This window comes from Primulina eburnea, chromosome 2 (assembly GCF_022965805.1).
Source record: "Primulina eburnea isolate SZY01 chromosome 2, ASM2296580v1, whole genome shotgun sequence".
Lineage (NCBI taxonomy): Eukaryota > Viridiplantae > Streptophyta > Magnoliopsida > Lamiales > Gesneriaceae > Primulina > Primulina eburnea.
This window is the reverse complement of record NC_133102.1, coordinates 5,832,972-6,088,383: the sequence shown is the minus strand read 5'-3', so window position 1 is coordinate 6,088,383 and position 255,412 is coordinate 5,832,972. Positions and strand designations below refer to the sequence as shown.

The window sequence follows — 255,412 nt, the reverse complement described above, 5'->3', positions numbered from 1 at the left end:
CCTGTAAGACCGTCTCACACAAATTTTTGCCACAAGCAATATATGTATGATATAATAATTTAAATTAATAAAATTAAGTATTAATTTTATACTTATATAACAAAAATTATAATCCAAAATGGAGGAAATGATTGGTTTTAGATTTAATAAAGTTAAACCCCTCCATAAAACAAGAACAACCACTATATTTTCAAACATCTTTCTTTTACTCCAAGGAAACGGTTCGTTTAGTTCTCAACCCAGATTTGGACACTGGTCCTTGTGGTGCATTGGCTCTTGAAGTTAATTATATGTTCATAGAGAATCATTTTGTATCGATCAAGCATATGCATCGTTCTGCCAATTCCGTGGCACACTCTCTTGCTCATAAAGCATTCAATAGCTCATCTAATTTACTTTGGCAAGATGAAAATATTCCATCTTGGCTTTGTAGTATTGTAACTCAGGATCTACCGATTTGATGTTATGAATGTTTACTTTTCCAAAAAAAAAACATCTTGCTTTTATCATTAACAAAAACTTGTTTCACTTGCTTTTCATAAAGAATTCGAACATCTTCAATTACAATATAAAAAGATGACGATTTTTTCATTTTTACATGGGTCAAACTCATACATCTTATTCACATGAGATATTTACATCTCTTTACCTAAATACATGTAATTGATTCTCATAATTGTCAATTGGACTTCTATAAATTGTATTGTTACTACAATAAATATATTTTTGGTAAAATATGAGTTTTCCATAATTGAATGGCTTTTTTTCCTATTTTACCACTTTTCGAAATCGTTTTTTTTTTCCCAAATAAAATCCTTATCTATATGACTTGAAGTAGAATTGAAATAATTTATTATTATTTTCAAATATAAAAATGTTCCTACTTTTATTTTAAAAACTCTTTGTCCAAAATGACAAAAACGAGAGGGCAGCTCAAAACTATAAAATTTAGAATACTATTCAATTTTAAAAATGTATATATAAAAACACAACTGTACAAATATGTAATCTATGAAGATTTAAGTAGTCAAAAGGTGTTTATAGTAAAGTTGGAGGACCGAATGCTAATTTACCCCCGCTGCCACGAGGTGTGACAGATCTCATTCTTCAGGACAATTCCAACTGTTTCTTCACTGATTGTCTCTCTTCCTTGCTCTTGCCACCACAAAGCCACTTCTAATCTAGCTTCTATTCGTCCATTCAACGTTAAAAACTTTTTTTTTCTTCACTTTGGTATGATATTTCCAGGCTTTATTTGTACATAGCGTTGGGTTTTTATACAAATAAAAAATGAGGCGCCGAGGCCCAGATTTTAGGAGACCGGTGAGGCGGCGATTTTCGAATGTATTTTGGATAACACTTTGTGGGTTAGTAATTGTGCTGTTTATCGTGGTGTTGAGCAGAGAGAATCGGAAACCCAGTCCAAGATCGGTTTATACTAAGGTACATTTCGATCTGTATGTATTTCTTGTGTTGTCATCTTAAATCTGGACTATTTGAGGTTCGTGATGTTCACTCTTTGCTAATAATTGATGAAAATTATTGAGATGATGCCACGGTAGAAGTGTATAAAGTATAAAGTGTGAAGAAATGTGATACTGGTACAGGACAATGTCTTGGATTGGTGGTGGGAAGTGGAAAACAGGAGGTGAACTGTCATTATCTTTCATTAAGATCGTAAAACCTCGTGTTTCATGACTATACAATCTTGGAGTTCCTTGTATTATTTTTTCTTTCTTTGTTTGGTAAGTGGTACTTGACCTTTGCGGAAAATTTATATGTTTACTTGTTTTTGAATGAAATTTTTATATTTTTTTAACCTATGAAGTGCCAAAACCGTGCAGACAAATTTTTTTTTGGCATTTGATTTCCTCGTGAACCTTATGGTTTTCTAGCTGCGGTGGTATTTATTGATGTTGTTCTGCTTTTAACTCATGGTGATTGTGAACCCATAAGGCACAAACTTTGTCAGCCCAATATTTCTCATGCAGCCGTTAGCGTGTTGAGGATTCATGGATAGAATTTATTTATTGAAAGTGAATTGACATTAAAAATAAAAATGGAATCCATATTAATGCTTATATTCTTCCTTCAGTCTGTGAATTCTCCCTTGCTTGTTGATGTAACTGGTGCAGTGATGCACAAGCCCTTGTAGAACTATTGCAAATTGATTTGAACAAACACTGACTGCATTTACTGTAGATTGAATCAAGAGAAAGCAACACCTCCCCCAGTCCTGATGTAAACTGTTCGCGGGACTTGTAATTTTACTTGTGAGTGTGATTCATCAATTCTTCCCTTTCAAAGTCAAATGATGATGGTTTAAAATTAGACTCTTTCTGTTAACTGAGCTAAACTTGGAACAGTTATAAATCTACTCCACGAGATTATTGAAGCATATGTGATTAGATATTGTTTACGAGATACATTCAATGAAAAGATGCTGGTGACATTGGGAAGCTTGGATGGGAATCAAAGTCATTTGAACAGAGTGTTTGCTGAGCAACTTGAGTAACTGGTGTAGATTGATCATATATTTGTGTTGGGCTGTAATGGAGAGCTTAAGCTGCAACCACCTTTCCACTCTGATTAGATTTTGAATTTGAAGATATATGTAAAGATCCTAGGTAGCTAACCATATTTGCATGTTTCCCAGTATATCATCATCATCTCCTGTTAGGTAATTTTGGTCAATATATAGAATCCTTGAGATGCCATCAAAACCCTATGGCGGATTCAACTCTTTTTTAGTTCTGAAATGCCTTGATTGCAGCATCTATTGGCCCACATTATTTGTCCCAGAAAAACTTATTAATGCATGAGCTGCATTATTCCTGGTGTGAAATTACTACAGGTCATCACAATATACACGATTCTCGTTAATTTGAAATAATAAAGGTCGAGTCATTCAGCATTGAACTTTTAATTATCAAGTGTAAATGTTGTGGTATATCTGCAAGTTTACACTGATTGCATCGGTGTGATATTGCCATGACTGATTGTATTGACCGAAAATGCGAAGAATTTTTATGAAGTGAACGGATGTAGTGGTGCTTCTCTAAGTACCTGTAAGTTGGTCATAACATGACTACATGAGGTATAAAGGAGTCTGCGATGTGCGGTATTTCTCTGTAGTTTGCTTATTTTTACATTTTTAGCTAATAAGTGGTGAGAAACTGGAACTAATTCTCCATGGCTTGTTTTGATATTAATCTTGGATGATGACTACCATTTTAATTTCTTGTAAATGCGTATGAATTTTGAAGGGGATGAAAGGGTGAAATGAAGATTCAAGATCTCTCATTGGTCAATGGTACATATGTATGTTATAGCTAGTTTTATCTATCCGAGGAATGTGGTTTGACTTATTCACTCAATACATTAAATGCATGAAATTACCAGTGAATGCAATTTTTGGACACCTTTAATATCGATTGAAGTTAAAATTCTATATATACCAGGGAATGCAATACGGGGGTTGCAAATATATGTAAAAATTTAAAATGAACGATTGTTAACATAATTTATTTAAATGGATTCCTATTTCATATTTTGTAAAGGAAAGATTTAGTTATAGATTTGTGGATTAGAAGTTACTTTCTACTAAAGTTGTAACTTTGTAAAATGTGGTAGAATAGTATTTGTGTTGATGAATTTATTAACGGTGTTAATGATTTTTAAAATTAAGTTTTTATACCCTTTTACTTTTAATTGAACTTATTTTCCTTCTGAAAGTCTGCATTTGAGGTTCCACCTTTAGTTTTTATGTAATGCATAAGATGTCATCAGCCAACGTGTGTTGCAGGAAATTCATGTTGAGGTTCTGAAAGTTGGTTTTAAATTTAATTCCTGGTTTCCTCAATAGGATAGGTCACATGGCATTGACTTGTGTGTCTTGCTTGTCATGTCATTTCTCTGTTTAGTTCACTCTTGAATTTGTTGTCTTGTTCGCCATACCATTCTAATCTAGAGTTTGAGTTTCCAAATTTACATCTGTTATTCTGTCATGCAGAGATCTTTTAGACATGACAAGATCATAGAATGGCTTAACATCACGGACGAAATTTTGAGTCCGGACTCTGTAACAAGGCAACTGAATGATCAAATTGCTCTAGCAAAGGCATTTATTGTCATTGCAAAACACAGCAACAACCTCCAATTTGCTTGGGAGCTTAGTGCTCAAATCCGCAACTCACAGAACCTCCTCTCGAATGCTGCTTTACGAAGAACTCCTTTGACGACCAGTGAATCAAAGGCGGCAATTCGTGACATGGCACTTTTGCTTTTTCAGGCTCAGCAACTCCACTATGACAGTTCTACCATGATCATGAGATTGAAGGCGCAGGTCCAGGGTCTCGAAGAAGATATGAATTCTGCAAAAGATAAGAGTTCCAAATATGGGCAAATTGCTGCGGAAGAAGTTCCTAAGAGCCTGTATTGCCTCGGTGTTCGATTAACAAGCGAGTGGTTCAAGAACGGTAATTCACAGAGGAAACTCAAGGAGAAGAAGCAAATAGCCATGAAACTCAAAGATAACAGTCTTTACCATTTCTGTGTCTTTTCTGACAACATCCTTGCAACATCGGTTGTTGTGAATTCAACAGCCTCAAATTCCCAAAACCCTGATAAGGTCGTTTTCCACCTCGTTACTGACGAGGTGAATTATGCAGCAATGAGGGCCTGGTTCACGATGAACAGTTTCCGAGGAGTGACCATTGATGTTCAAAAGATAGAAGACTTCACCTGGCTAAACGCATCTTATGTTCCGGTTCTTAAGCAGCTTCAAGATTCTGACACTCAGAGCTACTACTTCTCTGGTACGGGGGGTGATAACCGAACTCCAATAAAATTCCGGAACCCTAAATATCTATCCATGCTCAACCACCTCAGGTTCTACATCCCCGAAGTTTTTCCCGAGTTGAAGAAACTGGTGTTTCTTGATGATGACGTGGTTGTCCAGAAAGATCTTTCGCCTTTATTTTCTATAGATCTAAATGGGAATGTGAATGGAGCAGTCGAGACATGCATGGAAACATTTCATCGGTACCACAAGTACTTAAACTACTCCCACCCTCTAATTCGTGAGCATTTCGACCCAGATGCATGTGGATGGGCCTTCGGGATGAACATTTTCGACTTGGTGCAGTGGCGTAGAAGAAACGTCACTGGCATCTACCACTACTGGCAAGAAAAGAACGTGGACAGAACTTTATGGAAACTCGGGACCTTACCTCCTGGACTGTTAACCTTTTACGGATTGACAGAACCATTGAATCCGTCGTGGCATGTGTTAGGACTGGGATATACAAATGTCGACCCACAGTTGATAGAGAAGGGGGCTGTGCTGCATTTCAACGGGAACTCGAAACCTTGGTTGAAGATCGGAATGGAGAAGTATAAACCTCTTTGGAATAAACATGTGGATTATGGTCATCCTTTATTACAACAGTGCAATGCCCATTAGTTTCAAATTACTGGTTGACATAACATTTGGATGAAATGTGGAGGAGGGAGTTTATGATATGGAGCAGGCCAGCAGGGTACGTTGTTTTCGTTTCATCGTTCTGATTTGTTGTTATATAATGTCACAGATTTAATTATATTTGTTGACGAATGAACTTCCTAGCTTTCTAGACTAAGCAAGCATATATAAAATTTATGTAGCAACAAAAACATTCTGTCAATGGATAAATTTCAATACTCTGCATAACTTTTGTCGTTTACTCTAATTTGTAAGCAAGACTATAATTAACAATAATACTATACCACGGAAAAGATCCTCGTGCTTAACAAATATTTTATTTGGATTATTCACGAAAAAATATTATTTTTTATTGTAAATAAAGACAGGATTAGCATGTCTCATTAATAAAAATTCGTGAGACCATCTCACAAAAGATCTACTGATTAATAAAATGTGATATTCGAAATTAAAAAGTTAAACATTTCACCTAAAATGTAAATAGTTTTATTTAGAGGCACGTACATTATTAGGAAAATTGCGATATCAAATTTTTTTGACCAACACTACAATGAAATGTTACGAATAAAAAATAAATCAAATAAATAATTGATTAGCATTATTTATTTAACTAACATATCACTTCCACAATGAGAATTATTTTTATCCTTAAAAAAAAGAAAATTGTTATCTGTAAGACAATTAGTAAAATTTATATATAAACATTCCATTCCAAAAGACCAAAACTTTGGGCTTCTGGGCTCTGGCTGGAAACTTTGCTACAATTTTTGACCAAAAACTCGTCCGAATCTTTTCATTAGTATTATCTTCAAGATTTTTTTTATAAGATTTTATTTTCAAGATTTTGGGTTCTCAGAAATTAGTTTGTTGATTGCAATGAAATCACGGCCACATGCTATTTTAATGGTGTAAATTTTCTTGGGTGTGTATTCATTTTTCTGCAACTCGTATTCCGTGAAGGGCTGGCGTTTTTTTCCCTTAGAAAATGTTAAAACAAATGCTAGGCTGCTGCAAGGTTTACATATCTGAAAGCAGAAACAAGGCTGCATTGGAGGTAATTGAGAAGGCAGCAAAATTGTATCCAAATTCCCCGGTTGTGAACAAATTTGAGGATGAAATTTACAATCGAGTTGGGTACACCCTTGTCTCAGAAATGGGTCAGAATCCAATTTCATGTTCGTTGAAAAGCTGTGTTTTTGAAATGGTGAAAGTAGCTTTTGAAGAAATTGATCTTGAAACCCACAGTGGGACTCACCCTAGGCTTGGTGTCGTGGACCACATTTGTTTTCACTCGTTGGGTGGCATTTCACTGGACCATGTTGCAGAAACTGCTAAATCTTTGGCTGCTGATGTTGGCTCAAAGCTACAAGGTTTGGTTTTTCAGTGCAATAATTATTTTAAAAGTTTTTTGCAGTTGAACTTCTCGGTTTATTGGACATGAAATTGTAGTGATGTTTTCATATTCTTCTTGGAATTTTTTTTGCAAGAATTCCCTCCCTTGTAGTCGATGATTCTTATATATGTTCAGAATAGGTAAGGATTTTTAGGAGTTTAGTTCATCAATTTTTTTGCATCATAACTACGTGAAAATTGAAATGGAATGTCAACTGATGGCTTAATTGTGTAGAAAAATAGCACCTCTTTCAGCATATCTTTGGCTAATAAATGCCAAGCATGCACGCAGTTGATTGCCATCAAACTTTTTGTTACCGAGTGTGAGTGAAGAACATGATCACCTTTAAGTCAGAGTTTTGGGTGGAAGACGACCTTCGGTGTGAGATTGAGAAGAGGGTGTGGTTTTGATGAGTGTTGGAGATGCTGGTTCAAACGCAGTAGAGACTTGGTATCATGAATTCTTGCGCTCAAATTATGGGAGACATTAAAAATCTTAGGCTGCTGTAAGATAGTTGTGATGATCTATGGATCTGATGTGGAACTCTTAAGATGTAGGTGTTCGTGGTGAGTTCAGAGCCAAAGACTCACCTAACCTCTAAAACATGGTAGCTCAGGAAGGACACAAAGAGTCGTGACTCTTCAGGAATCAGGATCAATTCGGTTGATTCATTTAACATAAAGATTCTACCTTGTTGAGTTGAACATGTAGAAACAAATTTCTACACACGCTCTTTCATAATCTTGAAAACGCTCTGGTTAAGTTTTAAGATTAGTCTTATGTCGTTTGTGTTGCTATTTTTTAAGGGTATTACTTTGTGGTTCTTGTAAGCACATCGACGCACGTTATCTTGGTTTTTCTACATCCATTAGAGCATTTGATTTCTTTACATTATTACTCTACATTAGTTTCCTGAGCCTGCAGTTGCTACCTTCCTATACGGAGCCGCACATCATGAGGGAAGATCCCTCGATTCCATCAGAAGAGAGTTTGGTTACTTCAAGCCGAACTCCACAGGGAATCAGTGGACCAGTGGGCCGAGATCAGAATATTTGCGACTGACTCCAGACGAGGGCCCTCCTCAAGCTCTTCAGAGAAAAGGTGTTCTTGTGATTGGAGCAATCCGATGGGTTGATAACTATAATATCCCAATTTTCTCTAATGACATGACCACGGTTCGCAAAATTTCAAGAAGGGTGAGTGGTAGGGGAGGCGGGCTCGCGGCTGTGCAATCCATGGCACTTGCTCATGGCAACAAGGTGATTGAGGTGGCTTGCAACTTACTCGAACCTAGTAGAATTGGTGGCGACGAAGTCCAGCTTCATGTTGAGCGGCTCGCGAAGGAGGAACGAGTGGAAGTGGGGAAGGGATACTATACTGATCTTTCGCAGGACATATTAGTTGAAAAATATTTTGAGCTGATTCGTACCGCTAAAGATGCATTGGCCAAAGTTGATTGAGCCTCATTGGATGTATACGCATAAGTTATTTTCACCCCATTAATTTGATATTAATTACATTTTTTACGAAAAATTATAAACATTCATTATTTTAACTAATGATAATCAATAATTATCTAACTAATCACAAATCATCTTATAGAAAAAAAAATCTCTAATATAAATTCTTAATTTTAACATTAGTTATTTTGCACACGTTATGTTAGTGTGTACAATTATTTTTATCATTATCGAATATCGATAGATTAAAGTGAAATTTGATAAATTATGGAAGATTAAATTATTATTTTAGTTGTTGAAATAAAATTAAAAAAAAAAGTGTATGTTGAATTATTATTTTTTTTAGAAAAATAGAATAGATAAGTCCTCAGTTAAGGAACCTATGAAAACATCGCTTGGACTTAGGAAATGGTCGCTTGGATTTATCTATAGTTTGTTTGTACATTTTATTTATTATTTTCTTATTCCGGAAATCCTATTTCTGAATTGTAATTTTAACTCAAAAATGATGATTTAAATATGAATATGTTCAATAAAACGTGATTTTACACATGTCTTTAAAAAACCTAAAAGAACATGACTAATATATTCTGCAGAACGTCGTTCTTATCAAGATTGTATATCTCTTTTCAATGTACTCAAGTTTAATCTATTTGGACCTCTTAGAGGTTCTGACCAAAGAGCACGCAGATCCCAAAAACACATTATTTGTTTTCCAAAAATGATTTCTCCGGTAGGAGATAGTGAAATTCTCTACTCGATTTTGTGAAATAATTCCTACTATACACATGTCGTGATTTGACCTTTGATATAAGATTTCAATTTTTAACCTGATATGTAATCCAATGTGGGCCAAACCTACAGATTCTATCAAATGGGTTCCTCATAATAACCCATAACTTCTGTAAACCAAAACTAACTTTGGGCCAAAAAAAGACTACAAGAAAATGTTGGGAATGTTTCATGCATAAAAGCCGAAAACTAAAAATAAAGCTAAATAAAACAAATTTGAAACTAAAGATTTCAAATACGGAATAATAAATATATTAGTTTTATTTGAGTTAATCCGTTTGACAATGAATTTAACTACTCATCTACTTGTTTTTTTTTTTTAATTGTTGCAATGAATTTCAAATTTATTTCAACATCCAATTATTTTAGTACATTCTTAGAATATTTCTTCAAATCAAAATTCATTTTTAAAAAATAAAAAATAAAAACTTCAAGTAATAATTTATTGGTAATCAATGTTATAAAGTGGCGGAATTTTTTTTGTAAAAGTAGTGGGCATTTAATTTCGCAGCAATCCGACATCGGATTATATTGGAACAAGAATTTTAACGGTTTATTTGGCTTTGGTTTATCGTATATTCATTTGGGTATTTTGTCTTTTAATTTTTTTTTTTTTTTTACAAAAACTTGTGTGAGACGATCTCACGGGTCATATTTTGTGAGACGAATCTCTTATTTGTGTCATCCATGAAAAAATAAAAAAAGACACAATTCTAATTAATCTATTTGTTTCACATTTGATGTCATATTATGGTAATCACAAACATAAGTACTGTTCCTCCATGATTGCTTGTCTGTTTTTTTTTTAAAAAAAATTGTTGTTGTTATCTTAATTGGAAGGGGGCATGCACCATGAAAGTTGCAATTATTATATACATTATAATATAGAAATTAGAATCTAATAAAAAGATGGGCCATCCTAATTGAATTCGATATTTTATATTTTTTTGTCATACATACATGATAAAAGCTTTAAAGTTATATTTCAAATAACTTTAGGTCAAATACAAATGTTGTTGAGTGTGAGTACCAATTGAGATACTAGCTCCAATTGATACTCTATCTATTTGACCTGAAGGTAATAGATTCAAGTGTAGGAGAAGACGAAAGAAACTACTGTTAGAAGCGAGATAACACTGAGAGTAATGCACACTGTGAATGATGTGATTGCAGATTCAAAAGATTAATGTACATTACACATATCATTAAAAGCAAGTAATCACATATACGACAACACACGCGTGATATAGGTTCTTCTGTTTTGTGTAATTTTGAATTAAAAAAATAATTGTCATGCATATCAGAGAAAGAAAAAACACGTGAAATGTATCAGTGATATTCTTGCTAAACTTTTGAATTTCTTGTGTTTTGTGGTATAACCATCATAAAAGAAGTCATTATATTATAGGAGACAATTGTCATATTTAGTAAACATTGTGTGCATGACAATGCTATCTTAAGAGAAAGAACTCTTACTTTAATCTAAACTATTATTGTCATTTCTAGTTGTATCCAGAATACCAAAACTATTATAGGCCCTAGGGTTTTGTTCACGTGATTGTAGGTATATAATAATTTTTTTAATCTAAAATAATATTTGTTTGAAATATTTAAAGATTAAGTTAAAATTTAATTTTTTCTATATTAAGATTTTACGTTAGTTGTTATATGATCATTAAAAATTCAAAAATACAGATAAAATTAAAACAAAATACCATGGCTTCTCCTTCATCAGTCCCTCGTCGCTGCTTCCTCTTAAAGACAGGAAGAGACCCCCGATCCTAATATACTAGCGAATGAAAAACTCGTGAAGTATATACAAGTGACGACGTTTCACATTTGGAACTAAAAATTTGTAATAGTGACAGTAAGGCCATCTCCAATCCACTGCACTACATTCTGCACTACATTGGTGTTACACTAAAATCATCTCCAACCACATTGCACTACATTTTACACTACAATAGAATATTTCAAGAATATTCTTTTTTTTTTCAATATTAATTTTTCTGTTTTATGTTAATTATTTGTAATTTCATAATATAATGATAATTAAATATTATAATTTATATATTAAAATTTATATATTTAAATATTTTAATTTATATATTAAAATGTGAATTAATTATTTCATAATAACGAAATAATTATTTGATTTACGTACAATTATTTAATACAAACTATATGTTAATACAATCAAAATATCATTGAAAAAAACACGTTTATTTGATATTAAATTAATAATACAACAAAAATACAATATTAAATATTCGAATTACTATATTGTTCCCATAAATGCTCAATCTTTTTTGACGTAATTTTTTTTATGTTTCGTAATTTTATGGTTTGTTAGTTGTCGTAGTTTGTTTATTGTTTCGTAATTTTTGTTGTTTTTTTTCGTAATTTGTAACATTTTAACGCATTATTAATTTAATCTGTGTTTTTTTATTTTTAATTTTTACACTTAATTAATTTCTAATCAAAATATTAACAATTTTATAATTAAAATTTCAAAAAAATTATAATTTCAAAAAAATATTAATTAATTAGATATTAAACAATAATACAAAATTAATCAAATTAAAAACAAAAATAAAAATAAAAAAAAAACTAAAAAAAAATGTGGCGCAGCAAATTTATGTGGAGCAATTTTGGTCGTTGCTCCAATCCAGCGCCAACTTTGGTGCTGGATTGGAGTGAAATTTCATGGCACCACAATGGTGCCACACCATTGTGGTGCCATGATTGGAGATGGCCTAACACGTTATATATACTAATTATAACTCACACATGCGATTATCTCTGCGTGTATAGATTTTTAGCCTTGATATCTCATAGATGGGTCCACTACTCCTGGTCAATCCATAGTCCAAATGAAAGCCAGGCTCATGACGGGCCCGAGTATTTCCTTGTAAATATCGGGTTCGAGTGTTTAATTAATTAATTCATTATATTATTTTTCAGCAGCACCCTTAGCTGTCCTTCTTTATATCTTCAATCTCTGATTTGAGCGTCGGAGGTGCTACGTCGGGATACCTTCCTGGACTCTTTCTAACGGTCTTATTCGTGATTTCAGGCTCTGGGCAATTTCGAAACATGCGTCTGGACTAATGACACTTGCTGGAATCGGACATTAAATTTGTCGTGTATATCAAGCTTATTTAATTATTTTAAAATTTAGTAAAGTAGAAACTAATGATAATTTTCAAGTTCAAAATTTAATGCTTACTTGTATAATGAATTTACATGTTCTATTTCGAAAAAATCTATCGAAAAATATATGGCATGGACCCCGAACGATAAGATATATATGTTTATATTGCTTTTTATGCTGATTTTATTTGAACTTCATTTTAAGCAATAAAATTATTATTATTATTTAAATCACAGCTAGAGTTTTAGTGCGAGTTGCTAGAAATATTAAAACAAGAGCAACAAACACTTGCACGAAGCCATACCCACTTCCACATCTAGTGACCGATCGAGTCCGTCTTATTTTTTTAATTTCATTGTTTAAAAATTTAAAACTGATTATATTTTTTTTCATTTTCTTCGCTAATATTTGTTCTTGTCCTCCTTGACCTCAATTTTCTGGCTCCGTCATTGTCCACACACACACACACACACACACATATATATATATATATATATATATATATAAAAGTTTTGATATCCTGCACATTTACTGTGCACACAGATGATGTGTCACTCATCCATTAGATGCGCAAATTTTTTATATTTCATTACTTCTAATGAGTAAGTGACACATCATCGATGCTCACATAAATATACACAATAAACGTGCAACATTTCAAAACTATATATATATATATATATATATATAGACACACATCGGAGTCATGTGAGGCAACTACTGCCGGTGACTCCAAATTCTTGGTTTCATTTATTTAATATAATATAATAATATATTATTATTATTATTAAATGAAAAAAAAATTGAAAATTGGGCACGACATTAGTTTGGCCAGCTCTGTTCTCTCTGCCAAACACAAACAATTCTCATTTCATCAACAAACCCCAAATAAATAATAAATAAATACTGTCTTTTTTTCTTTTTTCTTTTTTCTTTTCTCTTTTCTATCCACACACATACACACACACACAGGGGCTCTATAAAACACCATCGCTCCACCTTTTCAACGCTTCTCTCTACCAGATCTCTCCTCTTTTGAGATGCGTACTTTCTGATACAATCTCCCTCTTTGGAGTCCCTTTTCTAGGTTCTTCCTCTTTCTCTCTCTACAATATACATTGCCTGTATACGTATATATGTGTGCGTGTTTCTGTGTGTGAGTGGTATATGTAAATGTATATGTAATGAGTGTGCATACATATAATCCATAAATGCGCACACAAAAACACGCAAGTGGCGGAGAACCCATTCGGTGTATTCAATTGTTTTCGTTGTTTTATGCGTTTTCTGATGTGGGTTTTGTTTCCTTTGCCTTTTAAATATATATGTATGTATGTATATATATACACACACACAGACCTTTTTATTCTCTTGCTATGACGCAGAGTGTGCAAGGGAAAACGAGATTTGAGGAGACATAATGAGTGAAGATAGGAAGAGGAAAAACATGGAGAATAATGGTGGAGCAGGAGGAGGCGCAGTCGTTTTGTTCAGCGATGAGGAAGTGAGAGACATTAGTGGATTCCAGCGATGTGATGATTACGTAATGGTGACGTGTGGCTGCACAAGCCACACTTATGGAGATGCTGTTGGGACTCTTAGGGTTTTCGCTTCTGGCGAACTCGAAATTCGCTGCGAATGCACCCCGGGTTGTCAAGAAGGTTTGTAACTATATCTATATTTATGAACTTGCGAACTATCATACGACTGTTCTTTGTTGTTTCCGACGCATAAAATTAAAATGTGCCTGTAACACGTGAAAAACTAGTATTTTTACTAGTAATGGGATTCTGATGTGGTGCATGAATGTCTCGATGGCTTTGTTACATGGGTTTTATTAAGTAGAGTTAGGGGTTTGATTGGTTTATATGTAAAATGTGTTCTGATTTGTCATATAGGACTGGTGTGTTCTTGTTTTTTTGGTGAAGGCTTCAGTTTCTAGCTATGGATGTCGTCATGTGGTTCATGATTAATGTATTCTGATTGTTCATTCAAATATTGTGTTTTATGGAGTTTGAGAGGTACCAAAAGCATATACGGTGGATGAGGCGACCTACCACATTCTCCGAGTATGATTTTATGTAATTTGGTTTAGGCAGAGCTCTGTTGTTCTGTTTGAAGAAAACGAAATCTGCAATCTTTTATTTGCTGGTGGGATGTTACTTCTGGGTTTTCTTGTATGTGGATTTGATTTCCCAGTTTGCATTTTGCTGTAAAATCTGGTTCAAATCTTGTGATTGATTAAACGGGGCTGAGAAATAGGACTGCTTGATGATTGAAATTCCACCTTATCTATGTGGCAGCATATTTAGTTATTATCCTGGAATTCTACGCTAATAGAAATTTATAAATAATTAAGCTTTTCTGCTCAAGGATCTAAGCGTCGGATATATTTTTCTCTATGAAATAACCACTCAAAAGCCTGTTAGTTTAGCAAGATCGATGACAACCGTATATAGTTCTTGGAGTCAAGTTATGTTAATGCATACATTTTGTGTTATTGTCTTGGATCACAGCTCGGACAAGAGCTGAATTTCTTTTAGCTTCTTTATGAAAGTTGTGCAGTTCCACTTCGGAGTTAGTTAAAACGTCTTCCAAAGTTTAATTAATCGTCTGGCTCATTATAATACATGTAATGCCATATTGTGTATGCTTTAGTCATGTACCTAATCAAAATTTTGTGGCCTTAAACGCGGTTTACTTGAAAGTTTCTGTATGGCATGCTCGATTTCCAAGGAATATGGTATTTAAATTATAAAGTTTAGTTAATGATGTGTATTTGCCTACTACTTTTCTTTTCTTGTCACATAAAGTAGCCAAAGTATTTCGGAAAATGCATTGATTAAATGTCTTACATCTGCAGTCTGCACATAATCATTTACTGCTCCTGACTGGAGCACAGTTTAAGTACTCAATTAATCATAATTAACTTTACTTTGTTTTGATTGGTTTTGCTGAAAAAAACTGGATTTATGTGATTAGACAAGTTAACTCCAGCTGCATTTGAGAAGCATTCTGGACGAGAAACAGCTAGGAAATGGAAGAATAATATATGGATTATTGTTGATGGAGAGAAAGTTCCTATATTTAAGACGTCCCTGCTCAAGTATTACAACGAAGCATCGAAACATGCAAATGGATCACAGAGATCAACTGGAAAAACCGGTCATCGTGATGAGTTCATTCGATGCAGTCAGTGTAAAAAATTGCGCAGGTTCAGACTTCGCAACAAGGAAGAATGCCAGATTTACCATGATGCTTTCCTAAGTTTGAACTGGACATGCAGTGATATGCCTCATGACAAGTATGCTTTTTCTCATTGAAATCATGAAATTTTTACATGGTGATATAACTAAATTTCAAGCCACCTATGGCGCTTTAAATAATATATCTATTTATACATGCTTATCATCTTGTTATCTCAAAAAAATCTTTTTGGATGTATAAAAATGTTCTTTAATCCGAACTATTTCCCATGATCACTACATCATACATTTTGGTATGCGTTAGTAAATACCTTCATGATAATAAATTTCAACCACAAGCTTATATTTGTGTGCTAGCTACCTGTTGACTCTAAGAGTTGTGCAATTTAAGCTGTTAAGTTGCATTTGAATCTTCCTTTCTTTGCTTCAACCACTATGTTTTCCCTTCAAGGACTCGAACATTGGTTAGTTGGGATATTGTTTCCTCCAGGATATCTCAATATAGCAAATCATCAAGATTTGAGGTCAATCATTGTGAGGATATTATCACAATGTGCTTCATGTTCATCTAAAAATAGAATTTTCTGTCAGTATCCTATTGAGAAAAAAAATACTCTTGGCATTGCATTGATTTGAGGTTACTTTTCAAAGTCACTAAAGTATCAACATGTTTTTTTGAAATAGAAATGTCATGAAGCTTCAGAGTAGATATTCTAGTAAATCTTCTGCTCGTTGAATCGTATAATAATCCTTAAGCAGCTTATGCACAGACTATGCTGATTGCATCCTAGGAGTTCGTATACGGAAGCCTAGCTCAGAGAATGTCATGCGCTTTCTATATTTATTTATCGTCATTGCTTGAAAGACTAAACTTTGCCGAGTGCGCACCACTGGACTAGCAAGCTAAAAATAAAAGGGCTACTCCTGGCACCTTTTATGTCTTTTGTCTTTCTGCTTTACTTTGAGAAAACATAATATTCTCCTACGTAAGCACTTCCTTACACTTGGTAAACTGATTCACGTCATGCAACATAAAGTTGATATTATTTATAGTAGTCTTCGTTAAATTCCTCATCTTCTTATGCATAATGGTTTCAATTTGCATTTTCAAGCTTTGGGGTTCAATCTAAGTTGTATTTTTTTTATCAACATTATAATGCAGATGATGTCTTAAGTATGTATGTTGATTGATTATGTTTTGGATTGGTCACTGTTTGAAATCAATTATCACAGTCGTACTGTCCCAAAAACTTTTATTGCGGCCAAAGTCTCAACATGCATGTTTTTCATGAATGTTGCATTGTTTGTTACTGCACTTGGTAATGATCTTCCAAAGATTTCTAAATGTATTTGTCATCAGAGGATACTGAAAGAAGAGCCTTATTTTTCCTGAAAATATCAACTGGTATTTTGTTTGAGTGTATTCTCTCTTTGATGAGCTTTTAAGCTAAATATTATGTGGTGCAAAGTATTCCTCCTTACCCAATAAACTACATCAGGACGGGTCTAGGTACTCCAGCGCAAACTCATCTTTTAAATTGTGTCTTTCTCAGTGTCTTCATCACCTAGCCATCTACGCATGAATTTGAATTTTTGAGATCCTATTTCACGTCTATCTTCCTTGTACCATCATCTCTTGAGATTTCTAGCGTGTTCTCTTGAGTTTTCTAGAGTATATCTTACATGCAAGATAAGATATACAGGTGAGCAACTAGTTTATGAGGAAAGATAGGATTTCAAAGTTACAAGATGATATCCGCACGGTAAAAGAAGTGCTTTTCATTTGCAGTTAGAAGTAGGTTTGTCCCTGTTACAATGTGGTCCCGGTTCATAGTTGTTGTTATTGTGTGATATGGTGTGCAGTGGCCATTGTGGTATTCGTATACCACTTTGACATCATTGAAGGAGAAGAATGAATTGACTGTCTAAAACTATAGAATAGTAATTTGGATTAATTACTTGGGCAAATGATAATGGATGCGGATTAGTTATCGATGGACTCGTTGCGTAGAATCTTAGTTGCACACAGACTCATCACGTGAGCCTAGAGCGTGACAGAAATCGAGTTATCAATTAGCACGATCGTTTATCAATTAGCACGATCGTTAGTTTTGCAGCATTCGATAGATGCACATCCATTTTCATCTGATTCGCTGATGTGTATCAGAATTACATGTGATGATGACGAGGAGCGAGCGAGCCGGAGGGTATATAGGGGTTGCACTCGCTCTCCAACTTGCAAAGGATGCACCACCTGCGTGTGTTTTGGCTGCCAGACTTGCCGTTTCTCGGGCTGTTGCTGCCAGACTTGCATGGATTTCACTGCAAATGCTAAATCTTGATTGAAGTAAAAAGATACAGCTCTACTTCATTGTCTTGTCTTTTCTTTATTTATCTTTCTTTATTTCCCGTTGGTTCATTTTTCTTGATTAGTATCCTAATCCATAGTGAAAGCAGCAGAATTTGCTGAAAATTTACTCCTTGTGGTAGCTAGAAATTCAGATTACAGTTTCAAAATTTCTGTGCTTTTCCTGAACTAGAACCGGAGTAATTTTGATCATTCAATTTTAGTGATCGAATCTTTATTTTTTTATTCTTTATTTTATTATTATTATTATTATAATAATAATTATTTTTTTATAGAAGAAATGGCAAATCACACCAAGGAAAAGAAATTGAGTTTTTTGTTTCTTTAATGATGTGGAATCTGATGTCGTTATCTTCAGTGTGTGTTAGATAAACATGTTAATATGGTAGTCTTTGAACCATGTTAGTCGATTAAATCTATTAGGATATGAATGATATGAGAAAATATTGAAATGGAAAATCGAACTCATGATCGGACACCCAATAGTCTGAGAGGAGAAAAAATAAGTTTTTTTTATTATTATTACGTAAGAACTCGTTGGGTAAATTTTATCAGTGCGCACTGAGTAAATTTTATCGATGTGTACTGTGTAAACTTTCGAGCTAATGCAGTAGTTTACAAATCATGCTGGTCAAGTACATCGCATTGGCTAAGTATACGAGAAGATATTGATAGGAGAAACAAACTAATGACTACTGATCAAACATTTATTTATTTCACCAATTCGGAAATTGTTCGAGGAAAAAATGTGTGACAGTTTCATTTATCGGTATGCATCCCTGAAATTAATTGGTGACGATTTGATTTATTTTTCAAGATAATATTTAAGAAATTTTGAATTTTTTATTTAAGCCAAATGAATGGTGGTTATGTTCAGGTGGAAATAATGTCACTTGACCAACAATATTATTAATTTGTGATATCATCTCACATCAATTTTTATATATTTTTTTATTGACTTTGACAATATAATATCCTGCAATAAATTTACCGAGTTTTCAAACAATCTCATTCTGAGTTTTCTCTGATTTTTCTAAATCATCTATTTTCCAACAGTGATCGAATTTAAAATAATTTGTGATCCATCATTATTGTTTTTATCAGTTATATCCTAAGAAACAGACGTCAACCAAGTGTCAAGTAAATTCAAACCATTGAAAAACTAAAGGAATAATATAGAAGAGTCGATCGAATATAATGGTGGTGTTGAAATTGAAAAGGCAAGCTAATCGGACTACCATGCCATCATATTAAATAGATACAGCTAGCACAATTATATTTTATCAATTTTCTATTTTTGTTGCATCCAGTTGTATATATACATACATATAAATAACATAAATATATATATATATATATATATATATATATATAATATATTTATCTATATATGTATGCATGTGACTTCTCTGACCCAACTAAGTGTAGCTGCATAACAAAGACATATACCGCTACTTATTATTTGTACTATTTTATCCCAAAAAAGTTATTTCGTAAATATATAAAAAAAAAAGAATTTGGTAAAAAATCTTCAATCAAAACATTTATTTGGATTCATTCTCTATCCACAAAATTGCGGTACTATGTCATACAAAATGTGGTACACTTCATGTGTAAATATGGTACATTTCATGTGGAAATGTGGTACTAAAAAAGTACCCAGTGACTGAACACAAAAAAAAAAAAATCGACGGCTGGAGACTGAAGGCCAATTTCTCGAAAAAAAATCTATTTATTTATATATTCGCATAAATTTTGTGTGTGCTTAGTTTGTTGAAACGCTCCAAAAGCATTGTAGGTCATGTTCTTTGAATGAAATAACTTACATGAATTAGTCGACACGCTGTTTGCACCAAATTTGTAACATTTTTTTTTTCGATATTATGAAAGCTTTAATCTTTGACTTCTGTAAATAGATCTCGATATTTTACGTGGTCATTTATTTTGACTGAATTAATATGTAATAATTAAACAATTATAATAAAAAAAAATAAGGAGAAGAAGAGTTTTTCCTAGACGTTGACATTGCACTATATATAGGAAGGTTCGACGCTATCTGTGGGGCCAGGGGCGGATTTAGAGTAGGGCACACAAGGACCATGGCCCCCCAAAATTTTAAATTTTTTTAGTTGATATTACTATATGAAAAATTGAATATATATATATATATATATATATATATATATATATATATATATATATATATATATATCAGTGGAATCTTTATGCTCAAAACCCTGATTCGAGTAGTCATTTATTTGGGACCTCTTTATATATATATATATATATATATATATATATATATATATATATATATATATATATATATATATAAAGAGGTCCCAAATAAATGACTACTCGAATCAGGGTTTTGAGCATAAAGATTCCACTGACCTGTAAAAAACGGGCCTAACCCTTGGGGATGCGGTAATACATCTAAAAAATTATTCCATCGAACGTACTCCCCTCTGGATCCAGGAATAGCGACATGTACTAAATGTCCTGTCCAAGCCAAAGAACTTACGCCTAAGAGTCCTGACAAATGATGATTCAGACGAGATTCGGCATTTTTGAACCACGAAACGCTCGGTTTCCATTTGGGTTGTAAGTGTAGCCAACCCCCTATATATATATATATATATATATATATATATATATATATATATATATATATATATATATATATATATATATATATATATATATATACCCACCACAACAAATTAAAGAGAATGTATCTTCATGGCAAGGCAATAGTTTCTATACCAATAAACCCAGGGTTCAATCCTAGATTTTGCTTCTTTTTTTTTTATATAATTGATTTACTTTTAATTTTTTAATATTTTATTACTTTTACATTTATCATCTATCTATGAAAAACATTTTCAACTATCAGGTGCTGAGTTTGCGGACTCTTCTAGTTTCTACTGTTAATACATAACGGTCATTGTCAACTATGAATATCGTCAAAACTAGGCTTTCGAGCAAAATAGATGATGATTTTCTCTCATATGTATTGATGATATTTTTTTTAAAGAGAAATTGCTTAAAATATTTGTATACATGTTATTACTTGAAGAGTTTGAAAATTTTAAGGAACATTGAATTCTTTTTAGTTAGATTTTTTGTTTAAACGTACTATTTATATTTAGTTGAATATAACCGATGAAATTTTTATCTTTATTCTTTTAATATTTTGTCCGTATTTTATAAGCGGCCCCCACAGAGTTGAAATTCTAGATCCGCCCCTGTGTGGGGCACTGCTCCTATAGGATCTGGGCCATTGATTTTAAAGAAATTGGTGGACCTCATATATGTGTATAAATATGAACATTTGATCTTTTTATGAGGCAGTGTCCCACAAGATAGGATGAAATCTTCCATATATATATATACACACACGTTGTGCAGTCAAATAATATTCAATCAAATATAATATATATTAAAATATTATTCAATCAAATATTTAATATTGTCACATATTTTGCGCAACAACCATACATTTTATCTAGAGTTGGACCACTTGCTACTTAAACTTGCATTCATATTTCACTCCGTGAGTCATTTAATTTTTCCAACAACTCAATCTTTCATTTACAATATATATATATATAGAGAAATTCAAATTTGTATGAACTTCATATCGCCAACCGCCATGGGGGGGCAACTATTTTTAGCTGTAATATAGGTAAATAATTTAAGTCATCTAATTTATTATTTGATAATAATAAATTGTTGTTAAGAACATATTTTTCCCATATATGCGAACACATGAGCTTGGAAAACAATTTTTTTTCAATGAACTAATTAAGTATTACAAGCAATATCCAAAAATATTTAGCATGAAATTGAAATTAAGCTTATGATTAAAATGAAATCAAAGAAATCAGGAACGTACATTTCAGATCTAAGTTTGAAATAGGTATTAGTTCGAGTGTAAATAAACGTATAATAAATATGACATTTATCTAAACAATTTTGATACGTTGTCTGCTAATCAAATACATATTTGTTGACATTCATCTATTCGATATGATAAAGCATTTCTAAAATGTATATCAATGGATGAGTCACATTTCATTTACGCCACAGCAGTAGGGATGAACAACATATCAAAACTGTTTATGTAATAACTAGCTACTAACACTAGCAAAAACAATGTCATACTAATACAATAATTAAAAACATAACATTCACTAATAATACAAACCAAAATACAAAAAAAATCCAAAAAATAAAATAAAAATAAATACCAATAATTTTTTTTTAAAAAAAACAATATTTTAATGGTACGACCTTAACATGGCACCACAGAAGGTGCAAATAATAGCCCTCCAAGTTCTCCAGTAGAATGGCACATGACAGAACCTGGTGGCCGTCTTCATGTCCGCAACGCTGGCGCCGCCGCCGCACCGTGAGCATATCCCGGCGGCGGGCTTGCTCCGCCTGACCTTTTTTGTTTGATCAACAAGAAAACAGAAGCACACCATTTCTTTTTTCTGCTTGCTACTGAAATTATATTTTATATTTCTGATGGGAAAAAATAAAGAAAATGAGAGGGAAGAAGTTCTGCAAGAGAGTGCTTTTGTTAGGTTATGTTTCATAAAGAGGAGGGTACGTATTATATAGGCATTAGCTAAGGGAGTTGGATGGTAGATATGTTCTTTAAATTTTTTTACTACTTGATTTTTTTCTTTTTTAAATTCACTGGTTTAATCCGCGTACAGGTAGTGTTCAGAAAATGAATATTATTATATTTCCATATTATTTTCTGGAAAAAAGTTTTCAGAATGATTGTTGACATGTTTTAGATTTGACAAAAATTTGTGTGAGATTGTTTCACATGTTATATTTGTGAGACAGATTTTTTATTTGGGTCATTCATGAAAAATTATTATTTTTTATGCTACGAGTATTACTTTTTATTGTGAATATCGGTAAGATGGACTCGTCTCACAGATAAATATTCGTGACTTACTCTTTACATTTTGGTCCTCGGATAATCAAAATTGTAGATTGTTCCCATGAAATTGTATATATATGAGTTGTTTTAAAGCAATATTTTCACATTATATGTATGAGTAGGAAAAATATCGAATTTTTGGTATATCGATATTACCGTACAGAAAAATATAGAATTTACGGAATTTTTATGTACCAAATTTCGATACAGTACAGTAACAATACCGAATTTTTAAGTGAAATAATGGTATATAAATTCGAAAAGTTTGGTCTATAGCGTAATACTTAAATATCGAAAAATATATATAAAATTAATATTATTATTATTATAAAATACGTCAACCACTTTGTCGTACGACTCAAAAGATTTGATTTACATAATTATATTCAAACTTACATTCAAATATCGAAGAAAACAACATCATACCATAAACATCACATTAGCCTACATAGCCCAAAATGAACGGTTGGGATTAATAGTAATGATGAATTCATCGGTCCGATGGAGGCTAATTTTGTTGAACTGGAGTCCGGGTGGCAATCCAGCGCTCTGGGCCAACTCGGTGCAGTTGATACAACGATTGAGACGTTGAGGGGGAAATGGGCCATCCTTTAAGACCCACGGCAAACTTGTTCCCCTCGAACAGCTAATTTACTGACACTTATGATACATAGATAATAAATATTGATTGATTTAAGAGGCAATTTTCCAATTTTTATGTTTAAAAAATTATTTTATTTCCAGGCAATACTTCATTTTGGAAATTGAAAATGAGACAGTTCAGTTTCTTAGCTATAACTGAAAATGAGACAGTTCAGTTTCTTAGCTATCCAAAGATGCCCACGAATGAAACATGATGTTTGTAACCATGTGCTTCTTTCATGTTAAATTTTCATCATTAGCTATAACTTTTAACAAACGAAGGATAAGGTATGTTGTAAATGGCTAGGGATGTAAATGATTTAAACCAAGCCGAACAGTATCAGGCTTGAGCTTGGCTCGTTTAAGATTAATTCAAACTCAAGCTCGAGCTCGAGCTTGATTCGAGCTTTTATCATCTGGCTTGAGTTTGGCTCGTTTAAGATTGATAGAGCTCGAGCTCAAGCTCGAACTTTATTCAAGCTTTTATCATCAGGCTAGAATTCGACTTGTCTTGAAATTACTAAGCTTGTGAAAAGCTCGAGTTCGAGTCGTTAAAAGCTCGTTTATCATGTTAATCAAGCCGGGTTCGAGCTTGGTTTATTAATAGCTCGTTTATCATATTTAACAAGCCTGACTTGAGCTCGGCTTGTTTTCGAGCTCTTAAAACATATAATTGAGCTCGAATTTGAGCTTGATTCGAGCTTGTTAAAATTAAATATCTATGAAGTAATTTTATATTAGACATAAAAATTTAACTTTTATTAGTACTAATATTTTTATTTGTCAACTCAACAAATGAGTCAAGCTCGAGCTTACGAGCCACCTAAACGAGCCAAGCCGAGTTCGAGCTCGCGAGCCTATTAACGAACATGTTTGCGAGCTCACGAGCCGAATACACTTAGGCTTGAGCTTGGTTTGATTAAGTTGTCGAGCTCAAAATCGAGATTGAGCTTGGTTTGATATGATTAACAAACGAACTCAAACAAGCTTTTTATCGAGCCGAGCTCCAAATAGCTCGCGAACGGTTTGGTTTGTTTACATCTTTATAAATGGCGAATAAAAATTGTTGGGACATGCTTTCTATATATTAAGCTTTCAATAGACTTGTTGCCCAATGATTGATTACTCGACTTCTGCTTGCCATGGTACTGAAATGAACAAAGTAATGTCTCACCCTCAAGAGACATGTTTCATGAGCACACAACAATGACCACAGAGCTCCTTTTCCCTTTCCTCCATTACGGGCTCGAAACTCCGCCATCCGTATCCGTTCGAGGCCGTGTCAAAGACGTGCACCTCGTTTCTCAGTCGTGACTCCCCTCCAGGAACCTTGTATCCCGTCAAGAAATACAGCTGGTTCCCTATCGGTGCCATAGTCAGGTACATCCTCCGCATCGGTGCAACTTGATTATCTTGAGTGAAATTCTGCGAAAGATTGTCGCAGTGAGACCCGTGCACTACATTCCATATCTTTTCTGTCTCGTTGTAAATCTCGATATGTCCCTTCCAAGGTTTCAAACAGTCCCCTGAGCTGAATAGCTTATCATTGATTGCGACTATCTGGTATGGAGGGATGTCAAGATCCCACATTCTAGCCAGAAATTTCCAGCTGTAATGGGAAAAAAAACTTAGTCAAAGGAGATCAAAAGGCACTTATTTTGAATACTCCAACTTATGAAATATCGACAAATAATAATTTCATGCACAACAGTACAAGGGAGAAAGAAGGGTCAAAAGTCACCACCCAGAATAGGCCCTTCTTTCCGCTCCGCCTGTACTACTTACCTATCGTGTTCAGCGTCATAGACTTCCGCAGAACTTCGTGTCATGATAAATGGACCTGAGATTTTGTCACCGTCATCTCCCTTCTCTGCAAATCCTCCCAGAACATGTATTTTCCCTTGCCATGTGGCTCCTACACACTTGTATCTTTTTGTACTCATGTTTGCAAGAAATCTCCATTCATCCAAACTTGTGTCATACATCTCTGCAGATGAGATCCCCCTAGCTTGATCTAATGTACCTTGCCCCCCTGCAACGTAGATTTTGTCGCCACAGACCGTGCAGGCGAAGTTGAATCTCGGTGAATTCATCGGTTTGCATGTGCCCCAAGAATCCGTCCTCGTGTCGTACCTGCGAACGCAGTTAAGGACCATTACGTCTTTTTCCTCAACAATGTCAGTGCCATTTGATCCCACCACCTTTCGACAAAGACGACCGCCGATAATGTAAATATGGTGTCCTATCGAAACCATCGCAAAATCCTTTAGAACAAGGTTGTCCCCGAGGCTTGAAGTACACTCTGGTATGGACGTGACCCGATGCCACGAATTGTTAGATGGATCGTAACAGTCTATGAAGTTCGAGATATTGGAAGACGCATCCTTGAAGCAAAAAATTGCGTAGATCAGATAGTTACGAGTCTCGGAAGCGTCGGAGGAGCGTCCAGAGAATCGCGAAAGCGAACCCATGTTCGATTCCTATATATATTTCGGACGAAAAAGAAACGCTAGATTGTGGCTATGGTCTTGCTATAGACCATATTCTACACGCCAGGAGAAGGTAAAGAGATTTTGATTCTTTGCACAAGGCCTAAATAAGTGATCGGGCGTAAACTACAATGGTCATTTGATAACTCTGTTTCTGTTGTTATCTTAAAAAATATGAAGCATAGGGTGACAATTTCTATGCCATGTTCTTGTTATTTCGGGGATAACGTTGGGATATTTTGCAGAATAAATTTTGTTGGCATTTTCGAGAACCAACAATTTTTGTATCGAAAAATAATATTTGAAGAAGATCGGACATGATTAAGTTATATTACATTAACTAAATTTTCTCAATAACTCAAAGAAAAAGCACCAATACTACTGTATTAATCCGTCGCCCCCCCAATGATCCATCCGTTGCCACAATATAAATCTGGTTTTAAAGTGAACGTGTTTGAATTAGGAATGGGATATGTCCAAACTAGCTAGCATGTCCATGTGCTTCCAATTCCAAAAAAATATTGTTACCAAGTTGGAATCCCACATAGTTTTCTCCATTTGGGTTGTTTGTCTGCGGTTACTGACTCGTGTGATTTGTAAACTATTAAGCATATGATAGGTTTTTCATGCACACATCATAAAGATAATGACTACGAGGTCTCGTCGTCAACATAAAAATCGATGTGTTAGAAGTTGAATTTTATATTTCACAAAACTATCCATGGATGAAGCAACAACTAATATAATAGTAAGTGAGTTAATTATTTGTTACCTCTTCTCTACGTTTCTGAAACTTGGGTCTTGAATCTCGAACAACAGTAGCAAAAGTATCAAGTCGAGGTAAGGAGGATCCTTTCTCCGCAAGACGAAATTGCCCGTATCAAAGTGCTATACGTTGCAGGCAATCGTCCCCAATATACAACGACTTCACTTCGAGATATTGCAGCACTACAAATCTCGAATTCAGCGAACAAAAGTATGCAAAAGCTTTCAAGTGCCAAACGAAAATATGCAGCAATATGAGAAATGAGAGCAACAAAAATTCAGCAGCCTTGAACAAACAAATGGAGGGACTATTTATAGACGATCATCGGTTGTGTTGAGGAGACACGTCTCTCAAGACCGGTTGCTTTGAAGAGACTCGATTTTAGCGAAGGGATACAATGGTTGGGCCAAAACCAACCAAGAACATATGCCACTATAGCCAAGGGACGCGCAACTTTCCAGAATCAGTGCTGCGCGCGCAGCCGCACGACAATACGCGCGCAGCATACTGCCTCGCAAGCTGCGCGCACAGCGAGAAGCCGCGCGGCCGCGCACCCTGTTCTGGCCAGATGCTCGAAGTCCAGTGACATGCACGCATCCGCGCGCCCAGTATTGCCCGAGTGCATGCACAATGCACACTGTTGTGCATTCTTGTTGAGCTAAAATTTAATTTCGAAATAAATTTGGTCTAAAAAGATTAACTTTGGTCAAAGACCGCACCGTACCAAACCGACCGACCCGAGACGAGCGCGCGCGTGTATGTTTCACCGAGACACAACCTATTAGCGTCTTCCCCCTTCTAAAAACTTCTGGTACTCTTTGGGGCCCAAACCCTTGTCTCAACTTGGAGCTTATTAGGGAAACTTCATTTGGTGATTTTCTCAATGTGAGATAAGTCACATTAAGACATCTCACTTCCCTTTACCAACTCATCACTCTCTTCATTATTCATTTATCTCCAACAAATTATTATCATTATGTAAGGACCGTGTATCGTATTATCGTAAATCTCATATGATTATCGATAATTAATGAAATTGTCATGTGACTAGGTATATGAAGTATATTATGACAATGAATTGAGAAATGAATATTGTATATGAATTTACGTTGTACGAACTTGATTTGAAAGGCCGGACGCCAATATAGTACAAAAACTAATAATTTGTACAAAACATGTGGCGCCCGAGCGGTATAAAATTACCGCCCGAGCGCCAAGGTGAGAATTGCGAGCATTTGGGCAGAACATGCTGCGCCCGAGCGGTAGTTTTTGACCGCCCGAGCGCGGTGCATTTGAGACTCGGGGCAGAATGTCTCGCGCTCGGGCGCGAGAATTCTACCGCCCGAGCGCCGAAGCGGTGGAATGATAAGATCAAGTTGCCAATTGTTTTCTTTCTCATTTAACTTTCAGCAACTTTGAGAGACACGAGAGATTTCGAAATTCTTTCTTCCGATTTGACTTCGAGACGTTGTCTAAACGCGAGACAAATTATATATTTGTGATCGTCGCGTCGAGGTCTTCAGACTGAGGTAATTTTCTTCTAGTTTCAGCAGCTTTAAATATCAAGGTGCTGGAATAGCATGTATTTAAAGTTGAATTTCTGATATGTAGTAGAATAACCGACAATAAACTCGTATTCGAAGTCGGAATTGAATTATGATATGATTATGATTTGATATGAATTTTTGAAGTTTCAAATGATATTTGAAACCCATATTTGTGATTTTGGAATATGTTATTGATTGGAATGAGTATGCTATTGATGTAGATAAAGTGTTATATCAATATCTTCAGGCTACATCAATTGGAACGAAGAACTGAGGTATGTTGCGACCGGGTAACATACGACAGGTATCTGTATTATATGATATATGATTGGATTGATTGGATTGGATTGGAATACGTGTCTATGTGCCTATTTGATGATTTGATGTGGCATACATGACATTGAGATTTGAGTATCGATGTACCAATAAATGTTTTGTTAACACACATCATTTTATGCATACATCGATACATGACATGCACGTTGAGCTATGATCCTTGGATACCCTGATATGATTTGATTGGATTCCGGGGTTTGTGAACACAATCGCTATGCCGGTATTATATGACCCGTAAAGCATAGACAATTGTGGCCCCATATGATTGGATATGAGATGTGGGATTGATGGCGCTTCGTCGACGCTATCATACGTGTATTCCCATATCGGCCGGTGTGCCAGCTCGAGCATTGATTTGATTTGATAGCGATTCGATTGATTCTGACATGTGCTCAGTGGATGGGCATTTGACCTGATACCTCCACGACATACATGCATTGCATACCATATATCATTGTTTAGATATCTGTGGTATATATGATTGGTTGTTCCATACGGAGCTTTGCTCACCCCCAAGGGGGGCTGTTGTTGTCTTTGTGTGTGGACAATGGCAGGTACTCCAGGACATCAGGAGACCAGAGAGGGTACTTCTGGAGGGAGCCACAGCTTGGGCTGAGGTTTTATGTATATGTCTTGTTCCTAGTATATATGTATATGTATCTATATACCGGGGCATGTCCCGAGGATATGAGTTGTTTGTTTATGATTGGTTTTGATTTCGTGTGGGCATGTTTTATGATTTGAGATTAAATACTATTTTTAGTATTATAAATCTAGAAGAGATGTTTTGGGCTCGTCGTAAAAGAAATTTTAAACCCGTTTTCCGCTGTGATTACTTAACCCTAATCAAATTGTGTTATAATAACGATTAGGAGCTAAGGGCCCCACACTAGATGGTATCAGAGCATAGCTGGGAATGCTCTATTGAGTCTTGTGTACACTTGAATAGGCACAAATGAATTGTGCGTATGTGTTTGATTTATTTGTATTACTTGCTCTTATGTGATTTGAATTGAGTAAGTATCCGATGAGATTGATAATATGAGATAATGATATGAGACGATGAGATTATGAAATTAATATGAAATTGTGATATTCATCTTTTGATTTGTAGATGGATCACACAAATGAAACTGCGAGTAGCAGTACTGAGAGGATTGTTGGGCAATTTGAAGGATTGTCCATGGATGTTGTGATGGCTCGATTCCAGGATTTGAAACCACCAAGGTTCTTTGGCACTGAGAGTGCTGAACGAGCTGAGGCCTGGTTGAAGGACATCGAGCACTTGTTTAATATTGTTGAGTATTCCAAGGCTCGGAGACTGAAACTTGCTTTGTATCAGTTGAAGGACCGAGCTAAATCTTGGTGGGAAGCCGCTGAGATTGGACTGAAAGAGGCCGGGACTGAAGTCATATGGGATGTCTTCAAGGCCCAGTTTTTGGAGCAGTATTCTCCTCCTTCGTATTATACTGCTCAGGAGAATGAATTCAATAACCTGCAGCAGGGAACGATGTCTGTTGCAGAGTATGCTTCAAAATTTTCTACTTTGTTGAAGTATGCACCTCACGTAGCTGGGAATGCGAGGGCAAAATATAACAGGTTTGTAAACGGTTTACATCCTGCTTTGTACACATATGTTGTTTCTGGATTGCCTACCAGCTACGCAGAGGCAGTTGAACGAGCTAAGACAGCCGAGGCTGGACTTAGGCGGGGAGGTCCACAGTATACTCCTCCACCACCGGTGTCAGCTCAGCAGTCTACTTTGCGACCGAGGGGTAAGAAGTTCAAGAAGACTGGCTCTGCTTCTTCGTCTTCTTCGAGTTCGAGTGGATCACAGCGAGGGAGTCCTGTGATTGCTCCCTACTGTAGTCATTGTGGAGGCAAACATAATATCGAGCAGTGTCGAGGTATGTTTGGTACTTGTTATCAATGTGGGCAGGAAGGCCATTTCTCTCGAGTATGTCCAAACAGGGGTACGACTTCTGCTCAACCCCAGCCAGGATTTAGAGGTGGCCCTGGTATGATGAGACCTGCTGTTCCTGTTCCATATTTTCAGCAGTCGAGTGTCCCACGATATCGAGGACTGGGTGGTCAGAGTGCCCAAGTTCCTCCCCAAGTGAGAGTGTATGTCATGACTGAGGATCAGGCGAGAGAAGCTCCTGGAGGTGTGATTGCAGGTATTTGCACGCTTTGCGATTATCTTGCACGTGTTTTATTTGATACAGGAGCATCTCATTCATTCATATCTCATGCATTTGTTGCATCTCACGATATTGAGTGTACCCCGTTGTATGATACTTTGTCGATAGCCACGCCAGCAGGGAAGATTATATTGTCTGAGAAAGTTGTGCATAATTGTGTATTGATATATGAGGATAATGTGATATTTCTGAATTTGATTGTCCTCCCTATGCACGACTTTGATTGTATTGTTGGCATGGATATCTTGATGACGAATCGAGCTACTGTTGATTGTTGTCATGGAGTAGTTCGATTTCGACCTATTGATGGACCCAAGTGGAATTTTTATGGCAAGGGTTCCCAAGCCAAAATTCCATTGGTATCTTCCTTGGAAATGTCTCGATTGTTGACTAGCGGAGATGAGGGTTATCTTATCTACGCTATTGATATTTCGAAGAAGGAATCTTCTTTATCTGAGATTCCAGTTGCGAAAGAATTCCCGGATGTATTTCCCGATGAGATTCCTGATTTTCCTCCTCATCGAGAAGTTGAGTTTAGTATTGATCTTGTGCCGGGGACTGCGCCTATTTCTAAAGCTCCCTATCGCATGGCACCCCTGGAATTGAAAGAATTGAAAGAACAATTACAGGATCTTCTCGATAAGGGATATATTCGATCGAGTGTATCACCTTGGGGAGCTCCAGTTTTATTTGTTCGAAAGAAAGATGGTACTATGCGAATGTGTATCGACTATAGACAACTGAATCGGGCTAATGTGAAAAACAAGTACCCACTTCCGCGTATTGATGATTTGTTTGATCAGCTTCAAGGTACTTCTGTATACTCGAAGATTGATCTTCGTTCTGGGTATCATCAAGTACGAGTTCGAGACGAAGATGTGCCCAAAACTGCTTTTCGTACGAGGTATGGCCACTATGAATTCCTGGTTATGCCTTTTGGTCTTACGAATGCTCGTGCTATCTTTATGGATTTAATGAATCGTGTCTTTCGAGATTATCTAGACCGATTCGTTATTGTTTTCATTGATGATATTCTTGTGTATTCGAAATCGAAAAAGGAGCATGCTGAACATCTGAGACTGGTACTTCAAACTCTTCGTACTAGTCATTTGTATGCCAAATTGTCCAAATGTGAATTCTGGATGGACAAAGTGGTATTTCTGGGCCACGTCATTTCGAGACATGGCATATCTGTTGATCCTTCGAAGGTCGAAGCTGTATTGAATTGGCCGAGACCTACGAATGTTCCTGAGATCCGAAGCTTCATGGGTTTAGCTGGATATTATCGTCGTTTTATTGAAGGATTTTCGAAGATAGCTAAACCTATTACTCAACTGACACAGAAGAATCAGAGATTCATTTGGTCAGATGAATGTGAAGCTAGTTTTCTTGAATTGAAGACGAGATTAACCACAGCACCTGTGCTTACTATTCCCTCAGGTACCGGAGGATTTGTGGTGTGTACAGATGCGTCGGGTAAAGGTTTGGGCTGTGTTCTGATGCAACATGGCAAAGTGGTTGCTTATGCGTCTCATCATTTGAAATCTCATGAAACACGTTATCCTGTTCATGATCTCGAATTGGCCGCCATTGTGTTTGCTTTGAAGATTTGGCGCCATTACTTGTACGGAGAAAAGTTTGTTATCTATTCAGACCATAAGAGTCTGAAATATCTCTTTTCTCAATCTGATTTGAATATGAGGCAACGCAGGTGGATGGATCTCCTGAAGGATTTTGATTGTGAGATTCAATATCACCCTGGATCGGTGAATGTTACTGCGGATGCCCTGAGCCGTAAAGTTTATGATTCTGTTCTAGCTTCTGTTAGTGTCGCCAAGGTACATGATGATATATGTACTTCTGGTTGGACTTTTCACTCGAATTGGAATTCTGTCACTGTTTCAGCATTGCAAATTGAGCCAAATTTGATATCGAAGATTCGAAAGGCCCAACGAAGCGATGCTCAGATCCAAAAGTCGAAAGAACTTGTATCTGCAGGACATCAGTCTGGATTCCAGATTTCTTCTGATGGTTCTTTACGACTTAATGGTCGGCTGGTAGTTCCTGATGATTCTGATTTGAGATCTGCCCTTTTTCGTGAAGCACATTGTAGCAAATACAGTATTCACCCTGGAGGTCGGAAGATGTATTTGACATTGAGACCTCAATTCTGGTGGAAACGTATGAAGAAGGACATTGCTGAGTTTATTTCGAAATGTCTTGTCTGCCAGCAAGTGAAAGCCGAGAGAATGAAACCGGGAGGATTGCTCCATAGTCTTGAAATCCCGAAATGGAATTGGGAACATATTGCTATGGATTTCGTGACTCATTTACCTCGTTCGCCCAAGGGCTGTGATGCTATTTGGGTGATTATTGATCGGCTTTCGAAATCTGCACATTTTATTCCGTATGAGCGGACTTATCCTTATAAGAGAATGGCCCGTTTATACATTGAGAATATTGTGAGACTGCATGGTGTGCCAGTCTCAATTGTATCTGATCGTGATCCCAGATTTGCTTCTAAATTCTGGGGTAGTTTTCAGGAAGCGATGGGTACGCGTTTGGCTATGAGTACTGCTTATCACCCTCAAACTGATGGCCAGACTGAGCGTACGATTCAAACTCTAGAGGATATGTTACGTGCGATTGTGATAGATTTCAGAATGGGATGGCAAGATGCCTTACCATTGGTTGAATTTTCGTATAATAATAGCTTTCAGACGAGTATCGGTATGGCACCGTTTGAAGCTCTATATGGGAGACGATGTAGATCACCGTTATTCTGGGATGAGATTGGTGAGAGACAATTGACTGGACCTGAAATGATACAGGAAATGAACGATAAGGTTCAGTTGATTCGGCAGCGGATGAAAGCTGCTCAGGATCGTCAAACGAGTTATGCGAATAAACGACGACGACCCTTGGAATTCCAGAAAGGTGACAGAGTGTTTTTGAAGATATCTCCCTTTAGAGGCACTGTTCGATTCGACATGCGAGGGAAGTTATCTTCTCGTTATGTTGGTCCATACGAGATTCTCGATCGAGTTGGTGATCTTGCGTATCGATTGGCATTGCCACCAGCTTTATCTGCTATTCATGATGTGTTTCATGTTTCTATGTTGAGAAAATATGAACCTGATCCATCACATGTGCTTGCACCTGATGAGGTTGAACTGGATCCTTCTCTTTCCTATGTTGAACAACCTGTTCGCATTATGGATCGAAAGGAAAAGATATTGAGAAACAAATCGATTCCTCTGGTACGAGTGCAATGGACACGACATGGTGTTGAAGAATCGACGTGGGAATTGTAGAGCAAGATGCGAGTTTCGTATCCGCATTTGTTTGATTCTACGACATCTATTCCATTGTATTCGATGTATTCTGATCCTTATTCTGACTTTAGCTTTGATATGTACTATAACTGGTGATATATATATATATGTTTACCTAGGTTATGTATATAATGATATTTGAGATTTCGAGGACGAAATCTTTTAAGAGGGGGAGAAATATAAGGACCGTGTATCGTATTATCGTAAATCTCATATGATTATCGATAATTAATGAAATTGTCATGTGACTAGGTATATGAAGTATATTATGACAATGAATTGAGAAATGAATATTGTATATGAATTTACGTTGTACGAACTTGATTTGAAAGGCCGGACGCCAATATAGTACAAAAACTAATAATTTGTACAGAACATGTGGCGCCCGAGCGGTATAAAATTACCGCCCGAGCGCCAAGGTGAGAATTGCGAGCATTCGGGCAGAACATGCCGCGCCCGAGCGGTAGTTTTTGACCGCCCGAGCGCGGTGCATTTGAGACTCGGGGCAGAATGTCTCGCGCTCGGGCGCGAGAATTCTACCGCCCGAGCGCCGAAGCGGTGGAATGATAAGAACAAGTTGCCGATTGTTTTCTTTCTCATTTAACTTTCAGCAACTTTGAGAGACACGAGAGATTTCGAAATTCTTTCTTCCGATTTGACTTCGAGACGTTGTCTAAACGCGAGACAAATTATATATTTGTGATCGTCGCGTCGAGGGCTTCAGACTGAGGTAATTTTCTTCTAGTTTCAGCAGCTTTAAATATCAAGGTGCTGGAATAGCATGTATTTGAAGTTGAATTTCTGATATGTAGTAGAATAACCGACAATAAACTCGTATTCGAAGTCGGAATTGAATTATGATATGATTATGATTTGATATGTATTTTTGAAGTTTCAAATGATATTTGAAACCCATATTTGTGATTTTGGAATATGTTATTGATTGGAATGAATATGCTATTGATGTAGATAAAGTGTTATATCAATATCTTCAGGCTACATCAATTGGAACGAAGAACTGAGGTATGTTGCGACCGGGTAACATACGACAGGTATCTGTATTATATGATATATGATTGGATTAATTGGATTGGATTGGAATATGTGTCTATGTGCCTATTTGATGATTTGATGTGGCATACATGACATTGAGATTTGAGTATCGATGTACCAATAAATGTTTTGTTAACACACATCATTTTATGCATACATCGATACATGACATGCACGTTGAGCTATGATCCTTGGATACCCTGATATGATTTGATTGGATTCCGGGGTTTGTGAACACAATCGCTATGCCGGTATTATATGACCCGTAAAGCATAGACAATTGTGGCCCCATATGATTGGATATGAGATGTGGGATTGATGGCGCTTCGTCGACGCTATCATACGTGTATTCCCATATCGGCCGGTGTGCCAGCTCGAGCATTGATTTGATTTGATAGCGATTCGATTGATTCTGACATGTGCTCAGTGGATGGGCATTTGACCTGATACCTCCACGACATACATGCATTGCATACCATATATCATTGTTTAGATATCTGTGGTATATATGATTGGTTGTTCCATACGGAGCTTTGCTCACCCCCAAGGGGGGCTGTTGTTGTCTTTGTGTGTGGACAATGGCAGGTACTCCAGGACATCAGGAGACCAGAGAGGGTACTTCTGGAGGGAGCCACAGCTTGGGCTGAGGTTTTATGTATATGTCTTGTTCCTAGTATATATGTATATGTATCTATATACCGGGGCATGTCCCGAGGATATGAGTTGTTTGTATATGATTGGTTTTGATTTCGTGTGGGCATGTTTTATGATTTGAGATTAAATACTATTTTTAGTATTATAAATCTAGAAGAGATGTTTTGGGCTCGTCGTAAAAGAAATTTTAAACCCGTTTTCCGCTGTGATTACTTAATCCTAATAAAATTGTGTTATAATAACGATTAGGAGCTAAGGTTCCCACACATTATCTTTGAAAGGAAATACGAATCAAACTCATTAATATTGGTAGGCAGAGAAATGGAAATTTTTTGCTTTTTGAGTTCTTTCCCTAACTCAAATGCAACTATATATGCTTGTTAAGGTTTTTGCCACGCTTCTTGGTGTTTAGGACATTATATCATGGGAAATAGCAAGAATTGTCTTTTCAATGTTGACGTCGTACGAAGAAACACTGACGTGTCCGAAACCACATCAGCACTTCATAAAAAAAAGAACAAAATGTCAAAACACACCCTAACACACATGACCAAAATTCATATTTGAATACTTATATATATACGTTGTGAAAAAGTAAAAATTTATGGTAAAAAGTAAAAATCTCAAACTCTCAAAATTTACCAAACTACACACTTTATTATATTTTTCTCTCTACTCAATTGTGATTTTCTTCACAAATGAGAGATCTATTTATAAAGTTTCTTTACACATAATACAAAAATAAAATTCATCATCACCTACATCATCACACACTAATTTTCAATATTTACAACTCTTATTTTCAACATTCAAATATTCAACATTCAAATATTCAATACATACATTTTAAATTATTTTTCAACACTCCCCCTTGTGATGATGATCATGATACGAGGATGTCTTCATTACGTGTTTTTGTACTGCCTCGTTAAAAACCTTACTTGGAAAAACCCATTGGGATAAAAACCATAGTAAGGGAAAAAGAGTGCAGTCACGTAATGTTGACATGAACAATTCTTCACAAATTTCGTAGATTGCGCATCCCAATATTATATATGTGCTTTCTGAATATTGACGTAGGAAGTGCCTTTGTGAAGAGATCTGATGAGTTTTCACTTGATTGAATGTGACGAACATCAATACATTTATTCTTCTCAAGCTCCTTGGTGAATGCGAAGAACTTAGGAGGAATATGTTTAGTTCTGTCGCTTTTTATGTATCCTTCTTTCATTTGAGCAACACATGCAGCATTATCTTCATATAGTATCACAGGCTTCTCATCGAATGATAATCCGCATGAAATTTGGATATGTTGGGTCATTGATTTTAACCACACACATTCACGACTTGCTTCATGTAGTGCAATAATCTCGGCATGATTTGATGAAGTTGTTACGAGCGTTTGTTTCTGTGAACGCCAAGATATTGCAGTGCCTCCACGAGTAAAAACATATCCAGTTTGGAAACGTGCTTTGTGTGGATCAGATAAGTATCCAGCATCGGCATAACCAATTATACTTGGATTAGCATCTTTTGAATACAAAAGTCCCAAGTCTGTCGTTCTTCGTAGATAACGGAATATATGTTTAATTCCGTTCCAGTATCTCTTTGTTGGATATGTGCTAAATCTTGCCAACAGATTCACGGCAAAAGATATATCAGGCCTTGTACAATTTGTAAGGTACATAAGGGCACCGATGGCACTTAGATATGATACTTCTGGACCAAGAATATCTTCATCATCTTCACATGGACGGAATGGATCCTTTTCTATATTTTTTGATCTAACAACCATTAGAGTACTTAAAGGATTTGCTTTATCCATATTAAAACGTTTAAGGATCTTTTCTGTATAATTTGTCTGGTGAACAAACATTCCACATTCTTTTTGTTCAATTTGTAAACCCAGACAATACTTGGTTTTTCCAAGATCCTTCATTTCAAATTCTTCCTTCAAGTATGACACAACTTCTTGAATTTCCTTATTCGTACCAATGATGTTTAAATCATCAACATATACAACAATAATTACGCATTCGGATGTTGTTTTCTTAATGAAAACACAAGGGCATATTGAATTATTTACATATCCCTGTTTCATCAAGTGATCACTTAGTCGATTATACCACATTCGACCTGATTGCTTTAACCCATATAATGATCTTTGTAATTTCACAGAATAACATTCCCTGGGTTTTGAACTTTGTGCTTCAGGCATCTTAAATCCTTCAGGGATTTTCATATATATATTACTATCAAGTGATCCATATAAGTAAGCTGTAACAACATCCATAAGACGCATTTCTAAATTTTCAGATACCGTCAAGCTAATCAAATACCGAAACGTAATTGCATCCATCACAGGAGAATACGTTTCTTCATAATCAATTCCAGGCCTTTGAGAAAAACCTTGTGCAACAAGTCGAGCTTTATATCTTACTATTTCATTTTTCTCATTTCGCTTTCGAATAAAAACACATTTGTATCCAACAGGTTTTACACCTTCAGGTGTAAGGACTATATGTCCAAAAACATTACGTTTATTTAGCGAATCTAATTCAACCTGGATGGCATCTTTCCATTTTATCCAATCCTATCGATTTTTACATTCACCAAAAGATTTTGGTTCATGATCTTCGTTATCATTTATGATGTCGTTTGTCACATTATAAGAAAATATATCATCAATTTCATCTATATCTTTTCGGTTCCATATTTTTCCAGTATTAATGTAATTGATAGAGGTTTCATGATTCTCGTCAGTTTGTGGTTCTGACAGAACATTTTTATCATCATGTGTTTCTTCAGGAACACCATTCTCTATTTTGTGATCATCATGTGTTTCTTCAGAAACATCATTCTTTATTTTGTGATCATCGTGTTTCTCTATGAATTTTTTTTTCGAGGATTTTTATCCTTGGAACCGACTGGCCTTCCACGCTTCAGGCGTTTAATGACATCATGAGTATCTTCCATTTGTTTTTTGGAATTTCAATTCGAGCAGGGGCATTTGCATCATGTATATATGATTTAGTTACCCCTTTTGTGTCTGCAAATGCATCTGGTATTTGATTTGCTATTCTTTGCAAGTGTACAATTTGTTGTACATCTTTTTCACATTGTTTTGTTCTTGGATCCAGATGTAACAATGATGATACATACCATGTAATTTCTTTTTCGGTATGTTTCTGTTCTCCCCCTAACACTGGAAAGATTTCCTCATTAAAATGACAATCAGCAAAACGTGCTGTGAACACGTCGCCTGTCTGAGGTTCAAGATATCAAATAATTGATGGACTATCATAACCGATATAAAATCCAACCTTTCTTTGAGGTCCCATTTTCTTTCGTTGTGGTGGTGCAATAGGCACATACACCATACATCCAAAAATTCTCAGATGAGAAATGTCCGGTTCTTTACCAAATGCAAGCTATAATGGGGAGTATTTATGATATGCACTTGGTCTGATGCGAATTAATGAAGCAGCATGTAAAATTGCATGTCCCCATATAGAAATATGGAGCTTTGTTTTCATAATAATTGGTCTAGCAATCATTTACAGACGTTTAATCAATGATTCAGCCAATCCATTTTGTGTATGTACATGAGCAACATGATGTTCAACAATGATTCCCATAGACATACAATAATCATTGAAAGTCTGGGAAGTAAATTCACCAGCATTATCAAGTCTAATTTTCTTGATTGTATAATCGGGAAACTGATTCCTCAATTTTATTATTTGAGCAAGTAATCTTGCAAATGCAACATTTCGAGTTGACAATAAACATACATGTGACCATCTGCTGGAGGCATCAATCAGTACCATAAAGTATCTGAATGGTCCACATGGTGGATGGATTGGTCCACAAATATCACCCTGAATACGTTCAAGAAACATTGGTGATTCAGTTTGGATTTTGACTCGTGATGATCTTATAATAAGTTTTCCAAGAGAACATGCTTTACATTGAAACTTATTATTCTGAAAGATCTTCTGGTCGTTCAGTGGATGACCATGTGTATTTTCTATAATTCTTCGCATCATTGATGAACCAAGATGTCCCAATCGATCATGCCAATTGGTTAATATCGAAGAATTATCAACTACCATGTTTGATTCAATGAGACTTATATGTGTATAATGCAATCTAGTAAGGAGCATTGGTAGTTTTTCAATCACATATTTCTTTCCTGATTTATATGTGATAAGACACATATTTCTCATCCCTTCATTCATTGTTTGAGTATCATACCCATGGGAATATATATCATTAAAACTCAACAAATTTCTTTTCGATTGTGGTGAATATAAAGCATCATTGATCAAAAATTTTGTACCATTAGGTAACAAAAATTGTGCTTTACCACATCCTTTAATCAAGTCTACAGGACCTGATATTGTATTCACCGTTGTTTTTGTTGGTTTTAGTTCCAAGAAATATCTTTTATCTCGGAGGATAATGTGCGTTGTACCACTATCAGGTATGCAAACTTCAACTTTGCTCATAGCACTTTCCATATTTGAACTTCAAAAAAATATGCAATGAAATAAATTACTGGCAATATGTATTGGTTTCTTTTGGATTTCGTGATGAACTAAATTCCCATTCTAGAGAATGACGTAACTCTGTTGATACGATGATTTGACACCGTTGTTTATGTGATTGAATTCCGCTTTCGTTTAATTGTGTTCTCTGCGTTTACTGCACTGCAATTTACTGGCCATAAATTGTTTGTTGTTTGATTAATCTTATAACTCGGGAGAGGGACTAGGATTATAGATCATTAGAGACACATCGTTGAATGTTTATAGCGTTCGGAAGGCGTATAACTTTAGCGAGGCTTAGTAAGAACATTGTATGCGCTTATCTATGAACCGTAGATTCTAATTAGGAATAATTGAATCGAAGTTGATAGACACACTTTATTCGTCACTTGGGAAAGGGGGAATAAAACAATCTAAGTGTTCTTGGCCATTAATCGATTGGAATTCAGGAATATAAATTAAACTGTGAATAATTATCGTGGAAACTTTGTGAAATCATTTCTCTAGATACTTTTTGGCGCCGTTGCCGGGGAGTGTCATATTTGAATTTATATCAATATTGTTACCAATTAGTCTAGATTTTAATTTAGAGCTTTTATTTTATTTCATTTTTGACTTATTCACTTTCTCTGTTTGACAGTGCATGCTAAGATCGCACAGCCCTGATTTGCTTATTTTTGATCCGGAGACCGAACGAACTGCGAGAAGATTGAGAAAAGCGAGAAGGGAAGAAATCAAAGCGATGGCTGATAACAGAGAAAACGACAGACAGATGCCGCCTGAGGCTATACCAATCAGAGATCACTTTCGACCAGTGATCAACACGCACTATTCTGGCATTGCTCGAGGAACCATCAACGCCAACAATTTCGAGCTTAAGCCCGCATTGATAAACATGGTTCAACAGAACCAGTTTGGGGGAGCCACTACTGCAGATCCTCATCTACATCTCAGAACATTCTTGGAGATTACGGACACGGTAAAAATAAATGGTGTTTCTGATGATATTATTCGACTGCGCTTGTTTCCTTTTTCTCTTAGGGATCAAGCAAGAGGATGGCTCCAATCACTGCCGTTAGGGAGCATCACGACATGGCAAGAGCTGGCGACGAAGTTCCTTTCTAAATATTTTCCACCTGCGAAGTCTGCACAATTAAAGATTGACATCAGCACTTTTAGACAGACTGACTTCGAGCAATTGTATGAAGCTTGGGAAAGGTATAAGGAGTTGTTGAGGAGGTGCCCAAATCATGGTTTTGAAGACTGGGTACAAATCGAGCTTTTCTATAATGGATTGAATGGTCAGACGCGTACAACTGTGGATGCAGCGGCAGGTGGCACGATCTTTGCCAAATCTCCTGCTCAAGCCTATGACTTGCTTGAGCAGATGACTATTAATAGCTACCAGTGGCCGTCTGAGAGGTCAGGAGTACAAAAGACTGCTGGAGTTTATGTTGTGGATCCTATCACATCACTGACTGCACAGGTTTCGGCATTGACAGCACATATTGCAGCGATGAACAAGCCAAGCCAATCTACGTCTGATGTAGCATTGGTGACTGCTGCGGAAGAGCCAGTTGTGGAGGAAGCTCAGTACATCAATAACAATCGTGGCTATGGAGGATACCGAGGTAACCCTCCCCCTAACACTTATCACCCTGGTTTGAGAAACCATGAAAACTTTTCTTATGCAAACAATAAGAATGTGTTGAATCCTCCTCCGGGGTTCAATACATCAAATGGGGAAGGAAAGCCATCGTTTGAAGATTTAGTGGGGACTTTTGTTGTTGAATCTGGTAAGAGGATGTCTAGAACTGAGTCTAGACTCGACAACCTTGAGACACATATGGCGGGCGAGTATTGGTGCTACTTTGAAAATCCTGGAGTCGCAAGTTGGGCAAATAACGAAGCAACTCACATCTCAACCATCAGGTGCAGTGCAAAAGAATGCAGACCCAAATCTTAGAGAGGTGAATGCTATTTTTATGCAGCATGAGGAGATTGGAGTGGTAGGCAAAGAAAAGAAAGTTGATCAGCCGCCTCCAAGCAAAAGGAGCCGAGGTAAGAAAGGTAAGAGTTATGATTTTGATCAATGCGTTGATATTTCTTTACTTCCCTACCCCCAAAGATTTTTACAATTGAAGGCTGAGTTTCAAAAGAAAAAAGGTCTTGAAGATCTCAAGAACCTACACTCTAACATTCAGTTTGCAGAGCAGGAAGAGGTGACATTTACTGGAGGAGATTATAAGGAGAAGCAAGGAAATCTCCCTCAGAAGCTACAAGACCCCGGAGAATTTGTAGTACCATGTGAAATAAGGGGTAAATTGGTGGAAAATGCTATCTGTGATTCAGGAGCGAGCGTGAATATAATGACAAGTTCTCTTTACGAGAAACTTGGATTGAGCAGGATAAAGCCCACAGGAATAAGCTTGCAAATGGCAGATAAATCGGTCAGGACACCGCTGGGTGTTGTGGAAGATGTTGAACTTAAGATTGATAAAATAAGGCTTCTAGCAGATTTTGTGGTACTTGATATTGAGAACAGTCAGAACGTTCATGTCATTCTAGGACGACCATTATTGGCTGCTGTTGGAGCTATTATTGACGTGAAACGAGGAAAGATGACCATGGAAGTTGAAGGTCAGCTGGTGGAAATAAAGGCATCCAAGATATCATATGATCCACCATGAACAGGATTGGTATAGTCGGGCTGATGACGTTAAACCAAGCGCTGTGTGGGAGGCAACCCACAATTTATTTTCTTTTAGCATTCATTTTGTTTTTATTATTTTATTTTATTTTACGTCCTTAGTTGTTAATTTTACCCACCACCAGATCTATCACCGCCGCAGCCCATGGACATGGATGACACAGATGCTGCGGACAACAACTCGAGCGCCCGAGTTTTGACACTCGTGCGCAAGGTATGTGCTGTCGTGTTCTTTATTTCTATACATTGAGGACAATGCATACTTTAAGTTTGGGGGGGTAAAACTGCCTGATAGAATATTTCCTGCAATTTTTTTTTTTTTATTTCTATTGCTCAGTAGTTTTTATTTACTTTTTTATTGCATGTTAGAACTTTTTAGGTAGCGTCATGGATAAGCAAAATGTGTGACCAATGATGAAAACTGAATTGCGACCCTGAGATATATATATGTGTTCATGATAACCTCGGAGTCACAATTATTTTGCACAGTCGTGTTGTGATACTATCATTGCTTAGAGACAAGTTGCATGCCTATGATGCTAAATAGATGAGGGGGATCCGATTCTTGGTAATTCTTGCATGACATTGATTGACACTTTTGCAATCATAGGAATGAGCTAGGCAATTGTTCGCAATATCCTTGGGCCTGTGTTCTTTGCTTATTGTCATTTGTAGCCCTTTGAGCTTCAAGTTAATTGAGATGCTTAAATTTTCTTTGTGCACCTATTTCATATATCATTTTTATTGAAAATTGCATGTGATTGGTGTGTATGAGTTGACTAATGGATTGACGGAAGTCTAGAACTTGTTTGAACACTTTTCGAGGCGAAATACGGATAATATGTGACATAGGAATGATTTAGGCGATCTTTGAAACCGTTGAGCCTTCGAGCCTACCAAATGAACATGAAATATCCTTAGTGTCCCATTTTGAGCTTACTAAAAATCAAGTGGTGTGTGTCAATGACATACAATCAACCCTCACTTGTATCTATTCTACATCCCACAACAACTTCCTAATGAAGCCGATACACTTATTTTCCTACCTGATTTTGAGAGAAAGAAATTCATTGGTGGTATAGTGATTCAAAAGCTCCTTGAAAAGAAAAAGAAAAATTGAAGTGAGCAAAGAGGGAGTTGAAAATAGACAAAAAGAAAGAGAAAAAGTTCAATCAAAGAAAATATAAGGGAGATGAAGGATATGAATGAAAAGAAAACAATAAGTGGATGGTGAATGAAAAAGAAAATGAAAAAGAGTGAAATTGATGAAGAGTTGATTATTTCTCTCAAATTTTGAATTCCATACCTTTTATTGTAGCCGTGAGCCGTGGCCTAACGTTACAAGCCTACAAGACCTATTAACCTTGTCACATTTATCCAATATACTAGTGGAGAAAAGTTGTTCAAGTCAAGCCTATGGATACCTGAAACTCATTGTCAACAAGTATAGACCTTAATCACTTGCTTGCAAGCATCTCATTTTGTGATTTCATCTTTGGCATACTTGTGTTGATCATCTTTCGAGCCAAATAATCACCGAAAAAGTCCTATGTGATCTGTGAATGCAAATGTTTATGTTGATGATGTGAAAGTTGAACTAAACTGAGGATTTCTTGATTCTGTAAGGCAAAGGGGCATTACAACTTTATTTGAGCATTCGATGGGGTAAACAAACATTGACATAACACACACACACGTGACTCTTGGGAAATCGTGAATTACATGAAATTAGATGAATCGGAGGTCATTATCACTTTTTGCACATCCATGACTTTAGTAGTTTGCGTATTTTTTATTCCTTCTTTATTAGCTTTTCTTATATTTTGCTCGGGACTAGCAAAAATTCAAGTTTGGGGGGTTTGATAAGTGCAAGATTTGCACTTAATTTACATTTAAATCCATTTTGAATTATGCTTGTTTCGAACAGAATTACGCGTTTTTTGTTTGTTTATGTTGTCATTACAGGAATGGAGATGATAGTGGATACGCAACCAAGTGAACCGAGAAAACAGATTCGAGCCGCGAGTTTAGCTACTGCCAAGAACAGAAGTACGCGCGCAGCCGCGCGACTTTGCGCGCTACCGCGCGCGCATGAAAGCTAGAGGATCGACAGAACCTCGTGCGCGCCCGCGCGAGATCACGCGCAGCCGCGCGCCCAAGGCAGCAGCAGCAGACCCGAGAGACGCGCGCGCCAGCGCCACTTCACGCGCAACCGCGCGCGCACAGATGAAGCAAATGACCAGAACCTCGCGCGCGCCCGCGCGAGATCATTCGCACCCGCGCGCACACATACACGGGCAGATGAGCAGCACGGCACGCGCAGCAGCGCCAGAACTCGCGCCACCGCGCGCACGCCGCGTCCAGAAACATATATAATGCGCGATCGCTAGGTCAGAAAAAAAGAGGAGGCCGCCGTGGAGAGCCGTCATTGGAGAAAAAGACACGCGAACCAGAGCACATACACGGAATAGAGATTCAGAGTGCGAAGAATCATCGCAAATACGAAGAACGACGGATCTGGGGACAGAGACGACACTTCGATTTGTTATCTTTTCCTTTGTTTCTTTATTTTATTGCGTAAACATGTCTAGAATCATAAACATGTCTTGTTTTCTCTTGGATTTCGTGATGAACTAAATTCCCATTCTAGAGAATGACGTAACTCTGTTGATACGATGATTTGACACCGTTGTTTATTTGATTGAATTCCGCTTTCGTTTAATTGTGTTTTCTGCGTTTACTGCACTGCAATTTACTGGCCATAAATTGTTTGTTGTTTGATTAATCTTATAACTCGGGAGAGGAACTAGGATTATAGATCATTAGAGACACATCGTTAAATGTTTATAGCGTTCGGAAGGCGTATAACTTTAGCGAGGCTTAGTAAGAACATTGTTAGCATTTATCTATGAAACTTAGATTCTAATTAGGAATAATTGAATCGAAGTTGATAGATACACTTTATTCGTCACTTGGGAAAGGGTGAATAAAACAATCTAAGTGTTCTTGGCCATTAATTGATTGAAATTCAGGAATATAAATTAAACTGTGAATAAATTATCGTGGAAACTTTGTGAAATCATTTCTCTAGATATTTTCTCTCATTGATATTTCTCAATTCGGTGATCTAATTAATTCATTGTTTTCAATTAATTCGTTTAAACAAACAAATCTGATTACTGATTTTTCTAGATAAAGTTTTGGCTATTTTAATTACAAGAATTGATATACATTTTTATACACACTCCTCGTGGGATCGATACTTGTACTCAAAAGTACATTTTACTATAACTTGACATCGTGCGCTTGCGAGTAGTTAAGAAAACGCGCAACAATTATACAATAAAACATTATTCTATGAATACATGAAAAATAAATTATTGTACATTTATAGTCTACCATTATATTGTTCATTTTCAGAGAAATCGTTGAGAAAATCTGCAGCATCAATATTATTCATTTCTATCCCACCAACATATTGATCATTTCCAGAGAAATCATTCATAAAATCACCAGCATCAAAATGAGTTGAATCACTCAAACGATCACTGCGTTCAGTGAAGTTGGTCTCCTTTTCTTTCCCCTTTAATGATTATTTATAAAGTTTACAAAGGTGCTCAGGGGCTCGACAAACTTTGGACCAATGTCCTGGAGTACCACATCTGTAACAAGAACTTGCATATCTTTTTGAGTGATTCTCATTAACACTTGTATTCTCATGATGCCTTTTCAGTGGATGGTTTGGTACGCTCTTTTGAGATGAGTTATAAAAATAACTACGACCACGACCAATTCCACGTCCACGTCCACGTCCACGTCCACGACCTCGACCAAAACCTTGTCTTTGAAATTGATTTTGGTTTCCAGGTTTAAATTCATTTTTACTTACAGCATTTACTTCTGGAAATGCTGTTGATCCAGTGGGTCGGGACTGATGATTTCTCATTAATAGCTCGTTGTTTTTTTCCGCCACAAGAAGAGAGGCGATGAGTTCAGAATATTTCGTGAATCCACGTACTCTATATTGTTGCTGTAGAGTAATATTTGATGCATGAAACGTGGAAAATGTTTTTTCAAGCATATCAGATTCTGTGACCTCATGTCCACAAAATTTTAATTGCGAGATTATTCTATACATCGCCGAATTGTAATCACTGACTTTTTTAAAGTCTTGGAATCTCAATGTATTCCATTCATCCCGGGCGGTCAGAAGTATAACTTCTCTTATATGTTCGAATCTTTCTTTTAATCCCTTCCACAAAGCCATGGGATTTTTTTCAGTCAGATATTCACATTTCAATCCATCGTCGAGATGTCGACGCAAAAATATCATGGCTCTTGCCTTTTCTTGTGACGTGCATATGCCATTTTCTTTAATGGTCTCGCTTAAACCCAATGACTCAAGATGCATTTCTACATCTAGAGTCCATGGCATATAATTCTTTCCCGTGATGTCGAGCGCAACAAATTCGAGCTTTGTTAAATTTGACATGGTGGTACTAAAAAAATTACGATGCATTTTATTAGTTAATAAATATTGCAATACAAAGTAACGGATAAACAACAAGTACAAGTATTTGTAAAAATAAAGAAAACGCACAAGGAGAATATTCTCCGATAAATACAAGACTCGTGAGTATGATAACCAAAATAATTAAAAATATCCTTGAGAAAGCCATCTTCTTTTTTCTTCGAAAAATTTGATGATGAATAATTTTTAGAGAAGAAGAGAAAGTTGGAGTGATTGAATGTGTTTGTGAGATCATATTTATAGGGCAAAAACTAGTCGTTTTTTTACTATTTATGACCGTTGGTGTACAAAAAAATAAAGGTTTGTATTTGTATAATTTTATGGTAATAATATGGTATATATAATATTAGACATGTTTAAATAATTATGTATATCATATCATAATATTATAATGAGTGTCATAATTTATTTTGTTTAAAAATCTTTTAGGCTTTTATACTTGTCGTATCCCTTACCGGGAGTGTGGGATGTCGTCTTAACATCCTCCCAGGATTTATAACAAGTTTATGAAAAAATTATTTTTATTATTTCTAATAATAACATTATGTTGTATATTAAATAAATACACAATAAATAAATAACAGTAAAATAAATATTATTACTTTTGTTACCTTTTTCTTCTGTTTGGAGCTTGGAAAAGTATGTAGGACTTTTAGAGCTTCGTGCTGATAACGTGTTGTGAAAAAGTAAAAATTTATGGTAAAAAGTAAAAATCTCAAACTCTCAAAATTTATCAAACTACACACTTTATAATATTTTTCTCTCTACTCAATTGTTATTTTTTTCACAAATGAGAGATCTATTTATAGAGTTTCTTTATACATAATCCAAAAATATCACACACTAATTTTCAATATTTACAACTCTTATTTTCAACATTCAAATATTCAACATTCAAATATTCAATACACACATTTTAAATTATTTTTCAACAATATAAACAAACTTGAAGGATTATTTTGTGTATTATACAAAATATCTTCGAGTTCTATGTTACTAGTCCTAAAAGTAGTTTTCATAATTATTTTTTTGAAAAAATTGCATCAACATTCCAGTAAAAAAACAAAAAAAATACTTCAAAAATCATGCGAAAATTTAAATTCCATTTTAAAAAATTCTTATGTTTTAAAAAATCAGACGTAAAACTTTTTTCAAATGGAATAAATGAGCTTGAGTTTATTTTTCCACTCGGGTTTATGCTTTTTGTTATGGTTTAGACACATGCATTACCTAAACTACGTTTTTCTAAACATTTATGTGCATTTATTTTTATGATATGCCAAAATTATGTTAATTTACCGACCCTTCTGCCATTTATTAGTCCAGTACTCCGAGTTCTCTAGGCTGTGTCTGAACAATTATGTGTAATAATCCTTTATTATTTTAAGTGTGATTGCATATATGGACAGGACAAAATCTTTCTACCCATAAAGCCTACATTTTTTTTCCGGCGGTTCCATATGAAGAAAACGTGGAATTAAATAGCTCAATGTAAAAGCATATTACATTCCTAGGTCTCTTGTGAGACGGTCTCACGAATCTTTATCTATGAGATGGATCAACTATATCGATATTTACAATAAAAGTAATATTCTTAACATAAAAAGTAATATTTTTTCATGGATGACCCAAATAATCGATCTGTCTCACAAAATACGACACGTGAGACCGTTTCACATATGTTTTTGCCTTTTTTATATCTCGAAATTCAAACTTGGGTTTGAACTCAGTTTCTATCCGAAATAATGTAACCTATGTTGTACATTACGATTTTCCTCGTAGACTGTAGTTTCTTGAATAATATTAAACATGTTATTTCTATTTAATTTTTTCCCATTTATTTATAATAAATATTTTTTTATTGAATTATACCAATTTTAATTTCTAAGTACATTTAGTTACATCACTTGGTCAGATGGACCAACGTCAATTTTGGCGTTCATTTGTAAACTCCACGCTCTAGATGTTCATTCCTGGACGTTAAGGAGCTAGCTTTTGGGGTTGAGTTAGGTCCAAGTTCCAATCTTAATATTTAGACACATGCATTACCTAAACTACGTTCTTCTAAACATTTATGTGCATTTATTTTTATGATATGCCAAAATTATGTTAATTTACCGACCCTTCTGCCATTTATTAGTCCAGTACTCCGAGTTCTCTAGGCTGTGTCTGAACAAATATGTGTAATAATCCTTTATTATTTTAAGTGTGATTGCATCAATGAACAGGACAAAATCTTTCTACCCATAAAGCCTACTTTATACCATTTTTTTCCGGCGGTTCCATATGAAGAAAACGTGGAATTAAATAGCACAATGTAAAAGCATATTACATTCTGTACCTTATGAGACGGTCTCACGAATCTTTATCTATGAGACGGATCAACCATATCGATATTTACAATAAAAAGTCATCTTTTTAACATAAAAAATAATATTTTTTCATGGATGACCCAAATAAGATATATCTCACAAAATACGACACGTGAGACCGTTTGACATATGTTTTTGCCTTTTTATATCTCGAAACTCAAACTTGGGTTTGAACTCAGTTTCTATCCGAAATAATGTAACCTATGTTGTACATTACGATTTTCCTCGTAGACTGTAGTTTCTTGAATAATATTAAACATGTTATTTCTATTTAATTTTTTCCCATTTATTTATAATAAATATTTTTTTATTGAATTATACCAATTTTAATTTCTAAGTACATTTATTTACAATAATATTAAATATTTGGCACGACACATCCGAAAATAATTTTTTTCTGGGGGTTTAAAACAAGTTAAATATATGCCTAAAGCAATAAACAATTCATTATATATATATATATATATATATATATATATATATATATATATATATATATATATATATATATATTAAAAAAAACCAAGAAAATAGGTAAATGTTAACGTTGCATACGCTACCAGAATTTACGAACCAACTCGGTGGAGCATGTCAACGCGGTTGTCCAGGGTTAAAACGTGGATTATTTATTAGCCAAAATATGTAACCAAAACCAAAATTTACAACTTGATTATAATATAAAAACAGTCTTAAACATAATTGATCTAGTATCAAATTAAAAAAAATAAATCGATAATAAATTTATCAAGTTTCTTCCACTCTAAAGAGAGCTTGTATGTCAAAAAAGCTGCATCAGTAGTTTAATGCATTCTAATTAAGAGATATTCTCACGTCAATTCGTTTTAGATGTTGACTCGTATCTGTCGGAGTTTTAATCAATGCAGAATAATCTATATTGAAATTTCAAGAATTTTGTCAACACAACAAGATTGATTTAGAACTAGTCATTCTGATGTTCTATGGATTTTAATTTAATGAATTACACTGGCTAGGTTCACATCTTTCATGTCGAATCTTGAATTTAAAATCTTCTTGGTGGATTTAATTATCATATCATTACTTCCGATGATAAAAATGTCATCTATGTAAAGACATAAAACTACATAACAATTTTCAGTGTCTTTTATGTATATATATTTGTCACATTCACTCATTTTAAATTCACTTTCTATCACGACTTTATCAAATTTTTTGTTTTAATTCATATAAAGATTTTACCAATTTACAAACCTTGTTTTTTTCCTAGGGACAGAAAATCCCTCAGCTTGTTCAATGTAAACCTCACATTCTAAATCTCCGATTTAAAAAAGTTGTTTTTAAATCTATTTGGTGTACTTCAAGATTTGACAAGGCGATAATAGCAACACGAATAGAGGTTATTCTCGTTCCAGCGGAATAAGTATCAAAGAAATCAATCCCTTAATGTTGACGGTAACCCTTGATTATCAATTTGGATTTATATTTATCTATGGTTTTATCTAACTTCATTTTCTTTTTGAAAATCCATTTACAACATAGTAGTTTGCTTCCCGTAGGAAGATTCATTGATTCTCATGTATGATGTTATGAAATAGATTATATTTTGTAATGATAACCTATTTTCGCGGAGGTCCCTCATTGAATTCACTGTTTCTTTGAAGTTTTGAAGTTCGCTTTCCAAATGAAATTATTAAATTGGGACCAGATGTTTTGTCTACCATAGCTCTTTTGTTAAGTCTTGGTTCAACCTCGTTATGAATTTTATTTCTTTTTCCATTGTTCATAAGATCTTTTAGAAGAACTTGGTTTTTCCATGTATTTTATTGGAAACACGAGCTCAAAGAATTATGCATTTCTTGATCCGTTATTGTATTTTTGTGAATATCAGATATTTGAGATTCATGTACAAATAAAAGACAAACGTTACTATTTTGTGTATATCCAATGAAAATGTCGTCAAAAGTTTGGTCCTATCTTTATCTTATATTGAGTGAGTACTGCTACCTTGGCAAGATACTCTCACACTCATAAATAGTGATAGGAAGAAATTCTTCATTTCCATAACTCATATGAACTTTTATCTTATTTATTTCAGGTTTATCTTATTTAAAAGGTAATTTGTTGTTAGAACGTTTTCTCCCACATGTTCTGTGGTAAACCAGAACTCAATAATAGTGCATTTATCATTTCTTTCAAAATACAATTATTGCTCTCTACAATGTCATTTTGGTGAGGAGAATAAGGTGTGGTTCTTTCATGTCTGATATCAGGTTGAGCACAAAACTCAACAAATGATGATTCATATTGACATCCACAATTATATTTTAGTACCTTAATTCTTTTTCTCAAGTAGATTCACAACTAAACATTTGTATAAGACCATTTTTTTTTATAGCTTCAACTTTAGTTTTAAGAAGATACGCATAACAAAATCTTGTGCTATTATCGACAAAAGTAATAAAATATTTATTTTTGCCACGTGTTTGCACTTATTTTAAATCACATACATATGTGTGAATTAGATTTATGAGTTATTATTTCTTTCAATAGTTTGGAAATATGATCATGTTAGTTTTGCCTCAATACGAGTTTCGCATTTGTGTGTTTATCGATTAAGAATGTAGGTATTCTTTTAAGTTAATTAATCTACGAATAGTATTATAATTGACATCTTATGTTGCCACATTTTGAAATTTGAGCTATCGAAGTTCTCCGGCTTATTAACATGGCTCGCATGCATCATATTAGTGACCTTGATAACTGATGGTATAGCCTTTGGCACATTCGAGTCATTCGAATCAATAGTCATTTTTAAAACAAATCACGTAATGAGTATACCAAATCTGTTTTAAGATTTTTATCCAAAATATCGTAACCAATGCAGAATATAATAAATGAATGTGATTATTTACTAACAAAATTTACAACTTGATTAGAAGATAAAATAATCCGTAGACACAACAGGTGTAATATAGAATTAAAACTAAACAAATTGATAATAAATCAAGCAAGTTTCTTGATAGGCTCGTAATAGTTAATATTTTATTTTCATATTTCCCGTTATTTTAACCTCCGATATGTTTAATTGACACATTTTTGTGTAATTTTATTGTAGGAGGAACTTTTACGGTCTTGGAGCAAATTTGAGCTAAAAAAGTGATGTTTATCACATTTGAAGTTTCCAAGATAGAGTTTGAAAGATAATGACCAAACCAGAAGAGGTCTAAGAACAAGGCGTGGCCACGTTTTGTGACGATATTTCAGCTGCCAAAAATTGCAAGGAGGAAAATCTAGATAAAATATTATTTATTATTTTATATTTTAGGAATTAATTCGGGTTAATTTAGAGTTAGTGGGCTTTTAGCTTAATTTTTTAGACCCAACCAATTTTCCATCCACATAATAAACAAGAGGCGGCAAGACATAATTTCCATCCATCATTCTCACGTGAGAAAGGAGGCGGCATAATAAACAATTCTCCAACCTCTTCTCCAAAAAACTCACGTGAAAGAAGAATAAGAAAGGCTCAAGGATTTTCTCCACACCTTTAGGCTAAGTTTTATTTTTTGTTTCAAGGGATATTTTTACTATTTCGATTTATCACTTTGAGGCTTTTGTAATTTAATTTAATATTCGTGTTTTGTTCAAGTATTTGTTGATTTGTGATTTATTTATATGAAAGTTGTGTGTTGATTAATCTGACAATTTAATTCGATATATAATTTTTTACTGCTATCCATGAATTCAGTGATCCGTAATTGTCATGAACGATTGGTATATGAGTAGCGATAGATTAGGTGTGTTGTGCTATCATAACATATTTAATCTAAATAAATCAACGAAACTCGATCTATCAATTGCATCTATCTCGATTGTTAGATTTTAGGATTAACTGTTTTCACAAAACGAAAATGCTATTTTTAATTAATATGGAACGCTATCGTGTCCAGTTAATTATTAATAAGTTTTGACTGGATGCTGGGTTTGGTCAATTATTTTAGGAAAACACAAGAATTTTAGCGGCTATCCCTATAATTCTAAAGTTAATTGCTTGTGCATGAATAAATATATGTTAGCCGATGAACAGTGATACAATTGAATAGTAGAAATCCCTTGAATCGAGCTTGGTAATATTAATTTTCATTTAATTAATTTTTCATCTTGATTTGTTATTTCTTCTTGCATGTTAAATTAGTTCTAGTATTTTATTTATTTCATATCCAAAATCCCCCCTTTATTTGCATTTTACTCGAAAGGAATTATCCCTCATTCTCTGTGGATTCGACCCTGCTCACCATTACACTAATTTTATTTAAAGAGTAGGAATTTAAATTTGGTGACACAACGACAGCCCACCATTTCTCTTGGAGTTGATGAACTCCCCACTCTAAAGAGAGCTTGTCTGACAAAACTCTCGCACCAATATATAAACAAACAAAAAATTAACGGTCAAATATGTTGCAATATATATAAAATATCATCAGAAATATAATCCAACTCATTTGTATGAGAAAATAATGAAACAAAAAAAAAAAAACTGAGTTCTATAACAAAGTACAGTTTCTTAAAACAGATTCGTTAACTCCATGAGGTGTTTTATGATCAATACAATAGTCTGTTTTCTAGGATACAAAGGTTGAACCAATAGCAAATTAAGCAATAATTCACTAATCTGGCGAACTCAAATCGTACATTAATTTTATTACAATAACTCAATGGATGCCAAATGAAAAACTAACTATATGAAATGCAGGAGAGTATTTGATTGAGATCTTGAGTGTGTGTATGTAAATTGAAGAAATTGACACACACACTTATTTATGGGTTCAAAAAACACCAAAAGTTACTTAAGAATGTAGATAGTAAAAAGTCTATATTAACTCAAAAGTACGGAGAACCAAAAAACAATCTCATATTCATAGTATTTAGTAAATTAATTTTTTTAACGTTACAATTTAGTGAAATAAAGTTCAACTCAAATCGGTCGGTTAAAATCAAAACAAAAAAATATCCAAACGATTTCATGACTATCTTTCAAGCTGTCGTCAAAATTAGAGCTATCCATCTATTATTCTCCTGTATTTTCCAATATCTCTGTTTGCTATTCGTATTCATAAAAAAAATTGATACAGGAATCAAATTGATATAAATTTGTGTGCACCTTTTAAGAATATATATTGGGGTGATATTTTTTACTTTATTTATAAAATTTTTTATATTTTAAGATTCCATTTAAATAAATTAAAATTTGCTTATTAATAATAATTTAATTAAGTGGTTTATGCCTCATTTGCAAATCACAGGCGCTGGATGCAAATTTTCCCATGTATAAATTATACATGAGACTTTTTGAATCCTGATTCCTTCCTTGATCGAGCGAGTTTGGGGATGGAAAAACTTCCTATACCAGCTCCTGATCTGCTTCAAAGATTTGAAAAATCATCGAATCCAGAACATATATCCAATAAAACACCTTCAAACTCAAAATTTCTCCACAGATCCTTGAACTCAGAGAAAAAATTGTTATATTTAATATCAAATACAATAAACAACAGAAGGTACATAAAAATACGAAAAATCATTAAAAAAAATATGTTTATGTGAGTGGATTCACTCATGCATTTACATAATAACCAGGGATGTCCATTTTCTACACAAATTTGAGGACCTAAGTAAAGATGTCAATGGGGGGTATGGGACGGGTTTGACTAAACCCAAGACCCTCCCCATGAAAAAAAACTTTGACCCATTATCCGCTCCACCCCTGTTAAATATTCTTCGGACCCAGCCCACATCGAATACGAAATGGGGCCGGGTAGACCCGTGAGACCCGAATTTTTTTAAAAATAAAAAATAATCTTTCTTCTCACATGACTGAATTATGAAACAGATAAGCCTTTAAATACAATATTTTAAAAAATTAATTCATGTCTTCGACCACATTTAATAATAACAAACAAAGTATTTTCACGACATAAAATCAGGGAGTAGACAATATTTAATCTACTAAGATGAGGACCAACTATTCTTCCACTATTGCTAAAAGCAGATTCAAATGCAACAGTTGACATAGAAATAAAATAACTAAGATCGTTATGGTTGAGATAAGCTACTAAAAAAATGAAAATTAATAAAACTAAAACCCTAAAATATTTATATCCACATATATATGAGACGGGTATGGGGCGGGTATTATAGGACCCATGACCCGTCCCATATCCGGACGGGTCTGAAAAATTGGACCCGAGACCCACCCCATGACCCATTTAGTATGTCCAAACCCACCACATACACGCGGGTCCATTATGTGTCTGGGTAAAACCCGGACCCATTGACATCCCTAGCCCTAAGGGTAAAACCTGAAATGGGGACAGATATCTTCGGATTTGAGTTTGGAGATTTTTTAAAATCCCTGAAATAATTCGGGACGGACATGGGGATTCCCATCCCCGAACCCGCGAACTCGTCCCGAAAATAATATTAATAATAGAAATAATGTTATTATTAATATTCATAATATAATAATATTATTAATATTAGTATTGATATTAATGTTATTGTTAATAATAATCTATAAAAATAAGTTTTGGTTCAATGAATCCTCGTACCCGCCTTTTCTTGTTCATTAATATTTTTGAAACGAGAATGAAGATTTGATCTTCACGGTTTCGAGTTCGGGGTTCTCCGAACACAAAACAACAGGAGATCGAGACATTTATGAAGATAGAAATAGAATTCATAGACGAAAATATGGATGATGAATCCGTTCTCGTCCGTTGTCATCTCTAACAATAACCACTGTTATTTTATTAAAAAAATTTGACCAAAAAATTTGACATTTACGTTGACCATACAGAGACCATCTGGATAACCACTCATTAATCCACAGTTTTGGATATATTCACCCACAACCAGGAAAAAAAATTAATTGTTTTATTAATATTATTTATATATTATATCATATTCCACATATAATCCAGTCAACCTATATATTTTTTTAAAATATTATATAATTCCACTCAATAATTAGATGATCTTGATAACAATCTCAACAGTTGTTTCCTTCCATTAATCACAATTAATTATCCATTAACAGTTGTAATCTTGAATAATTAAGTAAGTAATGATAGCCCCGAAATGGTCCTGGATTAGGAAGATTTTTTATTCTTTATTTGACCCAAAATATACAATCAAAATTCGAACTTTTTTTCCCAAGTCATCTTCCCATTCAAAAATTTCTTCTTCTTTCTTTTTTTTGGAAAAAAAAAAAGATAAAGAATTTGTATATTAAAAGCCATATTATAATTCCTAATGAATGCAAGAAATGCATAAATGAAGCTTATCTTTCAACGGTGGGAGTATAATTTGGGAGACAGAGACAGATACTGAAACATGTTTCAAGTCCCATAAATTAATGGCTCTTGGCTTTGTGTCTTAACGTTGTTGAGGAATCTGAATGCTCAAGAGTCTCACATTCTTCCCCCACGCACGCTTTTGGGACCTTGTTTTCTCCTGTTAATTGCCTCAATTCTGGTACCTTAATCCCTTTTTTTAATCAGTGGCCGTGACTTTCTGTTCACATTAATATAATATATAAAAAATAAAATAAAAAAATCGTTTGGTTTTTCGGTTTCTTGGCTCAAAAAACGCTTGCTTTGGTCTCAAATTGTGATTCAAACGTCTCTTCATTTTCATGCATTTCTTTTGGCGAGAAAGGAGTTTTATTTTTATTTTTTCTTCTTGAATTTTGAATTGGTATTGTGGGTTGGGTTTTGATTTCGGTTATATGGATGGGTGAGAGTTTTTTTTTTTTTTTTGAAGAATAAATTTCGGGTTTTCCTTGAGAAGAATTCTGGGTTTTGACGAGGAAGAGAAAATCTTACCCGAGTCCAAGTTTCACAGTGAATGAAACCTGTCTTTGAATTCAATATTCTGTCTTTTTTTGGATGTATATGTTAACTTCATCCATTTTCCAAGAAAGAAAAATCGAAAGAAAATATTACTATAATTCCTTATTTTTGGAAACTAGTTTGTTCATAAATCAAAGGGTAGAAATATTTTTGGTCCCAAATTTTCTTTTTTTGATTTTCTTTTTGCTAGTTTTCTTCCCTCAATACAATCAAAAAAAGTAAGAAATCCCGTCAATTTCTCTTCCCCTTTTCCCTTAATAAATTTTCTTCCTCTGAATTCTTCATCCCTTTTGCTGCCTCGCCTCTTCTGCATTCGAAGGCTTTGGGGGAGAGAAGTAGACCAAATTCTCTCTCTTTTTACACAGAAATCATGTTGAATTTAGACAAGGCTTCAATGCTAACAAACCTGGAATCCTTCTTGGATAGCACAACACCCATGGTCCCATCTCGATTCTTGTACAAGGTCTGCCATTCCCACCTAATTTTCATGTTAAAATAATCATTTAAATCATAATCTTGATTTGTGTTTTTTATGTGTTTATATATATATATATATACACACACACACCAAATGTATGTCTTTGAGCAGGATGATGTGAAGAAGCTTAATAGGGTATGGCATCCTTTGGAAAGGGAGAAAGTTGAATATTTTATGTTGGGTGATCTTTGGAATAGTTTTGGTGAATGGAGTGCCTATGGAGCTGGAGTCCCAGTTACTGCCGACGATGGCAAGAATTTAGACCAATATTTTGTGCCTTATCTCTCTGCTATCCAAATTTTCACCACCTCTTCATTGATTAACTGTTTAAAGTAAGCAAATCCTGTAGTTAGAAATTTAATTTGTGATGCGTGATTCGAGCTCATTTAGTTTCGGTTTCATTTGTTTTGTGCGTATAATGACGTCACTTTCTTTCTTTAAGAAGTAATTTTTCAAGTCGACGGATGGAAATATAGGGATTCATGGTGTTTTTTGCCTTTGGTAGATTGAACGGTGAATGCTTTTGATACTTGTTAGGGATAGGGAAGAGACAGACTCGACGAGTGAGACTAGGGATTCTTTTAATGATTCGTTCAGTGATGAGAGCGAGAGTGAGAAGTTGTCGAGATGGGATGGATGCTCGTCTGACGAAGGACCATTCGAGAATGATAACTTCTGGCATCCGAATGAAAAATGGGGTGGTTTGTACTTTCAGTATTTCGAGAAATCGTCCCCATATGGAAGAGTTCCTCTCACGGACAAGGTAATTAATCCCTTCCCCTTTTCAACGTGTTCTTTTTAAAGACCGTTAGTCGTTACTCTTAGATACCGAGCATTATCTTTCTTTTGTTTGTGATCGATTACTTATAAGAACGGTATGAAAAGCAAGTTTTTATGGATATAATGGAATGAACTAAAATCCGTTCATAGTAGGCATCTAATAAAATATCATACGCAACTTTTGAGACGATTGAATATGCTTGTTTTAGTGGCGAACTGATCTTTCTCTTTAGGGTAACAAAAGTTCTTGAATTTTTTAAACATTGAATTAGTCATTTTCAATTGATTTCACTCCTTGTGATATGCATAGTATTATTAGCACCAGTTTGAATGTTTGATTTAACAGGTAAGCAGCTTAGCTCAACGTTATCCTGGATTAATGTCGTTGAGAAGTGTAGATCTTTCACCAGCTAGTTGGATGGCGGTCGCGTGGTTAGTTTCTCCCAAATCCTTTCCTTTATTTTCAATCCTTTATATATTTATAGATAACTATTTTCCTGGAACTAGATGCAAAAGGGAAATAAAAAATGGTGTGAATGACCTTATCCATGTGATAATACAGGTACCCTATTTATCACATTCCTGGCACTGGAAGAACTTTTAAAGACTTGCAAGCGTGCTTTCTCACATATCACACCCTTTCTTCCTCCTTTCAAGGTACAAAATTATCGATGAGAAAGATTGACGATAGTTATCCATGATGCTTGTCATCTCACTTTTGTATGAAACTTATCAAAACATTCCGAATTATGATGGATAGATATGGAATTTGAATACGATGTTGAAAATGTTGATGGAAAAACTGAAGAAGAGGTTGTTATTTCCCTCACTCCATTTGGTTTGGCCACTTACAAGATGCAAGGCGATGTGTGGATCTCGGACAAAAATGCTCATGGCAAAGAAAAGTTAGGATTACTTTCGTGCAGGGCAGATTCATGGCTAAAGCAACTTGGCGTCCAACATCATGACTTCGACTACTTCATGGGCGTAAGACATGCATGAAAACGGCACGAAGAAACTGCCTTGAATCCCATTAGATAAATTTGCAAGGGTGCCTCTTAAGATATATTTTTCTTCATATTTTCAGAAAAATATTGTATAGTCTACAATCGCAGCAACATATTCAGGAACTCAGTCGTTTATTTTCTGAGAGAGATTTACGCCCCCTGGTTCAGGCCCTTTTGTTTTCCAGAATTTTGAAAGAGTAGGCATAATTTTCATGAAAGTTTGTAGAGGTTTGAGGCCTTTGTCACGTGTTATTTGTATATATCACATTTGGTCCAATCTTTGTTCTATCAAGTTGTGTTGGCCACTTGCAGCCATAGGCTCGAAGTAAATTATAACATATATAATTTGTACTGTCTAAGTAAGACATAATAACTGGAAAATATCTTATAAATTCGATCAATAAAAAATATTATTTTTTTTTATCGAAAATATTATTTTATTATTATAAAAATATGTAAAACAACCCTTTACTTAAATTAAAGTTGTTTTATAACTCTATGTTTTTATAAATTAGATACATGTATCCATTTACAGGGCATGTTTTGATCGATTTTAATAACACTAGATTTTAAAAGATAGTTAATTTCATACTAGAGAATATACGGTTGTTTGGGTCTTCACAGAAGTGCAAAATGCGATTTGATTTTATATTGACGCTTTCATCCTGACCGAGAGCCGACTACACTAGAATGTTATCTGCTAATGTTATATTTCATTTATGTAAATATATTAATTTTTTTAAATTTGTATTTTGAATGTATGTGATAAAAGACCATAGTCACAACATAGATGCTCAAAATCCACCTAGGTGATCATCTAGATTAACATAGATTTTTTTTATTTTTTTTAGAATATTTGAATATTAGAAAATTAAATATTTATTGGATGAAGATTGAAAGGGTGTTGAACTCGCTTTCTTTAGCAAAGATCCTACGTAAAAACAAGATAATTTGTCTAAGAGTAATAGTTAGAGTTATACTAACTAAAGAAATTAAAGAAAATTGAAATAAAAGAATTAAGTAGACTGGAAATAAGATCCCAGTCAAGTCAGTCGATGAATCTTGAAATGAGATATGCCTCGCAATAAACAAAGGAAACTAGATGTCAAAATAAATTAGATGGTTCAAAGACAAAAAAAAAAGTTGAAGTTGAATTAGACAAGATTCGATATTCCTTTTTATTTCTCATCAAACGAATGGCATCTTCTTCTGGAAATCCTAGCTATTCTTAGTATGATATTGGGAATAAATCGATAGGAAATAAATTATGATGTGTGTATCAGAAATTAGTTTTGTGCTCTGATTTTGTCAACATCGGCCAACAACATGAAGCGGAAATTAATTATTAACAACAAATATAATTTTAATAAATAAAAATCATGCTTAAATTATGCATAAATACGAATATTTGTGCAATGCCTCAAGGTACAAATTAACTAGAAAAAAATCGTTTACAAAAATCAATACTAGTGAGAATAACAAAATCAAATTCTTTGACATTTAAAAGAATTAAGATGCATCAAAAACTCAAAGTAAATACTAAATGCATGAAACAAAAAGAATCATATTGCTTAAACCAAACGAAACAATTCTTCAACCAACACTTCACGTAGTATTGTTCTTGAGTATCGTCAACACCAATCAACAACACGAAAAATATATGAATCAATCACACAAATTCTTTACATGAAAATATCCAACTTTGATCTCTATGAAGGCTCAGAAAAACTCCAGTAGCTGCGAAAAATGATTAACCGATCACACGAAAAACTTCAGCAGCTGCACAAAGTGATCAACCAATCACACTAAAGATTCTCATCAAAATAGGCTCGGCTCTCGTATGTTTATTCTATGCAAGAACTCCGCCGTCGACTACCCCTAAAGACCCACACGTAGCCATGAAACACTCCATATTTATATCCAATCTTTGACCTAAAAACAATTCCATAAAAAAGTCATATGAAATATGAAAACAAAATTTTCATTAGAAATACAAACTTCTTTTAAACAAAGATAAAATATCTTAGAGATAAAAATCATATTAAAAACAAATCTTATAATATCTAGAAATAAATCAACCAAAATCTTATCATCTAGAAATAAATCAAGCAAGATTTCATAATCTAAAAAGACAAAATCTTAAGAAATAAAATATTCTTTTCAAAGATGAAGAATTTGTCATAAATTTTATGTTTGAATCGATATAGATGTTTTATCAGAGAAATATGAATATGAATATGTGTATGTATAAAATGATCTAATTTTGTTTTTGTTTTTTTTAAATATCACTGAGTTATTGTTTAAAAAAATAAATAAATAAATAAATATCAATGAGTGAGAATCCAAGCTGAAGCGATGATTGGACAAAATAAGGTAAAGTGGGCCATTGTCTTAAATAAGAATCCACACCCACTCCTCCCAACAGTCACTGCTAAAACACACTAAACACACTCCAAAAAACGCACTCGCAAACCTTTCATTTATTGCAACAATGTATCTCCAAGCAGCCTCTGTGGTTTCATCGACCCTCTCCATTCCTAAAGAGGTACACAAGATTCACTCAAATGGGAATGAAATATAGATTACTTTTCTTGTTATAATATCTAGTTTTCACATGAAGTTTGTGGGTTAGATTCTAAACTATCGAAGTTTTTTGTTGTGTTGTTGGATGAATTTTGGTAGAACAAAGCAAGTGGTTTAAAAGAGACGTCCCTTTTTGGAGCTTCACTGCCGCTCTCCCTTAAAGCTGAAAGCAACTCTTCTCTGAACAAGGTAAATGTATATGTACATACATATATATACTGAATGGGTAATTTATTATACCTTTTCATTGCAGTTTTTGAAACAGTAACATTGCATCAAATTTTGTGAGAAAGATTGATGAAAAGGTGTCTCTCATTTCTTGAAAGACTTTGATTTGGTAGAGTATACTTCATATTCGGTAGTTGGCAGGGTGCAATTGAAAAGATTGATTCTTGGCATGGCAGGGTATCCTAGAAAGTAGGGTGATTTTGTGGGTATGGAATTTCATGCTTAATTTAAGCATTTTAATCAGAGGAATCTATATCGTTTAGGGATAGGGATAGATATAAAGCTATATCTCTGATGATCTTACAACTCAGATATTTTAACACTAAATCAGTCATTTCATTTGTTTTGCAACCTCGATGGCTACGTTGAACAAATGTGAGTAATTGTAGCTTACACAGACTCAACAATATCCTATGGAAACCGTTGTTACGAATTGACTTTCTGAATCTTTGTGGTTTTACACGTAGTGATGAAGTTAACTGTACAGGAATTAAGAAAGAAACTGGTAAATGGACCAATTAAAGCACAAACGACAGTCACAGCTCCATCCATCAATCAGGCTTCAACAGAAGAGAAGAAAACTCGAACCAAAGGCACCGTTATAGTCACCGGAGCATCCTCAGGATTAGGCCTTGCAGCTGCAAAGGCTCTTGCCGAAACAGGAAAATGGCATGTTATCATGGCCTGCAGGAATTTTCTCAAGGCCAAAAAAGCTGCGAAATCCGTTGGTATTGCTAAAGAAGACTACACGGTCATGCATCTTGACCTTGCCTCTCTTGAAAGTGTCCGCCAGTTTGTTGATGCTTTTCGACTTACTGGGAGGCCGCTCGATGTGCTGGTTTGCAATGCTGCCGTTTACTTTCCAACTGCTAAAGAGCCGACGTTTACTGCTGAGGGGTTCGAGCTCAGTGTTGGCACAAATCATCTTGGCCATTTCCTTCTTTCTAGGTTGCTATTGGAAGATATGAAAAAATCAGATTATTCACAGAAGCGCCTCATCATCGTTGGTTCCATTACAGGTACTGCTCTGAGCTCATTGCTTAGTCCTTTCTATTTTTTGCTTGGTTGAAATCAAGACTGAAGGTAATTTATTTCAATGTGTGATTCGTCATCATAATTGTGTTACAATCCGCATCGACTGTTTGGCAAGCTGCAAAGAATTTTTGTAGAATTCTTGAGAATTACTGTAATGAGTTTCATCCAATGTAATATGAACACTTGACTGATTTTCCTTTTTGCTCTTGATAGGTAACACGAACACCTTGGCCGGAAATGTGCCACCAAAGGCTAATTTAGGGGATTTAAGGGGACTTAGAGGAGGTTTGAATGGAGTAGGCAGCTCGTCCATGATAGATGGGGGCGAATTTGATGGTGCCAAAGCCTACAAAGACAGCAAAGTCTGCAACATGCTCACTATGCAAGAGTTTCACAGACGTTTCCACGAGGAAACTGGCATTACTTTTGCATCACTCTATCCTGGATGTATCGCTGAAACAGGATTATTCAGAGAACACATTCCACTTTTCAGGATTCTCTTCCCACCTTTCCAGAAATATATCACCAAAGGCTATGTCTCGGAAACAGAAGCTGGAGAAAGACTTGCGCAGGTTAGTCAAAACATGAAATCCAAGAAGCAGATTTCATCAAACCAACAAATATAAATACTTACATATTTTCTTGAAATTCAGGTTGTTAGTGATCCAAGCCTCTCAAAGTCAGGTGTATATTGGAGCTGGAATAACAACTCTTCTTCTTTTGAGAATAAGCTCTCGAAAGAAGCCAGTGATGCCGAGAAAGCGAGTAAACTGTGGGAAATCAGTGAAAAACTCGTCGGATTGGCTTGATGCAGTTCCAAAATACATCTGTATGGGAGAATAGTTTTTTGTTACACAAGCAGATATAGAGAAAGAGACTTCAGTTCTAAATTCAGGCTGTAAGAAGTGAAAATCCGATATTGCAACTGATATATTTGTTTTTGTATAGCTGACGTGTGGATTCATGTTTGAATTTTAAAGTAGCAGTATATGTCAAAATACTCAAATGAAAAAAAAAAAGTCTCAAACTCGAGTCATGTCGTGGCTCTTCAGATTTACCGATGGGTCCAAGAATTTAGTAGCCATGACTACTTGAGCCATTCCTGGATGGGTCGAAGGGGTGATCAATACCATGTTCTAACATGCTGAATCCACCTCTCGCCTTGATTCAGTTTGAAAATGCAATGTCCAATAACAAAAAAAAAATCAAATGATGCAATACAAGATCCTCAAGAAACATAATGAGAAACTCATTCTTTGGACCAATAACGTGCGTATATCATCATTAGCAGACTGAGAAGCTCATCATTTGGTCCTCCGAGAGCTGATGACTTTGGAGCTTGAGTTTTGATATGATGGATCAGAAGCTTCTGAACCAATTTGGAAACTTTTCCTAACCATTGTTAATTATTTATGTATTATAAATACATACTCTACGGTATATATTGCTTAGATATCATAACTACCACAAATCAACCATATTAATGTTCACGTATGGTTACATATCATTAAAATTTTAGTCCATTCTTTATGCTGTAATACATCATATCACTATGAACACTAAAGTTTAAACTAGATAAACCGTAAAGAAGCCAACTGCGCATCCGGAGCTCAAAAAATCATAAAGATAAGACGTAACCTGAAAAATTTTAGAGGTTCGATCCGAGCTCGACTCTTTTACGAATCTAGTTCTCTAGTATCATGGAATAGAGGGGAAAAACATTGGCCAGAAATGCTAGAATGAAACTAACCAGCAATAAAAACAAATGAGGATAGGCAGTACTTAACAATCATTACAACATCCAGAACGGGACTAAAATTTGGATACAAGGTTGCTACTGTAATTACATGGGATGTTCAACTATATAGAGCACCAACCTAAAGTTTTTTTTTCATCCATCCAAACTATTATTTCCAAACACAGAGGAAGATAAGAGTAGTAACGTCATAGTGTGTCATTATCACCATTACATTGTAAAATCAACCGCCACCTCCAGATCCATATTTCTTGCCCCAGACAAGCACCTGCAGTTTGTCGTAGCCAGCTAGCACACCGGCACCAGCAACCGCTCTCAGGATGTTGGCTCCAGCACCTTTGAAGAGTGATTTCGTGCCTTCGTTCTTGACAATCTGGGAGAATGCATCCATTGAGCTCTTATATTTCACAATCTCCCCTGATGTCATCATCATCCTTCTACGCACTGTGTCGATTGGGTAAGAAGCCAAGCCAGCACCAATCGTGATACCCCACCCCAGCAAGAAACTAGCCATAAAACTATCCTGCGGTTATGGACACAAATTAGTCATGTTAGTAGCCTCAATCTGGCAATAGCTTTCCGGTACTAACATGTGTAGTGGCCATGAAATTTGGAATATGGCATCAAACAAAGCTATACTAAAGCTTCACCGTATTAATTGTGAGTTGTGCATTTCCATCATACAAGATAATCCGGAAACCATATGGAAAGGTTCAAATGTCCATGAGAATGCTTATCTTACTTGTTTAGAAAAATTATTATTTCACCGATAATCGCTCACCAACCTTATCTTTCACGTAAAATTCCGTAGGCTACTAACCTGCAACGAACCAGTCAGAACAACAGGCTTCAGGGAATCATACATTCCAAAGTAAAGCCCTCGGTATACTATAATTCCAACGCATGAGATGTTAAATCCTCGGTAAAGTCCCGCAACACCATCAGATTTTAGCGTCTTCTTGTAAACATCGACCAATCCATTAAACTGCCTCTCACCACCCTTTTTCGCAGCCTTTGAATCATTTGCTAGTCGTGTTCGGGCAAAATCAAGGGAGTACACAAACAAAAGAGAAGAGGCACCAGCAGCACCACCAGATGCCAAGTTTCCTGCAAACCACTTCCAGTAGCCATCTATGTCCTTCTTGAAGTTGAACAATCTCTTGAAGTAATCTTTGAAAGCAAAGTTCAGAGCCTACACTCCATAGCAAAACTAGAGGAATCAGAGAATGTTATGATATCCCTTTGTCATACTACATAGATAAATGCCGAACGGGAAAACTTTACAATAGCTTTGAAGTACATGCATTGATTAATCCTCTTTTATTTGTAGATTACATGAATTAAAGGATGTTAAATGATCATGCATATTCAAAACAGAAACTAGCTGCAAACAATTTAATCTCTACAACATTTTCAGAAAGCTGCAGAAACTAACAACTACATAAATGGTCAAGGAAAATAATGCATTTAGATTTTTCTCACCAACTTCTCTATGTTTAAACTTATATATTATATGTAAAATCAGAATAAACCTACAGAATTTGGAGAACTTATCATCAAGAAGATAAATCAACCTGGGTAGGAAAGTATCTGATAACATTTGCGGTGTTGCCTCTCCATAAAGAAATGACACCTTCATCTTTCATAGTTCTGGCAAAGCAGTCAGTAATTCCTTTGTATGGTTCAGACAGCCGACCAGCTCTAATCATCTCATCCTGGTTCTGAATCAAGAGCTTAACTCTCTCAATTGGAGCTGCAGCGGTTTTTGACACTGCAGCAGAAACACCTCCCATGAGGAAATCCACCATAAAACTGGAAAAACCTCGTTCTTTCTCGGCAGGAGCCTGAATAAGAAAAGGAGACGGTGGCGAAACAATTTCCATGTCAGTTCCTCGGTGTGATGGCATGGACAAACTTTGTAGGCCATAATTGACGTATCTGCCAGTCAATGCGTGTAACTTGGCATTGTTACATTGTATTTGAGGAGAAACTCGAGAGAACAAATAAGATTGCCCATGTATCTTTTGAAGTATGGATGGATGATTTGTGCCATCCACCATAGCTGCAAATTAATGCTATGACCTGAAAAATAACAATTTGAGACCAAGAAAAAACCAATTCAACAAAAGTTCACATGGATTCACAGTTAATTTGGGAGATGTATTATCATCCCAAACCACAATACGTGTGTCTTCAATGTTGGACAGAGTAAAGAAAAGACACAACCCAAACTTATTTCAGTAACAAAAGATTTCAACGCAGAATACAAAAGTATACCGCATATCATCACAAGCACGTCCATCTTGCCAATATTTTTTTAAACATCTACAAATGTGCAGATATAGAAACACAATATATAGAATCTGAGGCACGCATACCATTGGATGTTATATGGATCTTACTCTGATTTTGAACGTCGACGGAATAAACCCCATTTTCAAACAAATTTACATAAACAGTAAACTATCATTACAACCTGTAAAAAACAACAAAATATATTCTCACACCCAACTAAGAAGCCACACTTTCAGAGCTATCCCAATGCACATTTCAAAGAGAAAAAAAACAACGAACATTTTTCCTTGCACAAGCGGTTCGGAATAAATCCAGTTATATGTTGACATTCAAAACCACTTTTCTCACTTCTTTTAGTGAATGAATGACAAACAACTACACCGTTTCAGAAGCATTTAAAAAGAACAAAACATTGCTTATTAACGTTCAAGAACACAAAACCAAAAATAACTCACAGAGTGAAATTCAGAAATACAGATAAATCGCGCCATTACATTTCCACTCACATATGGTGATTTAAGCTTAATCTCAAACAAACGACACCTGAACAACGATCAGATACCAAACGAAACAACGAAATTCCGGTGAATGAATTTAAATTTAAAAGAAAACTTTCAATACAAGACAAAATTTACCGATCAAATAGAAAATTAATTCGTCTCGAATCCACCGTATGATAGAATGAGGATCAGAATCCTTTCAGAATTTGACTCTGATATATCAGTCAAGATTCTGCGTTAGGGTTTTACTGTAGTTACTTTTCCCCCTTATGTTTCACGGAAATCACACTTCTGCCATCTAAATAATGGAATCTTATCTCATCTTATCCAGTACATTATTTAATCTGATTATGATACTAATAAAAACAAATTAAAAATAATTGTTCATAAAATCCAACAAACCTATCTCTGTTTAAATTAAACATCTTTAGTTATGATAAAAAAAGAGTGAGTCTCATGTGAAATCGTATCATGGATCATAATCTGTGAGACGGGTCAACCTTATTCATATTCATAATAAAAAATAATACTCTTAGCATAAAAAGTAATATTTTTTTATGGGTGACTCAAATAAGAGATCCGTCTCACAAATACGACCTGTGATTACCTAAAAAAAAAAAAATAGTCCCGCAATTATTATTTTTTCATTGAAAAATGTAACGATAAAATGATAACGTTTGTAGTCAGCTATGTTATAAACTTGCTCAATAATTTGAGTTTAAACATAAATTTAATTTCAGATTTTTTGATGTAAACAATGAGAAATTAAATTATTACATTTTTTATCCAACGTAACCAACCTACCTCAACATCCGTCAAATTGGACGAGAAAAATCAGCCTTTAATTAACGACAGATAGAGTTCACCCGACGAGCCAAATCAAATGAACAACTTTAAGACAATGTTAGACTCGAACCAAAATTTTCTTGCCGTTAAATACGAGAAAAAGTTACCACCAAAAAAGCTTGAAAGAATTAACCTAGGCTAGCATCTCATCTATTACTTTTCCTCCAAAGCACAGACTAAGAAGGAAAAGTAACTTGTTCAGCTAGGCACAGCCACAGTTGACTCCATAACAGGGTTATCCCTCTTCAAGGACTCCCATTCAACCTCTCGAAGCATTTTAAACCGGTCATCCAACGACACAAACCCAGATTGGGGAACCACGACACCACAGCAACCGGCTTTATAGAGCAGAACCATGCTAGCTCCCATGTCTGGCCCATGGAGCTTTCCTGTTAGCAAAACTCGGAGGGGCATGAAGAGTGCTTTCCCCTGGATTGAAAATCACTATAAGTAAAATGGTTCACAGATGAAGAGAAATAAGCGTAATAATCTCTGTTCAGAAAAAGGCAAACCTTGCGTTTCAGTGATTTACCGAAACTCTTCACCCACGTTTGCCATCCAGCGTGACCTTCCTCGAGCGCACTTTTGAGCTCACCACTGTCATAGGCAGCTAACAAACTGGAAGCAATTTCTGATAGCCCGTCTTCTAAGACAGGTTTAGCTTCAGGACTGCAGTCATCGTAGTACAAAATTTCATCAGTATAATCATGCCAGTTCTAGCCTATCGTATATGGAATTAAAGATTTAATATAGCGCTGGTTACATGTAAGTGTATTACATACATAAATTATTCACAAAATTGTTCATAAGATTCCCAAATATGAACCAATATAATTCAGAACGTATGTAATACACGAGTGGAAACCACAGCAGGAAATAAAGAGGAGAAGAAGGATTGTACCAAGTCAATTAACTGATTGTATAGTTTATTTTAAATAATAAATGATAAATTGAATTGTAGATACAAGTAGCTATGAGTTAGCTACATATCGTTGCAGTTGGAGAGTATAAAAGAGAGGACAAAAAGAAAGTATAGCATCCAATGTAATTTGTAACTCAAACTGAGAAATTCATTTTCTAATGCCATTTTCTCTTTTCCGAATTCTTTTCAAATTATTTCGTTCCTTTCTCAAATTGTTGGAGGTTAGCTACCTCGAATCAGCTCATGCATTAGTATGAAAGTCAAAACTTTACTGATAAAGAAAAATTGATTTTCTCATCTCATGTGCAATTTCAATAGAACAAAGGTCAACTTAATGAACCAAAGCAATGTATCACTCTCGAGGGAACAGCAACTAATGAACTAAAGTGATTACTTTTATGAGGTTATAGCTTGTAATTTTGCCACATTAAATAATGAAACCAGCTTTACATGCCTCATTAATTTTGGTTAAGTAAGCATGTGGTGAATTGCTAAAAAATTTAAAAGCTTTGAATTTTATATGTAAGCGTAAATTCCCAGAACATGACTTGCACTAAAAAATCTAAATCTAGAACAGTTTAAAATCAGAATGGGCTAAAATTGAGAGTTTTGCATATTCTGAACGATGCCAAACAATATCAAGAAACTGAAAACTCACAGTCTCTAAATTACCTAGTGAGTGTAGCATATAACTGATAAGACAGCAAGTTCGAAAGAGAAATGTCGGCATCAGTGATCAAGTCAATCGCATCCTTCAACAGCAGTACAGCTTCCTGATAGTATGGATTACAGATGGGATGTAAATGCGAGTAATAAGACCAACGGATTGTTTGTGAAAGAGAAAAAGTAATAGGAACAGTTGAAGAGAACGACAGTACTTCTATAAAACTCCCCTCTGACTCCGTAACAATGCCAACGTTCTTCCAGCGCTCACCAATAAGCTTGGTCAGCTTTTCTAATGGTAGAGATCTCAAATGCTGACCATTCATCCACCTTTATTGTTCAACATATGTAGAAAGATGAGCAACAGTAATCAATTGAAAATAGCAATCTTTCGTGATAGAAACCCGAGAATTCCAGAAAAATGCCTATAGCAATACTTTTGCATATAATGTAGGAACCTTAACCGAATACAATCTAAAAACCACCATTACCTTAACTTGGTAGAGTCGAAAACTGCTCCACTTTTATTGACACGCTCAATTGTGAATTTATCAACTGCAAATAATGTCAGAAGATATGAAGCAGTCATTGGTTGAACATATTGGTGCACAAAGACCCAAAAACAACACGGATAACGAGCAAAACGTTTTGACAAAAAAAATTGACTAACCAAGTTGGTCAAGAGTGAAAAATTCATTCTCGGTACCATCGCCCCAACCCAATAAAGCAAGATAGTTGACCATTGCCTGAGGCAGAAATCCCATCTCCGCAAACTTTAAAATGAAAATACAAAATTACGATAAGAAAACATTAGTTTAGGGAAACATGGCTAGCAAATCACAACGGAGTAGATCATGGGATCGTATTACTAAGCTGATAATCGTAGATTCTTGACTAAATATGATAATCCAAAAATTATTAAATGGAAAAAAATCCAGATAAAACTATGCGGGATTACCTGACCCACTGAAGTTGCACCATGCCGTTTTGAGAGTTTGCTCTTATCAGGTGCCAAAATCAAGGAAACATGTGCAAATTGAGGCATCCGGAATCCCAGAGCCTGGGAAGTAAATATTTCATATATTTGTTTCAATGCACACGCCAACGAAAATCACAACTATAAGACTACAACTTAACCTCAAACTTCCTAGAACGACATACAGATTGATACCTTATAAATCAAACCTTGTCTCAAGGTATTTGGCAAGTGTTCCTCTGCTCTGAAGAACAAGTTCTGATCAGAAAACCAAAGCCGTAATGGAAACTAAAAAATAAATAAGTGGCATTCGAAGTGATATGCCTGTATTTTAACCTTATAACATGTGAGATAGCCATGGTAGCGTCATCAACCGTGACACAAAAATTGTAAACAGGCTGTCCGTTGCTTCTCATAATCACGAAATCTCCGAGTGTATCAAAGTTCCAACTTACCTACATGACAATATCAAGTAAAATTATAACCAAATAAAAAATGTGATGGAGACAAAATGTCACAAGAATCTGGCCGGTATTCTACTAAGTTAGTCATATTCGAGATGTTAAAACTTTATGGATTGTAAAAAAGGGTATTCCAGTACATTAGTCTAATGCGTGCTCATTACCGACCAGTTCTCACAATCCATAAAGTTCTGACATCTCAAAAGTACCATGGCCGCGTCGAAACTGACAAGAAATATCATGACTCTCCATCACCTCACAGTCTATAAAGCAATGAAAATTTCCAGAAAGTTCTCCGACCATGTTTCACATTACATTTGTGAGAATATTTTGTGTAGAAACATGGTTGAGAAAACCATTCAACTAAATCAAAATAAGATCATGCAAAAAATATTTACCATAATTAAAAATATAACTTGATCCATATCATTGACGTTCAAATGTGTTGATTGGAAACTGTAGGTAAATTATTTATATCTTAAGGACACCACAAATGTTGGTTAAAGCATTAGTTGTGTTAAAGGTGAAAAAAAAAAAGAGAGAAGAAAAAACAACTGTCAAAGGGCAATGGGAAAAACATAGAAATATGGCAAGCGACCAGATATCCAGAGGCAGGGACCAAACTCCTGGAACTGGAAAACAGGAGGCTATGGATCTCAAACAACCTAGAGGCTTCATCATAAACTGGTCTCCTTTGTGTTCTGCTTTGAATGGTTTAATTTACTAAGGGATACCAAGTGTTTCAATGCATTTGTGAAGTTTGTTATTTGATCGTTTAAATGATTGAATAGCTTAACTTACGTAAATGTTATTGTGTGCTGGAGGGTTTTCTTATGTGTATACTGTATAGCACAGACGACGTCAAGACAGAGGCATGCTGGGTCATGTGTATCTTATTTCTTTTTAAGAGACGGGACAAATAAATTTTTGTGGACATTAACACTTTCGCCGCAAAACACTTCAAACAAGTAGAATGATGAATACAAACTTGGCAATGATTAGGACTTCTAAAAACTCCTGTCCAAAGGGATGATCAATATAAGGTATCCTGTAAATTTCTATTTTGCAAATATGTCATTGAGGCACGCACATGGATAGAGGGCATGATGACAGTTTTCACAAAATCATAATTTAAATTACCTCACCACGGATGAGATCATCGACGATCAAACTTCCATGCTTGGGAACTCTAAATCGATAGGTATAAGGAGTTCCCTTTCCCAGCTCCTCTTGCACTTCCACATCTGTTGCACTGGCCCACTTGCCTGTGTATACAGGAGGAAGCTGCTTCAATTTCGCAATCTCCTTCATACTTTCCAGCTCCTGGAGATATGGATAGCAGAAACGAACTAAGCATTCAAAAATCCCATCTGAGATATTAAAGTCATCATTTTTTGGAAATTTCTAAAATGATCACCTCGTTCGTGCAGAAACAACGGTAAACATGGCCAGATTGCAGAAGTTGGTCGGCATAATGCTTGTAAAGAGAATTTCTCTCAGACTGCCGGTAGGGACCGTAGTTCCCTCCAACACCAGGGCCTACAATTCCGTCGCAAGATAAATAAACGATTAACAAGAATGCAAGCAAAGGACTCGGCATCAAAAAGCCAATATGGGCAGTCAACGAGATACAACCGACTTCAACCAAGTGATAAACGAATCTTTGGGTGGAGGGGGAAGACGAGTACTGGTAGGAGAAGGGAAACCTTAAAAAAATGGAGTGCTAACTCAACCTTCATCCCAATCGAGACCAAGCCAAGAAAGATCACGAAGCAAGGAATCCTCGGACTCCTTGGTGGATCTTTCCAAGTCAGTGTCCTCAATTCGAAGAACAAATTTTCCGCCTTTGGACCTGGCGAACAAGTAGTTGAATAGCGCAGTTCTGGCACCGCCAACGTGAAGATTCCCGGTGGGGGAAGGTGCAAATCGCACTCGAATTGACTCGGTCACAGGAGAAGATGCCGAAACTGTAAAGCTTCTGAGCACCGTCCTTGATCGGAAAAATAGCCACGGAGGAGCCACATGAGAGCACTTGATTCCAGCCAACGGCGCCCCCGCTACACTAAACATTTCTTCTATCGAAAAGATAACAGATGGTAATCCCCGACGGATAGCATGACCTTTTTATTACCAGTATTATACTATTTATTTTTAATTGCTTGACCTATATTAGAGTGAGTCTCATGTGAGACCGTCTCACGGATCATAATCTGTGAGACGGGTCAACCCTATCCATATTCACAATAAAAAGTAATACTCTTAGCATAAAAAGTGATACTTTTTCATTGGTGACCCAAATAAGAGATCTGTCTCACAAATAAGACCCGTGAGACCGTCTCACACAAGTTTATGCCCCTATATTATGTTGTCAGTAGGTCTTTTATGATATGTTTTTATGAATTTTTATTTATGAGATGAATCAAATCTATAGATATTCACAATAAAAAGTAATATTTTTAACATAAAAATTAATATTTTTTATGAATGACCTGAATAAGATATCTGTCATACAAAATACGAATCGTGAGACCGTCTCACACACGTTTTTGTCTTCAAAAAATAGTATGTCAGTCAAATATTTTAATTTTTCATTTTCAAATGATAAAGATAAAATTCTATTTATTTTTATGGAAAGAAAATTATATTTTTCATTTCTATACTTTTTTCCCCCTCAATCTCTCGTTTTATCTTATACACGATATATAAAATTTTCGTGATAAAGAAGCCATCGATTGTGTGTCATATTTGGAATCAATGAACTATTAAACCCTGACGCAGCGTTTGGTTGAGCGGATTAGGTATGATAGATTATTTTATCACACTTAATCCTGTGTTTGATACGATTTTTATTTAATCAGCTCAAAATCCTTCCTATGATTGATTATGTGATATTACGTTTGATAAAATAATATCGCATTCCTCCGTAGGATTATTAATCCCTCCTCTATCCCTACTCTCTTTCCAATTTTATCCTTCTTCCTTCACCGCTATTGAACCACCTCGAATGTCGGACCGCCGCCGCTGCCCTCGCCGGACCGCCGCCGCCGGACATACGTCGGACCGCACCGCACAGTCGTCGCCGGACCTTCGCTGGAACGCCATCGCCACCGTCGGACCGCCGACTCACCGCCGTCGCCGGCACGTCGGCTGCCGAACCACCGCCGGACTGTCGGATCACCGCCGCCGGAGTGGAAGAAGGAAAAAAAAAAGGAAGGGCAATTTTGTCCATTCATCAAAAATTTCAAAATTATCCTACACTTAAAAATCTTACCAAACATATTACCATATATTACATATCTACGACAATCATTTTCTTTATCATTTACATACTAATAATTAGTTTATTTTATATTGCAACCAAACGCAGCCTGACATGATTATATACACCAGAGGTTGAGATACCCACGTTGCATATATAATACAATAGAAGAATATTATGTATGATATGGATACAATATCTTTATATTTTTCAAAATTTCGATATAATAATATTTAATATTGAAGAGCTAAAATCTTAAACCATATTTTTGTCACATGTTATTTTAAAAAACGTACATTTATGTAATTAACTAAATAAATATACATACTAAATGATGTTTTAGACAAATTCAAAATTATAGTCTGCTTCCAGTTGTTATTATAGGACGTCGAGTTATTATAGTTATAATATAATATAATATTATATATATATATATATATATATATATATATATATATATATATATATATATATATATATTAAACTAAATTTATAGTTGACATTGAAATCTATTGGAATTAAAATTTAATAGTTCTGAAATTAAATATCATCCAAAAAATGAAAACATAATTAATCATTAATGTATTAATAATAAATAGTTGTTTAGATATTTTTATATCATAAATAATGACATTAAATGAACGAAACATATTTTTGAATGTTTGATTTAATTTTCCACCTCAGAAAGATCGTTATAGTTAAAAATTGTGGTTTTATAAACATGGAGAAAAATCTGACTTCTAGCATATTGAATTTTCAATATGAAAATTTGGTAGATAAGATTTTTGAAAGAAATTCTCTTTCACGGGAAGATAATTTGTAAATTCCGGATTTTCGATAATGTTCCTCCAAGAGGGAAACTTAAAAGATACAGAATAGCCAAAAAGATCGCAGGTAAAAAGATAAAATACCTACCTATACATGATAGCCAAATAGATATATTTTAAGGGGGTTTGAGAGATCATTCTTGATCCTACTTTTGGAAAACTGAAGAAAACAATAGTCACCAGCAATGTTTTCAAAACCGGACCGGACCGGCCGGTTGGACCGGTTCAACCGCGAACCGGTCTCCAGACCGGTCCGGACATAAATAAAAACCCGGAAAACAGGTTTAACCGGAAAAAACCGGTTAAAACCCGGTTCAACCGGAAAAACCGGAAACCGGCCGGTCTTCAGGAACCGGCCGGGTCTGTGAAATTATAAAAAAATTGCCCAGAGATCGGCGACGGTTGTTTCAAAATCCGTCGCTATATAAATTGAACCGCTATATAGTTAGAAACAAAAGATTCGGAGAGTCTCACGTAGAGTGAGCTCTTTTTGAAACTTAAAACGAGTAAAAGATCGTCTCTTAATGATTCGTGGCTGAATTAATAACCTCTGAAACCGAAACAATGAAGGCGGACCGAGATGAAATGTCTGGTAATTCTTGCTTGAAGCATCGAGGATGAGATACTGATGATCACAGGTCTTCGCTGCAAGCTGTTTAAAATATGAGAGATCAGGTCAGTCTTAAAAAATTACAATTGAAAACCCGCTCTATCAAGCATACATGTTTGGCATTTGATAACTAAATCCAACATCTAAATCAACTGAAAAAATGACATTCAATTGATGCCAACAATGAAGCGACCCTTGTCCACAGCAATCAAATACTAGTTCACTTGCACACGCCATTGCTGTAACGAGGAAATTGTGTTTATCACATTCCTTGGCCTTCTAACGTCTTTCGGGTAACATCATTGCAAGCTTGGAAATTTTGCTTCCAAAATTTCCATTGACCCTTACCATACTAGAAACTTAAATCACCGAACATCACAGAGCACTTGTAAGTAGTCTCCGCAATACTGATTCCAATATTTAACAGTGTGAAAGAATGTGCTTGTTCATGCAAGAAAATATTATATAAACCAGAAAGCAAGTGCAATATCTCCGCAAAAGAGTTCATTCAGAAATAATACTCTTTTATCCGTGTATAAAAAGCAAAAACAGCATATTACATTTAAGACGATGCCTTCTCAATAACAAAACTATGAAAGAGAATCAATTAATTCTTCTTCTCTTTTGTATCTTCGAGTACTCTAGTCAAGGGTAACAAAGACAAATGAAAGGCGGGAACACTTCGTCATCAAAATCAGGATAGGCATTGGAAAACGGAAAGTAACAGCTGTCTTGGAAAAAATAATAGAAGAAAGAAGGTGTACAGCATATACATTGTGATCACGGGAAGGAAATTTTGCGAGCTAATAAAGTGGCTTGAATCTAACATAGTATAACGGTTTTGTAATGCTTCCTTCAGATGGCAGAAGGACACCAGACATACTAACTTACCAAAGACGTGAAAAGTGACAAAGGCAGCAAAGGAGGGCCTTCTAGATGTCGCTAGATACCTAAATCAAGAATCAAAATCCAATAGTAAGGTAGCCCTTCATTATCTTCTAAAGTCAATAAGAAATGCAGAAAAGCACAATGAAAATAAATTTCACAAAACAACGGTTTATAAAGGTGAAGAAAATAAAACGCACAAGGCTACAAGAGTGAAGACAGTCACAAAATCAACAAACTTCTCAATTTGTCTGATATCACAAAATGGAGGACAAACTTCCTCATTTGGCATAAAAAGAAAAGAAGAAAGAACGAAGCGGGTGGGACATAATTTTGTTGAATTGTCGTATTATTTATTGCATTTAACGAGAAGAAATAAAGAAAGTTGTGAACATCAGGAGCACAATAGAGAACCGAAACTTAGTCACAAACACACGCATATGATCCTTCACATCATCGATCGTGCAGAGGATGAAAGAATACTATACGTTTAGTTGGCATTATGACACTCAATACCATACAAGAAAACAAAATTAAAATTAACACATACAAGTTAAAAGAATAGTGACAAAATCGGTCCTAGAATATGTAAAGAAAAGATATAAAATATCCAAAAAGAAAACAGATACTAGACATTGTTCACAACCGAAATACTATTTGTTTATTATGTCTCGTATACAAAAACTTGTTTTTAGGAAATAACTAGTTTTATTAAGTAATGCGTGGTAATTGTTCGGTAACAATAAATAAGTCACAAATTTTTAAATGTACATATATTTGATATATTTGTAACATTAACAGTATATGAGAATGACACATTACTATACAAAATTTTGAAAGACTAACATACTAAAATATTATCCCCTTGCACCACATGATTCGAACAAAAGGTATTATTATTATTTAAATCAGAGGGTGTAAAGAAAGCCGAAGTATTTTTCAACTTTTGCATATGTATGTTAACTACATGGTATTTCTGGCATCTTACCAACTATAAAGTATTCAATAGACCTAAGAATTGAGAGATTTGTAGTAAATATCTATTTGTCGTACTCCTTCAAGATAGAAGAATTGTAACTCCTACAAATTTCCTAACCCTTCTATTTGCCCTATCTTCCCTTCTCCACCCTACCAAACTAGAAAAAGAAGTTCGTTCCCCTTGACTTAGAGTAGATGAAGATATAAAGACACACACACACACACACGTGATAACAATTGGTATCATATGCATCCATAGATAAGTCATACACATGAAGCATGACAGAGCATTAAGCCGTAGATTCATAAATATTCAAAATCCCCACCAATGAACAAATTTTCCAAAACAGAATGATTAAACCCATCGGATAGTACCTTCAGGAAGCCAGCCAAAACCACAGCGAGAAACTATGAGCATAGACGTCATCAATGCCGATGCAGTGGCTGTATGGTACGGTTGCATCGACTCCAAGCAAGCACTCATCTCAGCAGGACATCTTATTCCAATTTGTCCAAAGCAAAAGAGGAAAAACAGATTATTAAAGGATTTCAGAAATTAACCATCGTTTTATCAGTATAAGTTCGAATTTGAACTTGAATTTTTTCGTAATTTGCATTTACAGAAAAAATGAAGTACCGAAAGACGCGGTGTGCGAGTGGAGTTCTGGAAGGAAAGCGAAACGCCGAGCGAGTGAACTTTGCCTCGAAGGCGAGCCTGGCGGCGGCGTTACGAACGGTTGGTGCTCGGAAAACGGATCTGACCGCAGTTGACGCGACGGCGATGTTCATTTCTTTCCTTATTTCTTTAGTTTTCAAATTTTTGAAGATCAATTTGAAGAAACCACTGTCCTCTGTACTCAGGGTTTTGGCTAAACGAGGCGTGTAAAAGCAATTGCAAGCGCTTTTGTTAATTACTGTCCGGCCCATATATACTTTATATTTTTAAAATTTACTAGACCGTCCTAATTAATTATTTTCTAAATATAAATTTATAATATCTATATATTAATATAAAATATAATAAAATTATATTAATTCTTATTTAAAATTCATGTTTGAAGTTCTAATTTACTATGTTTTATTTTAAAAAACAATGATATTTATGAAGAAGACATGAGTAATTACTATTTATGTTTGAACTTCCACGAGCTTTTTTTGTCATAGGCTTGAGCAGTGGTCGAGTCAGAAATCCAACATTATCTCAACTAATTTTTTTTTACAAATTCAAAATAATGCATGTCAATTAACTTAGTAAAAAATAATTTTTTAGACTAAAATATTAATTTTACTAGGATCAGTCTTTATTTTTCTTACTTATGTTACATGAGCAAAATACAAAAAATTAAATTTTTATGATTTATGTATTTATTTTCTATTTGAACTACTCGAACTAAATACAAGTTTGGACTTTGGACCAAAATCTCACTATAAAACAATAAAAATGAAAAGATCCGCCCGAGTTGTAGGCGGCTTCGCCCATGGCCTTGAGAAGTCGTGACATGATCTGCTTGAAAATAATAGAAAAACGGACTGATGTAAAAATACAACTATCTTTATTTTTTTAGTTCAATTCAGTCTACTATGAAGACAATTGTTACAATTTTTCTTGAAGTGAGTATAATGAGTATAATGTGAGACCGTCTCACGGATCTTAATCTGTGAGACGGGTCAACCCTACCGATTTCACAATAAAAAGTAATACTTTTAGTATAAGAAGCAATAATTTTTCATGGATGACCAAAATAAGAATCCGTTTCACAAATAAGATCTGTGAAATCGTCTCACACAAGTTTTTGCATTTTTCTCGTTTGGACCAAGGATTATCGTTCACTCTCCACTCCGCGACGAGGACAATTCTCTCACTGTATGATCTGATGAACATGTTTTGCTATGATTTTGCGAAATGGGGATCGTTTTCTCGTTATTTTATTTTTGGAAAAAAATCTGACGGATTTTTTAAAAAAATTAACACTAGTAGAAAAATCGGATTTTACTTCGGCAGGCGGTACTTCGGCAATAATAATTTACGAAGTAATACATTACCAATAACTTCAGTAATAACACAAGCGAAGTAAAATAATATATTTACTTCGGATGTTTAAAAACACGGGCTTCACTATTTTTTATTATTATATTTTACTTCGGTATTTCAATGTTGATGAAGTAAAAAAGAAGAAAACTAAGTTAAATGCCGAAGTAATAAGATGAACCGCGCTGAACATTTGGTGAGGGTTGACAATTTGCGACGGTTTTTTAACCGTCGCCGATCTAGACAGCGACGGTTTTTAAAACGACCGTCGCTATAAGCGACGGTATTTCAACATTCGTCGCAATTAGCGACGGAATTTTTAAAAACCGTCGCTGAGTTATTTCGATTATATCATTTATCCTTCGTAGACGAGCTCATTAACGCGCCACATTTTCCACTCACCGCCATTCTCGCTTCGAACCGCCAACACCACCGCCGTTCAACTCACCGAGAGAGAAGCAAAACACCACCACCACCACCGTAAGTCTAGTTATTCCGTCCCTGATGTAAAAAAAATCATCTACTTTTGAAATACAGTGATTTTTTTTTACTTGGTTTCTTGTTTGCTCTCAAAATTTGCTAATTTGAGTTGAATAAACCATGTGATTTACTAAAGCATTTCGATTATCGTCTTGTTCATGATGCTAGTATAAGTAATGTGTAAATCTCAAATTTCTTTAACGAACAATTTTCCATTACATTGAGTGCCACAGTATTCAATTCTTGGTGTTTCGATGAAGAACATATTGGACCTTGTGTGTATCATTCTTTTCTAGATGTATTATTTGTAAAACTTAGGTTTTGGCAGCAACGTGCTATCGATTGCTTAACATATGGTCCGGGCAAAATGTCTACTTTATTACAACATGTGCGTTTCTGTCTTCATATTCTTATATATATATATATATATATATATATATATATATATATATATATATATATATATATATATATACCTCGTGGGCAGTTTTACCCTTATATCCCAACACACAGAATGTGCCTAAAATAAATATATGGGAAGAATACAGGGGGATAACTCATATATATGGATATTATTTGCATTTTAAAAAAAAGGTTCATAATATCTCATTTCTCACATCTTTTCTCATTCTTACTTTTCCACTAAGCACTAAATTATCATTTTATTTCTTGTTAGTCATTGTCTCCGTCGATTTTTTTTGTTTTTCTAACTTATATGCATCTGTGTAGTCTTCTTTTGTTTGTTAGTCAATAGGTAGTCTCCTTTCGTGTTTGAGATATATTTTATTGTTGTCTTTGAGATATATTTTATTGTTGAGATAATGTGTTGTCATTGGGATATATTTTATTGTTGAGATAATGTGTTGCCATTGGGATATATTTTATATTAGTGATAAAAAAAAGAAATTTTGTTGGGTTGCTTTACAATCATACATTGGTTCTATCTTTCTGATTCTTCCCTCTTATATTTTACACGGCCATGATTTTTTTCTCTCTCTTGGGGTTGTGTTTTTGCTTTATCTGTTGTTTTTGTTCCGAATTATGTTTGATCGTTTGTTATTTCGTATGAGTTATCCGTTTCTTGATATTATGTTGATGTCCAGAAGTAAGTCGTCTCTTATGGCTATTTTGAATCGTTTTTTAGTCTTGAGCTTCATTTCAGGATAATTTAGGATTTATGACATAAAATATGCAGCACTTATGACATAAAATAATCCAGCAAAAAGTTCGATACATATATAAAAATTATTGGTTTATATTTATAAATTAGTGTTTTTTGTGCGTGCGTGTGTGTGAATCATTCTTGACTGCGTAATGGAAATTCTGAAATATGAAGTTTCAAGGTACGCATTTGGTGGGCAGTAGCTAGGCAAGATGTTTGAGTAGCAGTGCATGAAAATGAGGTTGGTTGGTTAAGAGTAATAATGAAAAATGGACAGAGATGTGTGGGCTTAACATTATCCCTTGATTTCTTGTATGTTGACTGAGGCACAGAGACATGAATATTGGGTACTGGACTACACGTGCACTGCTCTGAGCTTGGCTCTTTTTTTTCTCAATGAGTGTTAAGGTTATACTATTAATCTCGATCCTGATATTTGTTTGGAAAGACATACAGCTAAATGATGATGTTTGTATGGAGATATTTGCCCAACATCCCCCAGGTTTTTCTGTTCTCTTGGGGATATGTGTAAATATATGGATTGAGTTTTTTAAGATGTGTTGTGTAAATTTGGGTGGTGCGTTACCTGCCTCTACCAGTACTGCTATATTTTATATCTGTCAATTTTTATTTGAAATAGAAGAATCTAATGTATTTTCTTTTTCAAATTTCAGTTTGCAGGATGCATCAAGAACCAGTACTACACCCAATGTCAATATGACGAGGTTAGAAGTGAATGGAGTGAATTTGTTTACTCCTATGTAGGTGCTTAGATGGATGGTGTATGTTGGGATAAATATTTTGTTTGTCATTCTAGATTTTTGGATATACTTTTGGTTTTGTGGATGTATTTTTTGGGTTACTTGTGGATTGATGAATATGTAATTGTGGATTCGTGGATATTAATCATTTTTAGATTAATTTATGAATTTAATTATATTAGTATATTAAGTCATACGAAGTTGTTTTGCGCAATTACTTCACCAAAATGTTAATTTACTTCACCATTATAGATTATATTTACTTCGACAAATAAGAAATCAGACGAAGTGATAGAATTAATTTACTTCACCATTATTCTGTAAAAATGAAGTTGTTTTCCGCAATTACTTCACCAAAATACAAATTATTGAAGTCTTTCGAACCAGTTACTTCGTCACTAAATGTAAATTGTGAAGTAACATGATATAAAATACTTCACCAAATACGATAAATGTTGAAGTTATAGATTATCTTTACTTCAACAAATAGGATAAATTATGAAGTTGTTTGCGTCTATTACTTCACCAACATACATAACTACGAAGTCTGCCAGATGAATTACTTCGTCACTCAATGTAAATTGTGAAATAAAATATTATAAAGTACTTCGCTAAATAATAATTACGACGAAGTTATATATAATCTATTACTTCCCTATTTACAAAAATCGATGAAGTAAAACACATTTCTTACTTCGGCACCGGTCCAATTCGGGACCGGTTTTCTTTCGAAAACCGGCCAAAGACTTCAGTAGTTTCAAGCATACAACTTCGGTTATTATGCGAAGTAAAAGGTACATCTATTACTTCACGTCCATATACTTCGGCAATTAAGTACCCTATTACTTCAGATATTATCTGAAGTAAAAAGTGATTTTTGGCATAGTGTAATATTGTTGAAAAATAATATTTAAAATGTGTGTATTGAATATTTGAATGTTGAAAATAAGAGTTGTAATTATTGAAAATTAGTGTGTGATGATGTAGGTAATGATGAAATTGTTTTTGGATTGTTTTCCAAAGAAATCCTATAAATAGGTCTCCATTTGTAAAAATTTGATACAATTGAGTAGAGAAAAAAATATTATAAAGTGTGTAGTTTGGTAAATTTTGAGAGTTTGAGATTTTTACTTTTTACCATAAATTTTTACTTTTTCACAACAAGTTATCAGCACGAACCTCTAAAAGTCCTCTATCCTTTTTCAAGCTCCAAACAGAAGAAAAAGGTAACAAAAGTAATAATATTTATTTTACTGTTATTTATTTATTGTGTATATATATTTAATATAATATAATGTTATTATTAATAATAAAAATAAATTTTTCAAAAATTTGTTATAAATCCTGGGAGGATGTTAAGACGACATCCCACACTCCCGGTAAGGGATACGACAAGTATAAAAGCCTGTAAGGTTTTTAAACAAAATAAAATATAACACTTCATTATAATAATGTGATATGATATACATAATTATTTAAACATGTATAATATTATATACATCATATTATTACCATAAAATTATACAAATACATACATTATTTTTTTGTACACCAACGGTCATAAACGGTGACAAAACGGCTAGTTTTTGCCCTATAAATATGATCTCACAAACTCTTTCAATCACTTCAACTTTCTCTTCTTATCTAAAAATTATCCATCATCAATTTTTTCGAAGAAAAAAGAAGATGGCTTTCTCAAGGTTATTTTTAATTATTTTGGTTATCATACTCACGAGTCTTTTATTTATCGGAGAATATCCTCCTCGTGTGTTTTATTTATTTTTACAAATGTTTGTACTTGTTGTTTATCCATTACTTTGTATTGCAATATTCATTAACTAATAAAATGCATCGTAATTTTTTTTAGTACCACCATGTCAAATTTAACAAAGCTCGAATTTGTTGCGCTCGACATCATGGGGAAAAATTATATGTCATGGACTCTCGATGTAGAAATGCATCTTGAGTCATTGGGTCTAAGTGAGACAATAAAAGAAAATGGCATATCGACATCACAAGAAAAGGCAAAAGCCATTATATTTTTGCGTCGACATCTCGACGAGGGATTGAAATGTGAATATTTAATTGAAAAAGATCTCATGGCTTTGTGGAAAGGATTGAAAGAAAGATTTGAACATATAAGGGAAGTTATACTTCCGACCGCCCGTGATGAATGGAATATGTTAAGATTCCAAGATTTTAAGAAAGTCAGTGATTACAATTCAGCGATGTATCGAATAATCTCGCAGCTAAAATTTTGTGGACATGAGGTCACAGAATCGGAAATGTTTGAAAAAACATTTTTCACGTTTCATGCATCAAATATTACTCTACAGCAACAATATAGAGTACGTGGATTTGCGAGATATTCTGAACTCATCGCCTGTCTTCTTGTGGCGGAAAAAAACAACGAGCTATTAATGAGAAATCATCAGTCCCGACCCACTGGATCAACAGCATTTACTTCTGGAAATGCTGTAAGTAAAAATGAATTTAAACCTCGAAACCAAAATCAAATTCAAAGACAAGATTTTGGTCGAGGTCGAGGTCGTGGACGTGGACGTGGACGTGGAATTGGCCATGGTCGTGGTCGAGGCCGTGATTTTGAAAACAATAGAGATATGTATTTTTATAACTCATCTCAAAAGAGCGTCCCAAGCCATCCACAGAAAAGACATCATGAGAATACAAGTGTTAATGAGAATCACTCAAAAAGATATGAAAGTTCTTGTTTCAGATGTGGTACTCCAGGACATTGGTCCCGTATTTGTCGAGCCCCTGAGCATCTTTGCAAACTTTATAAAGAATCATTAAAGGGGAAAGAAAAGGAGACCAACTTCATTGAACGCAGTGACTGTTTGAGTGATTCAACTCATTTTGATGCTGGTGATTTTATGAATGATTTCTCTGGAAATGATCAATATGTTGGTGGGATAGAAATGAACAATATTGATGCTGCAGATTTTCTCAATGATTTCTCTGAAAATGAACAATATAATGGTAGAATATAAATGTACAATAATTTATTTTCATGTATTCATATAATAATGTTTTATTGTACAATTATGATATGTGTTATATTTATATATGTATTGTCAGTAATTTTATTTCATTGTATATTTTTTTTAAGTTCAAATATGGAAAATGCTATGAGCAAAGCTGAAGTTTGCATACCCGATAGTGGTACAACGCACACTATCCTCCGAGATAAAAGATATTTCTTGGAACTAAAACCAACAAAAACAACGATGAATACAATATCATGTCATGTAGACTTGATTAAAGGATGTGGTAAAGCACAATTTTTGTTACCTAATGGTACAAAATTTTTTGATCAATGATGATTTATATTCACCACAATCGAAAAGAAATTTGTTGAGTTTTAATGATATATATTCCCATGGGTTTGATACTCAAACAGTGAATGAAGGGAATGAGAAATATATGTGTCTTATCACATATAAATCAAGAAAGAAATATGTGATCGAAAAACTACCAATGCTCCTTACTGGATTGCATTATACACATATAAGTCCCATTGAATCAAATATGGTAGTTGATAATTCTTCAATATTAACGAATTGGCATGACCGATTGGGACATCCTGGTTCAACAATGATGCGAAGAATCATAGAAAATACACATGGTCATCCACTGAAAGACCAGAAGATCTTTCAGAATAATAAGTTTCAATGTAAAGCATGTTCTCTTGGAAAACTTATTATAAGACCATCACCAGTCAAAATCCAAACTGAATCACCAATGTTTCTTGAACGTATTCAGGGTGATATTTGTGGACCAATCCATCCACCTTGTGGACCATTCAGATACTTTATGGTATTGATTGATGCCTCCAGCAGATGGTCACATGTATGTTTATTGTCAACTCGAAATGTTGCATTTGCAAGATTACCTGCTCAAATAATAAAATTGAGGAATCAATTTCCCGATCTTATACAATCAAGAAAATTAGACTTGATAATGCTGGTGAATTTACTTCTCAGACTTTCAATGATTATTGTATGTCTATGAGAATCATTGTTGAGCATCCTGTTGCTCACGTACATACACAGAATGAATTGGCTGAATCATTGATTAAACGTCTGCAAATGATTGCTAGACCAATGATTATGAAAACAAAGCTCCCTATTTCTATATGGGGACATGCAATTTTACATGCTGCTTCATTAATTCGCATCAGACCAAGTGCATATCATAAAAAATCCCCATTGCAGCTTGCATTTGGTAAAGAACCAGACATTTCTCATTTGAGAATTTTTGGATGTATGGTGTATGTGCATGTTGCACCACCGCAACGAAAGAAAATGAGACATCAAAGAAAGGTTGGAATTTATATCGGTTACGATAGTCCATCAATCATTCGATATCTTGAACCTCAGACAGACGACGTGTTCACAGCACGTTTTGCTGATTGTCATTTTAATGAGAAAATCTTCCAAATGTTAGGGGGAGAACAGAAACATACCGAAAAGGAAATTACATGGCATGTATCATCATTGTTACATCTGGATCCAAGAACACAACAATGTGAAAAAGATGTACATCAAATTGTGCACTTGCAAAGAATAGAAAATCAAATACCAGATGCATTTACATATGCAAAAGGGGTAACTAAATCATATATACATGCTGTAAATGCTCCTGCTCGAATTGAAATTCCAAAGAAACAAATTGAACAAAGTCATGATGTCGTAAAACGCCTGAAGCGTGGAAGGCCAGTCGGTTCCAAGGATAAAAATCCTCGAAAAAGAAAATTCATAGAGAAACACGATGATCACAAAATAGAGAATGATGTTCCCGAAGAAACACATGATGATCACAAAATAGAGAATGGTGTTCCTGAAGAAACACATGATGATAAAAATGTTCTGTCAGAACCACAAACTGACGAGAATCATGAAATCTCTATCAATTATATTAATACTGGAAAAATATGGAACCAAAAAGATATAGAAGAAATCGATGATATATTTTCTTATAATGTGGCAATCGACATCATAAATGATAATGAAGATCATGAACCAAAATCTTTTGGGGAATGTAAAAATCGGCAGGATTGGATAAAATGGAAAGAAGTCATCCAGGTTGAATTGGATTCGCTAAATAAACGTAATATTTTTGGACATATAGTCCTTACACCTGAAGGTGTAAAACCTGTTGGATACAAATGGGTTTTTATTCGAAAGCGAAATGAGAAAATTGAAATAGTAAGATATAAAGCTCGACTTGTTGCACAAGGTTTTTCTCAAAGGCCTGGAATTGATTATGAAGACGCGTATTCTCCCATGATGGATGCAATTACGTTTTGGTATTTGATTAGCTTGGCAGTATCTGAAAATTTAGAAATGCGTCTTATGGATGTTGTTACAACTTACTTATATGGATCACTTGATAGTAATATATATATATGAAAATCCCTGAAGGATTTAAGATGCCTGAAGCACAAAGTTCAAAACCCTGAGAATGTTATTCTGTGAAATTACAAAGATCATTATATGGGTTGAAGCAATCCGGTCGAATGTGGTATAATCGACTAAGTGATCACTTGATGAAAAATGGATATGTAAATAATTCAATATGCCCTTGTGTTTTCACTAAGAAAACAACATCCGGATGCGTAATTATTGCTGTATATGTTGATGATTTAAACATCATTGGAACGAATAAAGAAATTCAAGAAGTTGTGTCATACTTGAAGGAAGAATTTGAAATGAAGGATCTTGGAAAAACCAAGTATTGTTTGGGTTTACAAATTGAACAAAAAGAATGCGGAATGTTTGTTCACCAGACAAATTATACAGAAAAGATCCTTAAACTATTTAATATGGATAAATCATATCCTTTAAGTACTACAATGGTTGTTAGATCATTAAACATAGAAAAAGATCCATTCCGTCCATGTGAAGATGATGAAGATATTCTTGGTCTAGAAGTACCATATCTAAGTGCTATCGGTGCCCTTATGTATCTTACAAATTGTACAAGGCCTGATATATCTTTTGCCGTAAATTTGTTGGCAAGATTTAGCACATATCCAACAAAGAGACACTGGAACGGAATTAAACATATATTCCGTTATCTACGAGGAACGACAGACTTGAGACTTTTATATTCAAAAGATGTTAATCCAAGTATAATTGGTTATGCCGATGCTGGATACTTATCTGATCCATACAAGGCACGTTCCCAAACTGGATATGTATTTACTCGTGGAGGCACTGCAATTTCTTGGCGTTCACAGAAACAAACGCTCGTAACAACTTCATCAAATCATGCCGAGATTATTGCACTACATGAAGCAAGCCGTGAATGTGTATGGTTAAAATCAATGATCCAACATATCCAAATCTCATGCGGATTATCATTTGACGAGAAGCCTGTGATACTATATGAAGATAATGCTGCATGTGTTGCTCAAATGAAAGAAGGATACATAAAAAGCGACAGAACTAAACATATTCTTCCTAAGTTCTTCGCATTCACCAAGGAGCTTGAGAATAATAAATGTATTGATGTTTGTCACATTCAATCAAGTGAAAACTCATCAGATCTCTTCACAAAGGCACTTCCTACGACAATATTCAGAAAGCACATATATAATATTGAAAGCGGACCGGTTACGGTGGCCGGAAGCCGCAACGGAAGCAAAAAATTCGAAATTTTGAGGAGGAAATTTCGGCCACCCCAAATAAATCTTGTGTAATATTTACAAAATCAAAAACATACATAGGATGTTAAAGAAATGTACCTATCAACTTTAAAAAGTTGATTGTGGCTCCAACTTTGTTGTTGAACAACAAAGCTCTTGAATGGAAGATGAATCTACAAGCTCTCCTCCTTTCCTCTTGAATCTTTCCTTCAAATTAGGCCCACCACCAACTAGGTAGATCCTCTCACAATTTGCACTAGAAAAATGTGAGGATTTTTCAAAGAGAAGTGTGTGTTCTTAAACAATTCAAAAACACAAAAATGGAAGAAAAACTTGGAGAGAAAATGGGAGCAATATTTCGGCCATATGCTTGGAGGAGAATAATTTTAATTCCATGTCTTGGTGTTGCAAAAAGCAAAAGTGAAAAGTAGCATGCCATGCCATTATTTTATTCAAAAGTAATCTCCAACCCTTCACCTCCCATGCATGCATACAATATAGTTTTTAATCAAATTAAAAACTTTGGACTAAATTTAATTATCTCAAACATATTTGAGACTAATTAAACATTACTTGAATTTACCCAAGTCCCACTAGTTAAATAATTATTTTAATTGAGCTCTACAAGACTCAATATTATTTAATTAATCCAACACTTGAATTAATTTAATCATTTGGGCTCTACAAGGCCCACTAGTGTTTGATTAATTCAACACTTGAATTAATTTAATTTAGTCCATTATAATGTTTATGAAAATCACAATTTTCAAATACATTATTCTCTTGGCCAAATTTTAATTTAGGAACACTTCCATAAATCAAAATTTACATTTCTCTCATAGAAGTCATACTTCTATTTTTCTTTGCACTTATAAACTCATTTATAAGTCGTTCAACACATTGAACTATTTTCTCCTTTATAGAAGTCATACTTCTAATTTTCCTTACGCTTATAAACTCCTTTATAAGCCGTTCAACACATTGAACTATTTTTACTTCTCATCGGGATTTACAAAGCTAGTACTTGTGTGGCCCTCAATGGTTCATTGATACAACTAGCCGTGGGTTCACATCTCCATGTGATTCGGACTAAACATGTCCTTATTCGAGCATACCCCAATTGCTCCATTCTTACTTATCAACTCCTTGATAGTAAGAACGTCAGAACTCAAGTCTGATAATACCCAACCAATCACGTTAAACGCCTAGCAGCATCGCTTACGTGATTCCCTAGGTATCACATGATAGTGCCTGCAAGAACCATTCAATTATGGTTAGCGTACAGTACGGTCCCTTCAACTCATATATCCCGATCGATTCGACAACCATTGGTTTATCGAGAGTTGTCAATGAATCGATACTATGTGTCATGTTGTAGTTGCATCGATGGTGTAATCTATGAAACCCCTTTCATAATTACAACCATACTCTGGCCAGAGATTTCGATCTACATACACATGATAACACATAGGATATCCATACCCGAAGGTAAGCGGTGAATCCCCGACTACAATGCATCGACTCCTATGTGTTTCGACATAACACCCAACCTTGCCACCTGGTGACCCCATGAGAGTCGGTAAACAAGTCAAAGTGTAATTCTAGCACATAGAGTCTCAATGTTGTCCCGGGTCATAAGGACTAATTCTGTACAACCATAAACCAGGACTTTTCCACTCGATAAGTGAGAACCACTTGGAAAGTCCTTTTATGGAGGGTTGTTCAGTGCACTCTACCAGGAGCACCTATCTGCATGTTCGGACATCACAATGTCCCCTACCAATGAAACATGGTACTCACATCGCAGATACTAGTCTCTAACTCGAGCGGCCTATATCCTTCTTAGTGGCGGCTGAATCGACTAGGAACCGTTTAGAATATACAGTATTACAAATATGAGTTTCATGATACTCATCATATGAGCATCTCATATTCTTTCTACAATTTGTATATTCAAGGGCTTTATCTATGCAGCTAGCATGGGTATACAGATAAAGATTTGCCAAAGTAATAATTTCAAATATTATTAAAATAAAGACTGCTTATACATAGAGTTTCATTGTGAACACTCGGCCAACACTTGGCTCGACGGGCACCTACTCTAACAATCTCCCACTTGCACTAGAGCCAACTACCCATATGCTTAAAACCCATTGATTCGCGATGCTTGTCGAATAATGGTCCAGGTAAAGGCTTAGCTAGTGGATCAACAACATAATCTGCGGAGCCGACTTTGTCAATAGACACTACTCTTCATTCCACAATCTCTCCGAGGATGTGGTACTTTCTCAATACTAGTTTGGATTTCTGATGAGACCTTGGCTCCTTTGCTTGAGCTATAGCTCCCGTGTTGTCACACAACACCGGGATAGGAGCAATTCCATTAGGAATGACGTCCAACTCTTGGACGAAATTCCTTATCCAAACAGCCTCTCTTGCTGCACCTGATGCAGCAATGTATTCGGCCTCTGTGCTGGAATCCGTATTATTGTCTTGCTTGGAACTCTTCCAAGAGACAGCAGCACCGTTGAGCATGAATACAAAACTAGAGGTTGACTTCGAGTTATCGATATCGCTTTGGAAGCTAGAGTCGGTATAGCCTTCCAATTTCAGTTCTCTACCCCCATAGACCAAGAACAACTTATTGGTCCTTCTCAACAACTTGAGGATGTCTTTCACAGCTTTCTAGTTGTGGAAGACCGGGGTTCGATTGATATCTTTTCACTACACATAGTGAAAACGCCACGTCAGGACGTGTAGATATCATCCCATACATGATGTTACCAATTGTTGAAGCATACGGAATGCGTGTCATCGTCACTATCTCTGCATCAGTCTCAGGAGACAGACTTGGATAGGGACACGCCATGACACATTGGTAGATGTCCTCTCAAGGACGCATCCATCGAGAACCGCTTCACGATGGTATCATGTATGTGGACTGGGTGAGACCAAGCCATCTTTTCGATCTATCTCTATAGATCTGTATCCCAATACAAAAGATGCTTCTCCTAAGTCCTGCATCGAGAACTTACTCGTTAACCATATCTTAGTTGATTGCAACATTCCTACATCATTCCCAATGAGTAGAATATTATCAACATATAACACCAGGAATGTCACAACACTCCCACTGACCTTCTTATACACATAGGGTCCCTCATGATTCTTAGTAAATCAAACTATTTGATTGTACTGTCGAATCTGAGGTTCCAACTCCTAGATACCTGCTTTAGATCATAAATAGATCTCTGAAGTTTGCATACCATATGCTCACTTCCGATAGATGTAAACCCTTCAGGTTTAGACATGTAAATAACTTTCTTAAAATCCCCATTTAAGAAAGTTTGTCTTGACATCCATCTGCCATATCTCATAGTCATACTATGCAGCTATGGCTAATAAAATCCTTATGGACTTGAACATTGCGATTGGGAAAAGGTTTCCTCAAAGTCAACTCCTTGTCTTTGAGTACATCCTTTTGCCACCAATCGCGCCTTGAAGGTCAACACCTTCCCATCCTCCCCAAGTCCCTGTGGGAACAGTTCCCACAGGTGGATCCACAAGATCCTACACTTGGTTCGAATGCATGGAATTCAACTCAGATTCCATTTCTTCAAGTCACTTGGATGAATTGGCATCAGATAACGCTTCCTTGAAGGTCCATGGATCACATCCATGGTTAGGCTCATCATGGCCTTCTTCAAGAAGCTGACCATACCTCATAGGTGGTCTCGAGACTTTCTCGTATCTGCTAGGAGCTTGTATCTCCTCTCTTGGCTCATCGGGTGTGGGTTCTATAATTGTGGGTTTCTCTCGAACCTCTTCGAGTTCTATCATCTCCCTTTTTTTTTATCCAATAGAAAATCCCTTTCAAAAAGGTTGCATTCCTAGAAACAAACACCTTTGTTTCTTGGGGATGATAGAAATAATATCCAACTTAATTCCTTGGATATCCCACAAAGTAACATAAAATGGATCAACAATCCAATTTATCTCATACTACCTGCTTCACATAAGCAGGGCTCCCCATATTCTAAGATAAGAATATTTGGGAGGCTTACCCATCCATATCTCACATGGTATCTGCCTTTGAATGGACATTTAGTAGAATATCTTTTACTTTTAAGTTATAGAGATCGTTTTTCAAGTTCTCAAGTACCAATTAAACATTCATTCTTGTAAATGTTGCAAACACCTTTGCTAAATAAACAAGAATATCCATTTTTATCACAATAGAAATGGAAGCAATGTTTTACACCAAACAGGTACAAACAAAACATCTCTTAAAATTAACTTAAAGTCATTGTTCAACAATAAGTAAACATCCTTAATAGCCTTGGCAGCAACTCTTGCTCCATTGCCCATCCTCAAGAAGGTCACACCTTCCTTAAGCTTCCTACTTCTTCCCATCACCTGTAACCCATTACAGAGATGTGAGTCACAACCGGTATCTAATACCCAAGAAGTAGAGTTAATTAAAATGTTTACTTAAATTTAGAACATACCGTTTCCAGAACACTTCTGGGCAAGATATTCTTTGCAATTACGCCTCCAATGTCCAGGCTTCTTGCAGTGATGACATACATCATTAGTCTTGTCAGCCTTAACTGGTCTGGCTGCCTCAACAGGGTTCGGAGATTGCCTCAACAAGGGCACGTTCTTCTCGGGATGTTGGAAAGAACTCTTCTTTCCCTTCCCATGTGGATCAATCTTCGTACCAGATGAAGAACCCACATAAAGAACCAACTTCTCTTTCTTGATGGTGGATTCAAACGTAACAAGCATGTTCACCAACTCCTCAAGGGTCGGTTCCATCTTGTTCATGTTGAAGTTCACCACAAAAGGATCAAATGAGCTAGGCAGCGATAACAGCAACATGTCGGTGGTCAACTCCGAAGGCAGGATCAGATCCATGCCAACGAGCTTGTCCACGAGCCCGATCACCTTTAGGCCATGCTCATGGACCGAGGTCCCCTCTCGCATGCGCAAAGTGATCAGCTCCTTGACGGTAGCATGCCTAAGAGGACGCGTTTGCTCTCCAAAGAGCTCTTTGAGATGCAAATGAATGTCAGCAGCACTCTTTGCACCCTCAAAACGCCTCTGTAGCTCATCGTTTATAGAAGTCAGCATATAACACCTGGCTATCAAGTCATGGTCACACCATTCCTTGTAAGCCTGCAATTCCTCAGGATTGCAGTCAGTCGGAGCCTCAACAGGGGGCGACTGAGTTAGTGTATATGTTACCCTTTCCGAATTTAAGACTATTTTCAAATTTCTTAGCCAAGTGAGGTAATTAGGTCCAGTTAATATGTGTTTGTCGAGTATTATAGATATCGAATTGCGCATCGAAGACATTGTCGATTTGTACTGAAAAGTAAAAACAGATAAATGTTGATGACTATTTTAAATATTTAGTAAGATATGAAGTTTGGACTTATACTTCATAAATATTTGCTCCCACTGTTTTGACATCTTTCACTACCCTCTAGTGAAAACGGGAAACTCCTTTCCTCAGTAGGTACGTAAGGTCCAATTAGCGAATTATGATCCCGAATAATATCAGCCAATCACAAAACCTAAAAGGTAGTTTCCAATTGCATCACAATGCAACCCTTAACGTAAACTTTTGTCTCACGTTTGATTAGGACCCAATAATATGACGTCGTTCATCTTCACGTGTCAAGCCTTACCCATCGATGTTGAACCTTAATGGACGGTCGCCATGAGTTCCCTCAATAATATGAGCCGAAATCATGGGAGTTCCACGTAGTTCACATCACCATGTCAATGGATGTCACTTTCCGGCACTCGAGGCTACCCCAATAATATGAGCCGAGCCCCGAGTACGGGTAGCGTTCATCATGCACCCATTGTCGATGGAAGACAAGGAAATTATAAACAAATTTATAATTCCCCTTTTCGGGCTTGATATTTATTTTGAATCTTATTCAAAATGAGGGTTTTTTAATTTTGAAAGGTCTCATCATTAATTTTATTTTAAAAGCTCGCCATGTTTGATCGTATGTTTGCCGGATTCATGCAACTTTGTTATTATAATAATAATAACGCACATACTCATTATTTATAACATATCATGCATATATCATAAATAGAAAACAATACAAGGATGATCAATCGCCCCAAAACTAATGGCCCGTGTGAGCCAAACATGGGCCTAGGTCCAATCCTAGGGTAAATGCACGGGATGCAATGCAACTAAATTATTACATTAGCATCCAATATTACATGTCTTCGATCTTCATAATCACCAAGGCCACCATCTTCCAATCTTGATCTTCCCCTATTCTAATATTTACAAATAAATATCCATGGCACATAGAGATACATCTCATGGGGTGGGAACGGGCCATAAACCAAGCCCACTTGATAAATTGATAATTATTACAATCATTCAACACAAATATCCTAGCATACACCTAGCAAATTGGGCTTGGGCTTTTGATCATCCTTCATGCATAATATCACATATCATACACCATCAATTAATTATCACTATAATTAATTGATCCAATATTATATATCTTGATCCAATCACTAACCGCCACAATTATAAATTAAATTAACAAAGTATACAAACACCTTTGTCTACTTTCAAATTAATTTATTTATAATCGAATTTCTTGTAAATCACCATTTACTATAAATAATTGAAGTCCTACTTCAATTATTTATTTTATGAGAAAATATGTGCAACAATTGTAAATTTAAACTTAAGGGCCCAAAACCCATTTTTCACCAAAAATACTTAGGCCCATTTAAATTTCACAAATAATGTTGTCCATCCAATGGCCCAACATCTCAAGGCCCATGACACTAAGATTGTCCAAAACACTTTTGGAAACCCTAGCCGTCATCGCCGTCGCCGGAGCTCCGTCGCCGGATTCCGGCAACAACAAAAATTTTTTTTTTTATTTTATTTTAAAAACTGAACATTTCGGGCAGCCCCTCGGGCAGCCCTATGCTGCCCGAAATTTTCGGGCAGCCCCTCGGGCTGCCCGAAAAACATTTTTTTTTTTTTTTGTTTTTCTTCAAAAAATTTCGGCCTTCACCATACATGCACCAAAAAATTTCTCAAGCGGTTAGAAATCGATCTCAACATAATATTACGTAAATATTACACAAAATCCGTAACCTTAGCTCTGATACCACTTGAAAGCGGACCGGTTACGGTGGCCGGAAGCCGCAACGGAAGCAAAAAATTCGAAATTTTGAGGAGGAAATTTCGGCCACCCCAAATGAATCTTGTGTAATATTTACAAAATCAAAAACATACATAGGATGTTAAAGAAATGTACCTATCAACTTTAAAAAGTTGATTGTGGCTCCAACTTTGTTGTTGAACAACAAAGCTCTTGAATGGAAGATGAATCTACAAGCTCTCCTCCTTTCCTCTTGAATCTTTCCTTCAAATTAGGCCCACCACCAACTAGGTAGATCCCCTCACAATTTGCACTAGAAAAATGTGAGGATTTTTCAAAGAGAAGTGTGTGTTCTTAAACAATTCAAAAACACAAAAATGGAAGAAAAACTTGGAGAGAAAATGGGAGCAATATTTCGGCCATATGCTTGGAGGAGGGAGGAGAATAATTTTAATTCCATGTCTTGGTGTTGCAAAAAGCAAAAGTGAAAAGTAGCATGCCATGCCATTATTTTATTCAAAAGTAATCTCCAACCCTTCACCTCCCATGCATGCATACAATATAGTTTTTAATCAAATTAAAAACTTTGGACTAAATTTAATTATCTCAAACATATTTGAGACTAATTAAACATTACTTGAATTTACCCAAGTCCCACTAGTTAAATAATTATTTTAATTGAGCTCTACAAGACTCAATATTATTTAATTAATCCAACACTTGAACTAATTTAATCATTTGGGCTCTACAAGGCCCACTAGTGTTTGATTAATTCAACACTTGAATTAATTTAATTTAGTCCATTATAATGTTTATGAAAATCACAATTTTCAAATACATTATTCTCTTAGCCAAATTTTAATTTAGGAACACTTCCATAAATCAAAATTTACATTTCTCTCATAGAAGTCATACTTCTATTTTTCTTTGCACTTATAAACTCATTTATAAGTCGTTCAACACATTGAACTATTTTCTCCTTTATAGAAGTCATACTTCAAATTTTCCTTACGCTTATAAACTCCTTTATAAGCCGTTCAACACATTGAACTATTTTTACTTCTCATCGGGATTTACAAAGCTAGTACTTGTGTGGCCCTCAATGGTTCATTGATACAACTAACCGTGGGTTCACATCTCCATGTGATTCGGACTAAACATGTCCTTATTCGAGCATACCCCAATTGCTCCATTCTTACTTATCAACTCCTTGATAGTAAGAACGTCAGAACTCAAGTCTGATAATACCCAACCAATCACGTTAAACGCCTAGCAGCATCGCTTACGTGATTCCCTAGGTATCACATGATAGTGCCTGCAAGAACCATTCAATTATGGTTAGCGTACAGTACGGTCCCTTCAACTCATATATCCCGATCGATTCGACAACCATTGGTTTATCGAGAGTTGTCAATGAATCGATACTATGTGTCATGTTGTAGTTGCATCGATGGTGTAATCTATGAAACCCCTTTCATAATTACAACCATACTCTGGCCAGAGATTTCGATCTACATACACATGATAACACATAGGATATCCATACCCGAAGGTAAGCGGTGAATCCCCGACTACAATGCATCGACTCCTATGTGTTTCGACATAACACCCAACCTTGCCACCTGATGACCCCATGAGAGTCGGTAAACAAGTCAAAGTGTAATTCTAGCACATAGAGTCTCAATGTTGTCCCGGGTCATAAGGACTAATTCTGTACAACCATAAACCAGGACTTTTCCACTCGATAAGTGAGAACCACTTGGAAAGTCCTTTTATGGAGGGTTGTTCAGTGCACTCTACCAGGAGCACCTATCTGCATGTTCGGACATCACAATGTCCCCTACCAATGAAACATGGTACTCACATCGCAGATACTAGTCTCTAACTCGAGCGGCCTATATCCTTCTTAGTGGCGGCTGAATCGACTAGGAACCGTTTAGAATATACAGTATTACAAATATGAGTTTCATGATACTCATCATATGAGCATCTCATATTTTTTCTACTATTTGTATATTCAAGGGCTTTATCTATGCAGCTAGCATGGGTATACAGATAAAGATTTGCCAAAGTAATAATTTCAAATATTATTAAAATAAAGACTGCTTATACATAGAGTTTCATTGTGAACACTCGGCCAACACTTGGCTCGACGGGCACCTACTCTAACAAATATTAGGATGCACAATCTACGAAATTTGTGAAGAATTGTTCGTGTCAATATGAGGGGGAGTTTACGTGACTGCACTCTTTTTCCTTTGCTATGGTTTTTATCCCAATGAGTTTTTCCTAGTAAGGTTTTTAACGAGGCAGTATAAAAACACGTAATGAAGAAAATCATTATGATCATCATCACAAGGGGGAGTGTTGAAAAATAATATTTAAAATGTGTGTATTGAATATTTGAATGTTGAATATTTGAATGTTGAAAATAAGAGTTGTAAATATTGAAAATTAGTGTGTGATGATGTAGGTAATGATGAAATTGTTTTTGGATTGTTTTCCAAAGAAATCTTATAAATAGGTCTCCATTTGTAAATATTTTATACAATTGAGTAGAGAGAAAAATATTATAAAGTGTGTAGTTTAGTAAATTTTAAAAGTTTGAGATTTTTACTTTTTATCATAAATTTTTACTTTTTCACAACAAATATCTCGCTCACCACCAACTATGTATGTGGCCTGACACAATGTGGGCCGGCTCAAGACCGAACCAACTTACAGTTAATGGGCCTGTTCCCTGGTTTGGTCATGCGTTTACGTTAAACCGGGCAAAGCTTTGACTGTCCCGTTTCCAAGCAACAGAAAGATTCAACCGCAGGAGCCTTCAGATTCATCACACGACCACCGGCTTTGATTGTTGGCGGACTGAATGCTTTTCAGATTATGATTTCACTTCACATCATCAATGGAGATTTGAGCTGTTGAAAATGTCGATTATGAGATCCAGCGGAAGGTGGTATTGGTAGCAATAGACAAGGATATCGGTGGCGTCCCGTTCGAGGATTTACTATTGAAATCTAGATATATTCAGTTGAAATGAGTTTGTTGCTCAGCGTTAATTCCTGCTAGGATTGAGGTTCTCACTTTCGAGAGTAATTTTCTTTTTTTGTTTGTTTAAAAGCTGGTGGGAAATGGACGGAGACTTAAATTCTAGGGCGTCGGTATCCACCGCCACCGACGGAAGCCGATTGGGAATCAGTGGCGTTCCAAGGAATCAGGATGCCGAGTCTTTGTTCCGAACGAAACCCATCTCAGAAATCCGAAACGTTGAGGCAGCCACGAGGAAACAGATCCAGGATAAACGTGAGGAGCTCCGTCAACTGGTTGGGAATCGCTACCGTGATCTTATTGACTCTGCCGATTCCATAGTCCTTATGAAGTCATCCTGTGAGTCCATCACCGCCAACATATCTACCATACACAATGCTGTCCTCCACGCTCTCTCTTCCCCTTCTGATTCTCCCAAGTTGCCTTATGTCTCTTTTAACCCCGCCGGAACTCGTATTTATGGAATTGCCTGCCGAGTCAAGTACCTGGTGGACACCCCGGAAAACATTTGGGGCTGCCTTGACGAGTCCATGTTCCTAGAATCATCAGCCCGTTACATTCGTGCAAAGCACGTTCATTTCAACTTGCTCAACTTGAAGGAAAACAGGAGTGTTCTCTCCAATTTCCCGTTGCTGCAGCACCAGTGGCAAATAGTTGAAGGCTTCAAAAGTCAGATCTCTCAGAGGAGTCGTGAGAGATTGTTTGATCAAACCCTTAGTTTTGGAATCAAAGCTTATGCAGATGCATTGGCAGCTGTTGCCATCATTGATGAACTAGAACCTGTACAAGTTTTGACTCTATTTTTAGATTCACGAAAATCATGTTTATTCCAAAAGCTGAGTGCCTGTTGTCATAATCTCAATGCTGATAGCTCTGATGTAATATCAGTGTTCTGTGATGTTTTAAAGATAATTCAGGTTAGTGTAGGTCAAGTGGGAGAGTTATTCTTGCAAGTTTTGAATGACATGCCTTTGTTCTATAAGACCATTTTGGATTCCCCTCCCACTTCTCAGTTGTTTGGGGGAATACCGGACCCTGATGAGGAAGTGAGGCTTTGGAATTCATTCAGGGATAAGTTGGAGACGGATATGGTATTACTAGGTGGGAATTTTATTTCCGAGACTTGTTCTGATTGGTTGAGGAATTGCGGTAAGGAGATCATGAGTAAGATTAATGGAATATACTTGATTGATGTCATAGGAAGTGGGTATGAGCTTTCTTTGGCAGAGAAGTTGATAAGGGAGACTATGGATAGCAAGCAGGTTTTGGAAGGCAGTTTAGAGTGGCTAAAGAGTGTTTTTGGTTCTGAGATTGAGTTACCATGGAAAAGAACCCGTGAGCTTGTCTTAGGTGAAGACTCAGACTTATGGGATGATATTTTTGAAGATGCTTTTGTTCAAAGGATGAAAACTATTATCGGAGTCAAGTTTGATGAATTAAGTGAGGTCAATGTAGCAAAGTCAGTTCAGTCCATTGTGCAGTCTCCTGGTGATCACACTGATTCTGAAGGTTATATCAACGGATATCGGAACTGTGGCGGAGTTTGGTTCATGGCGCCTGATGGTAAAAAGCCAAGTTTTATTCCTAGTTCAAAATTACAGCATTTCCAAGAAAATGATTTTCATAGATGTCTCAGTTCTTATTTTGGCCCTGAAGTCAGCCGAATCAAAGATACCGTGGACGGTCGCTGTCAGAATGTTCTTGAAGATCTCCTCGGTTTTTTGGATAGTCCTAAGGCATCCAGTAGGTTAAAAGATTTGGTACCACATGTACAAAATAAGTGTTTTGATAGTCTATCAGCAATATTAGCACTGCTTAAGAAGGAGCTGGATCTGCTATACTGTAACCTAAAAGACGAAAGAAAGGATGATCAACCTGTGTCTTCACCTACAGTACATGTCGAGAGATCGTTATTTATTGGGCGACTAAGCTTTGCATTTCAGAAGCACTGTAAACACATCCCTGTTGTCCTCGGTTCACCTAGGTCATGGACGAATGAATTTATGACTGACATCACTACTCCATCCACAAATGCACTTAAGCATACTAGGACAACCATCGACTCGCCAAAGATTGATAGTCCTCGCAAAAAGATGTTTGATCCAAATAGAAAACATACTTCTCTAGCAACTGCTGCTTTGTTTGGACTAGATGACAGGTTGAGCCCACAACTTGAAGAATTCAGACAAACAAACCAAGACCTTTGTATTAGAGCCTACAATTTGTGGATATCATGGGTTTCTGATGAACTGTCAAATATTTTCGCTCGAAATCTCAAACGGGATGATGCCTTGACATCAAGTGCTCCAGTCAGAGTAAGTGTTTTTCTCCCCGGAAACCTATTCTATTGCCTGCAAACCCCTCCACACTTTATTCCTGTAACTTTTATTCTCGAGCGCCTATTGCATAAATATGAGTTCCTTTGTTTGCCATAGAGCCCTTATATGCGTTCTAATTCAATTATTTCTGCTTCTTTCTTTTTTCTTTTTATTCTGGCCAACTTTCACGATTATCTTTCAATTTCATGAAATTGAATGAGAAAATGTTTCTTTATTTAGATAGATTTAAGACGGGACTGTTAACATTTTTCTCCAATAACTATAGGGTTGGGAGGAGACACTAGTCAAGCAGCAAGAGCAGTCGAGTGAAGGCCAGTCAGAGATGAAGATATTTCTTCCCTCTATGCCTTCTCTTTATGTGACCTCATTTTTATTTTATGCATGTGAAGAAGTTCATCGTGTTGGTGGACATGTTCTTGACAAGCGAGTTTTGCAGAATTTCGCATCCAGGTTATTGGATAAGGTGTGCAGTTTTCCTTTTATTGTCTCATATTTCATCTACTGTGACAGTGGCTTTAAACTACCTCACGGTTTCATAATTGATGTATTTATCTTTGGTAAGAAATTTGATGAACTCTGCTGGAGGTTCTCTGCAAATTATGCGGACTTAGGATAATGGTAAGCTAATGTAGCTAGAGGGAACTGGATTTAGAATTTAATTAATATTGCATTGCCAAGGTGTGTGAAAATTGCATCTTCTCCGTGGAGAAATAAATGGATTTTAAAAAATTTGGGATTGCAACGGAAATATTTCTTCTAGTTCACTATTTTCTTGGTATGCAGGAATGTAATTTTTGTTTTGCTTTCCTAGGTTATTGGAATTTATGAAGATTTCATGCCTCTTGATGCTAGTGGATCTCAAGTTTCAGAGAAAGGGGTTTTGCAAGTTCTATTGGATTTGAAATTTACTGCTGATCTTTTATCTGGATGTGATTTTCATGCAAACGAGGATTCATCTAAAATTTCAAGAGTTATATCTCCTTTTAGAAGGAAGCAGGAAGCTCAAACTAAGTCAGTTATAAGCGAACGTGTGAATCATTTGGTAAATCGTATTTCACAAAGACTGGATCCCATAGACTGGCTCACGTGAGTTCTTGGAAATGCTTTTTGTTCTTAAAGTGTTTTAATTCATTAAGAAATTGACCTTGCCCGACCGATGCTGAAGTTTTAGTCAGAAACTTCCCAGTATAATTTAGCTGTCACATGTTAATCTAAATTTCTTTCATGAGTAATTTAGTAGGGCAAAGTTTTTCGTCAGAAACTTTTCATTCATCCTGTGCCACACATTTGTTGTATTTTGTTCTACTACTCTAACTAGTATATAAAGGATAAACTCCAAAGATGTTCTGCTTACATGCACAAATGTTTAGAGAGCTCGATATTTTATTTGTTTGTTTTTCTTGTTGACTGCTAATTCTTACAATATGAATTTATATATACGAAGAAATCATAGACTAAAGCAGTGGTGATATTTTTAGGAGTCCAATATTTCTTTGTTTTGTCTAACCTGAATATACATGCTGCTCTAAATAAGCACGGTATGTTAGCTTTGGAGTGGTCCCCATTTTGGATTTGTTTTTATACATGTTATTTATTTGTCTCTCCGGTCTTAAATATTATATGCTGCTAAAAAATATGTTGTGCTGTGGTTTAATCTCCATTTCGGATTTGTTTTTACACATCTAAGGTATGAGCCATATCTTTGGGAGAACAAGAGGCAGGCATGCCTGAGACATGCTGTCGTCTATGGGTTTTTTGTGCAACTTAATCGAATCCATGTGGACACTGTGCAGAGGCTTCCCTCTAATTCCGAATCAAATCTAATGCGCTGCTCAACAGTACCTCGTTTCAAGTATCTTCCCATCAGGTGAGCACCAGAGGAAAATGCAGTTGCTCTTCTGTTGTTTGTCAATGTGTTTTCATCAACCTTGAACAGTCCAGACAGAATTTTTTACTGCATCTTGATTTTATCATAATTTGCTTGACATTGTCGACTTGGCTCCATTTAAAATACTTGTCTTGTTGCATTGAGAATGTTTCTCAAGCTTTGCATTTGTTCTCCAGTGCTCCGGCATTGTCCACAAAGAATGCTGACAGGGCATCTGTATCAACATCTCTGGATGATGTTTACTCCAGAAATTCATGGAGAAGTTACACAAGTGATGAAATATCTCGAAATAATGATGATGAGAACTCAAGTTTAGGGGTGGCTGCACCATTTTTGAAGTCTTTCATGCAGGTAATAATTTCTGTTCCGTGGAGTTTTGCATTCATATTTTGTTCTAGGAAGCTTACACTGTTACAGTTAGCATTCTTAGTTTTTGCTGCTATGCTTCTGTCAGATTATAAAAAATTGTGTTGGATTTTGTATGCTTTCAATCTGTAATGAAGAGTTGAAAATGTAGAGTAAGGATTAGAGGTTGACGACTGTATAGAATGCCGGACAATTGGTGCCTAAATTTAAGATATAAATGCATTTATTAAGCATGTTTTACAGCACAAGAAATTTTTCTTTGTCGGGTTTGTAAAACAAACTTAAAAATGTTTTGTTCTGCCTTTGTTTGAGGCAACATAGTCTACTCAAGCAGAAATTCTGCATTTTATACAAATATCTCACACACTTACACAGGAGCTGCATGTATACAACAAATACCCCACACACTTGCACTGAAGCCAAATGCGATGTGACAGGAACTCCACTGTTTAGTTTATCTTGGATTATATACCATCTTACCTCACAAAATTTGCTGCTATGATGTTTTTTTAAAATATGTATTACATCTTACAGTACATTTCACCAGTTTCTTATGGATGAGTGTGTTACATATATTGTCTTAACAACGCTTGAGAACCGAACCTCTTTGCTTTTACCAATCATTTATGAATATATTCATTGGTTAAAATTTGATTTTGTGTTGATACACTGCTTGGTTCATTTTGGTGATGTGTACTTGTGCGCTATATATAAGACTTTGTGCCCTCAATTATATTTTCAGGTCGGTAGCAGATTCGGGGAGAGCACAATGAAGTTGGGATCCATGCTAACGGATGGGCAAGTCGGCAGGTTTGGTGACATATTACCTTCACAAGCTGCTGGACTACTTTCATCATTCACTACTTCAAGATTAGATTATTGATCCTCGAAACTAAATCTTTATCGTTCCCGTGTCTCATTTTTTGGAGATTAGCCATGGGATGAAGAAGGGAAGTATATGTTTGATACCGTAAAAATATACTACAAGCACTGCATTCGCTTACTGAGAATTCCTTGTCACGTACTTGATAGGATGACCACTACACAGTCGTTTTTTTGTTTGATGCTCTCCAAGATTTCGTTTTATGCTTTGTAATTAAGTAAAACACATATAGGTAGTGTTTGCAAATACAAACTTTATAAAGAAAAAGTTTATATTATTTTTTTTTAACTATTTGCAAACACTAGCTTACTCTCTTTGGGTCTTCTGTCCTTTTTTCTCCTAAATAAATCGCCGCTGTGTAGAACAATATAGTGTCAGCAAATTGAATAATATGGATATGTATATGTATGCTATTATGAAAATGAATCACAAAATCGAGCCGAATTGATTAACCATCATTAATTTTGAATTAATCAGAAAAAACAGTCCTCATATATATATATATATATATATATATATATATATATATATATATATATATATATTAAAAGATGCACATGTATTGCATGTGTTGTTATTATTTTTAATTTGATCAAATAATATTAAATAATAACACGAAATAATTTTCGATTTAGAAAAGTTGTTCGATTTAAAAGAGAAGTTTTATTTTGATTTTTTTCTATTTAAAATATGGAATGACTTGAAAAGGTTTTTAGTATGGTAAGAAGGGTAATTATGGAATTAAATATTTTGGTGTACTCGAAGGTAGTTATTCTAAGGCCCTCACACTTAATATAATAGTATAGATATATATGTATATGTATGTATGTATATATATATATATATATATATATATATTATTGTACGAATATTATTGCATACCATTATAATTTGTGATTACTCTTTTGTTTTTCTTTTTGTTATTTTTGGAAAGGACTGTTCAGTATTATTAAAAAAAAAAAGAAAAACTATGTACGCACAAGTTTCCCTGACCCAAAACTCAGCTGACATTACAACAAAAATTAGACATGAAAAAGGGATTTTAGAGTTATCCCGACAGAGCAAAAGATAAATAAAAAAAATAAATAAAAAAAAAAAACCAAACAAATAAACAATGGTCCGACGAAGCAAAAACATCAGGATATACCACAAAAAAAACATGTCTAAGCTAAATCATCAACTATCAACTTATCCAACAAAATTAATGTAATTAATTTATGCACTTTTCCAAAGTATTTGGTTAGAATTGAACCCCACGAAATATCCAAGAGTCTATATTTATTTTCACATGTGTGAGTACGTAATAAGAACTAACTTCCGAGAAATCGAGATGCCTTTCACGGGATCCTCATCTCCTTATTTGTCCTACTAAGTTGGGTAACATAGATTTTCATATTTGAAGCTCCCGCAACGAAATCCGTGACAATTTCACGTGAATTAGAATTAAATTCAAAGTGTCCCGTAGCAATATAATGCTTGTGTTGAGATGTGGCCTTTTATCTCATGTCTTGCTGACCCAAATGTTCATTTGTCTCTGTCCAACATTTATTGCGCATTGTACAAATTTTTCGATGTGAAATGGAGGTGTGCCTGTTCCCTATTTATTGTAAAAGTGATAATCGACAAATTTTCATGTGACAAATTCATTCATAGCGGTAAATTGTTAATTAATACTGAGTAGATCTCTTGTGAGACGAGTCAAATCTACTGATATTCATAATAAAAAGCAATATTTTTTCATGGATGACCCAAATAAGAGATCCGTCTCACAAAATATGACTCATGAGACCGTCTCACACAAGTTTTTAATACTAAGTCCATCCTAATTATATAGTCTTCTTTTCTTTGTTTAGATTATCTTAAATATATAATCTAATTTCTACGTTTAGTCGCAAATTTCTTAGTTTTACTCATGATGCTGTTAACCGAGTTTTGGAAAATGTATAACAATTTTTTGAATGAATTAAATAAGGATTTTATTTCATAATTTTATGAATTCATGTAAAAAAAAGGAGGAGAATATTTCGTCGTAAAAAATTACATACCCGGTAATTAGTAGGTAATAATAATAATAGGAGTACGAATCTTTATCTGTGAAACGGATCAACCCTACTGATATTCATAATAAAAAATAATATTTTTTCATGGATGACTCAAATAAAAGATTTATCTCACAAAATACGATCCATTACACAAGTTTTTGCTTAATAATAGACCACTAAGTTAGTCATCACGTGACTTAAAATTGCTACATAAATAAATAGATAATTTTTTTTAAAAAAAAATTATTTATAATTCTCTGTTTAAAATATAAATAGATATTGTTTAGAATATATATTATAGATAAGCTTTTACAAGTAAGACAAGAAAAGTATTTAATATGAGTAAGTCGAATTACGCAAACAGAATTATTTTTACCTTTTGTTTTGTTGAGAAGCACAGAAGAATGATCTTAAACATGTATTGCTTTTCTCATAGTTAATATAGTACATTTGATCCCATTATCCCTAATCGAGACATTATGTTATACCTCTGTTCAGTAAGAAAATGGATTCGACGAAGGGGTCGTATCGAGCCGCGCAAGCAATACGATATCCTAAGCTTCCGGTATTGGTGTCAGCAGTTCCTGTTCAAGATTGAGCATATTTCAGCATGGTTTCATACAAAAAACGACATGATGATAATAAGTAAAATGATAGGATCATTCGGACCTCAGCACACCGCGACTGATGACGCTTGGTCATTATATAGTCGCCTTCCCTCGTCTTTAAACTATGGTTTCGAGTCTTTGTGTCCTCAAGAAGATATGAACGTCGAGATGATGTTTTTTTCGGGGCTGTAGGCAAAGTACGCCACAGCCAAGAATCTGATGGACATTTAGGCAATGGTGGGCATTCGTAGTGGCGTTGATGAGAGTCCTCGAAAGTTACATTTTTCCGTAGAATCTTTTCTAAAACATCAGTTGCTTGTTTTTCCTCCAATTGTACATCTTCGGTATTGGTTGAGTAAAGCTCAAGATCTTCTTTATTAATAGAGTTTTCGACTATGGAGTCCCTAAATTCGTGAGCACGGGGAAGATGCTTCTGTTCCCCGTTCCTAGGATCCAACTTGTTGAAATCCTCAAGAGATGAATCTAATGTCTCTTTCACATCTGGAGATGGAATCTTTTTGGGGGATTCAACTTTATGAACTGTATCTACGTATAGAGTTTTCTCGACAATAGGAGATTCTGAATTTAATGCGTTTGGACTTTCGTCGTCAGCCAAAAACTCACCAAAGGTTTTGCAGCCTTTCTTATGGAATCCGATGTCCTTAATCCCGGGGTTCTTTGTTTCTTGAGCAATGCTGGGGACTTCTTTCTCTTCAAGAAAGGACAAAGGTGCATCAAAATATGTCGATCCCTTTCGTCTGTGTAACTGGCTCTGATCGTTTCTTAATCTGTTCTTAGTCTCATTAAGTTCAACTATTGGGATTTTATCAATGGGTCTCGGTTCTGAAACATCGGATCTCAGCTGAAACAATAACAGAAAGGAACATCTGAGAAACAAAATAAATAAGCAAACAAAGCAGTCTCGTATAGGAGGGAGAAATCAGAACTCAAAAAAATTTAGTGGAGGCAAAATTGTAGTTTGTGTACTTATAATGTAAAAGAATATACAAGTTTATAGGATAACTCATGACGGAGGATGGTGATCGCGTGGCTCCGCCTCTAATTCCTACACATGAGCCTTGAGGGACCAGGGGAAAAAAATTATAAGCATTACCTCGGTCTCTGTCTCGCTGTATGAACCAGATGATGAGGAACTAGGTTGCATTTTATACCCAGGAGATTCTAGTACTCGGGACCTCATGGTCATTGTAGGCAAAGGATTTAAACGGCAGAGTGAATTCCTGAAACAAAACCGAGGTAACAACCCACAAACGGAAGGCATATTTGGATGTTGATCATAGTTGCTCTCTTCATCGCTTTCGTCTTCTTGATCCTCATGATAATGGGAATAGCGTTTTGTGAAACTAGGCCCGTAACGAAGGGAAGGCTGATCTTGCATAAGTATTTTCTTTAATTGCTGAGGCTGTTCTTGAGCTACATGTTTTTTTGGTGCATAATGAGGCGCCTCTGATGTCATTGCTTTTGCTGCAGGCAGAAACCTATCCATCATAAACTCCCGAGTCTGTGGATCTGTCGAAAAGCTTCCCGATGATTCCAGTTTCACGTCTAAATTGTCGAAGCCACTTACGCCACTCATACTGCAATTCAAGAAAAATGATTCGGTTCTTGAAAGTGTATCAAGTGCATCAGTAAATGCTTCATCACTGTTCCCTGACTCGGAATTCTCCTCCGCTGCTTTCTCTTTACCACTCTCAAAATTCTTAGCATTTTCGTCAAGAAGCATACCATTCTTGAAATACTGAGGGATTTCATCACTACCACTCGGAAAATGTTTGTGAGAATCATGTTGGCTAGCCTTTGGACCTCTTCCCGGAGGAAGGTTTGGGACAACTGGAGGTCTCAAAAAATTTTGAGTTTGCTGTTTCCTCTCTTCCTTCGGTTGTCCCGGAGTCTGTTCCCATAGAAACGGGACAGTCCCGGGATTACTAACAGGACCGGATTTCAGTTCTGGTACACGAGAAGGTAAACTAGGTATACCCGAGAAAGAATGGTTGGTTTTCCTTCTGTCTTCTTTCTCTGAGTTCACTATAGGTGAGTTTCTTCTTACTGATAAAAATGGTTGATTGAAATTCAATTGTTTCTCCTCCATCAGATGCACTGGACTATTAACAACCCGAAAACATCAGATTTTGTTCCAAAATCAATAACTAAATATAACCTCAAATTACCCTGTCCGAATCATCCTATGCAACACTGCAATTATTAAAAACCAAAAAATCAATTTTCCATAAGATAAACCCGAAAAAAGACATTATTTAAAGATACATTTAAGTAAGCTGCACGAAAAATTCTCGTTTTTTTCAATCTGTGTATGATGGCAGTATAAGATGCAGTAGCATAAATTTTCCACCCCAATGACAGCAGTATAGTTTTATTCTACAGCAACATGAATCAAAGGTACTTCCTAAATTTTTTCAGAATAGTTAACATAATGGAACCTACACTTTCAAGATGGTTAGTTGCATTTACATCGTGCGAGGACAAATATAGGATCAACAGAACACGAAAAGACAAAACCAGATCACCTTAAACTCCAACAAAATCTGAAGCAACTCAACTCAAAAGTAAGAACAGATAGAATTCATACCTGTCGGAAATGATACAAGAAAACTCGAAAAAAACACAACACTTACAGCCCAGAATCAAACTGTGTTAACTAAATCCATTCCGAATTTCGCCACTTACAACTCCCATACATGATTTATGAGCTTCAAATTTCTTGATACAACCAACAACACCCACCAAATATAACAACAACAAAAAAAACCCATTTTAATCAAAACATATATCAGCAACTTAAGCACAGACAGAGTTAAATGAAACAGAATAAACCCAAAAGCTTCAGATTACAACACATGAGATGTGAAAATCAGGAGCAAGCAAGATTTTACCTTTTTCATGAAATAAGGAATCTTGAGACTTGATTGGCTATAAAAGCTAATAGGAGATGCTGATGCACCACCGCCTACAGAATGAATGGAATATTTAATGATGGGAGATGAAGAAGAACAAAAGGGAAACGTAGATTCTTGAAGAGGACATAGAGAATGAACCCAAGTAGGATGATTGATTGCCTTGTGCAAAGGTAAACGTAGCTGCTTTATCTTCTTGTAATAAATTGGCATTTTCTTGCGTGCCAAATTTGAAATATTGTTATATGGATCATCCGATCGAGGACCCAACCACCGTCTTTGCGGGCATAGATAAAATAATGCACTTGGCCTTTTTTAAATCAATTTTGTTGATATTTTTCACATAACAAATATTAAATTCAAAGAATAGTAATATCGAATATACGAGGACATTATGAACAATCGACTCATTTTCATTTATCTGTTTTGTTTATAAAAATAGTTCACTCGATAAACAAAATCTTGGATATATCAAACAGTTAGTATTCCCTTCATTCATGAGAATTGATACGCTACTTTTAGCCTAACTAGCAAGAAGTACGTGCTATGCACGTAAATATTAATTATTTAATAAAAATTAAATTTGATTTTTTTAAAAATAATTTGATTCATTTTTTTATTTATATTGATTTAGTCTTTTGTCATATTAGACGAATAAATTAATTAAGAACTTATATACTTTACTTTCAAAATTGTTTCTCAAATTGAAATTCAAGTCGTTAATTTTATGTTATATAATAAATTATAATTAGCATAATATATAGAATGAATTGAACTGAAACAAATTTTGAAAATATATATATCTAAGAACCACGTATAAGGTATAATAACCTAAAGAACCACGTATAAGGTATAATAACCTAAAAATCAATCAGATTATGGATTTTATAAATGCATAAATCATAATTTATATAAGTGAAGCACACTAAGGACAAATAATTGTCAATTTAAAATATTTATGACTAACTCGTCAAAATATTATCAAAACTAATGAAATAATAATAATTGATAATAAAATATAACCTATAATACTCAAAATTTGCTTTTAAAATTTGTTTTCAATCATTTTTACACGGTTGAAAGATTTTCTCAAACGGTTATAAATACTAACCACGTGAAAAGTGTGAAAGACGGTTCAATATTTCTAATGATATTTTCAACCAGTTGACAATCTAAACAACAAGATATAGTTTGAAGAGTTAGTCTCATGTGAGGACCGTCTCACGGATCTTAATTCGTGAGACGGGTCAACCCTACCCATATTCAAATAAAAAGTAATATTCTTAGCATAAAAAGTAATACTTTTTCATGAATGATCCAAATAAGGGATCCGTCTCACAAATACGACCCGTGAGACCGTTTCATACAAGTTTTTGCCTAGTTTGAAATGTAAAAACTTGTGAATAGTAAAGACACGAGAATTTTATGGATGTAAAACACTCACACGTCACTCCTTCCTCTGTAAAAAGGATTCCAATAAAAGACTTTGTCTTATATATATAAATAAATATATATATATTTATAAGTGCGACTAAAATATTTAAACTTCTTATTATAGCTAACTATTTTAATTTTTCTATCAGATTCGTATTTTATGATATTATTAGTATATTAAAATTCATAATTATTGATATAAATTCTAATAAATAATTTATTAAATTCTTTACTTTCAATTCTTAGTTAAAAAATAATAAAATATATTAGTATTAAATTTCATATTATTATATTATTATATACTTATCATGTTATTGTACTATTGCATATATAATTATTTTTTTCTTATATCTTCATGTGATACTATAATTTATTACTTAATTAGAAACTACACTAAAATATAATTACAAAATTGCATTAAAATAATAAAATAACATGTAGAAAGAAAATTAAAAAGATAAAATATTTAAACTTAGTATAAAGATGGATTATTTGAGAAAGTTAATTTAGGAATTACATTTTATTCTTGAAGTGATATAAATTATTACAATCAATGTATATTGTAGTGATAATTCATTAGCAATTGTTAGACTATTAATTATATATGATGTGGAATAATTAGGCTACTAATTAATTATATATTAGGTAGAATAAATAAAAAAAATTGATATTTTCTTTTTACATTTACAACAATTAGAAATTTACAAATATATCTTTATTGAATTTTTGGATTTGTATTGATGAGGATGTCATTTTTATCTTTTGACAATTGAAAAAATTGTCAATTATCTACACTTACGTAGGTTTATAGATAAAAAAATATATTTTTATTATCAAACATATATTCATTTTTAATGTATAGATTTCCCATAAATTATGTAGAAAATTTCCATGCAATTAATCTAACAACACACAATTTAAGGGGATGGTAGAAAATTTACAATGAAAAACTTTGTTATTATTTTTACACTTTTATAAGTATAATAGTTAAATATATATTCTTTTAATATTTTTAATGATTTTTAAAAATTAAAAAAGCTATTGTTTTAATATTTTTTCTAAGAATTATGTATCAAGAAAATATTATTTCTCTAATGTATTTTTATTATAAAATATTTATTCAATTTTTATGTAACATTATTTTCAAAGATTCTTATGTTGTAATTTTTTATTAAAAAATAAAAACACTATTTTAATCCTTATGTATTTAATGATTGTGTAAATTTTCATGCAATTAATCTGACAATACACAATTTATGAGAATAGTAGAAAATTTACAAGGAAAATTTTGTTATTCTTTTTGTACTTTTATAAGTATAATAGTTAAATATATATTCTTTTTAATATTTTTTGTAAGAATTATGTATGAAGAAAATATTATTTTTCTAATATATTTTTTATTATCGAATATCGATTCAATTTTTATGTAATATTATTTTCAAAATTTCTTATTTTACAATTTTCTATTAAAAAAATAAAAACACTATGATCCTCATGTGTTTAATGAGTTCAAAAAAATAAATACCTCAATTAAATACATAATCAATACATTACAAATCCATTATCCCAAATTTGTCCCTAAATTTTATGTATTTTTTCCACCAATGCCCATGCAATTAATACAAACAATGCATAGTTTTTGGGCAATGTAGTAAAATCACAATCAAAAAACTTTGCCAATCATCCACACTTTTATAGGTATATAGATAATAGTATAACGTTGGTTTGGCACTAAAACTTTGACGTCAAAAATTTGTGTGACACGGTTTCACGGGCCGTATTTTGTGAGACGGATCTCTTATTTGGATCATCTATGAAAAAATATTACTTTTTAAGCTAAGAGTACTTTTTTTTTATTGTGATTATCGGTAGAGTTGAACCGTCTCACAGATAAAGATTTGTGAGACCGTCTCACAAAAGACCTGCTCAACTTTGACATGGACATATTTTAAACGAGCACTATATTCTTGTCCACAAATTTCATTCATAAAAAAGTTTCTTTATTGAGTACATTGTGTTTCGCGCATGACGATATAATCGATTTCAATGATAACTTATTTATAAAATTTATAATCAGCTTGGATATGTATGATATAAAAAAAAAAACTCTATTTATCCAAAATACTTATCTCATTTAATGCTTGATTTTTTATTTTTTTGCTTTTGGGTCATCGTGTAAGGTCATCTTTCATTCATACAATAATTTTTATTTTTTGGAGAATTTGATGTTAAATTTGGGACCATGAAAAGTTTTTGAGACTTGCCAATTGACATCTCGATATATATTGGATTTGATCCGATTATGCTTGGCATATATTATAATTGAATGAGAAAAAGTGGGACTTTATGGTATTATATTATTTTATTTTAAGCATAATTATTAGGTGGATTGTCTTGTTAATATCTCTTTCTTGATCTACTAAGCTAGTCACACACTTGAATGATTAGCCTCTAAATTTTAATATTATATTAAATATTCTCTAAAATAAAATAATATAAAAAAAATATTTAATTGTTATATATTAGATTGAGACTTGGCAACCAGATAGGAAGGGAGATTGATTACATTTTCGGTAATTGGGATTAATTAGTCAGATTAGTTAGCAAACAAAAAATTATAAAACTTCAATATGAAATTACAGACTTTTTTTTATTTTTCGAAAATTTATTTCTCGTACTAAAAATTGATTAAAATAAACGAAGTATTTAAAATATGCAAATTTTTAGTGAAAAATGACTTGTGATAAAATATATATATATATGAAAAATATTTTGATGAAAACTTAACTAGCTTGTTTTAAAATCAATATTTGAACATTTTCATATGATAATAAATATTAACAATTAATCTCCACCAAATTTATTCACCATTGAACAAACACCTGAAACATTTTTTATGAGATATATTTGTTATAATCGAGTATCGTCTTAAATTTAAGATATTTGTATTACATGAACTCGATGTAGCTACATGATACTCTAGCTAAGGATTGTGATATGACAAATTATAACTAAAATATTTTGTTATCCAAAACTCTAGTCAAAGATTTAATGTGAAATAAAATTAAATCTTGTCACATGTATTATGGTGAAATAATATATGTGCAAAAAATATATGAGTAGTTCTCATGTGAGACCGTCTCACGGATCTCAATCGGTGAGACGGGTTAACCCTACCCATATTCACAATAAAAAGTAATACTCTGAGCAAAAAAAGTAATAATTTTTCATTGATTATCCAAATAAAGATTTGTCTCACAAACTACGACCCGTGAGACCGTCTCACACAAGTTTTTGCCAAAATATATTTATTTATGGAATTATTTTCTATTTTTTAAATATAAATTTACATAGGACAATGCTTCATATATTTATTTCAATTTTAAAATTTACATTAGTTTGATCAAAATCAAATAATAAATTTTAAAGACAAAAACTTGTGTGACACGGTCTCACATGTCGTATTTGTGAGACAGATCTCTTATCTGGGTCATCCATGAAAAGTATTACTTTTTATGCTAAGAGTATTTCTTTTTATTGTGAATATCGGTAGGGTCGACATGTCTCACAGATTAAAATTCGTAAGATGGTCTCACGTGAGACCCACTCAATTTTAAAATAAAATGACCAGTTGAGGATGAGTGTTCATACAAGGAAGAAAAGAAGAATGACCAATAGAGTGGTTATGTTGGTTGGATTGAATTGGATAATAATGTAAATAAAAATGATCAAAATTATTGGTTTGACTGGATAAATTATCAATATTGTGATATTTAATTCATTATTATTTTCATAACATTTAATTAATTGCTACATGCAATATAAAAATATAACATAATAATATTTAATCGATGACTTATAACTCATATATTATAAATCTTTTAAATTTGGATCGATGTTTTAATTTTAAAAATTAATTATAACAAATTTTTTTATTTAAAAAATAAAAATATACTAAATTATTTGACAGTTGGAAAATATATTAAATTATGATATATAAGTTAAGCAAAAACTTGTGTGAGACGGTCTCACGGATCGTATTTTATGACACAAATATCTTGTTTGGGTCATTCATTAAAAAATATTACTTTTTATACTAAAATTATTACTTTTTATCGTGAATATCGATAAGATTGATACATCTCATATACAAAAATTCGTGAGATCATCTCATAAAATACTTACACGTGAACCTGGTTTGAAACAGAAACATGGACCGAATATTATATTCCATGTTCAATTACTTGTCCACGCGTTCAAGAATCATAGGCCACTGGGATTCATACGGATGATGATATAAACACTCTTCGGCCGCGATTCACCTCAAGATCCTCCACTCCGAGCCCGGGAAGCCGAAACAATGTCGTTCGGAACGATCTCAAAGCTCCACAACGTGAATGCTTGGCTGACTAGCTCCCCAAAATTGGTCTACCAAGATTCTTGGGCCCAGAAAAGAATCACTTCTCCGAGGATACGGACGGCTGCGGCATCTTTGAGTGGCAGCGAAGTGGCCGAGGGATTTGAGGAGGGACAGCTGGAGAGACCCAAATGGACTGGTGAAACGCCGCTTTCCCGCCTAGTTGCAGCTCTCATTTCGTTCAAACCCTTGTATTCTGTCCTCAAGTATGGCGCGAGACAAGTGATCATCAGGTTGACGATAAGCATCCCATCCCACTCTTAATTTTTGTAGTTTTTAGCTTTTTTTTTTGTTCTTTTGCAGTTTATGCTTATTGATTGTGGTGGAATTTTTTAACACACGATATCACACACATGTATAAAATAATGAATATTATGAATATGAATTACGTCCATTTGATTCATAATTTTTTAATTATTATTTGAATAAAGATAACATTTTTATATTAAATAAGTGAATTATTGAAATATTATCTGGATTTAAATGAAATAGATATTAAAGTTATGACTAAATTATATTCTGAATGAAAATGGTATTTGTATAAAAATTCATTGACATCACAAAGTCGGACTAGCCTCAACCTTTACATATATAGTATAGATATTTTCATATTTGTATTAGAGGCACGTAAAGAGTAACCAATAATATGAAGCGATTATGGATATTGTGGAACATTATTAGTCTTAGTATTTGTTTTAGTAAAGCGCATTAACGCTTCTTACTTGTACGCCTATATATAGGCGTAATCACCTGTAACAAAACTTACTTGAGCATTACTTCAATAAATTGGTTTCTTCTGTTCGCTTCAAGATCAAATTCAACATGGTATCAGAGCAAGGTCGATAAGCTGAGGATCCAGCTGACCGTCACGTGACTGGTGAGTTGCCATAGATCGCGTTCTATTTCTGGACTGGAATTAAAGCTTCGATCCAATTTCTCTGCTCTATTTCTGCAAATATGGGGAGCGCCAACAATTTCAATGATCCGATGAACATTCATGCTTCGGATACTCCAGGTTTGAACTTAATTAATGAGCAGCTAACTGGAGTTGACAATTACGGAATTTGGAGTAGGGCTATGCTAATTGCATTGCGCGCAAAGAACAAAGTTGCGTTCATTGATGGTACATGTAAGCGACCAGTTGCAGGCAACCTCATGATGCAACAGTGGGAACGCTGCAATGCATTGGTATTATCCTGGATTATGAATTCGGTTTCGAAGGAGATTTTTGGAGGAGTTGTTTATTCCACCGAGGCTTCGATTGTTTGGAACGATCTTAAGGATCAATTTGATAAAGTGAATGGTTCCAGAATTTTTTTGCTTCATCGTGATATAGGTAGATTGGTGCAAGGTAATAACACTATCTCTACTTATTACTGCAAATTGAAACATCTATGGGATGAGTATGCTTCACTAGTTACTCTGCCTTCGTGTGAATGTGCTACGGCAAGGCAATATGTTGAGCATGATCAACAGCTACGACTGCTTCAGTTTTTGATAGGGTTGAATGAGAGTTATGTGCCTATTAAGAGTCAGATACTTATGATGCAACCTTTGCCAACTGTTGGTCAAGCATTTTCCATGCTATCACAGGAAGAGTCTCATAGATCACTTAATTCGAATGAAACTCAAACATCAGTGTTCTACTCTATGCAGAACAAGGATAAGAACAGAGAAAAATGCAGAATACAAAAGAGATATGAAATGTGATTATTGTCATTGGACAGGACACACTATAGACTACTGTTTTCGTCTCAATGGCTATCCACCTGGACACAAGTTGTATAAGCCACAACAAGGAAAGCCTTACAATAAGAAGTTTGGCAAAGATGTTCCGAAGAACAAAAAAGAGCAAAGAGAAGTAAACTTCGTGGAGGAAGGATCTGTTGAGACACAGCATACACAGCAATCTAATACACCAGTGGGTGCACAAATCTTTACAGCGGCACAATATGCAGAGATTATGAAGTTGCTTGGAAATACAAATCTTCAATCAACCACACAGCCAGTGGTAAATATGGCAGGTAACAACTTACATCATGCATCACATGCCTGGATAGTGGATACATGGGCAAATGAGCATATGGTTGGAGATGTTTCTTTGTTGCAAAATTCGAAGTCCATCGCAAATTCCTCTAAATCTGTGCGAATGCCGAATGGTAGTCAAACATACATAAGCAAGATAGGCACAGTGCCTGTAACTAATGTCCTTACCCTCCAAAACGTGCTATACATTCCCAATTTCAGATTCAATCTTTTGTCCATTTCCAAACTTACCAAGCAACATCATTGTTTTGTTACCTTTTATCCATGTTTTTGTTTGTTTCAGGACCTCAAGACTGGGAGGATAATGGGGATTGGTAGAGAAGAGGGTGGGCTCTATCACTTTGCTCCAAACAGTTTGTCAACACAAAATCTAGGTTCTTTCCCTTTCGAAACACGTAATACTTTGACAGTAGACAAGTCTTTTGTTTCTCATACTTCTGTGAGTTTTCATGATTGGCATAAACGTTTGGGTCATATGTCTTTTAGTAGAATGAAGCTACTACCTTTTATCCACTACACTGATGTGTTGCCACATTGTTCTATTTGTCCTATATCAAAGCAATCTAGACTAAGTTTGCCATCTGAAAGTTACAGTAAAACCTCTCGGGCATTTGAATTAGTGCACATGGATATTTGGGGCCCGTTTAACACTCCCACATACAATGGGGAGAAATATTTCTTAACCATTGTGGATGATTTTTCTAGAGGTACATGGGTGTTCCTTATGCACTCTAAACTAGATACACTTCAGATGATTCGTTCCTTTCTCGCCATGGTTGATACTCAATTTTCAACCAAGGTCAAAATTGTTAGGATTGACAATGCAAAAGATTTCTTCAACTCAGGTTGCAATACTCTTTTTCAATCACTTGGGATAGTGCATCAAAGCTCTTGTCCATACACTCCACAGCAAAACGGATTGGTCGAGAGAAAACATAGACACATACTTGATGTGGCAAGATCATTGAGTTTTCAGTCCTCCATTCCATTAAAATACTGGGGGGATTGTGTGTTAACAGCCGTTTATCTCATTAATCGAACTCCCACTCCTCTTTTGAACCATAAGACACCTTTTGAAATGCTTTTTCATAAGTCCCCTACATTTAATCATCTAAGGACATTTGGATGCTTGTGTTATGCTTCCATTCTGCCAGTGGGCCACAAGTTTTCACCTAGAGCTACTCGTTGTGTTTTCTTGGGCTATTCGACCGTTCAAAAGGGATATAGAGTCCTAGACTTGCATACCAAACGAGTACTTGTTTCCAAAGATGTGACATTCCATGAGAATATATTTCCCTTTGTCACTGAACATTCTCAAGTTTCAATTTTTCCTTGTGCCACTCCTTCTATTGAAGATGAATCTGCACCAGTTCATACTGAAGCTGCTGCTTCAGCCCCTGTTACTCATCCTGAGATTCCTGCTGATCCACCATTGCGAAGATCAGCAAGAGCCATTGTTCCCCCCATTTGGTTGAAGGATTTTTCTTGTTCTCAATTAACCAAATCCAATTCAGCCATATGTCATTATCCCATATCAAAGTACCTGACATATTCCAACTTTTCTTCCTCATACCAAGATTATCTTGCTGCTATGTCTTCAATTACAGAGCCAAATTCTTATCATACGGCTATCACAGATCCTAGATGGCGAGATGCGATGAACTTAGAATTGGCAGCATTGGAGAATAATTATACTTGGGAAGTGGTTGATTTACCAGTGACTGTCAAACCCATTGGTTGTAGATGGGTTTACAAGATTAAATTCAAGCATGATGGAACAGTGTATCGTTTCAAGGCGAGACTTGTAGCTAGGGGTTATACACAGCAACCGGGGATTGATTTTCATGACACATTCTCACCAACGGCAAAGATTGTGACTATTAGATGATTTTTGAAAGTGGCGGCTGTCAATCACTGGCCATTATTACAGATGGATGTCACTAATGCATTTCTACAAGGGGACCTAGATGAAGTGATATATATGACTCTCCCCGAAGGATATAACGTGCAAGGAGAGAACAAGGTATGCAAGTTAAGAAAGTCCTTGTATGGATTACGACAAGCTTCTCGCCAATGGAATGCTAAGTTTGGGGATGTTATGCTTGAAGCAGGCTTCAAGCAATCTCAGCATGATTATTCGTTGTTCGTCAAACATGAACCAAGCTGTGTCACTCTCCTACTCGTCTATGTAGATGATATTGTCATCACTGGCAGTACTTCGAAGGCTATCCAGCAACTGCAGGCTTTTTTGCATTCTAAACTACAAATCAGGGATCTTGGCAACTTAAGGTATTTTTTGGGCATTGAAGTTGCCAGATCCAAAGAAGGAATCTACTTAAATCAACGAAAATATGCGCTGGAACTGATTGCGGAAACGGGTGTAGCAGGTGCTCGACCGTATGATACACCGATGGAGCAAAATAAGAAACTCACAAGTCATGAGTTGGATGTTATCATGCGTGATTCTGGTGATAACAATTCGAAGGATGTCCTGTTGGAAGATCCAAGTCTGTATAAACGCCTAGTGGGTCGGTTGTTGTATCTCACAATTACAAGACCAGATATTTGCTACGCGGTGCAACATTTAACTCAATTCATGCACGCACCGAAGCAATCACACATCGATGCAGCTGTTCGTGTGGTTAAATATATCAAGAAATCACCTGGTTTAGGTGTCATGTTATCTGTGAATACATCTTCTTCTCTCAATGCTTATTGTGATTCCGATTGGGCTTCATTCCCAATGACTCGTCGTTCTCTCACAGGGTATTGTGTCAAATTAGGAGACTCTTTGTTGTCTTGGAAGACCAAGAAGCAGCACACCATATCCAGGTCTTCGGCAGAAGCTGAGTATCGGGCAATGGCCTCCACTACCTGTGAGGTTGTGTGGATGTCCGGATTATTAGCAGATATGAGTCTTAAGTTGTCAGCACCAACTACCCTCTATTGTGACAACACAGCTGCCATACACATTGCAGCGAACCCGATGTATCATGAACATACGAAGCACATTGAAATTGATTGTCATTTGGTGCGTGAGCGAGTTAAAGATGGGACAATTGTTACTGCCCATATTCCTACTGCCGAGCAACTAGCTGACATTTTTACTAAGGCTCTTGGAAGCTCACAACATTCCTATTTGTTGTCCAAAGTTGGCATTCGAGATCTTCATCAACCTCAGAGTGGTGGTTGATGTGTTGTTTGTGACGTGTTAATTGTAATCATTCAAGGTTGCTTTGTTCATTCCGCTGCAACCTTGAGGGGAGGATGTTGAACATTATTAGTCTTAGTATTTGTTTTAGTAAAGCGCATTAGTAAAGCGCATTAACGCTTCTTACTTGTACGCCTATATATAGGCGTAATCACCTGTAACAAAACTTACTTGAGCATTACTTCAATAAATTGGTTTCTTCTGTTCGCTTCAAGATCAAATTCAACAGATATGGTTTTTCAAATTTCATTTGTAATTTTTTGGAAAATATGTTATTCTTAGTTCCTGTCATAAATCTTGGGTTCGTTAGTTAGCTCGAGAAATAGTTTCTTATGATTCTTTATTATGTCGAGCATGAGATTTGTCTTTCTGACGAACGAGATCATATAATAAAACTATTTTTTTGGCATTGGGATTTGGACAGTACAGCTGAAAAATCCAACATCCCATGGAGAGATATGACAAAAGAAATTTTGGAGTCAGACGTGTACAAGGAGAAGGATGTCATCGAGGATCCCTCTGTTGCTTATCCTGATTGTAATTTCCTCAACCTCTACTTTACCCTTTCGTTATCTTTTGTGCTTGTATTTATGTTTTATTTTTATCAACTTATCTGGATTCCTACATTGGAGTGTGAGTCGAGGGACGAAAGTTTGGGTTAAATTTAAAACCTTGGATTCCCCTTTCGGTTATACTATTTGAATTCATGTAATGTGTGATGCCGTGATGCATATTTTGAGACTTTTAATTAGTGATGGATTCTAAAAGATCATGCACACAGTAGAAATTGTAGCTCTTAGAGCTGAATGATCATAATGTGTCGTGTGAGTGAACATGTTATATAAACCTTTGAAAGGCCAACATTGCTGCCAAAACCAGCAAGATTTGAGATAAAATAAATACCAAAGAAAAGAACATCGCATATCATGAGGATTGGCAATACAGCTACTCGTCATGGTTGATTAAGATTTCACAATAATTTCCGTCCTGCTGAAATATGTAGCTAATTTAGTATTGTTGGCTCATTAGTTTTAGAGATAAGTTAAATGTTACTCATATTGAAGTGATGATGGAAATGATTTTTCAAATTTCGTTGAGTAATTTTTCAAAAAGGTGATTTTTAATTTCTTCATAAATCTTGTGTCTGAAAACAATCTCATGCTTAGCTAGTTTCTTATTATTAGAGGTAAGTTAAATGCTTTAGAGGTGCCACTGCCAGGTAGATTCCCGGGAAGTTGTTAATTTCTACATGTTATTGCTGTTCTATTCAGTATCTCGTGTCTTACTTGGACCAAGAATGGTTGAATAACGGAAGGCCGTTCATTATTTAACGCAGACTACCTCAATCCTTTCCATGCATATGACGAGGGAAATCTTTCTTGGCTGGTTAGTGATTTAATGGGTTTTCTCTTGTATTGTTGGTCTTTTACCTCCATTTGGTCTAGCAGAAGGAAAGGTGTTTCTCAGTCCTGTATTTGTGGCTCTATGCTTTGCTATTTTGTAAACAGATTTTTAAAATCCACGGTCTCAATTATGATCGATAAGTATTTGTATAATCCTTGTATGACCGGATCCTCTTCTGCGTTGGAGTGAAATGCTGTTTTTGAATGTTTAATCCCGTCTTCGTTGGACTCACATGTGTTTGGCTTATACCTATTCAAATACAAAATTTTAATAATTGTGAAAGCCATAAAAATCTCGTGTTTATTCAGAATCAAATAAAAAGAAGCAATGATCTTCTAAAGCCGTTTGTCCATTACAGGCTGCAGCGGAAGCGGAGGCCGCAACTATGTCAGTTGCAAAACGAGCTATTCCTTATGCATCCTCTATCGAAGAGGCAAATCAAATAGTTCGTGGAAATTGGCTTCAAGAAATTGAGAACCATCATAAGAAATATTCAAATTCCACAATTAGTGATATTCTAGACATTGGATGTTCGGTTGGAGTGAGCACGAGATTTCTTTCTGACAAATTCACCTCTGCCCAAGCCACCGTGAGTATGAATTATATTTCCATTCTCTAGGAAAAATAAATACCATGATTCTTGTAAATTCTGTGCTGCAGGTAAGAAAAATACCAAGTCAGATGGAAATTGGGAGCTGAACTTCTCCAATTTTATTGTAAATGGATCGATTCTGATTAGTTTTTACTCGGTGTACAATGTTTCAGGGACTTGATTTATCGCCTTACTTTGTTGCTGTCGCACAATATAAAGATAAACTTAGGAATCAGGGGAAAAATTCAACAAGGTGGATCCATGGAAATGGTGAAAGCTCAGGCTTGCCTTCACAATCTTTTGACCTTGTTTCGATTTCTTATGTGGTAAGTCCCATTTTCTGTTTAATCCTTTTTCATTGTTTTCTTCACCATAATAGGCCACTCATGACGGTTTTTTTTCTAGGCATTTTATACTTGTTCTTGTCTTAAAATTTTAATATAGTTGTTTGAATGGGCCAGAAATGGCTGGTATAGGTGAATATTATATGACTTTAAGACCAATGGCATATGTTCTTGGATCCATATATGAAGCCTTGGACGTCTTAGTTTACATGTTCGAATTGTTTTCAATTTTTTCGAATCGAAGCCCATAGCCAACCCTTTAAGGTCATTTCTTGATGGTGTAGATATTTCATGCTGATATTTTCTTTAATTATTTAGCATTATAATATCCAGTGTTCAGGCCCGACCCCCACCCCCTCTCTTCATACGATGTTTCAGTCTCTGAGATACGGATTGGAGTCTGCCTAACCTCTGTTGCTTGTTGTTTTTTTCTCGATGAAAAAACAAATTATTAACTCCACTGCAGAAAACCAGATCAAAAACAGAGAAGGGAGACAAGTGTAGCAACCATTCAAAAGTAAACGAAAAAGGACCTTTAAAGGATTAAACTTCAGTTTTCACTAGTAACCAAAAGCCTCAAACAACCTATGGACCTTTTAAAACATTGAGGCATAGGTTTGGATTTTTGCTTCACCGTGGGAACTTGTAATTAATGATTTTTCATGTTTTTCCTTTGCATGAATGCAGTTTCATGAGTGCCCAGAAAGAGCAATTAGGAACATGATCAAAGAAGCCTTCCGGCTCCTTCGACCTGGTGGCACGTTTGCTCTCACTGATAATTCGGTAATTATTTTATCATGGAACCTCAAATTTTTGTTGCTCCTTTCTTTTTTTACCCTTTGTTCTAGGACAACATTGCTTACAATGTACTTAACCTTTTTCCTTTTTCTCGCTTTTGCAGCCTAAATCAAAGATTCTTCAGGTAACTCTGGTGTTAATTTCATGGTATACCTTGATACAAGTTTAGTTTTGGTGATAAGTTTCTGAAACAAGGTGGTGTTAATTTTCATGGTATACCTTGATATAAGTTTAGTTTTGGTGATAAGTTTCTGAAACAAGGTGTTTATAAGATCATGGACTTGAGACTAACTTCATCCCTAAGTTAGTTCAAGAGGAATGATTTCTTAAGTCTATACATACAACTCCAAAAGTCTTAATCTAGTCGACGTGGACCATCTATAACACAAGAGAACTCATATTTATGGAGAACGAGCGCTTGCATACTTTGCATGACCATTACATTTTCCAAAACAATTCAAAATCATCAGAAAAGTTAAAACGCAATTATGCAAACATCCACAATATCTCCTCAAGTTTTCCATAGTTTAATGTAAAACTTGTTTCTTTATTTTTGCATGAAATGTAGGAGCTACCACCTGTTCTGTTCACATTGATGAAGAGCACGGAGCCTTTTCTCGACGAATACTATCTTACCGATATCGATGCAGCACTGAAACAAGTTGGTTTTGTGAACACGCACTCGGTTTTGACAGATCCTCGACATGTTACCGTGACTGCTACTGTACCATATTGAATATCATGATGGTTTTTAGTATTCAAATTGTCTAGATAATTTTGTTGAAAAATGTTATGATTGTAATAAACCAGGCTAATTCATTCAGTTCCATTCTATTTGTGCCTGTGACTTTTCTCGGTTTGCATCATTGTGATGTTTCATTCTCTTTAGAAGCGAGAAAAATTGTTTAAGCGATAAATTGGATTACTTGTAGCTATGAACAAATTTAGTCCACTCGAATATACATTCAAATTTTAATACACGAGTGTCAAAACAAATTTCTGTTTTAGTTTTAAGTTCCAACTTACCATCTCGAGCCTTAACGAATAGACTATAGCGCTTGCCACCAGTTCTGTACCTCTTTCCTTTGAAGGTTAGCTTAGCTCATGACCCCACTACTTGTCGTATTCGATTCATTATCTTATTATTTCTGTCGACCTTTTTAAGTTCGAGTACAGCTCGAATTCGGCTCTTTTAAACATAATGCAACATCGTCATCATATTTAAAAGACAAATGGACTATATAAAATCTACTAAGTTTTTAAGCAATATATAAAGTATTTTTTGTAATAATTATATTTGGCAGTTCAAGTATTTTATTTTGATTCATAAATGAAATTATCGTGATTTATACAATAACTTCTACAACATATATTTATATATATATATATATATATATATATATATATATTTATATATATATATATATATACACAAATCGAATTAATTTAAAAGGAAATGGTAGTTACCTACTTACCTCGCACGGCTCACATCTTGGTAATGTATTTTACAAAATGACGTCGTTTTGCTCATTCTGAGAAGAAGAATAAGAATATACCATTTTCTCCCCAATTGCCTTCTCCATTTGTAGATCAAAGAAGACTGATCAAGAGAGTCCAGTGTTCTTCAGCAAAATTCGCTTCAATTAGGTTATTTTTATTGACTTGTTTGTATTGATTTGGTTCCGATTTCTGATATTGTCAATCGATTGAATATATCACATGGAGAAAGAAAAGAAAACAGAAGAAACGGTTGTGGCGGCGTCAGCTGCAGAAGAAGTTATCGAGCTGGTTCTGTTTCAAGTTTCGGAATGCTATGTTTACTTGGTGAATCGCTTTTTCATATCCATTTCACTCCTTTGATGCTTAATTGTGAACACTGATATCAATACGTAGGCTAAAGTTTTATTTCTTTTTGAGTGATTTTGTGAAATGGTTTTTGATATTTTTTAGATTATAGCTCTTTTGGAGTTTTGGGTAACGCATATGGATTGGTTTTGTTTTTTTTTTAGTTTTCTGGTTATCAGACCGACGACCTGACCTAAAATATTTGCCTATCACGGCTGTTATTTTATTTACATATTTATCGCGCAATTAAGCTACTGGAAAATGAGTAGAACTTATCATTTTTGGCCTGTGATGTTGATGATCTTGGCATATTGTATACCTGGTTTATTTTTGTATGATGAACCATGTGTGAAATGCTGAGTTGACTAGGAGAAGGAATTAAAAAAACTTTTTTGGAGGCCACGAGGAACCTAGGAAATGATGAAATGGATCTTGGATCGTGATGTTATCATCTCACTTTGAGTATCCACTCTGAATTTATCTTCTTGAAGTCGAATCACCAGCAAGTTTAATTCACTGGCTTTGCATTGATTACTGATTTGATCGATTTTGCAACACTGTGGTTCAGTTTAAGACCTGTATTTTACTTGATGCCCTTTCTCCTTCAAATTTTTCTTCTTTCTTTTTTTCTTTTGTGGGAACCATTGCTACATTCTCCTTAAAATATCCTTTGTTTTTTTCATGTAGTCAACTTAATAAATTATAGCTAATATAATTCAGTGAACCTATGCTTGTTTAGTTTTATCGAAGAAAAACAATTAATGGAGAAGAAGGCAGATGTTTTAGTACTTATTTTTTATTGTGTGAAAAATCTTACCACTTCACATCATGTTTGATTGTTCTCATTCACTTAAATTCTTATATAGCACGTGTTTTGTAACTAGACAGAATTTATGTTTTAAAACTTGCGCATGCTTTCCCTTGAAGTGTGATATATTTTATTTTAAGACACAATCTAGTTGTCAGTGGTATGTGCTGGTCGACAGGCGGTGAGGTTAACGGTTCTTATTATGCAACAAAGGTTAAAGGATTTGTCTGGAAAGTGGAATCCATACAATCAGTGGAGATTCGTTCTCTAAACATAATTTGTCTTGAGATTGGAACATTTTTTGATGTCAGTTTGGCATTTTTGCTTCTTGAAGTATACTTCATTATATATGTCACCCTTAAGCTAGTTTCGTAGCAGTGGGGACACAATAATGCACACTGGATCAAATGATAAATCTATTTTGTTAATTCCTCCTTTGAGACTTTTATTGGGATCACAGTTCATCCACTTGTAGGTCCTCTCTCTTTTTATGACCTTTTGCATGTTAAATCTGGTAGTTAGAAGTTCATGTGCTACAGATATATGACCTTAATCACAATTTTTTCCTTATTCGACATTTGAGGTTCACCTTTTGCATTCATTTGTTGCTTTGGAAGTTACTTTGGCATCAAACTTAACATTTTCCTTTTTGATAAAATTTCAGATACCTCCACGTAAAAGTGCTGCTTCTTACAGGTTCTCTCCTACATTCACATTTTTTGGTTAGATTTGCATCTTGACGTAGCTGTATGATTATATTTCCTGATCATTGGTTCTTGATGCAGTTAAAAAAACCAGAACCCTACAAGGCTATTTTTTCTTGTGCTTAGCCAATTCTATCATAATTTACAGAACTCCACGACTGCAGTATTTTAGTAAATGAACACTTAAGAACGAGGAGATTGCTTACTTATATCCGATTGAATCTGATATTACTTTTGAAAGTTTTGGACCTTGGTCATTAAAACTTTTGGATGACTAAAATTTTAATGTTTCTTCATAGTTGCTATTTTCCTTTCCAATTTTCATTTGATGTATTTTTTGAAATCTTATGTGTGTTTGTTTAGTCATTAGTGTATGGAAAACTTTAAATTGCTTGTATGCAAGAGATATTGGCCTATTCTACCTCCAGCATATTACATTTTATTCCCGAGCTGATGCAACAGGCCCACCCTACTTTATGGGCCCTAGTTCAATAATAAAATAATTTTGCGCTATCTCTAATAAAAAATGATATTTTTGTGCTACTAGCGAAATTTTCCTATCGACGAGATTCATACATTACATTGTAGACACAGCAATATTTAATTTCTTTGGAGTCATTTGATGAGGTCAAGAATTTATAAAATAAAATCTTCTTTCACTTAGGGCGGATGAATGGAATGTCAATAAATGGGCATGGGAAGGCACTTTGAAAGTTATAAGTAAAGGAGAAGAATGCATTATTCGTCTAGCAGATAAAACAACAGGTGAATTTTCTTGAAGTCTGAAAATGTTTACCAAAATTTAAAAATTTTCATGTCTTGTCTAGATCTTGTATCTTTTAATGACTATTATTTGCATGGTAGGGGACTTGTATGCTCGGGCCTTTTTGAGAGATGGGGAACCACATCCAGTGGAGCCTGTTATTGATAGCAGCAGGTGGGATACATACCATGCATTCAGATCACCTGTTTGAGAAAGCAGTTGTTGTATACTTATATATATTTTGGAGTTTCGTCTTTTGGATTTCAATGGTATTGATGTAGTCATTCAATTTTAACTTATTTGCTTGTTTCTTCCGCTATCACTGCTCTTAACTCTTTCTTTGAATTTGGTTTTTTGCAGATATTTCGTTCTTCGGGTAGAAGAGAATCTTGGTAATCTTGGATTTTTCTTTCTCCTTCTTAAGCATATTTACTATCTTAGATATTGGATCACATTTCAAGAAACTGTTCAAGAAGTTATCAGGATTCTTATTGGATTGACAAATGAACTAAAATAATCTTAATCAATACAATTTATTCCAAATTTTCTAAGTTGCTAGATTCTCAATGTCGAATGTTGTCTTGGGACTGTAGAATATTTGCTTGCAAATATTGCAAGGGGCAACCACTTTTCAGGTTGTCCTGTGCAAGATATTTACTTTATCATGGTTTTCCTGAATGTGATTCCATCCTTCTGCTATGCTTTATGGGTTTCCTTTTCTTCTCCTAACTTAATATTAAGCATACTTTCATATGTATCTCCAACTTTTAAGAATTATTATATTTATGCTAATAAAATGTTTAAGTATTACTTTTAAATACAATTCTTTTTTGTTAATAAATTATCCCAGTTCGTGTTCCTATAATTTTGAAATTGATGTCCAAGAGTAGGCGGTGTATCAGAGACATGTAAGAACAGATATCGCTGCAACCTCAACATTTTCTCCCACATCCATTTTGTTTTCATGTAATGTTCTTGACATATACAGAGTGCCTTCACGATTATGCACCACGATAGACCCAAGTGTTTAGTCCGTGATTTTTAAGGTGTCGATGTTTCTCTCTTTTGAAAAAAGGGTACATGAAATTTGGTGTTCTGTTTTTTTCATTTTGGAGTTGGGAGGGAACTGCCTATTAACAACTCAGTTGTGCAGACTTAACTATTAATTCTAGAACAAATTTTCGGGTTTGTCAACTTCTTTGGACGAAAAACTTAATTTGTTATGAGGATTCAGGTGACCCTCAAAGTACTGTAATCATTGTTTAATTTATGTTACCTTGCATATCAAAAGAATGTACCCCCAAAAATGTGAATATGCAACAATTTGTTTTTCTTTTGGGCTGCCATTATTAGTGCAGAATAGGGTATTACTTTACCTCTTGAATTCACATATGTTGGATTTTGGCATGGTTTTGTATCTACTGTGTGCATGTTGTGTGTAAACGGCAATGACGCTGACTCCGAATTTGGGTTTTCGCAGGTGGACGACTTCGCCATGCTTTCATTGGTATCGGATTTAGAGAAAGAACTGAAGCTTATGACTTCCAAGCTGCCCTTCATGACCATATGAAGTACCTCCTTGTTACTCCTGTCCCCTGTTTGTATTATGTGTTTTGTTTTCATATAGCAATAGAAGAAATTTGAATACAAAGGATATCTCATGAATTCTATTTAGGGTAACTTTATCAACATCCCATGAGGTTTTGCCAAATTACCGAAAACACATTTGCTTTTTACATTTATGAAAAATGTCATATCAGATCTCATGGCATGTCGTCGAAAATGTTCAAAGATCAGAGTTTTGATGTTAGCAATGCAAAATTTGCATAATTCAAAAATTATGTGGACGATTCATGAGATATTGAGTAATTACTCCTTTGTGTTACCTGACACTCAGCTGAGTACATATGAAATATTGGAAAATATTATGCTAGATCGCTACTATAGGTTTATTTGATAACCCGAAAAGTATGGGTGTAAGATCAAATCAGACTTTGGGGTGTTGTAACTTGTAACCATTCAAACCATTGGGACAATTCATACCAAAGCTGAGGCTTTAATGTATTTATATGTCTTTTCTTGGGTGGATATTGCTTTCCAGGCATTTTTAGGCTTTCTAGTGAAATGGGCTTGTGTGTGTGTGTTTTTTATCCCCCCTGATTTATTCACTAGAGAAAGGGGTACCGTTGTTTTAGAAAGCTGTGTTTAAATTTTCCTTCTTCAATTAGCTCTGTATTTGGTCCTGCCTGACCTGATGAAACTGTGGCATAACTATTCAACTTCAACTTTTGAAGTTATCTCAATAAGAAGAAAACCGCGGAAGAGATGGAGCAGCAATACCAGAATACTTCCTCAGTTGACTACAGTTTAAAAGAGGGGGAGACTTTGGTGCTTCAATTAAAGAATGTACGAATATCCTATAATTTCAAACTTTCTGAAATTATCTATAGTTTCATTTACACCCCCGTAATATGTTTATATATTTTTCTCACGAAACGACAGAAAGGTAGTTGCAGCATAAAATCCAAGTTTTTCGAGCAAGGCTTGAATAATCTCTCTGTGGAGGATAAGAATAACAACAAAGAAACATCGACGAGTCTCAAACTGCCTCCACCTCCACCTTCTCCACTCTCACCTGTTCGTGCTGCAGAAACAGCTCCCTTGCGATTGCCTTCAAAACTTAGCCTAGAGGAATCCCCTGAAGTGAAAGAATCTGAGTCGGAGAAGAATTCATCGAAAGAATCAGAATCGATTGAAAAACGAAGTCCAGAAGATACACCAGATGATGATTTTGGAGATTTTCAAGCTGCTGGATAATGCAATGTTATTGTTTGTATGTGTTTAATTGGTGTGATGTGTAATCGTTCAACGTGCTTGGAGAAATCATTTTCGGTATATTATAAATATATCTGAGCTGATATTTGGAAAAACCCATTGTGTTTCGAATTCCATTACATTCCTTGGTTTCGTTTGTGCAAGAATTCTGAATACCAGTACCTTGGAAGATGTTGCATGCAAATCTTGTGAGGATTAGCAGGTTTGTCACCCGATAAATATGATCACGATTATGCATAGGATTGTTGGCTTGCTCAAATTCGACTCGATGTAGCGATTCAAGTGCATGTGAAATTTCATGTATCGAAAAGTCTATATGAATCTTTTTGTGATTTTGTAGATCGGTTGTTTGTTTGTTCGTTCTAGACTAAACCGAACTTACATTGGGTTCAAACTATTTTGATCGGCTCATAACATATATAGTACTAAGGTATATTTTCCCATCACATGTCTTCTTTGTTCATACCCTATATCTTGGTCAAAAGCAGTATATGTAATCCCTTGTCCTTGAATAAAGAGATTATATACTCAGCGTCTTATTTGTTAAAAATATATTAATTTTATGTGACAAATATTCTATCTGAGTCACTCATAAGAAAATATTATTTTTTATATAAAAAATATTACTTACTACAAACCTCAAGATCTATTAATCACAAATACTTAAAATTTCTCAGGTTATTAATGCTAAAAATCTATCTGATTTTTAATTTTCAAATGAAAACATTCATGATCATTAAAAAAAAATCCTTCCGACGATCTCCGACATTCTTTACTCAAATCAAATTTATCTCTACGTAAAATACTAAGTTTAGAGCTACCTCTTCAGGATCCTAATGTCGGGGGATTTTTTTTAAGAACATTAAACAATTTTTAATGAGAACGACTAAAACTAATTGTTTGTCGATAGGATGAAATAAGATATAGCCACATTCAGAAAGCTTAAAGAATGACACCATCCTGGACACATTTTATACAGATGATGCCATTACTAATTTGTTACATCGACTGACATTTAGGGACCAGGGAAAACTATCCAAACTGACTAGTTTTTTTGTCAGCAATGTACAAAACTACTCGACGAGCACATCTTACAACTAAGGTTAATATACAGATCTAACCTCGACGTCTATGACAGTCATCTAACCATGCATTGCACTAATTCGGTAAATCAAAATGAAGCATGAATACTCCAAGTGGAGGACTGCAAATTTTGAATCAATCATACACTTACTGTTGCTAGAAGTTGAAGCTTCCCATTGTCATTGTGGAGATTCATGAGATCTGCAAGTTGACATGAAACAAGATTAATCATTAAACAAGGAAAGTATGTAAGAATCTCAAGCCTGAGAAATATACAATTATAATGGGGTAGAGTTCATAATTTATGCTACAGACTGCTATTTACACACCACGCATTCGTGTAAGGATAGAACATATTATAGACGGTAGCAATGACCCAACTCAAATAAAACACGCGATCGTTGTGCATCACAAAGTGTAGCCCACAGCAAACAAACGGGCTAACTATTTTGTCGCCTTTTTCTCTCCTTTTTCCCTTTCCTCCTTTCTTCATCTCCACAAAATACCATCACAGTTACTCACACACAGACAGAAACAGAGAGAGAGAGAGGGAGGGAGAACATGAAATACAGTTCATTCCATGATTTGTGCAAATTGTTCGGCAGAGATGTTAAACTCGAATGCATTGCATTAAATTAGGGACCTTTTAAAACATATAGACCCATTAGATCACCAGACAAGTTACCATTGGACATGATAGAGTAATTATATAAGACCGGGAAATGAGATCATTGGATTTTAATTTTATTATTTTTCAAAGTACTAGCATGAAACAAGTACGACCCAACCAAATACCAATTATATAATAAAAATTAAAAAAAAAATAATTTTCTAAAAAAACAATTTGAATCATTTTGTTATTTATCATTGTTTAATCTCTTGTCATATTAGATGAATAAATTAATTAAGAACTTATAAACTTACTTCCAAAATTGTTTCCCAAATTAAAATTCAAAATGATTTTATGTTATATAATAAATGATAATGAACATAATATATAGAACGAAATAAAATAAAACAAATTATATATATATATATATATATATATATATATATATCCAGACACCATGTATAAGACAAATAACTTAAAAGTCAACTAAATTATGGATTTTATCAATACATAAGTCATAATTTAAATAAGTGAAATACTCTAAAAACAAATAATTATTACATTTGTATACTAACATTGATTACTATTAATTTCTTTTTAAAATAATAAATCAACATATGTAATGAAAGACACATTCAAATAAGATTTTTTTGGTAAATATCAAACAAAATCAAATAAACTCACAATAATTATTGAATACAAATTTTAAACTATCGGTATGATTTTTATCGTTAAAATTTGAAATATAACCAAAGAGCTACATATAAAGGTAGTATAAAGATGAATTCTTTCATAAATTATTAACACAAGAGCTACATTTTATTCTTGAATTGATATAAATTACTGCAATCAATGTATATTGTAGTGATAATTCATTATCTATTAATTATATATTAAGTGGAATAGATATAAAATTTTAATATTTCATTTTTGTTTTTGCAACAATTAGAATTTTACATATATGTCCTTATTGAGTTTTTAGATTTAGATTTGTATTGATAAAGAGGTCATTTTTATCTTTTCATGATTGAAAAACAAAGCTCATGATCCACACTTTTATAGGTATATAGATAGTACATTTACCACAACAGTGGATCAGTGACGACCATTAGATCAAATATCAATACCATATATTATTTATTCGAAGTATCGATAATTTAAAGGATTTCATAAAATATTTATGCCCGATCAATTTTTGTGGTAAACCAAGATTCTAACCTCCTTTTGGGGTAAATGGTTCCCCTTGAGGTTTCATATGTGGGTATCGTAATGACTAAAGGGTACGAAAATGTCTTTCACAACAAATAAAATGGAGTAACCTCAAAATCAGAAAGCTACGATATTTTTCTTCCATTGGTTCGGAAGTAACTTGAACTCAGAAAAGTGAGCTTGTCTGTGCCAACTTGGGAGATTTCAATGTAGATTTAATAAAAGGATAACATAATCTCCGGTAAATAAATTTCATCCAAGTTTTTCTAATGCTCCTTATAATGATGGCATCAAAGAAAGCCTCTTTTTATCTACAATTCAGTCGGCTACGAATTGAAATATAAAAGTAGTGCCTTAAGCTCTCAGGGAACCTCTTACATGAGAACCAAATAATCTTCGTTCATCGACTCAAACTCAAAGTCGAACTAAAAAAATGAACTACAGGACCCAGCACCAGACATATTTGACAACTGAAACTCCATTTCAAGAAAATATCACAAGTATCTGACTGAGTAAAAGTAACATAAAAATAAGAAGACGGAAACCACAAATACTGCAAGTAAATAAAATTCAACAGTAAACAGAATAACCTATACTTTGTAATTGGGTATACTTTGAGTTCAAAGTAACATTCACTGGAATTGTGTGATATGTTGCGTCTCTTGCATGCCTGAAAAACACGTCTGATTTTCCACTCTTCACAATTCTATCATGGTGTTTTTGTCCTAAAACCATCATTTACCCATACCAAAACCATTTTAGCCTTATCAAGAGGATACATTCCAGAAAGAAACAGATAAAACTTGCCAAATAGCTTCCCGGTTTCTTTTGAAAAAGATAATATGATTGATTGATCAACAATGCATCCTTTTAACCAATCTAATAGAAAAATGGCAACGCAATTTGGATTTGTGATCTAGAATTGACTAGTTAGGATCCAAAGGCATAAGTTCTGTCTGGTGAAATCTGAAAGTGAAGGCATGGTGCCGATATTGAATGGTCAATTACTGCTAAATATATTTTGCATGGAATAAAAGATTTTGTTAGTTTGGCCCACATGGACGATGTACCATAATGAAAACAAGATGACATTTATGGTATTTCCTGCTGCAGCCCATAACTTGCTAAGTATGAAAATGGTGGGACAACTCCACTTGTTCACTGTTACGGACCTAAAGGTATTGGGCCAAAATCAGCGGCTAGTAATGAAGAGAATTTTAGAAGTCGTAGCTTGGGAAACGGGAAAAAAGAATTATAAAAAGAAAGGAGTTGGTTAGAGTTGGGGTTGTCGATTATTCTGTTTTCTCTTGTTAAACTAACTTTTACTAGGGAATTGAAGGAAGTAAAATTCCTTGAACAGAGCCAACTCTGGGAAAATATAGCATATCATATATATTAAACTCTATCACGTTGATTTCCTTCTTATTTACTTGTCTCCTTATTTATTTCTTTGCTAAATCATTTTGGGGTCGTAACATTCACATAGGCACGTGGATGCTAATTAATAAATATTCTGACATGCTAAGGCACAACATAGACCACCCTTTGAGTTCTCAAAATCAAGAAACTAATGGAAACAATTGTCTTCTAGCAGAAGATAAGCACCAAGTCAAAGAGAGTGACCTCTCACAGGAATAAGAAACTATTCTACCTCGGCGCACTCCATTGGTGACCGACCACTATCAGATCCAGAAGAACTTTCGCCATCAGAGTCTGTAAAGCATAATATTCATAAGCAAGGTGCACTAGGCTTCAATAAAAATTGTGAAAAAACTATTCTAAATTAACCATAACTGGTCGACAAATTTATTTAAGAAAGAAAAAAGGTAAATGTCAAAGAATACCACTGGATGAAGATCCTGAACTGGCACTACAGCTACTTGCTCCTTGATTTTTATTATTTCCTCCAAGCTCTTCTAGTTGAGCTGGAGGTGTGGCAACTTTCTTTTCATCTACTTGTCAAAAAGATAAGAAATAAAATAATAATCACACAATAATCAACTATATGTATATGAAATAATGTTTACACGCTAAATTTTTTACCTTTTCTACTTTCTTTTAGTGTTTCTGTAACAACGGAAGCAGGGATCTAGGAAAAAGAGAAAAATAAATATTCATTAATAACATCCAAAATAAGATACGCAACACTTGCAAGATACGAGTAAGTTACCTTTTCTTGGGTGTTTCGCTCTGGATCAGCGATCGATTGATTTAAAGATTCAGCATGTCTCTTGTTTTTGCTCAAACTCTTCTTGTAATTGGTAATAAACCTATCAAGCTCCCAAAGTGTTTCAGTATCAACACAGTCTATGTCAACCTCGATCTCGTCGTCTTGCTGTGAAACCGAGGGATTCCTCTTCCTTATAATGTGAACAACATTCTCAAGCTTCTCAGAAGGTAGACTCTGCAAATTTACGCTAAGTTTTTGCTTTTCATCATATGTCATCTCCCTTTTATTCGGATCTTTTGCCTTAGGTTTCTTTGGAGTAGTAACCTTACCAGATTGAGCAGCGTTCACACGTTTTCGTTTAGGCTCAGCAGAATAGGTAATTGATTCTGATCTATCTAGAGTTCTTTTCTTATCGGGTGCTAGTTTTGACTGTTGAGAAGCCTTCCGCGGGATAGGTGCAGGAGACCCCACATCAAAATCCACAGCAAGCTTCAACTCACGCATGTAATCAGCCTCTACGAGAACCCATCTGTCCTCAAACAGCTGGGCCAACTGTTCAGCCATCACATAAACATCTTGTCCCTTTGGGTTATATGTCATCGCATTTTGAAATGTAAGTCTCACATCCTCGGCAAATTCTACAGGAGACTTGTACCAACTCTGAGTTAGCCTGGTTTTCACGGTACCAAGGTCCATGGGTTTTTTTATAATTTCAAAATAGTCGTGCAAACCAAGGCCAGCTGCGTCAACCGGGGTATTAAACACCCAACCATGCTTGTGCTTCATCAATCTTTCTAACAGCACATTACAACTTTTAAGTATTTGCTTCGGAAACTTCGCGGACACAGATTTGTGCCCCGTATCGCTAGTTCCTCCTTTCTTCCGACTAGACATCAATTTCTTGTTATTTTCTGGTGGAGGAAACTTATCCTTTGAGAGCAAGAACTCTGAATTTCTATACATTTGATTTGCCTTGGGCGTCCTCTTCTCTTTCTCTACACTCTCGCTTCCCCCTTTGCTATTCTCAATTACCGACACACTCAACTGTTTCAACGGCTTGGACGTGCGAGTTGGTCCCACACCCTCCGTTGCTTTATTTCCACCACTAATACCATAGACGCGTGTATCCTTTTCTGCCTCATTCGCCTCGATCTTCCTCATTAAACTTCGTATCATATCCCTTTCACCCTCCAGTTTTCTCCTCAGCTCAAGTGCCTCAGATTTCGACTTGATAGACAAACTTATCCAAACCCTATCTTCCTGCCTCAAAACCCCACCCTTCCCAGGCAACCCATCCCTATTCAGCCCTGAAAAATTGTCTGATCCCGCATCAAAACTAGAGTTGCCTAATCTTTTCAGTGAATTCAACCCTTCAGGAACCACAGCTAGAGCTTTTGGCGGTTCTCTAGTTGAATTACTACTGGTTTTATTATTTTTCAACCCTTTAAACGACTTTCTCGAGTAAACCTTGCGCTCACCCAACTTTTCCTCCTCTTTAGACCCTTCATCTCCCCCACTCAACATTTTGTCAAAATCCGCTTTCCCCAGAACACTATCAAATTCTTCAACTCAGCACGTATATCTCATACAGGCACACTTCATCTCTCTCCCAACTAAGTCGCTACGTACTAAATACACACGCAAGAAACAAGTAAGAACAATACAGAGAAACTAGGTCTGGAAATCATACCTTGCAAAGAAGTACAATCCTTGTCTGAAATCTCGGTTTCCACTGTCTTATCTTTGGAGAGAGAAGTGAGGTGGTGGTGGGATAGGAGGAGTTGAAAAGAAGTTCACGCGACAGGCTTTTTTTTAAGGGCTAGGATTGCGTCATTTTAGTTGTGAAGATGATTTTGACGATCGAGATTGATGTGCTGTTGGAGCTGTCATGGTTCTTACACTGAATAGTGATTTTTTCATCAGTTGCGCAGGGTGGCGCGTGTAAACAAATTGCCACTTTCCAGCCGTGGTTTCCGGTTTTACTAAACTTATCCTTCCACTGGACCGGGTTCATCTGTAAAAGGTTTTACTGGATTTTTCTTCACTTACCCCAAGATATGGGGGATCGGATTATTCGAATTTTTATATGATCCGATCTAGTGCATAGTTCGGTCCCGACCGGATTACTATGGTCATCTCGAGCTTGGAGTTTATCCAATTTTACTCGGATTTTGATTGTCAGGATCCTCCAACTAAAAAATTACTTACAAGAGAATTCTCGATCTCTCACAATTAAAAAAAATAAACATAAATTTTCTTGTGAGACAAATATTTTATTTGAATAATTCATTATAAAAATCATCGATATAAATATGTTTGACTCGTCTCACCAATAAATATCTATGAATTTCTCTCGCAAAAAACATACTAAAAAAATAAATAAAACCGTGCATACATGTGATTAAAACCATAAAAGATTGTAAAGTGTGGATTACTTCAGATCCTTCACGTGCTACCAATTAAGTCCTACCCCCAACACTCTTGAGGGAAGAATGTCTAACGGGTTTTTAGGGTTGAAATAATATATATTTTTTGTTAATAAGATGGAATTTTGTTTATAGAATTACAATCTCGACCAAGAATAGTGGGATTTTGTTTTAACCATTACGTTGATACATAAGGACAACAAACCAATTGAATTAAGTCAAATATTCGTCATGGGTCGTATTTTGTGAGACGTATCTCTTATTTAGGTAATCAATGAAAAAATTATTATTTTTTATGCTAAGACATAGTTTGGTACATGAGATAAGGGAGGGATTGATAAATAATCCTCTTTATCTCATGTTTGATACATTTTTAAAAAAGCTCATGATAATATCATGGGCTCTTGATAAATAATTTTTTAGGAGGATAAAATATCTCTTCTATTAGGTGTGATAATTTTAATTTGAGGATAAAATACACTACAAATGACTTAATTACCCTCAATTTATAAATGATTTTTATAAATCTATGCTAGTAGGTAGAAATTAAAATCAAATAAATATATTTATTTATATAATATGATAATTATATAAATAATTTTTATAAATCTCAACAAATTATTAGTATCACCCGATTAACATTAAAAATTGATATTTGACTTGACTCACAAAATCAAGGGCTCAATTATTATATTATATAATATATAAAATCTGGTAAAAATAAATAAATCATGCAAGCACTATTGATGCATAAACAGATAAAAAATATGAATTCAAGCAACAACTTTAAAATTATAAAATTTATTATGATAATGTTAATTTTATCATTATAATCTAATATATAAATTTAATCACTCTAATTATAAAAATAATACCAAACATTAAATATAATAATATCCTACATCTTATTTATCCTTAACATATCCTTATATTATATATCACATGTTTATCCTATCATATGTACCAAACTATGCCTAAGAGTATTACTTTTTATTGTGAATATCGGTAAGATTGACTCATCTCACATATAAAGATTCGTGAGACCATCTCACAAGAGACCTACTCTTAAGTCATACAACACCAACAAGACCTCCCATGTGGGTTTGTTTCTTGCATGCTTCATTTGTGTGACCATGCTGTGCAAGGGTGGATATAAGAGCTGTCCAAGAAATGATGTTCCTCTCCACCATAAGCTCTCGGGGCTCCCACATTTCCCATACATATTGACCATGACGTTGCAGAGAAAAGTGTCACATATTGTAAAATCAGTCTTCATGATAAGGCCATGCAGAGAACTGCCAAGAGCAATGTTGCACAATTTGGTGCAAACATTGAAGAGGCTAACGTAAGTGTAGTTGTTAGGAAAGACTTGGGAATTACGCATGTGGTGAAAAAGTTCAAAAGCCTCTTTATAATCTCCATTTCTGGAACAAGAAGCGATCAAAGTGTTCCAAGAAATGGTGTCAGGATCCTGCATCATAGCATATAAAACTCTTGAGTTTTATCATACCATGGCCGGTTGGGTTGTAATTTGTAAATCCATGCAACTGCATTTGATGAAGCAACAGGAAGTGTAGTGTTGTCGTGCTCAAAAAAAGTTAAGGCATCAGATACCAGACCATTCTTGGCATATGAGCTGATTATAGAGCTTAAGGCATGATCATCACCGAGTGAAGTTAAAGCAGCTCTAACGGCGATGATGATTTAACAATGATAGAAAACGACGACTCATTAGGGCGACGGCCAGTATGAATAATTTCTCGAAGCAGCCTAAACGCGACAAAAGAACCTCTACTTGAATATATCCCAGGATAAGTGAGTTCCACGAAACCAAATTCTTCTCCTTTATTCCATCAAAACAAATGTATGCCTCTTCCAATTTATCACATTTGGCGTAAAAATCAACCAAAGAAGTACCAGCATACACGCTAGATACAAATCTTCTCTTTATCATCTTGGCATGGATGAATTCCCCGAATGAAGTAGCCTGCAGTCTTAAACATGGCCTAACAACATTCACAAAAGTCGTCTCATTCGGCAATAATCCAGTAGTGCACTGTGCACATGATTTCAATGAGTATATCCAGTGCTTTGCTCGGTCCACCACAACTTTCCATTGCCCCAATTAAAGTGTTCGAGGAAACAATATCCCTAACAGAAGCCTCCTCAAACATTTTCTCTGCCAAGCACGTCTTGTCGGCACACTTTGCATACATACTAATCAGACAACTAGAAACAGAAACAACAGTATTGAATCCATGCTTCATCACGATCCCATGTATTAGCCGTCCCATGTCCATGTCACCATCTTGAAAACAAGATAAAACATTGACGAAAGTGTACGGAGATAATTTCATCTGACTCCTCATCATCTCAGTCTCAGATAACATAAACATGCAATATTCAAAGAAACCCATCTGTCCAAATACAGATATCATATTATTCCAGGTCACTAAGTTCTTTTGAGGCATGAATTCAAATATAGCAATAGCTTCATGTAGAGGTTCATTCCATTCCTCCCATACATTCCCAGCAACGCTGTTCCAGAAAAAGGTTCAGCATAAAGTAACCCAGTCTTCTCCTTCAAATCATGCAACTGCATCCCTTCCAAGACATCCAAGGAAATGACACGATAATAAACCGCCAAACGTGAATTGTGTAGACTTCAGATCACATTTTCTCATTTCAGAAAGCAGTTCCCACTTCCCAGGCTTCCAGCAAAAACCCATCTGGACTGTACGAGCCTATCAAAGTATTATACGATACAACATTTGGATTATTCATAAAAAATTATTATTTTTTATATCAAAAGTATGGATTATTATTGTAAATATTAGCAGAGTTGATTCGTTTCAAGGATAAAGATGTATAAGACATTGACATTATTTTAAAGTTATCGGGCGTTGGAGCTTCTATTCACCAATGCATATCGGGGGAGCCTGTCGGGATGAGGTCGAAGCCAGTTACAAACTGGTTGTCTTTCCGAATTCATAAGTTTGAACCAATCCTCAAATAAAAAGACTGTTCAGAGCCGCTTTCACCCGTTTGTTTACGTCTTCATTCTCACTCCTCATCATCAGATGTTGAAGCCCTACTCATAGTAGGGTCGGCCGGAAATACATCAAGAGTGATCTAATAAGAAACTTAGTTTAGAATCAAAGTTTGATGCGACCGATGTCAACGGTCTTTCTTGAAATAGTCGATTTTTATTGCTCAGTCGCCGCGAAAGTTCGATACCATTTCATAATTCCTTATGTGATGTTGAGGGACTACTCTTATTTGAAATGTTGAAATATAAAATAAAAAAATAAAAGTAACAAATTTCGGATTTAAAAAAATTAGTGAACCCACCATGTATGTGTGGCCTATATTTGAGCCCTTGATTTTATCATGGGGCACTACCCCTATATGTAGGATGAAATCAACCCCTAACAAGTAGCAGCTTTTCATAAAATAAGATATCGGGTTCAAGACTTGATTATAAGAAACTTAGAACTCAACCATAACAAAAAAATGTGGCTTGGATTAATTAATTTACGCTGCCCAAGTCATCTTCCAACTAGGAACTCATGCGTAAGAGAATCATTCTTTAATTATGATACATAAAGTCAAAGATTATGTGATTATTAGATAATTAAGAAGTGGAATACTTAGTCATAATATGATCTTAAGTAGTAAACCATCATTAAAAGTGCTAATCCTTTTGTAGCAAATGAGTCACTATGAAGTTTAAAGAGATTTTAGGATAATGTTGTGTAATATCAAATGCTTCTAGCTTTGTATGGTTAAAAAGAAAATGTGCACGGATTAATATATTTATAGCTTTATATATTATATGATAATAATACTTTGATTATCTCTTACTTTTCTATGTTATCTAGATAAATTTTATATGTTTTAAGAAATAAAAATGCGCCATGCGTTTTATCTTTTTTCTTTATCAATTTGTTTTTGGTTTCTTTTAACATTCCCTATAAAATCTTGTATTCAGATATATGGTAGAAAGTTGAGTCAACCCGATCTATATTTAATATGAAAAGTACATAATATGGTCTGGTTGAATATCCGTCTCGTAAATTGATATGTAAAATCATTTCCCGGGAGTTTTTGTGTTCTTACTAATCATGATATTTGGCATATTTAAAATTGATGGTGTTTTTATGTACTATATTTCAGCTTATTAGATTTTGTAAAAAACAGATAGAAATGTAATGTTTTTAAATTGTTGAAATTAAATTATATAATATTAACACACAATATTTTTTATGTTGCTCGTCTATTTATAAATTAATACATGGGAAAACCAAATCACAAATAAAATTGTGTGTGATGTTATTGTTTTTTCTAACATCCCATTATATTTTTATTGAAGGCCAAATGATATTTCATCCAAAATCTAACAAACTAGAGTTTCCACTCGAATTATGCACGGAAATGGGAACCGATAAAAAGCTAAAATTATCACGAAGAATTGATAATTTATACAGTTCAAAGATAAATTTACGACTTCAACACATACATTAAATTTAATTTTCTATCGGCGAGACGGTATGCGTCATTTCTTTGATCTAACGAACTTTCAATGCATTGGGACGTTGATGAAGTGATGCTGGGGATCAGGACCTCCGGGACTAGCCCGCCTTGGCTTGTATCGACCATTTACGTAGCCGTCGCCTGCATCAATATCATGGTATTTCTCGAGAATCATCTTTCTTCGAAACATAGCTCGAAAAGATTCCGAAACAATCATACTCTTACCATTAATGATCCTAGCTTCCGATCGACCCCCCGTTGTCGTCGATATCAATATAAAGCACATGAAGAACTTCAAGCTCATGTGGCACATAGTATTCTTGGTATATACTTGATGATTCAAGGCATGGGTATAAATAGAGAGGTATCCTTACCACAACCTAGTACCCTTTTGCTTGTGATGACTTTATTTTTTTGTGCTGAGTTTTTGGTTTTTTAGTGTTGACAAAAGTGAATGTCTAGTCATGAATTTTGGCCTACTTAAACTAATATATGTGATGTCGAGAGACTGAAAAGACACATAGTACTTTGACTGAGATGAAGCTTATTGTTTGTCTGACCAATTCGCCCATTTCTAGGCATCAAAGGGTCACTATCTTGATCATTTAAACCCTCCTTCTTTGGCTAAATTAATACTTTCGATTTTACTCCAGCCGAACAAAATCTGCAATCCATCGATGACTTGTGTCTCATCTAAACTTGAGATTCAGAATATAATAAGGCATAGTTTCGTATACATGATAGGATAAACATGTGATATATAATATAATGATAAGTTAAGGATAAATAAGATTTAGGATATTATATTTAATGTTTGGTATGATTGTAATAAAAGTGATTAAATTTATATATTACATTGTAACGACAAAATTAACTTTATCATAATAAATTTTATAATTTCAAAATTGTTGCTTGAGTTCATATTTTTTATCTGTTCATGCGTCGATAGTGCTTGCATGATTTATTTATTTTTACCTAATTTTATATATTATATAATAAGATAATTGAGCCCTTGATTTTGTGAGTCAAGTCAAATATCAATTTTTAAGGTTAATCGAGTGATAATAATAATTTTATTGAGATTTATAAAAATTATTTATATAATTATCTCGAATTCATTTATATTTGATTTTAATTTCTACCTACTAGCATATATTTATAAAAAAACATTTATTAATTGAGGGTAATTAAGTCATTTGTAGTGTATTTTATCATTACATTAAAATTATCACACCTAATAGAAGGAACATTTTATCCTTCTAAAAAATTATTTTTCAAAAGCCCGTGATATTATAATAGGTTTTTTAAAAAGGTACTTTATCCATATACCAAATTATGTCTAAGACGAAATATTGTGTCTTGAGGTCCAATTGTAAAAAAAGAAAAAGGTCCAGAAATCCTTTTCTTGCTATTTAATTTAGTTGTGTAGTTTCTTTTGATGGTATCGAAATTTAGTTATTATTTCGAAATTTATAGTTGTTTGCAAAAATTTCGTACCAAAGTTGTATAAATATCACTTCAAACTCTATTATGAGATCATATAGGATTCCCATGGTTATGTTCTTTTAGTTTTCTTATTATTATATTTCTATTGTCTTATGAGCACTCGAGCTAAGCTTCTAGCAATTGGTTACTTTTTTGTATGTAACGGATAAATCTCCGAGTTAATGCAATACATTGCAAATCACGCTATCAAGCTAATAAACCGTACAGGTCAAGTTTGGTGCAACATGCTAGCTCGAGAAAGTGTTGGTAGGAAGAATCGAACTCATGATCACTAACCAAATGCTTATATACTCTAAAAAACTTCATTGTTTCTTAATAGATCATTACACTTGGATCGTTTACTCTAAAATCTATGTCATGTTAGAAGTCAAAACAAGTCTATATTATTGGAATATTCAATTAATCGTACTCACATTTGTGCAAAGGAAATGTGATTGCATAGTTCGCTGCATCTATTAGAAGTCATTGGAAAATAGAGAGCATATGGTTTCCCTACCTTAGAATTTATGGAAGTTTTTGTAACCACTTCCTATTAAAAGTTTTATTCCGGTCCCTTTCATGTATTGTGCGCTCTTTTCAAAAATAAAAATAAAAATAAACTAATGGGCAGGGTTCGCAAAAAGCCCACCACAACATAGAGAAAAATATCATTTTTAAATCCATTATTTCTGTTAAAAAAAACTAGACAAAAAGCATTTCACTTGTTTTATAATCTTTGTGGGATTACGTACATGAGCGCCAAAAGCATCAATTTCTATATTTTAGGGCTCTACTATATGTGCTATTCACTATTGTATTTTTGTTAGTTTTTCTTTCACTAAAAAATTTAACTAAAAATCGAGGATCTGCTAAAGCCCGTGAACTTTGAAGGTGATCGATCCACTCTTTGATAAGAATCGTGTAAGCTGTTTTCTTTATCGTTTTCACGTTTTTATTATTTAAAAGTTCACTCCATCCACACTCGAGAAAGATGAGTAAAAAATTGGCATTTTAGGCACAAAAATCTATCGTTATTTTGACTTTTGAGTCACTGTTTTTTGGTGGGATGCATGCCAGCCTATGGGACAATGTCCCGACCAAATGGAGCGTCGTGCGAGCACTCAGTCGCCCTTCTTATTTTTGAATACGAGTTATTGGAGTACATTAATTCAAAATACGTGTGCATGATTATTGTATTTTAAAATGTTGATAAATTTGAAGTATACATGTAATAATTGGCAATTATTTTATAAATATATCTTACTTAAGATATGATAGTATTAACATTTTTCCTTTGACGAGGAAACTGTCACGACTCTCTTCGTTTTGAGTTGGTTTAATTTTTAATATTTGGGATGAAGGTGCTTACAACGTGGTATCTAAAACTCGAGATCACGTCCTTTTATTGAGATGATTTGAAAAGATGCACAGATGACAGATTTGGACGATTTTATGGATTCAACAAGAGAACCCATACCAGGCTTAGGACAATCTGAGTTAATAGCAATTACAGTGGCCAAAATATGAGTAAAAGACGCGTTCATGGGCACATCACTTTTGGAATCAAGTCAACAAGGAAAGTGCAAACGATTCCCCATGTTGCTTTTTATTTCTTTCCTCTTAGTTTTGCACCAAGAGCCCGCTCGAGTTTAGAAATTATCTGCTGATTTGGGATTGCCTTCCCAGATTCATATTCCTGAATGACTTGGGGTTTCTCATTTATTAACTGCAGCAGAATGAAGCCAGTAATGAAAATTTCAGTTACCAATTATAGGCTGACACAAACATGAAAGATGGGAGGAAACTGGAAAGTCAGAAATAACGAACCTGAGCAAGTTGAGACTGTGTCAGTTTCTTATCTATTCGAGCTTGCATGATAGCCTTTTTCAATTCGGTGGGAACCCTGTCATCTATTGCAAAGTAAAAGTAGAAGAAGACGAGCTTTAATGTTGATAACTCAAGTTGCACAGAATCATTTACTGATTATCATGAAAAATTAGATATTCAAAACACTGTTTAGTTAAAAGTATCATTCAGTGGAATAAAGAAGAAACCAGAATTTTGTGCGGATGCTTACGTGTTTTGGAATTTGGGGAGATCCATTGATGTGCAAAGTCTATGTTTTTCAATAATGTGGATTAATCTGTGTTTACAAATGGGTGTGTGGCCTATAATAAGACTTGACAAGTGAGATTTCAAAAAAATCTATCTGAGTATTTTGTTTTGGTTTTCACATTGAGGCCAGTAAGGCAATATTAGGGATATTATGTCGGAAGAGTTACATTCCCCAGCTGGAAATTAATCGAAAGATGATCCTAAAGATTATGGAACCCTGCATGGAAGAAACGAGGGCATGAAAAAAGGTAAGCCTATAATTTTGTTTAGGTTTTCACATTGAAGCCACTAACGACTTGATAAGTGTGGCCTATTAATCTGTTTTTACAAATTGGTGTGTGCCTATGATTTTGTTTTGGTTTTCACATTGAGGCCACTAGCGACTTACATATTTTGTTTTCTATAAATCCTCTCTCTTATTTCCTTTCACTCTCTAGCTTCCCAAGCTGGAAACTAACCGAAAGATGACTCCTAAAGATTACGGAAAGCTGTATGGTAGCGAGGGCATGAAAAAAGGTAGGTTTAAAGCAAAATAAAACAATACAACCCATTTATCACCAAAACGAGTGAGAGGCCTTGTTTCCAGTTTCCGTATTTTGTTAGTTTCATTTTAGGCTGAAGTAGAGTAGCTTCAAGTGAGGTTAAGTCCATCCAATCATTCATCTTAAAAACAAGCAGAACCCAGAGAGGAAAATCAACTCCATAAGTTAATTTCAGGCCCAATGACTCAAGCATCCATTACATTTCACGCCTTAGCTCGTGTGAAGAGAAATGTTCCATATGCAAACAACATGAATTTTTTAGTATCAAGAATGAACTACGAAAAGTGAACATAAAGATTGAACTAATTCAACAAGATGATAACGAGAAGAAACTAAGTTCGACTCACGGGACAAATTTTCTGTTTCCTCATCAAGCTTCCTAGTGTTCAAAGAGGTGCCGCTTGAAGCAGCCTTGTTTGTTCCCGCAGTTGCTGCAGTTTAATATACAGTTAGAATCAGAGAATAAATTGTCTAGGAAAAACCAGACAAACAGGAAGTGTTAAGGGAAAATTATACCAAATTTTAATCAAGGGCATGCTCATATTTGGTTTCACATGTCACGAAAAACCTATGCTAAATGAAAAATCTAGACTTCGATAGAAAGCTCCATAAGATACAACAAGTATAACAGAGACATAATAATTTCGCAGTACGAAACGAAAATGAAAAGGAGGTTGTAATTAAGAACGAATTCCAATTTGAACAAGAGTTGTAATTATTTAAAAAATTAACATTCTGGTTGGCTTCAAGAAGCACGCGAAACACGGGTCATGGCTAAAGAAATACTTGCAGGACTGTCAGGGTAGCATCAGTGCATCGCCTCAATTTGAGAGAAAAATATCAAACTTTTTGTATATATTTTTCCCGGAAGAGATAAGTCGTTCAATCGAATAATATCCATATAATTGGTCATGCAAATCTATTTCAGCACAGGCATGAATAAAATTACCACGATAACACTCAAAATCCGACACGCAAAATAAAACCCTAAAATATAACTAATTTTACCAAATCAAAATAATACGAGATGGGAAATTATTGTAGTATCCACATTTCATATGGCGAACCATATAAATTTACCCTAAGACAAAAAATAAAATATAAAAGATCATAAATAAACCATATATATTCGAAGATATATATCATACAATATCATAAACAACGAATACGCACACTTCTTGATGGTTTCTATTTCAGCTCCCGAGCGTCGGGCGGCGTTGACGGCTTTCTCATCTTTCCGTGCGGCGGCGGTAGGCGCCTTCTTCCGGATCACTACTGGCTCCCAATCTTGAGAGATTCCGGCCATCGTCGAAAGGTTATAACTGATTGAAAATTTTTGAGTAGTTTTTCAGCCGGGTATATTTAGAGAGGTCACCGTTTGGTATTGGTCATATATATAGGGGAATAGGAAGGCCGCGTTTGGATAAAATTGTAAGGAATAATATTTTTTTTAAAAAAAATTACATATTTATCGAGAAATTATAGTGATTATTTATGGGAAAATAAATAAATTAGAACCAATCTATTGTGAGACAATCTTACGATTATATTTTATGTCATCACTACTTGAAAAAAATAACATAAATTTCTCTTATTTCATAAAAAAATGTAGATTTGAACTCTTGTAAAAGTCGAAAAATCATCCACTTCATACCAACCCCCCAAATGACCAACGCGATGGTTAGGCATCCTTCAATAAAAGAATGGTCTTTTGAGATTGGAGCCGATGTTCTTCTTTTGAATCGAGTAGAGGAATGCAGTAAACATGAAATAGAAAGAATATTAAAATTGAAACTTTATTGTAATTTTTTAAAGAGTATGTCTTTTGTGAGACGGTCTCACGAATCTTTATCCGTGAGACAGGTATCCTACCGATATTCACAATAAAAAATAATATGTAGTGCAGTTTATCTTGACTAACTTGATTTTCAGTAACTACGGACGCAGATGAAACTAGAGGCGGGAAAAAATACCGAAATACCGAAAAATCGTACCGAAAAAATACCGAATTTATCGAAAAAATCGATATAAAGAAATTTTCAGTATCGGTATCGGTAAGAAATTATTATTTTTCCGGTATTTCGATATATATCGAAATACGAAAATAATTTTTATTATTTTTAAAAATTTAAGTTCATTTTCCATATACCGACAAAATTTTTAGTGTCGGTACGGTACCGATATGAACTTTTTTCATATCGAAAATTTGATATACCAAATATACGGTATACCGAATCTTCGCTATCGATATAGAAAAATTTCGTACAATATTTACGATACGGTACATTACCGTAACCATCCCTAGATGAAACTCACGTTTGTGCTTAAAAAAAATGTACCATTCGCGCGAAAGAACTAGCATTTCCTAAAAGAACAAACGTATCCCCAAATCAAATTTGTCTTTAACATCGATCTTGACCAAAATATAAATTGCTGTCATTTGCTCCTTTTCATGGTAATCTCCTGCAATGTCGTCGTCTCCGTTCATTGTGTGAAATATGCTCAAAATCTATTGCTTCCGGTGCTCTAAGGTTGGTATGGTGAGCAAAAACCCCCGAGGGTTTGACATAACCAAATGGCATCACTTGAATTGCTTTCCTTCTAGTGGGTGTAGTTCTATTTCACCAGTTGAGTCCATCGCTGGTTTCTCATCCCTGAAGCTGAACATGTGACGGGATTTTCTGGTTGTTTGGTTAATTTATTCACTATTTCAGCTGCAAATATCTCGTGAATGTAAAAAGATTTGGTGGGCTATATTGACCCATAATGTGATTTTGTAGAGGGTTGGAGTTGCTCTTAGAGAATGAAGTGACTCAAGCGTCAAATAAGGTAACGCTGCCACGGAGGATTGCCTACAAGTTAGACTTCTTCAGGAACAGCAATGTAACTGAGAAACTTCTAATATGTAGCATGTTGGATATTTGATCCAGTACTGAAGCTAAAGATGTTGGAGAATGAACTCTTTTGTTTGTTTTTTCTTCGTGTTTGGGATTTGGACCCAGTCGAGACCACGCCAATCCTATCTCGTACTTGGAATCGAGAATAACTATCAGTCACTTGCAACATTGATTTTTAGAATTTTCCAGTCATTTAATTGACCCTTCAGGCTTCATCCTTGTATTGTCAAAAGTCTTTCTGCCCTTCTTTTTAATGTTAAGGAGCTCTTATTTTGGTATGGCTCACCATTTCAAGATTGCTGATTCCTTACGAATTGAAGAATTGTGTTTACTCTCCATCATGCTTTATCATCATCAGTTTGAGCAGAAATCTAACCTTGGGACAGCTGATGGAGCTTCTAAATGAGTTCATTGAAGATGGTATACAATAAAAAAATTTCATTATCTCGCCCTGACTTAAATACGTGATACTGTAATTTTTTTCACATATATTAGGTTTGTGTCACAGACGAAGAGGAAGAGTTGGAGCAAGGAAACTTGAAGAAACAAAAGGTAGACTACTGAACGTTTTATCGATCATGGAACCAAATTGATGATACAATTATGATGTATAACATTGTTATTTCCTTCTCTTTTTTTTTTCGAGTTTTGAGATTTTGGTCATGATCTAAACACCATAGATATAGATACATGCATATACTTCAATTTTTCAGCACTTCTCAGATTACTCTTTTTTATCATATTATTTTTTTATTCCAATGAGTTATATTTTAAAATTTTAATATATTCCCACAAATATCAATTCAGATATAATATTTACTTGACAAAACATGATTTCACCTGCATGCTAAAAATTATGCCACTAAAAAAATAATTTTACACATTTTTTCGTCTCCCAAAACCATTTCCCCAAAAGAACATTATTTATGTTTTCTATTTTAGACATGCACGCCTAGCTACAAAGCATAGAAGGCCGAGCTATATGAAAGTTAGCCTGGAAATGTAATAATTTTGAAATCCACTTTCTTTTTCTGAATTTTTGGAGATTTAAGAGCTGTACATAGTAAATTGTTTATTGAATTCAGTTAGTGGATTATATTATAATATATCCCGTGGCCTAGTTAGTGAGACCTTGAGAGGTGTTTGGATGCATCAGCTCTTTGATGTATTGATTTTCTAAGGTGTCGTGTCAGCTTAAGCGCTTTACATCTTACAGTTATGGACTTATGGTCGTCTACTATCTGAGTTTAATGACTGACCAAGCTTCTGTGGATTTTACCAGTGTTCTTGTGGCTGTTTTTTCAAAATTGCCTTTGCAATTGTATGTTCTCTAGTGTGAATAAATTGCTTAAAAAGTTGCTCCTTCGTAAAAGGTTTATCCTTTACAACACCAGTTTTCTGCCTGTATCACTGATTTTGGTGATCCCTACGATCATATATTACTAATTGGGGAGTTATTTTTAAGATATTTATAATCAGTTATCGAGTCCTTCGATGATGCTATCAAGTATCGTGGTGCTTTTCGAATTGTTTTTACCTAATAAATTTTCCAGGATATTTGGAAGCAATGCTTTTGTTTATATTCTGTTACGTGACAAACTTTCTTATAGTTTGGATATGAGGATGAGGGAGAGCTGGAGATGTCCATATCCACTTCTGATATCAAAGACGGGTACAAGGTATGAACCATAATAACTTTTTATGCAAGATTGTATTTGTGGTTGTTTTTGGGAGTTTTTGTACGGTATGATGCACTTATTGCATCTCTCTACAGGCCATCTCTAACTTAAATATTTCTTTTGGGTATTTTATTGTATAATTTTTTGTTTTACCAGAATTTCCGCTTTTACAAAGTCTTTTGAAATCATTCCCTCATTTCAGGATGCTATATTATTGCCTAAATGGAAGGCATTCCAGACCATCATATTTCTTGAATGTGTAAGTACATCTCTTAAATGATGGTGCTTTTCATTACAAAGAGGGGCAATGATGATAGACTACTGGATTACCATTTTTGTATCAATATTGTTTTTCAATACAATATCCATGTTCTGTGTAAATAGTTACTGGTTTCTTGACTCTCTCTCTACATGTCCTAAGTTGCTTCTTGGAAAAAATTATTCTTTGATTTCTGCCGATCTAATTTGTATATCTTCAGTTTATGTGCGAATAACAGTGTAATACTAATACTTCTGGAAATCATTTTTTTTGGAATTTTTATTGGTAGGATGTTGGTCTTGATGATTCAAAAAAGATTGCAGCCTTTGATTTTGATGGGTGCCTTGCAAGGACATCTGTGAAAAGGTATAAGTTTACTGGTGTTGAAGGCACTTCATGATTTTTTTACTGCGAGATTCTTGTATGTATGGTAAACTATATGAGGCCGTGCCTAATTGTTGTAATATGTTGTTCTTGTAAGACCGTGAACAATTGATTCTACCTTACTGAACAGCTGATACAAAATGGAAAATTATTCTAGAGGGTCCTTGAACAAATTCTATTCTATTGTTAACTAGAGGGTCCTTGAACAAATTCTATTCTATTGTTAATGATTTTCCCTTGCTGAGATTAGTAGTTCTATGCTTGCTGGTATTCGTGGAAGAAAAAATTAACAGTATGCATGAGTCTGCTTAACTTGAAGCCTTTTTTTAGTTAATTGCATCAGATCATTGTTAAAATGCAGTAATATTTTGACATATCATGGTCACTTGGTGATTGATCTAATATGACCAGAACTTATTGGATTGATTAAGGATTTTCTGCAGCTGAATCACCTGATGCATTAAAATGATTATTCAATTGTGTTCTTTTTATCCTAGAGTGGGTGCCGATGCATGGTCTGTTATGTATCCTTCAAAACCTGAGAAACTTCAGAACTTTTATAATGATGGCTACAAGCTGGTTTGTGCTCCTTTTTCTTTCAGGCTCTCTGGATCTGTTTGAATGATATTGTATAATTCTGAATTAACTAAAAATTTGAAATGAACGTTGACTGAATAATTGGTCCTTCAATAGGTTATTTTTACCAATGAGTCCGATATAGAGCGCTGGAAGAATAAGAGGCAGGTAGCTGTTGATTCCAAACTTGGACGACTTGAGAATTTCATTAAGCTTGTGAAGGTCGCCATTCAGGTTTATTTGCTGTCTCTACAGAGACTCGTGTTCTGTTTGGCAGAGCTTTGGAACATTTGTGATCCACGATATACTTGTCAAGAATTTTTTTTAGCTTTAATATGTGTTCTCAAATGATAGATGTGTTTGTGACCTCCATATATGATATGATATGTTCTGTTGACTTATTAGTGAGAATTCTCTTTCATTTTGTATGTCAACCTTGTCCTTTTCCCCCGAAATAAATATTATTTTATTGATTGCTTTATGCTTGTGATAACACTAATATCTATCAGAAAACAGTTCCAATTTATTTTGAATAAATCTTCTTTATTTTATTCTGCATATTAATGAGTTTATTGTATTGTGATTTCTCTTCAACCCCACTTATGTTAGTTGTTCAATATGAGAAACAAGATTAGTAGATTCAGTTGAACTCTATAATGTAATGAGACCAAAGTGTTAAGATTATAGATTTGAGCCTAATTTCACCCCAAAAATTAACTAAGGGGGATTGTCCTAGTCTATAATTCAACCGATATGAGACATCTAACGCGGACTCTCACTCTCAGGAATGAACAATTGGAGCGTAAAATTTACAAGATATTTGCGAGTTATCCATAAGGGCATTCTAGCATATAATAGTGGGTCTGAGTTCAAATACAATGTTAAGATTGCGGACTTGGACCTTACTCCACCCAAAAGCTAGCTCAAGTGGGAGAATAGTCAAAATCCATATACACGACTCCCTAGGAATTTAATTCAGCCAATATGATACATTTAACATAAATAAAACTCTTTGACTTGATTGTAAGACTGAAGATCTGCTTGATGCAGTCTCTAATTTGGACAAGTTCTAGCATTTCAAATGTTTGTCACCTATCCTGTTGTTTTGCTTGAGTGTTCAAAGTTCATTATTAGTTGTTGTTTGGCAGACACCAGCTCCAGCTTAGAAATAATCAAGCTGGAAATATAATGGGGAAAAGGTGGCCTTTGATGATGGAAACTCGGTTTTTAGCATAAAAACTTCCATGTATATACTTCCTTTCTGTATAACCATTATAACAGCCCCAGTATTTTACAGCATACCGCTGCTCGAATGAAAAAAATGTGGTTTCTGGATGCAGAAATGTGTTATGTTTCATTGGCTGATACCCCTTTTTTCGAGTGTGCATGTGATGAAGTAATGATTGCGTGAACAACTGGAAACATTAAGAAAAGTAACATTTCAGGTTTTTATTGCTTGTGGTTTGAGTCATGGTGTACCAGAGGATCCCTTTCGTAAGCCAAAACCCGGGATGTGGATAATTATGGAGAAGGAATTCAATTCTGGCCTCCCAGTTGACACGAATCAGTTATTGATTACTTCCTCTTTCTCCTTATAGTGATGCGAAAAATTTATATGCTAGGTTAATGGCCTGACTAATGTACTCTACTGTGTAGATCCTTTTGTGTGGGTGACGCGGCTGGAAGACCAGACCATCACAGTGATGCTGACATCAAATTTGCGCAGGTTCTACGAAATGATGTTAACTTTAATTCGTTATATATCAAATAAAGTTTCTCAAATGTTACATGACTGGTTTCTTTTAGCTTCCTCATCTCTACAGATTCTTGAACTAATGCTGCAATTAGATCTAAGTTTCGGATTTGGTGGGGAGTTAGAGGAAACAAGGGAACTTGCATGCCCCATCTATTCCTTTTTCCCCTTTCTTACCCATGACTGCCTCAGTTTTATTTGAATTTCTACTCCAGTCCTGAGAAACCAACAAAAGCTCCACTGTGGAACTACTTTTTTTTATCTGTCCACCATGGAGCTAATTGGTTAACCACAACATGTCTCATTGCCTCTGCAAGCACTTGCATTGTTGCTCAACCTCTACACATTGTTGTGTGGTTGGAGCTTATGTTTTTTTGTGGATCGCCGTGTCTGTGTCATCATAGTGTACCGTACCCCTTTCATAAGCCTACTCAGTATCTTACATATTACATTATAATTAACCTCTCTGGAATGTGGATATTTGCAGGCCATTGGACTAAAATTTTACGTTCCTGAGGAGTACTTCATCAATTTGGACTAGCGACCGGTTTTCCTTTTTTGCCTTTATTGGTTGTGAGACCTGAGACATGCTGCCGGTTTATGGTGCTTGTTGAGAAGACTAAAACACGGACATGCAAATTGTCCAACTGTGAATATTCATTTTCATGAATAGGCCCTTTTTGTTCTGATGCCCATGTAATTGCCTCATCCAAGTTGATCTGTTCTTCGAATCAATCAGAGTTTTTACTCTGTTCGAAGAAGAGAAACCGAAATCTGACGTAGTTAAGTTGAATGGTAACGTATATTGGCCACCAAAGTATGAGAGAGTTTGGATTGAACAATTTAAATTTCACATCATATCAACTTTATGTTTTATATTAGTAAATTGCCATAGATTTTAAAAACATTCGAGAATCCATTCAAATTTAAAATTACTGATTATCTCGATGATCAGTCGAAGCTAGTGAACTTTTTTTATGTGTTGCACTACGAGACTTGAATGCTAGGATCCTTGATTTAATCGTCAATTCTAACATAGGGGAACTGTAGAATGAGTGAAGTATTGAGAAATGAAAGAGACTTCATTACTCGAAATGAGTTGCGCGACTTGGCTAAGAAAATAGAGGGGAAAGAAACATAAGAATAAACTATTAATATTGTGGAAGTAAGTTTACCCGGCCTCGTTTCGTATTCAAGGTGAAGTGGGTCCGAAAAATATTTAATCGAGGTGGAGCGGATAATAGGTCAAAATTTTTTCATGGAGAGAGTCTTAGATTTAGCGAAACTCACCCCATATCCACCTCATTGACATCTCTTACATCTTGCCTTAAAAAAAACAAAATGGAGGAGGTGTAGAATCACCTCAAATTTTGTTAATGTGACAATCCACCAGTCTACACTCTACACACCAACTACTCTTAAGCCTTCAGTAAATGGCATCATCGTTTATTCTCTTCCTCTTTTGTCTCTTCCTCATCCGCAACCTGCCGCCCTCCGCCGCAAACCTCCGCCAAACTACATCCCTTTTCCGATCAATGCTCATTTCGGAGCCTCCTTCAGGCGTTACCCTTCCCACTACTTTCTTTGAAGTCACCAAACCCATCCCTCTTCCCAAAACCAAACCTTGCTCATATTTAGCCCTCCAACACGACTTCGGCTACACATACGGTAAGCCCCCAGTTATTGCAGATTACAGCCCCACTTCACATTGCTCCTTCCACCAGAAACTTGCAAAAATCGTTCTTGAATGGACAGCAGCTTCCAAAGGTAGGCAATTTGATAGAATATTTGGTGTTTGGCTTGGTGGGGTTGAGATTCTAAGGAGTTGTACTGCGGAGCCTAGAGCGACTGGAATCGTTTGGACAGTTAAGAAAGATGTTACGAGGTATTATTCCTTGCTGATGACAAATCAGACTCTGGCTGTTTATTTAGGCAACATTGTTGATAGTACTTATACCGGCGTGTACCATGTAAATGTTACTTTTCATTATTATCCTTCTGAAGGAAGTTACATGAATAGTGGGGTTGATTCTAACGATTTATTTGATTTTGGGGCCGATTTGATTCAGCCCATTTCAAGAAATTTACCTTTAAATGATGGACTTTGGTTTGAGATCGAGAATTCAAAGGATTTGAAGGGTGAGGAATTCAAGATTCCACCGAATGTGTACAGGGCGGTGCTGGAAGTTTATGTTTCATTTCATGAGAATGATGAGTTTTGGTTTGGGAACTATCCGAATGAGTATATTTACGCAAATAATCTCACTGGTGTGGCAGGGAATGGGCCTTTTAGGGAGGTTGTTGTTAGCTTGGATGGTTACACTGTCGGTGCAATTTGGCCGTTTACTGTGATCTACACGGGAGGTGTGAATCCCCTCTTGTGGAGACCGATAACCGGAATAGGTTCGTTCGATCTCCCTTCTTATGATATCGAGATCACGCCGTTTTTGGGTACAATACTAGATGGAAAGGATCATAAGTTTACGTTTAGTGTAACAAATGCTTTAAATGTTTGGTATGTTGATGCAAATTTGCATCTTTGGTTGGATAAAAGGAGCCAGAAGACGCAAGGAAAGTTGGTGGAACACAATAGTTCACCTCTTACCTTATCTGTTTTATCCAACTTCACCGGTTTTGATGGATCGTTTGTTACAAATGTTAGTAGGTCTATAGTTTCAAGTGGTTGGGTTGAATCATCCCATGGAGTGATCACAACCAAATCGCTTCAAGAATTTGATTACAGTAATTTTATGTCTTTGGGAAATGAGGGGAATTTGCAGATTTTACAACAAGTAATAAATTTAAATAACAGTATTGATAGTATGCTTTCATCACCTTTCAATCTCTCCGCCATATCATTCAAGAAGTTTGGATTACACCTCCACTCTGATAGCATTGATAAAGGGAATGGAATATATGTTTCTGTAGCAAACGTGACTCTAGATCTCGAAGAGGAGGAGGAACAAACTTCAAAATCTGCATCCTCCTCGAGTAAGCTCAAGAATTTGCAAAATGGACAGGGCTACATGCTTGTAAAAGGCAACTTAGTGGTCTCTGGATTAGGGAGCACCCAACAGGAATACCATTTCATCGGTGATGAGTCCTGCTATTTTAGAAACGTGAGCAGCTCGAATTACACCATTCTTCACGACGAACAGAGGGATTCTTGCGGGTATGACAAGCACCGGCCATTTACTGCACTATAGACCTGTCTGATCTATGTCACATCGTGAAAGGAAAGGGATCATTCGATCATTGTTCGCTTGTTCCAGGCAAGATTTTTGAATGGACTTGCTTTGCTCTTTTTATGTATTCCAATTGAACATTATAGTGTTAGTTCATGTTTATGATTGTAATGTGCTTTTAACATGTGAACACTAATAAATCAATCCGATTCCTTTTTTCTGTTTGTCACCAAAGAGGAGCTCAAAAGTTATAAATTACACATACAAATACACAATTATTGTAAATTTCACATACTACGCGTGTACATCATGCAAATAAGCTTATATATAGAAAAAAATAGAGATTTTTTCATGGAATAGACTTCCAATTTGATAATTTTTTAACACCCAAAATAACTGAACATAAAAAGTAGGATCAGAATTGGTAGATATATTTTTAGCCTCAAAACCTCATTCCCCAACCAACGGAAAATAAGGAACCACTGTCTCTCCTCAATGGATGTCCTTAAACATAGCAGAGAGAAGATCGACCCTTCATGACTTTTCCTCCCATTTCATCCTCTATAAAATCCCATTCCAGCACCAAGTTTACAAATTGTACTACGCAAACAAAAAGAGAGGAGAGAAAAAAAGAAGAAAGAAGAATAAATAAATAATGGCAAAGGCTGTTGCTCTCATCTCTGCGTTCTGCATCATCGCCTTTGCCGCTGCCGCTGCCCACGCCCATTCCCAAGAAGTGTTCAACGTTGAAGGTGACGTCTACTGCGACCCATGCCGAGTCCAGTTTCAGACCAAGCTCAGCCAGAGACTCCCAGGTATACTTCAATACACACACACACATATATATATGCATAAATTTCGATCCATGATCCATCTCTTGCGTTAAACATGATGTTCACGAACTTGCAGGTGCTAAGGTGAGATTGGTGTGCACGGACACAATAACGAAAGCAGTGACATACAGCGTGGAGGGTGTAGCCAACGCCGACGGGCACTACAGCCTATCGGTGGCCGGGGATCACGAGAAAGAAATATGCGAGGTGCAGGCGGTTGCATCGCCGAGGAGCGACTGCGCTGAGATCATGAACGACATCTCATCATCAAGAATCTTATGCACCCGAAACAGCGGAATCCATACCGCCGTCCGCTTCGCCAACCCACTTGGATTCATGACCAAGGGTATCATTCCCCAATGCATCGAAGTCATCAAGGACTTGGAATTGTTCGTGGATGCTTAGATTGAATTCATAATTTCTTTATTTGGTCATTTTACTTGACAATTTACATGTACACTCCCATTTTGTGTTTGTTCTATTTCATCAATATTGTATTCTTACTATCAAGAAAATAAAACAACATTAGAAATATATCGTCACATTACAAATTAACTCACATCAATACTATTTTATTAAGGTGGAGACACTTAGAGTAATTAATTTTGGTGTCATAGTCTGTTTTAATAATTATATATATTAATAAAATGTTATAATTTTGATGCGGGTTATATGTAGTTAAGCGAATAGAGATATTGTTTTTTGGGGGTTTAAGTTATAGGTTCAATTCTAACTGAGATCATTTTTTTATTCTTTTATTTTTTAATTTATATATCAAAATTACAGTGTAGTCCCTCATTATTTCTTATAATTATATTTTGATCTTCATTTAAATATAAATCAAATGAATTATAAAAAATATTATACAAGCACGTAACGCGTGCAACGGTGCACCAGTATATATATAATTATCTCAGACCATTAAGAGAAATGCTATTTATAATTTTTTTTTGTTTGGTGTATACTGAATACTGAGGATTATATCCATTTCTGACCAAATAGCCAAAATTACCTTTATATTTTCCCTCCATGCCCCGTATGATTTCCCTTTCATGTATATTCCATTCAGGCTGAAAATACGAGAAACAGGTCAAATATTTTTTTTAAAAAATTATGTTTGATATGATTTTTGTGATGTGATAAATTAAATATTATCTAATTTATAACAAAAATACCTCTGCAATAGAAGAGGAAATAGAATGTTGGTTTCTTTTATGCACGAACAAAAAGACAATTGTGAAATAAAATGGTATATATAAAGTATGAGTTTTTAATAAAGGGGGACAAGCGTTTATTTTCTCATGTTTATTAGTTATTACAACCTAATAATTTGCATGAGTGATTCGTGGAGTTTGTTAAAAAAGTATCAAACCACCCAAAAAAAAAAAAAAAAAAAAAAAAAACCAACCCACAATTCCACATTATCACACGTATCAAACAAGGTTTGAAAGTGAGAAAATAAACTCACCAACCTTTTTTTTTGTATTAACAATCTTTCTTTTAAACCCCCATTTTTTTTTCCAAAAATACCCGTTGTCCTATCAAAACAGAAGGGAAAATAAAGCTTGGTAATATTTTAAATAAAGCAAAAATTTGTGTGAGACGGTCTCACGGGTCGTATTTGTGAGACGGATTTCTTATTTGGGTCACCCATAAAAAAATATTACTTTTTATGCTAAGAGTATTACTCTTTATTGTGAATATGGGTAGGGTTGACCCGTCTCATAGATTATGATCCGTGAGACGGTCTCACATGAGACCAACTCTTTAAATAAATGGTTGTTAGAAGGGTAATTATGGTATAAAATCGACATATTTTAAATTTAACTTATCCAAAAAATCATACCAAACATAATATATATTATTTTATCATCATATATTAATTTTCTTTTTCAATCATTTTATTTATCATATATTTATTAATCATTCAATGATCACGTCATTCGATATTGCTAAAAACCTCCTATGAAAAAATGATCACGGCATTGTTTTCAAATCTCGAGTACCTACATACCATATTTTTAAATTTTAAACATACACCCTCTGGATCGCACGTGTTTTCAGATGTATGTGTTCTAAAATTTTGAAAATACAGGGACTAAATTGAAATAGGGGGTTTTAAGAATTATCGTTATTTTACAGGGTATTGTATATGATGAGCCACCTAATCGATATCTATAATCATAATTACTATTATAATATTACTCATATTTTATTACATAAAAAATTTGATTAAAATTCAAATAAATGTTTTGAAAAAATAAATAATTGTATAACACAAATCTATTCTATTTTATCAAAATTGTGGACATGATAATAGCCACATAGGAAAGACACCAATTTTTTCTTTTAACTTTATCCTTATACGATACTAATGTTATATTTCTGTTTTATTTTAATTTTTTAAAAAATTTCAACATATATTTTTATTTTTAATTTTTTTACTTCGATAATTCAAATATCAATTTAGTTCCTCTATAATTTATCAAATTTTACTTTAATCTATCGATAATGATAAAAAAAGATTGTATGTAGACATGTTACGTGTGAAAATAAATAGTATTAAGAAACGTTCAAAAAAATTTAAAAAAAATTGTTTTTTTTTTAAATTTGAAAAAATGAAAGGAATCAAACTTAAAACCCCTGAGTTTGACAATTGATTTTAGAAAGAAACAGAGAGAAGCTGTTTTGTTAGCGTAAACTCTCCGAACCCGAACCGTCGAGGAAGGAAAAGCATAGCAAATTCAATCCTATGGCCAACAGCAATCTACCCCGAAGGATCATTAAGGTATGTTGATCTTCAGATATCAGTCTCGATCCCTCTATCAATTTTTACCGCTGACCATCGATGGGTCTCAATTGCTTGATTGTGATTCAATTGATTGGAATAATATTTGTTGATTATGCTTCCTTTATGATCTGATAGGAAACCCAGCGTCTGCTGAGCGAACCAGGTAAATCCTTAATTTCAACGCATGCATGCATTGAATCGAAGGTGTCAGTGTTGGCTTTTAGTTTCAAAATTCAGTGGTTGAGCTTAAACTGAAAGATGCCAAGAAACATATTTTTTTCTTTTTATGTTTATGTTTTCAATCGCATGTTCTACCTTCTGTGGAAACGTTTTATTTATATTTTATCCAGTTGCTTGGTGTCTCTTTGAATTTTCTTTCTCTGATTTGACAATCACATTAATGCTTTTATATCTGCACTTTCCTAGCTTCGTTTGCCGTTTAAATTTTTTTTTATTTTTTATCTATGTTTGATTCGGGTAGATTTATTTGTCTTTTGTGTTTGTCCAAATAATTGAATTTTTTTTTGTTCCCATTTGAAGTTTTTAATTTTAGATGCTAACAGAAATGTTACCACTAGATTTTGAGTGCAACCTAGTAATTTAGTCCCGACATTTTTTATTTTAGTTGTTGTTGGCTTGTAGGATGTGTGATATTTGTATTATTTTTTATTTCATGTGACAAATCCAAGGGATTTGAGTTGTTATTTGGTTATGTGTTGCAGCGCCAGGAATAAGTGCATCTCCATCAGAAGACAATATGCGGTATTTCAATGTAATGATTCTTGGTCCAACACAGTCTCCTTATGAAGGTAATATTGGAAGTGACATTTTATGTTATGTGAATTGACATACCTGCAGAATCATATGTTCATGTATGCTCCTTCTATGGTCTCAGTCTGGATGCTGCAGCGGGCCATTTTTATTTTTCATATTGTGTATAATTTGCTCTGGCCATGTTTGTTTCATTTCAAGTTTTGAATAATATAAAATGCACGTTTTATGTTTAACCATTTTTACTTCTTAATTCTTATTTACTTGCATTCATGATTTGGAAACATTAATCGCTGAAATGTTTGAAACAATAACATATTCAACGAAAACTAAATTTGATAGCGCTTTAGTCTTCCTGGCCTTCCTGTATTGTTTGGTTGGAACTTGGAAGGTAACGAAAACTAAATTTGATAGCGCTTTAATCTTCCTGGCCTTCCTCTATTGTTTGGTTGGAACTTGGAATGTAATTTATGTTCTTGATGTTACTGAGAATATTGACAGTTGGTAATCAAATCATTTGATTCTCGATTTTATGTGTTGCTTAGTGTTTGTCAAGTTATTTGAACATGCAATTATACTTTTTTGTTTTTTGTGTGTAATGGAAATTATATCGAGGTCATTCACTAAGATCTCATTGTAGAATTCCTAAATAGTTTAGTATTGATGTACATCTTTCTTAATTGCTGTTGATGGTGACGACTGACCAGAAATTACCAATTGTGGTTGACTGGAAACCATTTTCAATTGTTTGTTAAGTCTATGTTATTGAATCTTTGTACCAGAACTCTGAACTTTGAGATTTCCTTGCCAGCTAATGATTTTATCTGCTTTCTGTATTGTTTACTGTTTTATTTTCTCCATACAGGTGGTGTTTTTAAGCTGGAATTGTTTCTGCCAGAAGAATACCCAATGGCTGCTCCAAAGGTAATTTAAATGGCAGCATTTTGTGAGATGGTGATTAATTCATCATCTAATGCAGTTGTTGGAGATAATATATTGATGTTTTTTCTATCATTTAGTAGCATGAATCATTGTTTTTTCTCTATATCGAGTTTGCATATTTTAATTTATTTTCTGTCATGTAGTATCGCGGATCTGTTTTTCATGCATTTAAGTGCTACTTCTTATCTGGCAATTGCTTTCTCTATAATCTGGTATTGATTTTCATATTATCTAAACTCGGGAACTAAGTATGATGTTTGTTTTTGTTTTGATATTACCAACTATTCGTCCCTTCTAAGTCTGCTTTTGTTATTTCTTAAGTGACTGAGATTCTCCAAGTAGAACACTGTTTTGTGGTGTCTTTACCTGTTTGAGCTCTTTTATATTTTTTTTATGCACGTGAAATTTGTTTTGAACTGCATCCCCTCACATTGGGTGAGTTATGGTGCCTATTTTGTAACCATTTTATGGCCATCTCTTATCTCTTATTATTGAAGAACTTCAAGAATCGATTGCATTGGTGTGCTTAAGGGCACTGTCCAGATCAATTGAAATTGACAAACCAATTATGGTGTTGCCATCATGTATAGGAATGCTCTTCAAATAAACTTACTAGAATAAATAATGGCTAGAAAGCGCATTTTAGTGCAAAGATGGTTGCAATCAGGGGCGGACCCATAAAGGGTCCAGGGCACGGAGCCATGCCCCCACCCCCCCCCCCCCCTAAATTTTTATATAAAATCAGTATAATACCCTTACTATTTACTTAATAAAATAAAAGATCGTAAAAACCAAAGGTCAATTGTAAGTTACATTGGTTGTATATATCGAAAAAATATATATTTAACTACTTATCAAATGATTATATCATGAATTATTATGAATTGATGATATTGCCTTAACTTTTCTGCTCGTCGTTAGTTGATATAAATTTTTTACTTTTGTGGTTTTATATGAGTTGTGCCCCTCCTTAACAAAATTCCTGGGACGGCCCCTGGTTGCGATATGGTAGTAAGCAGATTGTACATGAACTTTCTCAGTCTGGTAGTTATTATTGTTTCCCCATGTTTTTTGTTGCAATTTTACCTTGGTTTCATGTTGTGTTGGGTCAATACCCTGTATGCATACTGAATTTTCCTGTTCATATCTAATCTTGATAAGCAAATATGCATAATTAAGAATCTCAAGCATTTTTCCATTAACTTTTCAAAACAACTGTCTTAAGTTCTTGTAGCTGTTTTTTTAATGAAGGAAAAAGAAATATGAGAAGCTATTTCTTTTTTCGAACCTTTGACTTCATTTTCACTTTAGCCAATGCTAACTAGCAAACTGCTCCTGCTCCTGTGTAAAAACTTATGCCTTGGTATATATTGAGAATCAATGGAGTATCTTCTATTCTGAAAGTTGACGATTATCTGAACTTTTGGGCTAACCATCAAGTCTTAGAAGGCAAAGGGACTGAATATCGTGAGGATTTGTTATGTTAGTGGAAACTTATTTTATTCTGAAGTTTAATGTGAGCCGAATTTCTATAGATGATGGTTTAATATTGTCTACTCTCTCATTCCCTCGTATTTCCACAGGTTCGCTTCCTTACAAAAATTTACCACCCAAACATCGACAAGGTTTGTCATCCAAGTTTTGATGTTTTGATGATCTCTAGTGGACCGAACTGTTACTGGATATTACCTTGTGAACTTTTGTGCAGCTTGGAAGGATTTGCCTGGATATTCTTAAAGACAAGTGGAGTCCAGCACTTCAGATTAGAACCGTACTTCTGAGGTATCGAAATCCATGATTTCACTTGTGTATTTGTGCCAAGAAAAAGCAAAATATATGGCATATGTTTTTAAACGACTCGGTTTAATTTTTACGTGGAACATTCAAATTATTTATGGCTAGACACGGCCTGCTTCTAACAACTTTGGATATCACTTTTATATTGCTTGTGCCAAAACAAACACAAGCGCGCTTATTTAAACTCCTTGCCTCTTATCAGCATTCAAGCACTTTTGAGCGCTCCAAATCCAGACGATCCACTTTCTGAAAACATTGCAAAGCATTGGAAAACAAATGAGGCAGAAGCCGTCGAAACAGGTTGGCATTTCATTATGATATCGAATATGCAATAATTGTCATGCATGCAAGATGCTGAATTTGGTGCTAGGAATACACTTTGCGATATTTACTGGCTTCTGCGGGATTCGTATATTGAGATGATATTTTCTAAATGTCTAATTATTAAAGTACGATTAATTAGATCTTACATCAAAGTAGCATGAAATTTAGCAGAAATTTTCAGTGTTGATAGACTGATCCATATTTAACAAAAAGTAGTTGTGTCTTCAATCCTGCAGCTAAAGAATGGACGCGGTTGTATGCAAGTGGTGCTTGACGTGCATGGAACTCCCATAAATAACCTAAAAATGTATGTTTCAATTGACTCTGAATGAATGTGGAAAAATTCGGAAGATGCCCAAAACAATTGGAAGTTGCCATCTCCAGAAACTGGCATCATTTGAACTTGTTATTATCTTCAAAAAATGCGATAAGATACTGTACTTTCTGTCAGTCAGTCTGCTTGTAGGCTTATAAATTATAATAGCCCTCTTTTAAAGCCATAATTTTATTTTTAATTTTTTCCGGTTCTGTGGTCTGTACCATGCAATTTGCGTTGTGAGGGAAATGTGGAATAAAAGATAATCAGGAAATAAAAAAGCAAAGAAATGTCACATATTTTAGGGAGACAAGGGATTTAATTTTTCATTAATAATAAAAATAAAGTACTTCATTCAAATTTATATCTGCTTTCTTAAAAAAAAGTTTGATTCGATACAGAAAGAGAATCGAGTTTGTGGAACAATTGAGAAAATGGAGTTACTCGTGATATTCTGTCATGAAAGTTGAAACTGAAATCATAATTTAAAACATGCAAAATATAAAAGTTACTAAAAATTACTATTTTTCAACCTTTTCATCCTGAATACAAGTATTTCCGGACAATCTATATCGTCTTATTTGTACCCGTATAAGCTGAGGATCTTTGGATTTCTCTTCCCCCAATCAACAGCGGATGTTATTTTCCATTAATGTAACACCGAACTGCCTAAACATCTGAATTCACTCTGGCCAACGCCACAAGTGTAGAATCCCATCACATTCATTTGGGTCTTGGAGGAGGCGGCGGTAGCCTAGGCGGAGGTGGCGGCGGTAACGGCGGGAGTGGAAACCTTGGAGGAATTTGGCGAGGGGGTGGTATTCTTGGAGGAGGTAAAGGTGGGGGCGGCCGAGTTCTCGGCAGCTGAGGAGTTTGTGCCGGTGGCTGTATCGTTACTGACGCCCGGTTTTCCCCGACTTTCTTGTGCTTTTTTCGTGGATAAACTTTTATAAGGCCGTTTGCTCCTTGCCACTGATATAAATAATAAAAACAACAATGGTGCAAATTTTATTTATTATTTTTTATGAATAAAGTTTGTCATTAAATATGTTACCCTATCTTGACTTTGGGGAAAATGAGGAAAACGGGAGTGATGGAAGTATTTATTAAGAAAAAAGGATTGAATGTAATTTTACTTTTTTATCCTTTATTTTAAATTTGTTTAAAAACTAATTTTGTGATTAGAATATTTAAATATTTTATTTTATTTTTTTATATAATATAATTTAATTTATAATTTAATTAAATAAAAATAATTTATAATCCCATCCTTTTTCCGCGACCCACTCTTTCTCATCTCAACCCAAGATTTTTTTTTTCCTCATCTGCTGTTGCTGCACACTCAAACCATCTTCCATCTTGCATCATTGTTCTGGTTTTTTGCTAAGAATTAACGATGAGTCTAAAAAATATTCATCTGCAAGAAATCCAACGAGAAAATCACGTATTAATAAGAAATTTATTTTGAAATTTGAATTTGTTTGAATTTGTTATCGAAGTTAGATTTGGGTCGAGCCCTGGGTCGAGCTCTTCGTGAAGAGGAAGAGCTCGTGCTGCTCTCGGGAAAGCTCTTCCCCAAGAGCACGACCCAAACCCAATTGGGTTGTGCTTGGGTCGTGCTGACCCAAGAAGAGCACGACCCAATAACTAGGCCAAATAATTTTTTTACTAAAAAAATCAGGTTAATTTTCTTAAAAAATTATTATTTCATTATTGTTTAATGTATATCAATGTATAATTTATGTTTGTTTTTTCATTGCAGCGGTGAATGTGAAGTTTACTGTTTAGCGACAGCAAGTTATACCATGTTTAGGGAAAATGCCTATCAATTGAACGATCAGAAGATTGAAGAATCTAGGCATTATTGTTGTTGTTGTATTTGTGATAAATTATGGTCGTTGGATTAAAACATTTATATGATAGTTGGATTAAAACATTTATATGATATTTTACATTGATTTTTAGTTAATTTATGTGAAATTTTTTACTACATTCAATCTAATAACGATCTCATACAAAAAATATATTTAGAGAATGATTCATGAATTGATCAATTATATAACATCATAAAAAATGAAAGCAAGTTGTGATTTGAATTGTATTAGGATTATTGTTTCTAATCACACAAATTGTAGCTCTTTGACTCGACCCACTCTACCCAATTTGGGTTGAGTGGATCGTGCCACACATATATATTGTGTGGCACTTGGGTTGAGTGGGTTGCGCCACACAACCCACACATATAGACGCAACCCACTCAACCCAAAATTGTGTTGAGTGGGTTGCATTTTGGGTTGAGTGGGTTGCGCCACACATATAGGCGCAACCCACTCAACCCAAAATTGTGTTGAGTGGGTGGCGCCACACAATATATGTGTGGTACGACCCACTCAACCCAAAATTGGGTTGAGTGGGTCGCGCCACACAATATACTCAATTTTTGGGTAGAGTAGTTTAATTTAAATCGAGTCTTACATGTTATGAGTTTTTTAGGTTCTATTATTATGAAATTTGTTAAAAATTTTATTGGAATTAAAAATTTGTTAAGAATTTTAGTCGAGCATAAATTCAACCCGATAAGAGATACATTCGTCTAATATTGTTATGAAATTTTAACCAACACACTTAAATTATAATATATAACTCATAATAAAATGTTTACACAAATAAATTTTTTATATATATTTACGTTCTAATCATATATAGAATGACTTATGTATTATGAAATGATCAAAATTCAAAATCTCTCTACCACTCGACCCAAACTCGACCCAAACCCTAAACCCTAAACCAAACCCCAAACACCACCACTCGACCCACTCGACCCAACAATTTACCACCCACTCGACCCAAACTTAAAATTTAAAGAACAATCTTGTCCACTCCACCCACTCACCATCCCCTCGACCCAAAATTAAAAATTCAACTCAAACACATTACATATTAGTAAAATCAAATCGATAGCCTTTAAATTCAAACAAATTACATTTAATTCAAATGATTTTTTACATCAGGAACACAAAAATAACTTAAACCTGAATCGATTATTTTGCTGGGAAGAATATATAAATGAAACATGAAATCGCCGATATCAATAAAAAAATATTTTTAAAAAAATAAAAATAAATAACTAATTAATTAATGAACTAATAAATGATCTCACTTAACTTAATAAATGAACTCACCTAACTAACAACAGTCAACTCCCTTTCTTTGATTTAAAGAAGTCAAAATCCCTTTTATTTAATTAAATTTAAAAAGAGTCATATATTTTTTATTGTCCCCTTGACTTTGTCTATTATTTTACAGTTTCAACTTTAAAGTATAATCCTATATCATCTAGGTGTAAATTTGAAAATTGAATCAATAATACAAATTTGGATTTAGTCATCAAGTGGAGAGTAGTTGTCTTGTGTCATTGTCTCTGTAATGCCCGAGAAATTATCACGGTTAATCAAGGATTATTGATTTATAATTTAACGTGATTACGAAAGGGTCAACTGAGACACGATTTAAGATAATGTGTGGCCATTAATTTTGAATTTCAGAGTATGTTGCCGAAGCAACACTGCACCCGTGCCCTTGCATGTACCGCACCCGCGGTACATGGATAGAAACTTGGTCAGTTTTATCGAAGCAGGACCGCACCCGCGGTGTGAACAAGACCGCACCCGCGGTGCAGGACCGCACCCGCGGTGCAAACAAGACCGCACCCGCGGTCGTGCAATTTCAGAATAGATAAGATTGCCGAAGCTTGAGCGCACCCGCGGTCTTACACCTACCGCACCCGCGGTGCGACGTGTTGTGCGAAAATGAGGACACCTCATGATATGCATGCACTGATATATATATAGCATGGAATCCCTTCGAAAAAAGCATTAGACAATCTGAAAAAGGGTCTGAAGAAGAAAGAAGAAAATCCTTACGCCTTTTGCGAGAAATCCGTCCGTCTGATTTTGAATCCGACTTCGGCATCGAGTTCCTATCGACGTAGGCTACAACTGGACGTAAGTTTTACTACGTTTTGACATGTTTTAGAATTATGGTATTGTCAGAATTGAATGGAACTTATATATGTTGTTCTTGACATAGTAAACAGCATAGAATCGAAGTCAGATTAAGAAACGGACGGAATATGAATTTGTTAGGATTTTCAGAATGAGATTGAATAAGAATTGATATCCAGATTGAGTGATTATCGATTATGAGATATTAGAATTGATATCTGACTGATATGATAGGGCTGAATATATTGAGATTACGTCGTTATGTTGTTGAAACAGAATTTGATTGAATTCTGTTTGTATCCAGTATTAATTGAGTGGTGTATTGATACGGTACTCTCGATATCATTATTGTCAGACTGAGTATTGACAGGCTTGGAGTTCAAGACTGCGACCGAGTCAGAGTATCAGAAAGAAATGTATAAATTAATGTTGAGTTGGGATTGCATGACTCGAGGAAGGTTTGACTCGAGTTTCCCTAAATCACATACTTAGTTTATTACATTGATTCTTATAATTGATGAGATTGATGATTGTAGTCTATTGATTTATAGCCACTGCATGTAATGACTGCTGATTTGCTAGTCATTGATTGAGTTGCTTAGATACTGACTGTATGTATTGATTACTGAGTCGTTGAGTCATAGGCTGATTCGCCTAGTCACCGGCTGATTCGTCAGGTTATTGACTGATTCGTCTTATTGTAGGCTGATTCGCCTAGTCACCGGCTGATTCGTCTGGTGATTGACTGATTCATCTAAACTTAAGCTGATTCGCTTAATTACAGGCTGAGTTGTCTGATTATTGGCTGATTCGCCTAATTACCGGCTGATTCGTCAGGTTATTGACTGAGTCGTCAATTCTGCGGCTGATTCGCCCAGACACTGGAGATATTAATTATATCGATGCCGTTTAGGAATTGATTCATTCCTATCGACTGAGATTCGATATAATTACCTATATCCAGACATCGGGATCCCTAGGTTAGAGTGGAGTCGAGTCTGAGACGACGCGTCGGTTGAGTTGAGTCTGATATGACATGTTGATTTACATTGTTTATGTCATTCATGATTATTGAATGTTTGATATGAATTTATGTTTCTGATTTGAGACATGTTATGAATAATTCTTATATGCTTTCGTATATGCTTTTATATAACTGCATGTTTACATTGTTTATACTGGGATATTTATATCTCACCGGAGTTATCCGGCTGTTGTCTTGTTTTGTATGTGTGCATGACAACAGGTGGGGCTGGATCAGGGTCAAGAAGAGGATGAGAGAAGATTAAATAGCGTGGTGATCTGGGCTTCGGAGCAACATAGGATTCAGCACTGATATGTAGTTGAACCTAGTTGGATTCTTGTAGATAACGCATGATTTGTATGTTCATGTTTAATATGTAATTTGAGTAAATTACATTACGTTTCCGCTTTGTATTTGAAAAAAAAAAATTAGACCCTGTTTTATACTTGATTAATTAGTCCCAAACATGATTAAGAACTTGATTAGCGTTCGGATCCCCACAGTCTCACTATCTATATCCATGTATTGGGCAGGTCAGATTTGAGTAAAATTTCATATTTTTTGTCATCATTTATGATATTTATGCTCATCATTTTGATCGAGTATTCAATTTCATCAACATCATCACACAAAGATTGAATATATATACTTACCTAAATATCAAATTATCATATATAATTGTATTTTCTTAAATTTTAGAGTAAACTATGAATATTTACTGAACTGCTGAGAAAACAATAAAGAAAAAAATTAAATATAAATATTAGCAAATTAGATATTATAAAAGAAATAACAAAATATGAAAAACATTATTATCCTACAAAAATAACATTAATTTTGTAGTAATAATTTTATTTATTACATCTAACTAATATAATTCAAAAAAACGATATTAGAATTAATATCATATCCGAAAACTCATATATATATATATATATATATATATATATATATATATATATATATATATATATATATATATATATATTTTTTTGGGTATTCGGGTTGAATATGTGTATAATTCTTTAAGACTCGTCTTTATCCTTATACTCGATTATTCATTTACTTAATCGGGTAAAATATCTCTTTAATACCATCTTCCATCTGAGTTGGGTATCATATTCATAGTCAGGTTCGGAGAAAATTTTCATATCTAATGTCGAGTTGAAAATCTATTTTACAAATTTGAATCATGATAAAATTTTACAAAAGTTTTTTAAAAAAAAATTAATTGATGGCAAAATACGAACAAAGGAAGTTTTTCTTTCAATCACTTAAAAATATATTATTGTACTTTTAAGCTCTTAAAATCATATAACATTTCAGTTCTGCCCAAACTTTTTAAAGAAAATAACTAGACGCAAATTATTTTAGATTCATGTATCAACTTTTTATTATTATTTTACATTGATAATTCCTCACATATATACTTGTATAAATTTGACTACAATCACATTCGCATGAGAGAAATCCATATATTATGTTAAAATCTTCTATGATAAATATTTTTGAGTGTCTGTGAAGCCTACTATTTTTATTCTTCGTAATTTCCCATCTAAAAATGCATGCTGCTAAATCTTATAATTTATTTAAATGAATTCTTTTACATAGTTTCCTATAAAACAATAACAAAAATTAAATTAAATATTTGAAATATATTATGTGATCAATAAAATATCATAAAATATTTCAAGTATACAAGCAGAAATTTTAAAATTATTATTTGCAAAATAAAATACGAGATTATCCAACAAAATTATACATCAGTCAACGACTCATTTCTACTTCAAATTTGTATATGCTTGTGACAAAGCGCAATTACCAAAGTAAGGTTTTTTTTATTATACTCTTGTTCTTTAATTCTCCAACATAAATTTAATAAGCCTAATAATTTCATGAACGATAACATTTAGTGTTTGCAAAAGATTATACTTTTCTACGAATAATTAAATTTGTAAATCATGAAAAAAAATAGGAAAAATAAGAAGCCTGTGGTGTTGAAAGCAAAAGTAAAAAAGTTGAAAAATCAGAAATTGAGTAACGTTTGTTTGATAGATAAGTAACTCCTATTCTAACTTTTTAACATGATAACTTTCTTTAGAAACATCCCATTAACTTTGGTTTCAGTTAAATTAGTAAAAGCAGAATATGATTTATATGACACACAAAACTAATTTTCCAAATAAAAAACCAAGAATCAATTTTTTAAGTGATTAACATTCCTTGATGCTGTGGATGAAGATATATAAAATAGAGTGAATCTCATGTGAGATCGTCTCACGGATCTTAATATGTGAGACGGGTCAACCATACCGATATTCACAATAAAAAGTAGTACTCTTAGTATAAAAAGTAATACTTTTTCATAGATGACTTAAATAAGAGATCCGTCTCACAAATACGACCCGTGAGACCGTCTCACACAAGTTTTTGCCTATAAAATATGAATTTTATATATATATAAATATATATATATAAATATATATATATATATATATATATATATATATATATATATATATAAGAGAGAACAGTTTTCACCATATATTATTTACAAATCGTAATACAGATACGTGCAGAGTGCTATCGGGCTATTTATTACCTTTCGTTCGAAGCAATGTAACTACATTCATTTCTTCTCTACAGCCCCATTCTGCAGTTCTTGATTTTGTTGATTCACGAGTTCAAGTGTAAAATGCGACTTCAGACCGATCCAGCATTGGTAATAATCGTGATCCATGTACGGAGATTCAAGCGCCCACGAGCAGACTCGAGGAATTAGACATGACTCAAACATGAAAGCCATAGTATTAGCGATTCTCTGTGGTCCTACATCATTTCCACGTGCAATTGTGGCCTGATGAAATTGGAAAAGATAAAATAATATCGATTAGAAACATCATTTTCGAGAAGTTTGGGCTCATGAAAAGTGGACAAATACTAGCCTTATACTGCTCTTTCGGGGGTAAGCCAGGGACCAAAATAATATATGCAGAGAGTTAATATCCAAGTGCATATTAGTTGGGCACTCAACAAAGGGTAAAAAATTAGGACTCAAAACCAACTTGATTAAATATTAAAAAAAATGGCGCACCAGGTGTTCTGAACTTGTCATATACTGACCTGATACCATATTGTTGCCACAAGTTTGAGCCAATCGAAGGTAGACAGGGACCAACAACAATTTATATTTTAACAGAACCGGTGTTAGTACCCATCGCATACACTAATATAGCTGGTCCATGTTTCAGAATAGAATATTAAATCAGACTGTAAACAACACATGAAATAGACAATCAAGTCCAAAGAACTTGCATTCTACATCTAATCTGGATCTTCTATTGCATTTTTTTCCTTTGCACGGTGTGCAAATGTTATAGGAAAACATGATAATTAGTAAGAAAGATGACGGGATTTTTATATGGGTCCAATTTGTGCCACTAGAAGGTGTTTTACCTCGAATGTTTTCGTATCAGGACCGTGGGGAGTCATGCTGCTGTGAAGACTTGCGCCTCCTGGTAGAAATCCATCAGATTTTGCCTGAGACAATATTCAATTCACAGAAAATGCAATCAGACGAAAAATCAATAAACCGCTTCTCTCTGTTTTCATTGTGTATGTAAGATATATCTCCATCATTGTTGGTAGTTTACAACTTGATAAAAGTCATTGGAGTATTTGAACCACGTTGATTGCAACAGAAGTAGAAACAGTTCATGGCAATCTCACAAAAAAAATGATGAAGCCATGACTATACCTCGTATCCTCCGAGAATTAGACCCATGAATTCACTCATACAGTTGCGATGATAATATGGAGGACGGAATGTATTTTCAGCAACCAACCACCGGGGAGGGAAAATGACAAAATCAAGCAATGCCACACCAGGTGTGTCGGTAGGTGCTGTAAGAACTGCATTTTCATTGAATTTGAATGTGACTGACAAAACGAAAGATAACCTTGCCATCGAAGAATATTTTTAATTGTAAGAAGCAAATACAAGTCAAACAAGAGCACTGATAAAGATAAGTAGATAAAGTGGTCATTCAGCAACCTACCTGTGTTGATTGAAGGATCACTATGATCCATCAAAACGGTATTATACGGGCAGAATTTGCTTAAACCATACTGAAAATATTAATAAGTATTCCATCAGATCAAGAGAAAAAAATTAATTTAAAAAATATAGGAGATGGGATAAAAGTAAGCAGGCTGGTCTTGTTCCAGCCACAGGCCTGGATTACTGGGTGGAAAAAAACACACCTTGTAAGGAACATAATTTCCATGCCAAGCTACCACATTGAAGGGAGAAAAATCTTGCTTTGCGGTAAAGAGTTGGCCACCAAACTTCTGCACAATGGTGAAACCTGGATGAGAGCAATTCTCGAACCAAGCAACAGGAACTAGAAAATCCCTTGGAGCAGCAAGCCCGTTGGCACCTACACATGTTAAAATACATACAATGCAGCATTAAATAGCTTATTGGATGAACAAGCCCCGGGAAAATGGAAATAATAGAATTTTTAGATGCACCTATTGGTCCAAGGTCGGGAAGTTGGAAATGAGTTCCAAATATTTCAGCAACATAGCCCCTTGACGGTCCATCAGGCAGATCAATGGCAAACCGCAGGCCTTGAGGTAATACTACAATTTCACTAGGAGATACTTGCAATCTTCCACATTCGGTGGTGATCCACAGTCCTAGATGAGAAGTGATGGGTTGTAATTTTCATTTCAATACATAAAACTACTTGACCAGACCATTAATCACTCACTGTAGAATGACATGTAAGCAAGTTCTTGGGCCGAAAGCAACTCTTGAATAAATTTGCAGAGAAGGGGGTGGGGGTTAAAGATGAGAACCAAACAATTATTTAAATTAAATTGGAACCACAAATATCAAGATGGCACTGGCGCTAGGAGATAAAATGAATATTTGAATCAAGGAAATGCAAATTTTACATAATATCAAATTATGTTCTAAAAGACATTTCCACTCCAACAACTCCAACATCTGATTACTGATATATGGAAATTAACTCAATCAAATGACATCCTAGGTTGGATTAACAAGGTAACAACATTACAAAACAAAATATGTTGGAAAGGCAAATGGTTATGCTCTACTTACTTCCTTCTTGAGGAACAATCAAAAAGTCCCCATCAGCACTACAGAACGCACAATCAGCCATTGATTTGTTGGCGGTGTACCTAGAGTAGAGCAAAATCTTGAGTCTTTAAAAAAGCGCGCTGTGACTCATCAAATTCATCCTCAATGACTTCATTCAAGAGCTACTCGGTTAATGGTTAGAGTTGAGAGAACAAGTGTTTCATGACTTTTCATTTTTAACTCAATTCATGGACAAAAAATCCTTTATAATTTAAGGTACTGGAGGAGATATAATAATCTTGGTGAGAGTTGGCTATGTTAAAACGCACAAAGTAAATGGCATTCCAGCTACATTAAAATTCCCCCTCTATGAAAAAGTTCTGAACTTAATTAAATAGTTTTAGCCACAATACCTAGTTATTCTATTCTCATCAAAACGGGGGCAATATAGGGAAAGTACGTTAATAAAGTTCCAGCGACTTAACTATGCACACTAAATTTCTTTCGTGCGAGCTTAAATGGAAGAATACCAAACAATCTCCCTCCTGATAAGTTCTCACCCTCAGAAAACCTTCGATATTTCACTAAAAAGTAGTAACGTATAACAAAAATCCCTTAAAACCTACAATTCAGTAGCCAAATATAGGAAAATCAACGCTGCAACTCAACAAAATGGCAAGTACACTTGTGCTGATCAAGGCAGCATATTTATTTCATTAATCGGGAAACGAATAGCAAAGTGATAGTGACTTCATTGTCATTCCTGCATTTAAATTCAACTATTTTTATTTTATCAAAAGCAGATTGCTTAATCGATCATATGAACTCTCAGATTCATAGCTTCAAAGTAAACAGAAACTGAAACACACTGACATTGAGTGATCAGAAAGCGCAAAAAAATTACATGTGAATCGCAAAACCATGGCGAAGATAGGAGCTGCCAGCACCACATACAGTGTACAAGCCATCGATGAAATCGGTCGGAGATTCAGGTACTTCCACCGGCTTCCACCGCAACTGAGTTGGAGTCGCAGAACTGTTTGAATCATTAAATTCGCTCACGAGCTTACCATGAGTCGGTACTCTAGCTCTAAACGGTTCGTGCGTGACAGATGGCTTCACGCGATACAGCCAACTGCGAACAAGCAGCCATTTAAAATAATTATTTTTAAAATAAAACTTACCAACGGCTACATGATTACAAAATCACATACGCATCCTACGACCTGCGTTGATTATGTTTGCGAGGAGAGGTGAATGAGGTGCCGGAGATCTGCTCGGCGTAAAGGCCGTAAGGGCAGAGTAATGGGCTGTTCTGACCGTGGGGAAGAGCTCCGGCGATTGCTTCGGAGGAGAAGTGGTTTCCAAATCCAGATTGATACTCTAAGTCCGCCGGGAAATCAGGTAGCGGCGGCGCGTTGGCGGTGGCGGTGGCCGTTTCCATTAGCGTATAAAAATGGGGAATGATACTATATCATGAATAATAATTAATACAATTCCTTTTAATCATATTATATGTGTGTGTGTTTAATATTTATACCACGTATTTCGTGTCCATCATCATCCACAACAATAAAAATAAACAATTGACTAATAATATAATACTAGTATTTAACCTGTGCGATGTACGAGATGATATTATTAAAAATTAGTAAAAAAATGAATATATATATATAAATTGAAAAAAATTATATAATTATAATAAATAACAACTATTTTTTCGTTAATTTTAAAAAACTTTCTTAAATACAGCGTATGTAGATTAATTTTTTGGCTAATAATCACTATAATATATCAAAATTTTAGATTGTGTTAGTTTAAGACAATGACATGATGCTTATCGTGTTTAATATATTGATGTCGACCACCAACCTTAATGCATTTTTAATTCATTAATTTTCCAGAATTTATATATTATTATTTTTTAACATGTGATAAAAAAGTATTTTTAAATCACATTCAATAAAATTAATGAGAAATACTTTTTAAAAAATTCAGTAAATTCATTTAAATCCACATTCACAAACAATTTTGTGACATGACACGTGTTTGACACATTTGAATGATAACGATAATTGTTTCATCGATATCTTTATCCAAATGGGTTGTGATTTTATCTATAAAATATCTTCATAATATACACAACAGCCTATTATTAAGAAAGAAAAATGAAACATGTCATCATAAGTAAATTATGTATTAATCAAAAAAATTATTTTTATTAACATTTACTATATGTATTCAAAAACAATGTCAACAAATTTTATAAGGTGTCTTCTAATAAGATGTGTACTTTCTTTAGAATTGGTTTAATCATTTCTATTACGGTACATTTTATACTATCATGTATCCGCGAACTTTGTAACATAGAAGAAAATTATCACATTAGTAATACGCAACAATTAAAATTTTGTACAAATAGAAGAATAATATTTTTTACTTTTCCATCATGAAAGACATATTTCAAACTTAATATCTCGTTGTTTCCATATGTAGGTAGTTCATAACAACGAACAAATCTAAATTTAAACGAACATTACATCTTGAAAGGACTCAACTCATATATAATGCTGAAAAGTGGAGTCATTTCATAATTCAATTTTGGATTAGATAAATTTAGTCAGATAAATAGAATAAAATTGGTTTCTAATATAATATGCAATATTGCATTATTTATAATTTAAAATTCAAATAAGACATCCCAATGAACAAAAATTATGCATGGGATGCTTTTGACAGAATTATATCATACATTAACTATTTCAAATTATGGAAATCTTGAATTGAATGCATTGTGTGGGGACCCGGACGCTAATCAAGTTCTTAATCATATTTGGGACTAATTAATCAATTATAAAACAGGGTCTAATTTTTTTTTTAAAATACACAGCGGAAACGTAATGTAATTTACTCAAATTACATATTAAACATGAACATACATCTCAGTATAAAAGTACAAGTCCTGTACAACATATATTTATTCAACTAGGGTTTAACAACTAATATCAAGTGTCTAACCCTATCTCTAAACCAAGTCCGGAATCACCACGCTAAACTCGTCGTCTCTCATCCTCTTCTTGACCCTGATCCAGCCCCACCTGTTGTCAGGCACATATACAAAACAAGACAACAGCCGGATAACTCCGATGAGATATAAATATCCCAGTATAAACAATGTATAAATGCAATCATATAAAAACATATACGAAAGCATATAAGAAATATTCATAACATGTATCAAATCAGGAACACAAATCAATCTCAGGCATTCAATAATCATGAATGGCAAAACAATGTAAATCAACATGTCGTATCAGACTCAACTCATCCGACGCGTCATCTCAGACTCGACTCCACTGACGCGTCGTCTCAGACTCGACTCAACTCTATCCTAGGGATCCCGATGTCTGGATATAGGTAATTATATCGAATCTCAGTCGATAGGAATGAATCAATCCCTAAACGGCATCGATATAATTAATATCTCCAGTGTCTGGGCGAATCAGCCGCAGAATTGACGACTCAGTCAATAACCTGACGAATCAGCCAGTAATTAGGCGAATCAGCCAATAACCAGACGAATCAGCCTGTAATTAAGCGAATCAGCTTAAGTTTAGACGAATCAGCCAATAACCCGACGAATCAGCCGGTGACTAGGCGAATCAGCCCATGACTCAAAGACTCAGTAATCAATACATGCACTGGCTATGAATCAATAGCCTACAAACATCAATCTCATCAAACATTAGCTATAAATCAATAGACTATAATCATAAGCCTCATTAATTGCAAATATCAATGCAATAAATGAAAGTATGTGATTTAGGGAAACTCGAGTCAAACCTCCCTCGAGTTGTGCAATCCCAACTCAACATTAATTTATACCTTTCTTTCTGATACTCTGACTCTGTCGAAGTCTCGAACTCAAAGCCTGTCAATATCGATCTGACAAGAACAAGATCGAGGAGTATAATATCAATACACCACTCGAATCAAATCTGTTCTGCTCAATACTTAACCTAATTCAATATCGATGGCATAACGGTATAATATCAATATACCCAACAATACCATTTCAATCAGATATTAATTCTAACATCTCATACTCAATAACAACTCAATTCTGATATCAACTCGACTCCAAAACTACTCCGAAAATCATAACAATTCCATAATCAGTCTGTTTCTTAATCTGACTTCGATTCTATGATGTCTACTATATCAAGAACAACATATATGAGTTCCATTCAATTCTGACAATATCATAATTTCAAAGCATGTCAAAACATAGTAAAACTTACGTCCAGTTGTAGCCTACGTTGCTAGGAACTCGATACCGAAGTCGGATTCAAAATCAGACGGACGGATTTCTCGCAAAAGGCGTAAGGATTTTCTCCTTTCTTCTTCAGACCCTTTTTCAGATTATCTAATGCTTTTTCGAAGGATTCGTGCATATATATACTCGTGCATGCTAGCTAAGAGGTGTCACCATTTTTCGCACAACAAGTCGCACCGCGGGTGCGGTAGGTGTAAGACCGCGGGTGCGCTCATGGTTCGACAATCTTATCTTTTCTGAAATTGCATGACCGCGGGTGCGGTACATGTCAAGACCGCGGGTGCGGTACTGCACCGCGGGGGCGGTCCCTGTTAACACCGCTGGTGCGGTGAGGCTTCGGCCTCCTCTTCACAATTTCATTTTATCAACTTAAAATCTTGGCATTACTTTTCTCCAGCTAATCCGTTCTGTCTATAATCATTTCAGATTAATCTCAAATTACTGTAATAACATCTCGGGCCTTACACATTGGGTGTCAAACATTTCTGATTATTGAGGGTAATATATATGTTTATTGAGTGTAATTTAATATGCATTTGAAACTCTTTTGAATCTATTTTTTTTTTAATTTTTTTGTGTTCTCTTATTTTAATTTTTAAGAAGACAATTCAAGATATACAATATACATATGGTTTTGGAATAAAAAACTACAACGCATTAATTTTTTCAAATTGAGGTAATTTCGAAATAATATGCATTTGAGATAAAAAAAAATTATGATTATTAAATGATAATTTAATGTCCACTGGAAAACCAGCTTGTTATAGTGATAACTTTTAACACTCAACCAATTTTAATTTTAGAAAAATTAAATAAACTAATTAAATATTGTATTTTTTTGTAAGTAATTTGAGCAGAAAAGTACTTAAAATAGCAAAATATATTTTTAAATGATTTATCTCATGAGTGATACTGAACATTGCAATCATTTGTTTTTTAAATGTATTTATACAGTTTTTAATTAAATTGATTGATATAATCAATGCAAAAAATTTAATGTAGTTTATGTTTTCAATTGAGTTTAGTTTCAATTTGAATAAAAAAATATAATACATAAATTAAATTTGAATTAATATAAAAATTAATTAAATTCAAAATTGAATTAAATAAATTGATATAATCAATGCAAACAATAATTGAAGTAATCATTTATTGCAGTACACATATTTCAATATTCATGATATATCTTTCCTTTTTTAGAAATGGTTTTTTGGCGGGAAATTTTTATTTTTGGCAAAAACTATGCTTTTATATATATAGATATAAATAACGAGTAGGTATATTTTGAGACGATTATTATTGAAACGAGTCAATTTTTTATATTTATATAAAAAAATTAAATTTTTTTTTTTTTATGAATGATCAAAATACAATATTTGTCTTACAAAATTGACTCATGAAACCGTATCACAATAATTTGTGTGATAAATAACCTTATTTAAACATTCCATAAATTCGAGACAAAAAAGATTTGAAGAGGTGATTAGTTTGATTTTGACGAGAAATCAAAAAGAGTTAAGATTATTTAATTTGGATGAAAAATTGAATAAGAAATCAGAGAAATGTTTAGTTAAAATTATAATATTTTTTTTAAAAAAATGAATATCAACATTATAAAAGAAAAAAATTATAATTATTATTTGTAATAATTTATAAACATTATCTAAATTAAGATTTTGTTTGGATAAATATTTTTAATGTTTTATAAGTGAAAAATTATAAATTTGGACAAGTATTTTAATTTTTTTAAATACTTTAAGGCCCCGTTTGGTTTGAGGGATAAAGTAGGTTTATATTATTTAACCTACTTTATCCCTCGTTTGGTACGCGTGATTATTTAACTCACTTTATCCCTCCTATGAATGATTAGGTTATATTAGGTAGGTTAAAATAATACCTCCTCACCCCCTAGGATTATTTATCCTACTCTTAATCCATCATATTTTCCAATTTTACCCTTCTCCTAAATTCAAACTCACCACCACTTCCCGCCTAAATTCAAACTCACCACCACTTCCCGCCGCCGCCCGCCGCCGCAACGACCGCCGCCCCCCGCCGACCGCCGACCGCCGCTAGCCGAGCACCGGCCGACCGCCGGCGCCGGCCGAAATGTCCGGCCGCAGCACCTCGTCGGCCGTTTCCGACGGACCATTTCCGGCCGGCCGCCATTGACGCCGTCTCCGTCGCCGCGGAAGGGAAGGGCAATTTCGTCTTTTCATCAAAAAATTCAAAATTATCCTATACTTAAAAATATTACCAAACATAATATTATTTTACCCCATATTAATCCATCCTACCACAATCATTTTCTTTATCATTTACACACTAATCATTAGTTTATCCTATCCTTCCAACCAAACGTAGCTAAGAGATTTACTTTTAACTAACGTAATCCACGCACATTGTGTGTTAAGTGACATGAGTTTTGATAATTTGAAATTAAATATATATGTGTAATTAAATTGACACAAAATAAGGGGAAGTTGAAAAACATAATAAAATATGGGATTTAGTTCACATCACTCGAACCGAACTGAAATTGAAAATTTAGTTTAAATTGAAATTTTAGCGTGAACCGAAAATCGAACCATTTATTCGGTTCGCTTTGTAGTTTTTTGGATTTTCGGTTTTCGATTCATTTTGTCCGATTTTATTTTAAAATTTAAAAACATTTTTATTCTTAAAATTATTTTTTATTTATTTATATTAATAATAAATATGAATAAATAAATAAAAAATAGAAAATAAAAATTCCTTTAAACAACCGAATTGTCGCCCAAATGAACACCCTGGAAGATTGAGAAAGATATCCTGCTCGATACATTTAGCGAGTCCCTATAAAACTATCGATTGAATAACATTACAAGAGCCCAATCATTATGGAGTAGGTCTCATGTGAGACTATCTTACGGATTTTAATCTGTGAGACCGGTTAATTCTACCCATATTCACAATAAAAAGTAATACTTTTTGATGGATGATCCAAATAAGAGATCCGTCTCACAAATACGACCCGTGAGACCGTCTCACACAAATTTTGTCATCATTATGGTAGCCGAGAAACATCTGAGATATGATGTAAAATTATTGTTACCAAACCAAAAAAAAAAAACACGGGTTCAAAACTACTTCAAACTCAAGGTCGAGATTTATATTAAATGATCAAAATTATCACATATATTTTCTAAGAATTCGTCTCACATGTTAATTTCGTGATAAAGATCATCTATCTCATATGATCTATGAAAAATATTATTTGTTATGGAAAAAACAGTATGAATTTGGTCGACTCGTCTCTTGAATAAATCTACTTCAATACTATATAAGCTCATGCAAAAAAAGTAACATTTTTTATTCGATAGTCTTCAACTTGAAGACAATGCATATAAAGGTCAAGAGATTTAATCCGAGCTTAGTTGATTGGATCGAAACATGAACTTTTACACCAGATTTGGATTCATGCTTCCTATAAACTATCTATAATCACACATGATGGACAAACAGTCGAGTTTATCCGATTCAATTACTCCAAACAATTTACAATACCATCCAAACAATAAGAAAACATTCATGTAAAACTCCCAGCAATAAACAGATAATGGAATTGATGTACTCTCTAGAAACAATCTACGAATCGCTACGACGAATCCATGATATTCAACAAGGTATAAGATCGATGAACCATTGAATAATCTTGACAGGGAGCTTCACCAGGCTTACGGCCAAGTCTGCAATCCCAGCGCAGCATATGCAACAAGGGCACAAGCAGGTTAACACAGACCTATTCACAAGAATTTCCACCATTCAATACATAAAATTTTGAAAGACTCGATGATCGCTGAAATTCCAGATCCAAATTGTATGATATCCATCATGTTATCCCATTAAATTGATTTCGGCCATGGCAACAAAACTTCATACGAATGAAGATTACGTGAAATCAACGAGTCTCGGATCGATACAATCCGAAGAGAAAAATTGGAAAAAATAATAAGAAAACGAACCCGATAATCCAAAAAATGGCGCCGATGAGAGACAAAATCAAGGAGAGGAGCGCAAAAGGCAGGCCAATCAAGAAACCCAATGGCCTGCAATTCTCCATTGCATGCTTTGTTATTTATTTATGTGCAGGGGAAGGATTTTGGATTCTCGAAAATTTTATTGCGAAGGGGAGAGGTACGTGGGATAATATTCTCTTTTCAACTGTTCTATCATGATTGGCGGTTTTTGCTTTTATCAAATCCGAATATTTTGAAAGGGAAAACAATATTTTTATTTTTGACTCGATAAATTTACGATTTAGTCATCTAACTTATATTATTTTTTCAATTTCAATCTTTTTATTTTATAGCATCGACATGACATCTGAAACATAGCAGATCTCGGTGTTACATTAGCATTCCGATAAAAAATGACCAAAATCGAAAAAAAATATAAGATGATAGACTAAGACTTGATCGAAAAAATCGCCAAAAATAAACAAATTACGAGATGAAAAATACTATATATAATTCTATTCTAAAATATCAACTGTAACAACTTTCTTAAAAAGTCCGAATTTGGAAAAGAAGATATTATGCCCCATTTGCATAAGGTTTGCACTTGATTTTTAATTAGAATTACGAGATTTTAAATTATCGATTGCATTTTTTAAACAATATCAATTGATTTTATGTTTTTATGTTAACTACAAAAAACGGTCAACATAGCGACGGTTTTTGTAAAATTGTCGCCATTATAGCGACGAGTTATGATAAACCGTCGCTATTGCTTATCAAATTCGACGACGGTTTAAGAAAAACCGTCGTTATAATAACGACGGTTTAAATTCAACCGTCTCTATAATAGCGGCGAGTTTTGACAAACCGTCGTTATAATAGCGACGAGTTTTGACAAACTGTCGTTATAATAGCAACGAGTTTTGACAAACCGTCGTTATTACTTTTTATGCTAAGAGTATTACTTTTTATTATGAATATTGGTAAGATTGACCCGTCTCACAGATAAAGATTCGTGATACCTGATGGGTATTAGTCTAGGAAGTTTCTTATTTTTATAAATATTAGTTTGGCATAATTAAAAATTGATTAAGGTTGTAAAGATTAGTATGGACCATTAATTGAGAGAGTAGCCTCAATAGAGGGCCCATGAGGTTCAAGCCCATGGCCCATCATGGAAGTCTATAAATGGGAGCTATCTCTCCATTTTAGAGGGGGATTTTATCTCATTATATGCTCCAAAAAGCCTCTAGCTTCTGAGAGTACATATCTTGGGGTGTTTGCTAACTTGAATACTGGAGGATCTTTTACTGGGAATTTCACGATACCTCTAATGTCGTTTCGTGACATAGGTGGCGACCCTGGTATTTACTGTTGTGGACACTGGAGTACTGGTTATTCTCTCATAACAACGTGTCCACCCGGATAGACTAATCACCTGAATTTTGTACTGCATCAATACCGTCTCACAAGAGACCTACTAAAAAAAATGGATACAAGTTTGCACAAAAACGTAAAATTAAGTGTATAAAAAACAATCTATATTATATTATTAAGTGTGAGAATATGATAATAACTACTTAGAAAAGACACCAATTTTTTTTTTCCATTTTTACTCTTATATGATACTAATATTACACTTTTTTTGTTTTGTTTTTGTTTTTTTCTAAATTTCAACATACACTTTTTTTTATTTTTTTTTTCAACAATTCAAATATCAATTTAGTCCCTCTATAATTTGTCAAATTTCACTTTAGTCCATCTATAATGATAAAAAATATTGTACACACACGCATCGCGTGTGCATAATAACTAGTATATGTTTAAACTTCTACCCCATACGAGCGACACCATTCAATAAAAATTGATTATTATTAAATTGTTTATGCTAAGAGTTTTACTTTTTTTACAACCACTAGGCTGTAAATGAGTTTTTAAAAGGAAAATGAAATCAGATGGAACTATAGATAAGTATAAAGCCAAATTGGTGATCAAATGTTACTGTCAACATGAAGGACTTGATTACTTTGACGCACATTCTCTTGTATCGAGAATAACCTTCATTCTTGTGATACTCACGATTGCCGCCTAGCGAAATCTTGAAGTACACCAAATGGACGTAAAAACAGCTTTTCGAAATGGAGATTTAGAAGAAGAAATTTACATGGAACAACCTGAGGGATTTTCTGAGACTGGGCAAGAAAATAAGTTTTGTAAACTGGTGAAGTCTTTGTATGGCTTAAAACAAGCACCAGAGCAATGTCACGAAAAATTTGATAAAGCCATAATGGAAAGTGGATTTAAATTCGGTGAATGTGACAAATGTGTGTACATAAAGAGCACTGAAATTGGATATGTCATTTTATGTCTTTACGTAAATGACATACTTATCATTGTTAGTAATGATAAGATGATTGAATCCACAAAGAAATTATTGAACTCAAGATTTGGGCTTAGCCGATGTAATCTTTGGAATTAAAATTCATATAATATCAGAAGGGCTAGTCCTAAGTCAGTCACATTATGTTGACAAAATACTTGAGAAATTCAATAATAATGATTCTGCATTGGCTAGAACCCCGATAGATACCATTCAACATATATCAAAGAATCGAGGTGAGAATATGACTCAATTAGAATACTCTCGAGTAATTGAAAGTCTGATGTACTTAATGAGTTGTATAAGACCAGACATAGCCTATGCAGTAAGCAAATTGAGTAGATTCATGAGTAATCCAGGAGCTGAACACTGAAAAGAAATTATCAGATTGTTAAGATACTTAAGGTACACTTGTGATCATGGGCTGCACTATACTAGATATCCTGCTGTTATGAAGGATACAGTTCTGCAAATTGGATATATGATATGAAATATTCAAAATCTACAAGTGGATTTGTATTCACTTTAGGAGGTGCATCAATTGCGTATAAATCTTCTAAACAAACTGTAATATCCAGATCCACAATGGAATCTAAGTTTATAGCTCTTGACAAGTGTGCTGAAGAGGCTGAATGGCTGCGCCACTTCTTAGAAGATGTTCCAGGATGGGAAAAACAGTGCCGGCTATATGCATACATTGTGATAGGCAATCTGCGATTGGAAGAACACAAAATAAAATGTATAATGGTAAGTCTAGGAATATACGTTGTAGACATAATACTATTAGACAACTACTCTCAACTGGAGTTATCTCTGTTGACTATGTAAAGTCAAAGGATAATATAGCGGATCCGCTAACCAAGGGGTCAAACAGAGAGTTAGTTGCGAAATCGTCAAGGGGAATGAGGCTCAAGCCTATAGAATAAATTGGTGTGAAGGAAACCCAACCTACGCTGACTGGATATCCTAAGAACTAGGTTCAATGAGACAACCTAATCGCACTAATTTGATACATCACTGTGGGGGATATCCCTAGTTCATTCCTTATGAAACAGTAAATGTTCAGGATAATCTTACGGCTTTTAATGATTCTGATGAGAAGAATATAGAATTACCTATGTGAGAGAGAAGTGGGGCCGCTTCGAATAAATTGTAAGGCTCAATACTAGGCCCTCTCGCAGAATCAGGCGTGTGTTCATGGCCAAAAAGAACACAATCATGAGAATTGAATAGTACTAAGGAAAGTCTTGTGTGAAGTATATCTTAATTTACATAAATGACAAAACAGTTCAAGTACATCATGTTAATGGTCAGCTAGTAAAACAAATATATTTAATGAGCGAATGTTCAAAGGGTAACACCTACATATCCTATGTACGTTCAATTGTAGAATTTTGTCCCCAAGATTTGTATCAATTTTCATTCATGTGGGGGATTGTTGGAAATTTGAAGTTTGAATAAAAATTATGTTTCATGAATATGGGAGTGTCTTTTGGCTGTCTACATTCTTGAGTTAGTTGAAGAGTTTCGCTCTTCATATTCTTGAGTTAATGAGAATATTAATTGAGTTAATTAATCTTGCATGACTCTTGGTATGCATTTTGGGGCTTAATAAATAGTGTGTTCATTTCTTCATTTCATGTACATGAAAATCTTTTCTCTTTCAAATATTCTCTTGCATTTCATATTGTTAGCTTTTCATTTGGTTTTCGTTAAATCTCGGTGATAAAGTAAAGGTAGGTTTTCAGTTCGCCGTATAGTGTCTCGTGCTAAGTCACTGCTGGTTGTTCCGTTGTATCCTGGGAAACAGATGTCCAAGACGATCCTCAAAGCACATACAGAATGAGACAAATCTGTTTTAAGGACATTGTAATTCGTACAGGCCTCGGTTTGGTTTATTTCATTTATAGCGTTTCTCTACTGTTTTTTCTTCACTATATTGCTTGCTGGTTTTATTGATAAAAACATTTCTGTATTGTACCATTCGATATATTGTACCATTCATTGTGTGAATCCATAATGAATATAAACTTCGTTCTTTGCAATTCATGCATGACACTGATAGGCAGTAACTTGTGTGATTTTTGTAATATCATTGATTGAATTATGAATACATGGGTTAATGACGTCGTTTGTGCCATGATCCGTCTGCGTCTTATTAATGATTTTTGTTCCGAGAAACACTAGCAGCTACAAGAAGCAATAAGAAGGGGGTCCTTACCTTGCAACCAAGCAGTCTGAAGCTAAACCAGTTGCTATGACAGCCGATAAATTTTGATCGCATCGGTGTAATTTGCTTGTATTTCTGATTAATCTTATCTCAGAGATTGTAAATTATAAATTGATAGATGTTTTGGAGAATATGTTATATGTATGATGCTTGGTGATATTGCTCTGGGATATCAAAAGCATTCAAACTCAATAAATGAAAATTCAAGTGTCTATTGTTAGTTTGTTTAATGGTGTCCAGGGAAGCCAGAATATGAGGGAGGGGATTATAAATTTTGAGAGGTTTTTTTTTTTTAAAACAGAAAGTCATATTTTTTTTTTATACTAAATATTCATTGAACCATGTTTGGTTAATTAAAAAAATTTATAAGATGGAAATAAATTATTTTTTAACTGTTCATAAGTTACTGAAATAATTGAATCCCCTAAAACCAGGGTATCATTTAAATATTTACATTAATATTTTAAAATATTTTTTATATATAGAAATATATCCATTGTTTTGCATTACTAATTGTATGTAAAAAAATATATATATATTTAAATTTTTTTATATATATAAAATTTGAATAATATCACTTTGTTACACACCCAAACAAAACTCCGGGTCAATAAAAAATATACGATTTATTTAAAATTTAATTAAATAAAAGGGATTTTGACTTTTTTAAATCGAGAAAAGGGAGTTGAATAGGTTAGTTAGATAAGATCATTAATTAGCTCGTTAAAAAAAAATGAAAAGTGGGCCACTCTTCTACTTCTAATTTATTATATTTTTTTAAAAAAAATAAAAAAATGGAAGAGTGGGTCGCGAAGAGCACGACCCACGCGACCCACTCTTCTACTTCTATTTTTTAAAATAAATTTTTAAAAAAAAAATAAAAAAAAAGAAGAGTACTTCTAATTTTTCAATTTTTTTTAAATAAAAAAATAAAGAGTGCTCGACCCTCTCTTTTAATTTTTTTTTTATTTTTTACGTTTTTAAAAAAAAAATAAAAAGAGTTGGTCGAGTGATAATGTTAGAGGTTTGGTTTAGGGTTTTGTTTAGGGTTTAGGGTTTGGGTCGAGTTTGGGTCGAGATTGGTCGAGTGGGTAGAAATTTTTAATATTTTTGAGTTTTGATCATTTTATAATATATAATTCACTTTATATATGATTAGAATGTAAATATGTATAAAAAAATTTATTTATGTAAACATTATTTATATGTTAATTTAAGTATGTTAGTTAAAAAATTCATAACAAGTAGAAGAATGTATCTCTTATTCTAACAATGTGGGTTGAATTTATACTCGACTAAAAATCTTAACAAATTTTATAATTCCACTAAAATTCATAACAAATTTTATAATAATAGAACTAAAAAAATTCATAACAAATTTCATTACATATTCACTTTAATGAATGTATATCGAAGCATATGAATAATGAAATTAATGTTTATTGTATATAAACATTAACAAATTTTATAATTCTACTAAAATTCTTAACAAATTTTATAATAATAAAACTAAAAATAATCATAACAAATTTCATTACACAACAAATTTCATTACATATTCACTTTAATGTAATGAATGTATGTCAAAGCATATGAAATTAAATTAATGTTTATTGTATGTAAACATTAACAAATTTTATAATTATACTAAAATTTTTAGCAAATTTTATATGCTTCTCGATCCATCTGTTACAATATATATATATATATATATATATATATATATATATATATATATATATATATATATATATATATATATATATATATACCCATCTCTACCCACGCGACCCAACTTTGGTGGGGTGGGTCGCGTGGGTCGAGATTATATATATATACCCATCTCTACCCACGCGACCCTACTTTGGTGGGTCGCGTGGGTCGAGTATAATCTCGACCCAATTTTGTGTCTCGGCTCAGTTTTGATTGAAATTGTTATAATCTTAGCACATAAAATTAAATTACCAAATTGAGTGTACTGCACCAAATATTCTATCTCTTTCTCATTTAAAAATGACACAAGCTTCTTACAGATCTCAACGTATCTTGATCCTAAAATTAACTTACATTCAAAAAATTGATTTCTTCCAAATTTAGCGGGAAAGTAAACATATAAGAAACAAAAAGATTATTAGTTATATAAATTTAAAACAAAATAAAGATTATTAATTATAAAAATTTAAAATTAATGGATCGTGTCACGAGCCATGTATCGTGAAATCTTCACGTCACGACTCTCGAGATCGTGAACTCACGACCCTGGGTCGTGAAGCCCACAACACTGGGTCTTGTGCTTCACGACCCAAAGTTGGGTCGTGAAGCACAAGTGTTGGGTCGTGAAGCACTTGTGCTTCACTGTGAAGCACAAGTGCTTCACGACCCATGAAGACTTGTGCTTCACGTGAAGCACACACTTGTGCTTCACTGTGAAGCACTGCTTCACGACCCAACAAAGTGTTGGGTCGTGAAGCAGCACTTGTGCTTCACTGTGAAGCACAAGTGCTTCACGACCCATGGGTCGTGAAGTCTTGTGCTTCGTGACCCAGGGTCATGAAGTCGTGGGTCGTGATACATCTTTTGCTTTTACGATTCAGGGTGAATTTTTTCACTTTTAGATCATGAACACTGATGAGATCCAATAAATTTTATATCTCAAATTTTTTTTTTTTTAATATATGGTTTTTTTTTTTGGATTTGTTGTTCGTGGTTAATTGTTAGCCAAAAAATGAGAGGATGAAAAGTTAAGAAAAAAAATATTTTTTGTGAAGATAAAAAATGAAATAAAATTTAAAATTGAGTCGAAAAAGATAGAAAAATTGAATCGAGTGAGTTTTTTATTTAATTAAATTATAAATTTTATTATATATAAAATTAAAATACACTAATGAAAAAATTAGTTTTTAAAAAAATTTTAAAAGGAGAAAAAAGTAAATTACATTTACTCCCTTTTTCTTAATAAACTCTTCCGTGACACCCTTTTTCCTCATTTTCCCACAAAACTCCATTGTGCTGCTTAAAGCCCTCAACACTCCCCACCAAGCTCAGCCAAACAGCGATCACAAAAGTTGGGGGAAACGGAAGCAAATTTGGCGATTTTTCTTTGTAATTGATTTGGGGCCGGCGAAATTCGTCAAATATTTTAACGGAACAGAAGGGCTTCGATTTTGTTTATAGCGTATGATCTCATAAATTTAACGCACATAGCAGTTCTTGGCAGTTTCAGGCAGATTTGATAATATATTTGTGCCTATTTTTAGTTTGTTTATTGTTTATCGCGTATGAAATGATTCTGTAGGGTAGGGTAGTTGTATGCTGTTAACAAGTCGTTACTTTTGCACTCGAATGCTTATTAGTTAATCTGGGAAGTTTCAGTTTTGTTTTTTGGAATTGAATATCACCACCCACTAATCGGCATTTCGAAGGCAATGATATTGTATTATAGGCTTTTTATCATCGACTGTTTTAATTAATTGTTACGCTACGTGGATGTTCATCTGAATTATTTGTATTAGATTTTTTTGTTACACCTGAGATGCTAAAGACACCGAGGATTTCTTTTTCTCTGTGTGTAGAATAGAGATGGATGAAAAAGCATTGGCGAAATCGAAGAGAGCTCATTCACTGCGACATACCAAGAAGAATAACCACCATTCAGCATCAAAAGTGCCTTCTGTAAGTTCAGGTACGGCCACTGCCAATAAGAAGCCATCGGGTGAGCAAGTTGGAGAGAACCTCCGGAAACCTCATGGCTCTAAAGCACTCCCTTCAAATTGGGATCGTTACGGTGAAGAATTTAACTTGGGTTCAGAAGATCCATCGGGGGAGAGCGCTAGTGCACCAACTGAATTTGTTGTGCCTAAGAGTAAAGGGGCGGATTATGCTTTCTTAATTTCGGAGGCCAGATCTCAGCCACTATCAAATTATTCTTCCGACATTTTTCGTTCCCTCGGTGATAATATTGAAGGTATGTCATTTCTATGTAGTATAATAGTCTTGACAGTCATTCATGTTTGACTAGATTGAAATGTAGCGCATGACTATGCTGTTTTTGACATTATAAAAAACCATGGAATTATGGAATATGATCTGTAATGTCAAAATTATGAGAAATTGCAATAATGTTGGTTCCATTAAAAAATTATTGTTTTCGTTTTTTCCATCCTTATATAGGAGTATCCGATATCCTTTATGGCGATTGTTGGATGACCTGAAAATTCAGTAAATGGCTCCCACCAAATTTCAATTTCAAAAATGACGAGCTGATTTTTTTATTTTAACATATCTGGTAGAACTATGTGTCTATATGACTTCTTCAATTTTAAATATTGTCCTATGCTTAGGACTATGTGTTCTTTGTCAACAAGAAGGTCATGAATAAAAATAAGTCGAGGAAGGTCAAGGTCAAAAACCCAAAAAAATATTTAAAAGAGGTCAAATATTTAAGTAACCCTTGGATGGTGGTAACTGATTCCGACAAAAAAGTGTTGTTCTGCTAAGCTAGTGAAATTTGTTTTAGAAACTCGTGCATTCTACATTTTCTGGCAATACTTCCATGATATAGTAATAGTGCTACTCGGATTCGGACCAAGATGGATATTTTACTATTATGTTAAATCCCGTGCCGATTGGAACACAACTCAGAGACAAGACCCTTTGCGATGAGGTCTTGACCCAAATTCCATAAACAAAAAATATATATCATTTGCAGTGGCTCTGTCTTAGATAAAAATACATATGTAAGTATGTGCATGCCTCCCTGAGTTTCTACATGTTCTAATAGTATTTGACAAATATTTTCCTTGAATTATAGATTTAGTAGATAATTTGCAGTTGATTGATATTAGTATGTCTTAGAATATACTCAGGGATTTGGTCCGATGCTCTCTGTCAAGGGGCAAAGCATGCTTTCATGGATTGCGGAGGATGATTTTGATTTTGATTTTGACAAAAAATCAAGTAGCAGTTTTGAGGTAATTTTTGTTTATTTAACTTGATTAGTAAGCAATGCCCTTTTGTTGTCTGTTTAGTATGACTCAGAATGTGGCAACATGATGGCCTATATATGATTTGGTATCATAATCTCTGCCGAGACATAATTTTTCTCTCTTTCTCTCTCTCTTGTTTTCCCATTATATTAGTATTCTAAATGCCATTTATTCTCATTCTTTGTCACTCCGTGACCGTGAGATGAAACTCCCGAATTAATATGTGCATGAACCTTGGAAAATTGCATGGAGCATAGGTGGTGAGATTTGCCTGCAACAATTCACATCAGATAATGCTTATTGACCTAGTAAACAGAGACATGGCTCTAATTTAACCATACAATTAGTTTGAAATTTAATGGGTGAATGTGTCTTATTAATGTTTGTGAGTGAACCATTTATGCAATAATTGACAGCATCATCTGTTTTCTCATATGCTGTCTTTATATGATAAACTAGGAAGAATTTACTTTATATCATTCTCAGTCTCAGCTTTAATCGCCTTGTTCTTTCTTTTTACACTTGTTTTTGTTTTATTTTAAAAAAATTCTGTTCCTTTTTCAATTCTTCAATATGCAGGCACCATTTCTTTCCCTTAATCTCGATGCTCTGGCAGAACAACTGGGAAAGGCTAAGCTATCAGATAGGCTATTTCTCGAACCAGATGTACTGCTACCTCCTGAGCTGGTATAATGTTTCTTCTCAGGCTTCTTGTTACATCTGTTCTTGTTCTGTGTGTGCTAATTTCCTTGAATAACGGAAGTCAATAACAATTATGGTAGTTTTGAAGCATCTGATTAGGCTTTGAGTATCTGTATCCAGACTTTTTATGTGGTTGAAGATAAACGTTGTGAATCTGAAAGAAGCTGTTTAAGTCAGAGTTGAAGTTCATAATTAATGCGATTAGTTTTCAAGAGGTCAACCTGGACTGCTGTTAGTTTTCACTCTATTGAGACATATATAGTTCTCATGAATTTATATAAAGTTCTCTTTATCCCCTCAAGCATCAAAGTATGGACAGGTTTATTACCTAACTGCCATGCCATAAGAGCCCTCTGTTAATTGTTACTTGATTGTGCTATCTGTTTTCTAAATCTTGAGTTCAATTTCAGCACATAAATTTCAATCTTCTTTTCTTTCATTCGTGATTGCCACAAATTGTTAGGGCATGTCTAATATAATTTACTTTGGTGTCATCTCAAACATAAATGGTAATTGGTAAACTATTTTATTATACTAATGTGAAAAGATCACCAAAACACCAATTCTGTGCCTATTTCAATGCTAGTAATTACTAATGAAATGATTTTCAACGTGTGGCAGTTCAATGATGAGTTACATGCTTGTGGCGAAGACAATGATCATCTTCAAACTCGTGCATCTGCAGTTGAAATAGATTCTGAAGCATCATCATCTCTAATCCAAGATATGGATGAAAATGAGAATGATCAACCCTTGCCCTATAGTGAATCCATGTCACCATCTAGCACCGTTGCTATAAACAATTCCATTGCAATTCAGAAAGAAGGATTACACTCAATGGACCAAAATACGTATAAAGTTGGGCAGACGCAAGAAACAGAGCAGAAGTACATTTCTAAACACAATGTGGATTCTGCTGCTATGAAACCATCTACATTTGAGGCAGAAAATGCCGAAGCAGACCTCAACATGCTTCTGAACTCATTTGCTGATACCAAGTTCCTCGAGCCTTCAACAAATCCACCCAAAAAGTCTGGCCATATATCTGACATCTCTCGAGAAAATACAGGCGTTACTTCATCTGTAGGAATTTCATCTGTACAATATGCATCGGCTGATATTAAGAAGAAAGGCACGGATAGGATGAAAACTCCAATGATGTCTGTCAAAATTGATGATGATATTGATACCCGTCTCAAGGAAATGTCTAATGTGGTAAAAATTGATGGTGGATCACTCTCCCAGGACCACGAGTTCCGAGACATAACACCTTTAGAATCTAACGGTAATTCGACATCTAAAATTCAGGATGATTTTGATTCATGGTTAGATTCCATTTAATTGCAGACAATTTTGGAGAGTGTACTTGTACTGTTGTATTGTAGTTATAGCCAAACAGGAGATTTGTATGTAGTGAGCTTTTGTTTTATTTTGGTTGGAGAACTTAACATTTTGAAAGTTCATAATCATGACATTTTATTATGCTTTTTGATTTTAGACATTTGCTACATTTACATACTAGTATAATTCATAGGGTACAATGTATGATATATTATTCAACTATACTACGTTATGGTTTGATTGGATTTACTAAATTCTATTTTAATTTGAATTTGTTATGTGATTTGTTGGTTTACTAATGGTAAATTACTATTAGTTTAAAAAAGACGTAGGAGGCTGTAAAATTAAGATCTATATAATAGTAAATTATTAGTTTATGAAATCCAATGCAAGTTATTTTATTTATTTTTTAAGAATAAACCTAAAGCAAGTTGCATGATTAATGGTACATTCATTTTAAAAAAAAGGGAAAAAATGCAAGTCAAACAGCCCAATTGACATCTGGCTGATTAATATATTAGGTTGGGCTGGATGTCGGGCACGGGCCTACATAGCCCAGTTGACATTTGGGCCTATCGGTGAAACCCACCTCAACCCGAACGTAGAAAAGAGCTAGAATCGACCAATCGAAGCATTTTCTAAAGCAAGAATTTTCCGATCGACTCTTTCATTTTTATCTCTCTGGCAACAGTGGCTCCCGGAGGTGATTCAGGCGGCAGTATAGGCGGAATAGGTGGATGGCAAAAAGCAACAAATACACCTCCCTCAACTTCAATGAATTATTTGAGAAAAAACTGAGCAACAATATCAAACCAACCACGAACAGTTCATTTTCATCCTCAAATTTTGCTTTTGCAAATCATAGCAAGAATACTGTAGCCAATTCAAAAATTCATGGACACATGCTTGTTTTGAGCCGTCCCTCGCCGGCAAAACCCGTTTCAAGTAACCAGAGTACAGAAAACAAAGAAAAGGGTTCTCTTTCTGCTACGCCGCCGTCTGAAGATCGACCTAGGAACTATCCGGAACCGGACGGTATCCCTCCCCTTTCACAGGGCCGAACCGGATCCGATTCGTTACCGCCTTCACCTTCGTTGGTGTCTCCGGTGAAGTCTCACAAGTTTATTCCACCGCATCTCAGGCCGGGGTTTGTGCGCAAGGAGGAGAGTATCGGATCTGAGTTTGTGAAGGGTAGTGGATCGGCGAGCTTCAAGGTAAAATCCGAGTACGGTGGGCGCTCACCGGGTCCCATTCAGGGTGTGGGTGGTACCGGATCGCGTTCAAATCGGTACGCGGAAGAGGTAAGGCCCAAATCTGGTGGTGGGTACGCGCAGGTGAGGAGGGGTGGTGAACCAACATACTTGAATCGGTCAGGCCCCACTGAGAATCGACCAAGTTCCAGCGGATGATGGTAACGTTCCCTTTTTCATTTTCCTGGGTATTGTTTGATAAATTTTTTATCTTTATTTTTTTGGTCAGCTATTTATATTTGACAGTGCAGTCGCTCAAACCATGGGCGTATCACGGAGGTAGTGGTTTGATGGCACTGATTTTTGGGACAAAATTTTAGAAAAATTGAATAACTCAAATCAGTGTGTTTAAGATCGGGAAAATTGCATCTTTTATAATCCAATAATATCACTTGTTTCATGCGAGCATCAGTAATTTTAACATGTGAAATTGAATTCAAATGTATTTTGTGTCACTTAATTCACTTGGATTTGCTTTCAACCGCCATTGTGTGATGAAAGGGAGTGAATGGTAAACTATTTTTATAATTTTTGGCTAACTAATTGGCTTGTTAGCATCTGGCATTGATTATGGTGCTAGTTATAACATCTGTTGTAAGGTTTCAAGTTACTGAATTCCTTTCTTAGTAAATGGTGGTCTAGGAGCTGATGGTTTATGCTTTTCTTTTTTGATTCATTTTAGTATATCATCGGTAACCAAGTTGCTCATGATAGCTAACATGCCACATGTCGCCAACCACGATGCATGCCACAATCGTCTAGGAAATGTGTGTTGAAATGCATGTATGACATTATGGTCTATGATCTCTTGGTTCTCTTATGATTGAGTTGTTAGTAGTTGGCAATATTTTTAAGAGAACTTACTATTAATTTTCGCTTTATTTCCTGAAAGATGTACGGAAATAAGGACTTGCTTTGTTTATTTGAGTGAGTTTAAAATATTATTGGATAATCTGTGTGAGTAGGATAAGAGTATCTGTAGTTAAGTATGATCTGAAGATGCTTTTAGGCTTTATATGGTTGGTTTGTTTAAAATCAAAATTTGAGAGTTTCATGGAAGAATTCATGATTTGTTGGAATTTGTAATTTCAAACGCCTTCCCGTTTTCAACATGTTCCGCAGGCCTATGTGCATGACTCAATGTTGATTTAGTTTAGGACTGGCACAATGAGCAGAAAGGTTTTGTGCTAAGGCCCCCCGTCATTCATTTATATAACATAGAATGCTAATCGAGTCCTGATTTGAGAAACTGTAGAATGGAAATACACATTTTGTCAGTTCTATGCTGGGTTTTAAAATGTTTGGATACTTGCACCATAAAGAGATGTCATCTATGCCTTTGATGAGGCAGCTGCTTTCTATCGATAGAGTTGATGAATTCCAAAAGGTCTGAGTAGTGGCTAATACTTTCGGGATATTATCGTGGATTCAAAATTGAGTTTGATGTAATTCAAGTGTTGGGATCTCTTCTAAGAACCAGAGCAAAGATGATGTTGTGAAAGAGGGATGCTCTTATTTACTTTTGTGGCTGGATGGATGATGTACAATTGACTTTATTTTTTTATTTCCCATTTTGTGCCTCTTAGATGATGGTTGGGATGCGCGCGTAGCGAATTGTGGAAGAAACACAACTCATTCCTCCTTTTCTTTTTCGGGAAGGATTTTATTTGCTTCATTGTCACATGTTACTTTGCTTTTCTATGGCAAGCACATACTCTGGCTTTACAAAGATATATCTTATTCAGTAACCACTTAACTCTTGTTTAGAGCTTCATTAATATTTCTCGTAACTCCGAAATTTAACTTATTCGTCCAGCTTTTACTGAGTTTGAAAAGAACCCTTAATCTTTTTCATCAGGAACTTTTGATGCAGATGATTATTCTCATTTCAGGATTTGATAATGGAAGATGGATGCTAAACAACCATCTTTTGGATTTGGTAATGGATGGATGCTAAACAATCAGCTTATTCGCCAGTGTTTGACGCAGAAGCTTTAGGCTTGATTAATATCTTCAATCCTTGTTTCAGATTTTATGTTTCTCGCCTTATTTTGTTTCTGAAATAATGCTGTTATTAAGAAGAGTGGTGTGGAAAATGGTCTTTATTGTTCTGCTGTTTAATTTCTTCTGCTATGTATGGCTTGACATTCTATTAATACAGTCAGTTTGGGTGAATTCCTATTTTTCTTTACTGAATGAATCGGTCTCGTCTCGAGTTTAACCTGGCAACCATATTTTCCACAACCACTTTTTTTTAATAGAAATGATTTATTAGCGGAAGCCTTTATATATATTCGTAAACTAATGCTATGCAGAAATATCATGTATTAAGCCATATATAATACGATGACGATACAAGCTATAAAAAAACAACTAAGCCCATTATTCTGAATGCTCCGGTTATGTCTATCACTTGATCCGGATTTTGTAGTCCTGTTTCTGGATTTATAATAAAAAGGAAATAATACAATATGAAATTGTAAGAAGATTTTATCAAAGTGTGACAGCCTTAGAAGTGTCTAAAAACCATCTTCAGAGGCCGTAAAATTCTGCTAGGTAGCTCAAAGCATCTGAATTATTGCTACAAACTTTCCAGAGCTGCTCTATTTCACCATGGGAGATCGTACCCCTGCCCTCACAATTGCTCAGAAAATCCAGCAGCTTGGAGTAGAAGGAGTCGTAGTTCATCAACAAAAACGGCACAGGAAACCTTGATCCGATTCTTTCGAGTTGAATCAACGTCAAGATTTCGAATACCTCATCTAGAGTGCCAATGCCACCGGGAAGAGCCACAACAGCTGTTCTATCTGAACTAGTAGCTCTAACAGCAGCATCCGCCAGACCATGCTTCCTTGCAGAAAAGAACCTGCATGTGATTTACATATATATTCAAGGCGTAAACCCGAGGATGTCCAAGAGCCTAAGTGCCAAACGAGGGACACACCTTATCAAACGAAGACGTGCAAGGATAATGTCCTAGACAATAACTATATATCATCACATGGAATGCATACATTGAGCCTCCTAGGCAAGCAGTTCTGTAATGCCCGAGAATTAATCACTGTTAATCAAGGATTATTGACTTATAATCTAACGTGATTACGAAAGGACCAACTGAGACACGATTTAAGATAATGTGTGGCCATTTATTTTTAATTTCAGAGTGTGTTGCCGAACCAACACTGCACCCGCGCCCTTGCATGTACCGCACCCGCGGTGCATGGACAGAAATTTGGTCAGTTTTTCCGAAGGGTCAGGTCACCGCACCCGCGGTGTTAGCAGGGACCGCACCCGCGGTGCAGTACCGCACCCGCGGTCTCGACAGGTACCGCACCCGCGGTCATGCAATTCCAGAATTGATAAGATTGTCGAAGCTTGAGCGCACCCGCGGTCTTACACCTACCGCACCCGCGGTGCAGCGTGTTTTGCTAAAATTGTGCCACCTCGTCGAATTCATGCATGGATATATATAAACGAAATCCTTCAGAATGATTCAGCCAAAATTCAGAGAAAGGGTCGAATCTTTGGCACAGAAAATCCTTACGCCTTTTGCGAGAAATCCGTCCGTCTGATTTTAAATCTGACTTCAGTATCGAGTTCCTAGCAACGTAGGCTACAACTGGACGTAAGTTTTACTACGTTTTGACATGCTTAGGAATTATGATATTGTCAGAATTGAATGGAACTCATATATCTTGTTCTTGACGTATTAGACATCATAGAATCGAAGTCAGATTAAGAAACAGACTGATTATGGAATTGTTATGATTTTTGGAATCAAGTGATATCAGAATTGAGTTGTTATTGAGTAGGAGATATTAGAATTAATATCTGATTGATATGGTATTGTTGGGTATATTGATATTATACCGTTATGCCATCGATATTGAATTAGATTGAGTATTGAACATGACAGATTTAATTCGAGTGGTGTATTGATATTATACTCCTCAATATTGTTCTTGTCAGACTGAGTATTGACAGGCTTTGAGTTCGAGACTTCGACAGAGCCAGAGTATCAGAAAGAAAGGTATAAATTAATGTTGAGTTGGGATTGCACAACTCGAGTGAGGTTTGACTCGAGTCTCCCTAAATCACATACTTTCATTTATTGCATTGATATTTGCAATTAATGAGGCTTATGATTATAGTCTATTGATTTATAGCTAATGTTTGATGAGATTGATGTTTGTAGGCTATTGATTCATAGCCACTGCATGTATTGATTACTGAGTCGTTGAGTCATGGGCTGATTCGCCTAGTCACCGGCTGATTCGTCGGGTTATTGGCTGATTCGTCTGGTTATTGACTGATTCGTCTAAACTTAAGCTGATTCGCTTAATTACAGGCTGATTCGTCTGATTATTGGCTGATTCGCCTAATTACCGGCTGATTCGTCGGGTTATTGACTGAGTCGTCAATTCTGCAGCTGATTCGCCCAGACACTGATATATGAATTATATCGATGCCGTTTAGGGATTGATTCATTCCTATCGACTGAGATTCGATATGATTACCTATATCCAGATATCGGGATCCCTAGGTTAGAGTTGAGTCGAGTCTGAGACGACGTGTCAGTTGAGTCGAGTCTGAGATGACGCGTCGGTTGAGTTGAGTCAGATATGACAGGTTGATTTACATTGTTTATACCATTCATGATTACTGACTGTATGTATGGATTTATGTTTCTGATTTGAGACATGTTATGAATAATCCTTATGTGCTTTCGTATATGTTTTTATATGATTGCATGTGTACATTGTTTATACTGGGATATTCATATCTCACCGGAGTTATCCGGCTGTTGTCTTGTTTTGTATGTGTGCATGACAACAGGTGGGGCTGGATCAGGGTCAAGATGAGAATGAGGCTGGACTAGATAGCGTGGAGATCTGGGCTTTGAAGCAACTTAGGATTCAGCACTGATATGTAGTTGAACCTAGTTGAATTCTTGTAGATAATACAGAGTTGTATGTATATGTTTAATATGTAATTTGAGTAAATTACATTACGTTTCCGCTTTGTATTTTAAAAAAATTTTAGACCCTGTTTTATAATTGATTAATTAGTTTAGTCCTAATGATGATTAAGAACTTGATTAGCGTCCGGGTCCCCACAACAGGTGGTATCAGAGCGATAGATCCTTTAGATTGAGATAGAAGAGGCTAGTGAGCGGGGTAGATTGAGGTTTTCTTTCCTGCTTTTGAATGCTAGCATGCTTACGGCTTTATATAATACATGTTACTTGACTTATCTGATTTGATTTTGTAATATGTATTATTGGGAACAAATCTGAATTGATTCTCGATCAGCAGTAAGATGATCGGAGGAGAGACTGAATTGAAACAGGTTTGTTGGATTGGATTACTAATCCTTTTGAGTTTCAGATATGCCTCCTAGACGAATTCCAGAACAGGGTAGTACATCGAATCCTCCCATGGATGTAACCCCGACTCCGATGGAAACCTTGCTGAAGAGGTTTCAGTCATTCAAACCACCCACTCTGACGGGTACTGAGACATCAGTCGAGTGTGAGAGCTGGTTAGGTAGCATTGAGTTGCTGTTTGATTCACTAGAGTACAGTGATGAGCGCCGGATTAAATTGATTGGGCACCAGTTGCTTGATGTTGCACAAAGCTGGTGGATTACGATGAAGAGGGCCTTGGAGCAACGAGGTACGATTATTACTTGGGATGTATTTAAAACTGAGTTTTATCATAGATTTTTCCCAATATCGTACAGAAAAGAGAAGGGGGCGGAGTTTGCCAATTTGAGACAGGGTCAGCTGAACATTGAAGAATATGTGACCAAGTTCTCTACCTTGTTGAAGTTTGCTCCACATGTGGCTGGAAATGACGAAGCCGTTGCCGATCAGTTTAGCAATGGCTTGAATCCCGATATATTTACATTGGTGAACACAGGGCGACCCAATAACTTTGCTGATGCCATGAATAGAGCAAAGGGCGCTGAGGCGGGCCTGATAAGGCAGAGAGGAGCTGAATTTGTTCCTCCAGTGTCGAGACCACCGCAACCACCTTCCCGATTCGAGAGTGGTAGTAGTAGTGGTGGAAGAAAAGATTTTCTGAAGGCTAGAGGGAAGCAATTTAAGAAGTCTGGTGGCAGTTCTTCTAGCTCTAGTGGTTCTCAGCAGAGTTATACTGGCGTTTACTGCGGAAATTGTGGTGGGAGACATTCCACTGAGCAATGCCAAGGAGTACTTGGTAGCTGCCACTTCTGCAAACAACAGGGACATTTTGCCAGAGTGTGTCCACAGAGGGGTTCCCAAAGATCCCAGGGAGCTGAACCATCTGGACCAGCGGCATAGTGGAGTAGACGATCAGCTGCTGTTCCTTCATTTCAGCCAACACCATCTCAGTCACAGCAGAGGCCAGGAGGAAGCCAGACAGTTGGCCAGCCTCCTAGACAGCAGGCCAGAGTATTTGCTTTGACCGAGGAGCAGGCTCAGGAAGCACCAGATGATGATGTTGCAGGTAACTGATTTGTTTGATTATCCTGCATATGTATTGAGGGATACCGGTGCTTCACATATTTGTATTTCTGAAAGATTTGCATTGATATATGCATTATCTGTTGAATCCTTAGTTACTGTAGTATTTGTTTCTGTTCCTTTGGGAAAAGATCTTGTATCAGCGATTTCTGTTAGATCTTGTATACTACAGTAGAATGAGAATGAGATTGAGTTAGATCGTGTGATAGCTTGTATTGTACTAATGTTCTCTGATTTTGGGACTGCATTACTGATATTGATATGCCAAGTACTGAGCTACCATAGATTAGTTCCAGAAGATGGTAAGAATCAGACCTGAGATGACCAAGAAATAAATATTGTACGATAAGAATTCTAGATTGAGAATTCCTTTGATATTCGTACTAGCTATGACTCGATTATTACAGAAAGGAGCAGAGTGACTCCTTATGTATTCAGTTGATTTACGGAAGTCGAGTCTATCATTGGCTGATTTACCAATGATATGAAAGTTATTGATATTATCTCTGATAAGACTTCAGATTTGATTCCAATCAGAGAGATTGATTTTAGCCTTGAACTGATATTAGAAACTGTTGATATGGTGAATCCTGATTGAGACAGATTGCATTCAGGAGGTGTTATATCTGAAGATGATATATTCGATGATTTTCACAGAATTAAACCGTGATTAGTCAGCCGAGGTTGACATCGATGTCAGACATTTGCGGTTTATGAGTGCAGCAGATCAGTATTGATGAGTGATGTTTTGAATCTGGTTGAATATTGATGGTATTCTGAATACATGTTGAGACTGATTGTGGACAACGGAGAGTATGTTGTATCGTCCGAATCAGAGCTGAGTTTGAAACGTTAGCAGTTCGAAAAGTTAATTAGAATATTTAGAACTCAATATCGATAGTCAGAACAGAGTGTCGATCAGAATATCAGGTAAGTAATACTGTATTGTATGTTAATAACTGATTTGTTTGTGCCTGATATTTCGAACTTGAAATGACAGAATTGTCAGAAGGGTGCAATACTTGATTCAGTAGGCATCCTGATAGCAGAAAATGTTTTGAGAGAAACAGATGAGATTAGATATGACAGAGTTTGGACTGAAATGTCTGAACTACAGACAGATAAAGATAGAAAGAAAACAAACCAAGAGATTGGTTAGATAATTTATCGGTTCCTGAATGGAAATGAGATTACATTTCCAAGGATATCGTAATGAAATTACTGCATTCCTCTTGGAATTGAGTATTGATTGAGTTAAGAATGACAGACTGACGCAGTCTGCGAGTGCTAACTCGTACATGAAGATGTACAAGTATGATATATGACTGAGATTTTGTCAGAGAAGTAATTAGATTACACGGAGTGTTGAGAATTGATTATAGTAGACCGTGATTTTGGTTGATTTTGCACGTTTGGCAGAATGTATAGGAAGAGTTGGATACTAGATTATATCTGAATACTGAATAGTATTCACTATCTGACGGACAGTCAGAGTGGAGTATCCAGATTCCAGAACATAAGCTTAGAGTTGTAGTGTTTGATTTAACACTAATTGGCAGGATTTATTGCCATGTTGTGAGTTTTTATACCACAACAGATATTAAATGAGTATGGGAATGACACTATTAGACACGTTGTACGTTAAGAAGTACAGATTCCCTCTTTATTGAGATGATACCTCTGAGATTCCTGAGATTGGACCTGACATGATCAGAGATATGACTGAAAAGATGAAGCTAATTCAGAAGAATATGAAAAACAGCTCAGAATAGATAAACTGAATATGCCAAGGTCGGACGATGACTGTTGGTAACTGAGATCGAAGATCGAATATATCTTTGATTGAGATCAACAGATTCGATAACAGCTGATGATGTTGAGTCGTTACGAACTGTTGATGGGTATATACAGATGTTGTATAACCACTGCTGCGAGATTAACTTTATCAGAGCTATTTCCAGAAATAGAACTTGATATGAGAATTGAAATTTCAGAACAGATTCATGGAGATGAGTTTTGATATAAACTCTGGATACATCTCTTCTGATATATCTGAAGTGATTACTTGCGAGTCCGAGGACGAACTCAGATCTTAGAGGGGGAGAAATGTAATGCCCGAGAATTAATCACTGTTAATCAAGGATTATTGACTTATAATCTAACGTGATTACGAAAGGACCAACTGAGACACGATTTAAGATAATGTGTGGCCATTTATTTTTAATTTCAGAGTGTGTTGCCGAACCAACACTGCACCCGCGCCCTTGCATGTACCGCACCCGCGGTGCATGGACAGAAATTTGGTCAGTTTTTCCGAAGGGTCACCGCACCCGCGGTGTTAGCAGGGACCGCACCCGCGGTGCAGTACCGCACCCGCGGTCTCGACAGGTACCGCACCCGCGGTCATGCAATTCCAGAATTGATAAGATTGTCGAAGCTTGAGCGCACCCGCGGTCTTACACCTACCGCACCCGCGGTGCAGCGTGTTTTGCTAAAATTGTGCCACCTCGTCGAATTCATGCATGGATATATATAAACGAAATCCTTCAGAATGATTCAGCAAAATTCAGAGAAAGGGTCGAATCTTTGGCACAGAAAATCCTTACGCCTTTTGCGAGAAATCCGTCCGTCTGATTTTAAATCTGACTTCAGTATCGAGTTCCTAGCAACGTAGGCTACAACTGGACGTAAGTTTTACTACGTTTTGACATGCTTTGGAATTATGATATTGTCAGAATTGAATGGAACTCATATATGTTGTTCTTGACGTATTAGACATCATAGAATCGAAGTCAGATTAAGAAACAGACTGATTATGGAATTGTTATGATTTTTGGAATCAAGTGATATCAGAATTGAGTTGTTATTGAGTATGAGATATTAGAATTAATATCTGATTGATATGGTATTGTTGGGTATATTGATATTATACCGTTATGCCATCGATATTGAATTAGATTGAGTATAGAACAGGACAGATTTAATTCGAGTGGTGTATTGATATTATACTCCTCAATATTGTTCTTGTCAGACTGAGTATTGACAGGCTTTGAGTTCGAGACTTCGACAGAGCCAGAGTATCAGAAAGAAAGGTATAAATTAATGTTGAGTTGGGATTGCACAACTCGAGTGAGGTTTGACTCGAGTCTCCCTAAATCACATACTTTCATTTATTGCATTGATATTTGCAATTAATGAGGCTTATGATTATAGTCTATTGATTTATAGCTAATGTTTGATGAGATTGATGTTTGTAGGCTATTGATTCATAGCCACTGCATGTATTGATTACTGAGTCGTTGAGTCATGGGCTGATTCGCCTAGTCACCGGCTGATTCGTCGGGTTATTGGCTGATTCGTCTGGTTATTGACTGATTCGTCTAAACTTAAGCTGATTCGCTTAATTACAGGCTGATTCGTCTGATTATTGGCTGATTCGCCTAATTACCGGCTGATTCGTCGGGTTATTGACTGAGTCGTCAATTCTGCAGCTGATTCGCCCAGACACTGATATATGAATTATATCGATGCCGTTTAGGGATTGATTCATTCCTATCGACTGAGATTCGATATGATTACCTATATCCAGATATCGGGATCCCTAGGTTAGAGTTGAGTCGAGTCTGAGACGACGTGTCAGTTGAGTCGAGTCTGAGATGACGCGTCGGTTGAGTTGAGTCAGATATGACAGGTTGATTTACATTGTTTATACCATTCATGATTACTGACTGTATGTATGGATTTATGTTTCTGATTTGAGACATGTTATGAATAATCCTTATGTGCTTTCGTATATGTTTTTATATGATTGCATGTGTACATTGTTTATACTGGGATATTCATATCTCACCGGAGTTATCCGGCTGTTGTCTTGTTTTGTATGTGTGCATGACAACAGGTGGGGCTGGATCAGGGTCAAGATGAGAATGAGGCTGGACTAGATAGCGTGGAGATCTGGGCTTTGAAGCAACTTAGGATTCAGCACTGATATGTAGTTGAACCTAGTTGAATTCTTGTAGATAATACAGAGTTGTATGTATATGTTTAATATGTAATTTGAGTAAATTACATTACGTTTCCGCTTTGTATTTTAAAAAAATTTTAGACCCTGTTTTATAATTGATTAATTAGTCCCAATGATGATTAAGAACTTGATTAGCGTCCGGGTCCCCACAAGTTCGCTAAATGGTTACACCCTAAGTCTAGTAGCGTGCTTCAAGAGACAACATTGTGGCGTACAAAGCAGTGATTCACAAATACACAGATTGAACCGCGAGTACCTTAAAAATCTCTATATCAAGCAGTGTTTTTTAATTGTATTGACAAAAAAGGCTTAAAAACACGAACAAGAACTCCTAAAAGCCATTTTTTCTGGCTTAAAAACATGATTTTTTTAGAAAGAGATTTTTTTTTTCTCAACATATTCTCCATCTAAAAATGCACTTTAAATAGGTGTGATTTCAAGGATAGCTGCCGCTACCTGCAAGTAAGATAGTTTTCTGTTTGAAGATACGGATGTAAATTCGTCGCCACCCATTCCCCAGCTTCTTTGGCAATCTTAAATCCACCAACAGGCTTCCCTGCTTGGAGAGCACCTTTAGTTACGGCATCCATGAGCCCCCGACCAGCTCCTGACCATGAAGTACAATCTAATAGGTTTGCAATCTGTCAAACAAAATACTAGTTGGAGAGCCCGAAATCAAGCACATTCGAAACCTTATTAAATTAAAAATCACGCTGGTTTCGTAAGAGTGTATACTGAATAGATACACAAGTTCTATAAAAGTGGCTCAGCTTGGGGCTCAACTCTCAAGCAATACTTAATTTTCAAAGAAGAAGAAGAAAGACGTGAATCGATAAACTTGCCTCCTTCCCCAACTCAAACGACTGTTTGTAATGTGGGTGGTCAGGTCCCAACCTCGATGAACCCAAATATACAACACCTCTGTGAAGCCTTCGTATGAGTTTGTAGCATTGCTCGATTTCTTTCTTGACCTATTTTACAGCAAATTTGGACTGATATATTTAAATCGAGCTAGACTAGATTTGAGAAAGGGGAAAGAGAAAAAAAAAGATTCAAATAACAACGAAAATGAAAGATAAGCAACTGCTTCAAAACGTGTGGGCAATGCAACCATTCAGCATCTCCAATCAATGCAAATCACCCTTCAATTAAAGAATCAATTTGCCAAAGTTTTACATGATTATGTATATGATCAAATGACCGGAACAAGGGAGTGAAGTTATGGACATGTCAGCTCAGTCACCTCAAATGCACACGTCATACTCGAATAAACTCATTAACAGAAGGGCTTTGAAGATTCCACTTCAAGGCAACCAAACTTCAAAAAATACATATATCCCACACCTGCGTGTTTATCTCTCAGCTGCATAGATAAACTTAGGAATGGACCAAGCAAGATGGTCCAGCAGGCAGACATAAAATCCATCATTTTTTGTTATTTGTTCATTTAAATCTTCTCCCATGGAAAAATTAGCATTTTACTTCGGATAATTGGGAAGAGAATTCTTGATCACAACTAGTCTATGTTGGATTTTGTACCAATTCATGTGATTCTATAGATCTAACCTTTCCATGACACGCACTAAAAATTTCACAAAAATATAGTCTTAAAGCAAGGAATAAAGGGATACAAATCGATTCACAAAGCTAGAATGATTATTAATAGCGTTATGACAACTCCAATGGTTTTAATCAGTTTAAATCATGCTTCAGCATCTAAATAAACTCGGAAGCTCAAGATTCTAAGATCAAATTTTAGTTCTAAATTTCTGAATGTACCGTACCTCAGACGGGCTTTTTCTCTCCTCAAAATCAATACCTTCAAGATTACAGCGAAGCGACCTCAACCTGACAAAATGAGCACCCTTGAAATTCACATTTGTTCCATGGTTTCCTACAAAAGACACGAAATTTCTCGATCCCTTTGGATCAAGATTTCCAGTGGAATAACAGTAGGATAATGGGTTCCAACTAGCGAGCGACCCATTTTTCATCAGATTCCGAAAAGAAAGAAGATTGCTTGGATTACTTGTGAATTGGTCTCTGTGCAGTGGCCAGATTAAAGTACGTTAGAAGCTAGAAAATCTGCTAAAAGTAGTGAAAGAAGTTTGTGGGATGAATTCGAAGAGGGTTCTTCTCTCGTGCAGTGTAGTTGAGGGGGCATAGAACAACACAACCTAGCACTGCTGCGATTCTTTCGAAGCATGCCCGCGAGTATCTGGGGAAGATTTAATTAATTAACCTCCATTTGACTCCTGATTTGAAATATAACCTCCTCATTTTAATACATATATTTTTTACTATTTTACCCTTTTAAAACAACTTTTCTTTAACCAATATATCTTCAAATTCATCTAAATCATAAATTGTCAACAAATATCACTTTTCGTAGAAACAAAATTTCCAACTTTCTCTAACACTGCAGCCTTCCCAACCATTCACCAATAACACAACGTTGTAGACTAATATGTACATTTTCTCTTTTACAGTCTGCAGACGTGAGGTCTGTTTCTTTCTTTTTTCAATGAAGAACTAATTATTAATTTATTTAATTACTTTGAAAAATATACACAATAAAAAAGATGTCTTGTCTTGAGTTATTCATTCAATATTTTCTTAGCGTGGACCATGCATTTAAAATAAAAGGACAATGTCAATACTTACTGCATCATAATATTTAGAATTTATCAGTAAACAATAATATATATCAAAACTTACCATCTCCAAGTTTGAGACTAGGTTTCGAGTTTGAGACTCAGTTGTAATAAATCTCTTCTCCAACTCAAAAAAATATTGCAAAAATCCTAAAAATAACCAGCCACGTCCAAAAGTAAAAATATTATCTTTGTTATGCATTTACGAACTTTAGCATCATTACCAAAATTGAGTCTACCCCTACCCCTGTATGCATATGTTAAGAAAAGTATTCATTTAAAGGGAATTATATTGATTTCAATTATTTACTTTAATTTGTCTCTTGTATCCAAATTCCTAAATCCATGCATTATCATTTATGAATGTTTAATCTCCTTTTTTAAAACTTATGTATTCTTCATGTGATTAATGAATAAAAGAAATGGAGGGAAAAATAGATTGCTAAAAACAATTCATAGTAGAGACATGAAAGCTAGGCGTCGATGCTGCGGAAACAAGAAGTAGAAGAAAAGATGAACATGATTTAGAGTAGCACTTATAGAGAAGGATTTTGATAACAAACATTTTTTTGAATACAGAGGAGAATGATTAAATATTGTAGGAAGATATGAAAGCACGATTGAAAGAGGAAAAAATTAAGATTTTGGGTTAGGTTAGTTGGGCTTTAGAAGGTCAGGGCAATTTTGGAAAAATTAGGATTAGATTTCTAATTGAGGGTTAATTATCAAAGATTAAGGTAAAGAAGGTTAAAAATCAAAAGAAAATGGGAAAGAAGGTTATATATCTAATAGTCCCGAGTATCTGATGCTTGAGTAAAATATTGAAAATACTAATTTTTTCAATATTTATTATTAAAATAAATATAAATATCCATATCATTTAATTTTTTTTTTTTTTGATAAAAATCGATTACATTAAAAATTTGATATAAATATATGATATTTGAACATTAATTTTTTTAAATATCATACAAAATATAATATTTTGAAAATAAAATTAATTTTTTTTATTAATATCAACATTTGATTACATGTTTTGTGTTCAATAATCATATATTAGTGTCAAATCTAATATAGTCGGTGTTCAAATATCATATATTAGTAACATATTTTTATGTTTTGTATCGATTTTAATCCGAGAAAAAAGATGTGAGCTCAGACAGGACAAACATATTTTGCTTCCGAATCAAAAAATATAAACACGTGATTTTTCTGAGAACGACTGAACTGCAAATTTACCTCAACCGTCTGTATCCAAATGAGTCCAGCTTGAACACACGCTTTTTAAGATCGCATTCAGTTCAACCTCTGAAATCAAAGAGAAAAAAGAAAGCGAAGGTCCATTTATGGAGTACTAAAGCATCGCCTTTACAGAACTGAAAACCCAAACAAACCATTTCCCGCATGCATTTCACCGTTATAAGCTCACATGCCCGCCTCAACGGCCGAAAACCTAGTGTATCTCTTCCGCTCTGCTGCTAGATTATCTCTCAATCGCTCCAAAACCTCCGCTGCCGTCTCCAAGAAGAAGCTCTCCTCTTCATCTGTCGCCTCTGCTGCCGACGACGCCGCTCTGAAAAAGTACGTGTCCTCTATTAACTCATCCTCACCTTCGGTCTCCGAAGCAACCAAACGTCTCGTCAAGACCTCTAAATCGCCGCCGTCATCTCGTCCTGCTGAGATTTCTCATTCTACTCTCCATGATATTGTTAGCGAAGGCTTACGACTAGGTTGTAAGAATGGCGATGGTACCTTCTGCAATCGCAGTCTTTTCATTGATGAGCTTATTTTTTATGTTCTGAGTCTCAGGCTCTCATTGCTGTTTTTTTTTTTTTTACACAGATGAATCTGGAAAGCAGCTTGCAACAGAAGCATCTAGTTTATTGTATGGTGGGTATCTTTTTTAATATTATGCCGGGTTACAATTTTTATCCAGGAGAATGTAGGGGTAGATTTGTAGTATTGTTGAAATGATGCTGGTATTTTATGTCTTTCTATAGCAAATTTTATTTTTTTTTCTTCTATTTTCTCTTTCTTGAAGAATTATTTTAGAATCTTAGTGTTTGCATTGAATATTCTTACTACCGTGTAAAAACATTATCTTTGTTGGATCTAAATGCTTGAGCTCCACGGCCCTACTTTTCCAACTCATTGTAGCTATGGAACTTTTCCTTTTAACTGGCAGATGAACTGGACTTGGATTGGGATGATCAATCAGAGGATGAGCAACCGCTGGGTAATGTTTTGACCTTTCCATGGATGGCAAGATTGTCAAACAACAACATATCATTTCGAAGGAAAGAAGTCTCACGAGGGAGGAAGCAGAAATGGGTTTTCAAAAACACACAGACTTGCCGCTTTGGTAGGTTGGTCAAAATGTGTGGAGCAAAGCTTGGGCCAGATGCTACCCTCGATATATTTGGGAGACTTGGACGGGAAACTGGCTTGAAGGAGTACAACGCCTTAATTAGAATGTGTATAGAGAAAGCCAGGGATGCCACGGATGAAGAAGTCTCCCTCGAGCAGATCTATAAGGCCCATCAAATTTTCAAGTCAGTGAGGGAAACAGGCTTTAAAATTGAAGAAGAAATGTATGGACAATTTCTGATGTATTTGATCGATTTTGGTATGGTTGAAGAATTCTTTTTCTTCCTTGATCTCATCAAAGACGAGAACCCTGAAACACTTTCACGATTATCTTATTATGAAATGCTGTTGTGGATTAGAGTCAATAACGAAGTAAAAATACAAGAACTCTGTCGTGCTTTTGTGGATGATGATTCTGAAGATAAATTTTATTTTCGAGGTACTTTTTCTTCTCACTACGGTTGCTTTAGTTTTTTTCCTGATTCTCTTCATTTTGTATCTTTCTTTCTTGATGATATTCTTTGCACTCACTGGTGACTGCTTGGTATCGTGGAGACCACGTATTTACTGGGACCAAGCAGGGCATTTTAGTGTGGAGGTCATGTTGTACTAAAGTGAATTGTTCGTAATGGTTCTGCCATGGTATTGATTTGTGGGATCTTCAATATTTCCTCTGTTTTACCTCCAAATTTAAAATTCAGAGGTTAACTGCTTGTGTTGTCTACTAATCTTCAAGGTGAGTGAACTATAATCCAATTAAGCTATGTTGAGGAGGACAAAGTGTTTCTGTAGCCCTTTTTGCAAGTGGTTATTGTTTCAGCGTAGTATTTTTATTTGAATTTCCTTTTACTCAGTTTTTTCATGATTTCGCTGTAAGATAAAGTTTTTCATGCCCTAAAGATGTATTTATTTTTGTCTGGAACATGTTTGTTCGTTTAGCACTGGTCATACAGAGACGGCTTACTCATTTTATCTACAAGTAGGGTGCTGGAGGATAGAAAGCTCCCAGTCATATCTTTTATACTTTCAGCCATAAAAGTCCTTAAATTCTGCTGCAATTTAGTTTCTTCTTCTCTTTTATTTTTGAAATTGAAATTTGGCTAAATTTCGAAATTAAAATTTGGCCAATCATCTTTCACAAACAGCTATCTCAATTTATTATATTTGATGTCCACTTATTTGATTATGGGTTTAGCTTGTGTCATATAGACATAATTTCTAATCCTGGCATTGCAATTATCTTGCAGAAAATATATTGTTGGCGTTGTGTGAAAGCAGCCGAAAAGAAGAATTAATTACACTATTGAATACTTTCGACATAACTAAAGTTACCTCAGATGTACTTTTGGTGAATATCTTCAAGTCCCTGGGGAAGTTCTTACTGGAACCTGTCGCTGATAAATTCCTACTGGCTTTGAAAAGCACTGGTTAGTATATGATCAATAGATTTTTGGATAAAGGAATTTTCAATAAATTTACTGATAAAAAATCAGTGTTTCTTAGACACAATATTTCATGTTTTTATCTGGAATATGTAATCCATTTTTAAAAAGGTATGCAAAAAATACCATATTATGCAGAAAAGAATCTAAGCAAGTAAGAAAAGATATCTACAAGTAATCTTGGAAAAAGTTTTTAAACTGTCGCAACCATTGAATGCATCTTGGTGCTGCAGTATAGTTACATAGTTGTCCATTAAATGTATCCAGTTTGCTATCCTCGGTGTTTGGAATGTCTAATATATGATTTTTTTACTTCTGGGTTGCCAAGGGCTTTGAGTGACATACATTCCCAGGCTTTTATTTTATAGTGCAAATGTGCTAATTTTGCTACATTGCAGATATGAGTGCGGAAAACATTTCGAAGTTCATCTATGAATATGTAATAAGCATTCCAAATTTAGCGGTGAGGAACCTTTCATGAATGTTACTGGTAATTTGTTTATTCCATGGATTTGAAGCGATTTTGCTTAAGACAGTTTGCTCCATTGTGAAGCATGTTGTTTTGAAGTATTTCAGCTATCACATAGTCTTACCCATACATCTCCACCTTTATCAACCGTTTTGGCTTATCTTGTTCAAGGATGAACTTCAGACAGTGACATATTTCCAGTAATTTAAGTGGAACTCCGCTAGTCCTTGGATCGTATTAGCCAGTAACTTCTGTTATGTTGTCTCTTCACGACTGAATGAGGAGCAACAATTATGCAGTAATGTTAGAAAAGCTAAGCATATTAAGTAGTTAATTTAAAAATAATTGTGAATGTAAACTCTTGGCACAGACCAAGTGATGCCATATGCATTTAACATATTTAATGTGGTCGTTATCCATTCATGAGAAAAATGTCCTACTTCTTGCTACTCAGTTCATAAATCATATTCAACGGCCAAAAGAAAGTAGTTTCCTGTTTGGTAGACAATCATTTACCACATTGTTTTTATACGTAATTTTTTTTTTAGTTTGGGATAGTTTTACATTTTATTCGTGCTTATTTTCTTCGATAGTGGAGATCCATGATGAATATAGGTACCTGATGTGTATAGGTTGGAGTTGGTGATCCTTTGTAGATTCTATGTTGGGTTTGATGCGCACGGCTTTCTTCATTGGATTTTCTCTTTTTTAATTATATCCTCTGATGTTATCTTTTATTTGTTGAGGTAGGTCGACAATGTCATCGTAAAATTCCATGGATTACTTGCCAAATTGGAAGTTTTACCCACTTCTGCGCAATATGAGAAGCTCATAAGATATTCTTGTGATATCCTCAAGGTATGGCCCAATGCTTATAGAGCTAATTCAGATCAATCTAAAGCCCTGTGAAGAAAAAAATTTGCTAAGTCAGCTTTCTGCCTACATACTCCTGTCTAAACAAAACTTACTTGGTTCTGAACTTAGTGCTGCTGCATCGTGTCTGGAGTTTTCTTTGTGCATTGTAGATCCAATTGCTCAGCTAGCATGATTTACTGTTAAATTTTGTTTAGGTACACGAGGCACTCAGTTTAGCTGACGAGGCTTGGAAGTCTGATTTGACTTTGACATTAGAGACATTTCATGTTATATTAGATGCATGTGACCGGAGCTGTGAATATAACATGGTATGTCAATTTATTTTTTTCCCTTCTTTATAAATCTTGATTTTATTACTTTCATATTCATCTCCTTGGTTTTCCTCATCGGTGGAAGAGCTTTCAAATGTCACTGATTGGGGGGATTCTTCAAAATTCCTTGCCTTTTAGCAGGATTATAATTTATTTTTTTTATAACTATTATTGTCAATTCAAAATATTTTGGGAAGAATTGCCCCTTGGTGTCGTCCTTTATTTAATGTAACTTGTGTTTTGATAAAATAATAAACTGGGCCAGATTTATCAAGGGTATGGGTATATTTAGGTTCCGCATGGTTTGAATGATAGGATAACTGAATGGTTGATAAGAAATTTAAAGATATGAATGAATAATATAGTACGATAAAATATATGGCATACTTTGGTATGACTTTGATGTGATGGATGATTTTGTATTTTATTTTATTAATGACAAAAATACCTTCCACTTTTCACTTTCTCCTCCCCACTAGACGGTTCTCTTCACTGCACTGCACATTTTCCTCCCTCTCTTCGCTCCTTTTGTTGAATCCCATCTCCCACCAACCATTTTCTTTCTTTGTTTCTTCTATGCTTCATTTTCTTGTGTAATTCACAAGTACATTTTCACATCCAAACCCCATGGTTGAGTCAAGAAGCCCCATTGCTACCACCCTCGAACCATTGCCCAACTGTCATTTTAGAATCTGCAAGTACCGCAATTTCCACGGGTCTCCTGTCACACAAGCTCGAATTTTAGAGGAGGGTTTGAAAAATTGTTTAGTGGCTGTCACACTGAAAATGGTGGCATTTCGAGCTTTTCAGAGGAATCTAAAGAGTTACCTTGGCTCAATTTTATGAATTTTTCTCTGTAAACAACCTTCACAACACAAATTTGGGACTGCATCTATATTCAAGAATCTTGCTTGCTAAGTTCATTTTCAAGAAATTGTAAAATAGTGAAGAGTGAACAAATAAAATTGTGAGGACTGAGGGTACACTGGGAAAATGATGGAAGAAGATGAACTATCACACCAACAAGGTGTGATAAATAATAAGGCAGGTAAGTAATCATGGATCTTAAAAATCAGTCTAAACATGAGATGAATTAGGATAATTTTATCTAATCCTTCATCATCCTTTAAACCAAACTTGGCCTTACAGTATCGATAGTCTGATAGATAGTTTTCTCGGCATGTACATAACCTAGAATCTAGTCCAACTTCAAAATCATTTTTATTTTTCTGTCAAATCATTTAAATAACTAGCAAGAAACACGTGCAATGCACGTAAATATTAATTATTTAATAAAAATTAAAATTTGATTTTTTTAAAAAATAATTTGAATAATTTTTTATTTACATTGATTTAGTCTTTTGTCATATTAGACAAATAAATTAGTTAAGAACTCATATATCTTACTTTCAAAATTGTTTCTCAAATCAAAATTCAAGCCATTGATTTTATGTTATATAATAAATTATAATAAGCATAATATATAGAACGTATTGAACTGAAACAAATTTTGAAAATATATATCTAAGCAATACGTATAAGGTATAATAACCTAAAAATCAACTAAATTATGGATTTTATAAATTGCATAAATCATAATTTGTATAAGTGAAGCACACTAAGGACAAATAATTATCAATTTAAAATATTTGTGACCAACTCATCAAAATATTATCAAAACTAATGAAATAATAATATTGATTATAAAATATAACCTATAATATTCAATTTAAATATTATTTAACCTCCTACAGAACTTTTTTACCTTTTGCTTTAGAATTATATATCATAGATAAATTAATTTTCATATACATTAGTTAATGAATAATTTTTTAAAAAGTATATAATTTATATTATGATGTTTGTATGTGTTTAGTAATTGTATATTGTTGGGATCAGAAAAGAATTTAGATGAGGATGAATAAACTCTTTAAAAAATATTTGCTATTAAAATTTGTTTTCAATCATTTTTAGGCGGGTGAAAGATTTTCTCAAACGGTTTGAAATATGAACCACATGAAAAGTGTGGAAGATAGTTCAATATTTCTAATGATATTTTCAACCGGTTGACAATCTAAACAAGAAGATATAGTTTGAAATGTAAAAACTTGTGAAAAGTAAAGACACGAGAATTTTGTGGATGCTCGGAGAAAAACACTCATACGTCACCCCTTCTTCCTCTGTAGGAAGGATTCCAATGAAAGACTTTGTCTGATATATAAATTTTTTTTAGAAAAGTGCTACTAAAATATTTAAATTTCTTATTATAGCTAACTCTCTTAATTTTTCTATCAGATTCATATTTTATGATATTATTAGTATATTAACATTCATAATTATTGATATAGATTCTACTAAATAATTTATTAAATTCTTTACTTTCAATTCTTAGTTAAAAAATTATAAAATATATTAGTATTAAATTTCATATTATTATTATATACTATCATGTTATTGTACTATTGCATATATAATTATTTTTTTATTATATCTTTTTGTGATACTATAATTTATTACTTAATTAGAAACTACACTAAAATATGATTACAAAATTGCATTAAAATCATAAAATAACATGTAGAAAGAAAATTAAAAGAATAATATATTTAAAGTTAGTATAAAGATGGATTATTTGAAAAAAATTAATATATGAGTTACATTTTATTCTTGAAATGATATAAATTATTACAATCAATGTATATTTTAGTGATAATTCATTAGTATTTGTTAGAATATTAATAGGCTACTAATTATATATTAGGTGGAATAAATAAAAAATTTTGATATTTCATTTTTACACTTACAAAAATTAGAAATTTACAAATATATCTTTATTGAATCTTTGGATTTGTATTGATGAGTAGGTCATTTTTATCTTTTGACAATTGGAAAACATGGCCAATTATCTACACTTTTGTAGGTATAGATAAAAAATATATTTTTATTATAAAACATATATTCATTTTTAATCCATAGATTTCTCATAAATTGTGTAGAAAATTTCCATGCATTAATCTAACAACACACAATTTAAGGGGATGATAGAAAATTTATAATGAAAAACGTTATTATTCTTTTTTACACCTTTATAAGTATAATAGTTAAATATATATTCTTTTAATATTTTTAACGATTTTTTTAAAATTAAAAAATCTGTTTTTTTAATATTTTTTCTAAGAATTATGCATCAAAAAAATGTTATTTCTCTAATGTATTTTGATTATCAAATATCTATTCAATTTTTATGTAACATTATTTTCAAAGTTTCTTATGTTACAATTTTCTATTAAAAAATAAAAATACTATTATAATTCTTATGTATTTAATGATTGTGTAGAAAATTTTCATGCAATTAATCTAAGAACACACAATTTATGAGAATAGTAGAAAATTTACAATGAAAAACTTTTTTATTCTTTTTACACTTTTATAAGAATAAAAGTTAAATATATATTATTTTAATATTTTTAATGAAAAATATATTTTTTTATAAAAAAATATTCTTTTAATATTTTTTGTAAGAATTATGTATGAAGAAAATATTTTTTTTCTAATGTATTTTTTATTATCGAATATCTATTCAATTTGTATGTAATGTTATTTTCAAAATTTCTATTAAAAAATAAAAACACTATAATCCTCATGTGTTTAATGAGTTCAAAAAATAAAAGCATCAATTAAATAAATAATCAATACATTACAAATTCAATATCCCAAATTTGTCCCTAAATTTTATATACTTTTTCCAGCAATGCCCATGCAATTTATATAAACAATACATAGTTTTTGGGCAATGTAGTAAAATCACAATGCAAAAACTTTGCCCCTCATCCATACTTTTATAGATATATAGATATAGATTTTGCGCAATTAATACAAACAATGCATAGTTTTTGGGCAATGTAGGAAAATCATAATGAAAAACTTTGCCCATCATTTATATTTGTATAGGTATATAGATATAGATACATTACAATAAGGCTCTAAAGTCAATTAATTATTAGTAATGATGAGACATTTATGTCCTATTTTTATCTTTACATTATAATAATAATAAGTTTTATTTTGTTCAAATTTGCATGAAAGGTATTTTTGTCAATGCACAATCGGAAAACAATGTCAATTATATATACTTTTATAGGTATATAGATTATCTGTGTGTTTTGTCTGAAAAATGGTGGTTTGATATCAGGGATAGTTTTGAAATACATGCATGTCCAGCCAACGTTCAAATGCAGATATTGATGACAAGTAAATGTTTTTTCCCTTATGAAAATGCATAATTTGGCAAACTGGTGAATGAAAATGTATAAATTGGCAAAGAGATGAATGTGATAGGATCATGATTTAAAGTTCTCAAACCTACATCTTCCAATCAAAAGAATACTGGGTTATAGTCTTGAAGAAAGTAAATTGTTTTGGTATAAGGCCTGAAGTTGAGATAGTAATAGGAAGACAAGTATGTGGTTAATTATTTTTGAAAAATTCTCAGTTCAAATTTTGTTTGGAAGTATGCATAGACCCCTTAAATCAAAGTCAATGAAATTCAACACCGAAATTCATGGATCATACTCAAGATTGTTCTTCGTTGTTTAATTCGAGGGCAAAAACCTTGAACTAATAACTTTGACTTTTGATACCAAGTTGGTCATTGAAAATATCAAGTCTTTGGATTTTGCTTCAAGCTTTAATATTCATAGAAGAATGAAAGGGTTATTTATATTAAGGATTTTCTACGTCACTGATCATTTTTTTTGTTAGACTTTAGATTTTCATTTTTTGTTTCTTTTTAATATAAATCAGTCAACTTTTGGAATTAAAACAACTTGGAATGAAGTTGATATTTACTCTTCCCATTTTTTAGGTTCATCAAATCAATTCAATGATATATCACCACAATCTGAAGCCAAATAATGAGACCTTCAGGATGATGATACAGCTATGCGTGAAGATGAAAGATGTTAGTGTCTCTTTTTTAGTGTGTTGTACGTAATTTGTTTCAGCTTCTATGGCTTTCATTTTACATCTAAATGCAGTTTCAGGGAGCTTATGGAATTATCAGTGATCTACTAACAATGAAGTTAATGCCAACAGCAAGCATGTTCAATGCTATAATGGCTGGATATTTCCGTGAGGTGGGTTAGTTCTTTCTGAATGCTCCAAGTTTTTGTTAAATGTCGATAAATAACCTTTGAGTGGCATATATTGGCTTGGACAATCCTCCTCCCTTGAGCTAGCTTTTGGGGTTGAGTTAGGTTCGAGTTCCAATCTTAACATGGTATCAGAGCCCGGGTTTCACCGTTATGTGTTGGACTGCCTATAATTAGGCCACCCGTTCTGCCCATAATTGGGTCATTTGTAAACTCCACGCTCCAGATGTTCATTCCTGGGCGTGAGAGGGGTGTGTTAAATGTCCCACATCGGTTAGATAAATAACCTTTGAGTGGCATATATTGGCTTGGACAATCCTCCCCCCTTGAGCTAGCTTTTGGGGTTGAGTTAGTCCAAGTTCCAATCTTAACAGTTTTCACCCTTGTATCTTAATGACCTGTTCAAGACATAGTGCTGGTTAAAAATTTAATTTATATTTGTACCTCAGTCATGTTGCAGTAGTAGATACCTACCTTTAAGACAGTTTTACCTCTGTCGTTTTTATAAGGAAAGTGATGAATATGAGCTCCCACTATTCCTTGGCCCTTGCTAAGACAGTTTTACCTCTGTCCTTTTTATAAGGAAAGTGATATGAATATGAGCTCCCACTATTCCTTGCTAGCTTTCTTAAAACTTGGTCAAATGATCTGATATCTGTTTTTGCCCATTATTGATTGGTCAGATCCCATTTGGACCCACTTGCACATCGGATAATTTTGTGGCTTGTATCTAATGTGTGAAACTGTTGGTACTGGGTTCTCCTTCAAACTATTATGCATTTTATTCTTGACATTCTGTGTTACCAAAATGTGCAGAAAAACACCTCTTGTGCTATGCATGTTCTTGAACAAATGGAAGACGCTGAAGTGAAACCAGATGCCATGACTTTTGCCTGTCTGATAAGTAACAGCCAGAGTGAGAAGCAGATAACTAAGGTTGTCTTTATTTTATGTGACAACAAAACTGTAAATTGTACATCTATGGAGGAACATTGTGGGTTGGGATCTCTTGTCAATGGACATTAAGGTTGATTTAATTAAAGACTACACGCTAGAAAAAAATAACTAAAATGTTTAGTGCTTATCACAAATTACTATTGTTTTCTTTTTCATGTACTGGACAGTTTATGTAAAAGTTGTGTATAATTTTTACTTTTTATGACCACCAATTAAAAAAATAACAATTTTCAATACCATATACACACACATCAAACTTTGAAATAAAGTTGAGTCGAGCCCAATTGGTTTTTTTAAATGTTATGGACCAGTCTAAATAGATAATCACAAGCTTGCATTTTATTTTGAGTTCTATCTATTTCTTTCTAATGCTTTATATACTTGAACGACATCATAGTGTCCCTGGATTTCAACATTTATTTTTATCTGCATTTAATCAGCGATTTTCTGCAATATTGATGTTATGTCCTGTATACAGCTCTTCTTACCTGGTTAACTAGTCCTTTAATGGGGAAAAATATTATGTTGCTAAAGTCATGCTACTTATAATTTTATACTGATGGTTTCTGTTGATGTTCTGCTTGTAGAATTATAATGACATGCTTGACTCGGGAATTCAACCCATAAAGCAGGTTTTCATGGCCCTTGTGAATGCATATGCTGCCTGTGGTGAATTCGATAAGGCTAAGAAGGTATGAAGTTTCTCTTTGGTTTCTGCTTTGGCTATGCTTTCCAATAAAATGTTCCTGATAATATACTTGCTGACTAGAGCACCAAACTTGTAGCTGAATGGAAATAATTGTGCTTTGTCTTAGCTAGTGAGATTAAGATTGGCTGACAAGGATATCCCTGCCAAAAAACTGTACATAAGGTGGGTTGTTCGTTAGGTGAAGAAGAAAGCCCCGTTTTATAAGCTGATCCCGAAGCCTTTCACTTTCTGTTTTGGAGTGGAATTTTTAAGTTCTCCCCTACACAACACAACAGATTCTACCTTACTAATTAGCAACAAAGTGGTCACAGGCTTGGATACAACTTCACCCCTGCATCCATTTTTTACAATATTGTTGATCTCTGTGCAGGTTATCTTTGACAAAAGAATTCCAGTGAAGAACTTTAATGAAATTAAGGGTGTTCTTGTTGGAGCTCTTGCATCCCATGGGCAGTTATCTGGTGCTCTTAAACTGTACGAAGAGATCAAAGAAGCTGACTGCCACCTGGACCCTAAAGCTATTAGATGTCTTATTGTAAGCTGCTTTGGCTCGTTTTATAAGAATCGACGTGTTTTGTGAACAAACTTATCAAATTTCATGATTTTGGCAGGAACATTTTCAATCCGAAGGAGAATTGAATAGATTGCTTCAGCTTCTCGAGGAATTAACCAGTTCACCTTATTGGGTTGATGCCTGCTTCAGGGTCATATCATATTGTGTTCAGCAAGGACATCTAAGGTTCTCTTTGCTTTTTCTTTGTCGTTTCCATGATGTTTGTTTCTGTCAATCCACGAGGTTATGATTGTTTTTTTTTTTTTTTTTGTTTCAGATCTACACTTGATTTACTCAAGCAAGTCAAGGATAAATTCAGCAACTGTCAAGTTGCTACAGAAGTTCTGTTTGATGAGGTATTGACCTTGTTTTTCCCATCATCTTGCAAGAAGCAGCTTATGAGACTTCATATCTTGAGTTTAATGTTCTTATTGACACATGTTATGGAGTAGGTATTTTGCTTTATTGTGGAGAAAGAGGGCAAGGACATGCAATTTGGTCTTAATTTACTTCAAGCTATTAAGTCCGAATTAGGTGTTCGCCCTTCAAGGAAAAGTCTTGATTTTCTCCTGAGTGCTTGTGTGAATTGCAAGGATGCCAAAACTACGTTTGCTATTTGGGAAGAATACAAGAAAGCTGGCCTGCCGTACAATGTTTTAAGTTTTGTAAGGTAGCGCATCTTGAATTCTTCTACTATTTACTACTTTCGTTTTAATCATCTAGGTTTTTAGGATAAAGTTTTACCTTTAGAGTCCTCTTCTACTGTCACCTGATTTTCGGAGGTGAGTGAACTAGTGAAGAAGCAGAGACCATGGGAGCCGCCAACTGTTTGTTCTTGCAATGCAGAGGCATCCAACATACATCTAATAGATTCAAGTTCAAACATTATCAATTTCCATCAGAATTGTTAACCGGAGTTTAATTCCATGATTGGTAATAATTTTGTGTTTGAGTTGGATTTCAAACTTTGAAAGTTTCTATGATATATTTTGAGAGCTATCTAAAGGCATAGTAGGTATGTTTGTTCGGTTCACTACGAGCCTACTAAAATACGAGTTATCATATGCCTTGATAAAATATTTTATAGTTAATTTCCCCTCAGTAGGCGTGGTAGATCATGCAGGGGGTGTAGCACCGTCTACCTGATACAACAATATTCTTGTGAACCCCCTTACTTTTCAGATCCTTTACTGAATGTTTTCTAGAATGCCTACTTTGATAGTGCTTCTTTACATTAGTTTTAGGCAGCCATTGGACAAGCATCTGGTTGGCAATCTTATTTGTCTATCAGGCAATAGATTTATCTTAAGATTACTTACTGCACAAACATGCAGTCAGTCACCACTTTCAAAGAAATCTTGCAACCCATATGTCGTGGATTGAGAAGACAAATATTGCTCCAGATGTCTGTCTAATCCCATGGCAACTTGCTTTTGTGCTTCTTGACGGACTTTCTTATCTGCTTCATATCTAAACTTGAAAGGGGAGAGGTATCCAAAACAGACCTGCTTACTTTATCCAAATTGTGATCGACACCTGCAACTCAATTTCTCAATATCCTTTGGAGACTCCATATCATTGGACCAATTCGAGAACATGAGTTTCATTCGTTGTAATATTCTGAAAGAGGATGACCTCCATGCTGGAATTGGAGTGATTTCTTTTTAGCTTGCAGTTATCACCCCTGTAAAATATAGAAAACATATATTGCACCACATTTGTCCCGTTTGCAGGGGTTTTACGCCCGATTTTAAAAAAAAAACGGGGTTTTAAATTATCCTGATTCTAATAATCAAATCCTATCTACAAGAGAAATATGATAATTCAGATTATTACAACTCATTGCAGATACTAAATTTTAATTTAGGTTCTCTGTTGAATGCTTGCAGGATGTACCAGGCTCTCTTGGCTTCAGGAGAACGAGTATCTGCAGCAAAAATGCTTAATAACATATCAAAAGACGACCCCCATGTCCTTTGCGTCATCCAAGCATGCCAAAAAACGTACCTGAAACCTTTATCTGTTGAAAAGAATCAAAAGAAAAAGAAGAAGGCATTAGCAGCAACTTTGGGGTTGCTAGATGGTTTAGAAACCAGACCGGGAAACAAAGGTACTAGTTTTATACGATTCTGTGAACTCTTCTTTATTATTTTTTTAGCATGTTCTTGTTATCTCCCACCTGATTATGCTTCCGTGTGAGTGAAGTTTTTTGAGTCGGCCAATGTTTTGACCTTTACAGGTTGACACAAACAACACTCGAGAGAATGTCTCGAGAAATTATGTGAAGATGAATTGACAGAAGAAGAAGAAGAGTGTGCTCTTAATGACTAGTCGTAGTATCACGTCAGAAATGTCATCTTGAATGAATAGGAATGGAGAGCTTGTATTTGATATAAAATGACTATTTAATTTAAGTCTCCAACCCGAGATTCTGAAAGCATAATGTGTCGTCGTTTTTTCATAATATAAGTTGTTCATAACATAAGAACGTGACATCTATTTGGATATTTTTCAACCAAGTATTCTTAATATATTTATCAATTGTATCTCAATCTCTAGACTCATCAACGCCTGAAGAATTCAAATTTTACGTGAAGCATATGCAATAATATCAATATCAACTCTTTCATTAAGTTCGTCCTCGTTTGGAATTTGAATCTCTTGCATATTCGTCCTCGTGTTAATATGATATTTTTTTGTTTTCATTTTTAGTTTATTTTCGTATTATATCAAAAGTGAAATTGACATATAGAAGTTATTGGATGATAATTAAAAACTGCTTTGATGAATATCAATTTAATTGGAACATTTTATACTTATATCAATGTTAGTCAATTTTAGTAAAATATCGCTTTAGCCCATGGACATATTAATAACGTATTACTTTTTTCTAACAACTTGAGCTAACTAATAGAGTGCAAATAAAATGTTTTCACGGTCGTATTTCCTTTTGGTTAGTCATATATACTATATGTAGCCTAGTTTCTATTTTAGGAGTATGTCTTTTTTTTTAATAATAATATATAAATTCGTTAACTAAATTTTAGAAAACGTGCACTCACTCTTTAAATAAGCGCGACAGAAAATTTGTTTGTAAAACTTGTAGGACCGAGAATACTTTCTAATTGGCTTAATAACGATGAATATTTGTTTTGTTGAGGGAAAATAAAAACAATAATTACATTTTAAAAAAAATTTCCCGATAAATTTATAATATTTTTATTTAAAATAAAGAGAAAATATACAAAAGGAAAAATGGGGAGTGATTTCCTCGAGCATCTTTTCACATTTTGGTTCTTTTTTTTTACCTTGAAACATTGTTGTTGGAATCTCAAAGACTTGCATTAGCCATTTTTCTCTTAGGACATCAACTTGCAACTCGTTTCCTTTTTAATGAAACTCGTGTTCATATTTTATGTATTTTTTTCCAATTCTATGTTTCTCAATATCATAAATTTTACGTTTTTGAATAAATCATTTTATCCTTTTTTCTGTGTTCCATCATTGATAACAAACGATGGGGTTCCTTAATCATGATAAATTCTAATCATTTCTTCTCAAAACTCTTAAATCTGTCCAAAATCAAGTCTTATGAAAGTATTTCTATAGATTTGTATACATGACTTGTGAAGGTTTTCGTAGACAGGGGGAGAACAAAATGGTTAAAGTATGCAAACTAATGAAGTCATTGTATGGCCTAAAACAAGCATCAAGACAATGGAACATTAAGTTTGCATCTATCATGAGGAGGGCTGGTTTCTGTCAATCTACACTTGATCATTCACTGTTTGTCAAGAAAGATCAGGCCTTTATTACCATTTTGCTGGTCTATGTTGATGACATAGTTATAACTGGTAATCATCAAGCTTCGATCGACTCATTAAAGCAGCATCTACACAAAAATATCAAGATCAAGGACTTGGGAATGTTGAAATATTTCCTTGGCATAGAGGTTGCTAGATCAAAATGTGGGATATGCTTGAACCAAAGGAAGTATGCTCTGGAACTAATATCAGATGCAGGATTGGGAGGTGCCAAAGTTTGTGACACTCCCATGGATCAGAACATCAAGCTTACTTCGAAGGAATTTGATGAAAGTGCAAGGAAAGATGCTGTTGATGATCCTTTATTGACTAATGCTAGTGAATACAGGAGATTAATTGGTAGACTTATCTATCTCACAGTTACACGGCCAGATATATGCTATGCTGTACAGACATTAAGTCAATTCATGAACAATCCTAAATCATCGCACTTGGAGGCAGCCTTAAGGGTGCTACGATATTTGAAATCTTCACCCGGAAAAGGAATTTTGCTCTCAGCACAATGCTCACTATCTCTGGTGGCTTATTGTGATTCGGACTGGGGAACTTGCCCCATGACAAGAAGGTCTGTTACTGGATATTGTGTTAAACTTGGAGACTCATTACTGTCATGGAAAACTAAAAAGCAAGCAACGGTATCGAGATCATCGGCTGAGGCAGAATATCGAGCAATGGCCAATGCAACTTGTGAAGTAATTTGGGTGGTTGGAATCTTAAAAGACATGGGAATAGACTTAGCACTTCCAGTGGTAATATACTGTGATAGCACCGCTGCTTTGCACATTGCATCCAACCCTATGTATCACGAAAGAACGAAACACATCGAGATAGATTGCCACATAGTGCGAGAAAAGATATGTGACAAGTTGATCAAAACTTCTCATGTCTCAACGGAGGAACAACCAGCGGATTTGTTGACCAAAGCACTGGGAAAAGGCCAACATCAGTATTTGGTGTCCAAGCTTGGAATGATGGATTTGTTCCAAGCTTGAGGGGGAGTATTAAAGTTGCAATAATATTTATTATAAGCGTGTTTTCCTATTCTAGCACTTCTTCCTTGACTTAGTATAAATAAGCTTTGTTCTTTACTTGTATAGCAGCGGGACTACATCTTTTGATTCAATAAACGGTTTACAGCAGTGAGAATTTCCCCCCCATATCAATTTCCTTTTCTGTCTTTCAACAATAAGGATTTAACTTTTTTCCACAACCAAAAAAATATATATTTAAGTGCAGAAAGTGCACACGTTTGTTTGCCAAATTGTTTGGTTCTTGTCAAGGTTTGCATCATCTATGTGTTTTACTGCGTCAAATGACATGACATGTATTATTTTTCTTTGCTTTTGTTGAAGAAGAGGTGGACAATTTATATATATATATATATATATATATATATATATATATATATATATATATATATATATATATATATATATATACACACACACGGGGAGTAGATTTTATTTATTTAAAATATCTATGGGGATTGTGAAAACTGAGGAATCGATACTGTAATGAACTCCCGTCTGAAAGCCTTCTCCCTCCTCGGCTTACAAGCTTCCATACAACATGACCCCCTCAGAAACTTTAATTGCCCATATACTCAATCATATGGCGGTTTGCGTCAGAAACACCTCAAGCAACCACGGCCTCACAAGCCTACGAGAAACCAACTTCGTGAAGCCATTCCATTTCTCGACCATATCAAGCAATGCCAAGATCCGGACTAAGCGCTTTCCACGTTTCATCGATACTATGAAATGGGCTATTGCCTCGACTACCCTTATGCTTCGATCATCCATAAGCTAGCTCGCGCGAAAAAGTTTGAGTCTGTCGATACTGTTTTGAATTTTCTTCAAACCCGTGATGTAAGGTGTCAAGAGGCTCTTTTCATCTCGCTGATGCGGCATTATGAGAAGGCCCGGTTCGATAAAGCCATTGGCTTGTTCCGGGAGATGGGAAGGTCGTTCTATTGTGTGCGTGCAGTTCAGTCTTTCAATACGATGTCGAATGTGTTTGTGGTGAATGGCCGGGTTTGTGAAGCTGTAGACTTCTTTAATGATGGTTCGAAGATGGGTTTCAAGTTGAATCCAGTGTCGTTTAATATAATAATGGAAATGTGGCTGGGAAGGGTGAATGGGAGAAGGCTAGGTGCGTGTTTGATGAAATGCTTGAAAGAGAGCTGGAGCCTACTGTTATGACTTACAACTCTCAGATTGGGTTTTTGTGCAAAAGGGGTGATGTTTATGAGGCCAAGATTTTGTTCGAGGATATGGTGAGAAAAGGGAAGAGAGGTGACGCAGTGAATTATGCTTTGTTAATGGAATTCTTATGTGCTTTGGGGAAGTTCAAGGAGGCAAAGAAAATGATGTTTGATATGGTATACCAAGGATGCAAAGTAGAGCTAGTTAATTACGTCGCTTTGATGAGTGATCTTGCCAAAGGAGGATTAATCGATGAAGCTAAAGGCTTGCTTGTTAAGATGAAGAAAAGAAGGGTCAAACCAGATGTTGTTATGTATAACATCTTGATCAATAGTTTGTGTGAAGAAGGCACAGCTTCGGAAGCCTATAAATTATTGGTTGATATGCAAGTCAAAATGCAGCTCACCTACAGAATGGTGGTGGATGGTTTCTGCAGAACAGGAGATTTCGTGGGTGATTTGAAGGTTTTGAATGCAATGTTGTGTAGTAAACATATTCCACGGCTCGAAACGTTTTGCTCTTTGGTTATTGGTTTGATCCGTCATGGGAAAGTGGATAAGTTGGATTTTCCTTCAACGAAATATTGTATTGTAAAAATTAAAGAAACTGGTAAAAAAAATTAAAGCATATTATATACACACATATATAAGATATTTATTAGAAGTATGTTATTATTATCATTATGGTAAAATATCAATTTTAGTTCTGTATGTAGTAATGTTTGATATTATTACTCTTGGATATTTTGTTTTAGATCAATTAGAGTCCAGTAACAATATTTTTTGATCAATTTTAGTTATATATATATATATATAGTTTTAGTTTCAAAAACTATATATATATATATATATATATATATATATATATATATAAATGATTAATTATATACAATATTATCAACTTTGAGATCAGATAACCCTAATTTATGATATGAGGCTTACCATGCAAAAAATTGAAAAAAAAAAAATTAAAGGAATTATAAATAGAGGAATAATTTCACGGTTCATGCAACTCCTTCCGAAAAAGCCGAGATATTTCTTTAATATCGTATTTTAATCAAGATATTCGGATTCAAGAAAACATTAGAGATTCAGATTCATTAAAGCATTTGGAAAAATCATAGCATGTTACACTTGTATCAATGAATCTTATTTTGAGAGAATATACTTGATTTAGAGAAGATATTTGATGTGAATTCCAAATGATATGTGTATTTGAAATCCACCACAATTACTATTGAAATTGAATAACTTGATATCCAGTGAAACTCGAGTTTTTATCCATCCAAGAATACAATATATTTGAAATCAATGGATTTTAATTTTCATCAACTTAAATATCTCAATTCAAACATAACCTGAAATAACTTCATACCGAGATGGATTTGAAATCCACCACAACGATTCCACTATTGTCAAATAACTAAATGCGCTTAATGTAAGTCTAAATCCAACATATATGTCATATAATAATATATAATATTACAGTTATTTATTTGTTTATATATAAATTGAATTGACAAAAAATTGTATGAGACAATCTCACATGTCGTATTTTATGAGACGGATCTCTTATTTGTGTCATTCATGAAAAAATATTACTTTTTATGCTAAGAGTATTACTTTTTATTATAAATATCAATACGGTTGACCCGTCTCACAGATAAAGATTCGTGATACGTCTCACACCTACTCAATGGAATTTTAAAATTTGAGATATAAATAACGTGGGGGAGTGAACCAATTACCGTATTGGATGGCTAACCGAGGCGTGCAAATCGTAATTGATTTGCTTGGAATCAATCCTTTGTATCGTAAAATTCAATTCAACCACCAAAATAAAGATTAATAATGTTCATTTAATGAAGACACGCTTTCAGATATACAGCAAAGAACAAAAAATATTATTACCCACGTGCAATCCGTAAAATCTTTAATTGTAATGTTTTAAAAAAGTTATTTAAATGCCAACAAAATAATTTTTCATACTATTTCTTTTCGAAATAATGTCTACATATATTCAAGTGTTTGTGTTAGGTTTATATAAGCTTGCAATAAATATAATAATAAGATGAAAATACAGGACTTGTCCAATACAGTTTACCTGGTCAAGGTAGTTTCACAGTTTCACACATTTTTTATATATTTTATATAAGATAAAATTTGTTCATTATGTTACTTAGTTTATAGAAGTGTTGACCGATGACCCAAAATGTCAATGAAAGTAGCAATTTCAGGCAACTTAATACCTTTAAAAACTATTTCGGAAAATACGATATGGGCAAGATTGATCGGAAATTTCAAAAAATGTTCAACACAAAATTTGTTGAACACAACGAGAGTAATCGGCCGGAAAATATTCGGCCGCGCATGGCAGTTGGAGCATGGCCACGCTTCAACAAGGTGACGCATGTACCTCACGTGCAGTGTCCTTTTTTAAATATGACTAGTATTTAACCCGTGCGATGTACGGGATGATATTATTAAAAATTAGTGAAACAATGAATAGATATTTAAATTGAAAAAAATAATACAATAATAAAACTATTTTTTCGTTAATTTTAAAAAAATTCTTAAATACAACGCATGTCAATTAATTTTTTTGGCTAATAATCACTATCATATATCAAAATTTTATATTGTATTAGTCTAAGGCAATGACATGATGTTTATCGTGTTTAGTGTATTGATGTCGACCACCAGCCTTAATACATATTTAATTTTTTAATTTTCGAGAAGCTATATATTATTATTTTTTAACATGTGATAAAAAAATATTTTTAAATCACATTCAATAAAATTAATAAAAACTACTCTTTTCAAAATTCAGTAATTTCATCTAAATCCACATTCACAAACAATTTTGTGATATGACACGTGTTTGACACATTTAAATGATAACAATAATTGTTTCATCAATATCTTTATCCAAATGAGTTGTGATTTTATCTACAAATCAATTCATAATATACGCAACATCCTATTCTTTCGAAAGAAAAATGAAACATGTGATCATAAATAAATTATGTATAAATCAGATAATTTATTTTATTAACATTTACTATGTGTATTCCGAAACAATGTCAATAAATTTTATAAGGTATCTTTTAATAAGATGCATACTTTATTTAGAATTAGTTTAATCATTTCCATTACAGGACATTTTATACTATCATGTATCCGTGAACTTTGTAATATAGAAGAAAATTATTACATTAGTAATACGTAATAATTAAAATTTCGTACAAATAGAAGAATAATATTTTTTACTTCTCGACCATGAAAGACATATTTCAAACTTAATGTCTCGTTGTTCTCCTTGTTTCCATATATAGGTAATCATAATAACGAACAAATCCAAATTTAAATGAACATTACATCTTAGAAGAATTCAAATCATATATGGTGCTAAAAAGAGAAGTCATTTCAGAATTCAATTTTGGAGTAGATAAATTTAGTAAGATAAATAGAATAAAATTGGTTTCTAATATAATATGCAATATTGTATTATTTATAATTTAAAATTCAAATAAGACATCTCAGGGGACAAATATTATACATTGGATACTTTTGACAGAATTATATCATACATTACTCTTTCAAATTATGGAATCTTGAATTGCATGCATTAGGTATTCAACATTTCTGATTATTGAGGGTAATATACATGTTTATTGAGAGTAATTTAATACTCATTTGAAACTCTTTTGAATCTATCTCTTTTAATTTTCTTGTGCTATCTTATTTGAATTTTTAAGAAGACCATTCAAGATATACAATATACATATGGTTTTAGAAAAAAATACAATAAATTAGTTCTTTCAAATTAAGATAATTTCAAAATAATATGCTTTTGAGATAAAAAAAAAGGTATGATTATTAAACGAAAATTTAATGTCCATTGGAAAACTTTATTGTAGTGATAAATGTTAGAACTCAAACAATTTTATTTTTAGAAAAAATAAATAAATTAATTAAATATTGTATTTCTTTTCAGTAAGTAATTTCGGCAGGAAATTACTTAAAATAGCAAAATGTATTTTTGAATGATTTACCTTATGAGTGACACTGAACATTGCAAGCATTTGTATTTTCAATTTATTTATTAAATTTTAAATTAAATTGATTGATATAATCAATGCAAAATTTTGATATAATTTACGTTTTCAATATAGTTTAATTTCAATTTAAGTAAACTTAAAAATAAAAAAACGTATAATATATAAATTACATTTGAATTAATATAAAAAATAATTAAATTCAAAATTGAATTAAATGAATTGATATATATAATCAATGCAAACAATAATTGAATTGATCATTTATTGCAATAGACATATGTCAATATTCATTAAATGTTTTATTTCCTTTTTTAGTAAGTAATTTTGGCGGGAACTTTCCTATTTTAGAAAAAACTCTGCTTTTATATATATATAGATATAGATTATGGCCTAAGGATTTGGCACTGATTTTAGGCTTTGAGTCCAAATTTCATATTTTTCCAGTTAGTATACTATTTATTATGAATTTTTTTTTTAAAAAAAAACCAAATTTATATCACTTGTTTTTTTAAAGGCTTATGAACTTTTTTATGTTTATATATATTGTACTATCATTCATTTTATTTTTGGACATAAATAAAAAATAAAAGTTGTTCATCACCAAAGTTCCGAACAATGAATGGAAACATTCAAGGAAACCACTCTTTTCCGGCAACCAAAACCTTTTGAAGACCATCATAAAAATATGCAATCGGTTTGAAGTTTTGAAAACTTTTATAACAAATATTATAGAAATATGTGAGATATGTTGAAAAATAATATTTAAAATGTGTGTATTGAATATTTGAATGTTGAATATTTGAATATTGAAAATAAGAGTTGTAAATATTGAAAATTAGTGTGTGATGATATAGGTAATGATGTATTTTATTTTTGGATTATTTGTAAAGAAATTCTATAAATATGCTCACCATTTGTGAAGAAATTCACAATTGAGTAGAGTGAAAAATATTATAAAGTGTGTAGTTTGGTAAATTTTGAGAGTTTGAGATTTTTACTTTTTACCATAAACTTTTACTTTTTCACAACACGTTATCAGCACGAAACTCTAAAAGTCCTCCATATTTTTCCAAGCTCCAAAACAGAAGAAAAAGGTAACAAAAACAATAATATTTATTTTACTGTTTATTTATTGTGTATATATTTAATATATAATATAATGTTATTATATAATAAAATAAATTTTTCAAAAACTTGTTATAAATCTTGGGAGGATGTTAAGACGACATCCCACACTCCCGATAAGGGATACGACAAGTATAAAAGCCTATAAGGTTTTTAAACAAAATAAATTATGACACTTCATTATAATAATGTGATATGATATACATAATTATTTAAACATGTCTAATATTATATACATCATATTATTACCATAAAACTATACAAATACATACCTTTATTTTTTTGTACACCAACGGTCATAAACGGTAACAAAACGGCTAGTTTTGTCCTATAAATATGATCTCATAAACACATTCAATCACTCCAACTTTCTCTTCTTCTCTAAAAATTATTCTTCATTAAATTTTTGAAGAAAAAAGAAGATGGCTTTCTCAAGGTTATTTTTAATTATTTTGGTTATCATACTCACGAGTCTTTTATTTATCGGAGAATATCCTCCTCATGTGTTTTTTTTATTTTTACAAATACTTGTACTTGTTGTTTATCCATTACTTTGTATTGCAATATTCATTAACTAATAAAATGCATCGTAATATTTTTAGTACCATCATGTCAAATTTGACAAAGCTCGAATTTGTTTCGCTCGACGTCACGGGAAAAAATGATATGCCATGGACTCTCGATGTAGAAATGCATCTTGAGTCATTGGGTCTAAGTGAGACCATAAAAGAAAATGGCATATCGACATCATGAAAAGGCAAAAGCCATTATATTTTTGCGCCGACATCTCGACGAGGGATTGAAATGTGAATATTTAATTGAAAAAGATCACATGGCTTTGTGGAAAGGATTGAAAGAAAGATCTGAACATATAAGGGAAGTTATACTTCCGACCGCCCGTGATGAATGAAATATGTTAAGATTCCAAGATTTTAAGAAAGTCAGTGATTACAATTCAGCGATGTATCGAATAATCTCGCAGCTAAAATTTTGTGGACATGTAATGCCTGAAGTAAATATCACAAGTTGTTGATTTAGTAATGTGAGATTACTAAATAATTAATGAATTTTAAAGAATGAAATATGACATATCTTGATCATGTGAAGTCCAAATGATTTGAAATTTGGATATACCGTAGAAAACTCAAAGATATAGAAGTTTCATGTTTTGAGTTTTGGAAAATTTGGTCGTTTGACTGGTCTAAAAAGATATACCGGTGTTAAAATCTTAAATATATTATATTATATTATTTTATTAATATAATATAATATAATATTAAAAAAATAAAATAAAAATAAAATAAAAAAGGGGATAAAATCAAAACTTACGTACAGAATGAAGGAATTCATTTTCAACACCAGAGAGGAAATCGAGAGGAGAGAGGAAGTAGCATTTTAATTTTCTTTTCGATCGTGCGACTTATCGGTTTATCCAATCGACGAACCGACTTCAGTTTTGGAATCGTTGACACGAGGTCTTCGATTTGAGGTATAAATTTTATAATTTTGGTGATGTTTGAAATTCGTCGATTTCTGGAATAAATCCGATAAATTGTTAAATCATACTGAAATTGAAGATTGTTGACTAGCGTATGATTTTAACGAAGTAGAGAAGATTATAGTGGTGTTATTTTGAATTATTTCTAATTTATTTTAATTAGAGATTTTTAATCGTTGGGCTGAGATTGGAGAGTTGTTTGTCAGTTATTATTAATTCTGATTATATATTCGGAGTCTACGAAGTATAGGCTACACGTTGATATAAAGTTTTCATAATTTTACGGATGTTGTAAAATAGCCTATTATTTGAAGTTAATTAATTATGGTGTATTTGATAGTAGTATTGTGAATTAAATACACCAGAATATTAAAATGTTGAGCGATAATAATTTATAATCGAGTTTTATATTTTGTTGAATAAATTGTTGCTGGGCTATTTGATGTGATATATTGAGGCTGTTATGATTATGTTGATACGGTGACAATGATCTGATAATTGTTGTTGAATTATTTAGATACAACACAAGCCTCAGGATCAAAGAAATAGCCAGATTATATATATACACTCGATTATCAGGTACGTGTTGACGTACGAGCATATGTTGTTATTGTTTAGTATTGATGAATACTATTGCGTTGAACGATGATAAATCACCGGAATTGGGTGATTTGATATTATATTTGTTGTTGTTTATTATTGTTGATATTGTTGACTATCGTTGTTGGGAGACTTCTCGTTGATGTTGTTCGTTCAACGATATTGCTGTCGCCGGAGTTGGGGTGCGACGTATCGTTGATGTTATTCGTTCGACGATATTGCTGTCGCCGGTGTTGGGGTGCGACGTATCGTCGATGATGTTGTTCGTTCGACGATATTGCTGTCGCCGGTGTTGGGGTGCGACGTATCGTCGATGTTGTTGTTCGTTCGACGATATTGCTGTCGCCGGTGTTGGGGTGCGACGTATCGACGATGTTGTTGCATTGTGATGTTGTCGAGATTATTGTTGGCTGATTGTCCAGAAACGGCAAAGGGGGTATTTCTATTATGATTTCAGTTATATTTTATGTTGTTAATATAACTGTTATGTATTACGATGATGATTGTTGTATATGCTCACCCTTTGGGGCTGTTTCTGTTGGACAGGTTACAGGACTATGCGTGAGACATGATAGTGGTGAAGGACTAGGTGTGTCTAGTCAAACAGTCTTGTAGTTGATAGTAGATAGAGACAGTATAGCATATTGTCTTACTTGAGTTGTATGTGTGTATTTATTATACTGTTTCTGCTGCATTGACGTAGATAGTGTGGTGATTGCACTATTTTGTCGTATATGCATTATATTATGACGTCGTCGAAAAGAAAATTTTTATGCATATGACGTCACATGTTGTATGATTACGTGGCGAGGTTTGAGGCGCCACATTTGGTGGTATCAGAGCATATGTTAGATGTCTGGGATGGTTAGGAGTTGGGTTTGTGATGAGTGAGTTGGATGACGATATTATTTGCGTGTGTCTGTGCATTTGAGTTGGTCTTGATATGATTGATTGTTCTTTAGTTGCATGTGCTTTTGTACTAAAGGTGTGATGATGATGAGTACTGGATTGTAATTGTTAAATGTTATGATTAACAATTTGATTTCCAGTGATGGCAGCTAGAGAACAGGTACATCCACGCGAAGAAACGGACGAGGTTGACAGTGGGTTTGGTCAGATGAATCCATTGACACCTCCTCCTATGGGACAGGCACCTGCAGATCAGCCTTTATTACCTGGTGAGTTGACTTTGGCACAGTTCAGCAGTTATCTTCCGCCGAGATTTGATAGTTCTGAGACTGGCGAGCGAGCAGAGGAGTGGATTGAGAGGATAGAGCAGATATTTGTGACTGCACCGTGTGCTAGGTCTGCTTGGTTACGATTGGCTACATTTCAGCTTTCGCGGAATGTATTATTGTGGTGGCAGACGACTGAGGCCGGATTGAGAGCTCAGGGCCGTACTGTTGATTGGGATGTGTTTCGATCTCGTTTTCTTGATAAATATTTTTCTATAGCAGCCAGACAAAAGAAAGAGAAAGAATTTGAGGATTTGAGACAGGGTAGTATGTCTGTTGCTGAGTATGAGACCCGATATTCTGCATTGCTGAAATATGTACCACATTTTGCTACGAATGTTCATGCTAAGATGAGGCACTTCTTGAAAGGGTTGAAGTTAGAGTTATTTGATCGTGTGCAATCAAATAACCCAGTATCATTTGAGGATGCAGTGACGAGGGCTGAGATGGCTGAGTTGGTTATGCAGGAGTATGGGGCTCAGGGACGATTATCAGAGCCGACTAGGGAGTCATTGCGACCGCAAGGACAGTCTTTTAAATATCAGAAGGGTTCATCATCTTCTTCAGCATCATCTGGGAAGCGTCGATTTGATTCACGACGTGTTGATAGTCGTGGGGGCAGTTCTCAGTCTGTTCAGGGGCAGAGAGGAGAGTCCAGAGCCGTGAGATGTTTTCGTTGTGGGGGACCTCATCTGATCAGAGATTGTACACAGACCGAGATCACCTGTTTTGAGTGTGGCGGTGTTGGTCATCTGGCGAGACAGTGTCCTAGTCGTGAGGGGCAGCGAGAGCCTAGGAGTGCTAGAGGTAGATCCTCAGAGAGAGGAGGACGACAGCCTCAGCAGTTTACACCACGACTTTCTGGAGGACAGCCACGTATGCAGGGATCTGGTCCGCCTCAGGCACAGGTGTATGCTTTGACACGAGCGCAGGCAGAAGAGGCACGAGAGGAGATGATAGCGGGTAAGTGTTATTTATGTTCTTATCCTGCTTATATTCTTATTGATACTGGTGCCTCGCATACATTTATATCGAAGAGGTTTGTGGTTGAGCATCATATGCGCTCGTCTCCATTGTCTATGCCTCTTTCTGTTTCGACACCTTCTGGAGTTGATATATCAGTTTTATCTATGATATCAGATGTCATTATTTCTTATGAGGGCTATGAGCTGAGATCTGATATGATTATTCTAGAGATGACTGATTTTGATTGTATTGTGGGAATTAATGTGCTGAGGAGATATTGTGCGACGGTTGATTGTTATCAGCGAGTAGTATATTTTTATACATATGAGAACGAGCGTTGGACATTTTATGGGAAGGGTTCTCGTCCCCGTGTTCCATTGGTATCTGCTATCCGGATGTCTCGGTTATTGGAGCATGGACATGAGGGTTATCTTATTTATGTTGTTGATGTGACAGAGAAGAAGAAGGAGGTGGGAATAGAGGAGATACCTGTAGTTGCTGAGTTTACTGATGTATTTTCTGATGAGATTCCAGGCTTCCCACCAGCTGGTGAGGTGGAGTTTGGGATTGAGTTGATGCCAGGTACATCTCCTATTTCTCGTACTCCTTACAGAATCACACCAGTAGAGTTGAGAGAGTTGAAAGCCCAGTTGCAGGACTTGCTGGACAAGGGATACATTCGCCCTAGTGTATCGCCTTGGGGTGCACCAGTCTTATTGGTGAGAAAGAAAGATGGAACGATGCGGCTTTGTATTGACTATCGACAGCTGAATAAGGTAACGATTAAGACTAAATATCCCCTCCCTCGTATTGATGATTTGTTTGATCAGTTGCAGGGAACCTCAGTATATTCGAAGATTGATTTGAGGTCAGGATATCATCAGATACGAGTTAGAGAGGAGGATATTCAGAAGACTGCATTCAGGACCAGATATGGGCATTATGAGTTTTTGGTTATGCCGTTTGGGTTGGCGAATGCTCCAGCTGTTTCATGAGTTTGATGAATAGGGTATTTCAGCCTTATCTCGATCGATTTGTTATTGTGTTCATTGATGATATATTGATATATTCCAGGAGTGAGGCTGAGCATGCAGGGCACTTGCGTTCAGTATTACAGGTGTTGCGAGATAGACAGTTGTATGCCAAACTCAGTAAGTGTGAGTTTTGGTTGGATCGAGTGGTCTTCTTGGGTCATGTTATATCGAGAGATGAGATTTCTGTTGATCCAACGAAGATCGAATCCGTGTTACAGTGGTCTTCACCTACATCTGTACCTGAGATTCGTAGTTTCTTGGGTTTAGCAGGTTATTATCGTCGATTTATCGAGGGATTTTCAAAGATTGCTAGACCTTTGACACAGTTGACCCAGAAAGGTGTGCGATTTCAGTGGTCTGAAGCATGTGAGAGGAGTTTTCAGGAGTTGAAACACCGACTGACGACTGCACCGGTGTTATCAATCCCCACATAAAATGAGAGGTTTGTTGATTATACTGATGCATCATTACATGGTTTGGGATGTGTTTTGATGCAGGATCGACATGTTGTGGCATATGCCTCGAGACAGCTGAAACCACACGAAACAAGATACCCATTTTAGAGTGGCCGATGATGGCAGTTTGAGGATGAAGGTTAGATGGGTAGTTCCTGATGCATCTGAGTTGCGCCAGGGTCTGTTGCGGTGTGCCCATTGTAGTCGATATTCTATCCACCCTGGTGGCAAGAAGATGTATAAGGATCTACGCTCTCAGTTTTGGTGGAAAGGAATGAAACGTGATGTGATTGATTTTGTACGTCAATGTCTCAATTGTTAACAAATCAAAACTGAGAGGAGAAGGCTGGGAGGTGAGTTGAGGAGTTTAGAAGTACCTACTTGGAAATGGGAGCACATATCGATGGATTTTGTGACTCATTTGCCAAGAAGCACTGGAACTATTGATGCTATTTGGGTGATTGTTGATCGATTGACGAAAGTTGCACATTTTATACCCTATAGCATGAGTAGTACGTACTTGACGATGGCACAGTGGTATATACGAGAGATTGTACGATTGCATGGGATTCCAGTGTCTATTATATCTGATAGAGATCCTTGATTTACTTCTCATTTTTGGGAAGGATTGCAGACTGCGATGGGGACAGAGTTGAGATTGAGTACAGCTTATCATCCTCAGACAGATGGTCAGACTGAGCGTACTATTCAGACGCTTGAGGATATGTTGCGTGCTTATGTTATGGATTTTAAATCTGCTTGGCAGTCATCTACTCCATTGGTAGAGTTTGCGTATAACAATAGTTATCAGAGTAGTATTCAGATGGCTCCATTTGAGGCATTGTATGGGAAACGCTGTAGATCTCCGTTATATTGGGATGACGTTGATCGAGCTGCAGTTACCGGTCCTGATACTATTCAGACGCTTGAGGATATGTTGCGTGCTTATGTTTTGGAATCGTTGACACGAGGTCTTCGATTTGAGGTATAAATTTTATAGTTTTGGTGATGTTTGAAATTCGTCGATTTCTGGAATAAATCCGATAAATTGTTAAATCATACTGAAATTGAAGATTGTTGACTAGCGTATGATTTTAACGAAGTAGAGAAGATTATAGTGGTGTTATTTTGAATTATTTCTAATTTATTTTAATTAGAGATTTTTAATCGTTGGGCTGAGATTGGAGAGTTGTTTGTCAGTTATTATTAATTCTGATTATATATTCGGAGTCTACGAAGTATAGGCTACACGTTGATATAAAGTTTTCATAATTTTACGGATGTTGTAAAATAGCCTATTATTTGAAGTTAATTAATTATGGTGTATTTGATAGTAGTATTGTGAATTAAATACACTAGAATATTAAAATGTTGAGCGATAATAATTTATAATCGAGTTTTATATTTTGTTGAATAAATTGTTGCTGGGCTATTTGAGGTGATATATTGAGGCTGTTATGATTATGTTGATACGGTGACAATGATCTGATATATGTTGTTGAATTATTTAGATACAACACAAGCCTCAGGATCAAAGAAATACCCAGATTATATATATACACTCGATTATCAGGTACGTGTTGACGTACGAGCATATGTTGTTATTGTTTAGTATTGATGAATACTATTGCGTTGAACGATGATAAATCACCGGAATTGGGTGATTTGATATTATATTTGTTGTTGTTTATTATTGTTGATATTGTTGACTATCGTTGTTGGGAGACTTCTCGTTGATGTTGTCACGTTGATGTTGTTCGTTCAACGATATTGCTGTCGCCGGAGTTGGGGTGCGACGTATCGTTGATGTTATTCGTTCGACGATATTGCTGTCACCGGTGTTGGGGTGCGACGTATCGTCGATGATGTTGTTCGTTCGACGATATTGCTGTCGCCGGTGTTGGGGTGCGACGTATCGTCGATGTTGTTGTTCGTTCGACGATATTGCTGTCGCCGGTGTTGGGGTGCGACGTATCGTCGATGTTGTTGAGAATACAAGTGTTAATGAGAATCACTCAAAAAGATATGAAAGTTCTTGTTTCAGATGTGGTACTCCAGAACATTGGTCCCGTATTTGTCGAGCCCCTGAGCATCTTTGTAAACTTTATAAAGAATCATTAAAGGGGAAAGAAAAGGATACCAACTTCATTGAACGCAGTGACCGTTTGAGTGATTCAACTCATTTTGATGCTGGTGATTTTATGAATGATTTCTCTGGAAATTATCAATATGTTGGTGGGATAGAAATGAACAATATTGATGTTGCAGATTTTCTCAATGATTTCTCTGAAAATGAACAATATAGTGGTAGAATATAAATGTACAATAATTTATTTTTCATGTATTCATATAATAATATTTTATTGTATAATTATGATATGTGTTATATTTAAATATATATTGCCAGTAATTTTATTTCATTGCATATTTTTTTGAAGTTCAAATATGGAGAATGCTATGAGCAAAGCTGAAGTTTGCATACCTGATAGTGGTACAACACACACTATCCTCCGAGATAAAAGATATTTCTTGGAACTAAAACCAACAAAAACAACGGTGAATACAATATCAGGTCCTGTAGACTTGATTAAAGGATGTGGTAAAGCACAATTTTTGTTACCTAATGGTACAAATTTTTTTATCAATGATGCTTTATATTCACCATAATCGAAAAGAAATTTGTTGAGTTTTAATGATATATATTCCCATGGGTATGATACTCAAACAATGAATGAAGGGAATGAGGAGTATATGTGTCTTATCACATATAAATCAGGAAAGAAATATGTGATTGAAAAACTACCAATGCTCCCTACTGGATTGCATTATACACATATAAGTCACATTGAATCAAATATGGTAGTTGATAATTCTTCAATATTATCCAATTGGCATGATCGATTAGGACATCCTAGTTCAACAATGATGCGAAGAATTATAAAAAATACACATGGTCATCCACTGAAAGACCAGAAGATCTTTCAGAATAATAAGTTTCAATGTAAAGCATGTTCTCTTGGAAAACTTATTATAAGACCATCACCAGCCAAAATCCAAACTGAATCACCAATGTTTCTTGAACGAATTTACGGTGATATTTGTGGACCAATCCATCTACCATGTGGACCATTCAGATACTTTATGGTATTGATTGATGCCTCCAGTAGATGGTCACATGTATGTTTATTGTCAACTCGAAATGTTGCATTTGCAAGATTACTTGCTCAAATAATAAAATTGAGGAATCAATTTCCCGATTATACAATCAAGAAAATTAGACTTGATAATGCTGATGAATTTACTTCCCAGACTTTCAATGATTATTGTTATGTCTATGAGAATCATTGTTGAGCATCATGTTGCTCATGTACATACACAGAATGGATTGGTTGAATCATTGATTAAACGTCTGCAAATGATTGCTAGACCAATGATTATGAAAACAAAGCTCCCTATTTCTATATGAGGACATGCAATTTTACACGATGCTTCATTAATTAGCATCAGACCAAGTGCATATCATAAATACTCCCTATTGCAGCTTGCATTTGGTAAAGAACCAGACATTTCTCATCTGAGAATTTTTGGATGTATGGTTTGTGCCTATTGCACCACCGCAAAGAAAGAAAATGGGACCTCAAAGAAAGGTTGGTATTTATATCGGTTATGATAGTCCATCAATCATTCGATATCTTGAACCTCAGACAGGAGACGTGTTCACATCACGTTTTGCTGATTGTCATTTTAATGAGGAAAACTTCCCAATGTTAGGGGAGGACAAAAACATACCGAAAAGAAAATTACATGGTATGTATCATCATTGTTACATCTGGATCCAAGAACAAAACAATGTGAAAAAGATGTACAACAAATTGTACACTTGCAAAGAATAGCAAATCAAATACCAGATGCATTTGCAGACACAAAAGGGGTAACTAAATCATATATACATGCTGCAAATGCCCCTGCTCGAATTGAAATTCCAAAGAAACAAATCGAAGATACTCATGATGTCATTAAACGCCTGAAGCATGGAAGGTCAGTAGGTTCCAAGGATAAAAATCCTCGAAAAAGAAAATTCATAGAGAAACACGATGATCACAAAATAAAGAATGATGTTCCTGAAGAAACACACGATGATCACAAAATAGAGAATGATGTTCTTGAAGAAACACATGATGATGAAAATATTCTGTCAGAACCACAAACTGACGAGAATCATGAAATCTCTATCAATTACATTAATACTGGAAAAATATGGAACCGAAAAGATATAGAAGAAATTGATGATATATTTTCTTATAATGTGGCAATCGACATCATAAATGATAATGAATATCATGAACCCAAATCTTTTGGTGAATGTAAAAATCGTCAGGATTGGATAAAATGGAAAGAAGCCATCCAGGTTGAATTGGATTCGCTAATTAAACGTAATGTTATTGGACCTATAGTCCTTACACCTGAAGGTGTAAAACCTGTTGGATAAAAAAGGGTTTTTATTCGCAAGCGAAATGAGAAAAATGAAATAGTAAGATATAAAGCTCGACTTGTTGCACAAGGTTTTTCTCAAAGGCCTGGAATTGATTATGAAGAAATGTATTCTCCCGTGATAGATGCAATTACGTTTCGGTATTTGATTAGCTTGGCAGTATCTGAAAATTTAGAAATGCGTCTTATGGATGTTGTTACAGCTTACTTATATGGATCACTTGATAGTAATATATATATGAAAATCCCTGAAGGATTTAAGATGCCTGAAGCACAAAGTTCAAAACCCAGAGAATGTTATTCTATGAAATTACAAAGATCATTATATGGGTTAAAGCAATCAAGTCGAATGTGGTATAATCGACTAAGTGATCACTTGATGAAAAAGAGATATGTAAATAATTCAATATGTCCTTGTGTTTTCATTAAGAAAATAATATCCGGATGCGTAATTATTGCTGTATATGTTGATGATTTAAACATCATTGGAACGAACAAGAAAATTCAAGAAGTTGTGTCATACTTGAATGAAGAATTTGAGATGAAAGATCTTGGAAAAACCAAGTCTTGTCTGGGCTTACAAATTGTACAAAAAGAATGTGGAATGTTTGTTCACCAGACAAAGTATACAGAAAAGATCTTTAAACGTTTTAATATGGATAAATCAAATCCGTTAAGTACTCTAATGGTTGTTAGATCATTAAACATAGAAAATGATCCATTCCGACCATGTGAAGAAGATGAAGATATTCTTGGTCCAGAAGTACCATATCTAAGTGCTATCGGTGCCCTTATGTATCTTACAAATTTTACAAGGCCTGATATATCTTTTGCCGTAAATTTGTTGGCAAGGTTTAACACATATCCAACAAAGAGACACTGGAACGGAATTAAACATATATTCCGTTATCTACGAGGAACGACAGACTTGGGACTTTTGTATTCAAAAGATGCTAATCCAAGTATAATTGGTTATGCCGATGCTGGATACTTATCTGATCCACACAAGGCACGTTCCCAAACTGGATATGTATTTACTCGTGGAGGCACTGCAATTTCTTGGCGTTCACAGAAACAAACGCTTGTAACAACTTCATCAAATCATGCAGAGATTATTGCACTACATGAAGCAAGTCGTGAATGTGTGTGGTTAAAATCAATGACCCAACATATCCAAATCTCATACGGATTATCATTCGACGAGAAGCCTGTGATACTATATGAAGATAATGTTGCATGTGTTGCTCAAATGAAAGAGGAATACATAAAAAGCAACAGAACTAAACATATTCCTCCTAAGTTCTTTCCATTTACCAAGGAGTTAGAGAAGAATAAATGTATTGATGTTCGTCACATTCAATCAAGTGAAAACTCATCAGATCTCTTCACAGAGGCACTTCCTACGTCAATATTCAGAAAGCACATATATAATATTGGGATGCGCAATCTACGAAATTTGTGAAGAATTGTTCGTGTCAACATGAGGGGGAGTTTACGTGACTGCACTCTTTTTCCCTTGCTATGGTTTTTATCCCAATGAGTTTTTCCTAGTAAGGTTTTTAATGAGGCAGTATAAAAACACGTAATGAAGACAATCATTATGATCATCATCACAAGGGGGAGTGTTGAAAAATAATATTTAAAATGTGTGTATTGAATATTTGAATGTTGAATATTTGAATATTGAAAATAAGAGTTGTAAATATTGAAAATCAGTGTGTGATGATGTAGGTAATGATGTATTTTATTTTTGGATTATTTGTACAGAAATTCTATAAATATGCTCACCATTTTTGAAGAAATTCACAATTGAGTAGAGTGGAAAATATTATAAAGTGTGTAGTTTGGTAAATTTTGAGAGTTTGAGATTTTTAGTTTTTACCATAAATTTTTACTTTTTCACAACAAGATACACCTACTCTAAAATTTCATATTTTTTGGAGATGGTTTTGAATTATTATGCCTTTTTATATAAAATATTATATATTATCAAACTCAATTTTGACTAAAGTTTGAATATTAGGGTAGTCAAATATTTAGTAGCTTTTTACTAAATACAATAAAATCGCAAAAATTATTATTATAGGGCTATTGAAGCAATGAGAGTAAGAAAGCAAGTTATTAAGTAAGTTCTTGAAGAGATATTTTCCTCCAGAATTTCTTCCTGTATAGCTTTTTGGCAAGCGCTTACCATTAGACCAAAATATATAACTATTAACTAAGACACAACTTCTTTTTTTTTTTTTTTATACTTGTGACAGCGCATAGTGCACCTACTTGTGTGCTAATGGGTCAGGCTATTAGGCCCATGATTATAAGGATGTGCGTTTTTATCTCTTGGTGTGTTGTCTCCATATCCTTTAAATATCAGTCTTACCATTTTTCTACTGCCGGTCTTGTCCCCAACATAGACAATATTACCCGTTAAGATTTGACATTACTATTTTACGACTCATCTAATCAATCATATCAAGCGTCGCAACATCAGCAGCTTGACGAACGAGAAATTTCAGGAAGTCACCAATCTCAGAACTAATATTATTCATGCAAACTTAATCCAACACTATTTATTAGATATTGTATCATACTTGATACCCCCGGATTGAGGATGGGCTCAGCCCGCTCTCGATAGCCCACCTCGGTAGAAGCCCAGTATTCATAGGAGCACGGGAGGTCATCCGGGAGGTCATCCATGGCCGACCTCCCATATCAGCAGTTACGATGATTGGAGAAGTCAGCCGACCTCCCAAGCCGACCTCCCTGGCCGACCTCCCAAGCCGAGCCGACCTCAAATAAGGTGATACCGGGACGATCGGAGACTCATCGGCCGAGCTCCCGAGCCGAGCTCCCATAAAGCCCTGGCCTCAGGCGGGCTCATGCCTACGAGAGTTCTTGCTCAGACATCGAGCGCGTAGCCCACAGAAATCAAGGCCCAGAAAGGTAAGGCCCATTAAAAATCTAATCAAATACCAAATCTGGCAAAAGATCTCACCAAATCTTCCGAAGATTCTGAGGATCTAAACTTACCAAAACTAGGACTCTATGGTTCACCTATAAATACCAGGTTTCGTTAACTCTTTAGGCATTCGATTCAGATACACACATCCTCTCAGCACACACATTACTCTCTCAATTTTCTGTTCTCTGACTTGAGCGTCGGAGGGGCTACGCCGGAACAACCTTCCGGCCCCCTTCTCACACTCCTGTTTGTGCTTTCAGATTGCGGAGATCTGACCCGAGCTCCCTCAAAGCGCAAATCCGAGCTCCCAGCTCACTCTTGCAAGTCCAATCCGAGCTCCCTGAGTGACGTGCCTACTTTCCAGCCAGCGTTCCAAGGTTTGATCCGAGCCTTCCTAGCAAGGATCCGACCTCCCAGTTAGCATCACCGATTTCAGCAATATCAATTGGCGCCGTCTGTGGGAAAATACTGAGAAGACGTAGACATGTGGGGACGAACAGGTAGAAGAACAGGCCCTGCGCGTGGTAACCGAGGTCCCGGAGATGGCAACCAGGGCCATGCAGATGGTAACCGAGGTCCCGGAGGTGGCAACCAGGGCCATGCAGATGGCAACCGGGGTCCCGGAGGTGGCAACCAGGGCCATGCAGATGGCAACCGGGGTCCCGGAGGTGGCCAAGGTAGAAGCGTGGCTGATCTTAGCCTAGACCAATTGGCCCAGTTGATTAATAGATCTGTAAATGAGGCCCTCCGACGAAATCGGACTCCATCAACACCGCCACAACAACCTCCTCCTCCTCCTCCTCCTCCTCCTCCTGAGCATATAGAAGCCATTTGGGAGGAAGTCAGAAGGCTTGGCAGGCGGATGGGGGGCCGACCTCCCGTGTTGGATAGGGAAAGTCCACTCTCCCTAGAAATACTAAATGAGGACCTCCCCGTTAATTTCCGCCAACCCACTGTTAAGGATTATGATGGGAGTACTGACCCAGAAGAACACCTGGGAAGGTTTAATAATTCCGCTTTGCTCCACCGATACTCAGATGGGGGCAAATGTCGGGTCTTCCTTACCACCCTAGTAGGACCAGCCCAGAGGTGGTTTGATCTGCTCCCGCCGCATTCCATTACCAGCTTCCGAGAATTCAGCACCCTATTCATAAACCAGTATGCTACAAGTAAGAAATACTTGAAAACCTCACTAGGCCTGTTCAATTTGAAACAAGGAGATACAGATTCACTAAGGGACTTCATTAGACGATTCAACAGTGCGGCCTTGGAGGTCCCAGCTGCAGCAACGGAAACTCTGGTAAATGCTTTCACACAAGGGCTCCGAGGGGGACAATTTTTCAATTCCTTGGTCAAAAAACCCCCTCAAAGCTATGATGAGCTCCTTAGCCGAGCTGAGAAATACGTGAACCTTGAGGACGCACAGAGGCAAAGGCGAGTGGATATCCGACCCGGTGATAAAGATAAGGGGAAGGAAAAGGTGGAACCAAGTAGGAAGAGGCCTGCAGAAAGAACAGGCGAAAGGAGCCGAGGTCCTGGACCTTTCCCTTATGCCCCGTTGGCCATGAGCTTGGACAGAGCCATGGCAATTTGCGAAGAAAGAAGAAAGCTGGAGCGCCCGAGACAAGCCGAAAAGGGACCACGTTTACCTCCCTCAGATAAATTTTGTGAGTTCCATCAAGAGTACGGTCACGTTACGAATGATTGCCAGAAGTTGGGTGAAGAGGTCCAAAGGATCATGCAAAAGACCCTCACATGAAGAACCTATTAGCTCGATCAGAAGAAAGGTACCGAGATGATAGAAGGGATCGAGGACCTCCTGGGATAAATCAAAGGCCACAACCCCGGGAGAACCGACCCAACCGGGGGGGTCGAGATGAACCCCCGCGACATCAAGGACCAAAGGTCCAGCAGATTGCTAATGATCCGACCAGAGGTATAATCCATATGATAACGGGCGGTGCCACCGACGGAGATTCAGGCAGAGCTCGTAAAGCTCATGGTCGGAGATTGGAAAGTCTGGGGTTAGACCTTGCCCCCAAAGATGACCCCGTCATCGGCTTCGGGCCGAATGATTTGAAAGGTGTCGCGGCACCTCATAACGACGCCTTATTAGTCACTCTTACGGTCGCCAACTACGACGTCGCAAGAATCTTTGTTGACACCGGACGCTCAGTCAATATACTTTTCAAAAGAACCCTTGACCAAATGAAGGTGGAAGGTTTCGAGTTTGATCATATCTCTACACCTTTATTTGGCTTCACAGGACATGCGGTCCAAACTATTGGACAAATCATGCTCCCCTTATCTCTAGGGACGGGACCACACCGCATCACAAAAATGACGTGTTTTACTGTGGTGGATGCCCCTTCTTCTTACAACGGTATACTCGGCCGGCCTGCTCTGGCCGATTTCCGAGCTGTAAGCTCCACCTACCATCAAAAGCTGAAATACCCTGTGGGGAATGAAGTGGGAGTTGTAAGGGGAGATCAGAAATCCTCACGACGCTGTTATGTAGATGAGGTAAAACAGGAAGTCAAAAGATCTCGGACCGAGGTGGGGATGATTGTGACCCAACCAAAGGTGACCTCCCGAAAATTGGTTCAGCTCACATCGGAAGAAGAGCCAGAAATAATAGAAATAGGGGTCCAACAGAGCGTCAGGGTGGCGCCTGATCTTGACCCCGAAACTAAGCATGATCTGCTGACTTGTTTGAAAACTAATCTCGATGTATTTGCTTGGTCCTCCCAAGAGCTCCGTGGGATCAGCCCCAGGATAATGGAACACCGTCTCAATATAGTTCCTGAAGCTCGGCCAGTCAAACAGAAGAAAAGGCATTTTGGTCCCGAGAAAGACAAGGTAATAAAAGAACAGGTAAACGAGCTCCTTAAGGCAGGACACATTAGGGAAGTCTTTTTCCCAACATGGCTATCGAATGTTGTCTTGGTCCCCAAGAGCTCAGGAAAGTGGAGAATGTGCGTCGACTTCAGAGATCTTAATAAGGCTTGTCCAAAAGATTGTTACCCCTTGCCGAGGATAGACCAACTGGTTGACTCCACCGCAGGACATCAGTACTTATGTTTGATGGATGCTTATCAGGGATACCATCAGATCCCCCTAGCAGAGGAAGACCAGGACAAAGTGAGTTTCATCACCTCCGAAGGGATGTTTTGTTATGTGGTGATGCCTTTCGGATTAAAAAATGCGGGAGCCACCTATCAAAGGCTCATGGACAAAATTTTCTCAGCCCAGGTCGGAAGAAATGTGGAAGTATATGTGGATGATATTCTTATAAAGTCCAAGAACTCAGCTGATCTCATAGGGGACCTCCGTGAGACCTTTGCCACTCTGAGATCTTACGGGCTAAAGCTGAACCCCCAAAAGTGCACTTTCGGGGTCAAAACTGGGAAATTCCTTGGGTACATGGTAACGGAAAGGGGAATTGAGGCCAATCCTGAGAAAGTAAAAGCTATTCAATCTATGACACCTCCTGGGAATCTCCAGGAGGTCCAGAAGCTCGCCGGGAGAATCGCCGCTTTGTCACGATTCATTTCAAGAGCGGCACATCGCAGTTTGCCCTTCTTCCGAGTCCTCAGGAAAGCTAAAAAGTTCGAGTGGGATGAAGAATGTGTGAAGGCATTCGATGATCTGAAGAAGCATTTGGCGGAGCTCCCCATATTAGCCAAGCCAGCCCCAGGGGAACCATTGTATGTCTACCTCTCGGCCACTGAGATGGCTGTCAGTTCAGTCTTGGTCAGACAGAAAGGCACGGAACAAAGCCCCGTATATTACATCTCTCACGCCCTCAAGGGAGCGGAGCTCAGATATACAGTTGTGGAGAAGCTCGCTCTGGCCTTGGTCACAACAGCTCGAAGACTAAGGCCTTACTTTCTATCTCACCCCATTATGGTCCTCACTAACAGCCCTCTCGGGAAAATAATGACGCATGCTGATATCTCAGGAAGATTGGTAAAGTGGACCACTGAACTGGGAGAATATGACATTCAATATGGACCTCGAACCGCAATCAAAGCGCAGGCCTTGGCCGATTTCCTGGCTGAGACTTTGCATGTGGAGATGGAAGACCTTTGGAAGGTCTATGTGGATGGTTCATCCACCAATGACGGCAGCGGAGTTGGTGTGTTATTGATCTCTCCAAAAGGGGACGAACTAAAGTTAGCTGTGAGACTAGACTTTAGGGCATCCAACAATGAGGCAGAATACGAAGCGGTCTTAGCGGGTCTAAGAGCAGCACGGCAGGTCGGAGCGGCTCGGGTCCACGTCTTCTCTGATTCTCAGCTGGTGGCCCACCAAATGAATGGATCCTATGACATCAAGAATGAGTGATTGATAGAATACGTAAAAGCGGTGGAAGCAGCTAAAGAACTCTTTACTGAACTGGTCTTTAAGCAGATCCCCAGGGAGGAGAATGAGGGAGCTGACTCCCTTGCAAAAATGGCAAGCTCGCTTCACAGCTGGAAATCAAGAGAGGTGGTGGTCCAAGTAGAGCTAAGCCCTTCTGTGCACTACCCCTCTCCTGAGCACGAGGACAATGACTGGCGCCACGAGTTATTGGACTACATGAAAGATGGGGTGCTCCCCGAAGATCCGAAAAAGGCTTACAGGATGAAGCGAAGGAGCCTTCGGTTTATAATGATCAACGGAACTCTTTACAAGAGGTCAGCCTCTCGGCCTCTTCTCAAATGTCTGGGTCCTAAGCAATCTAACTATGTACTAAGGGAGATTCATGAAGGCTGTTGCGGAAATCACTTGGGATCTTACTTTCTAGCACGAAAGGCACTCTTGGCCGGATATTTCTGGCCCACTATGTTAAAAGACGCTCTAGCCATCGTCATCTCATGCGACAGCTGCCAACGTCATGGTAAGCTCCAACATCAACCAGCTGCACTAATGAAGAGTATTGTGGCAGCCTGCCCGTTTGACCAGTGGGGGATCGACATTGTGGGACCTTTTCCCACGGCCCCAGCTCAGAAAAAGTTCTTGCTCGTTGCCATACATTATTTCTCAAAATGGGTAGAGGCTGAGGCTTTGGCTAAGATAACTGAAAATGAGGTACTCAAATTTCTCTGGAAGAACATCGTCTGCAGGTTCGGGGTCCCGAGGAAGTTGATATCTGACAATGGAAGGCAATTTCAAGGAAGCCGGATCCAAGCTTGGTGTAAAGAGATGAAGATCCAGCAGCACTTCACCTCCGTGGCCTATCCTCAGTGCAATGGCCAAGTGGAGGTCACCAACAGATCCTTAGTACAGAGCCTGAAGACCAGACTTGGGAGCGCAAAAGGTAATTGGGTGGAGGAACTCCCCAGCGTGCTTTTGTCATACAGGAATACTCCAAAGATAGGCACGGGGGAGACGCCTTTCAGCATAGTCTATGGAAATGAAGCCGTGCTTCCGGCGGAGATCGGTGAAGAGACACCTCGCGTAATATTCTATGATGAGCAAAACAATGAGAGGCGAGCAGCGGACCTAGATTTCGTGGAAGAGAATAGGGAAGCCGCGGCCATAAGGATGGAGGCTTACAAGAGACGCATATCCCAAACTTACAATAAGAGGGTCATTCAGAGGAGCTTCCAGGTGGGAGACTTAGTCTTTAAGAGGGTTCAGGAAGAGAAGGTCGGAAAGCTCGATCCAAAATGGGAAGGACCGTTCAAAGTGGTGGAAAAGCTCAGCTCAGGTGCCTATTACTTAGAAGACTGGACATGGAAGAAATTGAAGAGGCCGTGGAATGCTTATCACCTTCGCAAATATTATGCTTAGATATTGTTAGAAGCTTTAGTTTTTTTTATGTCATTTACTTTCGATGCAAGGACGTCAGGTTTTGATGCTTTATTCAGATACATTAATAAAATTCTGCATTTTGTTAGAAATTATTATTATTGCAGATAAGGGTTTACACCCTCAGTCAGTTCAGGAGCCCAGAGCTCACCTCATCTTGGTCACGCCAAGTATGATAAGGGTTTTTACCCTCAATCAGTTCAGGAGCCCAGAGCTCACCTCATGATAAGAGTTTTCACCCTCAGTCAGTTCAGGAGCCCAGAGCTCACCTCATCTTGGTCACGCCAAGTATGATAAGGGTTTTTACCCTCAGTCAGTTCAGGAGCCCAGAGCCCACCTCATCTTGGTCACGCCAAGTATGTTAAGGTTCCCACCCTCAGTCAGTTCAGGAGCCCAGAGCTCACCTCATCTTGGTCACGCCAAGTATGATAAGGGTTTTCACCCTCAGTCAGTTCAGGAGCCCATAGCTCACCTCATCTTGGTCACGCCAAGTATGATAAGGGTTTTTACCCTCAGTCAGTTCAGGAGCCTAGAGCTCACCTCA

The 255,412-nt window shown here is 35.0% G+C and overlaps 27 protein-coding genes and 2 pseudogenes across 39 annotated transcripts; 17 read left to right on the top strand and 12 right to left on the bottom strand.

Moving 5' to 3' along the window:
• Positions 1-1,082: 1,082 nt before the first annotated feature.
• LOC140822779 (probable galacturonosyltransferase 10) lies at positions 1,083-5,710 on the top strand. Of its 2 annotated transcripts, none has more exons than XM_073183655.1 (2): positions 1,083-1,461; positions 4,034-5,710. In XM_073183655.1, the coding sequence occupies exons 1-2, from the start codon at positions 1,291-1,293 to the stop codon at positions 5,462-5,464; spliced, it is 1,602 nt and encodes a 533-aa protein (XP_073039756.1). In that variant the 5' UTR covers positions 1,083-1,290; the 3' UTR covers positions 5,465-5,710. The 2 variants fall into 2 exon arrangements, with proteins under 2 accessions (XP_073039756.1, XP_073039755.1); XM_073183654.1 differs by having other exon boundaries at positions 1,087-1,443; positions 4,013-5,710.
• A 491-nt stretch (positions 5,711-6,201) lies between these two features.
• On the top strand, positions 6,202-8,430 carry LOC140822778 (formiminotransferase cyclodeaminase-like protein). Its single transcript, XM_073183653.1, has 2 exons — positions 6,202-6,852; positions 7,800-8,430. The coding sequence occupies exons 1-2, from the start codon at positions 6,468-6,470 to the stop codon at positions 8,333-8,335; spliced, it is 921 nt and encodes a 306-aa protein (XP_073039754.1). The 5' UTR covers positions 6,202-6,467; the 3' UTR covers positions 8,336-8,430.
• A 4,819-nt stretch (positions 8,431-13,249) lies between these two features.
• LOC140822777 (protein ULTRAPETALA 1) lies at positions 13,250-18,072 on the top strand. The gene is made up of 4 exons (XM_073183651.1): positions 13,250-13,368; positions 13,667-13,942; positions 15,264-15,585; positions 17,655-18,072. The coding sequence occupies exons 2-4, from the start codon at positions 13,702-13,704 to the stop codon at positions 17,827-17,829; spliced, it is 738 nt and encodes a 245-aa protein (XP_073039752.1). The 5' UTR covers positions 13,250-13,368; positions 13,667-13,701; the 3' UTR covers positions 17,830-18,072.
• Positions 18,073-22,128: 4,056 nt separating this feature from the next.
• On the bottom strand, positions 22,129-22,451 carry LOC140824525 (uncharacterized). The gene has a single exon (XM_073186105.1). It carries the CDS (start codon positions 22,343-22,345, stop codon positions 22,139-22,141), a length of 207 nt encoding a protein of 68 aa, XP_073042206.1. The 5' UTR covers positions 22,346-22,451; the 3' UTR covers positions 22,129-22,138.
• Positions 22,452-24,551: 2,100 nt separating this feature from the next.
• On the bottom strand, positions 24,552-26,006 carry LOC140824524 (uncharacterized). The gene is made up of 2 exons (XM_073186104.1): positions 25,246-26,006; positions 24,552-25,069 (listed from the first exon to the last, which is right to left on the bottom strand). The coding sequence occupies exons 1-2, from the start codon at positions 25,929-25,931 to the stop codon at positions 24,637-24,639; spliced, it is 1,119 nt and encodes a 372-aa protein (XP_073042205.1). The 5' UTR covers positions 25,932-26,006; the 3' UTR covers positions 24,552-24,636.
• A 31,402-nt stretch (positions 26,007-57,408) lies between these two features.
• LOC140822776 (uncharacterized) lies at positions 57,409-60,463 on the top strand. Its single transcript, XM_073183650.1, has 7 exons — positions 57,409-57,516; positions 58,259-58,356; positions 58,483-58,703; positions 58,909-59,134; positions 59,498-59,583; positions 59,714-59,808; positions 59,912-60,463. Exons 2-7 carry the CDS (start codon positions 58,264-58,266, stop codon positions 60,151-60,153), a joined length of 963 nt encoding a protein of 320 aa, XP_073039751.1. The 5' UTR covers positions 57,409-57,516; positions 58,259-58,263; the 3' UTR covers positions 60,154-60,463.
• A 2,059-nt stretch (positions 60,464-62,522) lies between these two features.
• LOC140822773 (protochlorophyllide reductase-like) lies at positions 62,523-64,986 on the top strand. The gene is made up of 5 exons (XM_073183648.1): positions 62,523-62,703; positions 62,841-62,930; positions 63,457-63,988; positions 64,218-64,576; positions 64,658-64,986. The coding sequence occupies exons 1-5, from the start codon at positions 62,650-62,652 to the stop codon at positions 64,811-64,813; spliced, it is 1,191 nt and encodes a 396-aa protein (XP_073039749.1). The 5' UTR covers positions 62,523-62,649; the 3' UTR covers positions 64,814-64,986.
• A 790-nt stretch (positions 64,987-65,776) lies between these two features.
• On the bottom strand, positions 65,777-68,837 carry LOC140822775 (ADP,ATP carrier protein 3, mitochondrial-like). Its single transcript, XM_073183649.1, has 4 exons — positions 68,691-68,837; positions 67,335-67,842; positions 66,581-66,952; positions 65,777-66,283 (listed from the first exon to the last, which is right to left on the bottom strand). The coding sequence occupies exons 2-4, from the start codon at positions 67,818-67,820 to the stop codon at positions 65,984-65,986; spliced, it is 1,158 nt and encodes a 385-aa protein (XP_073039750.1). The 5' UTR covers positions 67,821-67,842; positions 68,691-68,837; the 3' UTR covers positions 65,777-65,983.
• A 443-nt stretch (positions 68,838-69,280) lies between these two features.
• On the bottom strand, positions 69,281-74,549 carry LOC140822772 (glutamate--tRNA ligase, chloroplastic/mitochondrial). Of its 2 annotated transcripts, XM_073183646.1 has the most exons (12): positions 74,157-74,547; positions 73,841-73,962; positions 73,564-73,746; positions 72,299-72,417; positions 72,158-72,206; positions 71,945-72,046; positions 71,657-71,759; positions 71,478-71,541; positions 71,202-71,316; positions 70,996-71,096; positions 69,914-70,070; positions 69,281-69,830 (listed from the first exon to the last, which is right to left on the bottom strand). In XM_073183646.1, exons 1-12 carry the CDS (start codon positions 74,491-74,493, stop codon positions 69,600-69,602), a joined length of 1,683 nt encoding a protein of 560 aa, XP_073039747.1. In that variant the 5' UTR covers positions 74,494-74,547; the 3' UTR covers positions 69,281-69,599. The 2 variants fall into 2 exon arrangements, with proteins under 2 accessions (XP_073039747.1, XP_073039748.1); XM_073183647.1 differs by lacking the exons at positions 70,996-71,096; positions 71,202-71,316 and having other exon boundaries at positions 74,157-74,549.
• Positions 74,550-76,549: 2,000 nt separating this feature from the next.
• Positions 76,550-79,888, bottom strand: LOC140822771 (protein NUCLEAR FUSION DEFECTIVE 6, mitochondrial-like). Its single transcript, XM_073183645.1, has 3 exons — positions 79,620-79,888; positions 79,358-79,479; positions 76,550-77,161 (listed from the first exon to the last, which is right to left on the bottom strand). Exons 1-3 carry the CDS (start codon positions 79,769-79,771, stop codon positions 77,142-77,144), a joined length of 294 nt encoding a protein of 97 aa, XP_073039746.1. The 5' UTR covers positions 79,772-79,888; the 3' UTR covers positions 76,550-77,141.
• A 20,125-nt stretch (positions 79,889-100,013) lies between these two features.
• On the top strand, positions 100,014-106,078 carry LOC140822770 (conserved oligomeric Golgi complex subunit 1-like). Its single transcript, XM_073183644.1, has 6 exons — positions 100,014-102,613; positions 102,903-103,100; positions 103,449-103,723; positions 104,325-104,504; positions 104,702-104,876; positions 105,634-106,078. The coding sequence occupies exons 1-6, from the start codon at positions 100,382-100,384 to the stop codon at positions 105,772-105,774; spliced, it is 3,201 nt and encodes a 1,066-aa protein (XP_073039745.1). The 5' UTR covers positions 100,014-100,381; the 3' UTR covers positions 105,775-106,078.
• Positions 106,079-108,168: 2,090 nt separating this feature from the next.
• LOC140822769 (uncharacterized) lies at positions 108,169-111,636 on the bottom strand. Of its 2 annotated transcripts, none has more exons than XM_073183642.1 (5): positions 111,520-111,636; positions 111,337-111,410; positions 109,539-110,638; positions 108,486-109,286; positions 108,169-108,400 (listed from the first exon to the last, which is right to left on the bottom strand). In XM_073183642.1, exons 3-5 carry the CDS (start codon positions 110,532-110,534, stop codon positions 108,371-108,373), a joined length of 1,827 nt encoding a protein of 608 aa, XP_073039743.1. In that variant the 5' UTR covers positions 110,535-110,638; positions 111,337-111,410; positions 111,520-111,636; the 3' UTR covers positions 108,169-108,370. The 2 variants fall into 2 exon arrangements, with proteins under 2 accessions (XP_073039743.1, XP_073039744.1); XM_073183643.1 differs by having other exon boundaries at positions 111,499-111,620.
• Positions 111,637-117,060: 5,424 nt separating this feature from the next.
• On the top strand, positions 117,061-126,581 carry LOC140822768 (uncharacterized). 4 transcript variants are annotated; one of them, XR_012116028.1, is made up of 9 exons: positions 117,062-117,441; positions 122,890-123,002; positions 123,802-123,851; positions 124,228-124,458; positions 124,635-124,787; positions 125,493-125,588; positions 125,707-125,727; positions 126,172-126,426; positions 126,500-126,581. XR_012116028.1 is itself a non-coding variant. In XM_073183638.1 (8 exons), the coding sequence occupies exons 1-8, from the start codon at positions 117,152-117,154 to the stop codon at positions 126,337-126,339; spliced, it is 1,122 nt and encodes a 373-aa protein (XP_073039739.1). In that variant the 5' UTR covers positions 117,062-117,151; the 3' UTR covers positions 126,340-126,435. The 4 variants fall into 4 exon arrangements, 3 of the variants coding, with proteins under 3 accessions (XP_073039740.1, XP_073039739.1, XP_073039742.1); XM_073183638.1 differs by lacking the exon at positions 126,500-126,581 and having other exon boundaries at positions 126,172-126,435; XM_073183641.1 differs by lacking the exon at positions 126,500-126,581 and having other exon boundaries at positions 117,275-117,441; positions 122,895-123,002; positions 126,172-126,435.
• Positions 126,582-127,125: 544 nt separating this feature from the next.
• Positions 127,126-132,653, top strand: LOC140822767 (uncharacterized protein At1g03900). The gene is made up of 8 exons (XM_073183637.1): positions 127,126-127,427; positions 128,921-128,952; positions 129,625-129,725; positions 129,825-129,897; positions 130,084-130,115; positions 131,204-131,294; positions 132,018-132,129; positions 132,226-132,653. The coding sequence occupies exons 1-8, from the start codon at positions 127,323-127,325 to the stop codon at positions 132,538-132,540; spliced, it is 861 nt and encodes a 286-aa protein (XP_073039738.1). The 5' UTR covers positions 127,126-127,322; the 3' UTR covers positions 132,541-132,653.
• A 795-nt stretch (positions 132,654-133,448) lies between these two features.
• On the bottom strand, positions 133,449-139,661 carry LOC140822766 (transcription factor GTE4-like). Its single transcript, XM_073183636.1, has 5 exons — positions 137,631-139,661; positions 137,504-137,549; positions 137,305-137,412; positions 137,112-137,173; positions 133,449-133,842 (listed from the first exon to the last, which is right to left on the bottom strand). The coding sequence occupies exons 1-5, from the start codon at positions 139,152-139,154 to the stop codon at positions 133,834-133,836; spliced, it is 1,749 nt and encodes a 582-aa protein (XP_073039737.1). The 5' UTR covers positions 139,155-139,661; the 3' UTR covers positions 133,449-133,833.
• Positions 139,662-141,126: 1,465 nt separating this feature from the next.
• On the bottom strand, positions 141,127-142,840 carry LOC140824027 (pentatricopeptide repeat-containing protein At3g58590-like; annotated as a pseudogene).
• A 4,612-nt stretch (positions 142,841-147,452) lies between these two features.
• Positions 147,453-150,107, bottom strand: LOC140822765 (multiprotein-bridging factor 1b). Its single transcript, XM_073183635.1, has 4 exons — positions 149,905-150,107; positions 149,079-149,162; positions 147,902-147,984; positions 147,453-147,800 (listed from the first exon to the last, which is right to left on the bottom strand). Exons 1-4 carry the CDS (start codon positions 150,035-150,037, stop codon positions 147,681-147,683), a joined length of 420 nt encoding a protein of 139 aa, XP_073039736.1. The 5' UTR covers positions 150,038-150,107; the 3' UTR covers positions 147,453-147,680.
• A 1,093-nt stretch (positions 150,108-151,200) lies between these two features.
• On the top strand, positions 151,201-157,181 carry LOC140822764 (polynucleotide 3'-phosphatase ZDP-like). Of its 5 annotated transcripts, none has more exons than XM_073183630.1 (10): positions 151,201-151,391; positions 152,124-152,180; positions 153,239-153,307; positions 153,510-153,566; positions 153,856-153,932; positions 154,448-154,529; positions 154,644-154,694; positions 155,972-156,093; positions 156,183-156,252; positions 156,767-157,181. In XM_073183630.1, the coding sequence occupies exons 1-10, from the start codon at positions 151,230-151,232 to the stop codon at positions 156,818-156,820; spliced, it is 801 nt and encodes a 266-aa protein (XP_073039731.1). In that variant the 5' UTR covers positions 151,201-151,229; the 3' UTR covers positions 156,821-157,181. The 5 variants fall into 5 exon arrangements, with proteins under 5 accessions (XP_073039731.1, XP_073039730.1, XP_073039734.1 ...); XM_073183629.1 differs by having other exon boundaries at positions 154,644-154,760; positions 156,767-157,178; XM_073183633.1 differs by lacking the exon at positions 151,201-151,391 and adding an exon at positions 151,399-152,048 and having other exon boundaries at positions 152,137-152,180; positions 154,644-154,760; positions 156,767-157,177.
• Positions 157,182-157,620: 439 nt separating this feature from the next.
• LOC140822761 (peptide-N4-(N-acetyl-beta-glucosaminyl)asparagine amidase A-like) lies at positions 157,621-159,681 on the top strand. The gene has a single exon (XM_073183627.1). It carries the CDS (start codon positions 157,713-157,715, stop codon positions 159,483-159,485), a length of 1,773 nt encoding a protein of 590 aa, XP_073039728.1. The 5' UTR covers positions 157,621-157,712; the 3' UTR covers positions 159,486-159,681.
• A 360-nt stretch (positions 159,682-160,041) lies between these two features.
• On the top strand, positions 160,042-160,831 carry LOC140822763 (anther-specific protein LAT52-like). Its single transcript, XM_073183628.1, has 2 exons — positions 160,042-160,279; positions 160,374-160,831. The coding sequence occupies exons 1-2, from the start codon at positions 160,120-160,122 to the stop codon at positions 160,700-160,702; spliced, it is 489 nt and encodes a 162-aa protein (XP_073039729.1). The 5' UTR covers positions 160,042-160,119; the 3' UTR covers positions 160,703-160,831.
• A 2,095-nt stretch (positions 160,832-162,926) lies between these two features.
• LOC140822760 (ubiquitin-conjugating enzyme E2 36) lies at positions 162,927-167,444 on the top strand. Its single transcript, XM_073183626.1, has 8 exons — positions 162,927-163,085; positions 163,224-163,251; positions 163,811-163,897; positions 164,725-164,783; positions 166,385-166,426; positions 166,510-166,583; positions 166,801-166,898; positions 167,159-167,444. Exons 1-8 carry the CDS (start codon positions 163,050-163,052, stop codon positions 167,194-167,196), a joined length of 462 nt encoding a protein of 153 aa, XP_073039727.1. The 5' UTR covers positions 162,927-163,049; the 3' UTR covers positions 167,197-167,444.
• Positions 167,445-174,798: 7,354 nt separating this feature from the next.
• Positions 174,799-178,873, bottom strand: LOC140822759 (homogentisate 1,2-dioxygenase). Its single transcript, XM_073183625.1, has 9 exons — positions 178,606-178,873; positions 178,284-178,514; positions 177,401-177,480; positions 176,803-176,970; positions 176,533-176,708; positions 176,328-176,397; positions 176,027-176,181; positions 175,726-175,809; positions 174,799-175,126 (listed from the first exon to the last, which is right to left on the bottom strand). The coding sequence occupies exons 1-9, from the start codon at positions 178,821-178,823 to the stop codon at positions 174,899-174,901; spliced, it is 1,410 nt and encodes a 469-aa protein (XP_073039726.1). The 5' UTR covers positions 178,824-178,873; the 3' UTR covers positions 174,799-174,898.
• Positions 178,874-185,327: 6,454 nt separating this feature from the next.
• LOC140824523 (signaling peptide TAXIMIN 2) lies at positions 185,328-185,920 on the bottom strand. Its single transcript, XM_073186102.1, has 2 exons — positions 185,720-185,920; positions 185,328-185,496 (listed from the first exon to the last, which is right to left on the bottom strand). Exons 1-2 carry the CDS (start codon positions 185,815-185,817, stop codon positions 185,373-185,375), a joined length of 222 nt encoding a protein of 73 aa, XP_073042203.1. The 5' UTR covers positions 185,818-185,920; the 3' UTR covers positions 185,328-185,372.
• Positions 185,921-193,322: 7,402 nt separating this feature from the next.
• LOC140822758 (uncharacterized) lies at positions 193,323-197,507 on the top strand. The gene is made up of 5 exons (XM_073183624.1): positions 193,323-193,498; positions 193,896-194,287; positions 195,178-195,293; positions 195,888-195,995; positions 196,632-197,507. Exons 2-5 carry the CDS (start codon positions 193,903-193,905, stop codon positions 197,349-197,351), a joined length of 1,329 nt encoding a protein of 442 aa, XP_073039725.1. The 5' UTR covers positions 193,323-193,498; positions 193,896-193,902; the 3' UTR covers positions 197,352-197,507.
• Positions 197,508-197,973: 466 nt separating this feature from the next.
• LOC140822757 (uncharacterized) lies at positions 197,974-200,776 on the top strand. The gene is made up of 2 exons (XM_073183623.1): positions 197,974-198,762; positions 200,494-200,776. Exon 1 carries the CDS (start codon positions 198,089-198,091, stop codon positions 198,758-198,760), a length of 672 nt encoding a protein of 223 aa, XP_073039724.1. The 5' UTR covers positions 197,974-198,088; the 3' UTR covers positions 198,761-198,762; positions 200,494-200,776.
• A 135-nt stretch (positions 200,777-200,911) lies between these two features.
• On the bottom strand, positions 200,912-211,348 carry LOC140822756 (probable cytokinin riboside 5'-monophosphate phosphoribohydrolase LOGL10). 2 transcript variants are annotated; one of them, XM_073183621.1, is made up of 4 exons: positions 210,918-211,348; positions 209,976-210,104; positions 209,590-209,774; positions 200,916-201,467 (listed from the first exon to the last, which is right to left on the bottom strand). In XM_073183621.1, the coding sequence occupies exons 1-4, from the start codon at positions 211,125-211,127 to the stop codon at positions 201,134-201,136; spliced, it is 858 nt and encodes a 285-aa protein (XP_073039722.1). In that variant the 5' UTR covers positions 211,128-211,348; the 3' UTR covers positions 200,916-201,133. The 2 variants fall into 2 exon arrangements, with proteins under 2 accessions (XP_073039723.1, XP_073039722.1); XM_073183622.1 differs by lacking the exon at positions 209,976-210,104 and having other exon boundaries at positions 200,912-201,467.
• Positions 211,349-213,088: 1,740 nt separating this feature from the next.
• On the top strand, positions 213,089-227,236 carry LOC140822755 (pentatricopeptide repeat-containing protein At4g04790, mitochondrial-like). 2 transcript variants are annotated; one of them, XM_073183619.1, is made up of 17 exons: positions 213,089-213,517; positions 213,630-213,677; positions 213,973-214,593; positions 215,402-215,581; positions 215,995-216,059; positions 216,816-216,923; positions 217,136-217,249; positions 222,117-222,212; positions 222,289-222,387; positions 223,219-223,338; positions 223,947-224,051; positions 224,439-224,603; positions 224,680-224,807; positions 224,899-224,977; positions 225,074-225,291; positions 226,511-226,731; positions 226,861-227,236. In XM_073183619.1, the coding sequence occupies exons 1-17, from the start codon at positions 213,217-213,219 to the stop codon at positions 226,863-226,865; spliced, it is 2,673 nt and encodes an 890-aa protein (XP_073039720.1). In that variant the 5' UTR covers positions 213,089-213,216; the 3' UTR covers positions 226,866-227,236. The 2 variants fall into 2 exon arrangements, with proteins under 2 accessions (XP_073039720.1, XP_073039719.1); XM_073183618.1 differs by having other exon boundaries at positions 213,090-213,535.
• Positions 227,237-229,908: 2,672 nt separating this feature from the next.
• LOC140824026 (uncharacterized) lies at positions 229,909-231,272 on the top strand (annotated as a pseudogene).
• Positions 231,273-238,983: 7,711 nt separating this feature from the next.
• Positions 238,984-241,753, top strand: LOC140824025 (uncharacterized). Its single transcript, XM_073185630.1, has 4 exons — positions 238,984-240,130; positions 240,590-240,852; positions 241,386-241,506; positions 241,665-241,753. Exons 1-4 carry the CDS (start codon positions 238,984-238,986, stop codon positions 241,751-241,753), a joined length of 1,620 nt encoding a protein of 539 aa, XP_073041731.1.
• The last annotated feature ends 13,659 nt before the right edge of the window (positions 241,754-255,412 follow it).

Bases quoted from the DNA above. Each gene is read 5' to 3' on its own strand.
- LOC140822775 (XM_073183649.1), bottom strand. From the start codon at position 67,820: ATGGTGGATGGCACAAATCATCCATCCATACTTCAAAAGATACATGGG. The intron at 66,953-67,334 runs GTTGATTTATCT...TATGGAGTGTAG, and splicing joins TCAGATACTTTCCTACCCAG to GCTCTGAACTTTGCTTTCAA. The intron at 66,284-66,580 runs GTTAGTAGCCTA...CCATAACCGCAG, and splicing joins TTCTGACTGGTTCGTTGCAG to GATAGTTTTATGGCTAGTTT.
- LOC140822769 (XM_073183642.1), bottom strand. From the start codon at position 110,534: ATGGAGGAGAAACAATTGAATTTCAATCAACCATTTTTATCAGTAAGA. The intron at 109,287-109,538 runs GTAATGCTTATA...TTATTGTTTCAG, and splicing joins ACAGCGAGACAGAGACCGAG to CTGAGATCCGATGTTTCAGA. The intron at 108,401-108,485 runs GTCCGAATGATC...AATCTTGAACAG, and splicing joins ATCAGTCGCGGTGTGCTGAG to GAACTGCTGACACCAATACC.
- LOC140822773 (XM_073183648.1), top strand. From the start codon at position 62,650: ATGTATCTCCAAGCAGCCTCTGTGGTTTCATCGACCCTCTCCATTCCT. The intron at 62,704-62,840 runs GTACACAAGATT...GAATTTTGGTAG, and splicing joins CCCTCTCCATTCCTAAAGAG to AACAAAGCAAGTGGTTTAAA. The intron at 64,577-64,657 runs GTTAGTCAAAAC...CTTGAAATTCAG, and splicing joins CTGGAGAAAGACTTGCGCAG to GTTGTTAGTGATCCAAGCCT.
- LOC140822761 (XM_073183627.1), top strand. From the start codon at position 157,713: ATGGCATCATCGTTTATTCTCTTCCTCTTTTGTCTCTTCCTCATCCGC.
- LOC140822777 (XM_073183651.1), top strand. From the start codon at position 13,702: ATGAGTGAAGATAGGAAGAGGAAAAACATGGAGAATAATGGTGGAGCA. The intron at 13,943-15,263 runs GTTTGTAACTAT...TTATGTGATTAG, and splicing joins CACCCCGGGTTGTCAAGAAG to ACAAGTTAACTCCAGCTGCA. The intron at 15,586-17,654 runs GTATGCTTTTTC...GATGTGTATCAG, and splicing joins AGTGATATGCCTCATGACAA to AATTACATGTGATGATGACG.
- LOC140822758 (XM_073183624.1), top strand. From the start codon at position 193,903: ATGGATGAAAAAGCATTGGCGAAATCGAAGAGAGCTCATTCACTGCGA. The intron at 194,288-195,177 runs GTATGTCATTTC...AGTATGTCTTAG, and splicing joins CCTCGGTGATAATATTGAAG to AATATACTCAGGGATTTGGT. The intron at 195,294-195,887 runs GTAATTTTTGTT...TTCAATATGCAG, and splicing joins AATCAAGTAGCAGTTTTGAG to GCACCATTTCTTTCCCTTAA.
- LOC140824523 (XM_073186102.1), bottom strand. From the start codon at position 185,817: ATGGAGAATTGCAGGCCATTGGGTTTCTTGATTGGCCTGCCTTTTGCG. The intron at 185,497-185,719 runs GTTCGTTTTCTT...TCTTGTGAATAG, and splicing joins GCCATTTTTTGGATTATCGG to GTCTGTGTTAACCTGCTTGT.
- LOC140822765 (XM_073183635.1), bottom strand. From the start codon at position 150,037: ATGGCCGGAATCTCTCAAGATTGGGAGCCAGTAGTGATCCGGAAGAAG. The intron at 149,163-149,904 runs GTGCGTATTCGT...ATTAAACTGCAG, and splicing joins AATAGAAACCATCAAGAAGT to CAACTGCGGGAACAAACAAG. The intron at 147,801-147,901 runs GTTCGTTATTTC...ATTCTGCTGCAG, and splicing joins CACAGTCTCAACTTGCTCAG to TTAATAAATGAGAAACCCCA.
- LOC140822778 (XM_073183653.1), top strand. From the start codon at position 6,468: ATGTTAAAACAAATGCTAGGCTGCTGCAAGGTTTACATATCTGAAAGC. The intron at 6,853-7,799 runs GTTTGGTTTTTC...CTGAGCCTGCAG, and splicing joins TGTTGGCTCAAAGCTACAAG to TTGCTACCTTCCTATACGGA.
- LOC140822757 (XM_073183623.1), top strand. From the start codon at position 198,089: ATGGCAAAAAGCAACAAATACACCTCCCTCAACTTCAATGAATTATTT.
- LOC140822763 (XM_073183628.1), top strand. From the start codon at position 160,120: ATGGCAAAGGCTGTTGCTCTCATCTCTGCGTTCTGCATCATCGCCTTT. The intron at 160,280-160,373 runs GTATACTTCAAT...ACGAACTTGCAG, and splicing joins GCTCAGCCAGAGACTCCCAG to GTGCTAAGGTGAGATTGGTG.
- LOC140822759 (XM_073183625.1), bottom strand. From the start codon at position 178,823: ATGGAAACGGCCACCGCCACCGCCAACGCGCCGCCGCTACCTGATTTC. The intron at 176,971-177,400 runs GTAAGTAGAGCA...CTTCTCATCTAG, and splicing joins GATTGTTCCTCAAGAAGGAA to GACTGTGGATCACCACCGAA. The intron at 176,182-176,327 runs GTAGGTTGCTGA...ATGAAAATGCAG, and splicing joins TGATCCTTCAATCAACACAG to TTCTTACAGCACCTACCGAC.
- LOC140822764 (XM_073183629.1), top strand. From the start codon at position 151,230: ATGCTCAAAATCTATTGCTTCCGGTGCTCTAAGGTTGGTATGGTGAGC. The intron at 152,181-153,238 runs GTAGACTACTGA...ACTTTCTTATAG, and splicing joins GAAACTTGAAGAAACAAAAG to TTTGGATATGAGGATGAGGG. The intron at 153,308-153,509 runs GTATGAACCATA...CCCTCATTTCAG, and splicing joins ATATCAAAGACGGGTACAAG to GATGCTATATTATTGCCTAA.
- LOC140822767 (XM_073183637.1), top strand. From the start codon at position 127,323: ATGGAGAAAGAAAAGAAAACAGAAGAAACGGTTGTGGCGGCGTCAGCT. The intron at 127,428-128,920 runs GTGAATCGCTTT...ATAAAATTTCAG, and splicing joins CGGAATGCTATGTTTACTTG to ATACCTCCACGTAAAAGTGC. The intron at 129,726-129,824 runs GTGAATTTTCTT...TTTGCATGGTAG, and splicing joins TCTAGCAGATAAAACAACAG to GGGACTTGTATGCTCGGGCC.
- LOC140822772 (XM_073183646.1), bottom strand. From the start codon at position 74,493: ATGTTTAGTGTAGCGGGGGCGCCGTTGGCTGGAATCAAGTGCTCTCAT. The intron at 71,542-71,656 runs GTTAGTCAATTT...CATTATTTGCAG, and splicing joins TTTCACTCTTGACCAACTTG to TTGATAAATTCACAATTGAG. The intron at 69,831-69,913 runs GTTTGCCTTTTT...TTTTCAATCCAG, and splicing joins GTAAATCACTGAAACGCAAG to GGGAAAGCACTCTTCATGCC.
- LOC140822755 (XM_073183618.1), top strand. From the start codon at position 213,217: ATGCCCGCCTCAACGGCCGAAAACCTAGTGTATCTCTTCCGCTCTGCT. The intron at 216,924-217,135 runs GTATGGCCCAAT...AATTTTGTTTAG, and splicing joins ATTCTTGTGATATCCTCAAG to GTACACGAGGCACTCAGTTT. The intron at 224,978-225,073 runs GTATTGACCTTG...GTTATGGAGTAG, and splicing joins CAGAAGTTCTGTTTGATGAG to GTATTTTGCTTTATTGTGGA.
- LOC140822770 (XM_073183644.1), top strand. From the start codon at position 100,382: ATGGACGGAGACTTAAATTCTAGGGCGTCGGTATCCACCGCCACCGAC. The intron at 102,614-102,902 runs GTAAGTGTTTTT...CAATAACTATAG, and splicing joins CATCAAGTGCTCCAGTCAGA to GGTTGGGAGGAGACACTAGT. The intron at 104,505-104,701 runs GTGAGCACCAGA...TTTGTTCTCCAG, and splicing joins TTCAAGTATCTTCCCATCAG to TGCTCCGGCATTGTCCACAA.
- LOC140822768 (XM_073183638.1), top strand. From the start codon at position 117,152: ATGTCGTTCGGAACGATCTCAAAGCTCCACAACGTGAATGCTTGGCTG. The intron at 117,442-122,889 runs GTTGACGATAAG...GGATTTGGACAG, and splicing joins GCGAGACAAGTGATCATCAG to TACAGCTGAAAAATCCAACA. The intron at 124,788-125,492 runs GTAAGTCCCATT...GCATGAATGCAG, and splicing joins TTGTTTCGATTTCTTATGTG to TTTCATGAGTGCCCAGAAAG.
- LOC140822766 (XM_073183636.1), bottom strand. From the start codon at position 139,154: ATGTTGAGTGGGGGAGATGAAGGGTCTAAAGAGGAGGAAAAGTTGGGT. The intron at 137,550-137,630 runs GTAACTTACTCG...TCTTTTTCCTAG, and splicing joins AGCGAAACACCCAAGAAAAG to ATCCCTGCTTCCGTTGTTAC. The intron at 137,413-137,503 runs GTAAAAAATTTA...TTTGACAAGTAG, and splicing joins ACTAAAAGAAAGTAGAAAAG to ATGAAAAGAAAGTTGCCACA.
- LOC140822776 (XM_073183650.1), top strand. From the start codon at position 58,264: ATGTTGAATTTAGACAAGGCTTCAATGCTAACAAACCTGGAATCCTTC. The intron at 59,135-59,497 runs GTAATTAATCCC...TTGATTTAACAG, and splicing joins GAGTTCCTCTCACGGACAAG to GTAAGCAGCTTAGCTCAACG. The intron at 59,584-59,713 runs GTTAGTTTCTCC...GTGATAATACAG, and splicing joins AGTTGGATGGCGGTCGCGTG to GTACCCTATTTATCACATTC.
- LOC140824525 (XM_073186105.1), bottom strand. From the start codon at position 22,345: ATGGTGTGCTTCTGTTTTCTTGTTGATCAAACAAAAAAGGTCAGGCGG.
- LOC140822756 (XM_073183621.1), bottom strand. From the start codon at position 211,127: ATGAAAAATGGGTCGCTCGCTAGTTGGAACCCATTATCCTACTGTTAT. The intron at 210,105-210,917 runs GTACGGTACATT...GCTGTAAAATAG, and splicing joins AGAGAAAAAGCCCGTCTGAG to GTCAAGAAAGAAATCGAGCA. The intron at 209,775-209,975 runs GCAAGTTTATCG...TTTGTTTGACAG, and splicing joins CGTTTGAGTTGGGGAAGGAG to ATTGCAAACCTATTAGATTG.
- LOC140822771 (XM_073183645.1), bottom strand. From the start codon at position 79,771: ATGAACATCGCCGTCGCGTCAACTGCGGTCAGATCCGTTTTCCGAGCA. The intron at 79,480-79,619 runs GTACTTCATTTT...AATTGGAATAAG, and splicing joins CTCGCACACCGCGTCTTTCG to ATGTCCTGCTGAGATGAGTG. The intron at 77,162-79,357 runs GTACTATCCGAT...TATTTTAAACAG, and splicing joins TTTTGGCTGGCTTCCTGAAG to CTTGCAGCGAAGACCTGTGA.
- LOC140824524 (XM_073186104.1), bottom strand. From the start codon at position 25,931: ATGGGTTCGCTTTCGCGATTCTCTGGACGCTCCTCCGACGCTTCCGAG. The intron at 25,070-25,245 runs GTAAGTAGTACA...TTCCCATTACAG, and splicing joins TATGACGCTGAACACGATAG to CTGGAAATTTCTGGCTAGAA.
- LOC140822779 (XM_073183654.1), top strand. From the start codon at position 1,291: ATGAGGCGCCGAGGCCCAGATTTTAGGAGACCGGTGAGGCGGCGATTT. The intron at 1,444-4,012 runs GTACATTTCGAT...TCTGTCATGCAG, and splicing joins CAAGATCGGTTTATACTAAG to AGATCTTTTAGACATGACAA.
- LOC140824025 (XM_073185630.1), top strand. From the start codon at position 238,984: ATGGCAGCTAGAGAACAGGTACATCCACGCGAAGAAACGGACGAGGTT. The intron at 240,131-240,589 runs GTAAGTGTTATT...TTGATGTGACAG, and splicing joins ACGAGAGGAGATGATAGCGG to AGAAGAAGAAGGAGGTGGGA. The intron at 241,507-241,664 runs GTGTGCGATTTC...GTTTTGATGCAG, and splicing joins GACACAGTTGACCCAGAAAG to GATCGACATGTTGTGGCATA.
- LOC140822760 (XM_073183626.1), top strand. From the start codon at position 163,050: ATGGCCAACAGCAATCTACCCCGAAGGATCATTAAG. The intron at 163,086-163,223 runs GTATGTTGATCT...ATGATCTGATAG, and splicing joins TACCCCGAAGGATCATTAAG to GAAACCCAGCGTCTGCTGAG. The intron at 163,898-164,724 runs GTAATATTGGAA...TTCTCCATACAG, and splicing joins AACACAGTCTCCTTATGAAG to GTGGTGTTTTTAAGCTGGAA.